General features: G+C 45.3%; 4 protein-coding genes across 4 annotated transcripts; 2 read left to right on the top strand and 2 right to left on the bottom strand.

Annotated features, from left to right (window-relative positions):
• Positions 1 to 9,768: 9,768 nt before the first annotated feature.
• On the bottom strand, positions 9,769 to 48,846 carry LOC143277459 (uncharacterized). The gene is made up of 16 exons (XM_076582290.1): positions 48,581 to 48,846; positions 39,841 to 40,014; positions 39,213 to 39,387; positions 38,264 to 38,657; positions 37,461 to 37,540; positions 36,406 to 36,681; positions 34,498 to 34,738; positions 32,925 to 32,992; positions 32,185 to 32,594; positions 31,487 to 31,763; positions 29,212 to 29,869; positions 26,510 to 26,663; positions 25,401 to 25,505; positions 16,447 to 16,533; positions 15,548 to 15,633; positions 9,769 to 15,330 (listed from the first exon to the last, which is right to left on the bottom strand). Exons 2-16 carry the CDS (start codon positions 39,931 to 39,933, stop codon positions 15,216 to 15,218), a joined length of 3,219 nt encoding a protein of 1,072 aa, XP_076438405.1. The 5' UTR covers positions 39,934 to 40,014; positions 48,581 to 48,846; the 3' UTR covers positions 9,769 to 15,215.
• Positions 48,847 to 62,085: 13,239 nt separating this feature from the next.
• LOC143277564 (uncharacterized) lies at positions 62,086 to 91,065 on the top strand. Its single transcript, XM_076582442.1, has 8 exons — positions 62,086 to 62,387; positions 69,955 to 69,988; positions 71,380 to 71,468; positions 75,940 to 76,068; positions 76,830 to 76,946; positions 80,386 to 80,470; positions 81,531 to 81,735; positions 82,523 to 91,065. Exons 1-8 carry the CDS (start codon positions 62,296 to 62,298, stop codon positions 91,063 to 91,065), a joined length of 9,294 nt encoding a protein of 3,097 aa, XP_076438557.1. The 5' UTR covers positions 62,086 to 62,295.
• A 23,706-nt stretch (positions 91,066 to 114,771) lies between these two features.
• On the bottom strand, positions 114,772 to 140,589 carry LOC143277619 (dTDP-glucose 4,6-dehydratase-like). Its single transcript, XM_076582500.1, has 11 exons — positions 140,547 to 140,589; positions 134,973 to 135,034; positions 131,753 to 131,809; positions 130,807 to 130,861; positions 129,821 to 129,912; positions 127,440 to 127,553; positions 125,455 to 125,794; positions 124,317 to 124,402; positions 121,842 to 121,955; positions 119,364 to 119,465; positions 114,772 to 115,003 (listed from the first exon to the last, which is right to left on the bottom strand). Exons 1-11 carry the CDS (start codon positions 140,587 to 140,589, stop codon positions 114,860 to 114,862), a joined length of 1,209 nt encoding a protein of 402 aa, XP_076438615.1. The 3' UTR covers positions 114,772 to 114,859.
• A 7,628-nt stretch (positions 140,590 to 148,217) lies between these two features.
• On the top strand, positions 148,218 to 204,632 carry LOC143277395 (uncharacterized). Its single transcript, XM_076582186.1, is given in 19 exon segments — positions 148,218 to 148,326; positions 157,900 to 158,226; positions 173,205 to 173,436; positions 175,441 to 175,549; positions 176,455 to 176,637; positions 178,217 to 178,270; positions 179,320 to 179,545; positions 180,949 to 181,307; positions 181,982 to 182,099; positions 184,021 to 184,280; positions 184,282 to 184,303; positions 184,822 to 184,929; positions 186,597 to 186,997; positions 190,633 to 192,408; positions 193,198 to 193,398; positions 194,522 to 195,109; positions 196,054 to 196,274; positions 197,104 to 197,563; positions 198,342 to 204,632. Coding segments are annotated over 18 exon segments (11,577 nt in total). The 5' UTR covers positions 148,218 to 148,326; positions 157,900 to 157,901; the 3' UTR covers positions 204,276 to 204,632.
• Positions 204,633 to 222,500: the final 17,868 nt, after the last annotated feature.

Raw genomic sequence — 222,500 nt, 5'->3', positions numbered from 1 at the left:
TAGTGGCGATGCCGGTAAAAACGGTCCTACACGTGAAAGCCGACTCCTACACTGCATACAGGTAAACGGCGTACATGGACACCCCTGAAAACGCGGAGTATGGCTGCCTAGTGCATGGCGATGCCGGTAAAAACGGTCCTGCACGTGAAAACAGACTCCTGCACTGCATACAGGTGAACTGACGTTGGACGCTGCAGCCCACGAACGACGAAAAGGAGCCGGGGAGAATTAATAGAAGGAGGTCGCTCACACAGCCTTGCACCGACCCGGTTTTAGCAATGATGATGATGATGATCTAACATCTACCGCCTTCGCACACGACACTGCGGCCTCCGAGCACACCTGAAGAGGATTGGAGTGGCAGCCACATCCCTATGTGATTGCGGCCAGGCTGACCAGACCCCAACCCATATTCTCCAAGACTGCCCCCTGTATGAGAAGACGGATGCGGCAGCAGTCCTGGCCTGAGGGTGCTGACATCAACACCAAGCTCTGGGGGACGGCAGCCGATCTTCACCGGACGTCCGAGTTTGTGGCATCCCTCGGACTTCGACCCTGACTGCGTAGCTGTCGAACGCAAAGAAGAAGAAGAAGATGATGATGATGATGAAGACAGAAGGAGGAGAGAACAATTGCTGGTGGTGGCCATATATATATATATTTTTTTTTTTTTTTCCAAAGAAATCTAACAACAAAGTGTTTGGGAGCTGGCAAGTTTCTATGTTTGAACAGGAGAGAACAATTGCTGGTTGTGACTTTTTTTTTTCTGTTTAAAGAAATCTAACAACAAAGTGTTTGGGAGCTGGCAAGTTTCTATGTTTGAACAAAATGGCTGCATTTTTTTCTTCTACACACTGACTCTGAAAGTCTCGAATGTTTTGTTTGTTTTCTGTTTCCAAGTCAGTAAGAGGTTTAGAGTTTAACCGAGTTCTTCGGAAGTCTCGCCAGCATAAATCTGCTCAGAGAAACAGTTGTTTCGCGGGGTCGGGCTAAGACAACAAGCAACTCTCGACGTGTGATTCTGTCGGATTGACGTGTTTGTTTGTCAGTGTCAGTGAAGCCAGTGTACAGACTCAGCATCCCTCGTTCAGTTTTAGTGGAGGCTTTTTGCAAGGTTGTGTGTGTGGTGTGTGTCTGTGTGTGTTGTGTGTCTGTGTGTGTGAACACGTGCGTGTGTGTCTGTCTGCCTGTCTGTGTCAATGTCAGTGTTTGTGAGAGAACAGAACAAGAACAAGAACAAAACTTTAACTCACTCAGTACGGCCAGTCCTCTCTTCTCCTCTACACAGACCTCTCGGATGTCCAGTGGGTGTCTGAATGACCCAACCTTTAGCTTCCGTCGTCAGAATTGTGGTATTCTTTGTCAACATTCACCTCTTCAGTATAAGAGCCTTCAGGACTGAGTCACCTTTTCTGGCAGACGTTATAACCACTGAGCCATCATACGCCCAGTTTGAGTTAGGGAAATTTAATCCTTATGAAGTTTACTTTCATTCCTCCTCGACCAGATCCAGCTGGAACTCTTTTCTGCTGCTTCTGCCATTGCCTTGAGAGCCCATGTCCTCTCTCTGCCAGAAATCGACAGCTGTTTCATGAGGCTGTAGGCAGATGCGCCCACAAACCCTCTTGCACCAGTATCAATGGCGAGGACTTTAGCATTATCTATATTACAACAGACAGCATACTGATTCTCCGAATGTAAACTAGTTCGGTGCTCTAAGTGGTATGTTCAAAAAATGTTTACATGCAAAACAATGGGCCTTCTCAATATTACACATCTCAGAAGCGTACAAAAGAATGGGTTGTAACTGAGCATTAAAAAAAAATTAAGAAGTGTGTTTTAGAGAGAGAGAGAGAGGTAGAGAGAAAGAAAGAAAGAATGAATGAATGGTTTATTGTGTTCCGCTGTGTGTGTGTGTTTGTGTGTGTGTGTGTGTGTGTGTGTGTGATTTTATATTTGTGTGTGTGTGTGTGTGTATATATATATATATATATATATATATATATTGTATATTTAGTAAGTCGGTCAGCCATCAGTCAGTTCTCCTCAGGGCCTGACCAAGCGTGTTATAGGTTGTAGGCTACTGCTGGTCATGCGTCTTGATTAGCAGATGTAGCGTGGCGTGTATTGATTAATTGTCCGAGCGAAGCCAGCGGCGCGACGCCTCCTTGAGCAAACGAACTGACGCGAACTGACCCATATGATATATAATTATACGCTGCACCACATCTGCTGGGCAGATGCCTGACCATCAGAGGTACAGCGTGACCTCTGTATCGCGCTGTGTCAGGCCTGCCCCGAGTGTATGCACAATTAGCCTACGTATCTGTGAACCCACCAGAGTGCAGTTCTACACAGTTTGGCCTGCGGACAATACTCATGTTGCTCTGGATGATTTTTTTTTTTTTTTTTTTTTTTTTTTTAGTTGTTGTTTGTTTCAGTGCGCCAGTTGCCGTGGATTTTTTTTTTTTAGTTGGTGTTTGTTTGTTGTTTTTTACATGGAGTTTTTACACGCTATCATTTTACTATCAGAATGACTATCATTTTACTATCAGAGTGACTATCATTTTACTATCAGAGTGACTATCAAAGTATCAGAGTGACTATCATTTTACTATCAGAATGACTATCAAAGTATCAGAGTGACTATCATTTTACTATCAGAGTGACTATCATTTTACTATCAGAGTGACTATCATTTTACTATCAGAGTGACTATCAAAGTATCAGAGTGACTATCATTTTACTATCAGAGTGACTATCATTTTACTATCAAAGTGACTATCAAAGTATCATAGTGACTACGGAGTATGGCTGCCTACAAGGCGGGGGTAAAAAAAAAACACGGTCAAACACGTAAAAGCCCACTCGTGTACATACGAGTGAACGTGGGAGTTTCAGCCCACGAAAGAATAATAATAATACGATACGATACGAAACGATACGGTATCACGGTACGATGCGATACAACACGGCTTCTACAGCTGATGTGGTTTGTACTAAGATGATGAACGACCAAGTCGACATTCAAGACACTGAGCATCACATTTCAAATCAAGCTTTGTTTCCCGCATTTCGGAACCCTGGTCAGACGGGCGCAGTAGCCGAGTGGTTAAAGCGTTGGACTGTCAATCTGAGGGTCCCGGGTTCGAATCACGGTGACGGCGCCTGGTGGGTAAAGGGTGGAGATTTTTACGATCTCCCAGGTCAACATATGTGCAGACCTGCTTAGTGCCTGAACCCCCTTCGTGTGTATACGCAAGCAGAAGATCGAATACGCACGTTAAAGATCCTGTAATCCATGTCAGCGATCGGTTGGGTTATGGAAACAAGAACATACCCAGCATGCACACCCCCGAAAGCGGAGTATGGCTGCCTACATGGCGGGGTAAAAACGGTCATACACGTAAAAGCCCACTCGTGTGCATTCGAGTGAACGCAGAAGACTCGAAGAAGAAGGAACCCTGGTCTTCCACTCCGGAACTCCCTCAGCGGTGGCTGAGGCTTCCTGCTTAGGAACATAGGTGGGATGGATGGTATATATATATATATATATATATATATATATATATATATTGTATTTGTATTTCTTTTTATCACAACAGATTTCTCTGTGTGAAATTCGGGCTGCTCTCCCCAGGGAGAGCGCGTCGCTACACTACAGCGCCTTCCTTTTTTCTTTTTTCTTTTTTCCTGCGTGCTGTTTTTTTTGTTTTTCCTATCGAAGTGGATTCTTCTACAGAATTTTGCCAGGAACAACCCTTTTGTTGCCGTGGGTTCTTTTACGTGCGCTAAGTGCATGCTGCACACGGGACCTCGGTTTATCGTCTCTTCCGAATAACTAGCGTCCAGACCACCACTCAAGGTCTAGTGGAGGGGGGAGAAAGTATCAGCGTCTGAGCCGTGATTCGAACCAGCGCGCTCAGATTCTCTCGCTTCCTATGCGGACGCGTTACGTCTAGGCCATCACTCCATATATATATATATATAGAGAGAGAGAGAGAGAGAGAGAGAGAGGTGTGTGTGGTCTGTGTGTGTATGTGTGTGTGTGTGTATGTGCGTGTGTGTGCGTGCGTGCGTGTGTGTGTGTGAGTGTATGAAGAAAAGAAAGAAACAAAAAAGAGAATAATGCTTGTACAACGACCCTATCGAAATAAAAATTCGTTTCGTTTCGTTTCTATTGTCTTTCTGATCAGTCAAGTTAAGACTTTTCAGTCATTAGCTGTCGTTTCTCTTGTTCAATGAACGACATTTTTTTCCCTCTTTTTAATATATATATATATATATATATAATATGAAGTCCATTACTGAAGTAGTTTTCCTTAACTGTACTATTGGTTTCAAAATGTTCATCATGGATTCCAACCTCCAAACATTCTATCTTGGTTCCTACCCCTCCCCCCCCCCCCCCCACGACTCCCACCACCCCCGATCCCCTCACCATACAACTTCCCCTACCCCCTCCTCTCCTACCCCGACTGGTACATGTTTAGTTAGTTAGTTAGTTAGATAGATAGATAGATGGATAGATAGATAGATAGACAGATAGATAGATAGTTATCTATCTGTCTATCTATCTATCTATCTATCTATCTATTTAATGACAGCATTCCAATGTGAAAACGAACACTTTAACTTGATGTCTGCAATCATCAGTACAGGACCCCGACAGGCACACATTTAATTATTCATTCAGTTATCTGTTCATTCATTTAGTTATCTATCTATCTGTCTATCTATCTACCTATCAATCTATTCATAATGACAGCAGTACAATGTGAACTGAAAACAAACGCTACATCTAAATGTCAGCAGTCACCAGTACGCCAGACACGACCCCGACTGGTACATAATTATTATCTATTTATTTGTCTGTAGATGTCTATAATTATCAGTACGATTGAGAGGACCCTGGCTGGCCCATATTCATTCGTTCATTGATTCATATGTTGTTTCTTTTGTTGTTGTTGTTTCTTTTATTCATCTATTTATTCATTATTATCTATTTATTCATTTATTTAATGACAGCGTCCCATTGTGAACCGCAAACGAACACTTGCAACTATAGACGTCTACATTCATCAGTACGGGTGACATGAGCCAGATGGCACTTATTTATGTTAGTTGTTTGTTTATCTATTTATTTATTCGTTTATTTATTTGTTTGTTTAATCATTTGACTATTTGTTTTGATAAATTGATTTCATGACAGCATCCCACTGTGGAAACGAACACTTCCAACTGGATGTCTACAATCGTCAGTACAAATGACATGATTCTGACTGGCACATAATCATTATTTATTTATTCATTCATTCATTCATTTCCATTTATTTATTGATCTCTTCGTTCATTTATCTATTTATCCAATCATCGAATTGACATCATTTTGTGTGGAAACGAACACTTCAACTAGCTGTCTACAATCATCAGTATGAGTGACAAATAGTTGTTGTTTTTTTTGTAGTTGGTTGGTTGTTTAGCTGGTTGGTTGGTTGGTTGGTTGGCTAGTCATTAAATTTTATTTATTTATCGGTTTACTTCACGACAGCATTCCAGTGTAAAACAAGATGTCTGCAAACGTCTGTACGAGTGATAGGCCATTCAATACAATTCCTTCCTGCCTTCCTTCCTTCCTTCCTTCCATCCTTTCTCCCCAGACGTAGGATTTTTGATGGTTAGAGCAGTGGGCAACATATATTATGAATGCCAGACTCGGGGTTTGTACAAACTCATTGCAAAGGTGGACAGTCAGTATACTACTAGTACTGCAGCCGGAGATTTGACAAAGTGCCAAATGACGTTTTTCCGCTCACTAACCGCACTGCTGCCACACACGTAACAGCATACGGCTCCACACACACACCAATCTACCTGCCCACTAACGTAAGGAAACACACACAGGGAGGTATGCATCAACTGCATAGGCCTCCAGCCAGCTGGATAACCGGGATGTCTCCATAAGGGACAGAACTTTCCAATTCTCATACCATTGAGTTCCGTCCCTTGGTTATATGGACCGCAATCTCCTGTAATTTTTCACGGTATTCATTGAAAACATTCTGGAAAGAAAAAAAAAAAAACAAGAATAACTAAAAAGCAGTGGAAGGAGGTGGAAAAAAGGAAGGGGAAATGATGATGTGATATGCTGTATGACGTGATGTGGAGGGGAAAGTGCGTAGGTGTGTTGGACTGAGCGCTCACTTGTGTGTGTGGTGTGCTATGGTGTGGTGTGTGTATGTAGTGTGTGTGTGTGTGTGTGTGTGTGTCCATGAATATGTGAATTTTACACACACACACACACACACACACACTAATTTAATTTACATGCAGACAACAACACAGGTAATTTTAGACTCTCACAGAGCTAACATTACACAGAAACTATCACACAGGTAACTTTACACATGCACTCTCACAGGGGTAATTTCATACACACACAAATTCCCACAAACATAATTTTACTTGCACACTCTCACACAGGTAATCTTACACATGCAGACCCTCACACGGGTTGATTTTACACATACAAACTATCACACAGGTAATTTTACACATTCAAACTCTCACACATGTACTTTTACACACACTCTCATACACTCAGCGACACTGACAGGTAAACTTGACAAACAGACACACACAGAGGTAATTTTACACACACACACTCTTTCACAGGTAATGTTACACACATACTCTTACACAGGTAATTTTACACACACACACACACACTACCACACAGGTAATTAGACACACAGGCTCTTACACATGTAATTTTATACAAAGGCTCTCAAACTGCTAATTTTACACACAGACTCTCACACTGGTAATATTACACACTCTCTCTCACGTAATGTTACACAAACAGACTCTCACACATGTAGTTTTACACACACACAGACTCTCACACAGGTAATTTTACACACACACTTGTTAACAAACACACAAGTGCGCACTCACACAGGTAATTTTACACACAGATTCTCACACAGGTAAATTTACACACACACACACACACACACACACACACACAAAGACTAACACAAGTAATTTTACACACACACACACACACACACACACACAGACTCATGCAAGTAATTTTACACACACACACACACACACACACACACACATTCAAAGACTCACACTGGTATTTGTATTTTACACACACATACTCTCACACAGGTAATTTTACACACACACACACACACACACACACACAGAGACTCTAACACAGGTAATTTTACACACACACTCTCTCACACATGTATATAATTTTACACACACTGACTCTCACAAAGGCAACTTTACACACTGACTCTCACACTGGTAATTTTACACACACACACACACACAGAGAGGCAATCACACTTCATAAATAAGTTTTTTTATTCCACAGATGTGTTTACATTCCATGACAGGTGAGATGAAAGAGGAGGTATACGTATCACCAGCGCGTGCGCACACACACACACACACACACACAGTTCACCAGTACCTAATGCCAGTAAACTGAAATTAGCACCCAAACCAAAGGACGACACGCACCCCACACTTTCACCATACGCTTCACATACTGCGCACTCTCTAAACCACTGTTCTCCTTCTTTCCTCCACACGTAACATTGTCCATTTCTCTACAAACAAAAAAAAACTAAAAATAATTTTTTTTTTTAAAGAATGAAAGAAAAAAAAAGTGACAGCTTTAATAACACACACACATACACATTTTGTAATGAACACGCGTTCAGTAATAAGTATGTTTATAAGAAGGAAAAGAAAGAAAAATGCTGATCATTCAAAACATAGGCATAGGCATTTGGTAATCCATTATTAAGAAAACACACAGAAAAGGAAGGGTGACTGCTTAAACTACACACACACACACACACTATGTGGTGCACACATGCAACATTACATCAATATTTCTTTGCACTCTCCCTCTCTCAAAGCAGTCAACGAGCGATACCTTTTCTGCATATCAACACCGTACATATAAGACATATTCAATCTCTTTGCTTATTCACACAAGTTCGGTTTCTAAATTATGTGCATCCGCTCTTTTTAAAATCATTCTGTTGCGTGTCCACAAAAAACACGTGCCGTCTTTGGATCCATGCAAACCACCAATGTTTCACGACACAAAACACATACCCCAATGCACAGTACCTTTCTATACTCACAACCATCTCAATGATCATTCAGTGATACACACACACATGTGCTCACTGATTAGTACTTACCATTACAACACATTTATCATTCACACACACACACACACAGACTACACATCATCACAATAATCACATTTGAAGAGCGTGCTTACAACAGCATCTACCCGAAACAACCACGTCAAGTCAATCAAATGAAAAAAAGACAATTAAAACAATAGGTCCCCGAGTCTCATGTTATTGGGACTGAAGGTTGGTAAAAAGATGAACCATTTCCCTCCCTTGCTGGCATCCTTACACTACTTGCAATTTCTCTGTGTAACATTTGGGACGCCTCTACCATTCGGCCACTCTCTCAACACAATCCTGTCTGCCTGTCTATATGATGGTCTGTCTGTCTATACATGTGATTGTCTGTCTATATGTGAGGGTCTACGTGTCATAATGAGATGACCTGCCTGTCTACATGTACCGGTAAGCATGCCTGCCATGTATGACAGTCTCTGTCTGTCTAGCAGTCTGCCTATATATATCTATATATATGTATCTATATGTGTGTGGTGTGTGTGTGTATATCTCTGTGTGTGTGTGTGTGTGGTGTGTGTGTATATCTATGTGTGTGTGTGTGACAGTCTGCCTATGTGCAAGAGTCTTGTCTGTCTTGTGTGAAAGTCTGCTCATCTAGATGTGTGAGTCTGCCTGTCTACAGTATAAGTGAGGGTTTGCCCGTCAACATAGGTGAGTGTCTGCATACAGGTCTATATGGTGATTTTTTTGTGTCAAATTTTTGTGACATGCATGATGAAAATTAAGCCTTGATTTTTTTTGTTTGTTTTTTTTTTTTTTAACAGATTAGTTTATTTACTACATGCACTCAATATAACTTACCACTCTGATGTGAACATAATGTCTAAATGACCTTTTATTTGACATTTAGCTTCATACAATGTTCATAATTTTCACACCCTGACATTTCTTTATTTACTAATTTTATACATGTATACCACAGAATAATAGAAACCACACTCTGAAAGCACTTAAAACATTTCTATCTATAAAGACAACCAGTAAAAATATTTCAAACGCAAAAAAAGAAGAAGAAAAAAAAACCCTAACTTATTTCAAACAAATGGAAAAACATAAACTGTGGCAGCATGCAGATCAAAGTTCCAAACTTCACAACAATGTATCTCTCTCTGTACTGTCAAAGGCTATAAACAGCAACAGGTTAAGTATTTAACATCGTTTTGACCGTAAAAAGTGTGCTTCAACGATCCTGCAAACTTCTGAGACAAAAAAAACAAAAACAAAGTTAAACAAGGGAAGAAAAACATTAGACCAGAGGGAAAAAAAAAAAAACACCACCACATCTGAGGCCTGAAATTAGTTCCCCAAATGTTGCAAGTATGTACACATTTAGATAAAAGAAATCCATAATTTGAAGGGAAAAGAAAACAAAACAAAATGAAAGTCATAAAATCTAACACTTTTTTTTTTTTTTTTTTTTTTTTTGCAGAATATTAGTTACATGCAGAGGAAAAACTCAAAACATATAAAATGTTGTGGGGGGGTGGGTGGGTGGGTGGGGGGGGGGGGGGGGTTTCTCCTTTCTTTTCTGTTTATCACTTCACTACTGTCACATAACAAAATTGTATAATATTCAAAAATAAAATACATGATATGGATATGTGGTTGTTTCAGATAATTCCACTAACTATTCATTAATGATGTATCAAAAAAGAAATCATCACACAGAACAAAACTGAAACAGAAGACAATTACTAGCACATGCATGCATTCATTCATGTTCTGATCAGCTTTTCCCTCTGAAATGACATCATCAAGTGGTCGCATTTTGTGACAGTGTGCTGCCAAGGTATGTGAACCGCTCCACCGCACTGAGTCTCTGACCGTTGACTGTGATGTTGGGCTCAACGTGGGGTTTCCCTGGGGCTGGCTGATGGAGAACTTCAGTTTTCTTCATGCTGATGGTAAGGCCGAAGTTCCTGCTGGCAGTGGCAAACTTGTTGACGCTGAGTTGCATGTCAGCTTCAGATCCAGCGTTGAGGGCATAATCATCAGCAAACAAAAAGTCTCTGATGATGTCTGTCATGACCTTGGTTTTTGCTTGAAGCCTTCTGAGGTTAAACAGCCACCAATACTAAGCTATGCATAAAAACATGTCATTAGAGTCCAAATAACTCGATTACTGTAGTACTGTCAATGTTTTCAGGTGCATGAGCTGTTGGTACTGCTGCACAGTCACTTAAGTTGCAATGTTAACTCTCTCCATACGAACGGCGAAAGAGACGACGTTAACAGCGTTTCACCCCAATTACCATCATCAAAATATTGCAAGCGGAAGGCTCTTATACTGAAGACATGTATGTTGACAAAGAACACCACAATTCTGACAATGGAAGCTAAAGGTTGGGTCATTCAGACACCCACTGGACATCCGAGGGGTCTGTGTAGAGGAGAAGAGAGGACTGGCCGTACTGAGTGAGTTAAATGCATTTGTCTCCAGACTTTTCTGAAATCATGTCAGCCAATGATGTGGCAATACACTTAATGACTGCAGTTAGTAAGCATTATTTTCATCTGGGATCTAAAGCCAAAATTCAAAAGCTTCATCAGCATTACAGGAAATACTATTTGTTCAAACACAAATGCGGACTTTGTCTCTCATCAGAACATTCACTGTAGCCGCTGACTGCTCTCTTGTGTCACAAAGTCACTCCTCCACTTGCCGTTCTTCACTTTGTTGGGAGTATAGAAAGAAAATATTAATTTTCCTGTGATTTTTTTCATAAAAAGAAGTTTTATAGGTCACTAATTCGAATCTTTTATTTTTTGACACCACATGTATACAGGTTCAAAGTAATTCTTGATTCTCAAGTTACAAGCAGGCAATTGTATGTTGCACACACACACACACACACACACACAATTCACTCACACACACACACAATTCACTCACAAACACATACACACACACACAAATAATTCAAACACATACACACACACACACAAACAAACATACACACACACTCACAAACAATTCAAACATACACACACATGCAAGAAAGCACACACACACACTCACCTCACACACATACATGTAATTCACTCACAAACACACACAGACACACTCACAAACAATTCAAACACACACACACACAGTGACACACAAGAAAACACACAAAGTGCACAGACACGCAAAGCACGCACACATACACTTCATTCACAAACACATACACTCACACACACATAAACACACACCAAGACACATGCTTACCTACAAACACCACCTATAAACACCTGACCCAAGGCCGGTGAACACGGACAGGACGGCGAATCCTTTCTTCCACTCCTTCCAGCCATTCAGTATCGGACGTCTACATTTATCCTGCTCACAACTGCAGTGTCAAGGACACAAACTCAAAGCCACCGCTCTGAACACAACCCAAGTTTTCCATCACCTCAACGTCGCGCTATCTAAACACAACCCAGTTCCCCACCATTTCAACATCCTGAGTGACAACATTAGCAACCCAAGTGATGCAGTGACCCATCCAATCCACCTCCCTTCCCTTGTCCCTTGCAAGAGGGGTCAGGGACCCTGAACACACAAGTGCACAGCTTTGGGTAGGCATGTTGTTATATTAATCAAATCATCTATTCCACAGTCCGTCAAACACTCCACGTTTGAAACATAATTATGCATGAACAATCATCAATAGGGAAAACAGTAGGAAAACAAAAAAAAAAGTGTTCCAGCATTATCACCAAACGCGTCCCCTCACAAGAAAAGTGAAAGGTTAAAGGCTGTTTATGGCCAACACACACATATATATATATATATATATTACATATGGGCAGATAATTCACATCCAATCTGTCTAGGGCTCAGCATACAATACAAACGCAGGGCCCAGTCTTTTCTCTACCACTTTCAGTTTTAACCTTCCCCCAAGTGAAGTCAGGTACCCATTCACACCTTGGGTGAAGAGAAGTGCCTTTCCCAAAGACACCCCACCATGTCGTTCATCATCAATGGGGTCTTGAAGCTGAACCCTGATCACTTTCACAAGAAAAGTAGCTGACAACAAAACCTGAATGCTGTCAGCAACTTGCATCTTTCAAACAAAGACCAGTGTGAACCATGCCTGCAGCACAAGGCAAGACACACCAATGCTTCAAGCCGAAAAAATCTGAGCGGCTCCACAAAACATGCAATGACCATCATCCCTGCCCAGAAATGGTTAACAGCCAAAATCTGTTCCTTTTCCTAATGTTCAACCCAGACAACTAATTTAGTTCCTCCCAAGGATACTGAAACATGACAAAGCCCCCAGTACTAAAACCAAAAACATACAAAGAAACACTGCCGCAATGACCACAAAGCATCAGCAACTGTAGTCTCAGTATTTCCCTTGAATGATAAAGTTCTCCAGAACAAACACCTTACACAGAGTACCCATTAACCCCTTCTTATCATTTCTTGTGTTGTTGTGGTGGGGAACCAACTATACTGTCACCATGACTTGTTTTCCTCGAGTTGTTGGTGTTGCTACAATCTGGAACCAACTATACTGTCACTATGACTTTTGTTGGTGTTGCTACAATTTGGAACCAACTATACTGTCACCATGACTTTTGTTGGTGTTGCTACAATTTGGAACCAACTATACTGTCACCATGACTTTTGTTGGTGTTGCTACAATTTGGAACCAACTATATCGTCACCATGACTTTTGTTGGTGTTGCTACAATTTGGAACCAACTATACTGTCACTATGACTTTTGTTGGTGTTGCTACAATTTGGAACCAACTATATCGTCACCATGACTTTTGTTGGTGTTGCTACAATTTAGAACCAACTATACTGTCACCATGACTTCTTTTTGTGTCGCTAAGCAGCAAAAGAAGAAAACCAACTGTATTCAGTATGGTTGTGTTTTTGTGTTGCTACAGAACCGAACCAGCAATACAGTCAAAACACTGCCGTTTTCTGTGTTGCTACACAAGGGAACCAGCTATGCAGAGTTTCTAACCTGCCCCTTACTGAAGCTTTCACATCAGGCTTTTCCTTTTAGCCAAACAAATTTAGAAAGGCAGAGACACTGGAAACATGCAAACACACCATCAAACTTTACGACATTAGGCAAACACAGTCACACATGTGTATAATTTAGAAAAACACACACACATTTATTTATGTTTTGTTGAATTAAACACCCGCACCCTCTCCAATAACATTATCAGAGTTGTTCACAATCGTTTTCTCGTTTCCCTGAAAATTGTCATTCACAAGCGGCAGCCTCTGACCACCATATATATATACAATAATACATTCAAAATCAACTCTTTTAAAAGCAACGTGAGATTATGTTTCCCACCTCAATGACATGATGCGTATCTATTCCACAATCTTATCACAAATGCAGTAAACTGTGAAGAGAAAGTCACAAACACCCCTTGTGTTTCATATCAAAGTTTGTTCTCTCTCTGTCTCTCCCTCTCTGTCTCTCTCTCTCTGTCTCTCTCTCTCTGTCTGTCTCACACACACACACACTCACACAGGTGAAACATATAGTCACACACATACACACACACTAAGCATTACATGCATTTCAACACTGAAGGGGGGAAAAAAAGACATGGAAAAATACATGAACTAGTAACTAAAAAAAAACATCAATACCAGGCGCAAAATCCCACAGGTAACACTGATCAAAATGTGACATCAACCCCCACCCATCACCACGATTATCCTACATGTCGCAGCCAGGCACTACTGTCACCATCAATGGGCACCCCAGGCCCGTCACAACAACGGTCACTCTCCACAGATTTTCCTGCCCACACCCCTTCAACACAATACCGCCACACTCCACGACATGGTAATTATCCACACTGCTGTGTCAAACAGCTCCAGGGACACAGCAATCCTCCGACACACAGTATATCCCTTTATAACACAGTATTCCTCTGACGCAGCAATCCACGCTGCCGTGTCAGAACAGCTCTACAGATGTTCCTGCTCACACCCCTTCGACACAGTAGTCCCCCCCCTCCCCAACCCACCCCCCTGACATGGTAATTCACACTGCCGTGTCAAACAGCTCCAGGGACACCGCAATCCTCTGACACACAGTATATCCCTTTATAACACAGTAATCCTCTGACGCAGTAATCCAGGCTACAGTGTCAAAACAGCTCCAGAGATACTCCTGCTCACACTCCCCACCCCCCCACTCCCACCCCTTTTTTTTTAAACAGTAATCCAGACTGCTGTGTCAAAACAGCAGTGCCGTGTAGTGCTGATGTCCACACCTGTCTCGCTGGTGTCCAGTCTCCCTCACAGCCACTGTCGGTGACCGCACCTTTTCTTCCGAGTTAAACCAACCCACACTCGAAAAAGAAATCCAAACCACGCAGAGGAAGATCCCACACACATGTCGGGTCCAGTTAGAGAGAACGTCAAAGGTCCCGCTGTCTTCTAGAACCAGTGAACTCATGTCCACTGTGTCCAGGGCTGGGCACAGGAAGGCGGTGGGGCCCAATCCTCTCCTTCCACCCCTTCAACCTTCCCTGACCGAAGTCCACCCATTCACACCCGGGTGGAGTCAGGAGAATGGCAGTAAAGTGCCTTTCCCCGAGGACACAACACCAAGGACATGTATAGCCGCTGGTGCTCTGGTAGACAGCACAGTCAGGGGATGCCATCACAGGGTGTGTGGCGTGGAGGGAAGAAGAAGAAAAAAACCTGCCAAAAAGAAACGTGAGTGTGTTGCAGAGGCGGTTAGTAGTATTTGGTGGTGGTGGTCATGACATCCAAGGTCAGTAGTTTTGATGTCCTCAGGTCAGTAGTGTCTGGTGGTGGTCTGGACGTCCTCAGGTCATAGTGTTGATATCCACAGGTCAGAAGTGCTGATGTCCATAGGTCAGTAGTGTTGATGTTGATATCCACAGGTCAGAAGTGTTGATGTCCACAACATTGATATCCACAGGTCAGAAGTGTTGATGTTGATGTCCTCAGGTCAGTAGTGTTTGGTGGTGGTCTGGATGTCCACACGACAGATGGGGCAGCTCTTGCTGGTTGACAGCCACTGGTCCACGCAGTCCATGTGAAACAGGTGCATGCATGGGAGACGTCTGCAATCACACACACACACACACACACACACACACACACACACACACACAAACTATAAGCTCATGAAAACACAACAAAAACAAACACACACACACAGACTCAAAATACACACACATACATACACACAGAAACAACACAAATACACACAAACACACACACACACACACACACACACACACAATGACCAATGTGTACAGTACAGACACACACACTCACCTGACATCCTCTCCTTCTTCAAACTCGCTGAGACAGATGGTGCATTTTTCTAGGTGGTTGTCTTCACTGTCGTTTCGTCGTTTCACCTGTGCACACATGCAAGCACACACATCCATTTGTCACCAACACATCTTTACTCAAAACACAAACAAGAGAGGAATATTATCTCTCTTTCGTTGTGTGTGTGTGTGTGTGTGTGTGTGTAATTATGTAATGTGATACGTGTAGTCTCTGAACCTGTTTTATATCACTGTGTGCTAAATCATTATTTTTCTTCTTCTTTCTCTTATAAGTTATTGCACGCGCGCGTGTTTAATGTTTATTGTAAAGCGCTTTGAGCTCTCTTTAAGGGAGGAAAGTGCTCAACAAATGTCCATTATTATTATTATTCAGTCACTAGCATGAACACATCTTTTTACAAAGTACAAGCAAGAAAGGAATATAATTCAATCACCAACACATTAACACACACATACCAACATTTATATACATATAACCCCCCCCCAAAAAAAAACCACACACACACACATACACACACAGTTACACACACACAGACAGTCACACACACACACAAACACACACATAAAAAACACCACAATTACACACACACACACACAATTACACACACACGCACACACACAACAAAGTCACACACACACATACACACATTCATGATTAAACACACACATAAACAGACACACAATTACACCCCCACACACACACACCCACACAAACACACACACTCACAAACACACACATACACAGTCACAAACACACACAGACATACATACACACAACACACACAAACATACACACACACACACACACGCATACACACACACATGCAACAACAACACACACACACACAAACACAACCACACGAAAACACAACCCCATACTTGTTTGTAGACATGTGCCAAGGTGTTTTGCTCAATGACGGCCCGTGACGCTCCAGTGTTGGTGTTGATCCGACCCTCCAGGTTCAACTGTTATGACATCGTACACACACACACACACACACACACACACACACACACACACACACACACACGCGCGCGCACACACACACACACACACACACACACACACAATTATCTTTAATAATGTCACCCAACATCACACACACGTTATGTCACCCGCATCCTCTTCATTAAAAAAGAAAAAAAGAAAAAAAAAAGGTTATACAAAAAAACAAAAAACATTTACACAGTGCTTTCAAACCTCTAAAAGCCTTTTACAACACAACGCAACAAGCAGATACAAAGCACAGTATCAGTATCAGTAGCTCAAGGAGGCGTCACTGCGTTTGGTCAAATCCATATACGCTAGTACACCACATCTGCCAAGCAGATGTCTGACCAGCAGCGTAACCCAACGCGCTTAGTCAGGCCTTGAGAAAAAAATTAATAAATAAATAAAATAAAATAAAATAAAATAAAATAACAAAAATTAAAAAAGCATCTACACACACAAGTTTACACATGTGAAAGAAAAGCAGATGTCAATCAACAAAATACAGATACAATGGAATGGAGCACTTCAATCATGCAGACTGCATACATATCTATGTAAACACCAAGCAACATAAACACATTCATATTACACAGCAGACATACAGTACGATTACCATACTATCTATGCCAAGCAGCAACATCCATGTACTTTATTAGACGCTTTGCAGACAGACCACTCCTCGGTGAACACTGAAGACATCAGTAAGCTCAGTTTGCAAGCAGAAGAGAGGAGACATGCACTGCAGAAGAGAGGAGACATGAAGAAAGAGGTGACATGAAAAAGAGAGGTGACAAGAAGAAGAGAGGTGACATGAAAAAGAGAGGTGACATGGAGAAGAGTGGTGACATGAAGAGAGGTGACATGAAGAAGAGGGGTGATATGAAGAGGGATGACATGAAAAAAAGAGAGAAATGAAGAAGAGGGATGACATGAAGAAGAGAGGTGACATGAAGAAGTGAGGAGACATGAAGAAGTGGGGTGACATGAAGAGAGGTGACATGAAAAAGAGAGAAATGAAGAAGAGAGGACTGAATAGAGACACGAAGAGAGGTGACATGAAAGAGAGAAATGAAGTAGAGAGGTGACATGAAAAAGAAATGAAGAAGAGAGGAGACATGAATAGAGGTGACATGAAGAAGAGAGGCGACATGAATAGATGTGACATGAAGAAGAGAGGAGACATGAAGAGAGGTGACATGAAAAAGAGAAATGAAGAAGAGAGGTGACATGAAGAAGAGAGAAATGAAGAAGAGAGGAGACATGAAGAAGAGACATGAAAGAGAGGTGACATGAAGAGAGAAAAGAAGAGAGGTGACATGAAGAAGAGAGGTGACATGAAGAAGAGACATGAAGAGAGGTGACATGAAGAAGAGAGGTGACATGAAGAAGAGAGGAGACATGAAGAGAGGAGACATGAAGAAGAGAGGTGACATGAAGAAGAGACATGAAGAGAGGTGACATGAAGAAGAGACATGAAGAGAGGTGACATGAAGAAGAGAGAAATGAAGAAGAGGGGTGACATGAAGAAGAGAGGAGACATGAAGGAGAAGAGAGAGAGAGAGAGAGGTGACATGAAGAAGAGAGGTGACATGAAGAGAAGTGACATGAAAAAGAGAGAAATGAAGAAGAGAGACATGAAGAAGAGAAGAGACATGAAGAGAGGTGACATGAAAAAGAGAGAAATGAAGAAGAGAGGTTACATGAAGAAGAGAGGAGACACGAAGAGAGGTGACATGAAAAAGAGAGAAATGAAGAAGAGAGGAGACACGAAGAGAGGTGACATGAAAAAGAGAGAAATGAAAAAGAGAGAAATGAAGAAGAGAGGAGACATGAAGAGAGGCGACATGAAAAAGAGAGAAATGAAGAAGAGAGGAGGGAAGAGAGAAGACATGTAGAAGAGAGGAGGGAAGAAAGAAGACATGTAGAAGAGAGGAGGGAAGAGAGAAGACATGCAGAAGAGAAGAGAGAAGACATGTAGAAGAGAGGAGACATGTAGAAGAGAGGAGGAAAGAGAGAAGACATGCAGAAGAGAAGAGAGAAGACATGTAGAAGAGAGGAGGGAAGAGAGAAGACATGCAGAAGACAGGAGACATGTAGAAGAGAGGAGGGAAGACAGAAGACATGCAGAAGAGAGGAGACATGTAGAAGAAACAACATAAACGCATGCATGAATATACACAGTAGACATGCTTTGTAGAAAAACCATTCCCCAGTGGACACTGAAGACATTAACTCAGCTCGCATGCAGGAGAGAGGAGACATGCAGATGAGACATGCAGATGAGGTAACATGCAGATGGGAGGAGACATGCAAATGAGAGGAGACATGCAGATGGGAGGTAACATGCAGATAAGAGGATACATGCAGATGGGAGGTAACATGCAGATGAGAGGTGTAACCTGCAGGTGAGAGGAGACATGCAGATGGGAGGAGACAGACATGCAGAGGAGAGGAGACATGCAGATGGCGAGGAGACACACACACACACACACACAGTGACACACACACAGAGAAAAAGAGAGACAGAAAGAAGCACACGGACACACATGCAGGGATAAGAGGTAGGAGAACGGAATGACAGACCAATCACAAAACGGAGAAAGTCGATCAAAACTGTAGGTGTGTGAAACAAGAAGACTCACTTCTGCATGAACTGTACGTTGTAAAGCACGGCAAACTTTTTGTTATGACGCATCCATCAAGCACAACACGGTGAGACTCAGATAACAGGGGGGATCCATTCAACGTGGAGGTAGGGGGTGTGGAGGTGGGGGTGGGGGGGAGGTGGATGGTTGACAGGGGGGATGAAAAAGGAAAGTGGATCATGGAGTCAGGGAATGGGAAGTGAAAGCATGCTTTTCTGTGGACACATTTATGTTGATGTTGTGTTGATGACGATGATGACAAGGGAGGAGGAGGAGGGGGAGGGAGGGAGGGAGAGGGACAGGGACAGGGAGAGCGTGTGGGTGTGGGTGGGTGTGTGTGCGTTTGTATGTGTGTGTGTGTGTGTGTGTGTGTGTGTGTGTGTGTCCTGCTCATCTGTTTCAGTTTTTCTCTTGTTTGAATGTGTATGTACTTGTATAATGCAACTGTTAGATTTTTTTTTTTTTTTAAAGTTCAGCAGAAGTAAGTCTTTTAAAAACTTACAGTTTTTATGAACTTTCTCCATTCATACAGAGATAGTTTCTATTTTCTACACACTCTTGGGCTGCATTCGTATCATTTAAGATCTATAAGAAGTTCAAAGAAACCATCTACACACACACACACACACAAAAAAAAACCATGCCTGAGCTCTTCCTGTTGACAAGTCTAGGGATATTTCTGAATCTTCACTCCACTGTTGACAAAATAAATCTCACACCATATATTTGTGTTCTATGTATCTTGTAAAAAAAATAATAATAATAATAATAATAAAATAAAATATTAAAAAAAACTATGGTGGACTCCTCTTCCAAATGGTGCACAGAGCAAACACGTCCAAAACTGCCAACCAATTTCCAGCAACAAAGAGACATCAGGTGTGACCAAAAATACAATACACTCATTTCCATGTACGAAGCAAACATGTCCAAACCTGCCATCCAAATTCCAATGATACAGAAACATCTGTTGTGACCAAAAATACAATACACTCATTTCCATGTACGAGGCAAACATGTCCAAACCTGCCATCCAAATTCCAATGATACAGAAACATCTGTTGTGACCAAAAATACAATACAATACAATACACTAACTTCCATATACAAAAGCAAACGCGTCCAAAATCACCATCCAGTAACACAGAGACACCTGTTGTGAGCGAAAATACAATACACGAAGCCTCCACTGAGGACAAGAACACACAAGTAGTTGTTTTTTAAATGCCAGCCTTTGTAGAGAGAAGCAAAGTCCATAACTGTCAGCCTACTAGGTGCCACAGCGCATAAGGAACACCCCTTGAATTTAACCCCTAGGCTGCCTATATGACGAGATAACTCGTCATCACAAGCATGTACATTTCGCTGCCACCATGACGAGACAACATGTCATCGAAATATTCATCTTTTCCCTGGTTTTCATTCAGTTCGTTGACAAAAATACCGGTTGCTTTAGCTTGGGGAATCTTTCTAGATTCTATTCACAGCTAGAAACACCATCTACGTCATGAGGCAGTCCTTTATTTGAACGTTTTGGTTGAGTTGCCATAGCAGTGTTTGCCTGGCTCCTTTCCTCGCTCGCTCAACAAAATGTTGGACTGACGCCGTGCTCAAGACATGCGATCATGGGGAACTAAATCAACCAAGATTGCTTTCTTTACCTGATGCTCAGAAAGAATTGAAGCTTAAATTCAAAGGAGAAGACAGTGATGAACATTTATAGGATGATTTGATAGAAAATATAGGGAACAATCAAGAGAGCGGCCAAAATACGACTACCAGTGAGTGATGCCGGCTGTACAGCTGTAGCAGCCGACAGAAAGTGACCGAATTGTTAGCAGGACACAGTGTGAGCGATTTTCTTGACACTCAGCCAACGTGGTCTGATGAGAACTGGAGATAAAGTGACCGTGTAAGAGGGGTGAAGAGGAGGGGGGTGGAGACTTAGGGGGCGTGGCCTCACATCCATATTATCACTTGGAGAAGTCACAATGCATTGTGTATCTCTTTTTTTTTCTTTTTTTTTTTTATTGTGGTTGTTCTAGTATGATTTTGTGTGTGCAGATATCCATTTGTCCAGAAAACATGATATTTTAGTGCAGATTGCCTGACTAATGTTTGTAATGAACAAGTTGAAAAATTTGACAAAAAACAAAACACACTGATTTCAAAACAACAGCATGTCACTAAAAATATATAAAATCTGGATAGAAACAAGGGATATAAAATAGTCCCACACTTAAAACAAATTTTGGCGAAGAAAATTGAATTTTGTTGAATAACAGCATATGGATTTTCCAAGAAAAACGACAGGTTTGTTTACGTGAATTACAGTGGAAAATAAATCATAACATCTTCCCTACAAACATCATCCTTCAGAAAATTGAAAGTAACGGAAACTAACAGATGGGAGTACTGTGTCAATGAGATTGAATTCAGTGAACATTTTCTTCTTTCACTGCCCGTCAGTTGACACATTTTGGAGAACTATTGAAACTGTTCTTCATTGCAAAGCTAGTTCAACAGTAAAATCAGCTGAAACAGACATCTTGTTTGGAGTTCAAAATGATGGATTCAGCCAAAAGCAGTTTCAGTTTCAGTAGCTCAAGGTGGCGTCACTGCGTTCGGACAAAACCATATACACTACACCACATCTGCCAAGCAGATGCCTGACCAGCAGCGTAACCCAATGCGCTTAGTCAGGCCTTGAGAAAAACCAACAGTAGCAAGAAGCAATCAACTTCATTTTGCTTATTGGTAAAAATGTGTGTAAGCATAGCCGCCGCTGTTTTGTTTTTGTTGTCTCGACAATGCATGTGAATGGTGCTTGGAATTTGGATGAATGTTCTATCTATTTTTTGCAGCAAAAAATATTGCAATGCATAGTATAACAACTTACCTATTGGAAGACCCACAAAAAGAGTGACTCCCCCCCCCCCCCCCCCCCCCCCCCCCCCTTCTTTAATGGATATTTGAATCAAAAGACGTGATAACCAGGGAGTGAGAGTTGAAAGAGAGAAAAACAGAAGAAAAAAAAAAACAAGCAACAAAAGCAAAACATGAGAGCAATGACACAAACAAAACAATCAACACAAATTTTGCGCTCAAAGATATTATGCATTATCAATATCACAGAAGCATGTACGTTTATAAGTATTTGACTGTGCTTTCATATCTATGAAACTGCGTTTTTGGGGCATATCTGTTATGCATGTGTGGGTGTATGTGTGAATGTGTGTCTTCATGTTTTATGTGTCTTCATGTTTTGCTTATTTATCATCATTTTTGTCTTATTTATTTAATTATTTATTTATTATTATTATTATTTTATCATTTTTTTCATTACTACTTTTTTTCTTTTTTTTCATCATAATTATTATTTATTTATTTATGTATGTACGCTTATATATATATATATTTTTTTTTTTCTCAAGGCCTGACTAAGCGCGTTGGGTTACGTTGCTGGTCAGGCATCTGCTTGGCAGATGTGGTGTAGCGTGTATGGATTTGTCCGAACGCAGTGACGCCTCCTTGAGCTACTGATACTGATACTGATACAGAAGCAAACAAACAAGAAAGTGTGTGTGGATATAGATGTGAAGAAAAAAGGGAAACAGACAAAAAAAAGTGCGCACACACACACACACACACACACACACACACACAGCGCACACTTAAGCAACAACAAAACACACACACACACACACACACACACACACACACACAAAGCGCACACTTAAGCAACAACAAAAATCAGACATCTCCGTTAAGTGTACTCGAGTACTCATTGAAACTGTCCATAAAACTAGAATAGCCAACTGTAAACACTGCTCCACATGTGGCTTTCTTCACAGGCAAAAAGATGCACGGACATGACAAGGAAGGCTGTTCCAGACATGAGGAGCAGCAATGAGGAAAGAACATTCACCACAGGTTCTTGTTTTGACACAAGGAAGTTTCAGAAGGTAACAGTCAGAGGAAAAAAAACACAGAGTTCTTGAGAGAGTGTAAGCCTTGAGAAAGTCAGAAAGATAGGTAGGTCCGATGGAATGGAACGCAGAATAGCAGATACACGCAATGTCCTTGTACAATGGATATTCACTTTTCATGCCTTGCTTGATGATTGACATCTTGTTGTCAGATGAAAAATATAGATATATAATAGAGGAAACTTTCTTCCTAAAATTGCGTTTAAGCAACATACTTACCGTGACCCACTTGTGCACCCTTCGGCAGGGGTCTGATTCCTGTCCTGTGCAAACTACTACCCGCCTATGCGGAGAAAACGAAAGTAGCTACGGCTGATAACCTCCCAAAGTAGGTTACCTCCCCTGTGTATCCCTGACTAGCGCCCTCTTTTTCCGGCAGCCATCTTGACTCCTGATCTTGTGCTCTTCATACGGCTAATTTTTTTTCGTTTTTTAAATATATAAAAAAAACAAGAGAGGCAAGGCCTTCAAGACTCACTTGTGATAAATTAAGTCCCCTAGCATTAATTACAGAGTAATTTCCCTTTTTAACTGTCTGCACCAAAACGTTTGCAAAATAAATAAAAATTCCATGCTTAGCAAAAGAAGTTCCTGTTTGAACAAAAAATGATAATAATGACTCCTCTTGTTGTTGGGTCAGTATAAGAGGTCAAAGTGCCAAGTTTAGAGAATACAAAAAATATAAACATAACAGTAAATGCAGTTTGCATATCATTAGGCTTCTTTTTTTAATTTTTTTGTGCCCATCCCAGAGGTGCAATATTGTTTTAAACAAGATGACTGGAAAGAACTGAATTTTTCCTATTTTTATGCCAAATTTGGTACCAACTGACAAAATATTTGCAGAGAAAATGTCAATGTTAAAGTTTACCACGGACACACAGACACACGGACACACACACACACACAGACAACCGAACACCGGGTTAAAACATAGACTCACTTTGTTTACACAAGTGAGTCAAAAACTAGAGAGAGCAATAGGACTGTGTGGGGCATAGGCAGGTCATGCAGGTTGAGGTTTAGAGAGTGTCAGAGGATTGGGAGGTGAGAGGGGAGTGTACAAAAGAAAAGCCCTTGAAGTAACCCGCATTCTTGTTAGGCTAAACTATTAGTCAGTCTATCAGGTTATAATAACATTGCATATTATATCTATATTGTAGTTATATGAAAGCAAATCCTGCAATGGTGATGTCAACACAATATTCATAGACTTAGCCACAGTTATAATGAATAAACTAGAATATGGATATGTTTTATTCTGGAAGAGAAACAAATCTGAAAATAAATGTAAACTACTATTCTATAATAAAATTACTCGTGAATACAGAGCCGAGCCTTATTTGCTTGAAGGATATCTTAATTATAATTTTAAAAAAAACAATCATTATGCAAATTAAGAATATCCTGTCATGATTTAGCAATAGAAAAAGGCCGATATTTCAACATTCCAAAAGAAAGGAGACTTCTTCTTCTTCTGCGTTCACTCGTATGCACACGAGACAAATCCGTATACGCTACACCACATCTGCTAGGCAGATGCCTGACCAGCAGCATAACCCAACGCACTTAGTCAGGCCTTGTGTGCATGCTTATATACATTTGTGCACCTATCAAGAGTGGATTTCTTTTTGCAGAATTTTTACCAGAGGACAACATTCTCATTGCCATGGGTTCTTTTTTCAGTGTCCCAAGTGTGTGCTGCACAAGGGGCCTCGATTTATTGCCTCATCCGAACGTCTAGACGCCCAGTTTGATTTTCCAGTCAAACTTGGGAGAAAGGGCGAGAGCGGGCTTCGAACCCACACCCTCACAGACTCTCTATATTGGTAGCTGAGCATCTTAACCATTCTGCCACCTTCCTCATGTAAAAGGCGAAAAACAAATCAAGACATCAGTTCAAAAGAACAATTCAAACCAAATTTTTTTTTTTTTCTAATTAAATAAATAATAAAAACCAATCTTTCATCAACTTAACATGTATATCACGCCTTCATTAAACATTAAAAATGGAAAAGAAAAACCACAAAAAAAAGAAGTTTATCTTTTAATCTATATAATCATAACTGAAATAAACAGAAAAGGCAAACTCAAGAAGGAGTTACAAAGCAAAAAAAACAAAATCATAAAAACACCAAATCACAGAAAATGATAGAGGAGAGAGACAAAGCGACAGGGATCTACAGACGGACAGCCAGGCCCTACCTCTATGGCAGGACCGAAGTAGAGACCACCAATCATGGCCGGCACTCTCTGGTAGGAGGGCATGGGGTCCGGACTGAGGAATGCTGGGATGTCCGGCAAGGGGTGCTGCGCGCACACGCACACACACACATACATATAGAGCACATACAGAACATGCACACACACACACACACACATACGCATAGAGCACACACACATACATCACACACACACTCACACCACAAGTACACAAACACATATACACACACACACACAGATCACACACACACACTCACAACACACACAAAAAAATTACACACAGATACACATACACACTCACAAACTCTTATTAAGAGGCTCTCACATAACCTTTAGCTGGATTCCTTCTCATTGCGGTTTTTACTATAATGAAAAAGTCGACATTTTGGCTAAAAAGGAGTTGTAATCTGTCAAGTTGTAATCTGTTTATATAATCAATCCAAATGACTATGCTTTATTGATTCTTATAAGTCATACATAATCACATGTCGATTCATCATTCTACACAGACACACAGAGTGGTGGGCCCACAGACAACCAGACTGTTGACGTTCATACTGATTACATCATGTCATACTGATTACTCTATGTCGTACTGAACACGTCATGTTGCACACGTTTCTGGCGAGAGACACTTCCACCTTCCACTAGCATGTAACTGACATGAATGAAAACACGCTTCGCTCCAGACAACCTTTTAACCCTTTCAACCCTGTAGAGTCTTACAGCCTCAGAAGGATTCCCTGCCCGAGTGGCGCGGAAAAAAGGCAGAAAATGTACTGAAATCAGGCAATTTCTTTCGCCTCAAAATCGACACATGCGGACAAGCTGGAACCACTGTTGCGTCAGTTTTCTTTGTGTCTGGTCAATGCATGATGTATGTAGAAACATGGAAACCATTTTTAATAAATGAAACAAATTTTGACACCTAGGCACACAGTTGAAAAAGTTCATGTATTCCACTGCATGAGTAATTTCTCTCCACAGACAGAAATAAAAACCACAATCACTGACAATGCTACAACTGACAGACAAACAGGCGGACAGACAGACAGACAGACAGAGAGGAAAACAAAGCCACCGTGACTGACCATGCTACGCCGGAAGGGAGACCACCGGGAAGGAATAGGGTTGTGTGGGTGAAGGTGGTAGTGGTGCAGGTGGTGGTGCATGTGGTGGTGGGGTGCCGCTGGTGGTGGTGGTGGTGGTGGGGGTGGTGGGGGTGGCTGAGGAAGAGGCCCTTGGCTGCAACAAAACATCACTTTCTGGTGACGACGATGACGATGACAATGACAACGAAGACATGGATGATGACAGCAGCGAAGATAATGAATAACAATCATATACTAAATAACAGAAAAAAAGAAGGAACTCTCTCCATTTAAAAGGTACACAACTTCCAAGTAAATGCTGCAAATTAAACTAGCACATAAGTAAATTATAAAAGGTACATAAAAACAAACCCAGACACTTCCTTATCAAACGAAAGTAAAGAGAAGTCACTCTCTCCATTTGGGAAGTGTCTGGATTTGTTCCTGTGTACCTTTCTTCTTCTTCTTCTTCTGCGTTCGTGGGCTGCAACTCCCACGTCCACTCGTATGCACACGAGTGGGCTTTTACGTGTATGACCGTTTTTACCCCGCCATATAGGCAGCCATACTCCGCTTTCGGGGGTGTGCATGCTGGGGATGTTCATGTTTCCATAACCCACCGAACGCTGACATGGATTACAGGATCTTTAACGTGCGTGTTTGATCTTCAGCTTGCATATACACACAAAGGGGGTTCAGGCACTAGCAGGTCTGCACATATGCTGACCTGGAAGATCGTAAAAATCTCCACCGTTTACCCACCAGGCACCGTCACAGTGATTCGAACCCGGGACCCTCAGATTGAAAGTCCAACGCTTTAACCATTCGGCTATTGCGCCCGTCTGTGTACCTTTCATTTACCTGTGTGCTAGCTGAACTGGTAGCATAAGCAGCACTGACTTGAAAGCTGCGTACCTTTTAAATGAAAAGAGCTACTTCTCTTTACTATTGTTTCAGACATTATTCTTTATCATAAACAGTCATACACACAAAATCCCGCTGGCAGATTAGAAATAAACCTCCGCAACACGAAAAAAAAAACAAAAAAAAAACCCGCACTGAATAACTTTACCTTAAGGATGGTAAACCAACCCGTTCATTAACCACTTGACTACTGACCCTGGTGAAATAAAAACAGCGTGGAATTAATTTCAAAGGCACGTTCCTGCTGTAAACTGTTTTTTCTGCTGATCACAAGTAAACGCAATCCCAAGAAAGAAACATATCCAGGTAGAGAATGGTGACTGGACATTCTGGCCTGTGCGCTCCGTCTCCACTGACAAGTTGTATTTGTATTTCTTTTTATCACAACAGATTTCTCTGTGTGAAATTCGGGCTGCTCTCCCCGGGAAGAGCGCGTCGCTACACTACAGCGCCACCCTTTTTTTTTTTGTATTTTTTCCTGCGTGCAGTTTTATTTGTTTTTCCTATCCAAGTGGATTTTTCTACAGATTTTTGCCAGGAACAACCCTTTTGTTGCCGTGGGTTCTTTTACGTGCGCTAAGTGCATGCTGCACACGGGACCTCGGTTTATCGTCTCATCCGAATGACTAGCGTCCAGACCACCACTCAAAGTCTAGTGGAGGGGAAAGAAATATCGGCGGCTGAGCCGCGATTCGAACCACCGCGCTCAGATTCTCTCGCTTCCTAGGCGGATACGTTACCTCTAGGCCACCACTCCACTGTGTACTAATCAGCAGCAGCCATGGCATTAACACATTTCTGCCCGCGGACGTCAAACCAACACCCGTGCAGATCTGCGTTTGTCGCCCATGGACGTACTTTTGTCGTTCGTCTGGTCTACTTTCAGTTTTGGTAGCGATCAAAGGGAAGAAACTCTTATTCAAGCCAAACCGGAAGAATACGAACGAAGGGAAATTCAACTTTCTTGTGGGTGATTTTGGAGCCAAAAAAAGATAAGTTTTCAACGAAAATTGACTTTGGATAAGGCTGTCAACAAAATCATGATGGGCTCTGACAGTGAGGAGGAGAATGATCATTTGGAAAACGAAGTACAGGAGGAAAATAGCAATAATTTCGTCGAACCGAGTGCAGAGAAAGGTGAAGAAGTGGTGAAGATTCAGACAGTTTTTTTTTGTGTTTTTTTTCAGATCTGTTGTGATGCACTGCACAAAAAAGCATGTTTTATGTTTTCTTAGCAATAATTTGGAATGACTAATAAAATTCCTGCATTTAAAGGCTTCAATACTAAACTACAGTTATTTTTTTAAACAACAATGCCAAATTGGATCAAAAACCACCCATAATAAATCAAAGATTTTATGAGCATTTTTTCTGACCATACCCCTCTCGCGTCAGCACATTGGTAAAAAATTACTTGGGCAGGGGCATGCAACTCAACGAAAAAGGCTTGGGCGGAATCGTGTTAAACAGTTAAACTCAACTCCACCAAGGAGTGAACATGGGAGCTGCAACCCCTGAATGCAGAAGAAGACAGAAGGAGAAGAAGAAAAACAGAGAAGAGGAAGAAGAAAAAGGAGGAGAAGAATAAGACCGACAGAGAAGAAAAAGAAAAAGGAGAAGGCAGAGAAGAAACAAAAGAAAAGGGAGAAGAAGAAGAAACTAAACAGAGAAAGAGAAGACGGAGAAGAAGACAGAAAAGGAGAGCAAGAAGAAGAAGAAGACAGAGAAGACGAACTAGATGAAGACAGAAAGTGAAGAAAGAATCCAAACCAACCCACCTGAGCGAGGGCTGTGACAAGTCCAGATCCCGCCCGCCATACGTCGCCCCCTGGGAACGCAGAAACCGGACGACGGCCGCTGCCTCCGAGGACACCGACACGTGGGAGGGGGGCGGAGGTAGGGGCATGACCGACAGCGACGTCAGGTGCAGGGGCGCCATGTCCCCACTGTACATGGGCCCCCCCACCTCACCCCCTCCACCACCACCGCCTGACGACATCCCTATTTCTGAAGACAGCCGTGACCCGAACCCCTGCCCCACGGCATGCTGGGAAGACGTGGAGGCAGCCGTGTGGCTGTGAGCCTGCAGTGGAGCCTGCACGTGCTGTTGTTGTTGCTGTTGCTGTTGTTGCTGTTGTTGTTCATGGTGGTAGTGATGGTGGTGGTGGTGGTGAGACGGGGGGTCGTGGAAAGGGGAGGGCGGGGGAGCGGCAGCAGCCGCAGTGGGCGGGTGGCGACCAAAGTGGGGTGGGGGCGGAGGGCGCGGAGGGTGCTGGGGGAGGAGGGAGAGAGGCACGGCGTGGTGGGAGGGTAGGGGGAAGGGGGCGGGGTGGTAGTGGTGGTGGTGGATGTGGGCCCGTGGGGGCTGCAGCTGGGGGATGGGCTGGTGGTGGTGGTGGTGGGGGTGCTGGAACAGTCCGCTGTGGCGACAGGCCACTGAAACACAAACAACATCGTCAACGTCGTCGGCAGCAAAAGCAGCTTTTGCAGCTTTTGCTTCTGCTTTTGCTCTTGATGACGATGTCGTTTTAAGCATAGCTATGATCACGAAGGTCATCTCAACATCCCAACATGATATCAGCAACAGCAGCAGCAGTAGCAAAGGCATAGCTGTAATCACACAGGTTATCCCCACATCCCCTCCCCAAGCCCATCTCACCTGGAAAAACAAACCATGTCAGCAAACATACACTCAACTGCAGTAGGTTTACACAGGTACACAAAGCATAAAGGACATGTGTCACTATCACTTTGGTACATCACGTGTACAACAGTGCAGTCCTATGTTCCAATAATATTTCATGCCCAATCAGTTCAAAACCTGCTTCTGTCTCAACTGTCCACATGTACCCAAATCAACCGTTCGCAATCAAACCTGATTGTTCGCATTTTCCCTCAGGCACCCCTGCTATTTCAATTGGTGCAACCAACTGGAGAAAGCCTTCCAAAACAGAAGAGCTACATATGATAATCGTATGACCTGTTATCCGTACAAGACACAAGTTGAGCTGGTCACTTCGACCAGATCATTCAAAATTAGGCCTAATTACTCTACACCATATGTCACTGCCACTTTAGTATACCATGTCTCACAGTCGCTTTAGTGTGCTATGTGTCACTGTCACTTTAGTGTGCCATGTCTCACTGTCACTTTAGTGTGCCATGTGTCACTGTCACTTTAGTGTGCCATGTGTCACTGTCACTTCAGCAGAGTGCATCACAATCACCATGTGTCACTGTCATTTTGGTACACCACATGCCACTATCACTTTAGTACACCATGTGTCGCTTTCACTTTAGTGTGCCATGTCTCACTGTCACTTTAGTGTGCCATGTGTCACTGTCACTTTAGTGTGCCATGTGTCACTGTCACTTCAGCAGAGTGCATCACAATCACCATGTGTCACTGTCATTTTGGTACACCACATGCCACTATCACTTTAGTGCACCATGTGTCACTGTCACTTTAGTGTGCCATGTCTCACTGTCACTTTAGTGTGCCATGTGTCACTGTCACTTTAGTGTGCCATGTGTCACTGTCACTTCAGCAGAGTGCATCACAATCACCATGTGTCACTGTCATTTTGGTACACCACATGCCACTATCACTTTAGTGCACCATGTGTCGCTTTCACTTTGGTACACCATGAGTCACCTGTCACCTAAATATACAGTGTGTCCCAATCACTTTAGCGTATCGTGTGTCAGCTACCACTTTTAGTATACCATATATTTGTCAATTTTACCTTATTTCCAAAACGACTAGAAGAAGAAACACTATTTTCCTATCTAAAACAGATTGGCTGAATGAATGAATGAATGAATGATTAATTGAATGAATGAATGAATGGATAGACGGAATGACTGTGAATGATTGATCCCACGGTTGATCCAGTGACTGACTGGAAGAAACACTATTTTCTAATCTAAACAGACGGATTGAATGAACAAACACACGCTTGACCGACTGACTGAATGAATGGACTGACTCACTGTGAATGACTGATTGGATGAATGATTAACTGACCTGACTGACTGAAACTCTGCACTGACCTGCATAGTGAGGGTCGATGGACGAAGACGAGGATGACGCAGGCGCACAAGACGATGACGACGAAGACTGCGAGGCGTGGGAGGGGCCGGGCAGGCTGTCGGCGGAGGCCGTGCGGGAGTGGGCGTGGCGGGGGGGAGGAGGCGCCGACACCCCGTGGAACAGACACATGGGCTGGTCGCCACGGTGACCATCACCCCCACCACTGCAGCTCCCTCGGCCCCCACCCTCTGCTCCGTGGTGGCTGGTGCTGCCGCCAGACGGTCCCCGTATCGCAAACTGTGCAAACACAATGCCGCATTGCTTTTTTTTTTTTCTTCTTCTTCTTTTTACACAGACACAAACATGCACACAAACACAGAGCACACACACATATACGCACACATATACACATGCACAAACACACACAGAGCACACACAAATATACACCCCCATCCCCACACCCACCACCTCCAAAAAACACCCACACACCATCCCCAAATTCACACACAGAGCACACACACATATACGCACACATATACGCATGCACAAACACACACAGAGCACACACAAATATACACCCCCATCCCCACACCCACCACCTCCAAAAAACACCCACACACCATCCCCAAATTCACACCCCCCAGACCCTCCCCCATTTCCCCACCCCCCTCTGCCCCCCCCCCACCACCCCCACACCCCCTTTCCCAAGAGAACCAACCTGACAGGAGTCGGACATGCAGGAGCGGAGCTGACGACAGTCCCCGATATGGCCGAAGCGGTGAGGGATGTGGGCGGGTGGAGGGCGACGCTGCAGGGGTGGGGGCTGGTGGGCCGGCAGAGGGTACAGGGGAGGGGACAGGCACGGGGGCACCGGATCACCACCACCCCCACCTCCACCTCCTCCTCCTCCACCACCACCACCACCACCACCACTGCCACCTCCACCACCACCACGACGCCCTGAGACCACCACGGCGTTGAAAGTGGAGGAGGAGGAGGAGGAGGCGACGGAGGAGGAAGTGGAGGATGGTGGGTGTACGTGGGAGGTGGGAGCAGCATGGGAGGAGGAGGAGGGGGCGGAGGAGGAGGAGGAGGTGGAGGACATGCTGCTGAGGGTGGTGGAGGGATCTGCACAAGAAATGAGAGAAAAATAAATGTTATTGTTGCCTGCTGTTGGCTCTCATTTTATAAATCATTTGTCACTAGGACTCCCAAGCACATACACACACACACACACACATACTCGCATGCAAACATACCGCAAATTCACACTTGCAAGGCATGCATGAATGTTGCTGATACAGACTACCACGCACCCACTCACACACACACACACGCACAACACAAACAAGAAACAAACCTCACACTCACCAGCACGCATGCTGTCACACATGCATGCACGCGCGCACGCGCACACACACACACACACACACACACGCACACACACACCACACTGACCATCATCGGACTCTGTCAAGTCCACCACAACTGTAGCACGACTGTTGTTCTCCCCTCGCCGACTTCGTCTGCAAAATGAAAAACAAAAAAACATTCTTCAACAAACTGATAAGTTAAACTACACTTATGTACAAAAAGAGACATTTGATTTGAATTACTGACAGCCTCTCTTCAGTCCTATAGTCACGCAAATATGAGCGCATGTGAGCAAGGAATTGTTCACACAATTAAATACACATCCACATGCAATAATACACATATAATATACATGATTACATCCACATGAAACATACTCATTTAGTAACTTACCATCAGTGTGGTTCTGTGTGAGCATATTACTATTAGGTAAGTGTTTGTGCACATTTCATCAAAACAACAATCAAGTCCCAATCAAGTCCATGGGTGAGTACCCAATCTATTTTGCCCCTTTTCAGTTTGCACCCTGTTAGCCACTCTCTTCCACTCCCTGCAAGACTAACGGCTTTAGACGGCGATTTCAGTAAATGCAACAGGGTCACTTTCACACACAGTATGTTTTAACAGAATGAGACATATATCTCATTACCAAATACCCATCAATGTTTCCAGTCTTTTAGCAGTGTTGTTTTGTTGTGGTTTTTTGTTTTTTTCAACCAAAACATTTCAACAGCTATCCTACAAAAACTGAGGATACGGCAACATCACAAGAAAACCAGAATAAGACGCTGTTATCATGTCAAACCCAGCAGAGTCTGGAAAAACTCAGCAGACACTGATGAATACAAAACAAAGGTAGCAGAGACTGATGGTTTTACACTTCCAGAAGACACATATGGCCACAGAGAGAAGGAAAAGACACTGGATTCCTTAAACACACACTCACACCCAACCAATGCCCCCCTCACCCCCCCTCCCCCCACAGCCACCCCCCACTCACACACCCCTCATCCCCCTACCCCACACACATACTCCCCCCCCCCCTCCCCACACAAACAACTCATACACAAAACCATCTCAAAATAAAAACACACACTCACACCCACCCAAACCACCCCTACATACACTCCCATCCCCCCACTCCACACAAACCACTTCCACACACAAACACACACCCAACCTATCTCACTCTCTCTCTCTCTCACACACACACACACACACTCACACTCTGACCTCCACCACACACACACATACATCCAACCATCCATACACCCCCCACCCCCCAACCTCCTGCCTCATACACCCACACCCACACTCAACAAGCCCTACACACACACCCAAACCCAATAACCCATACCCAACCACCCCTACACACACACACCCAATAATGCCTACACAGACCCAACCACCCCTACACACACACACACCCTACTACCCCTACACACACCCCTACACACACACACACACATACACACCCAATAACGCCTACACAGACCCAATCACCCCTACACACACACACACACACCCAACCACCCCTACACACACCTAACCACCCCTACACACACACACATACCCAACCACCCCTACACACACATCCAACAACCCCTACACACACCCACCCACACACAAACACACAAACCTCCCACACACACATTACCTGGTCTCCACATGGACGACTTCCACATCGCTGTCATCCTCATCTTCATCAGTGTTGAACGACACGGCCATCAGGGGCAAGCACTGGTTGTACCCTCTTTCCCCACCACGCGCCCTGCCCCCCGACGACGATGACGATGACGACGACAATGAGGACTGTGTCCAGGGAAAGAGGGCAGAGGTGGTGTGGACGGTGGAGGTGAGGGAGGTGGGGGGGCCCTGACTGCTGGACGCCTCACGGTCTGTCAACACAACACCAACGAGATGACTTGTCACTGACATTACCAACGTCGGTGTCATGCTTCATTGCTGACAGGGCGCAACAGCTGAGTGGTTAAAGTGCCACACTTTCAGTCTGAGGGGCCCGGGTTCAAATCCCTCGTCGCATCACCTGGTGGGGTATACTAGAGGGTGGAGATTTTTTTTCTGATCTCCCTGGCCAACAGATGTGCTGACCTGCTAGTGCCTGAGCCCCCTTCGTGTGTATACACTTGCATTAGATCAAATACGCACATTAAAAAATACCGTAACCCTTGTCAGAGTTGGTCGAGTTATGGAAACTTCTTTGTTCGTGGGTTGCAACTCCCACATTCACTCCTATGTACACGAGTGGGCTTTTACAAGTATGACCATTTTTACCTTGCCATGTTGGAAGCCATGCTCCATTTTTGGGGGTGTGCATGCTGGGTATGTTCTTGTTTCCATAACCCACCGAACATTGACATGGATTACAGGATCTTTAACATGCGTATTTGATCTTCTGCTTGCATATACACATGAAGGGGTTTCATGCACTAGTAGGTCTGCACATATGCTGACCTGGGAGATAGGAAAAATCTCCACCCTTTACCCACCAGGCGCCGTTACCAAGATTTGAACCTGGGACCGTCAGTTTGAAAGTCCAACGCTTTAACCACTAAGCTATTGCACCTGTCATGAGTTATGGAAAGAAGAATATACCCAGCATGAACCCTCCCCCCACCCCGAAAATGCTGAAGGGATTAAAAACAATCGTACACATAAAAGCTCAAAGTGAAAGTGGGAATCCTAGCCAATGAACACAGAAGAAGTTACTTCATTGCCGTATTATAACATTAGTCACTGTCACCATCTTCAACAGTGTTACGGTTAATGTTACAGTGTACATCAACCCCCCCCCCCCCCCCCCGCCCCATCAAACCCCCCCAACAGAACAGAAAGTGAGGCTGACCAAAAAACACCCGGCAAAGAGACCTGCAAGCAGACACCGTACAGGTGGGCCTTACCAGGAGCCAGATAAAAAGCAAAGGTACAGGTTGGGGACAATGGAGGTCCTCTTGTTAACGGCCTATACCCCATGAGGAGTGAAAGGCCTGAATTAAGTTATTGTCACATTACCGCATTACACATCCAATAACCGTATTTCTGATCTTTATCGTCTTCCCCAGAGGTCTGATCTGTGGAAATCAGAAATGTTCACACATTTCTATACCAATATCTTACATTTGTTACACAAATTTTTTTTCTAAATTTTACTGCCAAATCAGCACACACAAAAAGCGACTATCATGCAACTAACATTACATATCTTATCTCATAAGTTATAATTTACAAATAACTTTATTTTATTGTATAAGCAATCACTTTCAAACTAAGCTCGACACATAAAAATACTCCTTGACAATTCAGATTTTTTTAAAAAAAAAAACATTTTAAGCTCCGATCATCAAATCTGGAGACATTTCTCTGTCACCCCAGCCCACAAACTTTGCCCTGCGCACCAGTCCAGTCCCGTCTGTCAATCAACAACTGCTAACTTACAAAACTGTGATATATACGATGTTCACATTTCAGGTTAGCCCTTGAGGGGAGGCAGGGGCATGGATGGGGTAGAAGCAACAAACACCCAGACAGAACCAACCAAACTCACAAGGGCCCTGCTCCAACAGATACGTGGCCAAGCTCCCATCTCCACAGAGGGTGCGGGTCGCTTCCTGCAGAGCGGCCCTCTCCTCCTCCAACAGAGAGCTGCCTTCCCTGGTGGTCTCCCCTCCCTGACGCTCACAGGTGGCCAGAGAGGTGGGTGGGAGAGTGCGGCAGGAAGCCAGCACGTCGCCACGACTGCGGCCGGCGGCGGTCCCCGAGGAAGACGAGGGAGGCTGAAGGGTGGAGCAGGAGCAGCGGGGGACCGACGCTCGGGAGGGCACTGCCACACACACACACACAAAGCTAGATATACGTTCATCACACACACACACACACACACAGAGCTAGATATAAGCTTATCACACACACACACAAAGCTAGATATACGTTCATCACACACACACACACACAGAGCTAGATATAAGCTTATCAAACACACACACAGAGCTAGATATAAGCTTATCGCACACACACACAGAGCTAGATATACATTCATCACACACACACACACACAAGAGCTAGATATAAGCTCATCACACACACAGAGCTAGATATACATTCATCACACACACACACACACACACACACACAGAGCTAGAAAAATTTTCATCACACACACACAGCTAGCTATACATTCATCTCACACACAAAGAGCTAGACATACATTTATCACACACACACACACACACACACACACACACACAGCTAGCAAATGTGCATCACACACACACACATAGCTAAATATACGTTCACCACACACACACACACACACAGCTAGCTATACGTTCATCACACACACACAGCTAGCTATACATTCATCATACAGACACAGAGCTAGCTATACGTTCATCACACACACACAGCTAGCTATACATTCATACAGCCATGCCCACATTTAGTTATCTGTTGATATATTCACTGTTGCTGCTTACTGATGAAAAGTAACAGAATACAATTCAACATAATATACTACAATTACAACACAGTGCAGAGCAGTGAAACACAACACAACACAACACAAGGCCACGAGCGCAGAAGACAAACCCTGGCAACACTGACCTCTGCGTTCTGAGGAGGTATCAGCGTCTGTCCTTTCCTCGTATCGGAGCCAGGGTCTACTGGGATCGATGTTTGGTTCTCTGTGCACAACACACACACACACACACCAAAACCTGGTTAGTTACACCTGGAAAGCTACACTCACACAATGATATATGCAAATAATGCACACACACACACACACACACACACACACACACACATGCTTTACATTCACAGAATTATCAAGCACACACACACACACACACACACACACACACACACACACACACACACACACAACCGAGACCATACACAAAGAAATAACAACAATGAAGCGATGTTTTACAGAATGAAGACAACAACATACACGTTACAGTATCCACAAATCAAAAAAAAAAATCCAAGACAAATGACACACACACCTGTTACAGTATCCACAACAACCTAATCAAGACATACATTTGTTATAGTTTTCACAAAACCAAGACAAAAAATCACACACACACACACACACCTGTTACTGTATTCACAAAACCAAGACAAATGACTAACACACACCAGTTACAGTATTCACATATCCAAAACACACATTCCTGTTACAGTATCCACAAAACCAAGGCAAGTGACACACACACCCCCCGTTACAGTAACCACAAAACCAAGACATATTACAATCAAACACCTATTACAGTATCCTCAAAACCAAGACAAATGACACACACACCTGTTACAGTACACACCTGTTACAGAATCCACAAAATCAAAAACAAACAACACACACACACACACACACACACACACACACACACACACACACACACCTGTTACAGCATCCACAGATGCGAGCCAAGGACCGACGTCGACGAAGGCGCTGCTGACGAGGACAGCACTGGTCCACCTCCGGGTGCGGAGGCAGGTTGAACAGGGAGTATGGATTCATGGCGTCATACATCTCCGTGCCGTAGTTCCCCTCCACCTCCATGCCCCCATCCTCCTCCTCCACATCTGACACAACCACATCGTCCATGGTAACCACATCGGGCGGTCGGGGAGGAGGAGGGCAGGGGTCGGCAGCGGTGGTGGACCTTGCAGGCTCGGAGATGGTGGGCGACCAAAACTGGGTGTCGGGGATCATCGTGGAGGAAATGGCCGACATGAAGACCCGCTGGAACTGCTCGCTGATCCCGGCGCCCACCTCAGCCTCCACTTCCGACGCTGAAAAGTTCAGGAAGAAACAAAAATGTCTCTCGTGTCGAATTCTGGGTTTCAGGGAAAAGTACTGACACACGTTACCTATGAGTATAACCTCTTCTTCAGTTTCAACATTAAAAAAATTTTTTAAAGGCCTTGGCAGTGGCAGCGAGGCAAGGTGAAGATCTCTTCAAAGTCATGCCCCCCCACACAGCTGCCAAACTAGTAAATCAAGGACTGGTGCACTGGGGAAATAAAAAAAAAAATCCGTTTTGAGTATGACACAAGGTCTGAACCATGGACCTGAAGTGGTAAATACACACACACACACACACACACGCACGCACGCACACACACACACACACACACACACACACACAAACACACACAGACACACAAGCAATTACAGTCACACACAAAAACAAAAACAAACCCTCTCTGTGTCAAGGACAAAACAAGGGGAGGGGAGGTGTGGGGGAGTGTGGGGGGGGAACCAGACAAAACAAGGGAAAAAAAACAACATACAACCTCCAATGTCTCTACATGCCACAGCCAAGCACACACTACATCACCACTCACCGACAGATTGCTCTGCAATGACTTCCGCCTGTGCACAGATCTGCTGCATTGCCTCATGGGAAGGATCTGCCGCATCCCCTGCGTCACTGGCTGCTGCTGCAGCCACAGTGGCGTCAGCTGCTCTGTCACTGTCGTCAATGACTATTTCCTCATCTTCACCATCACCCCTCTCTTCCTGCAAACACCCACGCCACAGAGACTCAGAGACGGCAGATAAGACTTAAGAGTACAAATAATTTTCTGATGAAAATCTGGTTGTCAGTGCCTCAAGCTGGAGCTGATTTCTCACACAGAAGACATACATGTCCACACATGTGAGCTCTGCACTGTACCTGACAGTGACAGATGCTACAAAATGCTGGCAAAAACAACAAAAACAAAAAAAAATCCATGATACATATCAATCATTACAAGTGAGTATTGCACTGTACCTGTTTGACAGATCCATTACTAAAAAAATGCTAGCGGAATAAACAGAACCCCACCCCTCCAAAGAAAAGAAAGAGAAATGTGTCCAAGCACTTAAGTATTGCAATGTATCTGTTAGATGCAACAATGTGCTGGCAAAAAAAAAAAAGTAAAAAAAAAAAAAAAAAAAGTGCATGGATACATTAGGTAAACAACATACCTGCTTGATGGACGGCGGGACAGGAGACAGGATGGGGGGACTCTCTGCCCACGCTGCGCTGCTACCTGAAGCAGCCATTGCTTCTTCCTCCATCCTGTCGACACTCAACCAGCCTTCCCTCTCTCCACCCTCACTCTCAGATCTGGATGCCTTCTCTGGTGTCACCCCTTACTCCTGAAAAACGACGACACACATGTATACACAGGAGGCGTTTTGAGGCTGGACTTGAAGGGGTGTTGGTGAGAGACTCTTCTTTTTGAGGAAGATATTTGCCCATCCCCCATGTTGGACCTCCCTCCCAAAGAGACATCCAGGACTCGCCCAATTGTACAACGCAATCTTCACCAAACCAAGAACTAAACAACTTGACCTTCAGGCTTCACTTGGGTTTAAGGAGGCTAGCTAGTTAATACTGAATGAAACAGGTCGTTGAAGTGCACTCTACCATCTGCATCCATTACTGGTACCATCAGAACATACAGCGCAACACCATAGTGGTTATGAATATTACTTACCACCAACCTTTGTTCTGGGTCATGGGTTGGGTCTTACTGCTCTGTTGTTTCTTTTTATTTTCTTTATCTTTTTTGTAAAAACAAACAAACAAAAAAACCCACCTCCACCAGATGTATTAGTCATTATTACCCCGGAGCACCCGCTAAAAATTTGCTCTTGAACCCCAGTGCACCCACTAGCACCCGCTGAACACATGCTTACAACGGGCGCAGCAACTGTTTACATAAATGAGTTTCTCGTGAGAGTCACTGCCTCATTTTCACCACTTCCTGCTGAACATTCTGATATTTTCGGGGTCTGATTTGGTAAAGTTTTGCCAAAATTTTGAATTCTGAATCCATAAAGTTGCAAGACAAGTCTGATGACTGCTGAGAGCTTTGGCATAATCTGAACGACGATTCGGATGATGATTTTGAACCATTTAAATGATTTCTGCATGAGAATATTTTAAAAGTCAATCATACTGAGTGACGTAGATATCAACTGACTGAGTCTAGCCGATAATGAGAGTGAAGTTGGTATTTCAGAGTGAATCGATCGCCGGACCTCCTAAATCGATACAGTAAGTTAACTTAGTCAATCGTTGATTTCACTTTATTGGCATTCTGCACGATTTTCCTGATTGTGCTTGTTCAATGGATTATATTTCTCTTTTCTGGTTTTCATTATGGAGAAGAGTTACGTAGGTTTGCTGGCTTTTTGTTGTTGTTTGCTTGTTGTTGTTTTCCTCCACACCATCATGGGAAAATACAACATCCCTCAAAATGAAAATCAAATAAAAATCACCATGTTCATTGTTCAATTTGTCGCAATTCAAGTGGAGGAACAAAAAGAAAAAGATGATGTGTTAGAAGATATTACAGACCAAACAAATTTATTTTGAAAAACCATACTGTAAAACAAAGTTTCAAAGCTGACCGTCAAACTTGACACTTTTTTATTTTTTTTTATTGTCTGAGTACAAAGCAACATGAACCTTGAAACAAAACTCCTTTTGCAACTTTAGTATGTACAGAATGCAGGAAAAATAACCACGTAAAAAAAGAAGGTAATTATATTCATAATAATTTTTCATAATTACCTACAATCAAACATTCGAACCAGCGTGCTCAGATTCTCTCGCTTCCTAGGCAGACACATTACCTCTAGGCCGTCATTTCATATAATTTCATGTTCAACCAGTTCAGAGATTTTCGTAAAAAATGAAAAACTGCTCTCCCCTTGCCAGGGAATTTTGAGGATTCAGGGGTAATAATTCATATAAAATAAAATAAAAACCTAGTACAAAAACTATGGGGGATCATGAATGAAGTAAATGTTTCTGTTCAAAAAACTGAATACATACGTAGATTCTGAATCTGGCCGTTCTTCCCAGTTAGTTTGATTGAAGATAACTTAAACGGTTCAGCTATTTAAAGTGAAGAGAACAATTTTTTTGCAACAAAAAAAAGTATATTTCCACATCCACATAATGGCATCCATAAAGAAATCAAACAAAATACTGCTGGAAATAACAATAACATGCCTTTTGTCAGATTATTATCATTATACATGTACAGCAGGCTTATGAAAACAAATCATACCTCGTGTAGACCTGTAAGTGATTAACTGTCCCAACAATAACATATGTCGGCACAGTCAACACAAAAAGTCAATCATGTTCTCAGAAACTGAGCAGGCAAGCTTTCTGACAGCTAAAAACTTTCACCAGTTAGAGGGTGAAGTTCTTTGATGACACTCACTCCCTCCAGGTTGCACCTGGGCTGATTAAAGAGTCTGCTGTACATCCGATATACCTCCTCTTCAAACAAGTCAAGCATCTGAATTTTGATTCAGTGATAAAAAGCCTTAAAACTAAAAGCATGTGTTTCATGTCCAGTGCACTTTCAACCCTGCGTTTCATGAAAATCATGGAGCACTGGTAGCTGTCTATTTCCAGCAGTATGCATTGAAATAACAGCTCACTGATGTCTAACTGCCACACCCATTTCCACACACACTCTGGCTGGCATTTGACCTATCGTCTTACATCACTCCTTTCCCTCTCCTCCCCAGTCTTCCCAGCGTTCCCTGCATGTATTGTGTCAGTCATAGCCACCTGCTAAAAAATGCTGTCTGATTGGATAGAAGGTGTGAATTAGCAACAAATGGGCTGTCAGCACAGTCAGTCATTCATCAGACAAGAGAGATCCTTCATCTTTATAGCTATCCATAATCATAAGCACTGCTTGCAAAATTGTGTAAATCCACTAACTGGGGCAATGTTTTCAATGCCTTTCTTCTTTTTTTCTTTCTTTTTTTGGCATATGATGCAACCCCCTAAAAACCTAGCAAATGGACAAACAATTACAGAATAATGTATCTTTGCATTAAACTTTTTAGTGCAATTACATTAATTTGAACTATCAGTTTGGCATTACATGGGGCACCACCAAACTGGGCTTAGCTTTCCAGAAAGGAAACAGAAAGAGGTCACTTGTTACACCACAACTGTGGAGAAAAACCAACTTTCAGAATTGCTCTGTTTTAGATGGGCGCAACAACCAAGTTATTAAAGCGGTGGACTTTCAATCTGAGGGCCCCAGGTTCAAATCAGGGTAACAACGCCTGGTGGGTAAAAGGTGGAGATTTTTCCGATGTCCCAGGTCAACCTGTGTGCAGACCTGTTTGTGCCTGAACCCCCTTTGTGTGTACACGAAAGCAGATCAAATACGCACGTTAAAGATCCTGTAGTCCATGTCAGCGTTCGGTGGGTTATGGAAACAAAAACATACTCAGCATGCACACCCCCGAAAACGGCGTATGGCTGCCTACATGGCAGGGTAAAATGGTCATACACATAAAAGCCCACTCATGTATATACGAATGAACACAGGAGCTGCAGCCCACAAAGGAAGAAGTTTCAGTTTCAGTAGCTCAAGGAGGCGTCACTGCGTTCGGACAAATCCATATACGCTACACCACATCTGCCAAGCAGAAGAAGGAAGAAGAAGAAGAAGAAGCTCTGTTTACTTTAAAACAACTGTGGGAAACAACAGATGTTCTCACTGTGAGTCAAACTGCAGACACATTACATTCATTGTTTTCAAAAGCTGTGACAATCAAATCATTCATTGTCTCTGCAACATATATGCTTTCTTCAGGCACAGAGTTTCGGGAAACATGCAGCTTCCACTTAAGCACTCATAACTTTGATCTATGTTGTTAACATTTCAGCTGCTTGTTTCAAAATTCAGTACTTCTTCCATAAACTACGGTACAAAATTTTAAGGAACTTAACCAAAATCCATTCCAACAGTCCTTGCACAGCTGTTTTTTGTTTGGTAGTTTTTTTCTTTTGCAAAGTCCTTGAATAGTATTTTTCAATGAAGTAGATTGTAGTTTCCATCTGCTTTGTGAGTCAGCCAAAAACAAAAGTGAGTCTCCATATCTGTGATGTCACAAGCTTTGCAAAATGGCAGTCTCCATGACCACTTGCAGTTGAAGCCATCACATTACTTTTTTTTTTCTTTTTTTAAATAATTAACTATCAAGATACACATTTCTTTATTTATTTGCTTTACTGAATAACTATAACTACCTAAAATCTATAAAATTCATGTAACACTGTAAGCTATAAAGCCAAACCACTTCATGTCCCCACTAAGTTCAAGTACTCCTAGTTTTGACTAAAGCCTTAAAGGTAAAGTGAGGGTCATGCTATGCCATTACTCACTGAATTACACATACTTGGACCCATGAAAAGGGACATTTGTCAAAGGTGATGGTCTTACTACTAGTACTATCACTGCAGTTGCTGGTAAATGTAACAATGTAATTTCAGATATGAAACATTTTTAGCATAAATCATTTCTGACACAGCATGTGAAAACCCAGCTATATCAGCCAGCTATTCTTAGCAATGCACAAAAGCGTGTGATTAAGGTCAAAACAATGAAAATCAAGATAATCTTTTTTTACAAATTCTGAAATTGTGCATCTCTGAAGACTTATCTTGGCTGTTCGTAAGTGTTTTAGCACGAAACTGCCTGAAACTGTAGTGTTTTCAATGTTTTCAAGTGCATTCACCGTTGGTACTTCTGCACATGTTTGTCACTTAAGTTGCAATGTTCAGAGCACTTGACTCCAGGCTTTTCTGATATTACACCAGATGATGACGTGGCAATACACTTGTTGATGACTGCAGTTAGTAAACGTTACCTTTTCAAATTTCATGTTAAGACAAGAACCTATGGTGAATTCCTCTTTGCTGCTTCTCACATCTGGAACAACCTTCCTCAATCATATCCATGCATCTAATTCTATCTCTGCTTTTAACTCTTCACTAAAATTAGTAAAAACATCCTTTTAAAACCTATAAGCACTCTCTGCTTCCTTCTTCTCCAACACCATCCATGTCAGCTCACTTTGGATGCATGAAGAGTGGGGGGCCGGGGGGGGGGGGGGTCGGAGGAGGTAGGTGGGGGAGGGGGTTTTTTTGAGAAAGAATGATCATGAAATGATGAATAATTTATGTAATTTGAAATCTTTTGTTTCATGTAAAATGCCCTGAGCTCTTAGAGAGAAAGGACGCTTTATTATAAATGTGCACTGTCATCATTATCATTTTGATCTGGGATCTAAAGCCAAAGTTCAAAAGATTCATCAGTATTACAAGAAATATTTTCTGTTCAAAATGCCAATGGAGCCTTTGGCTCTAATCTGAAAATTCAGTCACCGTTGACTGCTCTCTCATGGCATTACATGACATCACTCCTCCACTTGCCATTCTTGACTTCATTTGAGTATGGAAAGAAATTATTAATTTTCCTGTGGGTTTTTTTCATAAAATTTATAGTTTACTTAATTCTAAATCTTTTGACACCACATACAATACATGATCAAAATAATTTTTGTTCTAAGGTTACAAGCCGGCAAATTATGTTTTTTTCATGAGCCGATTTCTCATTTGTTCTTTTTGGGCACACCAACTAAATAAATTACAGGGGAAAAAACACATGACAGTTAGATAAATTCTGTTTTTTGTATGTTAATCTGTGATTTTTAAACTTTCTAAAATGACGAAAATGATTAAATCCAACTCTAGCTGGGGTTTTTTGCATGCTGCTTCACTTTTTGAAACCGGTTTCACACCAATCATATGTTTTAGTTTTACAATCAATGTCAAACAACTCAACTGATGGAATACCCATCAAACTTTTTCCATTGAAGTAGAAGTATCTATGTTGACAGAGCAAGCTACAGTCTTTCAATTCAAACTGAAATATTTATGTTTAAAAATTCATTCATGATTTCATGTGACATGACGTTGATAAATGATATGACGGCTCAACATGGCATGGATTCTTCTGGAAGGATTATGGATTCCAAGTTAATTTCTCCATAAGAAGCTGGCCATAACATTAGTAATTGTGCACTCTTATATAAAGTTTTAAAAAAAGAAAAAAAGTCCTAATAATCAGGCAAAAGGCTGATAAACATCATAAACTGAAAAAGCCTAAAAGCTGGCAACATGCTACAGTCCATCCAGCACACAAGAAAGGAGATTGGAGCTCCCCAGCAAACTACCGTCCCATCTCCCTGACATCCGTCTGTGGCAAACTGATGAAATACATTATTCGAAGTGCCATCACATCATACCTTGACAAGCACAAGATCACTGTCGATGCCCAGCATGGATTTCGCAAAAGAATCCTGCAAATCACAACTGATCCTCACAGTGGATGACCTGGCAGCAGCACTCGACGAGGGAGGGCAAACGGATACCATCCTGCTGGACTACTCGAAGGCCTTTGAAAAGGTGCCTCACCGCCACCTCCTTCTCAAACTCTGTCACTACAGAATCCATGGGCAAACACTTCGCTGGACTGAAGAGTTCCAACAGAACCCAGCAAGTGAACGCTGAAGGACAGATCTCCACCATCGGCCGAGTTACCTCAAGGTTCCTCAGGGATCTGTCCTTGGCCTGACACTGTTTGTCATCTACATCAATGACATCAACAAAAACATCAGATCCGCAGTCCGTCTGCCGATGACACCATCCTGTACTGGCAGATCAGATCCCAAGCAGATACCAACGCCCTCCAAGAAGATCAGAACCAATCTGAGTGTTGGGAGACCTGGCAAATGTCATTCAATGCCAGCAAATGTCATGTCCTCTCAGTGACAAAGAAGAAAAAGCCCTTCCCTACCACCTACTTTCTGCATGATGAGGAACTGCAGAAGGTGGAGAAAGCCAAATAGTATCTGGGTGTAGAGTTGTCTAAAGACCTTCAGTGGGGAGCATACATCCAGGCCGCAACCTGAGAGGATGACCCTACACCACCCAGACAACATGCTACAAGGGGCTTGTGAGGCCCATCCTAGAATATACCGTGCCAGTCTGGGACCCATGCAACAGTATCTCACAACCATCCTGGAAATGGTACAACGAAGATCAGCTCAGCGAATTATGCATGACTTACGCCCCACCACTAGTGCAACCGAGCTTATCACCAGTCTGGAACTCCACCCCCTCAAACTGCACCACACTGCAGCCAAGGCCACCATGATGTACAAGATCATGGGTGGTTTGGTTGAGGCGGCACCCCAGGAAGGTACTTTAGTGCGGACAAATAGAACTGTCCAAGGCCACCCTACAGAAACTACAGGTACCCTTCTCCCACACTGACTCCCACAGGCACTCCTTCTTCCCTTCAGCTGTCCGCTTGTGGAACCAGATTCCAGATAATATAATCTCAGCCATTTCCCCTCAGTCATTCAAGACCAGGAGTGAGGCCTGACTGCGAGCCTCAGGCTCAGTATAGCTACAGGACAGAGTGGGTTTTTTGTTGTTGTTGTTGTTTTTTACTGATGCTGTGTGGGGCCCAGGTTCCCCTGGCTGAACTAGGGGGCTTAACGGTTGTACACATACATCAGTCATCTAGAGCGCATCCCCCTTATTGTGGATTGTTGCCCTGTATAGGGATTACCACATGATTAACTCAACAACGTCTGGTCGGCTGCTGATTTCCGACGCTATTCCGCTCACTTAAAAGTGTGTCGGACACATTGTTACGACAGATTTTGATCTTTTTTTAACGTTACTGATCTTACTTTAAGGGTGATAACACAATTTCCAGATAGCTCAGACACTTTTCTTGCGAGTTCCTTCCCTTAGACCATTGTCCATTCTTTCTGTAGTAGTTTTCTTTGTTCGTGAAACGGACAACCCTAAAATCACAACAGCACATGGTTTTCAACATGGTGGCACCAAGGCGAAACCGATTCGTGCGGAACATAAGAATGGCTCAAACACTTGAATTGATTCATGAAACCGGGTCCGATGATGAAGATGCTGTTGTTGGATTGTTCAACAATGTGCGGGTGATGAAATTTCGGACTCTGATTCGGACTATATTTCTGATAAAATCGACGACAAAGTGGCGGACACTGACGATGACGAAGGCAGAATAACTGGTCAGCAAAACTCGACACCCACACGTGCGCTTGTTGCAGTGGCTGATTCTCCAACTAATGGAGAAGAACCCGAGGAGATGGAAGTAGATGAGGACGATCTGTGCATTGTGTAAAAAAAAAAAAGTGTATGTGTGGTGTTTTTTCCTGAGTGTGCAGTCCAGCAAATGTTTTTCAGTGTGTTTCAAGACTGCAAGCAGCAATCAGTTTTTTGTTATTTTTTTCCAATATATTCCAATCAAATATCTTTTTTTTATGCAGCATGCATAAATAGTATCATAAGCACATCAAACCAAGAGTACAGGAGTGTGATTGAACCAGTGTAGGATTCAGAGCATGAAGAAGTGGATTACCTGTGTTAATTTTTTTGTTTGTTTTGTTTTCCTGCCAATGTGTATCATATTGGATTACCTATATCATCAAAACCATGTGGTTCCTTCACTTAAGCCTTTAAGGTAAGCATTTTTAATAAATTCATTGTTATATCTGTCCACTGGTATGTTTTATGTTTGTAGGGTGAGTGGTTGATTTTTTGTGATTTTTTAAAAACTGCTTAAAATAGTGCGATTATCTGTGGAAACCCGGTCATTGTGACTACAACATGATTGAGTTAAAGACAAAGCCGTGACACTTGATATATGATAGGATACATGGAAAATACCTTCACTGACACATAAATCAGTGTCTTTTAATATGCTTAATCAGTTTTTTGTGTCAAACTACTAGCTATATGGTAGGTATAACACTGTAGATTTATACATCGACATACCACATGTAATGAAGTCTGCAAGTTGCTCTGTTGTCGCTATCTTCTGCCTGCGGCGAGATCGAGATTTTCCCAGTTCCGACAGGGTCACTTTCACAATCAATATGTTCACCAGAAGGAAATCTCTCTTAATAATAAACACACATAATTGTTTCCAGCCGTTTGGTAGTGTTCTTAACTGAATTTTTTTAACCAAAATACAACTTGGCTCCCAATACGAAGACGGAAATCACACAAACACAATCGGTACTGTGTTGGAAAATCTATAAACCAAGTCATTAGCACCGCAGTGAAGGGGAGTGCGCATTGCTTTATAGTCCACCAATGGGAAAACGAGGGTAGCGAATACGGAAAAAATTAATATAAATAGATCTTATTTTATCAAATTAAAAACTTCACTCGATTTTTTTATTAAAAAAACAATCTCTATAACTTAAAAGAGAATGTTTAACTTGATCGATCATTTACTAGAACCGCAGTGAAAGGGAGGGCACATTATCTGACATTCCTTCCTGACATTGTGGAAGAAATGGTAGATTTTTTTTTTTTCCCTCCCCGATTTCCTTGATCAACATGTTTGTGTGCATGCAAAAAATAAAAATTTTAAAAAAGGAAAAATCAAACCGTTAATCAGTGTCGGTTTCCGATGGGCTGTTGAAACCGGTGTACCCCACTGATCTGTGACGTACGCACGAACTGAGCATCGGCACACTTCCCCCCTCACCACCCTCCCGGTCCCCCGAAAACGATGTTTGGCTGCCTAGATGATGTAATTTGAAACTGTCATAGACTCGTGCGTGAAAACCAGCGCGTAGATTCCATAGGTAGAGGATGAGGTATGAGTGTGTGTGTGCATGCCTACACTGTGGGAGCAACGGAATACTGGAACGTGCGGGTGTGCATATATACATATATCTTCAGTTGTATATAATGTGTTAGGGGGTGGGGGATATAGGCGTATGTGTGTGTGCTTGTACAAGTAAGTGTGCCTGTGTGTGTGTGTGTGTGTGTGTGACGTGGGAGCTGCGATACGTAGCCTAGAAATGAGTGTGTGGAGGAGGGGGGTAGAGGGGGTGCAGGGTAATGTGTGTGTGTGTGTGTGTGTGTGTTTGGGGGCTCATGTACGTTTATGTGTATTTGACTGTGCTTTCATATCTGTAAAACTGCATGTTTGGTGCATATCTGTTATGCATATGTGTGTGTATGTATGAATGTGTGTCTGCAGTTTTTACATTTATTTGCTTATTTATCATCATTGTTGTCTTTTTTATTTATTTATTTATTTATTATTACTTTTATTTTATTTTATTTTATTTTATTTGTTGTTGTTGTTGTTGTTTTGTGGGGGGGTTTTGTGTGTGTGTGTGTGTGTTTGTTTGTTTCGTTTTGTTTTTTACGCTTATAGTTGACCGTTCATCAAGTTTTTGCGCCTTATACATATTATTATTAGTAGTAGTTCTTTTTTATGTATTTATCTATTATTTATTTCCCTTTTTTTTCTCAAGGCCTGACTAAGCGCGTTGGGTTATCGCTGCTGGTCAGGCATCTGCTTGGCAGATGTGGTGTAGCGTATATGGATTTGTCCGAACGCAGTGACGCCTCCTTGAGCTACTGAAACTGACAGGTTGACTAGTTAATTTGTTATTTTATTTTGTCTGTACCCTGTTTATGCTAATTGAGGAGAGAGGATTAGTGTAGATAGACCGCGGTAAGCCGCCGCGAAAGAAAACACACACACACACACACACACACACACACACACACACAATGTGCAGTTCCATCTGCTTCCATTAGAAAAGTCTTATATGACAAACAACATGTGTTTGAAATAGTTCAAAGTTTAATTTGGAGCTCTTTGCTGTAATTCTGCTGGTTGACTTGTTAGCCGGTTTGTTTTATTTCGTTTATATTCTTCTTTTTTTCTTTCTTTTTTTTTTTTTTTCTTTTTTTTAATGCTACTTGAGGAGAGAGGAACAGGAAAAGTAGTGATGATTTAAAGCATGGGTGGGGTGGGGTGGGGTGGGGGAGATGATGGATTTTCGTCCGAAATCACAATTGAAATGTGAATAGACGTTAACTCACTCAGTACAGCCAGTCCTCTCTTCTCCTCTACACAGACCCCTCGGATGTCCAGTGGGTGTCTGAATGACCCAACCTTTAGCTTCCGTCGTCAGAACTGTGGTATTCTTTGTCAACATTCACCTCTTCAGTATAAGAGCGTTCCGCTTGCAATATTTTGATGATGGTAATTGGGGTGAAATGCTGTTAACGTCGTCTCTTTCGCCGTTTGTATGGAGAGAGTTAAGCAAAAGAACGAACGAACACATTGACACACGTGTTATAAATATCTTACGAGCAGGACAAACACATAAAGCGTCACTCAGCTGGATAATGCATGTGCATCCACACACGCATCCACATTTGCGTACACACACACACGCGCGCGCGCGCGCGCGCGCGCACGTAACATACACATCATACACATTGTCTTCAGTTTCTCCAGTTTTAGAGTTATGCATGTGTGTGTGTGAATGACTGGTGCGAAAGCGCTTTGATTTGTCTCTGCACAAGATTCAGAGCTATATAAATGCCATTATTATTGTTATTATTATTATTATTATAAAATCGATGCCAGCCGTACTCGGAGAGCACATGTATGCATTCATGCTGCTACACTCACACATAACTCCAACAATCTACACACTCGCACACGTACACAATTCCTCAAGATCTCCCAGGTCTTGCACACTACTGTAGTTGGGAAGGACAACTGGCACAGACCTTTGCTCTATTTTGAAGAAAACTGCGCATTGTTGGTTTGGAACTGTTGCCAATATTTGTTCAATTAGTAATGGCTCGTGCTCTGTCTTTCGGATCAGACAAACGGTTTCTCCCCCCCCCCCCCCACCCCCCCCCCCTCTCTCTCTCTCTCTCTCTCTCTCTCTCTCTCTCTCTGTCATTCTTTCTTTGGGGCGATCGAAAGTCAAATGGTCTTGTACGTGGTTTTCGAGGCACTCGATTACGTTTTTTGTTGTTGTTGTTTTGTTTTGTTTTTTTTAAACTATTTCAGATCTTCCCAGATGTACGCCACTCGTTGTTGTTGCACTACGGCCATCAAGTGGGCTTTCGGCTCACTCCTCTCCATCCACACCTGCAGAATGTCCGGGGCAATACATCCATGTAAGGGCGCAGTAGCCGAATGGTTAAAGCGTTGGACTTTCAATCTGAGGGTCCCGGGTTCGAATCTCGGTAACGGCGCCGGCCTGGTGGGTCAGTAAAGGGTGGAGAATTTTCCGATCTCCCAGGTCACCATATCGGTGCAGACCTGCTAGTACCTGAACCCCCCTTCGTGTGTATACGCACGCAGAAGATCAAATACGCGTGTTAAAAATCCTGTAATCCATGTCAGCTTTCCGGGTGGGTTATGGAAGCAATAACATACTAGTACCAAGCATGCACCCCCCCAAAAACGGAGTATGGCTGATACATGGCGGGGTACTGTAAACAAACAAAACGGTCATACACGTAAAATGTGACATGTCTGTCTGAGTGTGTATGTGTGCATGCCTGAAATCTGATTGAATGAATGACACAGCCGGAAACGAATGATGAGCGCCCTGCAGTAGCACCCGTCAGTCGGCTTTCTCCCGCTGGCCACCTGTTGGGCAAATGACCACGTGTTTGCAAAGCGCTTAGAGCTTGGACTCGCGCTTAGAGCTTGGACTCCGGCCGAGGATAGGAGTTATTTAAGTATCCATATTAATCAATCAATCAATCAATCAATGTAAGCCTTTGATTCTGACTCAGTGTTGCGCATTTCCTCATGCAGCTCTGGGCTTTCAAGGTTCATGGAGTCAACAGAATTTTGCCATGGACAATCATTTTGTTGCCATGTGTTCTTTTACTGATGTGCGTTAAGTTCTTGTTAAAAACAATGTGATATTTTTGTGCCGTCATCCACACAAAACATACACAGACACGGTTCTCTTTTTTTTTTATTCTCTCATTTTTGACTCACTTGTGTAAACAAAGTGAGTCTATGTTTTAACCCGGTGTTCGGTTGTCTGTGTGTGTGTGTGTGTGTGTGTGTGTGTGTGTGTGTGTGTGTGTGTGTGTGTGTGTGTGTCCGTGTGTCTGTGTGTCCGTGGTAAACTTTAACATTGACATTTTCTCTGCAAATACTTTGTCAGTTGACACCAAATTAGGCATAAAAATAGGAAAAATTCAGTTCTTTCCAGTCATCTTGTTTAAAACAATATTGCACCTCTGGGATGGGCACAAAAAAAGAAGGGAAAAAAAAGAAGCCTAATGATATGCAAACTGCATTTACTGTTATATTTATATTTTTTGTATTCTCTAAACTTGGCACTTTGACCTCTTATTCTGACACAACAACAAGAGGAGTCATTATTATCATTTTTTGTTCAAACAGGAACTTCTTTTGCTAAGCATGGAATTTTTATTTATTTTGCAAACGTTTTGGTGCAGATAGTAAAAAAGGGAAATTAATCTGTAATTAATGCTAGGGGACTTAATTTATCACAAGTGAGTCTTGAAGGCCTTGCCTCTCTTGTTGTCCTTGCAATTGGTTTTTGTTATTATACACATGCTTTTTTTAAATTTTTTTTATTGTTATCGAATGTTTAATTCATTGTTATAATTAATGTCATAATTCACTGTTTGTCACTCCAGTCTTTCGTAGCTCTTCCTCTTTCACTACTCTGTCACTTCAGTCATTTTTGTATTATGTATTTTGTATTTCTTTTTATCACAACAGATTTCTCTGTGTGAAATTCAGGCTGCTCTCCCCAGGGAGAGCGCGTCGCTACACTACAGCGCCACCCTTTTTTTGTATTTTTCCTGCCTGCAGTTTTATTTGTTTTTCCTATTGACGTGGATTTTTCTACAGAATTTTGCTAGGAACAACCCTTTTGTTGCCGTAGGTTCTTTTACGTGCGCTAAGTGCGTGCTGCACACGGGACCTCGTTTTATCGTCTCATCCGAATGACTAGCGTCCAGACCACCACTCAAGGTCTAGTCAGTGGAGGGGGGAGAAAATATCGGCGGCTGAGCCGTGATTCGAACCAGCGCGCTCAGATTCTCTTGCTTCCTAGGCGGACGCGTTACCTCTATGCCATCCCACCACCTCTTCCCACGTACCCCACTTCCTCATCTCCTGTGCTCACATACACATTTGGTTTTCTTTTGTTTCCGTCTAACATAACTAAACAGTGAGAAGACGTTAAACTAAAGAAAACAGGGGGGGTGGGGGGGGGGGGGGGGGGAAGCAGGGGATGGGCCAGTGGACTGCGCACGGTTACGCGTCACTGCAACGCCATACTTTGGGGCCTAACTGGGTGGGTGTTCAATATAAAAAGTAACTGTCTCCTAGAGGTCATGCGATGTTTCTTCCTCTGCTGCTGGGATGATTTGGTCCACATGGACGTGGCAGGTTGTGTGTACCAATTGAACCATAGCCCACAGGCCCCAGGCGTTGCACTATAGTGCCCAGTTTCAGTTTCAGTTTCAGTAGCTCAAGGAGGCGTCACTGCGTTCGGACAAATCCATATACGCTACACCACATCTGCCAAGCAGATGCCTGACCAGCAGCGTAACCCAACGCGCTTAGTCAGGCCTTGAGGAAAAAAAAGGTGAATAAATAATAGATAAGCTTACACAAATAAATGAATAAATAAATAAGTAAATAATAACTATAAAAAAAATAAATAAATAAGATAACAATGATGATAAATAAGCAAATAGATGTAAAACATGAAGACACACATTCACATATACACCCACACATGCATATAGTGCCCAGAGCCCCGGAACTGTCGCCTGGTTGAAAAGAATGCAACTGCCGGTTCTTGCTCTATTGCTGACTCCTCTGGGTGGTCGTCTTTGAATCTGACTTCACCAAAGTGAGCCGGGTACACAGTTGCCGTTTCAGGAGCAGCTGGACATGACTCGACTCGCAGCAGCAAGAAGTTAAGCAGCTGGTGTCCTTTGGAGAGGTGTAAGTCTGCATTCTTCAGGCTCTTCTTCAAGTTCTGGACCAGACGCCTATCAGCTACATCTTTTGCCGAATGATAGGGGGACTGGACGGGTGTGCATGATACTGTCCAGTCACATGAAGTCTGCAAAAAGAGTGGAAGTAAGCCGAGGTCCGTTGTCACGAGCAATACTTTTATCAGGTAGCCCCTAAGCAGCTGACATTTGTCTCAGTTTCCCAATGGTCTTTTCTGACGATGTGGACCTCATCCTGATGATCTCTGGTCAGTCATTTTGAGTGGACGTCAGTCAGAACGAAGGTTTCTCCCTGGAACTCGGCAGCATCGATATGAACCTTGTGCAAGGGTTTGCTTGACCAAGACCAGCAGTGCAAGGGGTGCTGTAGGTGGTGGGTTGGCAGTTTTGATGCTGCTGCGACACCCCTTTACCTTCCTCGCAATGTGTTGGTCAATTCCTGGACGCCAGACGTACCTGCAAGCCAAAGCTTTCATTCTATAGTTCCTTGGATGTTCCTCGTGTAGCTCAGCCAACAGTCGTTCCTGCAGTTGGAGTGGTATGATGACACAAAGTCCCTAAAGGATGAAAAACCCTTCCACTGACGGTTCATTGAGACATCTGGAGTATGCCTCCAAGTCAGACTCTTCTGCGTCTTCTGCGCGATTGGGCCACCCATGCAAAGTGTAGGACCACATCCTGGAGAATATGGGATTTGTGTGTGTGTGTGTGTGTGTGTGTGTGTGTGTGTGTGTGTGTGTGTGTGTTTGGGGGGGGGGGGGGGGGGCTCGATTATGTGCTGACTAGGTGACTGGAAGCTCATCTTGGACAGTGACCTGGAAGACTGGTTCTTCTTCACCTACCGCTTCTGGAGTGTCGAGGGGCAGCTTTTAGAGCATGTCTGCATCTTCACGTTCATGCGTTATACGAAAAAGGAGATCATAGTTCGTACGCTGCAAAGATGAGGGATCAATGTTGCACACGTGCTGCCGGCAAGGTAGACATTCCTTTCTTTGGTCCAAGGATGGCAAGCAGTGGCTTGTGGTCTGTGACGAGGGTGAAACAACGTCCATACAAGTACTGTACTCGTGAAACGTTTTCACTTCAAACACTGAAGCCAAAGCCTCGTTTCTACTTGGGCATAATTCTCTCACCCCCAGTGTTAGAGCCCTGATACAAAGGCCATCATGGCTGATTACTGCGACCAGTAGAGCCCCTGATACAAAGGTCACCGTCATCTCATGGCTGATCACTGTGCCCAGGTCTACAGATGATGCATTCCATCCACAGCCGAACTGATCTGCTGCAGTCAAAATGAGTCACTGATGCCACGTGCAGACACCAGCATCGTTTTCGTTTTCTTGACTACTGTTTGGTATTCTGGAGTCCAGAACCACACAGACTTGTGTGTGTGTGTGTGTGTGTGTGCGTGTGTGTGTGTGTGTGTGTGTGTGTGTGTGTGTGTGTGTGTGTGTGTGTGTGTGTGTGTGACCTGATTATTCTGTGATGCGTATATGCAAATGAATATTATGAAATGTATCTGCATCAATGTATGTATGTGTAATTGTATTTGTAAACGCTCTGGGCTCTCCGGAGATAGATGAGGGCGTCCAAATATTCATTATTATCATTGTGTGCGTGTGTGTGTGCGTGCGTGCGTGTGTGTGTGCGTGCGTGTGTGTTTGTGTGTGTGTGTGTGTGTGTGTGTGTGTGTGTGTGTGTGTGTGTGTGTGTGCGACCTGATTATTCTGTGATGCGTATAGGCAAATGAATGTTATGAAATGTATCTGCATCAATGTATGTATGTGTAATTGTGTTTGTAAACGCTCTGGGCTCTCCGGAGATAGATGAGGGCGTCCAAATATTCATTATTATCATTATTATTAATTTTATTATCATTATCATTATCATCACTTGTCCTTCAGTCAGCCAGTCAGCGAGTTGTGCACAGACTGAAGCTCTGTTGCTAGATTTGGCAGGAACCGGGCGCGGTTATGGACCATTCCCAGATAGTATCTGAGTTCGCAGTTACTGTGTTGGGAGTTTGGGGCTTCTGTGATGGTCTCTACTTTGCTTGGTAGTGGATGGGGACCATTTTTACTTTAACTCTCTCCATACGAACGGCGAAAGAGACGACGTTAACAGCGTTTCACCCCAATTACCACCATCAAAATGTTGCAAGCGGAAGGCTCTTATACTGAAGAGGTGAATGTTGACAAAGAATACCACAATTCTGACGACGGAAGCTAAAGGTTGGGTCATTCAGACACCCACTGGACATCCGAGGGGTCTGTGTAGAGGAGAAGAGAGGACTGGCCGTACTGAGTGAGATAAAATGCCCTACTGAGAGTATTCTACTTGATTTCAGGAACTCGCATTTCGCTCTCTGCAGCCGCAGACCGTAATCTTCCAGTTGCTGCAACACTTAATCAAGGAGACAGTCTAAAAGCTCAGTATCTATCTATGTATCTACATGTATTTATTATATTTGTTGTATTTGTATTTCTTTTTATCACAACAGATTTCTCTGGCTGTGTGAAATTCGGGCTGCTCTCCCCAGGGAGAGCGCGTCGCTACACTACAGCGCCACCCATTTTTTTTTTGCATTTTTTCCTGCGTGCAGTTTTACTTGTTTTTCATATCGCAGTGGATTTTTCTACAGAATTTTGCCAGGAACAACCCTTTTGTTGCCGTGGATTCTTTTACGTGCGCTAAGTGCATGCTATATATGTATATGTGTGTGTGTGTGTGTGTGTGTGTGTGTGTGTGTGTGTGTGTGTGTGTGTGTGTGTGTGCAGTGAAACTGAACCATTGGTATTATCTCGTAATATGTCCATGTTTGTAAGACAGTAGTTAAGATCAAGTATTTGATCGGGCCAAGGGACTGATGCACAGCTTTCCGACCGCTATAGCTATCATAAGTAAAACATTATCATTTTTATCAAGTCGTAAATGCTTACCGCGCCGGGGGTGGGGGGGTGGGGGATAGGGGGGACAGTCCTCGCCGCGACGGAGGAGCGACACGGATCCCTTCGCTAGCTACCTACCTGCCCCACCAGTTGAAGTACGTGTCCTAGATTCGTCAATGTCATGGTGTTATGTCACGTCATGTTGGGTGGCGGGGATTTCCCGGCCCGCGAGGGGATTCCCCTTCTTGGTGGTCCCGATGGTTTGTTTTGAAATGATGGTATGTCATAGCGCCGGGGGGTGTGGCCGGCCGGGATCACGAGGAGGTACCTCTTCGCGGCTCTCGCTTTGTCGTCTAAAAATTGAAGATTATTCAATATTATCAGCGTGAGTTTCAGTTTCAGTTTCAGTAGCTCAAGGAGGCGTCACTGCGTTCGGACAAAACCATATACGCTACACCACATCTGCCAAGCAGATGCCTGACCAGCAGCGTAACCCAACGCGCTTAGTCAGGCCTTGAGAGAGAAAAAAAAACACACACACACAAAAAAAACGGGGGAATAAATAACAGATAAGCTTACATAAATAAATAAATAAATAATAATAATTATAATATAGAAAAAAGGTAGTAGTAATAATAATAGTAATACTAATAAAATGATAATAAGAAATAAATAAATAAATAAATAAGACAACAATGGTGATAAATAAGCGAATAAATGTAAAACATGAAGACACACATTCACACATACACCCACACATGCATAACAGAAATGCACCAAACATGCAGTTTCACAGATATGAAAGCACAGTCAAATACATATAAACGTACATGAGCTCCAACACACACACACACACACACACACACACACACATTACCTGCGTGAGAGAAGAGAGACAGAAAAAACAAAAAACAAACCAAAAACTGAAGGGGTCACTGGTGCTTTTTGGACATAACAAAATGAAAACTAATGAATGTTTCTCATATATCTTACTGATAGCTAAATTCTATGTATACAAATGTAGAATCAACAAAGTAAAACCAACATTACAAATGGTCAAAAAAGACCTCAAACAGGCAGTAGACAAGTATGCCTTTTACATAACTATGGAATATAACAAGTTTGTGGAAAAATGGGCACTTTATAACTGTTTGATACAAGATTAAGCTTTTCAATGCTACCTTGGAACTTTGACATTGAACATAATATATTGTTTTGCTGTTATAGATTGGCCAGTACTTAGAACTTAATTATATGCTTACCCTATACTTTCTAATGCACAAAACATATAAATTCTGTATCTGTAAACCTTTGTCTGAATAAAAAATATTGAAAAAAAACACAAACAAACTGAAGGGGTAGGAGAGGCGATGGGGTAGAGAGGATCGAGTGGGGAGGAGAGAGAATAAGAGAGGAGGGGGCGGTGTTTCTGTCAGAACAGTCGGACTTTCTCCACATGATCATTGTGGCAAGCCAGTACTTGTAACTGAGAGAGGCCTAAGCGAGTGGACCCTTTCTATTGCAGTTTCTTGTATGAACGTGAGTTTTACTGTATCTAATATTTTCAAAGTCTTAACTCATTGAGCCTTGCCCCCGAGCACAAGTTGCTCTAGCGTCAAATTTTGTCTCCGCAATAAAACGTTTTTTCAAGTTCAAACATATGCATGCACAGATCGCAAAGAAAGGGGGGAAAAAAAAACAACTACAGATGATCTTTGTAGTTGCATTTCTTGTGAAGAGAGAGACAGAGAGAGAGAGGGGATGAGAGAGAGTGTATGTGTGCGTGTGTGTGCGCATGGTGTGTGTGCGTGGGGTGTGTGTGTGTGTGTGTGTGTGTGTGTGGGGGGGGTTAATGTGCAATGCGGTTTGGCTGACTGAAATGGAGAGGCACGTACATTTCAGTAATCTGTATATTTGTATATAGCTATTTCCATTTGGTGCCATTTAATTTTTAATTTATCTTTTTATTTTCTATTCATTTTATTTGTTTGTTGTTTTCTTCTTATGTTGGACATGTGCTGCTGCCAAGAAGAAAATATCTGTACCAAAGTATAGACAATAAAGTTTGTGTATTGTGTATGTGTATTGTATACAGTATTCAAGTTCCCCGGCAGATGTGTCCGGCACAGTCACGGTAATCTGGAGGAACAGCAGTATATTTTCTCACGCGTTTTTTTCACATCCGAGAGTATGGCATGGAAGCCGGCTGCGCGGAAGAGGCTGCCAGCATAAACTCCCCAGGGTTGAATGGGTTAAGCTCCAACTGAAATGTGTGTTTACCGTTCACTGGCAGTGAACTTGATGGGTCCGGTGAAAATAAAAAAAAAAAAATGTTTATTTAATCAATGTAAATGTTTTGTCCGCAGCTATATTTTGACAGATTTAATTTTGATTTCAGGCTGTCTGTTCTGATTCTGAAGATGACGGAGTTTATTTAGACTGACGGGCGTTCAGAACCTCTCGTTTCCTAATACAGCCGGAGGAGGAATTTTTGTTTAATGTCCCGTCACACATATCGGTGATTGAAGACATTTTGTTAAAGTATTTATGAATACATCTGAGTATTATCGGTTAGAAGGGGTGGGAGATGTGGATGAATGGAGGGTTGGGGGAAACTGGGCAAATGAGGGTAAAAATGTGGGTGAAATTTGGAAGAAAAACAAAACAAAACAAAAAAAAAAACCCCTCTAAATACAGTTACAGGAAATTACTTAAAGGACTTCGTAAAAGAGAAGTCGTTAAACTGACAAGCGAAACATCTGAAAATGAATGCAAAAAGTCAAAAACATCAACGTACAGCCGGACTACATGGACGCCGGCGTCATCATTGTCACCGACGACTGAGGCCAACACTCCACACGTGTGCGGCGTAGAAAGCACACAAAGGCAGAACTGAGTAAGTTTACTCGCAGTCAGTGACACTCGGCTGACTTCTAGTCCATCGTCAGAGATCATCCTGTTGCCACTGAGTGGCCTGAGAACTTTAACAACGTTCGGATTTGATGACCGACCAGACTTTCCACAAAATAGTCCTATGATCTATGGAGTAGGTGTAGGCTATATATTTTTTATCAGTCATGATGCCACGGCATCCAATCAAAACGTGTCAGGTCAGTTTCACGGACGGCAGTCACACATTGGCAAACATAATATAGTGCAATTCGATCATTAATATATAACATGGTTACTACGACATGAAAATAATTGAACAACTGAATGCCGATAGTCAGTCAACTTCAGTACTAGTGACATGATGCAATCTGAACCATGAAAGAGAACTGAGCCGGTCAAGAATAGCCGCGCTTCAGATGTTGATTGAATTCACTGAGCAGTTCTGCACCATCGTACCGCCGGAGTGAATGGAAGAAATTATCGAATCAGGTTTTTTTTTTCTTCTACAGTTTGGGCGGGCAAGTTGAATGACTCTATTTTGATTTCAAAAGTTACGGGCTGATGCTATTAAGTATCTGGTATAATTTCAGTCATCTAGTCAGCCTACTCAGTCATTGTCTCTTTTTTTCTGCGATCGTGTGTGTGTATGTGCAACGTTTGTAGGCTGGAGGTCAGTCTAACATTACAAATTTTTTGGAGTCATAGTCTCTCTCTCCCGGCGCACTCACACACACACACACACACACACACACACACACGCACTGGGACGCACCGGGCACGCACGCACGCACGGCACGCACACACACACACACACACTGGCACACCGCACACCGTGCACGCACAACGGCCGAACCTGACCGGTGTCACACACCGGACTGAGATTGACTGAGACAGACACAGACACACAGAATAAATAATCAATGATTATTTCTTTTCTATACGTTGTTTAGAAAAGCGTATCACTCGTATCAGTACTGACGTGAATTTCAATCACTGACATTTTCTTTTTTCCTTGTCCACTTCAGTCTAATCACAAACAGATCAGCTAAAACAAACGTGACAAAACTGAACAGAAAAGGGAGTGGGTGGAAATAAGAAGACTTAAGAAAATGGAGTGGGGGTGAGGGATACGAAATCAGTTTATCGAAAAATTTTTTTAAAGGCGACTGTCAATATATTAATAAGAAACTTTCTTGTTAGTTTAGCTCAGTGGCCACTGTGGTCGACGAGAAAAATGCAGTGTATATCAAGTGATGATTATTATGTGATGATGGTGCTGGGTGTGATAGTGATGATGATTACGCGACTTAAGTCAAAACAGTTTGTGGATTCATTATAAAAAAAAATTAAAAAAGAAAGAAAGAAGGGGGATCACATAAGGCATGTCAAATTAACACTGGACCTTATTGAGTCTGTGGTGTCTGCTCCGTGCAGAAAATTTTGCAAATGTCGTAAAAGCAGCATCGACATTTATCCATTCTTTCTTCAGAAGAGACAGTATTTTAGCTTAGCTACTTCATTTCAGCGTTACTTATTATGAAACAGTATATACATCACATACTATATTCACCGAATGCAAGTTTTTTATTTGTTTTGGTTTGCACCCTCTTTCTTTACGTCTGCCAACGAGGTTACGACAGGGCCACGCTACGGCAAATTATTATTGCGCATGCGCAGTGCTGCATTGTTGAATGAGACAGTCTCGCATGTGCTTTTGTTTGGGTGGTACTGTCGGTTTTCTTGTCCGTTTGGCATAACGACGGACTGTTGGTCCGTGCTATCGTTTGCCTAATCATAACGGAGGATACTCAACAATCTTACCAGGCTGGAGAATCGATTCATCGCACATGATGATGGTGTAGGTTGAAGAAAAATGACACAGGTGCTTGGAAACTTGAGGGACGGAGCAGAATGGACGCGACTGCTGGAGTGACATGTAATGCGAAAGGATCGCCAAAAGGTCCGCTCAGCAACATTGAAGATGGCTTGGAGCAGTCTGTCAGGTATGCTACTTTTGAAAACCACACAACTTCAGCATCGATCGTTTGGTCCTAACGAATCATTTCACTTCCAGACACCGTCTTTGTCTGGCGAGACAGATTTGCTGTGATCGGCCATTTGCCATTTAAATACCCTGCATGCTGCTTTTCCTTCATTTTATATCGAATATCAGCTCTGATATGATGGAACAGTTGCATGATAACTGACGACAGATCGATTGATTGTCGTGTTCCGTGGTGTGATATGTCCCCGAATGGAAAGTGTCTTGCCATTTGGGGGGTTGTCAGACGTCAGTCAAAACAAAGTAGGAGTTCTTTCCCTTAGGTTGATTCATGATGACCTCACCCAGGTCAATCTTTTTCTCTCTGGGAGAAAAAAAATCCCCCTTTCTTAAACGTTTTACTGGGGACCAGATAGTCTATAAAAAAAAGAAAGAAAAAAAAGAAATTATGTATGATTATAAGAAATATATTCTGAATCACACAGAAACCAGAAGTTGTGAAAGATTTTGCTGACTAAATTATTTGATGCCATAAAGAGATTGACCATACTTTAGGCTTTGCATTGTGGCTTTTGACAAACTTGGATATCCCCATGATCTAATCTGAACTAGTGTATGTGTTGTGTGTCATTTGTGTTTGTTTTGTTGTTTCAGTATCAGTTATTATTAATAATATAATGAGTAAATGACTTCCTGCCAGTGTTGATAATAAATCAATATTTACAGTATGTCAGTTCCTTATAATTATATATGGATGAGTTAACTGTCACAATGTCAGTTGACAAAGTACATATTATTGTTGTTTTGTTGTTTTCTTTTTTCTCAAATTTAGCGCAAAGTTAAGAATTGGGCGCTGTAAATTTGTTGTTGAATTTCTGAAATTTTCTGGTTTTGATTTTTTTTCTCTGTTCATTTGTTCATTCAGTTAACTCATCCATATATAATTATAAGGAACTGACATACTGTAAATATTGATTTATTATCAACACTGGCAGGAAGTCATAGTATTTGTGTAAAGTCAGTTTTATACAATGCATTGATATTATTGTTATATTTGTTGTAGTATGTATAGTTCATTCAAAAACAACAACAAAAGTTTGTTTCTTACTCTAAGTCTCACTTCTTGTTCTGATCTGAAACATGTATTCTTTTTTTCTTTGCATTTAATTTTATGTCACTGTCTGTTTTTCTGTCTTTTGATTCAACCCCCCAGTCTCTCCTTATCCTACTTTTTGACCTATGTGTCTAAACAAACTCTTTTTACAAAGCAAGGCTGTGCATTGATTCCATGTGTGTGTATGAGAGTGTGTGTGTGTGTTTGTGTTGTAAACTTAGAAATTGTCTTAATCAAACTTGGTATTGTAACTATGATTTGTTAAGAAATTCATAATCAGAGGTTAATGGTCAAGGTCACAAAATGGCATATGATATTGACACGGAAAACTTCTATGTCATATGCAAGAAAGAGAAAGTCTTTTATACAGATCATAACCTCCATCAAAATTTGATACAGTGATTGTTTAAATCTTTATGGAAAAAAACCCCAAAAAACAAAAACAAACAAACAAACAACAACCTGATGAAAAGACAAGGCCAGAGGTCAGAGTTAAAGGTCACAACATGGTGTATAAAAAAAAGTGCAGTTAAGCATGATAGAACTTAGGTTGTTCATCTGGTTTTCTTCATTAAACATGATATAGTGGTTTGTTCAGTCAGAACATAGATGGTTTGTGATTTAACAGGTTTTTTTTTTAGCATAATTATCATTTTTCGAATTATTGCAACTGTTTATTACTACCTGTCTCTGTCCTGTAGTGGTGAAGAAACTGTATGAGTGTGGCAAGGTGCGGTGTCAGTTTTGAGGATGCAACAGTCAGGATGTGGACAGGACCTGGCTGTATAACATACATCATGGAGGGGTGGAGGGAGAGGGGGGGAGGGGGAGATGGAAACAACATTAGAAGTCAAAACGGTTTGTGGATTCATAATAAAAATAGAAAAAGAAAGAAAGGGGATCACATAATATGTGTAAAATTAACGTTGGACCATTTTGAGTCTGTGATGTCTGCTCCGTGCAGAAAATTGTGCAAATGTCGTGAAAACAGCATTGACATTTATCCATTCTTTCTTTAACTTTCTTTTTATTATCAAATAATGTGTGTATTTTTGCCATTGCCTTTGTGTGTGTGTGTGTGTGTGTGTGTGTGTGTATTATATATATATATATATATATATATATTGTTTGTGACACATGAAAGAGCACGATGTAAGCTAAGGCTTGTTGTTGCTGAGTTTTCTTAATAGAAAGCTGTATTCTGCTTTGTTTCTTGATATTTAAAAAATGTTTAAACCAAACAACATTAGATGCCTGACTTGGCCAGAAACCCAGTGAGGTGGTCAAGCCTTGAAAACCAACAGAATACTATACATGTTTGTGTGTGTGTTTCATTGGTGAAAAAGATACATTCAGTTTTTTTTTCTCTTCTTCTGCATTTGTGGGCTGCAACTCCCACATTCACTTGTATGTACATGAGTGGGCTTTTACGTGTATGACTGTTTTTACCCCGCCATGTAGGCAGCCATACTCTGTTTTTGGGGGTGTGCATGCTGGGTATATTCTTGTTTCCATGACCCACTGAATGCTGACATGGATTACAGGACCTTTAACGTGCGTATTTGATCTTCTGCTTGCGTATACACACAAAGGGGGTTCAGGCACTAAGCAGGTCTGCACATACATTGACCTGGGAGATTGGAAAAATCTCCAACCTTTATCCACCGCATGCCATTACCGAGAAACAAACCCAGGACCCTCAGATTGAAAGTCCAGCACTTTGACCAATTGGCTATTGCACCTGTCATACATTCATTTAAAATTTAGTTTCAAATAATTGACACATGTCATTTTCTTTTGCGATGAATATTAATTCTGTACAAATTTTTGCATTATGAGTGTACAGTAATTATTAAATCAGTAAATGATCTATGGACTTTTTGGTAGCTGTCTTGTCTATGGCTTCTGTCAAAGAGACATCCTATCCACACATGCATGCACATGGAGTCAAAGGACAAAGTCAGTATCACATGAGATGTGATGAGTAAAAAAAAATGTAGTCTGTTCTCGCAGCTTTTGTGTTAATACTCATTGTAATGTGGTTTTCATCTGCTTGGCAGATGTGGTGTAGCGTATATGGATTTGTCCGAACGCAGTGACGCCTCCTTGAGCTACTGAAACTGAAACTTTCATGGCATTAGAAAAAATAAATGCAGATTCACTCCCAGGACCACATCCCCAAAATGATTTTTTCAGCTTCAGCTAGTTCAAGTCATCGCACATGTATCATCAATTGCTTTAAAAAAAAAAATAATAATAATAAAACAATAAATTTTTTTTTTTTAAAAAATTAAAAAAAAAAAAAACACCCAGAAAAAGAAGCAAACTGAAATACCATCACCAGTCTGAAGGGAGGGAACTCCGTACTAACTGCCACACTTAGAGCAGACAATCAATGAACCACTCACTCAATGATTACATTTTCTGTTTATCTGCAATGTTTGTTTTTTGGGTTTTTTTGGGGTTTTTTTTTTAGTAATTTTTATTTATGTTTATTTCTGTAAAAAGAATGACAACTGTATATGATAAAGTTATTAAAAACAAACTGGAAGATAGTTTGGTATTTAACAGCAGGTACAAAACAATAGCAACAACAAAAAACCAGAACAGCTACACACACACACAAAAACATATTGAAAAAAACAGCAACCCACAAATGAAACAATACAGATGTTGAAAAGAGAGAGAGAGGGGGGAATATTAATAGAAAAACAATCAATCAGTGAATAAAGTTTGATGATAATAAAAAAAATAATACTGATAACGATCATTTACTACTAATTATCATTATTATTGTTGTTAATATTATTATCATTATTGCTGTTGTTGTTATTATAACTGTTATTATTACTAACAACAATAACAAGAATGCAAGATTCTTTTGTTTTCTAATAAAATAGAGAAGAAAATCATGATAATGATATATTACAATTTTAGATATCTTTGTAAGTGAGGAATATAATACTAAACTGTGGGTGTGGCAGAATTGATTACAAAAATTAACATTACAACAAAAAACATGATTATATTCATAATGAGGATGAAGTCATGTGGTCTTATCCAGCAATGGCAGAATGTACACGTTACAACACTGGTTGTAAAATCATAGTGAGGATGTGGTCGTGGCAGACTTTATAGAATATCACAACACTATTACTATGATACTGAGGATCTTCTTCTTCTTCTTCTGCGTTCGTGGGCTGCAACTCCCACGTTCACTCGTATGCACACGAGTGGGCTTTTACGTGTATGACCGTTTTTACCCCGCCATATAGGCAGCCATACTCCGCTTTCGGGGGTGTGCATGCTGGGAATGTTCTTGTTTCCATAACCCACCGAACGCTGACATGAATTACAGGATCTTTAACGTGCGTATTTGATCTTCTGCTTGCATATACACACGAAGGGGGTTCAGGCACTAGCAGGTCTGCACATATGTTGACCTGGGAGATCGTAAAAATCTCCACCCTTTACCCACCAGGCGCCGTCACCATGATTCAAACCCGGGACCCTCAGATTGAAAGTCCAACGCTTTAACCACTCAGCTATTGCACCCATCATCGAGGATCAAGTCATCAGTGTTCTTTATCCAGCACAACTTTGGGTGTGGGCAGTTTCAGTTTCATTTTCTCAAGGAGGCGTCACTGTGTTCAGACAAATCCATATACGCTACACCACAAGTGCTACAGTACTAGGCAGATGTCTGACCAGCAGCATAACTCAACATGCTTAGTCAGTCCTTGAGTGTTTGCATACATGTTTGTGTACCTGTCGGTGTGGATTCCTTCTACAGAATTTTGCCAGAGGACAACGCTCTTGTTTCCAGGTGTTTTTTGACTCACTTGTGTAAACTTCTTCTTCTTCTTCTGCGTTCACTCGTATGCACACGAGTGGGCTTTTACGTGTATGACCGTTTTTACCCCGCCATGTAGGCAGCCATACTCCGTTTTCGGGGGTGTGCATGCTGGGTATGTTCTTGTTTCCATAACCCACCGAACGCTGACATGGATTACAGGATCTTTAACGTGCGTATTTGATCTTCTGCTTGCATATACACACGAAGGGGGTTCAGGCACTAGCAGGTCTGCACATACGTTGATCTGGGAGATCGTAAAAATCTCCACCCTTTACCCACCAGGCGCCGTCACCATGATTCGAACCCGGGACCCTCAGATTGACAGTCCAACGCTTTAACCACTCGGCTATTGCGCCCGTCACTTGTGTAAACAAAGTGAGTCTATGTTTTAACCCGGTGTTTGGTTGTCTGTGTGTGTGTGTGTGTCTGTGTGTCCGTGGTAAACTTTAACATTGACATTTTCTCTGCAAATACTTTGTCAGTTGACACCAAATTAGGCATAAAAATAGGAAAAATTCAGTTCTTTCCAGTCATCATGTTTAAAACAATATTGCACTTCTGGGATGGACACAAAAAAGTAAAAAAATGAAGCCTAATTATATGCAAACTGCATTTACTGTTACATTTATATTTTTTGTATTCTCTAAACGTGGCACTTTGATCTGATATTCTGACTCAACAACAAGAGCAGTCATTATTATTGTTCAAACAGGAACTTCTTTTGCTAAGCATGGAAGTTTTATTTATTTTGCAAACATTTTGGTGCAGATAGTAAAAAGGGGAAATTACTCTGTAATTAATGCTAGGGGACTTAATTTGCTTTAAACTGATCTTTCTCATCTTAAACATTACATTTTGAAATTATACTCAGTATATAAAAAGCTTGGATTTTTTTAAAAAGTGTATCACAAGTGAGTCTTGAAGGCCTTGCCTCTCTTGTTTTTCCAATGCGCCAGGTGCGTGCCACACATGGGACCTTGGTTTATCATCCATTCCAATGACTAGACACTCGGTTTCAGTTAACTGTCAAACTTTGGGGAAAGGGCAAGAGCGGGATTCGAACCCAGACCCTCGCAGTCTCTGTTTTTGGCAGATAAGCGTCTTATCCATTCGGCCTCCATGCTACCCAGTAGCATTACAAAACTTGTAAAATTGATGTGAGGGTGAAGCCATCAATGTTCTCTATCCAGCACAACTGTGGGCGTGGCAGAATTTATAAAAAAACACTTCAACACTATTATTATGATACTGAGGATTAAGTCATCAGTGTTCTTTATCCAGCACAACTTTGGGTGTGGGCAGTTTCAGTTTCAGTTTCTCAAGGAGGCGTCACTGTGTTCAGACAGATCCATATACGCTACACCACAAGTGCTACAGTACTAGGCAGATGTCTGACCAGCAGCATAACCCAACATGCTTAGTCAGTGCTTGAGTGTTTGCATACATGTTTGTGAACCTGTCGGTGTGGATTTCTTCTACAGAATTTGTATTTTCTCTTTTGTATTTTGTATTTCTTTTTATCACAACAGATTTCTCTGTGTGAAATTCGGGCTGCTCTCCCCAGGGAGAGTGTGTCGCTATACTACAGCGCCACCCATTTTTTTGCATTTTTCCTGCGTGCAGTTTTATTTGTTTTTCCTATTGACGTGGATTTTTCTAGAGAATTTTGCCAGGAACAACCCTCTTGTTGCCGTGGGTTCTTTTACGTGCGCAAAGTGCATGCTGCACACGGGACCTCGGTTTATCGTCTCATCCGAATGACTAGACACTCGGTTTCATTTAACTGTCAAACTTTGGGGAAAGGGCAAGAGCGGGATTCGAACCCAGACCCTCGCAGTCTCTGTTTTTGGCAGATAAGCGTCTTATCCATTCTGCCACCATGCTACCCGGTAGCATTACAAAACTTGTAAAATTGAAGTGAGGGTGAAGTCATCAATGTTCTCTATCCAGCACAACTGCGGGTATGGCAGAATTTATAAAAAAAAAAAACACTTCAACACTATTATTATGATACTGAGGATTAAGTCATCAGTGTTCTTTATCCAGCACAACTAGGCGGAAAGATACAAAGCACAGATTTGAAAGTTTGACCAGCAGATGATGAAGATGGTCAAAGTGATGTACATTATATATTCAAGCACATAATCGTGCAGTCACACAACAAGTATTTGTTTCTGACCCCCACATTTCCTGACCCCAGGAACTTTGACCTGGGAGTCAGCGAGACCTTCAGTTCAAAAAGTTGTGAGGAATTCACAATTTAAGGAAAGCTGTCTTGGATTTTTTAATTTTTTTTAATTAATTTTTTTTTTTTTTTTTTTTTTTATACTGTGAAATGCATTAGAAGGAGTCTGCAGTTTGTTTTGTAAATGAATGTTTTTGTTAACTTATGTTGCAATGTGCAATGCATAATTGTGTGTGTATGTGTGTGTGTGTGTCTGTTCACATTTGTGTATGTGTGTGTCTGTGTTTATATGCATGCCTGTGTTTTTGCATCTCTGTGTCAGTGAGTTGCTTCATCACATACATAATATGCGTTTCTTATTTTGAAGTTTTTATATTAAACTAACATGATATTTCCTGAATGCTGTGTTTCAGTGAGCAGACAAAAGAAAGAATTGGAGCCTTGCTGGTAAGTTGTATTAGTACTATTACTAATTTTCGTCACAACAGATTTCTGTGTGTGAAATTTGTGTGGCTCTCCCCAAGGAGAGCGCATCACTACACTGAGAGCGCCACCCATGTTCTTGTATTTTTCCCTGCATGCAGTTTTTTAAAACTTGTTTTCTTATTGAAGTGGATTTTTCTGCAGAATTTTGTCAGGGACAACCCTTTTGTTGCTGTGGGTTCTTTTACATGCGCTAAGTGCATGCTGCACAGGGGATCTCGGTTTATTTCTCATCCGAATGACTAGCATCCAGACCACCACTCAGGGTCTAATGGAGGGGGAAAAAATACCGGTGGCTGTGCCATGATTCGAACCAGTGCGCACAGATTCTCTCGCTTCCTAGGCAGGACCTCTTGGCCATCACTGTGTCCCACTCTGTTTTCCTTCTCTTTATTTCTCCATTGTCTCGCCCTTCTTTTTAAAAAAAATTTTTTTTAACCTGTTTCACTTCATAATGTCAAAAGCACACACGCATATCTTGTGTGCACACACACACACACACACACACATGCACGCACACGCACACTCACACATACACATACTTGCACATATGCGAGTGTGCACAGGCTGTCGTCATTATTACTCTGACTATACAATAGAAAAGACATACGCTGGTCTTATGACAATGATGACTGTGATATGATGATGAAGACATGTTGGTGTAGACAGTTATTATTTGATCACATAAGACATCTTCGTGATGAAAATACATGCTGGTGATAACAATGAAGAATAATATGATGATGAAGACATGTTGGTGATGACAGTTGTTAAAATGATCATGTAAGACATCTTTGTGACGACAATGAACGATACGTGATGATAAAAACAGACATCATGGTTATGACCATGTGATTTTGGACTGTATTGTATTATTATTGTATTACTAATTTTTGTCACAACAGATTTTTCTGTATGAAATTTGGGCTGCTCTCCCCAGGGAGAGAGCATTACTACACTAAAAGCGCCACCCATGTTGTTGTTTTTTGTATTTTTTCCTGCATGCAGTTTTTTTTAATTTTTTTATTTTATTTGTTTTCCTCATAAATTCCTATCGAAGTGGATTTTTCTACAGTATTTTGACATGGACAACCCTTTTGTTCACAGTTGTCATGGGTTCTTTTACATGCACTAAGTGCATGCTGCACACGGGACCTCGGTTTATTGTCTCATCCGAATGACTAACGTCCAGACCACCACTCAGGGTCTAGTGGAGGGGGAGAAAATACTGGTGACTGCCAGTGTGATTGGAACCAGTGCGCTCAGATTGTCTCGCTTCCTATGCAGAGGGCGTTACCTTTAGGCCATCGTCACTCCTCATGGTTACGACCGTGTGATTTTGGATTGTGTTTCAGGAGAGAATTGAAAGCCTGTCTGATGTGGAAAAATTACTCTTGTACCTCAAACTCCCCACAGGATCTGCTTCAGAGGATGTTTTACGACAGTGAGTACTCTGTGTGTGTGTGTGTGTGTGTGTGTGCGTGCTTGAGTGTATGTGTGTGTGTTCACTCTTTGAGATGGCTCTTTCCGGCTGCTCCGGATTTAAGTTGCCAGATACAAGCAGCATAAACATTTGTATTTGTATTTGTATTTCTTTTTATCACAACAGATTTCTCTGTGTGAAATTTGGGCTGCTCTCCCCGGGGAGAGCGCGTCGCTACACTACAGCGCCACCCATTTTTGACTCACTTGTGTAAACAAAGTGAGTCTATGTTTTAACCCGGTGTTCGGTTGTCTGTGTGTGTGTGTGTGTCTGTGTGTCCATGGTAAACTTTAACATTGACATTTTCTCTGCAAATACATTGTCAGTTGACACCAAATTAGGCATAAAAATAGGAAAAATTCAGTTCTTTCCAGTCATCTTGTTTAAAACAATATTGCACCTCTGGGATGGGCACAAAGAAATAAACAATGAAGCCTAATTATATGCAAACTGCATTTACTGTTATATTTATATTTTTTGTATTCTCTAAACTTGGCACTTTGACCTCTTATTCTGACACAACAACAAGAGGAGTCATTATTATCATTTTTTGTTCAAACAGGAACTTCTTTTGCTAAGCATGTAATTTTTATTTATTTTCCAAACGTTTTGGTGCAGATAGTAAAAAAGGGAAATTACTCTGTAATTAATGCTAGGGGACTTAATTTATCACAAGTGAGTCTTGAAGGCCTTGCCTCTCTTGTCTCCCTTGTTTTTCCCTACAGACAACCCATTTGTTAGGGTTAGGAAAAAAAATCACAAAAAATACAAAACATAAAGTAACTGAATGAAACTGACTGTACTTGACCCACTGACCCTTCTCCTCACGCTGTGTGAATGCCAGTCCCCCTCCCTCTTCACTGCTCTCAGAAGCTGAGTCACGATTAGTACCTTCTTGCTGATAGGTTTCTTTACTGCAGATACCTTATTCAACATCTTCATCATCCTCGTCGATGTCGAAACCATCAGTTCAAAGCATTTCAATCACTTAGCAGCAGTAAAAGCCGCTGTCGTGATCTAGTTTGCTCCAAAAATTTCCACTTGTATTGCCTGCGACGCCATTTTCGATACGTATGCAGATTAGCTTGTTGTGTGGGGTCCTGAACTTGCTGGCTCGCTGTGGAGTGTGTTGTTACGGAATCTAATGAAGAAACTTTCCATTCAACCGTTAACACGTTCGCAATGCCCAGTGTAGCTGCGATTGTTACGCTACCCCATGAGGAAAACATGGAAAAACTTTTTAATTGTCAAAACCGCTATAGCATTCCGTCACCCGGAACACTACCTTTAGTCAGGAACACAAAAGCGTTCCATCGTCTGGAGCGAGTTAAGGGAGAGGACAAAAGAAGAAGAAAGAAAATGGGCTGCACCAGAAGTTGCCAAATACAAGCAGCATCCTTCATCATCATCATGAGTATAAACAAAATAGTCTCAAAGTCTGTGGCCTTTCATGCCCTGCTCTCATGGTGACCTCTGTTTCGATACCCCTCCATTTCTGTGCTTGGGGTGAGTCCTGTCAATGTCGTCAGTATCGGCGGATTCCTGGGGGGCTGTTGTTTGAGGGACGTGGTGGTGGTCTCCGCTCTGGGAGGAACGCTCACTCAGTCTGGCTCCGCGACTAAGCCATTATTGTCGTTAGTAGGGGGCTTAGTAGGTGGTGTCCTAAGTACGTAAAATCAGAACAGGCACCACTGAACACCATCGAAGTGACTCAGCAGCAGTGCAGGGTCTCCTCTGGTATGTGGCCTCCTGGCGACCTAACATCGATGGTTTCCTGTGGACTGCCGACGCTGGAACTGCGACGGACAAACCCGGGTGTGGCCATGTATGGGGGAATCTAAATGAGTGGCGTGGGAGTAATGCTACTGAAACAGTGCAGATGATGGGGCAGCAAAAAAAAAAAAAAAAAAAAAAAAGACAAGCAGCATAAACGTTTCTTCTGTGGGTTCTCCCTAGTGACTCCTCAGGAGAGGAGGAGAAGAAGAAGATGAAGAAGTAGATAGGGTTAGGAAAGTGGAAGAGGCAGTGTGTGAGGGAGGGCAGTGTGAGGTACGTGCTCATGATGTGTGTGTGAATCTATAAGAGAGAACCACAGCACCCTACACAGGGTTCAGATTTAACTCCTTTTTCTTTGAGTGCCAGTCAGGCACTCTCGACTAAACATTTGAGTGCCATTTGGGCACTCTGGACAAAACATTTGAGTGCCCTGTCGTGGTTTTGGGTGCCAGCATGATAAAATGAAAGGAAATCTTTGATGAGTTATAATTTGCGTTTGTGTTGAAAAACATCTTGCAAGCCTTGTCATTGACGCATGTCTGTCCAGTTTCCAGTCCATGTTTTTTTTCATGCACAAGGCACATGGTAGTGAAGTCTGTGAATGGTCTGGAAAGTTTGACAGGCGCATGTACTGATTCTTATTAGCTCTTTACTCTCTCAGTCTCTGCCACGTCTTGCTCAAGAGAGAGCAGAGCTCGCCCTGCTGCTGTCTCTGACACACCCTGTTTTCTTGCTTCTTGCAGGGCTGCCTACCGTCCCGGGGTACGGGTATTTGTCCCGGAAAACAATGAAAACGGACAGTCCGTTCCGGGAATCCACTTTTCGGTTTCGTGTCTCGGGAAAAAGTCTTTAGGCGAATACGCATCGACTGACTATGGCCACACCGCCAAAAGTGTGACCAGCGCGCATGCGTATAGGCCGATGTGGAACTTTCGAGAGAGATTGAAATAATGGCGTCGAAGCAAAGCAGCAAGGAGTGCGAATCTACATTGAAGAAGATAGCAAAACGGCATCAAACTTTCATTGCGAAGTACACCGATGTTGTACATAGTGTAAATAAAGGTAATTTTTCATTTCATTTTCTTTGAGGTGGTAAAATCTGACGTCATAAGAGGTGTCCCTGGAAATCAGGCTTTGTCCCTGGTTTTTAAGATGTGTGTCCTTGGAACTTGAAAAGGGGGGTAGGCAGCACTGTTCTTGTCTTTCTTTTTTAATTATTATTTATTTATTTATTTATTCATTTATGTATGCTTATAGTTGCGTATTTGATCTTCTGCTTGCGTATACACACGAAGGGGGTTCAGGCACTAGCAGGTAAAGCTTTACCGGTGGTAGAGAAAAATGACATAATGCCTTGCCACCGGTTGAGCGGTGCGTAAACACTTGTGTCGTGTTTTGCTATTGGTTGACTTATATTGAAATCGATCTTTTTTATCCAAAGCACATGCACAAAACACAGTGAAAATGCGCGGCCATGTTGGTGCTATGTTCGCTGACATCAGAATATTACGGTTTTTCTGATTGGCTCTTCAATATAAGTCAACCAATAGCAAAACACGACACAAGTGTTTATGCACCACTCAACCGGTGTCTAGGCATTATGTCATTTTTCTCTACCACCGGTAAAGCGGTGGTCAGGGCTCAAAGGGTTAAGGGCGTCACTCCGATAGGTCATTTAACTCAAATCTACCAACCCATAGCAACATCGGTGTTGTCCTTTGGCAAAATTCTGTAGAAAATCCACTCTGATATGTACTTATGTATATATATATATAAGTGGAGTGATGGCCTAGAGGTAACGCGTCCGCCTAGGAAGCAAGAGAATCTGAGTGCGCTGGTTCGAATCACAGTTCAGCCGCCGATATTTTCTCCCCCTCCACTAGACCTTGAGTGGTGGTCTGGACGCTAGTCATTCGGATGAGACGATAAACCGAGGTCCCATGTGCAGCATGCATTTAGCGCACGTAAAAGAACATAAGGCAACAAAAGGGTTGTTCCTGGCAAAATTCTGTAGAAAAATCCACTTCGAAAGGAAAAACAAATAAAACTACACGCAGGAAAAAATACAAAAAAATGGGTGGCACTGTAGTGTAGCGACGCGCTCTCCCTGGGGAGAGCAGCCCGAATTTCACACAGAAATCTGCTGTGATAAAAAGAAATACAAATACAAATACATACACACAAGGCCTGACCAGCACATTGGGTTTTGTTGCTGTCGGGCATCTGCCTAGTGCCTGGTGTAGCATACATGTATATGGATTTGCCTGAACGCAGTGACACCTCCTTGAGAAACTGAAATGGAAACGGAAACTGAAAACTGACATGTTGCATTGTAGGATGACCATGTCATGTCTGTACACGTCCAGTCGTATGTGGCAGGCCTGACCAGCACGCTTTGATATGCTGCTGTCAGGGCATCTGCCCAGCAGATGTGGTGTAGCACATATGGATTTGTCAGAACGTGGTGACTCCTTTTTTGAGAAACTGAAACTGAAACTTCTTCTTTTTCGTTCATGGGCTGCAGCTGCCATGTTCACTTGTTGTGTGTACACGAGTGGGCTTTTGTGTGTATGTATGACCATTTTTAACTGCACCATGTAGGCAGCCATACTCAGTTTTCTGGGGTAGACTGAAACTGAAAACTGACTTGTTTCAGGACGCCCACGTCGTGTCTGTACGCGTCCAATCGTCTGGAGCAGGCTCAGGCCTTCACCTGGATCCGTAGTCACCTGGAGGAGGACAGTCAGATCTGTGTGCCCAAACATGAGGTCTACGATGATTACAGGTGGGTTCTGTGATGAATGTGTGTGTGTGTGTGTGTGTTGGTGATGATGAAATGTTGGGGTTAACCTATAACCTGAGACCTGTGTGTGTGTGTGTGTGTGTGTGTTCTAGGTGATTGTGAAATGTTGGGGTTGACATGTATGACCAGTGAATGACCTGTGTAGATGATGGTGAAATGTTGGGGTTGACATGTATGACCAGTGAATGACCTGTGTAGGTGATGGTAAAATGTTGGGGTTGACATGTATGACCAGTGATTGACCTGTGAAGGTGATGGTGAAATGTTGGGGTTGACATGTATGACCAAATGAATGACCTGTGTAGGTGATGGTGAAATGTTGGGGTTGACATGTATGACCAAATGAATGACCTGTGTAGGTGATGGTGAAATGTTGGGGTTGACATGTATGACCAGTGAATGACCTGTGTAGGTGATGGTAAAATGTTGGTGTTGACATGTATGACCAGTGAATGACCTGTGTAGATGATGGTGAAATGTTGGTGTTGACATGTATGACCAGTGAATGACCTGTGTAGATGATGGTGAAATGTTGGGGTTGACATGTATGACCAGTGAATGACCTGTGTAGGTGATGGTAAAATGTTGGTGTTGACATGTATGACCAGTGAATGACCTGTGTAGATGATGGTGAAATGTTGGGGTTGACATGTATGACCAGTGAATGACCTGTGTGGGTGATGGTGAAGTGTTGGGGTTGACATGTCCTTTGTATGTATGTGTGTGTGCGTGGTGTGCTGCAGGCTATACTGTGACAGTCATCGCCTTAAGCCGCTGTGCCCTGCAGACTTTGGCAAAGTGCTCAAGTGCATCTTCCCCAACGTCAAACCTCGCCGCCTGGGCCAGCGTGGACAGTCACGATATCCTTTTTTTTTTTTTTCTATTGATGGCTTTGTCCCATCACTTACCTTGCTGATCAAGCACACACACAGACAGAGCCACCGCATACACATGCACGTGCACACACACACACACACACACACAGAGAAAGATGCATACGCACAAACTTAAACACACACACACACACAGAGGCATGCACACGCACAAGCACACTTTTAAACACGCGCACACACACAGGTATGCACACACACACACTGACACACACACACACACACACACACCGACACACACACATACTCATTCAGGGTTTTCCAGCTTCATTTCTTGATTTTATCTTATATGTTGCAAATGTTAACATGTTAAAAGTTAGTTTCATTCAGCCATGGCTTACTAGATCCAGAATTAAGCCAGGTTGATCCGTGTAATTTGATTGAGCAAGACACATGCATGGCACATTAATCTTGGATTTTTTTCATGTCTTTTATATATATTTAAAGTCGGGCCGTGTCCACAAGAATGCCTTGGGCTTAAGATGGAAAATGACAGAAGTTGTTGACATGGGCACCCCCGAAAGCGGAGTATGGTTGCCTACATGGCGGGGTAAAAAAACGGTCATACACGTAAAAGCCCACTCGCGTATATATACGAGTGAACGTGGGAGTTGCAGCCCACAAACAAAGAAGAAGACATGGGCACTGTTGTCTGGGTCACAGAAATAAGGGGTTCTCTGTGAAAGTATACGTGTTGTGCTTGGCCATTGTTTTCAGTGTTCTGGTTGGTGAGGAAAACAATTCTCTGATCACAAAGGAAACGAAAGTGAAATTTTTATAGATGCAGTACTTTTTGATGTCATATGCTGTACCTTGTTGAACTGATGCAAACCAGGTTTGTGGTTTAACCTTTCCCGTACGTCGTGGGTGTGAAATCACCCAGACAAGTGTTTTTGCTCTGTAACTCAAGTAATATTGAAGCCACTTCCACATAATTTCATGACTTTGTCCATAATATAGTTTACTACATTTCCACTGAACATTATTTTCTTTTATACATAAACAAAGAAGTTATTAATCAATTAATGTCCCAGTACGTCGTGGGTGTGACGACACCCATACTCCCAAAGAATAAACCTTGCACGCCGTACGTCGTGGGTGTGGAGCCACCCATGCAAAGCTTGCGCGCCACGCATTGTCGACATGACGTCACTTGGGCTCGCTACAGAGAGAGATGAGAGTGACCTTGTCTTTTGTTGATCGTATCCCGGTTCAAGTCTGCGGCAAGTTTTACTCTAAAGTTGTAACTAATTTCAGAAAACAATATTTATTGCACTAGATATCTTCAACAATATTGAATGAACTGTTTTTCTTGTAGAGAATGATCGGGAGCAACTGATTGATAGCTTTTTATCTAGTTGGAATTAAAGTGCTTTTCTAAGAACTGGATATTTTTGTAAGTCTGAAATCAATTGATCTAAAATCTAGTTGATATAGAAATTTTATTCTTATCCTAATCTGTTCAAAGTAGAGAAAACCCGACTATGGCTAAAAAAGAGAAAGATAGTTGATATAGAAATTTTATTCTTATCCTAATCTGTTCACAGTAGAGAAAACCCGACTATGGCTAAAAAAAGAAAGATAGTTGATATAGAAATTTTATTCTTATCCTAATCTGTTCAAAGTAGAGAAAACCCGACTATGGCTAAAAAAAAGAAAGAAAAAAAAAAAGCCAGCCAGCCAGCCAGGAATGCCGAGATCTAGGCCAAGGGAAGGGGGGGACTGATACCAGGCTGTTGCTGCTATGTTAGGGCATCTGCCTTGACCGAAAGAGGATGGGCGTGTAGCCGCTAAAAACAAAACACACACAAAAAAACCAAAAAAAAACCGTTTTTTGTAAGTAACAACACTCTCTTCTCACGGGCAAAACTTATTCACAATGCGCCTGGTCAAGCACTGGAGTAAATAGCCTACACGCACAAGTGGAAACTGCGCATGCAAGTCTGCTGAAGAAAAGTCAAATTTGCTTTACGGACAGGTGTGGGTTACTGTGCACCCACGACGTACGGCAAGGTCTTATTTCTTCAGTGAAACCATGGGTGCCTACACACCCACGACGTACAGCGAAGGGTTAGTTCGTACACAGAAACCATGGGTGCAAGCACACCCACGACGTACAGCGAAGGGTTAGTTCGTACACAGAAACCATGGGTGCCTGCACACCCACGACGTACAGCGAGGGGTCATTCCTTCTTAGAAACCATGGGTTTCTGCACACCCACGACGTACGGCGCGCAAAATTTTAGGCGACGTACGGGAAAGGTTAAAGAGTATTTTATTTGGAACATGTCACAATACAGCACAGATATCGATGAACAGGACAACAAGAAAATCTTATATAAAGTCCTGTCCTGACACATGTACATACTGAATATGTGACGGATGTCATCATAACTAGAAGACGTGAACATACATGAGTTTTGAACAAAACTAAGTTGAGATATAAATAAAATGAAGAAAATGAATAATAAACGAGTGGTGGAGGAAGAAGTCAATAGAGAGAGAACGAGAAGCATCAACGCTGGGGCACAAGCACAGCAAGACTTAACTGGGCCGACAAACAAAGCGGCGAAGGCCAACCGTCCCGCGAGAAAAAACAAAACACCAGGTTTGTCTGTTTCCTCCTCTCTGGCAACATTTCATGGCGACTCATTGACTTCTTCTTTTGCGTTCGTGGGCTGCAACTCCCACGTTCACTCATATTTACCAGAGTGGGCTTTTACATGTATGACCGTTTTTACGCCACCATGTACGCAGAACACTCTGCTTTTGTGGGTGTGCATGCTGGATATGTTCTTATTTCCATAACCCACCGAACGCTGACATGGATTACAGGATCTTTAACGTGCGTATTTGAACTTCTGCTTGCGTATAACACGAAAGGGGTTCAGGCACTAGCAGGTCTGCACATATGTTGACCTGGGAGATGGGAAAAATCTCCACCCTTTACCCACCAGGCGCCGTCACGGTGATTCGAACCCGGGACCCTCAGATTGAAAGTCCAACGCTTTAACCACTCGGCTATTGCGCCCGTCTCAACTCAGTGACAAGATATCTCAATGATAGACCGCCATCCGCTAGCCAATGAAACGCCTCTTCTGGCTCGAGAACTTCATTTGCTGTGGACCCTGGTTGTGTAAGACAGTTGTATAAGAGCAGTGCAGAGTCTCCTCTGGTGTGTGGCCTCCTGGCAACATAACGTCAATTGTTCCTTGTGGGCTGCAGCCGCTGGGACAGCGAGAGACGAACCCAGGTGTTGCTGTGTAATGGGCACTGGGAATGAATAGAGTGAGAGGAATGCCACTGAAACTGTGCTGATGATGGGACAGCAAAAAAAAAAAAAAAAAAGAGGTGCCGTTGTGTCAGTGAGAATGAGTGAGAGGTGAGAATGCTTCCTTAACTGGGTCACGTATTGCTACAGTGGGCTGAGGAAGAAACTGGACGTCCAGCCCCCCTCCCTCCCTGACCTGGAGGTCAGCCCTAAGAAACCCAAGGTGGGTGTGTGTGTGTCTGTATCTGTGTGTGTGTGTGTGTGCGTGTGTGTGTGTGTTAGTTAGCTGCTCTGTGTGCCTGTTTGACTGTGTCGGTGTGTGCTGTGTATGTGTATGTTTGAGTGTCTGTGTGTGTGTGTGTGTCAGTGTGTGCACGTCTGAGTGCTTGCATCTGTGTGTTTGCGTCTGTGTGCTTGCATCTGTGTGTTTGTGTGTGTGTGTGTGTGCATGCGTGTGTGACTGTATGTGTGTCCATGTGTGTGTGTGTGTGTGTGTGTGTAGTCTTCATGGAGTGATGGCCTAGAGGTAACACGTCTGCCTAGGAAGCGAGAGAATCTGAGCACGCTCAGCCGCCGATATTTTCTCCCCCTCCACTAGACCATGAGTGGTGGTCTGGACGCTAGTCATTCGGATGAGATGATAAACCGAGGTCCTGTGTGCAGCATGCACTTAGCGCACATAAAAGAACCCATTCTGTAGAAAAATCCACTTGGATATAAAAAACATAAAAGTGCATGCAGGAAAAAAAAAAAAGGGTGGCGTTGTAGTGTAGCGACACGCTCTCCCTGGGGAGACCAGCCTGAATTTCACACAGAGAAATCTGTTGTGACAAAAAGAGAAATACAAATACAACAAATACCAGTCCCAAATCAAAATGAACATGTTAGTGTTGTAAGTGATTTGTTGATGCTGGAGTGTGTTATCAAAGGGAATCAGTGGGGTGGGAGGTCGGGGGGGGGGGGGGGGCAGTTGTCAAAGCAGCTGGGGAGAGTGAGATGATGTCACACACACACACACACATGCACACACACACACACATACACACGTCATCCAAATGCCAAGCCTGGCAAATTGATCTTGACAACAACAAAAATTAAAAGCCAAGGCTGACGAAGTTTGTTCTCTGAATGTTTCTCTTCATAATAAACTCGCGTTTGTGTTTTATAGTGTCTTATAAACCTTACGAGATTTTTATGACAACAAGAATATTTTATTCTGTTATATTCTCTTCTCTTCACACTAACCACCACCGTTTCCCTTTGTCCCACAACAACAACATCAGAGAGAGGAGCTACAGGAGAGTGAGATGATGTCGGCGTCGTGCCAGCTGGTGTGCGAGTGGGCGGGGCGGCTGCTGTCGCGGCAGTTCGGGGGCGTTGGGGAGCTGGCGGAGTTCCTGGTGGGCAACCTCTACGTCAACAGCAAGTCCACCGCCGCCTTCACCGTGCTGGCCGCTCTGCAGGACACGGCCCTCAACAGCACGCCTGGTGGGTGGAACGGGGAGTGGGGGGTGGGGGGGTAGGGGTTGTGGGGGGAGGTTGGGGTTGGAGGGGGGGGAGGGATGATGGAGAGGGGACATGGGGGGAGTGCAGGGGGGGGGGGAGGAGGAGGGAGAGGGGTTGTGGAGGGAGGGATAGGGGTTGTGGAGGGAGGGGGAGGGAGATGGGTTGTGGGGGGGAGAGGGAGGAGGGGGGTTGGGGGGGGGGGGAAAGAGGGAGGGAGATGGGTTGTGAAAGGGGGAGGGGGGTGCATGGGAGAAGGGCGGGGGGGGGGGGGGGGAGAGGGTTTGTGAGTTGGTGAAAGATGGGGGTGGTAGTGTGTGTGGGGAGGTGTGGGTTGGGGAGGGGGTGGGCGGAGTGAGAAGGGTTGTGGGGAGAGGGGTTGTTGTGGGGTGGGGGGAGAGGGGGAGTGGTTGCAGCTTGGGGGTGTGGATGTGGGAGGGAGGTTGGTGGAGAGAGAGGGAGAGGGGTTGTGGGTGGAAGAGGGGGAGGGGTTGTGGGTGGGAGGGGTGGGATGTTTGTGTGTGTGTGTGTGTGTGGGTGGATGTGTGTTTCTGGAGGGGTATCAGTGTGTTGTGGGTTTGTGTGTCTTACCAATCTCCTCCATGGGAAGGTGTAGGTGAGTGTCCTTGTTCGTGTGTAGATGTGTGTGTGTGTGTGTGTGTGTGTGTGTCCATGGAACTGTGAACAAATATATATATATGTGTGTGTGTGTGTGTGTGTCCATGGAACTGTGAACATATATATATATATGTGTGCGTGTGTGTGTGTGCAGGGGGAGGGGTGTGTCCCTTGCTCAGCAGCAGCTCGGGAGGGGACCGGCACCGGGAGACACAGCTGCAGCTGCAGCGCAAACTGCAGGAGCGAGAGCTGCTCAAGGAGCAGAAGAAGAAGCTGCAGCAGCAGCGCAGCGAGATCCAGCAGCAGCAGCAGCAACAGCAGCAGCAGCTCCTGCTCCTGAGGGGCGCCAGCACCCCCACACCAACCCCCACCCCCTCCCCGCAGCCCCGCGCCTTCAGCAAGACCCCCACCCCCTTGCGGTCCCCTGTTGGGGGGCGGCCCCCGTCCTCGTCCTGCCTCAAGTCCCCCACACCGACCTTGTCCTTCAGGGCCAGCGGTAAAGGGCCGGCCGCCAGGAACATCACCCGCTTGCTGCAGTCCCCTCTGCCCAAACCTTCCCCCCACCCCTTCCCTCCCACCAAGGGAGACAACAACCCCGCCTCCGCTCTCCCAGCCGCCGAGACAGGAACGCAGGAGTCGCAGTCGACGTCGTCGGATGGCGGAGCAAGGGTGAAGTCATCAAGTGACGATTCATCGTGGAAACCTTTGCAGTCCACCACCACCGCCACCACCAACACCATCGCCAACACCACCACCACCGCTGCCTTCAACATGGCCGGGCACCACTTACAGAAACCGGTGGTGGTGTCGCGGGCCGCCACTGACCACCAGCCAGCAGCCACGGTCTCCTCGGAAACGGAGGGCGGTGATCAGAAGACCGCCGCAACGTTGGTGACCTGCCTCCCAGGAAGTGTGTCAGTCGTGCGGGGGGCGACCTCGGTGAACGTGTCGGAGACCGTGGGGAGCCTGCCAACCAGCGCTGCCCTCTTCCCCAGCATCGCCAGCAGCATGGCTGCCAGCATGGCCTTTTCCCAGAATGGCGCTGTGCCCAGGAACACCAACCCCCTGGTCGCTGAACCACTGCCCACTGGCGGAGTGGGGAACGAACCCCAGCCCCTGGAGCGTGGCACCCGAGGGAGCGGGGTCGGCGTCATTGCCGCCAAGCAGGTCAGCTCAGCCTGGGGGACTGTGGTGGGGTCAGGGTCAGCAGCTCCGTCCTTGACCTTGGTGGGTCAGGCAGGGGGGTCGGGAGGAGGGGAGTCGTCGTCGTCCTCCTCATCGGACCAGGCCTGCGTGGAGATGGACACCATCATGGTGCCAACCTCCGACCCCTCCCTGCTGCCCGGCAACCTGTCGGCTCGCAGCGCGTTTGTGCCAGTGACCAATCAGAAGCTGTCCTTCACTTTCATGGCACCCTCTTCCTCCACCTCCGCAGCAGCAGCGGACAGCAGTGCAGGGGATGACACCAAAGAAGCCGAGGATGTCACCCTGGGTCCTTCGGAGCAGGCCAGAGCAGACGGGGGCCCAGCGGACCAGCCGGACCCTACAACCAGTCTCCCTCCCCACCACCGTCAGTCCGACCCCCTCTCCACCAGTGGGGGTTTTCAGCCGCAGTCGGAGGTCAAAGCAGAGAGCAGCAGCAGCAGCAGCAACAGCGTGTGGACCAGTGGTGGCAGTCTGCCGAGGTCAGAGGCATCCCAGGGGTCGTCGTCGCAGAGTGTGGGTGGGAGGAAGGGCAAGAACCGGTTCACCCCCATCCGGCCCAAGGCCCCCCAGCCCCACCCGGCCCCGCCGGTCAAGGAGGAGGGGGCCGGGGTCGGGGGCGTGGCCGGGGTGAAGGACAAGGAGCGGTGTCGGCCAGTGTCAGCCCTGCTGAAGGAGAAGCGAGCGCGGGAGGCGCAGGAGGTGCTGCAGCACCTGGCCTCCTCCTTCCACCAGCAGCACACCGCCGCCACCACCTCCTCCTCCTCTGCCGCCACCCTCCCCTCCACCCTCACCCTCCCCGCCGAGGTGCTGGGCCTGTCCGGGGAGCGGGGGCCGGGTGGGGGCAGTGAGGTGGTCATCATCCTCACCTCCCCGTCCTCCACCTCCAACGCCGCCGCAGCAGCAGCAGGAGGAGGAGGAGGAGGGAGGGGTGGGGCCAACAATAGCAACAGCAGCAGCAACAACCCGCGACCTCCCCAAGTGGAGGAGAAAGGGTGGCGGGCGGGATGCGTGGCGCGCAGCATGTCGGACATCCTCATCGCCAACCCCAACTTCCTGCACCAGAAGGTGGCGCCCCCCACCTCCCTTCCTTCCTCCAACACCAGCGCCGGAGACAAGGCGAAAGCTCCGGCACCTGTCCCCCTGTCAGAACCGGCGGGAAGCAGCACCGCTGCTACACCGAGACGACCCAGCGCATCGTCGGAGAGCTGGGAGGCAGTCAACAGCGCGGCGGATGAAGAGGTCACGCGTCACATGACCAACGCTGCTGCTCACGCCTCGCCGCACGCGCGTGTCAGCGTGCGCACGCCCGGCGCCCAGACCCCCACCACTCAGCGCATGTCCCACACCCCCACGCCCACCCAGCGCGCTGCCAAAACCCCCACTCCCTCCAACTTCCTCAGAAACCCCTCCCCAGCCCCCACTGTGCAGTCTGCAGGCAGCAGGAAAAGAAAGATGGATGGTGAAGAGGAGAGCACTCTGTTTATCAAGCGACCTGTCTCCCGAGCGCAGGAGAGTTCCCTGGACTTCCTGGGAGCGTCCCATTTACCCATAGTGGATGACGCTGGGGAAGACGCTTTGCACATGGACACTGACCCCAAGAACAGTATGCAGGACACGGCTCCAAAGGCAGACGATGATGATGTCTTCATCCTCGACCTTCCAGCGTCCTTGCCAGAGCAGAGGATTCAAAGTCACGCTCACCACTGGGTCAGACCCGAGGTGATCGGGCGCAGCGTGCGACGTTCGGACGTCGTTTCCCCCTACCCCCGACCCCACTCCTCCACCCCCTTGCACATGCAGATGGACCGTCCCACGTCTCGAGGCCACGGAGCAGCCATGGGTCACAGTGAGACTGTGTCTCGCTGTCAGAGCACAGGAATCGGACTGAACGAAGCCATGTCGCGGTGTCTTAGCACCGGAATACCGACAGAGGATCGCACCTACCTTGGCAGCAGCACGTCGCAAGCGGAGGACCCAAGCTGCCACATCGCCGGGAAGCTCAACCTGGAGAGCATGGAGAGTGATGCGCTTTTGGACACGGAGGCACCACCGCCACCTTCCCAGCTGCCACTCATGCTGCAGGCCCCGGCCCCTCCTCGGGGCATCGCGGAGGAGCTGGCGGCGGCTCAGCGGGCGCTGCTGCGGGAGAAACAGCTGCTGGACGCCAGGTTCCAGTCCTTCTGGACCAAGCTGCGGTCCATGGACGCTACCACGTCCACTCCAGGGCTGCTGGGCATGGCTGCGGCCACAGAGGGATCCATGGGAATGGTGCCGTCCTCGCAAAATGTACAGGGAATGCCAACAACGTCGACGACGCAGGGGGAAGGGAATGCGGCGGCGACGTTTTCGTCCACTTCCTCCTACCCTGATGTCGCCTCATCAGAAGTCGGTTTCGCCATGGAGACGACCTCTCAGAGCAGTGGTCAGGTCACCAGTGTCATCAACACCGACCAGACAGGCTTCACATCAGCAGGTGCAGATGCACTCATGCTTCAGTCCTCAGGCGCTAATTTACCAATGTACCAGGCGACGGCGACAGCATCTGAAAAACAGTCTAACTCAGTGCATCTGTACCCCTCTGACCATTCCCAGCAGCCGGTGCAGGCGTATCCCAAGAGTCCATTCCTGATGTCCCCTTCCAGCGGGCAGCTCCTGACAGACAGCCTGTTGGCGCCGTCGCAGCCACACACAGGATCGATGCCTGTTCACTCAGACAGCTCGGTGCACCTGAACTCAGCAGTGACCAGCGCAGGAGAGGAGGAGAAAGACTCACTAGTCGCATCTTATGCCGACGATCGATTCGGAGTGGACAGCTTTTCCATGCAGACGGGCTCTTTACACACGGACGCCAGCATGGATCCGAGCAGCATGCTGATGGACACGAGCACCTTCGGTGTCGACAGCGCCACCTATGGCATGGACACGACCAGCCTGAGCGTGGACCCCGGCACTTTGAGCATGGACACGGGCGTGCTGGGCGTGGACTCCCACATGGACACCAGCTCGCTGGCCTTGGAGTCCAATGCCTTGGGCATGGGCATGGGCATGGATACGGGTGCGCTCAGCGTGGACCTGAACCCGCAGAGTGTGGACTCTGACACGCTGAGCATGGCTGCCGACCACTTTGTGCAGCTGGTGCAAGGGCTGGTGTCCACCCAGGACGGCTTCCCCGTTCAGCTCAACCACAGCAACCTTCCCGCTGCTGCTGTTTCTTCTTCTGCCCCACAGCCCGTACAGGGCCTCGCCATCGTCTCTTCCACCCCTCAACCCTTACAGGGCCTCACCCTTGTCTCTTCCGCACCACAGCCTTTGCAGGGCCTCGCCGTCGTCTCTTCCGCCCCGCAGCCTGTACAGGGCCTAATTGAAGTTTCTTCTTCTGCCCCACAACAACCCTCACAGGGCCTCGCCTACACCAGCTCCCAGGTTCCCCCGCCGCCCGTGTGCCTGGCGTCTACCTTGGTGTCGGTGGCAACCAGCTGTGTTGGGGGGAACGGTGTGTCCACGTCACTACAGAGGCTGTCCTCCTCCTCCTCCTCCTCATCCTCATCCTCCATCCCTGTCCTTCCTGCCATGAGGGGCAGCAAGGCTCCCCTTTCGGGGATTGCCACAAACCACTCCCAGTCCAAGGATCGAACCCTGAGCACACAGCCCAAAAGGTCAGGCTTCGAGGCCCCGCCCCCTGTCAGTCAGTCAGAAGTTTTAAGCAGTGAAGTCCCAAAGGTCCCTGGAAATGAGGCTGCACTTTCAAACAGTCAGTTGAAAGGTCAGGGCGTTGAGATCCCCTCCCCCAGCGGTCAGTCCAAAGGCCGGGGTGGTGGTGGTGGTCAGGCTTCTGTCAATCAATCCAAAGGGCGGAGCAACCAAGCCCCACCCCCCAACACGTTGCTGGCGCTGTTGAAGAGCCCGGTCCTGTCAGCCATCTCCACACCTGGCACTGCCATCACCACCAGCAGAGTGTGGGCCACCGCCAAAGCCCCTGCCCCTGCCCCCACCTGCACACCCACCACTCTCTTCACCACCACCACCACTACCACCACCACACCAGTGACACTGGGCCAGGAAGCCACGCCCATCACTACCACCCTGGCCCCCCCGCAGTCTTCCCTCACTAGCCGTCCTTCCATCTCGGCTGGCGCCACCTCAGCTAGCGTATTTGTGGTCCCAGCTGTCTCGCAGGTGGCCACCACCTCCCTGGCACTGGACTGCCCCCCGACAACGGCAGCAGTGGCGGCGGCATCGTCAGCGTTGGTGTCCGCTGTGTCACACTTGCCTCTGCCTCAACAACTTGGCCTGCAGGTGACCCAGCCCACCTCCTCCACCACCCTCCTGGCTTCAGTCAAGGACAGTGTGGGTGGGGAGCTGCCTGTGGACGTGGCGGACTTTGTCACGGAGCACAGCTTGAAAGCTGAACTCCAGCAGCAACAGCAGCTGCAGCAACAGAAGCAACACCAGCAGTTGCTGTTGCAACAACAACAACAGCAACAACAGCAGCAGCAGCAGCAGAGGCAGCAGCAGCAGCAACAGCAAGGTTTGATCCAAGGGCGTGAAGGAAGTGACAGCACCTTGGTGCCCTCCACCACTCTCCTGACAGAGAAGGAGTTGACCGCGTTGCTGCTGAGCCAGAGCGGTGGCGCCGCCATTCTGACCAACCAGGAAGGGGAGAGCATCAAGGTGGCGGCATCCAGGACGCACAGCACCCCGCTCTTGCAGTGGCGTGCCGGCGACCCCAAAAACCCTTTCCCCGTGACCTCCGGCACTCTGACCTTCACCCTGACAGAGCAGAAAAACACCTTTCCCGTTCCATCAAGCCCCGCCCCCAAGCAGCGCCTGAGTGAGAGCGGATCGAGTGGCCTGAAGAAACATGCCTCGATTCAGAGAAGCGCCTCGCTGCCTCTGTCTGCTGCATCACCCACAGGGGAGATCTCAGCGCAGGTCTCACAAGTCTCCGCCTCCAGTCCCTCCATTGACCCTGCGACCTTGACCTCCAGGAGGCAGGGCGTGGGGTCAGGAGGGTTGAACGGAGCTGTGTCAAGGTCGTCACGGGAGAGTGAAACAAGCCCCGTGTGCGTCTCAGTCATCAGTCCCGGGGAGGGTGGGGTCAGCTCCGTCAGTTCCTTCGTGCCCATCCAGGGGTCGCCGCTGTCAAGGGGTGTAGGGTCACGACCTCTACGACCAGCCTTGACTGTTCCTGCCTCGGGAGGACGTCAGGTGGTGCAGGCAGCGGCAGTGCCCTTGACCTTGGTGGGCATCGACCAGCTCACCATGCTGACGACCCCCGCTGAGCCCCAGAACGACAGCTCCGGTGTTTCGCCGCAGATGACGCGTCCCCTGACCTCCAGCCCCCGGCCAGGAACTGCCGCTTACAGCACCCCGTCCTCATCCTCGTCGTCTTCTGCTTCGCGGCCGGCCGGTGTCAGTCCCGGGCCGTCTCCCACCCCTCCCACCTCCCATGCCTACTCCCCCTCCCCCACCCCAGCATCCCAGCGGCCTGCAGGGGGGCAGGGTGTTCTCCAGCAACTGCTGTCGGCCCGCGGGGCGCCCCCCTCCTACGCTCAGACGTTGCAGCAGCGCCTCCTGTCCAGCGCCATGCTCTCCAACACCGCCGTCATCCGAGGGGCTGCCCAGGTGGTGGCGGGGGGGACGCCGCAGACCGTGGGCAAACTGATTGACTCCCAGCATGCCACACTCGCTGCCCACCACCACCACCACCGGAGCAGCGTGGAACCCTCCTCCGTAGCCGTGTCGGAGTCGGCCATTCTGGCAGAGGACGTGAAGCCCGTGGCGAAGGCCCTGGTGCACCACATCCCCTGCCCCACCCCCAGCCCTCCCGGCAAGGACACCAGTCCCGCCTCTGCTGCCTCGGACCGGAGCCCCGCACCCAGTCGCAGCGAGAGAAGCCCCGCCTCCAGCTCCATCGACAGAAGCCCCGCCTCTAGTTACAAAGACAGGAGCCCCGCCCCCGCCTACAAAGACCGGAGCCCCGCCTCCTCCACATACAAAGACCGGAGCCCCGCCCCTTCTCGGTCCGAGCGAAGCCCCGCCTCCAACACCAAAGACCGAAGCCCCGCCTCCTTCCTCGGCAAAGACCGGAGCCCCGCTTCAGCAGCCAGTCACGGGGAGAGAAGCCCGGCCTCCAGCCACATGGAGATGAAGAACTCCAGCCTTGGTGGGGGGGAGAAGACCCAGGCAGCCATCCCTCACAAGGAAAGGGGCGGGAGACGGGCATCCAGTCAACGCCGGGAGAGCGCTGGCAGGTCCCGCCCCCCACCACCATCCGCCGCCAAAGCGCCAGCAGCGGAAACAAGAGGAGCGCGAAATACGTCCAATCCCTCGTCCCCCAGTGACGCCGGTGAGTACTCCCGCCCCTTCTCTCACCAGCTGCAGCTCCTGAAGCAGCACGTGCTGGGCGACCGGGGTCAGGCTGCAGCCGCCCTGGCTCTGCAAGGGGGCGCTGTCAGCGAGGTACCTTCCTCGCCGGCGGCCATGTCCCCCTCGGGGAGAGGGGTCGGGGGAGGGGGCCCTCTGTCCGTGGCCGTCTCCTCCCCTGCCACTCCCGGCAGCCTCTCTTCCGCCGCCCCCTCGCCCGCCTCCCAGGGTCAAGGTCAGGGGTCAGTGGTGTCCACGCCGGGGTCTGCGGGCGTGGCCGACGTTTTCTTCTCCCTGCCCCCAGCCTCCCCAGCCCCCTCCCCCCGCGTGCTTCACGCCTTCAGTCCGCAGCAGCTGTCGTCATCATCGTCAGGGGGAGGGACAGCAGGGTCTGGGGGGGGTCAGGGGTCGTCGTCAACATCGTCGCTCTACCTGCCCTTCAACCTACCGGACATGAACTACATGGGCAGCGCCCCCAACATCGACCTCAGCCAGCTGCTGCCCGCCGCCGCCGCCGCCACCAAGACTTCCCCTGTCTCCCTCTCCCACCCCCCTGCCCCCACCTCCTCCTCCTCCTCCTCAGTGCTCATTGCTGCCGACTCCGGCATGGCCGGTGGTGGAGGAGGAGGGGGAGGTTTGCCCACCGCCACGACGGAGGATCATCACCATCATCACGGCGTGGTGGTGTCGGGGGGCGGCGGGGTTCAAACTTCGCTGGAAGAGCAAAATGTTACCGGTGGTCCTCAGACGCTGACAGAGCGTTTGACTGGTGTGGTGGTGGGGGGTCTTCAGGGCCTGGAACAGCCAGTGCTGGCAGGAGGAGGAGGAGGTGGGGGCGGAGGAGGAGGAGAGGGTGGTGGGGGGATGTCCGGGGTGGGTGGTGGTGGAGGAGGAGGAGGGGGGCTGCAGACACTGGACGAGCTCCAGTCGACGCTGGAGATCCTGCAGGGCATGGACAGCCACTACTTCAGCGCCGCCGACCTCCAGGGTCACGACCTTCTGCACAACGTCCTGGGCCAGCTGACCTCTGACCTCCAGTCGCCCGCCCCCTGTTTGGACGAGGAGGTGGTCGGGGGTGGTGGGGGGGAGGAGGGGGAGGGTGGTGGGAAGAAGAGCGATTCTTGACGCTGTGCTTCACCGAGAGGGTGGGTTTTGGAGGGGGGGGGGGCGGGGGGGAGCGAGGGTAACGTGGGGGCTAGAGTCTGGTCCTCTTCTCGTTCACACTGAGCGTTTGTTCACGCCAAAAAAAAAAAACCCCAAAAAAACAACATGGTGCTTTGTTGTGAGTGCTGGGAGGGTGGTGAAGGGGCAGGGGGTAGGGCAGTGCTGCCAACCACAGCCCCCCCCAACCCCCTTTTTTTAATTTTTTTTTTTTTTTTTTTTTACATTGGACACCTTGGTCCCCCACACCCTATGGAGAGTATTAACATGATGCTTTTCTCTCGCTCTTTTTCCAGTCATTGGTTTCTTTATCTCACTCTAATGTTATCATTATCATTATTATTATTATTTGTATGTCAGTGTAGTGCTGTGTTGTTTGTTTATTATGAATGTAAACATATCATATTCCTTTGGTTCTTTGCATGAATTGTTTTTGTTTTGTTTTTTTGTTCTTTTTTTTAATTTCATGGGGAAATCAAAATTCATTCCGGTTTTCAGAGTGATTATTCGACAAACAAACAAACAAACAAAAAAGCAAGCAGATCATAAATGGTCAAGAGAATGCCCTTCTTCCTAATGATTGGGGAAAAAAAAACAAAAAAAAACCCAGTGCTTGTCAATGAACATGATTGACACTTTCTGAATTATTCATTGGAGCTCTGCCCTGCCTCTGAGGACTGAAATTTTGGACTGGTACTGATTGTGTGTGTGTGTGGATGTGGGTGTGTGTGTGTGTATGTGTGTGTGTGGCAGGGGGTTGCAGGACTGTGAGTTTCTATGTGTGTGTGTGTGTGTGTTGGGGTGGTGGTTGGGGGACTGTGAGTTTGTGTGTATGTGTGTGTGTAGGGGGGGGGGCGGAGGGGGGAAGGGCCTGGGATCTAATGGGGGCTAGGGGGTTAAGATCTAATAGGGGGTGGGGGGTTGAGGGGGTTAGGATCTAATGGGAGGGGTGTGGGGGTGTGTGTCTATTTTGGAGGGCAGGGATTTAATGGGGGGCGGTGCTGGGGGAGGGGGGGGGGGCTGGGATCTAATTTGGGGGATCTAATGATGGGGAGGGGCGTGGGGGGGGGGGGGGGGGGGCGGGCAGGCTGGGATCAAACGCGGGGATCTAATTAGGGAGGGAGGGTGAGGGCTCTTGGGCTGTGTGTGTGTGTTTTGTGTATAATTATGTCTCGGTTGTGGTGTGTATGTGTGTGTGTTGTATGTGGGTTAGATGTCAGTGTGTGTCTGTCTTAGCATGTGCTTGAAATATGTGTGCGTTGTTTGTGTTTGTGTGTGTAATTGTGTGTGTGTGTGTCTATATGTTATGTGTGTGTAATATGTGTGTGTATGTGTGTGTGTGTGTCTATGTGCGTGTGTGTGTGTGTGAAGAGAGAAGGAAAACTATGTTTTCAGAACAGGAGGGTGAGGCGGCACACCCAGTATTATTTATATATCCACCTGTACAGAGACACTGTATGATAACAGAACTGTGTGTGTGTCATGGACAGTAGAAAGTCTTACCTCTTCACTCCTCTCTGAGTCTCTCTCTCTTATTTCCCTTCAGTGTTCTTTTTATTTTTTTTTTATTTTTTGGTGTTGACGTATTGGTATTGATATTGGTACCATTGTTTTGTTATGTCATTTTGTGTGTGTGTTAAGTCTGCAGCTATGTTTATTATTGTGGATATTATGTTTGTTTGTGTGTGCGTGTGTGTGTCTGTGTGTGTGTGTGTGCATGTGTGTGTGTGTGATTGCCCACCCCTTACAGTCTTCATCAGTCTTCAGATGAAAAAAAAAAAAGAGAGAGAAGAACACAAGAGATAGAGACAGAAAGCGTTGGGGAGGAATAAGCCTGTGTACAATATATATATATATATATATATATATATATATATATATATATATATATATATATATATATTATATACTTATATAGGTTTTTAATTGATGTATATTGGTATCCCTTTGAGTTCATGTGAACACTTTTAAAAAGTCATTCCTTTTACTTGAATATTTTGTGTTTTCACATAAATATGTTGTTTTGTGTGTCACTGTGTTTTGTGTATGTTTGTGTGTGTGTGCAGTGTGTGTGTGTGCCATGTGTGTGTGTGTTTGTGTCCCACATTAGCACATTTAAATCATGATTGTTGTTGTTGTTGTTGTTGTTTTTGTTGTTGATTGCATGTCATCTGTGTGTCAGTGGGTAAATGTATTTATTTGTGTTGTTGCCGCGTGTTCTGTTGTCTGCTTCCTTTGATCTCTGTCTTCCTTTTTTATTATATTTCCATACATGTGTGTAAATTATCATGTAAAGTCTGTCATTGCATGCATTGCTTGAATGATGTGTGTGTGTGTGTGTGTGTGTGTGTGTGTGTGTGTGTTATATACTTCTTCGCATGTATGTGTGTTTCTCCACATAGGAAGGAGTGTGTGTGTGTGTGTGTGTGTGTGTGTGTGATAAAGAGAGAAGCCAGTCTGTACATAGTAATTTATATTTCTATGTCAAAATGTGCCATGATGCTTGAAGTTGAAGGAAATGAAATGAGAATTGATTTTTTTTTTTTTTTTCATGTTCATGTTGACGTCTTGTATTATTTTTACTCAGACACACAAACACTCTTCACAACACCGACACATACACACACACACACACACACAATCTCTTGTCTCTCTATCTCTCACACACACACTCTCTCTCTCTCTCTCTTTGTGACTCAGTTGTGTACACACACCAATGAAATCACTTGTCTCAGTCATTCAATCCCACTCATTCACATCCATTCATGTTTGGTCTTCCTGAAGCAAACCCACCCCACCCCCACTCCTACTCCCACCGTTTTGTGTGTTTCACGGTCAACAGTCACTCGCGGGTTTTTTTTTTCGATCAGTCTGTTTCGTTATCATATTATATATACATTGATTAGTTTAGATGTTTTATTTATCTATTTATTTGTTGTTGGGTTGTTGTTGTTTTTTTTTTTTGTTTTTTTTTGTTGTTGCTTTATTGAATGATTTTGATGATCCATTTACGTTTGTTGTTTTAGTCCCTGACGCTGATACTGTTTTAGTCATCAGTTTATTTAGTAAATATTTTTAAAAACCTTTTTATATTTCATTGTTGGGTTACAGTGATGTTTTTTTGTTGTTGTTTTTTTATAGCCTTTTTTCTTTAAAAAAAAAAAAAAAAAAAAATCAAACTTTTAAGGAATGTGGTTGGAGCAGATTGAGCGAGAATTGAATGTGTGTGTGTGTGTGTGTGTTTCCATTCTTCCACACAACTTTGTACTGACGCAGTGTTTCTGCACAGTGTCAGGGTTCTTGCGGAGTTTTTAAAAAAGACTTTTAAAAATTATTTCAGATTTGTATAATTAAAAAAGAAATAGCTTGCTTTTTTTTTTAAAGTTGTTAAAAGTCCTAAAAACCTCAAGTTTATAAAAGTTTTAAATTTTATTCCTGTGTTTAGAATTGAAACAAATTAATATACATTGTTTATATCGGTTATTGATATACACATACATTGCTTGTGTCGGTGATAAATGTTCTATTTCTATAAATAGATGTTCTGTCTATAAATGGTCTATTTGAATTTTAATTTAAAACTAAGATAATAATCTAAGGAGAGAAGAAGAAAAAAAAAGAATAAAAGAAAGAAAACTGATCTCAAAAGGATTATTCCACACACCCCAAAAAAAATTAATGCTGTTTCTAACAAGTGTAGCAGACGATGATTCATGCAAAAAAAAAAAAAAAAAAAAAAAGCATGAGCCCAAATTCATACATATTGTGCCTTTCATAACGCTTTTTGGACACCAAACTTTTTCATTTGTTGGCCTTTAGTGGTTTAAAGTATTAAAAAAAAAATTTTTTTAAAATGTTTTGAACTATGTGATTTGTAACCAGTATGAATAGTACTTGGTGCGGGGGAGGGAGGGAGGGGTGGGGGGGGAGTAGGGGGTAGGTGTGTGTGTATACAGGGGGAAGAGTACTTGAATTTAACTCGAATTTGAATGTTTTATTATGGGGGTAAAAGGGTTAAGCTGCAAGCTTCTTTTCACCCAATGCCCTCAAAACAACAACAAAGGTGAATGAAGCTACCAACAAATGAAATACCACTGCACACATCCTATCCCCCCCCCCACACCTCCCCACCCCCCGCCCTCTCCCCTCATTCCGCCACCCCACCCCACCCCCAACCCCCTTCCGTCACACAGTAAAGGGTTTTGAGGAAGCCTCTGGCAGATCTGTGAAATCGGTACAACTATTACTTCACTTTTAGTTTTTCAGTAAACTGTATTCGTTTTTAACCCTTTCAGTGCCAAACTTATTTCATTTTTAGCTCAGGCATAGCTGTCCAAGGATGTTTGGTCATGAAGGGTAATAATTAAAACAACAACAACAACAACAACAAATAACACAACAAAAAAATGTAGCATGCTAACTACTAAACAAACATACATACATAACCTACACTTTTCTGATAAGAAAACGGACACTTTATCCAGTTACGATAATTTCATCATGAATTTTATGATCATCATCTTATGATAGGAAAATTCCTACAATGACAAGGACAGGTATTTCCATCCTGGATGGGGGGTACATTATTGCAGGGGATGGAAATTTCTATCCTGGGGCATTCAACGGGTTTGAAAAAACACACCCAAAAACAAACAACTAAACAAAACTTGTGGAATTGTGCAATTCATTCTGAAAAAAGAACTGGGGGAGTAAAGGGGTGGGGGTGGGGGTGGGGATTAAAGTTGATGTATATATTTTTCCTGTCGTGTGTGTGTTGAAGCAAGGGAGGTGGGGGGTGGGGGTGGTGGGGGAGGAGAAGCAGCCAGGAAGCAGCAGGACTGCACCTTTGATAGGTGTACATGAATTATCTGCCTGTACCTTTTCGACAGGTGAGGTGTACATACATCTGTTGACTACCCTGTACATACCTTGTTGTTGTGTACTCTGTGAACAGCCCCATAGTGGGCGTCACTTGAACACAGTTTACAGACATAGCTGGACTTTCAAGGCATGATACCTGCCTGGACGGGTGCAAAAATAGCCGAGTGGTTGAAGCATTGGACTTTCAATCTGAGGGCCCAGGGTTTGAATCTCGGTAACGGCGCCTGGTGGGTAAAGGGTGGAGATTTTTCCGATCTCCCAGGTCAACTTATGTGCAGACCTGCTAGTGCCTGAACCCCTTTCATGTGTATATGCAAGCAGAAGATCAATTATGCACGTTAAAGATCCTGTAATCCATGTCAGCATTTGGTGGGTTCTGGAAACAAGAACATACCCAGCATGCACACCTCCGAAAATGGAGTATGGCTGCTGATATGGCAGAGTAAAAAAAAAAACAGTCATACACGTAAAAGCCCAGTCATGTATGAGTGAATGTGGGAGTTGCAGTCCACAGACAAAGAAGAAGAATCTGCCTGGGTCTGCTGATCATTCGGATGGGACGGTAAACTGAGGTCCCGTGTGCAGCATGCACTTAAACGCACATAAAAGAACCCATGGCAACTAAAGGGTTGTCCCTTTCAAAATTCTGTAGAAAAACCAACTTCGATAGGAAAACAAATGAAAAAAAACTGCAGGCAGGAAAAAATACAAAAAAAAGAAGAAAAAGGGTGGTGCTCTCAGTGTAGCGACATGCTTTCCTTGGGGAGAGAGCAGACTGAATTTCACACAGAGAAATCTGTTGTGACAAAAAGACTAATACAATACAATATAATGTTACTCAAAGTCATTGGCATCATCTTTGGTACAATGGACGAAACCATCATCTTTTTTTTTTTCTTTTTTTTTTTCCTTTTTTTTTCTTTTTTAAAGGAGAAATCAGTGACGAAACCATCATCTCTTGTATCTGCTCCGGTCCAAGTCTTTTTGTCTCTTGTGTACGTCTGTCAGATGGGTAGAAATGAGGTCATCAGAGGAACTAGTGAAGACTAGTACCAGTTTGTTTGGAATCGAACTCTCCCCCCAAAATAAAATGTCAACATAGTTTGCAGCATGGCATGGTCATATGGTTGTTCCACTGTTTGGGAGGGCATATAACAGTATATGTGACTCTCGGATTCCCATGTACTGATCACATTTCTCCTCAACCCCGCACTCTGCATTGGCTCCCCATTGAAGCAAGAATTAATTACAAAGTTACGTGTCTCTGCTATTCTACTGTCCACTCCACAGGACCTATATATATCTTTCTGACCTTATCAGTGTTTACACTTCCACAAGAAATCGCTACTCTTCCTCTGATTGTTACCTTTTGAAACTTCCTCATGTCAGTGCAAGAACCTATGGTGAAGGTTCTTTTTTCTTTGCTGCTCCTCACATCTGGAACAGCCTTCCTCATCTGATTCTATTTCAGCTTTTCGCTCATCACTAAAGACTCATCTTTTAAAAACCTATCTATAAGCACTCTCAGCTTCCTTGTTCTCCAGCACCACCCATGTCAGCTAACTTTGGATGTATGTAGAGTGGGAGGGGGAGTGTGTGTATGTGTGTGTTGGGGTGTGTGTGGGGGGGTTGAGAAAGAGTGGTCATGAATGTTTTATGTAACTTCATGTAAAACGCCCTGAGCTCTTAGAGAGAAAGGGTGCTATATAAATATACATTATTATAATAGTAGTGGTAGTAGTATATAAAATTTCCCCCCATTCCCGTTGTCATGACAGGCGTTATCTAAGGCAGGCGTTGTTATCTAAGGCCATAGTGAGAGCCACCACAATACAAGTTTAGAGGGGAAGGGTGGGTTTTTAACATTTTTATCACTGCCCGAACAACCCTTCAAGTTGTGCTCACCAGGGTACAACGGTACATCATCACAAACCCCGCCAAACATGCGTTCTCAGGAAGTGCAGCCATGAGTTTTGTTATGAATTCTTTCCATCTTCGGTAAAAATTCCTTTAATTAAGCAGAAGTGGTGCGGCATGAATGGATCAGTCTGCTCTTTTGAACACCCCTTTGAAACCCGAGACTGGAGTGAACTTTTGTCTAGGGACAGGGAGGCAGCATTCGCATTATCACGCCTGCTTCCCACGTCATGTATTTAATTATCGTTTGCAGGCTGTTTTTACATATTTACTTTTTCATTCATTTATTTTCTTTCTTTCTTTTTTTAATTTTTTTATATTGTTTATTTGCTGCATTTAGTTATTTGTTTTTTCATTCATTCAGTCTCTGATTTTGGTGGAGACATGTTAGCTTGTGTTTTTGTCATTCTCAATGGTTTCAGTGAATTGTTTGTTGGTTGTTGTTCTCTTTTTCTCCAGGTATGGATATTGGTGTGGGGGTGTGTGTGGGTGTGAGGGGGACAGGGTCTATGACTTGATGTGGTGTATGCAGAGCATGCTGTCTGTCCGTCTGTCTGTCTGTCTGTCGCAGTATATACCAGGGTGTGTCCTGGCCAGTCCTGTCTTGTTTCTGTCAATTCTCCATTGACCCACCTGGGTGGGGTGGGGGGTGTGTGGCGTGGGTTGGGAGTACTGTTGAATGTGGTGTGTGTGTGTGTGTGTGTGTGTGTGCATGGACTCATTGAAGTTCTTGTCAATTACCAGTCATTGTATTATAATACTGAGTTTGTGGTGTTTGAATAAAAGATGTCGACACTGTGCCGGTGTTGTGGCTTGCTTCCTTCCTTACTGTCCATCTGTCGTGAACTTTTTTCCTTTTCTTCTTGTTGGAAAGTGGTGATGTGTGGTGTGCACAATTATTGTTGTATTTGTATTTCTCTTCTTGTCACAACGGATTTCTTTTTTTTTTTTTTTTTTTTTTTTTTTGCTGCCCCATCATCTGCACCGTTTCAGTGGCATTACTCCCACGCTGCTCATTTAGATTCCCCCATACACGGCCACACCCGGGTTCGTCCGTCGTAGTTCCAGCGTCGGCAGTCCACAGGGAACCATCAACGTTAGGTCGCCAGGAGGCCACACACCAGAGGAGACCCTGCACTGCTGCTGAGTCACTTCGGTGGTGTTCAGTGGTGCCTGTTCTGTTTTAACGTACTTAGGACACCACCTACTAAGCCCCATACTAACGACAATAATGGCTTAGTCACGGAGCCAGACACAACAGATTTCACTGTTTGAAATTCGGGCTGCTCTCCCCAGGGAGAGCACATCGCTACACTGACAGCGCAACCTTTTTTTTCTTTTCTTTTTTTAAAATTTTTTTCCTGCGTGTAGTTTTATTTGTTTTTCCTATCAAACTGGGTTTTTCTACAGAATTTTGCCAGGAACAACCCTTTTGTTGCCTTGGGTTCTTTTACGTGCTCTAAGTGCATGCTGCACACGGCACCGCGGTTTATAATCTCATCCGAATGACTAGCATCCAGACCACCACTCAAGGTCTAGTGGAGGGGGAGAAAATATCAGCGGCCGAGCCGCGATTCAAACCAGCGTGCTCAGATTCTCTTGCTTCCGAGGCGGATGCGTTACTTCTAGGCCATCACTCCACTGTGTACTCACTACTGTATCTGTGTACTAACTTATGCGCATACATGTATGTGTGTGTGTAGACACACACACACACACACACACACAAAATTTACATACACATTAAGAAGACTGTACTAACTTTCACACACACATACATGTATACACACACTGACACACACACTTTACATAAAAGAGTGAGGAGACTGTGTGCACACTCACACAGATTATAAAAAAAAATACAAAAAAGTCTGTAAAACTTACACAGATTTACATGCTGATTAAACCTTTGTACAAACTTGCACACAGAGAGATTTACACAAAGAAAAGGTCTGTGTACAAACTTACAAACACACACAAAGATACTGAATAGGTCTGTGTACAAACGTACGAACACACACAACTTGCACACACAGAGATTTACATACAGAACAGGTATGCGTACAAACTTACCAACACACACACACACACACACACACACAAATCAGCGCACACAAGACAAAGTAAAGCAAGAAGTTTAATTAATTCATAATATATATATATATGCAGTTGAAAACTCCAGAAGAGCCAATTGATAAACCATGGCCCCACACCATGAACAGAGGATTGCACTGCCAAAAGATAACAGAAAACCTGACCTCATGCCGTCGTAACATAACAGAAATCAAGACATCATGGCATAACCAGAAAACAGGACATCATGGCATAAGATAACAGAAAACAAGACGTCATTCCATCTCGGCCACAGAACTCCCAACCAAACCATAATTATAAACAGGGCGAATTTTGCTGGGTACTCAAGCACGAGTAGTAAAGTGCAAGTGCAAAGCTTTTTTCTTTTTGGCAACCGGTTCAATAGTAGTGTGATACAATACGATACAACGTGCCATTCACCCCCACAAGACACCACTGTCATCCGGATTCATGTTTAACCCTTTGAGCCCTGACCACCACTTTACTGGTGGTGGGGAGGGGTGGCATAATGCCTGGCCACCGGTTGAGCGGTGCATAAACACTTGTCGCGTTTTGCTATTCGTTGACTTATACTGAATAGCCAATCAGAAAAACCATAATATTCTGACGTCAGCGAACGTAGTAGCAACATTGCCGCGCCTTTTCACTGTGTTTTGTGCATGTGCTTTGGATAAAAAAAGATTGTTTTCTACCATGAAGCGTGCAGAGTCTCAACCTGACACGCCTCCTTTGATCAACTGATTCTGCATGCTCAGATTCATTTTCAACATCACTATCTGTAGCAAAATCATCCGATTCGAATTCCACCTCACTATCGGAGTAATCATTGTCACACCCTACTTCCGATAAATCATCAAGCATATCAATTACTTGCTGCGTTGTGTACAGTTGTTTCTCGCACGTTTTGTCCCTGATTTCTACCCGGACGGGCCAGGATGAGACTGCACGCTTCAAGTGTTTTCGCACCGCTCAACCAGTGGCTGGGCATTATGTCATTTTTCTCTGCCACCGGTAAAGCGGTGGTCAGGGCTCAAAGGGTATAATACCAATTATTTGCAAATTTTGGCTCAGGAGCTCAGGCAGAAGGGTTAAAATTGCTCAGGAACTCAGGGCTCAAAGGGTTAAAATGCCGTCGTCATCCAGTCTTTTCCTGACATGCTGTCATTTCATTCTCAGACCAAAGTTGGTTTGTTTCCCCCGATGAGATGTCAAGGGGTTTTTTTGGGTGTTTTTTTTGTTTGTTTTGTTTTTTTAACAAGAATTTATATTGCTTGACTTTACATCAATACAGTGTTGTTTTTCTTCCCTGTATTCAAAGTATACTATTAAGAAAAAACAAAAACAAAAAAAAAAGCAAGCCAATAGCATTGGAAGTTGCAAACAATCAAATACACTGACCACATACTCGGCTGGGCATGGGAAACACCGTACTTGAATAGTCAAAGGGTTTCGTTAAAACAACACACAATGCATGTGTCTGGGGATGGCAATATATCCAGACCAAAAAGTGTCCACGTGTGTGGCGCACCTAACCATGTACACACCCCCCCTCCATCAGAAGTAAGCATGTTAAAAAAAAAAAAAAAAAAAAAAAAAAAAGGTGCACACACATTCACCATGTGATTCAACGATGTATTCCATACAGCAGTGCATCCTTCTAACTCAGAGCACACTGAACGATGAACATGTTCACTTTGCACAGAAGAATGAACACGGTAAAGAATGACAAACATCGTTACTCTGCACATAATGATGAACACCATCACACTGCACAGAATGATGAACATCATTACCTTGCACAGAACGAACATGGTCACTTTGCAGAGAATTATGAACATCCTTACTTTGCACAGAATGACCAACATCATTACTCTGCAGAGAATGATGAACATCATTACTTTGCACAGGATGATGAACATCATTACTTTGCACAGAATGATGAACATGGTTACTCAGCAGAGAATTATGAACATCGTTACTCTGCACATGATGATGAACACCATCACACTGCACAGAATAATGAACATCATTAGTTTGCACAGAATGATGAACATGGTTACTCTGTAAAGAATGACAAACATCATTACTCTGCACATAATGATGAACACCATCACTCTGTACAGAATGATGAACATCATTACTTTGCACAGAATGATGAACATGGTTACTCAGCAGAGAATTATGAACATCGTTACTCTGCACAGAATGATGAACATCATTACCTTGCACAGAACAAACATGGTCACTTTGCAGAGAATTATGAACATCCTTGCTTTGCACAGAATGACCAACATCATTACTCTGCAGAGAATGACGAACATCACTACTCTGCACAGAACGATGAACACGGTTACTCAGCAGAGAATTATGAACATCATTACTTTGCACAGGATAACCAACTTCATTACTTTTCAAGAAAACGATGAACAAGGTTACTTTGCACAGACTGATGAGCATTACTGCTCTGCACAGAATGATGAACAATGGTCACTTTGCACAGAATTATGAACGTCATTACTTTGCAGAAGACTGATGAGTACTGATACTCTACACAGGACAATGAACACTGACACTCAGCGGCTTTGACAAGCAAGGAAGTGGAAGTTACCCCATGAAATGAAAGACAGAAGGAATGTGGTCAGTGCGGCAGACAGTAACTCACAGACTTGAGTTGTGGTCCACATGCATCACACACTGACCCACCAATACACACTACATACACACACACACACACTGACCAAGCAACACACGACGCACACTGGACACACCACATTGACCGAGCAACACACAACTACACAAACACTGACCAAGCAACACACAACTACACACACACTGACCAAGCAATACACACTACACAAACACTGACCAAGCAACACACACTACACACACACTGACCAAGCAACGCACACTACACACACACACACTTACCAAGCAATACACAACTACACACACACACACTGACCAAGCAACACACACTACACACACACTGACCAAGCAACACACACTACACACACACACACTTACCAAGCAATACACAACTACACACACACACTGACCAAGCAATACACACTACACACACATTGACCAAGCAACACACTGGACACATACTGACCAAGCAACACACACTGACCAAGCAACACACACTACACACAAACTGACCAAGCAATACACACTACACACTGACCAAGCAATACACACTACACACACACACACTGACCAAGCAACACACACTACACACACACTGACCAAGCAATACACAACTACACACACACTGACCAAGCAATAAACACTACACACTGACCAAGCAACACACACGAGAATGGAATTGAATGAATTACATATGTGGTTGAGGGAGGTGGAGGGGAGGTGTGGGGGGTGGGGGGAGAATCTCTTTTTTTGTGGGTCATTACATCTTTAATTTGTGGGCTGTAACTCCCATGTACACTAAAAGTGAGCTTTTACGTACATGACTGTATTTTAGCCCTGAAATGTAGGAAGTCATACTCTCATTTTTAAGCGGGTGTATGCCGGGCATATTCTTGTTACTACAGCCCACCAAAGGTTGACAAAAGATCATGGGATCCTTAACATGCGCATTTCATCTTCTGCATGCGTACACACACACACACACACACACACACACAAAGGGCATTTTCAGGCGCTAGCAGGTCTGCTCATCTGTTGACCTGGGACATCGGGGAAAAAAAAAAAAAAAAAAAAATCTCCACCCTTTTTCCCAGTTACCAGATGCTGTTACCAGGATTCGAACCTGGCACCCTCAGACTGAAGCCATTCAGCTGCTGTGGGTCACGACATAACAGTCACACATGTGGTTGAGTACGGGAGGTTGTGTATCTCTCCTTATGTGGGTCACCACATCACATATGTGGTTGAAGGAGGGAGGCAGGGTATGGGGAAGGGCAACCACACAAAAGCCATTCAACTGCAAACTCTGTCATGTCTTGGAAAGAAAAAAAAAAAAAAAAAAAAAAACCCACTTCTTGTTCTTGTTGCTTATAGTTCAGCCGACCGCGCAGGGCCATATCGGGACTGTCAAACCATACAAACGATAAACCACGTTGACACAAAACAACACCACAACTTGCAAAGCAAAACAGTTCGTGACACAGCTCTAATAACCACGAAGCTCCTTTAGGCCTTTCAACCAGACTGTGCTGACTGACATCAAGCCCTTCTGCATCATTCATCACTCCCAGTTTAACAACAACAAAAAAAAGTTGTCTTTTTATATTAAAAAAAAAGAAAAAAGAAGCTAGTACAGGAAAATAACACAGCAGAACGGGCAGCTACAGCCCATCCCAGTTGTCTACAGTACGACAACCTAGTCACCAGAACAGCACAGCACAGCACAGACATTACATCAAAGACCAACACAGGAGACGCCATACTCACATAGTCAGTGTGTGTGCATGTATGTGTGTGTGTGTGTGTGCATGCATGCGCTACACACACATGAATGTGCGCATGTGTGTAAGCACATACAAATACGGCATCGATGATGACGACATCAACAGAAATGATGACGATTCAGGAAATGAAGTGATACGACAGGCAACAAACAAAAGTCCGACAGGATTTCAACGAGCATTTTCCCCTGACACTGCGGGGGGATGGTGGGCGGGCGGGGGGGGGGAGGGGGCTTCATCCTTTGGTATTATTCTGAGGCTAGGGATCGGTCACGTGAGCGATCTTAGTGGCGCTAAGTTTGCTTGGGCGTTGAGAAGGTCCCAAAGTCAATGGAATTAGCAGCGTAGACTCGGAGGGGTGGCGGGGGGGGGCTTGGGGGGGGGGGGGGGCGTTCCTTTACGCCAAGCAAACTTAGCGCTGTTGAGGTGGGCGGCAGCTTGTGCAGTGGCAACCCTGATGTGGTGGTGAGCGAGAGACTGCTGTCCCTGTAACATCCCCGCCCCCTCCCCTCCCCCTCACATCCCTCAACACTTCTTTGGTATGTCACAAAGAAAGGGGAATAGAAACCAACGGAAAAGGAAAAACTGACACACACGCACACTGACACACACTAACAATGACAAACACTCACACACACACACACACAAAGACACATAACATGAATACTCAAACTCCTTAACTCACTCAGTACGGCCAGTCCTCTCTTCTCCTCTACACAGACCCCTCGGATGTCCAGTGGGTGTCTCAATGACCCAACCTTTAGCTTCCGTCGTTCAGAATCGTGGTATCCTTGTCAACATTCACCTCTTCAGTATAAGAGCCTTCCACTTGCAATAATTTTGATGATGGTAATTGGGGTGAAACGCTGTTAACGTCGTCTCTTTCGCCGTTTGTATGGAGAGAGTTAACATCATCAGTGAATGCACACAAAAACACAAGAGACACACAGAGACACACACACACACACTTTCCCTGCCTCCTGTCCATACAACCAAGCAAGGAACCAATCAAAGGAAGCCGTATAAAGCAGCAGTCAATTCACTGCCCAGCAGTCAACAGTTAACTCTTTCAGTGTCTCACAGGGGAAGGAACGACATGTCCTTATATAACAATAACACACAAAAAAAGACCATCACTCTTTTTCCTAATTACAGAATAAGTAGTTGATCTATTCAGGCAAAACATGTTGATGTGATGTACCACCAAATGAGAATGCTCCGTGCTGAAAAAAACAGAAAAGAAAAAAACAACTATAGGACCCCCCCCCAAAAAAAAAAACAACCAAAACAACAACAAACAAAAAACAACAACCAAATTCATTTCTTGAAGTCCTTGCATGTCAAAATATAAACAATCCTCAAATGGTACTTCATTTTAAAAAAAGTCCTTGCCAGTCGAATTATATACATATTCCCAAACGATTTATAATTTCTAAAGTCTTTGCCACTGAAAAAACACAAATAGTCCATTACTGAAAAATAATCACAAACGGGACTTCTCTTCAAAGTGCCACATTTCACACTGATCGATCAATTACCGGTAACACTGTAACAGAAAAAATCAACGTCGGAGGCATGACCTCTGGTGACCTTAGGAAGGCAGAAAACGGAGGGGAAAAAAAAAACCCCAACCAAGATACACACCGGCCACACACCACACGCTGGTGGTGGTTTACAGGAAACCACAAAGAAACATAACATCATAACAGAACCTCTGTTGCAGCCTACGACAGTGATTTGTTGCCTTGGTTACAGGTCTGTGGTAGTTATTGTTGCCACGGTAACAGTCTGTGGCAGTGACTGTTGCCATGGTCGCAGTCTGTGGCAGTGATTTGTTGCCTTGGTTACAGGTCTGTGGTAGTTATTGTTGCCACGGTAACAGTCTGTGGCAGTGACTGTTGCCATGGTCGCAGTCTGTGGCAGTGACTGTTGCCATAGTAACACTCTGTAGCAGTGATCGTTGCCACGGTGGCTGTGGAACAGACTGAGAGTGCTGGCAGCAGATTTCTACCAACGGTTGGTGAAGCCAGCTGATGGCAACAGAGTGACGTCAACAGACTGTGAAGCAGACTGATGAAAACAGATGGTCAACAACAGACTGATGACAGCAGATTGATGACAACAGGCTGGCTAGACTGATGACAACCGACTGATGACAACCGACTATCGAAAACAGACTAATCAGACTGATGACCACAGACTATCGAAAACAGACTGATGACAGCAGATGACAGCAGACTGATGACAGCAGACTGATTACCACAGACTACTGACAACAGCCTCATGACAACAGACTGATTACCAGAGAAAACAGACTGATGACAATAGACTATTGACAGCAGACTGATGACAATAGACTATTGACAGCAGACTGATGACAACAGACTGATGACAACAGACTACTGACAGCAAACAAAACAAAACCGGAATTTTTTTTCTTCTCGTTCGTCAGATGGGACACCCCAGAAAACCGGAATCACTGTAACAATAACAACAACAACAAACAAAACAAGAGAGGCAAGGCCTTCAAGACTCACTTGTGATAAATTAAGTCTCCTAGCATTAATTACAGAGTAATTTCCCTTTTTTACTATCTGCACCAAAACGTTTGCAAAATAAATAAAAATTCCATGCTTAGCAAAAGAAGTTCCTGTTTGAACAAAAAATGATAATAATGACTCCTCTTGTTGTTGTGTCAGAATAAGAGGTCAAAGTGCCAGGTTTAGAGAATACAAAAAAATATAAATATAACAGTAAATGCAGTTTGCATATAATTAGGCTTCATTTTTTATTTTTTTGTGCCCACCCCAGAGGTGTAATATTGTTTTAAACAAGATGACTGGAAAGAACTGAATTTTTCCTATTTTTATGCCAAATTTGGTGTCAACTGACAAAGTATTTGCAGAGAAAATGTCAATGTTAAAGTTTACCACGGACACACAGACACAGACACAGACACACACAGACAACCGAACACCGGGTTAAAACATAGACTCACTTTGTTTACACAAGTGAGTCAAAAACAACAAACAAATTAAAAAAAAAAAGGCAGCAACAAAAGTATACTCAATCAAGAACAACAGGGACAGGTAGGTTGGAGGGGGTGGGGCATGGGGGCTGGGGGAACCAATCTTCCTTGGGACAATCACTGAAGAAGAAGTTTCAGTTTCAGTTTCAGTTTCACTTTCTCAAGGAGGCGTCACTGCGTTCGGACAAATCCATACACGCTACACCACATCTGTTGAGCAGATGCCTGACCAGCAGCATAACCCAACGCGCTTAGTCAGGCCTTGAGTGCATGCTTACATATTTGTGTACCTATGAAAGTGGATTTCATTTTACGTAATTTCGCCAGAGGACAACACTCTCATTGCCATGGGTTCTTTTTCAGTGCGCCAAGTGCGTGCTGCACACGGGACCTCGGTTTATCGTCTCATCCGAAAGACTAGACGCTCAGTTTGATTTTCCAGTCAAACTTAGGAGAAAGGGCGAGAGCGGGATTCGAACCCACACCCTCACGGACTCTCTGTATTGGCAGCTGAGCGTCTTAACCATTCTGCCACCTTCCTCCACCTTCCTCAAAGAAGAAGAAGAACAGGCAGTTATAACAAAACAGTGAGAAAAAAACAACAAAAAAAACAACAAAAAAAACCAAGCAACAGCTTCCATCCTTGTTCTTCAAGTGGGGAGTGGGGGATAAGGTGTGGGCAGAACATGGGGCTGTGTGTGTGTGTGTGTGTGTGTGTGTGTGTGTGGAGGGGGGGGGGTTACAGGGGGGTGTGGGGGGGGGGGGGTTCTAGTGGGGGCAGGTGGTGGTTCAAGAAAATCCCAGCAGAAAACTTCAGCAACGGAACGACCGAGCAATACTTTTCAACTTATAATAAGACACGTTTCAAACCTAGATTAAAACAGAATGAACAAAACTCATGCGATGACGTATGAATAAAGTCAATGGTATTCATCACACACACACACACACACACACACACGCACACAATATTCCCAACCACATTAAAAAGGAATAGCAAAATTCGTATAACGACCAACGAATAAAGTTAACAATATTCAACACACACACACACACACACACACACACACATCCACTTCCACATCTGTCACAGGTTACGTAAAGCCAAGGTCTACATGAAAATTTGGCCCACGATCTTCAATACAGCAACTGGCAAAGAGAACAGTTCAGGGCGAGACAGAGAGCTAAGGCTGGCACAAGGGGCACGTACAGGAGCCTGACAAGACAATCATAATATCAACCCCAACATGAAATCCAACCCCCAACATGGCAATAAATCCTCAACACAGCAGTAAAAATGCTCAATACAAAAGTCGACCCTCATCATAATAGCAAACCCTCAACATAACAATAAGCCCTAAACATAAAATTAAACCCTCGACATAGCAATAAATCTTCAACATAACAGTAAAAAAATCCTCAAATATAAAACTAAACCATCCACTTAACAGTAAACCCTCAACATAAAAGTAAACCCTCGTTATAATATTAAACCCTCAACATAATAACAAACCCTCAACATAACAATTAATTCTCAACATAACAGTAAAAACCCTCCATATAAAATTAAACCATCCACTTAACAGTAAACCCTCAACACAAAAATGAAACCCTCAGCACAGGATTAAACCCTCAATGTAACACTGAACTCTCCACATAAAAATCAAAGCCTCAACGTAACACTAAACTCTCCACATAAACATGAAACCCTCAACATAACACTAAACTCTCCACATAAAAATCAAAGCCTCAACATAACACTAAACTCTCCACATAAAATGAAATCCTCAACGTAACACTAAACTCTCCACATAAAATGTAAGCCTCAACATAACACTAAACTCTCCACATGAAATCAAAGCCTCCTAGTGACCAGCATTAGTATGGCCCGCAGCCAGATTGTCATGAAACGGCCTTCAACTGTACGCCGGGAAACCATGTCAGTCACGCTAATGATCATTCCCTGGATGATCTAATCAGTCACACTAACGATCATTCCGTGGATGATGAAATCAGTCACACTAATGATCATTCCGTGGATGATGAAGTCAGTCACACAAATAATCATTCCGTGGATGATCTAATCAGTCACACTAATGATCATTCCGTGGATCATGAAATCAGTCACACTAATGATCATTCCGTGGATCATGAAATCAGTCACACTAACGATCATTCCATGGATGATTAAGTCAGTCACACTAATGACCATTCCGTGGATGACGAAATCAGTCACACTAATGATCATTCCATGGATGATGAAATCAGTCACACTAATGATCATTCCGTGCATGACGAAATCAGTCACACTAATGATCATTCTATGGATGATGAAGTCAGTCACACAAATGATCATTCCGTGGATGATGAAGTCAGTCACACTAATGATCATTCCGTGGATGATTAGTCAGTCACACTAATGATCATTCCGTGGATGATTAAGTCAGTCACACTAATGATCATTCTGTGGATGATCTAATCAGTCACACTAATGATCATTCTGTGGATGATGAAATCAGTCACACTAATGATCATTCCATGGATGATGAAATCAGTCACACTAATGATCATTCCGTGGATGATTAAGTCAGTCACAGTAATGATCATTTTGTGAACGATGTAGAAAGTCACACTAATAATCATTCTGTGGACGACAAGGTCACATTTTGTTGGATGATGATTGCAGCCACAACAATGATCATTCCGTCGATGAAATCACATTCTGTGGACGATGAAGTCACACTATTGATCATTATTCTGTGGTTGGTTGGTTGATGAAGTCACAGTCTATGAATGAAGTGGAGTCCGTCACACTACTGATCATTATTCTGTGGTTGGTTGATGAAGTCACAGTCTATGAATGAAGTGAAGTCCGTCACACTACTGATCATTATTCTGTGGTTGGTTGGTTGATGAAGTCACAGTCTATGAATGAAGTGAAGTCCGTCACACTACTAATCATCATTATTCTGTGGATGATACCCTGACTGGTCAGATGCAGAGCCATGCACAATGTCCATGATGATGTGATCGTCAATTTGAACCTTGCTCGTTTTGTCGTCACCTACTTTTTCTATGCCCTGAATGTTGTGCAGCACCTTATTCTGGAGCAGTAACACCAATGTTTTCACACACACACACACACCAAATACATGCACAGACACACCACACACACACAGACACATCACACACAGACACACCACACGATAAAAGCGTGAAGACATACATACCTACACAACAGAATCTCTGAATGAAAGTAAAACATCACCAATCTCTGGCTCAACAACAAAACTCAACCAAATGCATCAACATTTCAACCAACAATATCGACATTTTCAACCAATACAACTCCGACCAACCATATCGACATCAACGAATAATGAGGCTTGGTACACTGGAACCAACCCAGACACCTCAAAACAAGAGAGGCAAAGCCTTCATGACTCACTTGTGATACACTTAAAAAAAAAAAAAAAATCCAAGCTTTTTATGTATTGAGTATAATTTCAAAATGTAATGTTTACGATGAGAAAGATCAGTGTAAAGCAAATTAACTCCCCTAGCATTACAGAGTAATTTCCCTTTTTTACTATCTGCACCAAAACGTTTGCAAAATAAATAAAACTTCCATGCTTAGCAAAAGAAGTTCCTGTTTGAACAAAAAATGATAATAATGACTGCTCTAGTTGTTGGGTCAGAATATCAGATCAAAGTGCCAAGTTTAGAGAATACAAAAAATATAAATATAACAGTAAATGCAGTTTGCATATAATTAGGCTTCATTTTTTAAATTTTTTTGTGCCCATCCCAGAGGTGCAATATTGTTTTAAACAAGATGACTGGAAAGAACTGAATTTTTCCTATTTTTATGCCAAATTTGGTGTCAACTGACAAAGTAGTTGCAGAGAAAATGTCAATGTTAAAGTTTACCACGGACACACAGACACACACACAGACAACCAAACACCGGGTTAAAACATAGACTCACTTTGTTTACACAAGTGAGTCAACAAGGAAGCCCCAGGCTTGTCCTTATACCCATCATTTGACATGCGCACACCAGAGTATGTTCCGAGGTACCTTTCATCTACGAGTGTGCTAGATGAACTGGTAGCATAAGTAGCACTGACTCGAAATTGTGTCCCCTGAACATGGAGAGAGAGTTACCACTCTTTACTGTTTATTGACTATTTATCAACCATGTTGATATTCCCAACCAATAAAACTCAAGCCAATCGTACCGACATTTCCAACAAACAAAACTCAAACCAACCACGAAGAGCAGTCATTGACACTGTCAGCATCAACAAAGTACACCTCACACACACACAACACTCCAGTATTTGTATTTGTATTTCTTTTTATCACAACAGATTTCTCTGTGTGAAATTCGGGCTGCTCTCCCCAGGGAGAGCGCATCGCTATAATACCGCGCCACCCATTTTTAAAAAATTTTTTCCTGCGTGCAGTTTTATTTGTTTTCCCTATTGAAATGGATTTTTCTATAGAATTTTGCCAGGAACAACCCTCTTGTTGCCGTGGGTTCTTTTACATGCGCTTAGTGCATGCTGCACACGGAAACTCGGTTTATCGTCTCATCCGAATGACTAGCGTCCAGACCACCACTCAAGGTCTAGTGGAGGGGGAGAAAATACCGGCGGCCGAGCCGTGATTCAAACCAGCGCGCTCAGATTTTCTCGCTTCCTAGGCGGACGCGTTACCTCTAGGCCATCACTCCACACAGTCACCAGCAGTACCCAAAAAACTAACGCCCTACCCATCTTACAACCTTCACTCACCCTGGAAAACAATGGTATGCGGTTTGTTTTTGTTTTTTACTGCCCCATCATCTGCACCGTTTCAGTGGCATTGCTCCCATGACACTCATTCTGATTTCCCAAACACAGCCACCCCTGGGTTCGCCTGTCACACTCCAAGTGTCAGCAGTCCGCAGGGAACTGTCGATGTTAGGTCACCAGGACGCCACACACCAGAGGAGACCCTGCACTGCTGCTGAGTCACGTTGGTGGTGTTCAGTGGTGCCTGTTCTGATTTAACGTACTTAGGACACCACCTACTAAGCCCCCTACTAACGACAATAATGGCTTAGTCGCGGAGCCAGACTGAGTGAGCGTCCCTCCCAGAGTGGAGACCGCCATGGTGTGCGATTTTTCCTCACAACGTCCCTGACTGGGCTGGGTTGTTGGACAAGCGTGTATCGACAGTGCTCACTTTGCTTAGCGTTCAAGAACTTTCCCTAAGCTCAGGAAAAATCTTTTACCCAAAGCAAACTGAGCGCTGCTCGTTTCGCTTTGTGCAACAACCTACCTGGCTCTGGTTCGCATGATCCTCGTGTCCAGGCAGACAAGAACAGGAAGTGATCTCATCAAGAGGGACTGACGTGTGTGTGTGTGTGTGTGTGTGTGTGTGTGTGATGATTGTCATCTGCTAAGTTTTGATCTGAGATGCTGCATCCAGCGTTTCTCCGTCAGTACCCCAGTTAAAAACACAGCACGATACACACCCCCATACACAAAGAAACAAAGCCAACATGACACACTGCCATACACAAAGAAATAAACACAGCACGACACACAGCCATACACAAAGAAACAAACACAGCACGCCATACACCCATACACAAAGAAACAGACACAGCACGCCATACACAAACAAACACAGCATAACACACAGCCATACACAAAGAAACAAACACAGCACAACACACAGCCATACACAAAGAAACAAACACAGCACGCCATACACCCATACACAAAGAAACAAACACAGCACAACACAGCCATACACAAAGAAATAAACATAGTACGACACACAGCCTTACACAAACAAACACAGCACAACACACAGCCATACATACACAAAGAAACAAAGCCAACACGACACACGCCCATACACACAAAGAAACAAACTCAGCATGACCTACAAGCCCATACACACACACATACACACACACACACACACAGTGGCACACATCCTGTCACTAAGTGACACACAAAGTGGTTGGTTATGTCCAAAAAAGGATATCATTATTGAATTGTTACTGTTAAACGTAATTTGCATGTCAGTTATGCTTTTTTTCTTCTTCTTTTTTTTTATTTTATAGTTTTCTACCTTTTCTGTTTTCCTCTCCCCTGCACCCTTTTTTTTTTTTTTTTAATCGTCTAATATCACTGATAGCGAAAAGATGCCAAACTAAAGAATGAACACACAAAGAAACAAAACACAGCACGACACACAGCCCATACACACAAAGAAACAAAACACAGCACGACACACGCCCATACACACAAAGAAACAAAACACAGCACGACACACAGCCCATACACACAAAGAAACAAAACACAGCACGACACACGCCCATACACACAAAGAAACAAAACACAGCACAACACACAGCCATACACACAAAGAAACAAAACACAGCACGACACACGCCCATACACACAAAGAAACAAAACACAGCACAACACACGCCCATACACACAAAGAAACAAAACACAGCACAACACACGCCCATACACACAAAGAAACAAAACACAGCACGACACACGCCCATACACACAAAGAAACAAAACACAGCACGACACACGCCCATACACACAAAGAAACAAAACACAGCACGACACACGCCCATACACACAAAGAAACAAACACAGCACGACACACGCCCATACACACAAAGAAACAAAACACAGCACAACACACGCCCATACACACAAAGAAACAAAACACAGCACGACACACAGCCCATACACACAAAGAAACAAAACACAGCACGACACACGCCCATACACACAAAGAAACAAAACACAGCACGACACACGCCCATACACACAAAGAAACAAAACACAGCACGACACACGCCCATACACACAAACAAAACAAAACTCAGCATGACCTACACGCCCATACACACACAAAATGTGGCACACATCCTGTCACCTCATGACACACAAAAGTGGTTGGTTATGTCCAAAAGAAAAAAAGATACACTTCACGGTAACACTGCTGAACACACACCACACTACACTACAGCGACCCATAAACCGCCCTGTCACACTGATAAAAAAAAAAAAACAACAAAAAAACAACGAAAAAAACACAAAAAAACCCCACAAAAACACCACCAGAGACTGATAGCCTCTAACCAGCCACACCCCCTTCCCCATTCCCACATAACCTATTGGAGTTCAGCAATTCTCCCACTCCCCTCCTCTCCTTACCCCCCCCCCACCCCCCGTTTGTTGTCTTTTCCCCTTGACCCCCCCGCCCCCCTCCCCCTTAAAGGGAATGACGCTGAAGTGCAAGACGCTGGAAAAGCCGAAGAAAGCCATCAACGATGATGATGATGACGACGACATGACGACGACCACTGCTAGCCCGTCATGGGTCATTGGTTGTCGTTGTCGTCATCATCGTCCTCATCGTCACCGCCGCCGTCGTCAAGGTGATGGTTGTCAGGGGGAGTGTAGTGCACGTCTCCGCTCAGCAGGCATTTGGGGAACAGGCCCATCCTCACGTAGTCATCCACAATCTGTGTGCAGAGAAAGAGAGAGACAGCAACATCTTTTTACACTGTCGCACAAGACATCCACAATCTGTGCCTCACGTAGTCATCCACAATCTGTGTGCAGAGAGAGAGACAGCATCATCTTTTTACACTGTCACATATTGGTAGTCATCCACAATCTGTGCCTCACATAGTCATCCACAATTTGTGTGCAGAGAGAGAGAGCATCATCTTTTTACATTGTCATGTAGTCATCAACAATCTGTGAGCAGAGAAGCATCATCATCTTTAACATCCTCATGTAGTCATTCACAATCTGTGTACAGAGAGAGAGAGAGACAGAGCATCATCTTTTACATGGTTATGAAGTCATCCACAATCTGTGTGCAGAGACAGAATCATCTTTTACATAATCATATTGTCATCCAAAATCTGCGTGCATTTACATCGTCATGTGACTCATCCACAATCTATGTGCCTAGAGAGAGAGCATCATTTTTTTACATTGTCATGTAGTCATCCACAATCTGTGTGCAGAGAGAGAGAGACAGAGCATCATCTTTTACATGGTTATGTAGTCATCCACAATCTGTGAGCAGAGACAGCGAGCATCATCTTTTTACATTGTCATGTAGTCATCCACATTCTGTGAGCAGAGAGAGAGACTGAGCATCATCTTTTACATGGTTATGTAGTCATCCACAATCTGTGAGCAGAGAAGCATCATCATCTCACGAAGTTATCCACAATCTGTGAGCAGAGAAGCATCATCACCTTAAACATCCTCACGTAGTCATCCACAATCTGTGTGCACAGAGAAAGAATCATCTTTTACACTGTCGTATAGTCATCCACAATATGTGTGCAGAGAAGTATCAAAATCTTTCCCATCGCCATACAGTCATCCACAATCTGTGTGCAGAGAAGTATCATAATCTTTCCCATCACCATATAGTCATCCACAATTTGTGTGCAGAGTGAGAGCATCATCCTTTACACTGTCATATAGTCATCCACAATCTGTGAGCTGAGAAGTATCATCATCTTATACACTGTCATATGGTCATCCACAATCTGTGTGCAAAGAAGCATCTTTTACATAAAAATCAACAAACAGCTGAACAAAAAACAAATACCAGTTTTTAACAAATTTCTTTTTAATTTTTTTTTCTCTCAAGGCCTGACTAAGCGCATTGGGTTACGCTGCTGGTCAGGCATCTGCTTGGCAGATGAGGTGTAGCGTATATGGATTTGTCCGAACGCAGTGACGCCTCCTGGAGCTACTGATACTGATACTGATACTAACAAACAACAATGAAAATGATGAATGAATATCAGGCAAAGAATGGGAACTGCAATGCAATGTTTTGAATATAAAAAAAAAATTTAATGAAAAAGAGAGAGAGAGAGAGAAAAAAGATGAGTGCCGACCAAGGAATTATCATTGTAATTCAACGTTTTAACCAACAAAGAAAAAAAAAGAGATGAATATCAGCTAAGGAATTACCATTGCAATTCAACATTTTAACAAAAACAAAACAAAAAAGAAAGAAAAAATATGAATACTAGCCTTTGAATAACCATTGCATTCCAATGTTTTAACCAACACAAGAAAGAAATGATGAACACTTTCAATTCAACAGTTCAACAAAACAAAGATGAAGGAGTTTCTTGACCAAAACAACACCCAACAAACAAAAATAAATGCACGTTGAAAACCAATCTGACAGGCGCAATAGCCGAGTGGTTAAAGCGCTGGACTGTCAATCTGAGGGTCCCCGGTTCGAATCACGGTGACGGCGCCTGGTGGGTAAAGGGTGGAGATTTTTTACGATCTGCCAGGTCAACACATGTGCAGACCTGCTAGTGCCTGAAACCCCTTCATGTGTATATGCAAGCAGAAGATCAAATACGCACGTTAAAGATCCAGTAATCCATGTCAGCGTTCGGTGGGTTATGGAAACAAGAACATACCCAGCATGCACACCCCCGAAAACGGAGTATGGTTGCCTACATGGCGGGTTAAAAACGGTCATACACGTAAAAGCCCACTCGTGTGCATACGAGTGAACGCAGAAGAAGAAGAAGAAGAAAACCAATCAAACCAAATACAAATTCCTCAGAACCAAACTCAGGCAAACCAACCAAGACAGGTGAAAGAGGAGCATGGAATGGAACTCCTGGGATAACATCAATCAACTCTGAAGTCTGGCACTCTGCTCACCTGACCCACCCAGTCCACCCCCGAAAACGGAGTATGGCTGCCTACATGGCTGGGTAAAAACGGTCTTACACGTAAAAGCCCACTCGTGTGCATACGAGTGAACGTGGGAGTTGCAGCCCACGAACGCAGAAGAAGAAGACCCCCCAGTCCTAGCTGTACACACAGTCAGTGCCGTTGCTCTTATTTCTAATTTGTAATTTGTATTTCTCTTTTTGTCACAACAGATTTCTCGGTGTCAAATTCAGGCTGCCCGAACTTCACACAGAGAAATCTGTTGTGATAAAAAGAAATACCAAAATAAATACAAAATACACACACGCACATACATGTTTAATTATGTCTGTGTGTTTTTTGATGATATTTTTTCTGCCTACAAGTGTATTTCTTTTTCCTATCAAAGTGGATTTTTCCACAGCTTTTTGCCAGGGACAACCCTTTTGTCGCCATGGGTTTTTTTTGCGTGCACTAAGTGCATGCTACACACGGGACCTTGGTTTATCGTCTCATCTGAATGGCTATCATAATTACTCAGATTATAGTCCTCAAAGTTAACATCAACACCGGGCCAGCCACCAAGTCGCCGTGGACAGTCTTGCCAACATCTGTCCTCAACCAACACATTGTCACGGATTGTTCTGTGAACACCCACATGTCCACACATTGTCAAGGATTGTTCTGTGAACACCCACATGTCCACAACTTGTCATGGATTGTTCTGTGAACACCCACATGTCCACACATTGTCATGGATTGTTCTGTGAACACCCACATGTCCACACCTTGTCAAGGATTGTTCTGTGAACACCCACATGTCCACACCTTGTCAAGGATTGTTCTGTGAACACCCACATGTCCACAACTTGTCATGGATTGTTCTGTGAACACCCACATGTCCACACATTGTCACGGATTGTTCTGTGAACACCCACATGTCCACACATTGTCAAGGATTGTTCTGTGAACACCCACATGTCCACACCTTGTCAAGGATTGTTCTGTGAACACCCACATGTCCACACATTGTCACGGATTGTTCTGTGAACACCCACATGTCCACACCTTGTCAAGGATTGTTCTGTTGTTGTCTTCAGTTTAACGTCTTTCCACTTGAAGTGATATTAGTGATTGTTCTGTGAACACCCACATGTCCACACCTTGTCAAGGATTGTTCTGTGAACACCCACATGTCCACACCTTGTCAAGGATTGTTCTGTGAACACCCACATGTCCACACATTGTCATGGATTGTTCTGTGAACACCCACATGTCCACACCTTGTCATGGATTGTTCTGTGAACACCCACATGTCCACACCTTGTCAAGGATTGTTCTGTGAACACCCACCATGCAAGGATTGTTCTGTGAACACCCACATGTCCACACCTTGTCAAGGATTGTTCTGTGAACACCCACATGTCCACACCTTGTCAAGGATTGTTCTGTGAACACCCACCATGTCCACACCTTGTCAAGGATTGTTCTGTGAACACCCACATGTCCACACCTTGTCATGGATTGTTCTGTGAACACCCACATGTCCACACCTACTCACACAAACACACACATCCTGTGTGCACACACCATATACATACCTCCCGTTACCCTTTTCCCCACCCCACAGACATTTACCCCCCCCACTCCCCCACCACCCACCACCCGGCAACTCCCCCTCACACACACACACACACACACACCACCCTACACACACACACAAACAATAAACACTCACACCCCAACTACATACACCCACAACCCATGTGCACACACCACATGCATACCCTCCTACCCACCCCCTTCAACCTTATCCCCACACCCCCTTGCACCCCACCCCACACACACCACCCTACACACACACAACCCTACACAAACAACCCTACACACACACACACAAATGCTCACACCCTCACCACATACACCCAAAACCTGTGTGCACACACCACACACATAACCACCCCGCCCCCTTAGCCCCTCCCCCTCCCAACCTGCCCCTACTCTTACCCTTATCCCCACACCACAAACATTCACCCCCCCCCACCCCACCCCCCCCACACACACACAAGCACTCATATCTCCACCAAATACCCCCCACCCCCAGGCCCCACCCCCACACCACCCCTGCACGCTACCTCTCAACAGAAAAAAAACGGAAGACAGAATTACCTGACGCAGACTGGCCTCTTCCAAGTCGGGATGCTCGCAGTGGAAACCCAGCTGTTCCAGTTTGGAGCCGTCCAGATGGAGGTGTTTGTTGTACAGCAGTTCCTGACACACATTGTAGTTCATATGAACACGCTTAATAGCCCCCCCAAAAAAAGCGTAAGACGAGACAGAGCGTAAACCTGACAAGATGGCGTGGAGAGCCTTGGCCAAAGAAACGATTCAGCGCTTGTAGCTTTTAGAAGCGTTTGATTGGCTAAGAGCGGACCGGGCAAGACGGGTCGTCTTTTCACTGTTAGCCACGCAAAATTTGGCCAAGCAGAGCAAACTGATAGGCCGAGTTTGCATCAGTTTGACATGGTACAGTATATGACACCAAAATTGTACTTCATCACATTATCATGATATGAATGAATATTCATGAGGTGATTTTAGAGCCGTCCAGATGGAGGCGTTTGTTGTACAGCAGTTCCTGACACACATTGTAATTCATCACATTATTATTATATAAATGAATATTCATGAGGTGATTTTAGAGCCGTCCAGATGGAGGTGTTTGTTGTACAACAGTTCCTGACACACATTGTAATTCATCACATTATTATGATATAAATGAATATTCATGAGGTGATTTTAGAGCCGTCCAGATGGAGGTGTTTGTTGTACAACAGTTCCTGACACACATTGTAATTCATCACATTATTATGATATAAATGAATATTCATGAGGTGATTTTAGAGCCGTCCAGATGGAGATTGTTGTACAACAGTTCCTGACACACACTGTTATTCATCACATTATTATAATATGAATGAATATTCATGTGGTGGTTTTGGAGGTGTTTGCTGTACAGCAGTTCCTGACACACATTGTTATTCATCACACAGTATGAATGAATATTCATGAGGTGATTTTGAGTGTGTCTGCTGTACAGCAGTTCCTGACACACATTGTTATTCATACTATTATAATATGAATGAATATTCATGAGGTGATTTTGAATGTATTTGTTGTACAGAAATTCCTGACATAAAATGTCAGCCTCATGAATTTTCATTACATTCTCATCAAGTTCTCATATAGGAAAAAAAAATACTTGGAAGACCTGATAAATAATCATAACGTATATATAATAATAATAATAATGTGAATGAATATCAACGTTTCCATGTGTGACTCTATAGGAAATCAAAATTACTCACAAAACTGAAGAAAACTCTGACATGATCATCATCGTAAAGCCATCATTATGATATTACAATTCAGCTTTGCAAACAATGCGTCCATGATACTTTGGAAATGGAAAGGAAGGACACACTGGGACGCTCTAAAAATGTCTGGAATGAACACACGAAAAGTGAAAGTCCTGTGTTGGAGGGAGACGCTCACTGAGCTACTATTGTGGTCAGTATGGAGGCTCGGCAGGTGGTGTCCTAAGTACGCTGAATCAGGACAGGAGTTCTACAGGCGCAATAGCTGAATGGTTAAAGCGTTGGACTTTCAATCTGAGGGTCCCGGGTTCGAATCATGGTGAAGGCGTCTGGTGGGTAAAGGGTGGAGATTTTTCTGATCTCCCAGGTCAACATATGTGCAGACCTGCCAGTGCCTGAACCCCCTTCGTGTGTATACGCAAGCAGAAGATCAAATACGCACGTTAAAGATCCTGTAATCCATGTCAGCGTTCGGTGGGTTATGGAAACAAGAACACACCCAGCATGCACACCTCCGAAAGCGGAGTATGGCTGCCTACATGGCAGGGTAAAAACGGTCATACACGTAAAAGCCCACTCGCGTATATACGAGTGAATGTGGGAGTTGCAGCCCACGAACGCAGAAGAAGAAGAAGAGAAGAAGAAGAACAGGAGTTCTACTGAACACCACCGCAGCAGTGCAGGGTCTTCTCTGGTGAGTGGCCTCCAAAAGATTTTGAACTGATCAGGCCAAGCAACAGAAGAAGTCGATGACAGCATCCACACCACGAAAGGACAGACACTTCCTACCTGCTGACTAGGCGGACACAGCCATCAAGTGTTCAGACTCGGGGACAGGCCACAACCTGCCTAAACCACCGTTCATACACAAAATTCTTCATCGGTCACTCAGCACTGTGCCCCTGTGGGACTGACAGCCAGACAACAGAACACCTGCTGCAGTCCCGCCCCCTCCATGAGGTGGCTCAGGAAGAGGAACTGTCCCGACCCAACTCCACTGACCCGGAAGCTCGACAGCTGTGTGGAGGACCTGCAGCGTAAAAGCTGCCTTCATTGCGGAGACTGGGGGGTCCATCTGACGAACGAGAAGAAAAGAAAAGACCGACTCTCCTAGGGTAGTCTGGGACGCTCCCAGAACCATTGTAAGAAGAGCTCCTAGGACTTCCAAAGATTTTGAACTGATCCCAAGGCCTGCAGTGATGACTGGCTGATGTTGGCAATCTACAGCAAGATTTTTAAAAAAACACACAAAAAAAACGTGGTCAGTTACCTGGTCAATGAAAGGAGTGAGGGGGGTGTTGGCTATGTTGTCGTGCTGACAGGCATCGGCCCATGGTCCCATGTGTTTGTCGTTTATGTCCTCCACCACTGACGACATGTTCACCTGTACACACACACACACATGAATACATGTAGACACACACACATATATTCACACACACATGTATACACATACACACACACATTTGAATACATGTAGACACACACATGTATTCACACATATGTGCACACATATACACACACACATTTGAATAAACACAAATGTATACCCACACACTTACATACACACACATGCATACACACAAACATGTATTCACATACATTTATAAACACACACATACATGCATAAACATTTATATGCACACACACATGTGCACACATACACACACACGTACACATAAGCAGTTACACACACACACACACACATACACACACACACACACACACACACACACAGGCGCTGATGTGTGTGTGAGGGAGGGGGTTTCTGAAAACCATCAGTAAGGCAGACCAATGTGTCTTCTACTCTTTCAGCACTAAGTTTTTGTGTGAACCCCCCACCCCTGCCAAATATTTTAGACTCTACGCTCTCATCCCTCCACTAGACCTTGAGTGGTGGTCTGAATGCTAGTCATTTAGATGAGACGATAAACCAAGGTCCCGTGTGCAGCATTCAATTAGCGCACGTAAAAGAACCCACAGCAATAAATGGGTTGTCCCTCACAAAATTCTACTGAAAAATCCACTTCAATAGGAATAACAATTTTTATTATTTTTTTTTTTAAACTGCAGGCAGGAAAAAATACAAAAAAAAATGGGCGGCGCTCTAAGTGTAGCGACACGTTCCCCCTCGGGAGAGCAGCCCAAATTTCACACAAAGAAATCTTTTGTGATGAAAATAGTAATACAATACAGTCACATAATTCGGATTGTGTCAGAAAAATACTATGCGAAAAATGGTCCTTTTAAAATGACCCCTTAATGTCAGTTAAAGTCGCCGATGGGCAATGAACTTTCTAGTCATCTGACAAAAGAGTTCTTCTTCTTCTTCTTCTTCTTCTGCGTTCGTGGGCTGCAACTCCCACGCTCACTCGTATATACGCGAGTGGGCTTTTACGTGTATGACCGTTTTTACCCTGCCATGTAGGCAGCCATACTCCGCTTTCGGGGATGTGCATGCTGGGTATGTTATTTCCATAACCCACCGAACGCTGACATGGATTACAAGATCTTTAACGTGCGTATTTGATCTTCTGCTTGCGTATACACACGAAGGGGGTTCAGGCACTGGCAGGTCTGCACATATGTTGACCTGGGAGATCGTAAAAATCTCCACCCTTTACCCACCAGGCGCCGTCACCGTGATTCGAACCCAGGACCCACAGATTGAAAGTCCAACGCTTTAACCACTCGGCTATTGCGCCCGTCGACAAAAGAGTTAAAGATATACATTTCACATGTTATCATTTTAAAACAGACTGATAAACACACACTTCCTCTCACCCATAAACACACAAGCAAAAGAAACCCACACAAAAAAAACGTGTATATGTTTGCAACATCACAGAGCACTGACATTCACCTTTTTCACGGTGGAGAGTGTAACAGTTCACACACACACACACACACACACACACACACACACACACAAAACTCACACCCGCAAACACTCATCCCCTCCCCCCACCACAACCAACCCCCCCATCCCCACTGACACCCATATAACGACCCTCACCCCTTACCCTTGCACTCACATCCACACAACACACCCACACACACACCCCACACGCGCCCCTCCCACACACACACTGACACCCATGTAACATCCACCCCCACCCCCCCCGCCTCCCCTTTGCACTCACACCCACACAACACACCTACACCCACACGCCCCCCCCTCCCCCCACACACACTGACACCCATATAACAACCACCACCCCTTTCCCATGCACTCACACCCACACAACATACCTACACCCACATGCCCCCCCCCCACCCCCCCACACACACCCCTTTCCCCCAATGAACACCGACACCCCCGTATAATGACCCCCACCCCTCACCCTTGCACTCACACCCACACAACACCCCTGCCCCCCCTTCACACACACACCTCTAACCCCACCCCCCACCCCCCACATTCTAACACCCATATAACGACCCCCACCCCTCACCCTTGCACTCACACCCACACAACACACCTACACCCACCCCACAACTCCCCCCCCCCCATCACACACCCTCATACAATGACCCCCACCCCTCACCCTTGCACTCACACCCACACAACATACCAACATATCCCCCCCCCCATACACACACCCACCCACCCCTATCCCCCCCAACACTAACACCCGTATAACAACCCCCACCCCTCACCCATACACACCCACCCACACAACACACCTACACCCACATAACCCCACCCACCCTCCACCCCACACACACACATGTATGCACCCACCTTCGCCATGGTAGACAGAACGGAGCCCATGAAGTCATAGTCAATACCGAACATCTGGGACACCAGCTGGCAGATTTTACCTTGTGCTGGAAAAACAACAACAACCACATCTTACCTCATCAACAACAATCTTTCCCCCAAACCAACCCCCTCCAAAGGCTGAAAAAAAAACCATGCACACCCAGTGTTGATCAAGACAGGAATGCACAGGGTAGGTAATCTATCACTCAGGAGGTGGGGGGGGGGGTGGAAGTAACTAGCTGCATCTACTTTCGTTTTCTCTCCTACTTTCATTTTACTTTCGTGTTCTCTCCAACTTTCGTTTTCTCTCCTACTTTTGTTTTCTCTCCTACTTTTGTTTTACTTTCATGTTCTCTCCTACTTTCGTTTTCTCTCCTTCTCAGGGTTAGCAGTTTGCACAGGGGCAGGGAATCAGACCCCTGCTAGAGAGTCTGCACCAGTGGGTCACGGGACAGTGTGTGTAATAAAAAAACAACAAAAAACAAGACTTTGAAAGTACACGTACCAACACACACACACACACACACACACACAGCCCAGGCCCTCACGCGCCGACCCTTCTCTCCCCCCCGACCACCACACACACCTCCACACTGGTGTTGCTTTTACGCACCACGTGGCACACCTGCCCAGGTTGCCCACGTTGCTGGAGGAACCAGACACGCAACACACCTCCCCTCACCTCCCGTCCCCTTCCACACACTTATCTTCAGCAATCCACACACACTCACATTCACCCCTTCACACACACACACACACACACTCATACTGACCCCTCCAAACACATGCACACATACATTCATCCCTTCACAAACACACACACACACTCATACTGACCCCTCCAAACACATGCACACATACTCACATTCATCCCTTCACAAACACACACACACACACACACTCATACTAACCCCTCCAAACACACTCACACACACTCTTATTCACCCCTTCACACACACACACACCTAACACCCACCCCCACCACACTACTCACTGGTGTTGGACTTGTCCACAACGTGGTACACCACCACCACACCCACCATAACCCCACCCCCCCCCCCCATACACACACACACACCCACCCAACACCCACCACCCCACACACCACACAACTCACTGGTGCTGGACTTGTCCACAACGTGGTACACCTCCCCGGGGCGACCTCTCTCCAGCAGGAACCAGACGGCCCGGCAGACGTCCTCCACATGCACCGTGTTCATCCGCAGGTCCCTCGTCCACAGGAGCTTCATCTTCTCCCCCATGAAGCGGTAGATGGCGCCCACGATCAGCCGAGGGGTCAGCCCCTGCCGGTCGCCGGGCCCGTAGACGATGGCCGGGCGGACGACCAGGTGGGGGAGGTGGGGGTGGTGGTGGGCGGCGAGGGAGCGCTCGGCCTGCAGCTTGTGCTGGGCCACGCTGGTCCAGGGGTCCGTCTTGCCGTCCTCCTTCAGGGCCTTCTGCAGGCAAGCGGAGGGTTGGGGGGGATTTGAACACACACACGTATGTATGTATGTGTGTGTGTGTGTGTGTGTATAAATATATATATATATATATCTGTATTTGTATTTGTATTTCTTTTTATCACAGCAGATTTCTCTGTGTGAAATTCGGGCTGCTCTCCCCAGGGAGAGCGCATCGCTACACTACAGCGCAACCCATTATTTTTGTATTTTTTCCTGCGTGCAGTTGTTTTTTTTTTTTTTTTTTTTTCCCCTTTCAAAGTGGATTTTTCTACAGAATTTTGCCAGGAACAACCCTTTTGTTGCCGTGGGTTCTTTTACGTGCGCTAAGTGCATGCTGCATACGGGACCTCAGTTTATCGTCTTATCCGAATCACACACACTCACACACACACACACACACACACACACAATATATATATACACACACACACACATACACATATACACACACACATATACTTTCACATTTACATACATTTACACATTTACATACATTTCAATCAATCATTTTCTAAATGTAACACACACACACACACACACACAACACACCCACACATACATACACGGAGATATTCAAGACACACAAACACACACAACACAACACACACACACACTTAAACACACACACACTTAAACACACACACACACACACCACACAAACACACACAGAGCTTCCATTGTTAGTAACCATCAGCTCTTTCTGGCCCACACACATACTGCCACTATTGTTAATGACTGTCAGTGCTTTCTGTGTGTGTGTGTGTGTGTCTGTGTGTGTGTGTGTGTCTGTGTGTGTGTGTGTGTGTCTGTGTGTGTGTGTGTCTGTGTGTGAGTGTGTGTGTGTGTGTCTGTGTTTGTTTGTCTCTGTGTGTGTGTGTGTTGCCTACAATGCAGACATTTGCTTGTTTTTGCTGGTTTCTTGTCAGTGAGAGAGAGAGAGAGAAAGAATGTGTGTGTGTGTGTGTGTGTGTGTGTGTTTGTGCGCGCACGTGTGCGAGCGAGCACATGCATTGTTTAATGAGCAGGCATTTTGATTGTTTGCTGGGATTTTGGGGGGTTGTGTATGAAAGCATGTGTGACAATGTGTGTGTGTATTTGTGAGCACTGTCTGCTGTAGAGGCATTTAATTGCTTACTGTGTGGTTATTTTGTTGTTGTTGTTGAGAGAACGAACGAACGAACTTTTTTCAATGATGGAAGTGGAATAAGCATGCACATGCTTTTTTTGCATCCAGCCCTCAGGGCAAGGAGAAATAATAAAATCAAAATACTCAAAGGATATCAAAAGGTTATGGAAGTACATACATGACATTCAAATACACTCAAAGAAAATGAGAGCGAGAGAGAGCGAGAGAGAGAGTGAAAGAGAGAGAGAAAGAAGGGAGTGTATGTGTAGGTGTTTACATGTAGGCGTATTTGTGTGTGTGTGTGTGTGTACATTTTATGTGTTGTCTGCTATGCAGGCATTTGAATGAATATTTTGAGTGAGAGAGAGAGAGAGAGGAAGTGTGTGTGAGGGGGGGGGGGTCAGGGGGTTGGATGTGTGGGTGGGTGGGTGGGCGGCACTGTGAACACACATCTACCGTGTGGAAATGTCTACACAAACAAAAATGCACCAGTGGATTCACTGACGGCGTTACCTTTTCTGAGGACGCCATCTGACCGCTGGACAGTTCCACGTACATCTTCACCTGGCATTGTGCCGCCACCTTGGCACAGTTCTCACTGAGCCGTACGATGCCTTCATGGTACACCTGTAACCACCACCACTCACACATCACCTGTTGGTAATAACATCACCTGGCATTGCACTGCCACTTTGGCACAGTTCTCACTGAGCTGTACGATGCCTTCATGGTACACCTGTAACCACCACCAAACACATCACCTGTTGGTAATAACATCACCTGGCATTGCACTGCCACCTTGGCACAGTTCTGAGCTGTACGATGCCTTCATGGTACACCTGTAACCACCACCACTCACACATCACCTGTTGGTAATAACATCACCTGGCATTGTGCCGCCACCTTGGCACAGTTCTCGCTGAGCCGTACGATGCCTTCATGGTACACCTGTAACCACCACCACTCACACATCACCTGTTGGTAATAATATCACCTGGCATTGTGCCGCCACCTTGGCACAGTTCTCGCTCAGCCGTACGATGCCTTCATGGTACACCTGTAACCACCACCACTCACACATCACCTGTTGGTAATAACATCACCAGGCATTGTGCCGCCACCTTGGCACAGTTCTCGCTCAGCCGTACGATGCCTTCATGGTACACCTGTAACCACCACCACTCACACATCACCTGTTGGTAATAACATCACCAGGCATTGTGCCGCCACCTTGGCACAGTTCTCGCTGAGCCGTACGATGCCTTCATGGTACACCTGTAACCACCACCACTCACACATCACCTGTTGGTAATAACATCACCTGGCATTGCACTGCCACTTTGGCACAGATCTTACTGAGCCGTACGATGCCTTCATGGTACACCTGTAACCACCACCAAACACATCACCTGTTGGTAATAATATCACCTGGCATTGTGCTGCCACCTTGGCACAGTTCTCGCTGAGCCGTACGATGCTGTCATGGTACACCTGTAACCACCACCACTCACACATCACCTGTTGGTAATAACATCACCTGGCATTGCACTGCCACTTTGGCACAGTTCTTACTGAGCCGTACGATGCCTTCATGGTACACCTGTAACCACCACTAGTAACTTTTCAATGGCCAAACCATATTCACTATCTGCCAGATCATGACTGTCATCATTCATCATCATCATCATCATCATCATCATCATCATCACCACCATCATCATCACTATTAACCAAAACATCACTGTCATAAGATAACAAGGTTCAATTTTCCTGAACTTAGCCATCACCATTATCACTATCAAACAAAACATATCCGTCATCGTCATCATCATCACTAACAACCAAAACATCATGCCAACACCATCATCATCATCATCATTACAATCGACCTAAACATCACTGTCATCATCATCATCACTATCACTATCAACCAAAAACATCACTGCCACCACAAACATCATCATCATCATCATCACCATCATCATCACTATTAACCAAAACATCACTGTCATAAGATAACAAGGTTCAATTTTCCTGAACTTAGCCATCACCATTATCACTATCAAACAAAACATATCCGTCATCGTCATTATCATCACTAACAACCAAAACATCATGCCAACACCATCATCATCATCGTTACAATCGACCAAAACATCACTGTCACCACCACCACCATCATCATCACTATCAATCAAAACATCACTGCCACCACTAACATCATCATCATCATTATCCACCAAAACATCACTGTCATCAGATAACAAGGTTCATTTTCCTGTACTTAGCCACCATCACCATCACTATCAATCAAAACACCACTGTCACCCCAAACATCATCGTCATCATTATCCGCCAAAACATCACTGTCACCGTCATCATCTAAACTATCAAATAAAACTTCAGTGTCACCATCACCATCATCGTCACTATTAAACAAAACATCACTGTCACAATCATCATCATCATCATCATCACTGAAGGACGTAACAGCCGAGTGGTTAAAGCGTTGGACTTTCAATCTGAGGGTCCTGGGTTTGAATCTCAGTAACCGTGCCTGGTGGGTAAAGGGTTGGAGATTTTTCAGATCTCCCAGGTCAACATATGTGCGGACCTGCTTAGTGCCTGAACCCCCTTCGTGTGTATACACAAGCAGAAGATCAAATACGCACGTTAAAGATCCTGTAATCCATGTCAGCGTTCGGTGGGTTATGGAAACAAGAACATACCCAGCAATGCACCCCCCCAAAAAAACAGAGTACACCACTCGTGTACATACGAGTGAACACGGAAGCTGCAGCCAACGAACGAAAAAGAAGAAAAAGATCATCATCACCATAAACCACATCACCAACATCACCATCTCTACCTTCACTATCAAACCAAACACTCACAGGTTCACTCTGCCCGTACTTGGTCTCGGCAGCGAAGTTGACAACATAGTCATAGGGGCCGCTGTCACTGGCAAAGGCGTTTTCCACTGAGGCTACACACACACACACACACACACACACACACACACACACACAGCTTGTCATGGTTACTGGCTAGCTTCTGTCAACTGCAATACACATACACACACACCAAATACCGCCTGTGGGTAAAGGGTGGAGATTTTTACGATCTCCCAGGTCAACATATGTGCAGACCTGCTAGTGCCTGAACCCCCTTCGTGTATATGCAAGCAGAAGATCAAATACGCACGTTAAAGATCCTGTAATCCATATGGAAACAAATACATAATCAGCATGCACACCCCCGAAAGCGGAGTATGGCTGCCTATATGGCGGGGTAAAAACAGTCATACACATAAAAGCCCACTCGTGTGCATACGAGTGAACGTGGGAGTTGCAGCCCACGAACGCAGAAGAAGAAGGACTCACAAGCCTTTCAGACACTGAGACACTTCATCATTTGCAACTTTTAATACCTTACAAAGCCCAATGTCTACAATTTTCAGAGCAGATCTAATAACATCACACATGTGGAAAGAAGTTAAAAGAAAAGGATGAATGAAATGCACAAAGTCATCGACAAATGCAACTTGAGGGTAAGATTATGCGCATGCGCGCGTGCATGCATGCGTGCGTGTGTGTGTGTGTATGAGTGAGAGAGAGAGGGTATGTGAAAGTGTATGTGTGTGTGTGTGTGTGTGTATATGTGTGTGTGTGCGGGTGTGTGTGTGTGTGTGTATGTGTGTGTGTGTATCACTGTATGTGTGTGTGTACGTGTGTGCGTGAGAGAGAGGGTGTGTGTGTGTGTGTGTGGGGGGGGGGGGGGTGTGCTCGCGCATGCGTGCTCGTGCATGCGCATGTGTGTATGTGTGTGTGTGCATGAGTGTGTGTGCACGTGTTGATGCCTGTGTTGACAAACCACTTACTGCTGTTGATGAGGTTAGCATGTTTGAATTCCACACGTTCATCTTCAAACGCCGCCTGAAACACACACACACACTGTGTCACTTCTGTGCAAACATGTTGCATTGTATTGTACTGTATTGTATTGAATTGCATTGTTTACAATGTGTGAGTGCCATCTAACTTCTAAGAAAAAAACAACAACAAAAAAACCACCAACATCATGTCACTTCCCTGCTATGTTATCACACACACACACACACATACACACACACACACACATACACACACACACACACACACACACATACATACATACACACATACATACAAACACATACATACACACACACACATATACATACACACACACATATACATAAACACATACACACATATAAATACACACACACACATACACACACACACACACATACATACACTCACATACATACACACACACATAAACACACACACACATAAATACACACACGCACACACATAAATACACACATACACACACACGTAAATACACACACATACATACACACACACAGTCACACACACACACACACACACACACACACAGTCACACACACATACATACAAACACACACCAAACACACTCCTCCCCTTCCACCACCAAACACCCACCACACAACAAGTTACCCACCCACCCACACACCCACCACACACACACACACACACAATTAACCATCCACCAACACACAATTACCCACCATACACCCCCACACAACTAACCATGCACCACCCCCACCCCTGAACATCTACCACACCCACCCACCACAATACAAACTGAAACACCCACCAATATAACCAGCCCCTACACACCCACTCAACCACCCACCACACCCACCCACCCACATACATACCTACCCACCACCGCACACCAACCCCCAAACACCCACCCATCCACCCACCCACCACACCCACTCACGCACGCCATACCATGTGTGGAGGGTTCATCCATGCCATCTGTGGCGGCACTTTGTCGGCCACACGAATCTGAAAACAGGGGACATCAGTCACCATAACAATCTGTCAGTGTGTGTGTGTGTGTGTGTGTGTGTGTGTGTTTGTGTGCGTGTGTGTTTGTGCGTGTTATATATATATAATATATATATATGTGTGTGTGTGTGTGTGTGTGTGTGTGTGTTCGTCTTCAGTTTAACGTCTTTCCACTTGAAGTGATATAACAATCTGTCAGTGTGTGTGTGTATGTGTGTGTGTGTGCGTGTGTGTGTGTGCGTGTGTGCGTGCGTGCGTGTGTGTGTGTATTTGTGTGTGTGTGTGTGTGTGTGTGTGTGTGTGCGTGCGCGCGTGCATGCGCGTGCATGTGTGTGTGTGCGCGCGCGCGCGTGTGCGTGTGCGCGCGTGTGCATGTGTGCGTGCGTGTGGTTTTCAGGTGTGTACAATCCATACACGTGTGTGGCTTTTCATAGATATCCGCCATGTATGTGCAACTTGCACACCTGCTTGCTCATCATTTCACTGCCATCCACAACATTGCAGTATGAATATGAAATTCATGACATAGTCCCTAACGCTACAAAGCCATATAGAAATATATATGTACACACGCACACACACAAACACACACACACACACACAGAGATATATATATATCATTATGAACAGTGTTATGCTGGGAACAAAGTCAATACCAACAAAATCACCAATAACACCTGTAAAGTATCTGTTATCAGTTTAGTTACTCAAGAAGGCATCACTGTTTATGGAAAATCCATATATATATATATACACACACACACACATATATATATATATATATAGACACACACACACACACACACACACACACCACACCACATCTGCTAAGCAGTTGGCTGACTGGGCAGCGAAACCCAACAGGCTTAGACAGACCTTGAGAACAAATACCACTTGTAACTATCATCACCGTCTGCTGATACAGTGATAGTGTTACGCTTGTGACACTGACAAGAGTCATCAGCAACAACAATAGCAACAACAACAAAAATAACAACAACATTAACTAAGAATAAAACCCAAAAAAACCCTGCTTAACACAGCACGTTATCAGTGCTTCTGCACAGTCGTGTTTGTTGATGAGCATCACGCTTGACACTGCAGGGTTTGAACCCTGGACCCCCAATCCACCGGATCAGACTGTATTTGTATTTCTTTTTATCACAAGAGATTTCTCTGTGTGAAATTCGGGCTGCTCTCCCCAGGGAGAGCACGTCGCTACACTACAGCGCCACCCTTTTTTCTTTTCTTTTTTTTTTTTGTATTTTTTCCTGCATGCAGTTTTATTTGTTTTTCCTATCGATGTGGATTTTTCTACAGAATTTTGCCAGGAACAACCCTTTTGTTGCCGTGGGTTCTGTTACATGCGCTAAGTGCATGCTGCACACGGGACCTTGGTTTATTGTCTCATCCGAATGACTAGCGTCCAGACCATCACTCAAGGTCTAGTGGAGGGGAAGAAAATATCGGCGGCTGAGCCGTGATTCGAACCAGCGCGCTCAGATTCTCTCTCGCTTCCTAGGCGGACGCGTTACCTCTAGGCCATCACTCCACAGAACTGTTGATCTGATACTGGCGGGTGTCCATGTGGTGTCAAGACACAGCCCCTCCATCTCCCCCCCCAGACCCCCTTCCCCCGACCCTCTTCCCCCAGCCCCTCCACCCCCATCCATTCCCCCCCCCTCGCCCCCCCCCCCCCCCCCCACTCCCCTGTATCCTTGCTCTGTTGGTGACTTCCAGCTGCTATACCACCTGGGGTAGGCATCCCCCTTAAACCCCAACAAAGGTAGCACCCAGTTGGAAACCTATGGCAGCATGTGTGTGTGTGTGTGTGTGTGTGTGTGTGTGTGTGTTGTATGTCTGTGTGTGTTGTATGTATGTGTGTGTGTGTGTGTTGTATGTGTGTGTGTGTGTATGTGTGTGTGTGTGTGTGTGTTCGTTCTTCAGTTTAACGTCTTTTCACTGTAAGTGATATTAGACGAGGGTAGGAAAAAAAAACAAGTGGGAGGAAGGGGAGGGGGGCGGGGGGGAATTACTGTGTACGCATGCGAGTAAATGAAAGTGTGTGTGTGTGTGTGTGCGCGCGTGTGCGTGTGTGTGTGTGTTGTATGTGTATGTATGTATGTGTGTGTGTGTGTGTGTGTGTGTGCGTGTGTGTGTGTGTGTGCTGCCTGCATGTATGCCGTAGGAGAAGGTGTGTGTGTGTGTGTGTGTGTGTGTGTGTGTGTGTGTGTGTCTCTGTCTGTGTGTGTGTGTGTGTGTGTGTGTGTGTGTGTGCGCGCGCACGCGCACGCGCACGCATGCGTACATGTGTGTGTGTGTCTCCATTTACACACTTTTTCATTTTTTATGCGTTTTTTTTATTTAAAAAATTTTTTTTTTACATAAACCTAAGAAAGACTCTTAAGGCCTGATCAGTGTGTTGGGTTTATGCAAAGATCAAGCATCTGCCATAAAAAAATTTTTTTTTAATTTTAATTAAAAAAAAAAAAATCGTTATACAGCAGATGTGGTGCAGCTTATGAAATGGATGCGCTTGCACACTCTAACACTTCCTTGAAACTGAAATCAACAGCACTCCCACAGCCTTTTTCTGCCAGACAGACACAGAGAACTAACAGTAACACCAACCCACACACGTATCTACATGTGCGCACACAAACATCCACTGCTCGACTTCCTACATACACGCGTACCCCAGACGCACGTACGCAGGGCACATGAGCCTGCGAGTGACAGTACACACAGTGACACGCTGTGTATGTATACACACAATACTTTCTCTCTCTCACTCACACACACACACTCACACACTCTCTCTCTCTCTTCAGACAACGCAGACATTCTCCACACACACTCCACACATACACACACACACTCTGCAAACACACACACACACAAATACACACACAACATACACACACTCAAAACACACACACACACTCACACACACACACACTCCAAACACACACTCCAAACACACACACACACACACACACACACACACACACACAAATACACACACAACATACACACACACACACACACAAATACACACACAACATACACACACTTAAAACACACACACACACACACACATACACACACTCCAAACACACACACACACACACACACTCCAAACACACACACACACACAAACCTTGGAAGCCAAATCATTGTTGACCAGGTACTGAACAAAGTTCCGGCCGATAAATCCAGTTCCTGCAACACCACACAACACACCACTGTCAGCAGCATCAGAAACTTCTTCTTCTTCTGCGTTCATGGGCTGCAACTCCCACATTTGCCCATATGTACACGAGTGGGCTTTTACATGTATAACCATTTTTACCCCGCCATGTAGGCAGCCATACTCTGCTTTCGGGGTTTGCATACTGGGTGTGTTCTTGTTTCCATAACCCACCGAATGCTGACATGGATTACAGGATCTTTAACATGTGTACTTGCTCTTCTGCTTGCCATATACACACGACGGGGGTTCAGGCACTAGCGGGTCGGCAGATATGTTGAACTTGGAGATCGGAAAAAAAAAACTCCACCTTTTACCCACCAGGTGATGTCACTGAGATTCAAACCCGAGACCCTCAGATTGAAAGTCCCAACGTTTTAACCACTCGGCTATTGCGCCCGTCAGCATCAGAAACGACACAGCCACTGTCAACACCACCACACAACAGCCAACACCACATGAAAGAGAGTTAGACAGAGGGAGACAGTGGCTGAGGACAGAACGCAGTCTTGAGACAAAATCTCCTCCTTCTGTGTTCGTGGGCTGCAACTCTCGCATTCACTTAAAAGTTATGTACATAATATTTTTGTATGAGTTAGCTTTTTTTGTGCATGACCATTTTCACCCTGTGATGTAGGCAGCCGTACTATGTTTTCAGGGGAGTGTATGCTGGATATGTATTCTTTGTTTCCATAACACACCGATTGCTGATATGAATTATGGGATCTTAAATGTGCGTGTTTATATGCACACACAAATGCATATGAAGGAAGCTCTGGCATGAGCAGGTCTGCACAGCTATTGACCTGGGAAATCAAAACAATCACCACCCTTAACACACCAAGTAATGTGACCAGGATTTGAACCTTAGACCCTCAGACTGAGAGCCCAACACCTCAACAGCCCTGCAGTTGCACCTGTCAAGATGAAATCTGAGACGTTCATTGTTTAACTCGAGCACTGAACATGAACTCCGTCAGAAATCTGCCCCCCGTCCTTCCCTCTCTTTCTGTAATTCCTTACTCTGTTGCTGTTTCCACAAAAACACATGCAAACTTCTTGGCTGAGAAACCTAGATGGTTGTGGCAAGAACGAAGGTATGCTTGCCTTTATATATATGTGTGTGTGTGTGTGTAGCAATGCAAAATTGATCAGAATGTGCGACGGGCGCTATAGCCGAGTGGGTAAAGCGCTGGACTTTCAATCTGAGGGTCCCGGGTTCGAATCACGGTGACGGCGCCTGGTGGGTAAAGGGTGGAGATTTTTCCGATCTCCCAGGTCAACATATATTATGTGCAGACCTGCTAGTGCCTGAACCCCCTTCGTGTGTAAACGCATGCAGAAGATCAAAATACGCACGTTAAAGATCCTGTAATCCATGTCAGCGTTCGGTGGGTTATGGAAACAAGAACATACCCAGCATGCACACCCCTGAAAGCGGAGTATGGCTGCCTACATGGCGGGGTAAAAACGGTCATACACGTAAAAGCCCACTCGTGTACATGCGAGTGAACGTGGGAGTTGCAGCCCACGAACACAGAAGAAGAAGAAGATCAGAATGTGCAGCGATAAGAGTGGTGGTCTGAAGCCAGTCTAGGACCGCCTAGCATTATGGCAAGAGTCCTAGGGGACAAAACTTTTAACTCATCAGGAGCCCAGCTCTGAATTTAAGTCATAGGGACAATGACTGAGTGAGGATTAATTATGGAAATGGAAGCTTCTTCATGTATCAGGGGAGCTCTGTCAAGCTTATATATATATATATATATATATATTTTTTTTTTTTTTTATATCACAAGTGTAAGTTCAAGTGATGACCTTAACTTTTTACCTCTAACCTTGCTTACCATGAATGATGTCATTATTAACCCTTTCAGTGCCAAGCCTATTTCACATTCAGTGATAACTGTATACCAAGGGGTGATTTAGTCATTGAAGGTCATAATCTGAATGAAAAATAAATTCAGTCATGCAAACAATTAAAAGAAAGTGTATGTATAACGGATACTTTTCTGAAAGAAAAATGAACACACTGTCCAATTATAGCCAATTCACATTAATTTAATGATTTGGCAAAAGGAAAATTCCTACAATGAGACGGAAGGATGTTTCCATCATGGGGCTGGCAACAGGAAAATTTCTACAATGAGACGGAAGGACGTTTCCTTCTTCTTCTTCTGCGTTCGTGGGCTGCAACTCCCACGTTCACTCGTATGTACTCGAGTGGCCTTTTACGTGTATGTCCGTTTTTACCCCGCCCTGTAGGCAGCCATACTCCGCTTTCGGGGGATTAGGACGTTTCCATCATGGGGCAATTTTTTTTTTGCACACCAGAAGGGAACGGAAATGTTCGTCCTGGAGCACTGATGGGGTTAAGAATATGACTGAATCCGCATGCAGCCAACCAAGACTGAGTCCCATAAGTATACAATTTACACTAGCTATCAAGCTAAGAAAATGTTGCTGTTGTACAGACAGTGGACCAAGGACACCCTCTCAATCTCTCTCTCAGTCTCACACACCACTCAAGGTGACTGCTTAGTGATGGTTGTCCCATTCTGTAGGGGTGTGTGTGTGTGTGTGTGTGTGTGTGTGTGTGTGTGTGTGTGTGTGTGTGTGTGTGTGTGTGTGTGTGTGTGTCTGTCTGTAACGAAACAATCGTTTATTCAATAAGGCCATGGCCCCATTTGAAGGGGTGATTACATATTTTGTCCGAATGAATCTACCGGTACATAAAGGTATAATCTTAATACATGCTTACAGAAATAAAAGTGTGTTCTTTTCAACCAATCATGTAACTACGTCTTTTTAATAACTTGTAAATAAATATGGCAAAATTCAGCATAACATTATCGTTTGTAGAAGACAGAGGTAATAGTCTAATACCAACCAAAAATTACTTGGTCTGCTATAGTATCTCATGGTTGTTGTCTTTCCCTCAAGTCATCTAATACAGGACAACATAATACAAATAGACTTAACTTCTTTTGCAGACCAACGTAACAGACATACCATACTGTTTTGGGTGCTGGTCTTGTATCTTTTATTGTGCACATCGACATCAGATACACCTTCTTCTTCTTCTGCGTTCGTGAGCTTCAACTCACATGTTCACTCGTATATACGCGAGTGGGCTTTTACGTGTATGACTGTTTTTACCCCGCCATGTAGGCAGCCATACTCCGTTTTCAGGGGTGTGCATGCTGACATGGATTACAGGATCTTTAACGTGCGTATTTGATCTTATGCTTGCGCATACACACGAAGGGGGTTCAGGCACTGGCAGGTCTGCACATATATGTTGACCTGGGAGATCGTAAAAATCTCCAGCCTTTACCCACCAGGCGCCGTCACCGAGTTTCGAACCCAAGACCCTCAGATCGAAAGTCCAACGCTTTAACCATTCGGCTATGGCACCCGTCGCTCAGATACACCAAAACGAAATCTTGTTTAAGAACTTCTAATGGCTTGTTTAATATTTATTACTACATATGGTTCTGTTGAATTATTTGTTTTAAACAATCTGAACAAAGAAAATCTTTCACTATTTTGTACTTGGTAGTTCCTCTCCTGCCATCTATAGTCAACCATATGCTGTTTAAAGCAAACAAGAAAATCATGAACACATCCAACCCCTTGATTAAGCCAAACAAATGCAAAACCACTGCTACTGAAACATTTATGAATGCTGGTTGTGTGTGCGTGTGCGTGCGTGTGTGTGAGTGAGTGAATGAGTGTGTGTGTGTCACCGTGTGTGTGTGTGTGCGTGTGTGTGGTGTGTGTGTGTGTGTGTGTGTGTGTCTGTGTGTGTGTGTGAATGACCTTGTTTACATAAATTATCTTCTTTCTTCTTCTTTCCGTTACACGACCAACATTGACTTGCCGATGATTCTGTTCGTGGTTGATGCATGCTGGGTATTTTCGTGTCTCCATAACCCACCAAACACTGACATGGACTACAGGATCTTTAACGTGCGTATTTGATTTTCTGCATTCGTATACACACGGAAGGGGGTTCAGGCACTAGCAGGTCTGCACATATGTTGACCTGGGAATCAGAAAAGTCTCCACCCTTTACCCACCAGGCACCGTCACTGAGATTCGAACCTGGGACCCTCAGACTGAAAGTCCAACGCTTTAACCACTTGGCTATTGCGCCCGTCAATGATAATACTCATCTCATTCAATTTTCTTCCTGTTTAACCTGTAGTTCATTAAATACAAATTAAAACTGAAATGCTTCAAATCCAAAAACAGACGGGCGCAATAGCCGAATGGTTAAAGCGTTGGACTTTCAATCTGAGGGTCCTGGGTTCGAATCACGGTCACGGCGCCTGGTGGGTAAAGGGTGGAGATTTTTACGATCTCCCAGGTCAACATATGTGCAGACCTGCTAGTGCCTGAACCCCCTTCGTGTGTATATGCAAGCAGAAGATGAAATACGCACGTTAAAGATCCTGTAATCCATGTCAGCGTTCGGTGGGTTATGGAAACAAGAACATAGCCAGCATGCACACACCCCAAAAACGGAGTATGGCTGCCTACATGGCGGGGTAAAAACGGTCATACACGTAAAAGCCCACTCGTGTGCATACGAGTGAACGCAGAAGAAGAAAAATCCAAAAACAGTTTAACATATCATCATTAGCCATATATATATAAACAAACTCAACACTACTGCATCATTGTACAAGTGTGCACTTGTCATTCTGTGAGTGGCATCAATATGCCTGTCAGAGAAATCTGTTGTGATAAAAAGAGAAAAAGAGCGTCAGTGAGTGAGCTGATGAGGGCATCTATATCACATGCAAGCACACACACACACATTGTCATAAATACAGAAAGCTACACACACACACACACACACACACACACACACACTTTTTGAGAGCTCAGATACGCACACTGTAAACATACATAATATTGATAAGCAAAAGACAGGAGAGACACAGACAGGCAGAGGGAAAAGAGAGAGAGAACATATTTCAGAATGGACAGAAAACTGACAGTGCATGACATCATTCCACTGGTAATGACTGTGACCCTGACTCATCCTGTCTACTGGGCACCACCAGTCTTCACTGGACGAACGTAACAACCATCCATCCATCACACATCTTCCGCCCTAAAATTAAACCCGACACAATTTCGAAGTCGGGCTTGTGGACATTTAAATCCGTCGACAAACATTGCAACAGAAGGCCGACAGGTCAATAGCGCAAGCCGGCCCTCTGATTGAGTCACATGCTAAACGGCTATCGATCCAGTCAGGCCCTGAGCTCTGGGGTCAGCATACACCATGATTCACATTTCACTTCCGTGCACACATCGTCTGCAGCGTCGTATCCGTTCCGCGTCCAAGTTTGGGAGCCTGCAGAGTGCCTGGGTGACTGACGATATGGGGCAAAGTGCGTGGGTTAGTGTTTTGCTGTTGCCTGAGAAGCAACGCGGCAACAGCGAAGTGAGCAGGGACTAGACACTTACCTCCAAGTACCAGAACACGCGGCCTCTCCACGTTCGCCGCCATCTTTGTCGGCTTTTATTGTTATCACGTGACCTTTGCTTCCGCCCTCGTTGACCTGTCCACAGGTACTTGAAGTGGAAAAGGTCACTTTCGATCGTGCTTTGCTCTCTATGAATTTGAACAAATACATTTTGTTCTTGCTTTTCTACTTCAAATGACAATCAAAGTTCCTTATTGAAGGGGTGTGACAAATGCACAATGAAATATTGGAATTATAACATATATTTATACCACAACAACTGAATATACTACACAAACCGTAAAATGCACAAAATCATAGTCATACTAATAGTACAAGAATATCCTATACATGTCGAAAACTCACCGACAGCAAAGAAAAAAAGAGGCATTTTACAGCATTCAAATTTTTCAAAGATTTGCCCATTTTATTCATTCATTGGAGAGTCCATAAAAGATAGTTTCATCAGTTTCTGGATGACAACAAATTTTGAACAAAATCTACATGGCCGGGCTGTAATATTTAGGTTCAGTTAACTTCAGCAAAAGGTCAAGTGAGGCAGGACAACAAAACAAGAAATGGATCTCATCAGTCCTCTCCATCCGGCATATTACACAAGCGACACACGGCCTCAGTTCAGAAAACTGAAGTACTAAATATGTGACAGATTATATACCTGTAATCACTCAATGTCAGAGAAGGGTGAGAGAACAAGTAGAAATGGAAAAAAGAATAACATATAAGGGAACAAGAAAATTATCTGTTCACTTCAGATACATGTTCTGGTACCGGCGTGCAACGTTTGCAACCGGTCCGCAAACTAGCAACGTCAACACCATTAACAAACTAAAGTAATTCAGTAGACATTTTTACCCGGCACGGTACAAGATAGCGTCCGGTCACGTCACACTTGAAAAGCACACCCCCATTTTGAATTAAACACTCAGTATTTGCATATGGTAAAATCAGTACTTGGTAACATCTCATCTCCCCCCACCCCACGCCCCCAAAGCACACACACACACACACACACACACACACACACACACACACACACACACACACACACACACACACACACACACACACTTTGACTATTAAAAAAAAGGGGGGGGGGGGGGGAGAAAAATGACTTACCATGAACCGATGGTAATTCAGCCAGCATGCTGTTTGTGATTGTGTTGCTTCAAAAAGCAATGCACTGAGGTTTAGATCTAGAGAAAACTGAAGAATTTTGAAATGCCTGCAATGAGATCACGATGTCACGTGGTTGAAAAATCAAGTGAGAATATGAGATTAATTGCTTTTAGTTTGTTTTAGCAGCCGGTGTTGACGGAGCTTTGCTCTCACACTTACTCTCTCATACACAGATATTGGTTTGTAGGAATTTCCCTGGCGACGAATCGCCGAAGAGGGTTTGATCATTATCAAGTTGCAGCCGCGACACCATATAATGTGTGACCAACACAGTTATATACAGTCTTCTTCTTCTTCTTCTTCTTCAGCGTTCGTGGGCTGCAACTCCCACGTTCACTCGTATGCACACGAGTGGGCTTTTACGTGTATGACCGTTTTTACCCCGCCATATAGGCAGCCATACTCCGCTTTCGGGGGGTTATATACAGTCAACTTTGAAGTTACGGCGCAGCATCAGGTGTCCTTCTATAAATGCCAAACCCACTGACCATCATAATCACTACTGACCAACCCGGCCCCCGGGCTGATACTGACGACTCATCTCTAGGATGCCATCTGTTGTGTTCATTGTTTTCCTGCGACTGAGCTAACTTCTGTAATCTTTTGATATAATCAGTCAACAGGCTACGATGTAAAATTGACAGTAGTAACCCAGATAAGTTAGAATGGAAGGAAGTGAAGAGGGTGTTTTGGAAAAAAAAACAGATTTTTCAGCCCCTTCCTTTTTACTTCTGAAAACGTGACAGAAGATGATCTGTTTCTATATGTAGGTATGTGTGCGCAAGTGCGTTGATGTCAGTGTGCGCTGCCGGATTACGTATACAATGTGTGTGTGTGTGTGTGTGTGTGTGTGTGTGTGTGTGTGTGTGTGTGTGTCAGTGTGTGTGTGTGTGTGTGTTCTCAGGAGTGTGTGTGTATGTGTGTGCGCGCGCGCGCGCGCGTGCCGTGCGCCAATAGTGTAGCCAGTGTGTCAGTGCTCAGTGTAGTGTGTCTGGGTGCATTCAGTTGTGTGTATACGCGCGCGTGTGCACGGTGTGCCGTGTCAGTGTCACTGAGTGTGCGCGCGCACCATGACGTCAGTGCGCAAATCTGACTAGCGTATATATGTATGTCTGTGTATGCATGTGCGCTCGGTGTACGGCGCTTGTATGCGCCGAGTGTGCCTGCATTATCTTAGTATTCACACGACTGCGCCTGTTTATTGTCTACTGACTGACTGATGTCAGTGAACGTCCCCCACCCCCTCAGTCCCCGAACACTGAAACACACACTGACGCACGCGCACACACGACACTGACACACACACACACACACACACAACATCAAGTTGTTTGCCTTAACTAAAATTAGATCGTGGAGTGGAGTTTGGATCATTTCACTTAAGAGCCTGTATATTAATTCATTCCTTTCTTCAATGGTGTTGCACATGATGGCCCTTTTTTAAACTGAAAATAAATCGCCGGCGAGCTCGCGTCAGTGCGCGCACCGGTGTGTGTGTGTGTGTGTGTGTGTGTGTGTGTGTGTGTGTGTGTGTGTGTGTGTGTGTGTGTGTGTGTGTGTGTGTGTGTGTGTGTGTGTGATACGGTGTGTTTGTGATTGTGCGTGTGTGTGCGCGCGCGCGCTTATGGTCTTGGAGAGAGATGGGAAATCAATAAAGTGCCGATCGTGGTCAATCTGAAGTACCGCCATGTAGGGGAGGCTATCGAAAAAACCTGTGCAATAGTTTTCTCCCTTTTAGGGACCAAGTTGGAAATTTTGTATGTTACCCTTCCATAAGGATATGTATTTTATTTAATCCTTTTGAGATCGTTGTAGTATTGTACATGATAAAGATCATTTCGACTGTTGGACGATGCACGGAACTTTTATCTAGCACTCCCAGAACAGAACACCTCAGCATGCACTCGCACGCGCACAGTAAACATTCATACCTACCCGCTCGAACACAGAGACCATCCCGTCGTGTCTTCTTTAACTCACTCAGTACGGCCAGTCCTCTCTTCTCCTCTACACAGACCCCGCGGATGTCCAGTGGGTGTCTCAATGACCGAACCTTTAGCTTCCGTCGTCAGAATTGTGGTATTCTTTGTCAACATTCACCTCTTCAGTATAAGAGCTTGCAATATTTTGATGGTGATAATTGGGGTGAAACGCTGTTAACGTCGTCTCTTTCGCCGTTCGTATGGAGAGAGTTGAATGTTTCGGATGGGATTTTTTTTGTTTTTTGTTTTTCTTTTTTCCTTTCACCCCCCCCCCCCCGCCCGTCATGTTTCTGTCTGCGTAAAGTTTTTAGCTTTCTTGTTTTGAGTTAAGCGCATGTTTGAGTTCACGAAGTCCGAGCCACGATTCACTCAGATGATCATATAATGATTTTTTTTTTTTTTTTTTTTTTTTTGGCTGCTCAAGTTCACGGCTAGGTCAGGTAGGTGCCAGTGGGTGGCGGAATAGGTAAGAACGGCGAGTTAGCAGTCAGAGTTTTCTGAGTTCGAATCCTGGCCGCCGGGTGAAACTGACGTTTAATGAAAAACAAAAAACCACCAAAAAACAACAACAATAAAAAATTTTGTCAAAAACCCTGGAAGAGAGAGAGAGAGAGAGAGAGAGAGAGAGAGAGAGAGAGAGAGAGAGAGAGAATAAGCAGTTGAAATCAAGACAGATATGGGTTGACATATCATGGTGGTGAGTAGTACGAATTCTGCCTGGGGATGGCTGACTTTAGTCAGAGTAAGGGAAGTGAATCATGTTGCCAGCTGTGCACTGAGGTATGATGTTCCACCTGATAATTCCTTGACCCGGGAGTGATGACAGCACTTTCCCAAAGTGCACAACTGACGGATACCTCATCCAGACTGTAATCTTAGTGCCTTTGAGAAGATTGAGGACCTGCCAAGAAATACTAACCAGTCCAGTCCAGTACAGGCACAGAGACAGCGGGACTGAGACAGAGACTGTGGGACAGAGACTCTAGTGTGGGACAGAGATTGTGTGACAGACACAATGACTGTGGGACAGAGACAGTGGGACATAGACTGTGGAACAGAGACAGAGACTGTGGGACAGAGACAGAGACTGTGGGACATAGACTGTGGGACAGAGACAGAGACTGTGGGACATAGACTGTGGGACAGAGACAGAGACTGTGGGACAGAGACAGAGACTGTGGGACAGAGACAGAGACTGTGGGACATAGACTGTGGGACAGAGACAGAGACTGTGGGACAGAGACAGAGACTGTGGGACAGAGACTGTGGGACAGAGACAGAGACTGTGGGACAGAGACAGAGACTGTGGGACAGAGACAGAGACTGTGGGACAGAGACAATGACTGTGGGACAGAGACAGAGACTGTGGGACAGAGACAGTGACTGTGGGACAGAGACAATGACTGTGGGACAGAGACAGAGACTGTGGGACAGAGACAATGACTGTGGGACAGAGACAATGACTGTGGGACAGAGACAGAGACTGTGGGACAGAGACAGAGACTGTGGGACAGAGACAATGACTGTGGGACAGAGACAGAGACTGTGGGACAGAGACAATGACTGTGGGACAGAGACTGTGGGACAGAGACAGAGACTGTGGGACAGAGACTGTGGGACAGAGACAATGACTGTGGGACAGAGACAATGACTGTGGGACAGAGACAGAGACTGTGGGACAGAGACAGAGACTGTGGGACAGAGACAATGACTGTGGGACAGAGACAGAGACTGTGGGACAGAGACAATGACTGTGGGACAGAGACAGAGACTGTGGGACAGAGACAATGACTGTGGGACAGAGACAGAGACTGTGGGACAGAGACAATGACTGTGGGACAGAGACAGAGACTGTGGGACAGAGACAATGACTGTGGGACAGAGACAGAGACTGTGGGACAGAGACAATGATTATGGGACAGACACAGTGGGACATAGACTGTGGGACAGAGACATAGACTGTGGGACAGAGACAGAGACTGTGGAACAGAGACAGAGACTGTGGGACAGAAACAGAGACTGGGTCAGAGACTGTGGAACAGAGACAGAGACTGTGGGACATAGACAGAGACTGTGGGACATAGACAGAGACTGTGGGACAGAAACATAGACTGTGCTACAGCCGGAGACAGAGACTGTGGGACAGAGACAGAGACATAGACTGTGGGACAGACACAATGGGACAGAGACTGTAGAGCAGAGACTGTGGGATGCAGTGGCTGTGGGACAGAGACAGAGACTGTAGGACAGAGATACTGTGAAACAGGGACAGTGACTGTGGGACCGACAGAGACTGTGGGACCCAAACTGTGAAACTGGGACAGTGACTGTGGGACAGAGACAGAGACTGTGGGACCGACAGAGACTGTGGGATTAGACACTGTGAAACTGGGACAGTGACTGTGGGACCGACAGAGACTGTGGGACAGAGACACTGTGAAACTGGGACAGTGACTGTGGGACCGACAGAGACTGTGGGACCGAGACGCTGTAGCGGGGACAGCCTGGGAAAGTGACTGTGGGACCGCCAACAGAGACTGTGGGACTGAGATACTGTGGGACAGGGACACTGTGGGACAGGGACACTGTGGGACAGGGACAGTGACTGTGGGACCGACAGAGACTGTGGGACCGAGACACTGTGGGACATCAGTGGACACTGTGGGACAGGGACAGTGACTGTAGGACCGACAGAGACTGTGGGACCGAGACATTGTGGCCGACAGGGACAGTGACTGTGGGACCGCCAACAGAGATTGTGGGACACTCAGTAGAGACTGTCAGTGTAGGATGGTCTGTTACCGGCTGTGGCAGTGCTACCTCAGTCCTGCACTATGGGACAGTCTGTTGCTTTCCTTGCAGTACGGGGCAGCGATTTTCTTGAGGTTTTTAAAATCTTTTTTTATAATTACAAAAAAGAAAAAAAAAGAAACACACACACACACACACACACACACATATATACGTAGGAAATCACGGCAGATTCACCTGTTACCAATCATAAGTTTGAATAACGGGTATTATGTACAGGAGGGTTGATATAGGCTATCTCTTCTTCTTTGGGCCATGCCATTGCATTTCGGGTTACAGGTGCTTGACTGAAACTGCATTCTTATTATTGAGTCACACATTTTGTCATCCAGTCTATGTCTTTACGTCAATGGTAAGGAACTGGAGTATCAGGCTGTTCCATGGATTACTTTAAAATGGGATCACGGTGTTGTCATAGCTTTTCACGTTATCAAATAATAATCCCGGTGTTCTGGAAATGCTCAAATTAATGCTAACAATCTGCGGTTGGCCTATATCATATAAAGGATTTCTTCATGAGACTGGAGTGAGGTATACCACTGCTGGCATAACTGGGCAGACTGAGACTGCGACCGTGAGAGATACGTCAAGTTTCCTGCCTCACGGGCACCCCCCACCCCCCCTTCCCACCACCCCCGGCCGAACCAAACAAGCACGTGACTGACGTCATTTTGTAAGCTGATACACAACGACGTCTTCTTGTCCGTTCAGTTTAAATCAGTAAATTCCCCAAAGCTGCAGCTGCTTTGAAAAACAACGACAACGATATAAAAACAAATTTCACTGACTGCAATTTCGATACAATGGTTAGGTTTAGCTCAACTAAGTACTAATAATGACGTATCAGTCAAGAAACTTTTTGTCTGTTTGGAATACCGCGTAACAGATAAAAAAGTAACTTAACTCATACGTCGCCTTACAGATTAAAAAAAAAAGAAACTTATAACTCATACGTCATTATTTGCACTTTAGCACCGAGACCCCCTTCGCCGTTTCTTTTCTTTTTTTCTTTTCTTTTTTTTTTTGTGAAGAAACACCTGACCCATGTCCTGTCCTTTTCCAGGTGCTTTGAGCCGAGCAGTATCAGTATCAGTATCAGTAGCTCAAGGAGGCGTCACTGCGTTCGGACAAATCCATTTGAGCCGAGCGATCTGATTAGCTAACGTCAGTTTCACCTGCACATCCGTTAAAAAAAAAAAAAATAAAAAAAAAGACAGAAAAAGACGTCATATCTGTTCACAGAGACAAACGTAGGATTCACACACACACACACACACACACACACACACACACACATGGTTTAAATACATAGTATACATGTGCAACTGAGCAGTTTGTCTTCTCTTACTTGAGTGTCACGCATGTTTCAGTACCCTGTAATGATATATATAACCTGATTTTGTTACTTTCGTTTCTAGTCTGTCCGAGATACTTGATGACAATAAAAGCCAAGAACAGTAGTTCCACCATGTTTCAGCAGTTGAATTTTTATTCGAATTACCGGCCATCGTTTGAATCGGGAGCCATGTGTTTATTTTCCGGTTTGCCTTCGATAATAATGTCAATGCTGAACAAAGGCTGCCGGGCAAGGGACGTTACTCCGGCAGTTTGTGCAGGTGTGTTGGAATCGCTCAGCCAATCAAAATCGACACAGACGATGACGTCAATACAAATTTCATGGAGGAAAGAAGAACTTGATCGAATCAGTGTATGATGCACAACTGAGCCCACAAAATTGCAACACAGTCACTCAGTTCACCTCACCATGAAGAGCATTTTATTTCCATAAAGGTATGTATCTAGCAGACTGCACAACCGGATATCCCCAAGCAGTGGACGTTGTGTGGATGTGCGCTGTTTGTTTTCGTGTTTTTACTGGGCTGGGAGAGTGGGAAAGGTGCAGCACGAAGACTGAATCAGTGAATGGAAGAGCTGTTGAGCATAGCTGGACGATCGTGAGGGATGAGAGATTGGAAGCGTGACGTCTGCATGTGTAACGGATTAGTCAGTCAAGTTGTTTTGATTGAAATCACTGCTGGAGTTTACGATCCCCAAATTATTTTCAGCTTTTGATGCTACGACTTGAACAAAGTAAGCCCGAGGCGATTGCTCGCCGACGATTCCTACGATTCGGCTGTTAAACTGAACGCACCCCATGGCACGAAAACACGGTATAGACCTACCCATTGTTGTGTGGTAAACGTGGATCCAAAACATATTTCTGCAATGAACAGTTTCAAGTAAAGGTTTCAACACATTTTTGCAATGGACAGTTTTGAGTGAGGGTTGTACTTGTAGTAGACAATCAGCATTGGTAACAGGCAGCCATAGTTAACTTTGATAGAACTATAACTGACCCAGACAAATCGCAGAATATCATCTTCAGTATGTGTCAGTACTAACTTTGATCAAGTTATAGGTTGGTTGAGTTAACTGACATGTGTGCAGATGTGGCTGTCAATGTGGCTGTGTTATATTGTACAAATTAAAGCACATCAGAGACTAGTCAATAACAAGTCTCTCTTCCTTCTCTCTCTCTTTCACTTTCAGGCACATTTTCTTGTACGGCATACAGTGATACCACTGGTCTGATGCTAACAGTCTAATCACACACACACACACACACACACACACACACACACACACACACTATGTGACACAGACTCAGAGTGAAACACATGCGTGCTTGCAAACAACACATACACACACAGACACAGACACACACACACACACACATACACTCACACTCAGATAAATACACACATACACACATGTATGCACTACACACACCACACCACACCACACAACACCACACCACACCATACCACACCACACCACACCACATACACACATGCGTGCACACACATGCATGCACACACACACACACACACACTCTTCGCTGTTTTCCCTTATGGAGTTGAAGATGAAAATAAGCTGCAGCTGCAGAAATATTATTTGATTTTCATATTTGTTTGTATTCATTTGCAAAAAGTGTCAAAATGGACGAATTTGTTGAACAGTTCTGAATTCAGCTTGGCTTAAAAAGCTTTTTTCTCTCTACCAATCCATTTCATCACGCTGTCACAATGCATGTGACTGTGTTTGCGTGCATTCACACACGACTGTGTATTTGCAGACATGTTTAGGAGATGACAAATGTTACATTTTAAATCAAGCGATGTCTAATTTATTGTTGAAATACTGATATCGTGACGTGATATACGCAGAACAGAAGAATAGAGCACCCAGAATTGTCTTTTCAGATCTGAAATCAGTTCTGTGTTTGTGTTCTGTAAAAGAGCAAACTGACATTAGAATGTGCTAGATCATTAGAACTCGTAGAAGGATACAATGTCAGGCTTTAGTCCACCAAGATTAGTAGAAATCATGTCTGCCGGGATCTGGATAACTAAAGTTGTTTCACAAATGATAGACTTGATTTTCAAATTCTAGTCTTTAGGCAGGGGGGGGAGGGGGAAGAGGGCAGGGGGGGGGGGAACATGTATTAAAGCAAATCTTTTTCGTTTCTGAATTACTCACATTATGATTTTACTTGTAAATGGGAGTATTGTCGATTATTATAAATTTATTCTCTATGATAATTAATATGTATGCTAACTGAAATGTAAATTTTATGTAAAATGAATTATAAACAATGTTATTAACTTTAAACTGACTGAAATTAAAACAAATTTTTTATCTTAATATTACAGATTCTAAATGATACTCATAATTTCTTCCAGGGTGTTGATTTCCTGCAAACTGAAATGTTGTGTAAATTTTGTAGCATGATGATTGATACGTTGATTGAAGCTTTCTTGTGTGAAAGGTGATACTAATGATAGTCGTGTGAAAATGTGTGTGGAAAACTTGAGAGATTTGATCCATTGACTGTTGCTGCTGTTGAGTATGCAGGTCAGGTTGTCTGTCACTAGTGTCAGTCACCATTCCTTACTTGGACTTCTTCCTCTTTAGACTGCAGTTCATCAAAATCGTGCCTTATAAATATTATTATTATTATTAGTAGTATTTTTATGTATTTATCAATTTTTCTTTCTTTATTTAATTGATTTATTAATTTATTTAATTTTATTTTTATTAAATTTTTTTTTCTCCTTTTTTTTCCCCCCTCAAGGCCTGAATAAGTGTGTTGGGTTATGCTGCTGGTGAGGCATCAGCTTGGCAAATGTGGTGTAGCGTATATGGATTTGACTGAATGCAGTGACGCCTCCTTGAGCTACTGATACTGATCATCAAAATCAATAGCACTATTGTTAATAGAATATAATAGAATAGAATAGAATATGTCTTTATTACCAAGTGTACCGGGGTCACAAGGAATATTGGAGGGGGTGGGGGGGGATAGTAGATAACAAGATAAGAACAAGGCAACGAACAGTAGTAACCACTCTTCAAACTGTAGTCACATTGGTCTCATTCCACCGAAGGCTCAACAGTCATGGGTTGAAATATGAACAACGTTACAAGTTTCTTCATGTTTTCACAGGCTTCTGCTGCTGCTACTGCTTCTTTAGCCATGCTGCTGACTTTGTTGTTTTTTTGTTGGTCTCTTGTTTTCGTCCATTGGGTCTTGTGAAACTTGTTACGGTCGGTCAGCAGCCTACCTCATAATGTGCTGTTGTCCGCATCTCAGGGTTGTCTGTTCCACTGGGTGTCAAGGTGTCAGCTGCAGGTCTACCTTTTTTTTTATTATCATTTTTTGCAGTATTTTCGAATTATACCTATTGTTTATTGCAGTTATGAACTCTGTGGTACTCTCTCTCTCTCTCGCTCTGTGTTAGTGTTTTCATATTTGAGTTTGTTGCAGTCAGGAATTCTGTGTAATACTCTTTCTTGCTCTCTTTATGCTAGTGAATATATTAGTTTATTGCAGTCAGGAACTCTGTGTGACACTGTCTTATCTCTCTCTCTCTCTTTATGTCATTGTTTTCATTTATTGTTTATTGCAGATAAGAACTCTGTGTGAACAGTTTTTTCTCTCTTTCTCTGTATTGTTTTTCATATTGTTTATTACAGCTATGAACTCTGTGTGATTCTGTCTCTCTGGACAGGCAATGACAAAGTTATCGCCACGGTAACCTTGGATATCACCACAATACCCAGTTGTTTGTTCCCCTCTGTTATTTATTTATTTATTCATTTTAAAATGAACTGCAGTGGAGCTGTTGACCTCTTTGGTTTTTTAATCATTACATGTTTATAGATCTGTGAGTGTTTTTTGCACTGTCTATTACTGGTATGAGTTCACTCTCTCTTTCCCTCCCTCTTGTCACCAGCTGACAAAAAACAAGTTACCACTGCTTTGAACTTCAGATTCCGCTTCGCGATACTCACTCATTTCCCCGCTCAGTTATTTTATTTTGTTTCAATTGATTTTTTTACCTTTATTGAGAATTATTGCCGAGGAACTGGTTAACGCCGACTTGTTGAGTGTATTGTATTATTGTGACCGGAGAGGGAGGGTCCCTTTACCAGAACAGAGCAGACTTTGGAATTGGCCAGCGTCCTTTATTAACGTGTGGGCCAGGAAATGTTGGTGAAAGAACATGGGGAAGGGAAGGGGAAAGTGAGGGGGTTAACTCTCTCCATACGAACGGCGAAAGAGACGACGTTAACAGCGTTTCACCCCAGTTACCATCATCAAAATATTGCAAGTGGAAGGCTCTTATACTGAAGAGGTGAATGTTGACAAAGAATACCACAATTCTGACGACGGAAGCTAAAGGTTGGGTCATTGAGACACCCACTGGACATCCGAGGGGTCTGTGTAGAGGAGAAGAGAGGACTGGCCGTACTGAGTGGGTTAAGGAACAAGGGACTGGTAGGGAGTTTTGAGGGAGTCATAAACTCTGAATTCTACAAAAAAACCAACAGGTGGATAAAAGGCTTAGAAAATGAAGCTCTGGACTGTGGTTGTGCTTTTTCCTCCTCTTTTATTTTTAAAGATCTGAAATATCTCACATCAGGTCAGTAATCTGACTCCCATCAGATATATATATATACAGTCTGATATATTTCAGGTACATATTAATTATTATTATTTAGTAATTCACTTATTTATTTGTGTGTGTGTGTGTGTGTGTGTGTGTGTGTGTGTGTGTTCTCCAGCCTTGTATTTTCCCCTAATTTTTTTTTATATTGATTGTCTATTCAATGTGTGTCAAAAATTCTTTGCTACTGGAGTTGTAGGAAAAGGGTTCAAACTTCTGTGTAGTCAGCTTTGTAATGAAAACAAGAGCACATAATATATATATATATATTTCTTTTATTTTCATTTTATTCATACTTATTTTTGGTAGTCAGACGTGAAGAATTTGCCCGTGTAGAATGCTTAATTTTGTCTCTTTTGTGGTTTCTTTTGCTCTTGACCATTCTGATTTATTTCAATCGAAACCAAATTGTCTGCACCAAAAATGGAAAGTGCATGGGGATTTCCTTTCCAGCTGGTGATATTTTATATTATTTGGTCCTGGTGATAAGTCTTTGCACATCATTAATATTTTCATCGGTGTGTCCATCACTTTTCTGTATCCACTGAGGTCAGTGGTGTGGAGTAGAGCTGACTATTAGTATTACTAGTATTAGTAGTAGTTATAACATTCAAGTATTATGTTCACTTGGGTTTGGGCCAGAGAATGTTCAGTATCTAATGTTATGAAGTAATCTGTTCTCTGTTTGGTGAATGATGCATGATCTCACCACAGACAGTGGAGAGGGGGTTGCGTGGGTTTGGGGGAGTTCTCAGCAAGACAACGAAGGGTCAGATAAACACACTTCATGTGCCTTTGATATCAGCCAGGAGGTACTACACAGACTTCGCGTGCCTGTGGGTAAGCCAGGACTTCTCTGCTGACAGACAACACAGGGTCAAATAAACACACTTTACGTGCCTGTGGTCAGCTAGGATCCCACAAGACACGGTGGGGGGGAGGGGGGGGGGGGAGGAGGAGGTGGGGGGTGAGGGAGTTCTCTGCAGACAGACAACACAGGGTGAAAATTCATAAACACACTTCCTGTGCTTGCGGTCCAGTCAGCAAGGAGATCAACACACTTCACGTGCCTATGGTCACAATGACCAGACCGGAGAGTGTGTCCGACACACAAGAGAGTCTCAGAGATAGCTGACCATCTTCAGTTAGCAGGGGCCAGTGAGGCAACACCACCAACACTACTGGTCATCCGTTAAGAAGCCCGCAGGGCGGGCCGCCTTTGATCTTGTGAAGGGGAGGGGTGGGGAGGAAGAGGGGTGTGGTGGTGGTGGTGGTGGTGGTGGAAGAACAGAGAGAAAAGGTGTGTGTGTTTGGGGGTGGGGGGTAGGGGGCTATTGTGAAGGTTGGTGTGTGGTGCCTTTGATGGAGTCTTTGATGGGGGAGATATAGGGTCTGTGAGTGGAACAACTTGGAAGACCCTTGGGGGTTGTGGAGTTAAGAGAAGTTGGAGACCTGTGTCTTTACTTCAGTTGAAGAGTCGGCTGGGGATGGGGGTGGGGGGCGTGGGGGAAGGGGGGGGGTGAGTGAGTGGAAATAATTAGTCTAGTTTGTTTTTAGTGCCTTTTCAGTGTTACACAAATACGTCATGTGAGTATGTACAGCCACACACATCAACACGTGCTCGGACGTACGTGCGAATTCGCACGCATGCGTGTGCATGAAGTATTTCATCGCTTTCTTTGTTGTTGTCACAATTTTTTTTTACTACATGTTACATTGTGTGTGTGTGTGTGTGTGTGTGAGTTTTATTGTCTATTCACTCAAGAGTTGTGTCAGATAACAACACAACAATAGAATAAGATGAGGATGGAGAGGGCTTGGGACAAGTGGGGGAGAAAGATGAGTGGTGATCTGATCAACTGGATATTAAGGTGGCCTGAGTATATGCTGTGTGTGTGGCTGTATGTTGTGTGTGTGTGTGTGTGTGTGTGTGTGTGTGTGTGCTCGCATGCACGCACGTGTGTGCGTGATAATTCCTTGATGCTTCAGGAGTTCAATATTTTTTCCAGTTATGATTTTTAGAATTAGAAAAAAGAAAAAGAAAACCCTGCATCTGTAAGTACTTGATCACTGGACTGTTTGATAAGGAGACAAAAAAAAAGGTATTAATTTTGGTGTTTCAGAAATGTTTTGAGTGTTTTCTTCTAAAGTACTGGGATATGATGCTTCATAATACCACAAGGAAGGATATGTTTATTTAAAAAAAAATTATTTACTTATTATTAATATATATATATATATATTTAAAAATTATTTTTTTTACATATTTATTTATTTTGTTTTATTTTTTCAATTCATTTTTATTTCATTTATTTATTTAACTATTTTTCTCAAGGCCTGACTAAGTGTGTTGGGTTACGCTGCTGGTCAGGCATCTGGTTGGCAGATGTGGTGTAGCGTATATGGACTTGTCCGAATGCAGTGACGCCTCCTTGAGCTACTGATACTGATACTCAAGGGTGATATTTTGTTCACAGAATGAATGCATGAAATGTTTCTGGTATATTTGGTTTTAGAAGCATTAGTGCTATTTTTCTGTTCATGGGGACGTGACTTTTTACTTCATTGTTAAAGTCCTGTACTTTTTTTTTCACAATTTGTAAGGGAAATCTGACGGGCGCAATAGCCGAGTGGTTAAAGCGTTAGACTTTCAATCTGAGGGACCTGGGTTCGAATCACGGTGACGGCGCCTGGTGGGTAAAGGGTGGAGATTTTTACCATCTCCCAGGTCAACATATGTGCAGACCTGCTAGTGCCTGAACCCCCTTCGTGTAAGCAGAAGATCAAATACGCACGTTAAAGATCCTGTAATCCATGTCAGCGTTCGGTGGGTTATGGAAGCAAGAACATACCCAGCATGCACCGCCCCCGAAAGCAGAGTATGGCTGCCTACATGGCAGGGTAAAAACGGTCATGCATGTAAAAGCCCACTCGCGTACATGCGAGTGAACGTGGGAGTTGCAGCCCACGAACGCAGAAGTAAGGGAAATCTGATATTGTTTCCATGAATACTACTCTACTAAACTGTTTAATGCTTTTAAGAACATTTGAAGGAAACCTGTATGAACTGAATCCAGGTGACGCTTTGCTCCTTGTCTCAATCAGTGGATGCTCTGTCCACTTTATTATTATAATGGTATGAAGAATGAGATGGTATCCAGCAGAATGGGATTGTGGTGTGGTGCTATGCACACGTGTATAATGCATTAGTGTGTTTGTGTGTGTGTGTGTGTGTGTGTGTGTGTGTGTGTGTGTGTGTGTGTGTGTGTGTGTGTGTGCAATGCATGCTCTCCAAAGAGAAATCTTTAACATGATTGCAGTGCTATGCACACATAATACATTGATGTGTGTGTGTGTGTGTGTGTGTGTGTGTGTGCAATGCATGCTCTACACAGAGAACCTTTTAACATGATTACAGTGCTATGCACACATAATACATTGATGTGTGTGTGTGTGTGTGTGCACGGGCGATGCATGCTCTACAAAGAGACTAGACTAGACTGAGGTGAGTGTGGCTGAAGAGAAAGCGCGCTCCCAGAAAGAACTGTGTGGTGAAAGGTCACCAAGCGCATTATCAGAAGAAAAGTAAGTGGCACTGTACTTTGGTGATGCCCCTTTGAGAGGTCAGACACATCAGCACTGCATTGCAGACCTGCTTCACTACAGGACAGAGCAATACAGTACTCTGTGTGTGTGTGTGTGTGCCTTCACATGACTGAAGCGTGACTGAAAGGCACAGGAAACAAATGATGGGTGCCTAAAAGCAGCTGTCAGTCAGCTGTGCTCAGGCAGGCACCCTGATGGGCAAATGACTGTTCATCACTAAAGAGTTAGGTCTCTGACAGATGCAAGGCGCACTGTGTTCGAGTATCAATAATGCTGCTGTTCGTACTGCACTTCTGAGCCACGTCTGACAGAAGATAGGCACTATGTATACAAGTATAAATAATGCTGCTGTTCGTAATGGGCTGAAGAGGTAGATCTCTGACAGAAAATAAGTGCACTATATATAATACAAGTATCAGTAATGATGCAATTTGTAAAGCACTTAAGAGTTAGGTCTCTGAAGGGAGAAAGTAAGGCTGTTTTTGGCATCAGATAACCGTTCCATACACTCACACAGGAGCGCCCAATGGCAGTTGTCATTCAGCTCTACCCAGGTAGGCAGCCTGTTGTGCAAATGACTCTGTGTTTGTTAACTCACTCAGTACGGCCAGTCCTCTCTTCTCCTCTACACAGACCCCTCGGATGTCCAGTGGGTGTCTGAATGACCCAACCTTTAGCTTCCGTCGTCAGAATTGTAGTATTCTTTGTCAACATTCACCTCTTCAGTATAAGAGCCTTCCGCATGCAATATTTTAATGATGGTAATTGGGGTGAAACACTGTTAACGTCGTCTCTTTTGCCGTTCATATGGAGAGAGTTAAGTGTTTAGGGCTTGGTCTCCGACTGAGGATAAGTGCTATATATTATAAGTATTGGTGTGTATCTGTATCATCATCACCATGTTAAGAGTCGAGTGATGCAGTCCAGACCTATTGGTTAGCTTGCTTTGGCCGAAAATTCGCAGTTAACTCAGTGATAAGACATCCGGTTGAGTCCGCCCTCTGCTTGTCAATCAAGGCAGTTCCCAGCCAGAAGTGATGACTCATTCCAATGGCCAGTGCTTACTGAGATTAGTTGGTTACCTGGTTCTCCGCCTTTGCCAACCTTTTTATAGTTGCATGTTTAAATATTATTTTCTTGCATGCTTGTTTTGTGCTGCTTTCCTTGGACGTTTTTGTGTCAGAATTTTAAATCATTTGTATTTGTATTTCTTTTTATCACAACAGATTTCTCTGTGTGAAATTCAGGCTGCTCTCCCCAGGGAGAGCGCGTCGCTACACTACAGCGCCACCCATTTTTTTTTGTTTTTTCCTGCGTGCAGTTTTATTTGTTTTTCCTATCGCAGTGGATTTTTCTACAGAATTTTGCCAGGAACAACCCTTTTGTTGCCATGAGTTCTTTTACGTGCGCTAAGTGCATGCTGCACACAGGACCTCGGTTTATTGTCTCATCCGAATGACTAGCGTCCAGACCACCACTCAAGGTCTAGTGGAGGGGGAGAAAATATCGGCGGCTGAGCCGTGATTCGAACCAGCGCGCTCAGATTCTCTCGCTTCCTAGGCGGACGCGTTACATCTAGGCCATCACTCCACATTTGCTTTGTTTGTATCATGTCAAGATGTTTAATTCAATGTTTTGTCTCTTTGAGTACAGGACGTTTTTCGGCTCAGATTTTAAGTCACATTTTGAGGTGCTCATGTGTACAAGCGTCACTTAACACTGGACTTTCTCTTGCTGTTCACAACAGTGATGGCCCTGTCCTCTTACAACCATCTACTGAAACAAGTGCAGTCGCTCAAGTCGGAGAACTGTCACCTGCGTCGGGAGCTGCAGGACAACTCGGTGCACCTGACCAAGCTGGAGAATGAGGCCTCCAACATGAAGGACGTGCTGTCTCACCTGCAGCTGACCATGGATACAGAAAGCAGCGCCACCACCGGCACCGGTGCTGCCGCCCGCAAAGGTGGCGGTGGGGGAGACACCTTGCAGAACAACGTCGTTGCTGTTGGTGGTGGTGGTGGTGGTGACATGGATGGCGTCGTCATGGGGGACGGTGGGGAGAGTGCTGGTGGAGGTGGGTTTGTGTGTGTGTGTGTGTTGGGTGAGTGTGTGAGTGTTGTTTGTGAGTGTGTGTGTGTTGGTTTGTGAGTGTGTGTGTGTGTGTGTGTGTTGGTTTGTGAGTGTGTGTGTGTTGGGTGAGTGTTTGGATGTTTCTTTGAACCGGAATCAGAATCAGAATCATATTTGTTTGTCATGAAAAGCGTAAATGAAAGGTTTACATTCTCAAACTCTCTGTGTGTGTGTGTGTGTGTGTGTGTGTGTGTGTGTGTGTGTGTGTGTGTGTGTGTGTGCAGGTCTTTCTGTGAGTCAGTGTGTGTTGGGTGAGTTTGTAGGTGTTTACTGTGTGTGTTTGTGGGTGTTTCTTTGAGTGTGTGTCTGTGTGTTGGGTTTGAAGTGCTGGTGTTTACTGTGTGTGTTTGCGGGTGTTTCTGTGAGTGTGTGTTGGGTGTGAAGTGCTGGTGTTTACTGTGTGTGTTTGCAGGTGTTTCTGTGAGTGTGTGTCTGTGTGTTGGGTGTGTGAAGTGCTGGTGTTTACTGTGTGTGTTTGCAGGTGTTTCTGTGAGTGTGTGTCTGTGTGTTGGGTGTGTGAAGTGCTGGTGTTTACTGTGTGTGTTTGCAGGTGTTTCTGTGAGTGTGTGTCTGTGTGTTGGGTGTGAAGTGCTGGTGTTTACTAGTACTGTAGTAGTGTGTGTTTGTGGGTGTTTCTGTGAGTGTGTGTGTCTCTGTGTTGGGTGAGTGTGCGAGTGTTTCTGTGTGTGTGGGTGTTTCTGTGAGTGTGTGTTGGGTGAGTGTGCAGGAGTTTTTGTGAGTGTACAGGTGCTTGAATGTGTGTGTGGGTGTTTTTCTGCGTGGGTTGGGTGAGTGTGCACGCGCATGTGCGTGTGTGTGGAGGGGAAGGTTGTGGGGGTGTGTCTGTCTGGGTGGATACTGGATTGGATGGGTAGAGGGAAAGGCTTTTTTTTTTGCGTGTGGGTGGTTGTGTAGGAGGCGGGGGTGGAGGGGAAGGTGGTGTGTTTGGGAGGTGGGTTGAGATGGATAGGGTTGTATGTGGTTTTGAGTGAGGTGGGGTGAGGGAGTAGTGTGTGTGTGTGTGTGTGTGTGTGTGTGTGTGTGTGTGTGTGTGTGTGTGTGTGTGTGTGTTCTTCTCTCTGCTTATCTGCTTACGTCTGTCTATGCCTGTCTCTGTCTGTCTGTATCCCTCTGTGTCTGTCAGTGTTACTCTGCCTGCCTGCTCCTGTGTCTTAAAGAAATCTGTGTCTTGTTACTTTCTTGTGCGTCTTGTTTCTTTGTCCGCTTGTGGTGTCTGTCTAGATGTCTGTCTGTCTGTGTCTGTGTCTGTGTCTGTCTCTGAGTGTTTCTTTGTCTGCTTGTGTCTGTCTAGATGTCTGTCTGTCTGTGTCTGTGTCTGTCTCTGAGTGTTTCTTTTTCTACTTGTGTCTGTCTAGATGTCTGTCTGTCTGTGTCTGTGTCTGTCTCTGAGTGTTTCTTTGTCTGCTTGTGTCTGTCTAGATGTCTGTCTGTCTGTGTCTGTGTCTGTCTCTGAGTGTTTCTTTTTCTACTTGTGTCTGTCTAGATGTCTGTCTGTCTGTGTCTGTGTCTGTCTCTGAGTGTTTCTTTTTCTACTTGTGTCTGTCTAGATGTCTGTCTGTCTGTGATTGTGTCTGTCTCTCAGTGTTTCTTTTTCTACTTGTGTCTGTCTAGATGTCTGTCTGTCTGTGATTGTGTCTGTCTCTCAGTGTTTCTTTTTCTACTTGTGTCTGTCTAGATGTCTGTCTGTCTGTGATTGTGTCTGTCTCTCAGTGTTTCTTTTTCTACTTGTGTCTGTCTAGATGTCTGTCTGTCTGTGATTGTGTCTGTCTCTCAGTGTTTCTTTTTCTACTTGTGTCTGTCTAGATGTCTGTCTGTCTGTGATTGTGTCTGTCTCTCAGTGTTTCTTTTTCTACTTGTGTCTGTCTAGATGTCTGTGTCTGTGTCTGTCTCTGAGTGTTTCTTTGTCTGCTTGTGTCTGTCTAGATGTCTGTCTGTCTAGGTCTGTGTCTGTGTCTGTCTCTGAGTGTTTCCTTTTCTACTTGTGTCTGTCTAGATGTCTGTCTGTCTGTGTCTGTCTGTGAGTGTTTCTTTGTCTGCTTGTGTCTGTCTAGATGTCTGTGTCTGTGTCTGTCTCTGAGTGTTTCTTTGTCTGCTTGTGTCTGTCTAGATGTCTGTCTGTCTAGGTCTGTGTCTGTGTCTGTCTCTGAGTGTTTCTTTGTCCTTCCCCATACCTACACGTGTAGTTTCTAAGTGTTTGATTTTTCTGGTCTCCTCTCTCTCTCTCTCTCTGTGAGTCTGTCCCTCTCTTGCACCCCCACAAGTCTCTCTCTCAATGCAACTTTGTAGATGCCTCTTGCATGGTTTGTGTGTGTGTGTGTGTGTGTGTGTGTCCTCCAGATGATGATAGGATGAGGGGAGAGGGGTGGTGGTGGTGGTGAGAACAGCAGGGATGTAGGGAGGGGGGTGGGTGGGTGGGTGGAAAGGGTAGGTGAGCAGGGAGCTGAAAGAGAAAGGGTTGGGGTGGAGGAGGGAGGCCATGGGGGTGTGGGGGGGGGGGTAGTGATGGTGTATCCTTTCCTGTTGTGATGGTGATGAGGGGATGCTTTTTCAGCTTATGTCAGTCTGGTGTGTGTGTGTGTGTGTGTGTGTGTGTGTGTGTGTGTGTGTGTGTCTCTCTCTGTTCTTCCATTAACTTTAATGTCTTTTCATTTAGGCAAAGTGATATTAGATGTGTGTGTGTGTGTGTGTGTGTGTGTGTGTGTGTGTGTGTCTGCGTGTCTGTGTTTGAGTGTGTGTGCATGCTTGTGAGTGAGTGTGAATGCTCGCTTGTGTGTCAGTGAGTGTGTTTATGAAGAGAAGAGGCATGTTCAAAGAAAAGATCAAACTAAACAGTGCAAGCAGCAGCATCCTGTGGATATCTTATTAGAACATGAATCAACAGATTAAAAAAGAAAGTCAGTGTAAAAGAAGCAAAGTCACTGTGTGTGTGTGTGTGTGTGTGTGTGTGTGTGTGTGTTGCATGTCTCTGTCTCTCAGTCTGATTCATTTTCCCCCTTAATGTCTGGCTCCATTGTTTTGTTCCTTGCTTTCAGTCTTCCCCCCCCCACTTCCCCCCCCCCCCTCCAGGCTACTGCATGATTATTTTCATTCACATTCATACAAACACACTTGTGCAGACAAACAATTCACACAGACAGACAGACAGACAGACAAACAGACCGACCGACTGACAGACCAACAGACTGATACTAGTGATAGACAGACAGGCAGACAGACAGGCAGACAGACACACACACACACACACACACACACACTGACACAGAGATCGGGTGAAGAGACTGGATGACTGAGATAACCCTATCAGAAAAAAAGATAGTAAAATGACAGTGCTGCAGCAAGCACACGCATACAGATGAGCAGACAGGGAGGCAGGCAGGCAGGCAGGTAGACAGACATGCAGACAGGTAGACAGACATGCAAACAGGCAGGCAGGCAGATAGACAGACATGCAGACAGGCAGGCAGGCAGGCAGATAGACAGACATTCAGGAAGACAGGGAGACAGACAGGCAGGCAGACAGGCAGGTAGACAGACAGGCAGGCAGGCAGGCAGATAGGCAGACATTCAGGAAGACAGGGAGACAGACATTCAGGAAGACAGGGAGACAGGCAGGCAGGCAGATAGACAGACATGCAGACAGGCAGGCAGGCAGGCAGATAGACAGACATTCAGGAAAACAGGGAGACAGACAGGCAGGTAGAGACAGGGAGACAGGCAGGCAGGCAGACTGACAGGCAGGCAGGCAGGCAGGCAGGCAGACTGGCAGGCAGGCAGGCAGGCAGGCAGGCAGGCAGGCAGGCAGATAGGCAGACATTCAGGAAGACAGGGAGACAGACAGGCAGGTAGAGACAGGGAGACAGGCAGGCAGGCAGACTGACAGGCAGGCAGGCAGGCAGGCAGATAGGCAGACATTCAGGAAAACAGGGAGACAGACAGGCAGGTAGAGACAGGGAGACAGGCAGGCAGGCAGACTGACAGGCAGGCAGGCAGGCAGGCAGGCAGATAGACAGACATTCAGGAAAACAGGGAGACAGACAGGCAGGTAGAGACAGGGAGACAGGCAGGCAGGCAGACTGGCAGGCAGGCAGGCAGGTAGAGACAGACAGACAGGCAGGAAGACAGGGAGACAGACAGGCAGGAAGATACATAGGCAGGCAGGCAGACATACAGACAGATAGGCAGGCAGGCAGGCAGGCAGGCAGACAGACAGGAAGGCAGGCAGGCAGGCAGGCAGGCAGGCAGATAGGCAGGTAGACAGACACAGACTGGAAGGCAGGCAGATACATAGGCAGGCAGGCAGGCAGGTAGACAGACACAGACTGGAAGGCAGGCAGATACATAGGCAGGCAGGCAGGCAGGCAGATAGGCAGGCTGGCAGGTAGGCAGGCAGGCAGATAGGCAGGCAGGCAGGCAGGCAGGCAGATAGGCAGGCTGGCAGGCAGGCAGGAAAACAAGCAGGTGGGTAGGCAGATATGCAGGTAGGTAAGACACAGGGTGGCATGTACTGATGTAGACAGATAGCCAGACACAGACAGGCAGGGAGACAGGCAGGCAGGTACCAGTCAGCCTCCCTGTACATTATACAAACAACCCCACATTCCATGTCAGCATCACTGTGGTCATAGAGGGGGCGTTGTGGGGGGCGGGAGGGGGGGAGGGAGGGGGGTGGAGAATCCATGCCAGAGAGGAGGGAGGATGGATAAGTGTGTGTGTGTGTGTGTGTGTTGGTGTGTGTGAGTGTGGGTGTGCGTGTGTGAGTGTGTGTGTGTGTGTGTGAGTGTGTGTTTGTGTGTGTGTGTGAGTGTGTGTGTGTGTGTGTGTGTGTGTGTGTGTGTGTGTGTGTGTGTGAGTGTGTGTGTGGGTGGGTGTGTGTGTGTTTGTGTGTGTGTGCGAGTGGGTGTGTGTGTGTGAGCGCGCACGTGCGTGTAGGGGAGGGGGTTGACTATGTCTGGCAGTTAGCCCAGATATAATTGGTGCTGGCTCTCTCTCTTTTTTTTTTTTCTTCTTCCCACTCCCCCTCGCCCCCCCCCCCCCCCCAACTCCCCCTCCCTCCTTCCAAGCAGATAGGCTCCCCGCTCACTCTCTCACTGCGGACAGAATACCTCTTTGATTAGAAACATACAGGATACATGTTGCCTTGCGCTACTTTTTCTTTCTTAAAAGAAAAAAAGAAAAAAAAAAAGTTTTAGAATTATCTTTTTCTGTTTCTTCCATCGCTCCTCTCTGTCCCTCCCTGGATGTATGATTTTTTTTGCAGGAGGGAAGAGAGTGGTTGGGAGATAAGGGTGTGTGTGTGGGGGGGGCGGGGCGGGGCGGGCATGGGGGTGGGTGGTCGTGGGGGGCGGGGGGGGTGGGGTGGAGGGGTGTGTGTGTGGGGTATTGTTTAGCTTGCTGTCCATGGATTTGAAACAACAAATGAAATACATATATGTAGAAATTATTGAAACCAAAAAAAAAAAGTAGCGAGCTCTCTCTTTCTCACCCTGCCTCTGTGTGTGTGTGTGGGTGTCATTTGTTCAGAACCAGCTCCCCCTGTCTCTCTTTCTCTCATTCCTTCCCATTCTTCACTCTTTCTCCTTCCTTCATGTTTTTTTTTCTCTTTCTTTTCTTTTCTTCCTTTTCCTCCCTCTTTCTCCTTTCGCTCCTCCTCCCCCCCTTTCTTTCGTCCTTCCTTCCTTTCTTTTTCTTCTTCTTCATCTTTCCTTTTTTTTACCTATCCTTCCTTCCTTTCCCCCTTCCTTTCTCCTTCATTCCTTTCTTTCCTCTTTTTCCTTCTTTCGTTCCCCCCCCCCCCCCCCCTGTCCCTTGCATCCTTCCTTTCTTCCTTCTTATAATTCCCTTCATCTTTCCTTACTTCCCTTTTTTTTTCCCTCCTTCTGTTCTTCCTCTTTCTTCTCTTTCCTAACAGTTTTCTTTCTCCTTCCTTCGTTCCCTCCCCCCCACCCCTTCCTTTCTTCCTTCTTATAATTCCCTTCATCTTCCCGTACTTCCCTTTTTTTTCCTCCTTCTGTTCTTCCTCTTTCTTCTCTTTCCTAACAGTTTTCTTTCTCCTTCCTTCATTCCCTCCTCCCCCCCCCACACCCCCCCTGTCTTGCATCTTTCCTTTCTTCCTTCTTATAATTCCCTTCATCTTCCCGTACTTCTTTTTTTTCCCCTCCTTCTGTTCTTCCTTTTTCTTCTCTTTCCTAACAGTTTTCTTTCTCCCCCCTTCGTCCCGTTCCCCCCCCTCCCCCCCATTTTGCATCCTTCCTTTCTTCCTTCTTATAATCCCCCTTCATCTTTCCTTACTTCCCTTTTTTTCCCCTCCTTTCTTCCGTTCCCCCTCTTTGAGTCTTTCTTCTCTTTCCTAACAGTTTTTCTTTCTCCTTCCTTTTTTCCTTCCTTTCTTCCCTCTTTCCCCCTCCATCCTTCCTTCCTTTTCCCCCATCTTTCTCCTTTCCTCCTTTTCTTGCCTCTTTCTCCTCATTCCTTTCTTCTTTACACCTCCCCCTTTTCTCCTTTTTTTTTTCTCCTTTCTTCCTTTCTTCATTCCTTTCCTCCTTTCTTCTCCTGGTTTCCTTTTTTCCCCCTCTTTCTCCTTCCTTCCTGCCTTCCTTCCCTTTTCTTCCTCCTTTCTTTTCTTCTGTTTTTTTTTTTTCCTTTTCCCCTTTTTCCTTCCTTCCTTCCTTCATCTCTCCCCCCCCCCCCCCCGGCCTCTTTCTCCATTCTTTTTCTTTCTTTCTTTCTCCACTTTCTCTCCTTTCTTCCCACTTTCTCCTACCTCTCCCCCCTGCCCCTTCTCTCATCCATCCATCCTTCCTTCCTTCCTTCCCTCTTTCCTTCTTCCCTTCTCTTCCTTTCCTTCCCTCATACCCCTGCCCTCCCTCTTTCTCTGTCCACAAGGCAGCAGTACCAGACATGTAGAGTTCACCTGGTCGTCTGTTTCGGTACCCACTGCACATGTATACATGTTTCCTGCACACACCCCCACCCCCTCCCCCTCCACACGTCTTTGTGGTATGGGTGGTGGTGGTGGTGGTGGTGAGGGGGGTGTGTGGGGGGTGGTGGGGAACACATGTGTGACTGTTGCCTTTGATCCTCCCAACTCCTCCATCTCACAAACTTGTCTTCTGCCCCAGGTGAGAGAATCCGCTGTTACTGTTCACACTCACAGCCAGGTGGAGCATCCACTGTTCGTTGTTCGTTAAGTTAACCGGTAGTTTGCAGCCAGGCTTCTCCGGCACCAAGCGCAGGAAGTGGGAGTGTCTGTGCTTGTGTGTGTGTGTGTGTGTGTGTGTGTGAGTCACTGTGTGTGTGTGTGTGTGTGTGTGTGTGTGTGTGTGTGTGTGTGTGTGTGACTCTGTCAGTCTGTGTGTGTGTGTGTGTGTGTGTGTGTGTGTGTGTGTGTGACTCACTGTGTGTGTGTGTGTGTGTGCGCGTGTGTGCGTGTGTTTGTGTTTGTGTCACTGTGTTTGTGTGTGCATGCATATTTGTGTGTCACTGTGTATGTATGTATGTGTGTGTGTGTGTTTGTGTGTCACTTTGTGTGTGTCTGTGATATGTGGGTAGGTATGAGGGGGGTGGGACACATACTGACTAATGTTCTGAAACTTAGGTGTATACATACATGTATGTGGCTTTTCGTGTGTAAGCGCTTGTGTGTGCGTGCATCAGGGCATGCACAGTGTGTGTGTGTGTGTGTGTGTGTGTGTGTGTGTGTGTGTGTGTGAGAGTGTGTGGGTGTGGGTGTAAATTTGTGTGTGTGAATGAAGGGTGGGGATGGTGAAGGGGGGATGGTACAGGGGGACACCTGTGCAGCACTACACAGGTAAACTTGTACAGTTGAACTTGAAGAAGAAGGTGGCATTCTGTGCAGGGTGGTGTGCAAAAAACACCTCCTCCCTGCAACTCTTGTTAACCCAGCACTTCTTGTTCTTCTGCTATGGCAAGCTACCCCTGCCAAAAGAAGACTTTGTCATGTTGTCATCCACTAAAGCAATCTTCCCCAGCCAAAAGAACACTTTGCCAAGTCATCCACCTGGGCAGTCTACACCTACCAAAAGAGCACTTTGCCATTTTATCATCCACTGTAGGTTTTGCCCCTGCCAAAAGAACACATTGCCATGTTGTCATCCACTAGGGTAATCTACCCCTGCCAGAAGAACACTTTGTCATTTTGTCATCCACTGTAGGTTTTGTCCCTGCCAAAAGAACACATTGCCATGTTGTCATCCACTAGGGCAATCTACCCCTGCCAAAAGAACACATTGCCATGTTGTCATCCACTAGGGTAATCTACCCCTGCCAAAAGAACACTTTGTCATGTTGTCATCCACTAGGGTAATCTGCCCCTGCCAAAAGAACACATTGTCATGTTGTCATCCATTGCAGAAATCTGCCCCTGCTAAAAGAACACTTTGCCATCCACTATGGGAATCGGCCCCTGCCAAAAGAACACTTTGTCATTTTGTCATCTACTGTAGGTTTTGCCCCTGCCAAAAGAACACATTGCCATGTTGTCATCCACTAGGGCAATCTACCCTTGCCAAAAGAACACTTTGTCATTTTGTCATCCACTTGGGTAATCTGCCCCTGCCAAAAGAAGACTTTGACATTTTGTCATCCACTGTAGGTTTTGTCCCTACCAAAAGAAAAACATTGCTATTTTGTCACCCACTGTGGCAATCTACCCCTGCCAAAAGAACACTTTGTCAAGTTGTCATCCACTAGGGTAATCTGCCCCTGCCAAAAGAAGACTTTGACATTTTGTCATCCACTGTAGGTTTTGTCCCTACCAAAAGAACACATTGCTATTTTGTCACCCACTGTGGCAATCTACCCCTGCCAGAAGAACACTTTGTCATGTTGTCATCCACTAGGGTAATCTGCCCCTGCCAAAAGAACACTTTGTCATGTTGTCACCCACTAGGGTAATCTGCCCCTGCCAAAAGAACACTTTGTCATGTTGTCATCCATTGCAGAAATCTGCCCCTGCTAAAAGAACACTTTGTGATGTTGTCATCCATTGCAGAAATCTGCCCCTGCTAAAAGAACACTTTGCCATCCACTATGGGAATCGGCCCCTGCCAAAAGAACACTTTGTCATTTTGTCATCTACTGTAGGTTTTGCCCCTGCCAAAAGAACACATTGCCATGTTGTCATCCACTAGGGCAATCTACCCTTGCCAAAAGAACACTTTGTCATGTTGTCATCCACTAGGGTAATCTGCCCCTGCCAAAAGAACACTTTGACATTTTGTCATCCACTGTAGGTTTTGTCCCTGCCAAAAGAACACATTGCTATTTTGTCATCCACTAGGGCAATCTACCCCATACCAAAAGAACACATTGCCATGTTGTCATCCACTAGGGCAATCTACCCCTGCCAAAAGAACACTTTGTCATGTTGTCATCCACTAGGGTGATCTGCCCCTGCCAAAAGAACACTTTGTCATGTTGTCACCCACTAGGGTAATCTGCCCCTGCCAAAAGAACACTTTGTGATGTTGTCATCCATTGCAGAAATCTGCCCCTGCTAAAAGAACACTTTGCCATCCACTATGGGAATCGGCCCCTGCCAAAAGAACACTTTGTCATTTTGTCATCTACTGTAGGTTTTGCCCCTGCCAAAAGAACACATTGCCATGTTGTCATCCACTAGGGCAATCTACCCCTGCCAAAAGAACACATTGCCATGTTGTCATCCACTAGGGCAATCTACCCCTGCCAAAAGAACACATTGCCATGTTGTCATCCACTAGGGTAATCTACCCCTGCCAAAAGAACACTTTGTCATGTTGTCATCCACTAGGGTAATCTGCCCCTGCTAAAAGAACACTTTGTTGTCATCCATTGCAGAAATCTGCCCCTGCTAAAAGAACACTTTGCCATCCACTATGGGAATCGGCCCCTGCCAAAAGAACACGTTGTCATTTTGTCATCTACTGTAGGTTTTGCCCCTGCCAAAAGAACACATTGCCATGTTGTCATCCACTAGGGCAATCTACCCCTGCCAAAAGAACACTTTGTCATGTTGTCATCCACTAGGGTAATCTGCCCCTGCCAAAAGAACACTTTGACATTTTGTCATCCACTGTAGGTTTTGTCCCTGCCAAAAGAACACATTGCCATGTTGTCATCCACTAGGGCAATCTACCCCATACCAAAAGAACACTTTGTCATGTTGTCATCCACTTGGGTAATCTGCCCCTGCCAAAAGAACACTTTGTCATGTTGTCATCCACTGTAGGTTTTGTCCCTGCCAAAAGAACACATTGCCATGTTGTCATCCACAAGGGCAATCTACCCCATACCAAAAGAACACTTTGTCATGTTGTCATCCACTTGGGTAATCTGCCCCTGCCAAAAGAACACTTTGTCATGTTGTCATCCATTGCAGAAATCTGCCTCTGCTAAAAGAACACTTTGTGATGTTGTCATCCATTGCAGAAATCTGCCTCTGCTAAAAGAACACTTTGCCATCCACTATGGGAATCGGCCCCTGCCAAAAGAACACTTTGTCATTTTGTCATCCACTGTATGTTTTGCCCCTGCCAAAAGAACACATTGCCATTTTGTCATCCACTAGGGTAATCTACCCCATACCAAAAGAACACTTTGTTGTCATCCACTAGGGTAATCTACCCCTGCCAAAAGAACACTTTGTCATGTTGTCATCCACTAGGGTGATCTGCCCCTGCCAAAAGAACACTTTGTGATGTCGGTCATCCACTGCAGAAATCTGCCCCTGCTAAGAGAACACTTTGCCATCCACTATGGGAATCGGCCCCTGCCAAAAGAACATTTTGTCATGCACTAAACAGTCTGCCCCTGCCAAAAGGTCATGTTGTCTTTTTTTCTTTTTCTTTCTTCTTCATCCACTAGGGCATGCTGCCCCTGCCAAAAAGAATACTTTTTTTGTCATTAATTTTTGTCATCCAGAAACGATTCGACAGCAAATTGTAGTTCACACAGTTGCTCTGTCACTCTCTGAATAGTGTGATGCACTTGTCTTGTCAAAGTGCCTTTTGTTTTGTTTTGTTTTGTTGTTACTTGCAATGTTTGTGGCAATCAGTAAAAACACAGCAGAAAAGTGGGAAACATACTCGACAAGAGATTAAATTAATGACAGCTTCACTTGTGGTGGAGGAGACCCACGTCTCACATGGAGCCCGTGTTGAGAACGTAATTAGATTTGATTTTTATCACATGTGTGACGTCCTTGACAGATATGGAGTCACTGTATGTAACTGATAATTATTCAGTCGTCCAACCTCCTCCCCCCCACCCCCACCCTTTGGTTTAATTAATAGCTTACTTAGCTGAAGGCAGTTAGAATGTCAAGTGTCACGATTTTTGGAAGTATTTTCGTGATGACAACAACAACAAAAGAAAAGAAAATATCTCTACCTTTTTTTTTCTTTCTTATACTTTAAAAAAAACACACACAAAAACCCCACTTATGCCAGCAGTAGACTTCCATACTTCAGGGTAATGTAGAAGGGTGGTGGCGTGGGGGTGGGGTGGGGTGGGGAGGGGAGTGTTGGGGTGGGTGGGGGTGGGAAGGAAGAAGGAACATGGGTTTTCTGACAGCTCTGGGTTTTTGTATGTATGATCGGTGTTGGCTTTGTGCATGACTTGATGCCCACAACCATGTGGTGGGGGAAGAGGGAGAAGAGGAGGGGTGGGGGGAGGGGTGGTGGAGGGAGAGTGATGTCATCCTGTGTGTGTGTGTGTGTGTGTGTGTGTGTGTGGCTGACTGGAGAGATGCTGGGTTTTTTTTTCCCTTGTGTGTGTTGGTGTTCAGTTTGTGTGTGTGTGCGTGTGTGCGTGTGTGTGTGTGTGTGTGTGTGTGTGTGTGCGTGTGTGTGTGTGTGTGTGTGTGTGTGTGTGTGTGCGGGTGCATGTGTGCGTGTGTGCGTGTGTGTGTGTGTGTGTGACTGGATAGGACTAATCTGTATTTATATTATACTGTGGCATAGATAGTACATATTGGCATAGGTGGGGAAAGGTCAGATGCATCATGACGTTATTATACAGTTATTAATTTTCATGGGGAAAGCGCATATTTGAGAGGGGGAAAAAAAGGTGCATGTGCGTGTGCGTGCACACACGCACACACATACACATACAGAGGCACACAACAGCACGCATGCGTACGCGCACACACACACACATACACACACAGTGGCACACACACAAACAAACAACAAAACACACACACGCCCACAGACACAGATACCGCCACCCCCCCCCCCCCACCCCCCCCCTCTACACACATTTATCATGTCATCATTATACAGTTATTGATTTTCATTGGGAAAGCGCATGTTTGAGAGGGAAAAAAGGTGCACACACAAAAAAAACAACATCACACACACACACACACACACACACACACACACACACACACACACACACACACACACACACAGAGTGCTGTGTCTGATCGATCAGAGACAGAGAGAGACAGGGCAGAGAGCCCAGTCAGCAGACAGTGGCCTTGAACTGATATTGATTGGAGGGTGTGTGTGTGTGTGTGTGTGTGTGTGGTGGGGGTGATGGGGGGGAGAGGTGAGGGGGCACCCATGAGCACCCCTCCCCCCTTCCTTTCTCAGCCTTCCACAGGTCACTTCTTAGCATCTTCAACCCCCCCCCCTCCGCCCTCTCGCATTCCCCCCACCCCCCCACCCCTGAGCACCCCTCTCGCTTCCTTTCTCAACCCTCTGCAGGTCACTTCTTCACATCTTCAATTCCCTCACCCCCACCCCCCTCCTTGCCCCCCCCCCACACCCCCCCCCCTGCCCGCCCACCACTGCCACCAAATTCTTCTCTTCTCTGAGTTGCTCTGGTTTGAGATTATCTTCTCCATTATGCACTAGTTTTGAGAATGTTTCTTCATTTTTTGTTTGTTTTAGTTTTAGATTATCATCTGAATTGTGCTGTGGTTTGAGAATATCTTCTCCATTACATTCAGGTTTGAGAATATCTTCTCCATTTTGTTCAGGTTTGAGAATATCTTCTCCAGTTTGTACTGGTTTGAGAATACTGTATTCTCCATTTCATTCGGGTTTGAGAATGTCTTCTCCATTTTGTTCAGGTTTGAGAATATCTTCTCCATTTTGTTCAGGTTTGAGAATATCTTCTCCATTTTGCACTGGTTTGAGAATATCTTGTCCATGATTTTATTCAGGGTTGAGAAAAAATGTTCTTCATTTTGCACTGGTTTGAGAATGCTGTCTTCTCCATTTCATTTGGGTTTGAGAATGTCTCCTCCGTTTTGTTCAGGTTTGAGAATGTCTTCTCCATTTTGCATTGGTTTGAGAAATATCTTTTCCATTTTGTTCAGGTTTAAGAATGTCTTCTCCATTGATTATGCACTGGTTTGAGGATGTTTCTTAATTTTTTTTGTTTTGGTTTTAGATTATCATCTGAATTGTGCTGTGGTTTGAGAATATCTTGTCCATTACATTCAGGTTTGAGAATATCTTCTCCAGTTTGTACTGGTTTGAGAATATCTTGTCCATGATTTTATTCAGGTTTGAGAATGTCTTCTCCATTTTGCATTGGTTTGAGAAATATCTTTTCCATTTTGTTCAGGTTTAAGAATGTCTTCTCCAATGATTATGCACTAGTTTGAGAATGTTTCTTCATTTTTTGTTTGGGTTTTAGATTATCATCTGAATTTTGCTGTGGTTTGAGAATATCGTCCCCATTACATTCAGGTTTGAGAATATCTTCTCCATTTTGTACTGGTTTGAGAATACTGTCTTCTCCATTTCATTCGGGTTTGAGAATGTCTTCCCCATTTTGTTCAGGCTTGAGAATATCTTCTCCATTTTGTACTGGTTTGAGAATATCTTGTCCATGATTTTATTCAGGGTTGAGAAAAAATGTTCTCCATTTTGCACTGGTTTGAGAATGCTGTCTTCTCCATTTCATTTGGGTTTGAGAATAGGGTTTCTTCTCTGCGTTGCATTGGTTTGAGAATATCTGTAGAACTGCAGTTTTGATTTCGGCCATTGATTAAGGTCACTGATACCTGTCATGCTATCATTTGTTGTCATTCTCATTGTTGTGACATGCTTTCATGTTTTCTAAGGATTTTTTTTTTCTTTCTGTCATTCATTCTTTTTGTTTTTTGTTTTTACAATTCTTTTGTTCTGATTGTTTTTGGTTTTTGCTTAATGGTATGAATATAGATAACACACACACACGCACATGCACACGCACACACACACACACACACACACACACACACATACACACACACACACACACACACACACACACACACACACACACACACACTCACACACATATTTACACAAAAACAGAAACGGGAACTGGTGTGTTCACTGTTGTCGTTGTCAGATTGTGTGATGGTGATGCCCCTGTCATGATCATGTCATTGTGTGTCATGATCATGCCCCCCCCTCATGTCATTGTGTCATGGTGATGTCTGTGTGGTCATGTCATTGGGTGTCATGGTAATGTCCGTGTGGTCATGTCATTGGGTGTCATGGTGATGTCCGTGCGGTCATGTCATTGGGTGTCATGGTGATGTCCGTGTGGTCATGTCATTGGGCGTCATGGTGATGTCCGTGTGGTCATGTCATTGGGCATCATGGTGATGTCCGTGTGGTCATGTCATTCGGTGTCATGGTGATGTCATTGTTGTCATGTCATGGTGATGTCCGTGTTGTCATGTCATTTGGGTGTCACGGTGATGTCCATGTGGTCATGACATTGGGTGTCATGGTGATGCCCCTTATGGTCATGTGATGTGTGTCACAGTGATACTCCTATGGTCGTGTCAATGTGTGTCACAGTGATGCCCCTATGGTCATGTCATGTGTGTCACAGTGATGCCCCATACGGTCATGTCATTGTGTGTCACAGTGATGTCCCTCTTGTCATCAGATGCCCCCTACGGCCAGGCAGAGGGAGCCACCGACACGGCGGACAACAGCCTTCACGAGGTCAACGACCACAGCTACGATAACGAGGAGGATGAAGACTCCGCCTCTCGGGGTCGGCGCGACACCAACGCTGCCGGCAGTCCTGGCACCAATGCCGCCGCCGCTGCTGTAGCCGCCACAGGGGCAGATAACCGTGCAGTGTACGCCTTGATGCAGGACTTGGATCAGGAAAGGTGTGTGTGTGTGTGTTGGAGCGTGTGTGTATGTTGGGGGAGGGAGGTGTGTGTGTGTGTGTGTGTGTGTGTGTGTGTGTAAGTATGTGTTGGGGGACGGAGGGTAGTGTGTGACTGTGTGTGCGCATTTATGTGTTAGTGTGTGTGTGAATGTGTGTGTTGGGAGAGAGGATAGAGTGTGACTCTGTGTGTGTGTGTGTGTGTGTGTGTGTGTGTGTGTGTGTGTGTGTGTGTTACTCTCTGTGTGTGCATATATGTGTGTGATGTGTGTGTGGAAGTGGTTATTTGTACACGTGTGTGGGTCAGTTTTTGCATGAGAGAAAATTCCGCCCTCATCATTGTAGGAATTTTCCTGTCCGCAAAGTCATTAAATTCATGTGAATTTGTCCTAATTGGCTAGTGTGTTCATTTTCCTTTCAGAAAAGTGTAGGTTATGTATGCTTTCTTTTAATACAATTTTGCCTGCAAGATTTTTTTCATAATCTGTAATTATTACCCTCAGTGGTGAAAACATCCATTTGCCAATAGTTGTCACTGAGCATATAATAATAATAATGAAACGCTCTTCCTAAGCGCAGTTCCCTCACAGGGAGAGGCACACAGTGCTTCACAAATTACATAGAACAAAAAAAGAATTGACAGTAATCAAGAAGATTCAAAGAAAAATCAATCACTCCACAAATTACATGTCACAAACGAAAAGCAACAGTCATCAAAAAAAAATTAACCACGAAGAAACAATAATCGTCCTCACATCTTGAACAACAGGAAGAAACAATCACCATCCTCACATCTTGAACAACAGGAAGAAACAATCACCATCCTCACATCTTAGTGCAAAGAAACAGTCACCATCTTCACATCTTGAACAACAGGAAGAAACAATCACCATCCTCACATCTTGAACAACAGGAAGAAACAATCACCATCCTCACATCTTGAACAACAGGAAGAAACAATCACCATCCTCACATCTTGAACAACAGGAAGAAACAATCACCATAGTCACATCTTGAACAACATGAAGAAACAATCACCATCCTCACATCTTGAACAACAGGAATAAACAATCACTATATCACATCTTGAACAACACGAAGAAACAGTCACCTTCCTCACACCTTGAACAACATGAAGAAACAATCACCCTAGTCACATCTTGAACGACAGGAAGAAACAGTCACCATCCTCACATCTTGAACGACAGGAAGAAACAGTCACCATCCTCACACCTTGAACAACAGGAAGAAACAATCACCATCCTCACATCTTGAACAACAGGAAGAAACAATCACCATCCTCACATCTTGAACAACACAAAGAAACAATCACCATTCTCGCATCTTAAACGACACACACACATGTAATAGACTTGACACTGAAAGGGTTAACGTGATGTTTTTTTTTGTGTGTGTGTCAACATGTCTAGGGTATGTCATGATTGTGTTATGTCAGTGTGTGTGTGTGTGTGTGTGAATAGAATAGAATAGAATAGAATACTTTTTATTGTCATAAAACCTTAAAGTTTATAAGACACAATGAAACATAAACATGAGCATATTAAGAAGAGAAACATTCATGAACAAATTTCGCCAGCCTTGGCTGTATTTCTGTTAGAAGGATCAATTCACTAGGCTTTGCATTTGGATGACATATATCGATTAGGAATCTGTGTCTGTAAGTATTGTACTTTACACAATTGTCTAAAAGGTGAATCTCATCTTCTAAACTGTTACAAGTATCACACAGTCTTTGTTCTTTCGGTGTATTTTTTATATCTTCCCTGTTCGATTTGTAAGTCATGGGCGCTGATTCGTAACATGGTCAGTGCTTTCCTGTGTTGTGTATTTGCTGTATTCTTTAAATACGGTTCAATTTTATAATTTGTCACAGCGTTCTTGTAAAATGCTAATTTAGATGAACTGTCATGTTTCTGTTTCCAAAATTTTATATATTCATGTGTGTGTGTGTGTGTGTGTGTGTGTGTGTGTGTGTGTGTGTCAGGAGTGTGCTGATGAAGGAGATAGAGAACGAAGAGCAGCATCGTCGGTGGTTCTATCACCAGCTGCAGATCATCACCACCAAGTTGGAGACCCTGCCGCCTCCCCATGCTGTGAGTAGCTGATTTTTTGTGTGTTTTTTTCCTCCCCCATTGGTGGGCTATGACTGTATGACTCCCACGTTCACTTGTATACATATGTTTTTTTGCATAGTCTCCAGGCCTGATCAGCAAGTTGCTTATTGGTGATGTGAAGATAAAGCACCTGCTCTTTTTTTTTTTCCAGCAGATGTGGTGTAGCTTATATGGATCTGTCTGCACGCTCCAACAAAAACTCCTGGAAACTGAAACTAAAAACTTAACAAAAAACAACAAACAAACCCAACCTAGTGATGCTGTCTATTTCTACAGTACTTTAACTGGTATGTACATGAGTGGGCTTTTACTTGCATTACCGTTTTTACCCCGCCATGTAGGCAGCCATACTCCATTTTTGGGGGTGTGCATGCTGGGTATGTTGTTTCCATAACCCACCGAGCACTGACATGGATTACAGGATCTTTAACGTGCGTATTTGATCTTCTGCTTGCTGTATCCACAAGAAGAGGGTTCAGACACAAGCAGGTCTGCACATATGTTGACCTGGGAGATCGGAAAAAAAATCTCCACCCTTTACCCCCACCAGGGGCCGTTAAGCGAGATTTGAAGTGGGGACCCTCAGACTGAAAATCCTACGCTTTAACTCTCTCCATATGAACGGCGAAAGAGATGACGTTAACAGCGTTTTATCCCAATTACCATCATCAAAATATTGCAAGCTCTTATACTGAAGAGGTGAATGTTGACAAAAAATACCACAGTTCTGACGACGGAAGCTAAAGGTTGGGTCATTCAGACACCCACTGGACATCCGAGGGGTCTGTGTAGAGGAGAAAAGAGGACTGGCCGTACTGAGTGAGTTAACCACTCAGCTATTGCGCCCGTCATACCTAACCAGCAGTGCTGTCCTGTGTCCACAGTACAACGTGCAGCAGACGGACACCACCCGGCGCCAGCTGGAGCAGGAGGCGCAGCACATGAAGGGTGCCATGGCGGAGAAGCTGGGAACCGCCCAACAGTCTGCACACAGGCAGCAGGCCAGGCTACGCAGGATCCGAACTCTGGAGGCGGAGATGCGGCAGCTGCAGCAGCGACAACAGAGGGTGGGTGAGGGAATAGAGGAAGGGGGGGAGTGAAGGGTGTGTGTGTGATGTGGCAGTTACCGCCATGACAGCAGAGAGTGCGTCAGAGGATTGGGGTGTGTGTGGGAGGGAGATATGGCAGTTACTGCCATGACAGCAGAGAGTGTGTCAGAGGATGGGTGTGTGTGTGGGAGGGAGATATGGCAGTTACTGCCATGACAGCAGAGAGTGTCAGAAGATTGGAGTGTGTGTGGGAGGGAGATATGGCAGTTACTGCCATGACAGCAGAGAGTGTGTCAGAGGATGGGGGTGTCTGTGGGAGGGAGATATTGCAGTTACTGCCATGACAGCAGAGAGTGTGTCAGAGGATGGGGGTGTGTGTGGGAGGGAGATATGGCAGTTACTGCCATGACAGCAGAGAGTGTGTCAGAGGATGGGGGTGTCTGTGGGAGGGAGATATTGCAGTTACTGCCATGACAGCAGAGAGTGTGTCAGAGGATGGGGGTGTGTGTGGGAGGGAGATATGGCAGTTACTGCCATGACAGCAGAGAGTGTGTCAATGGATGGGGTGTGTGTGGGAGGGAGATACGGCAGTTACCGCCATGACAGCAGAGAGTGTGTCAGTGGATTGGGGTGTGTGTGGGAGGGAGATATAGCAGTTACTGCCATGACAGAGAGAGTGTGTCAGTGGATTGGGGTGTGTGTGGGAGGGAGATATAGCAGTTACTGCCATGACAGAGAGAGTGTGTCAGTGGATTGGGGTGTGTGTGGGAGAGAGATATGGCAGTTACCGCCATGACAGAGAGAGTGTGTCAATGGATTGGGGTGTGTGTGGGAGGGAGATATGGCAGTTACCGCTGCGACAGAGAGAGTGTGTCAATGGATTGGGGTGTGTGTGGGAGGGAGATACGGCAGTTACTGCCATGACAGCAGAGAGTGTGTCAGAGGATTGGGGTGTGTGTGGGAGAGAGATATGGCAGTTACTGCCATGACAGCAGAGAGTGTGTCAGAGGATGGGGGTGTGTGTGGGAGGGAGATACGGCAGTTACTGCCATGACAGCAGAGAGTGTGTCAGATGATGGGTGTGTGTGTGGGAGGGAGATATGGCAGTTACTGCCATGACAGCAGAGAGTGTGTCAGAGGATGGGTGTGTGTGTGGGAGGGAGATATGGAGTGGGTCATGGGATGGAGGATGGGGTGGGGTGGAGGTGGAGGGAGGGTGCGTGGGCGTAACAGCAGCCACAACAGAGGGTGGAGGAAGAGGAGGGAGGGAGGGCGGGTGAGGGTGGAGAGAGGGTGTGTGGGAATGCAGCAGTTACAGCAGCCACAACAGAGGGTGGAGGAAGAGGAGGAAGGGAGTGCGGGTGAGGGTGGAGAGAGGGTGTGTGGGAATGCAGCAGTTACAGCAGCCACAGCAGAGGGTGGAGGAAGGGGGGGGTGGGGGGAGGAAGGAAGGGAGGGCGGGTGAGGGTGGAGAGAGGGTGTGTGGGAATGCAGCAGTTACAGCAGCGACAAGGAATGGTGGGTCATCACTGATGGGATGGGAGGATGTGTCTCCATTTTATGGGAATGAGAGAAACCCTTGAATGCTTGTGTGCAGATGCTGACGGTGACCTACAAAGACTCCGGGGTCAACACCACCTTGACCGGCAATGTAAGAGAGAGAGAGAGAGAGAGAGAGGTGGAAGGTGGTGGGTTGTATGGAGGAGGGGGGTGTGGGGATAGGGGAGAGAGGGATTGAGGACAGGATGGGGGAACATTCCCTCTCCACACACACACACACACACACACACACTTAATGAAAAAACAAAAAAACAAAGCCCACCCCCAAAACAGCAACAATATCAATGTAGACAGCACACAGTGTGAACACACACACACACACACACACACACACACAAACGTGGACATGCTGACATATAAGCGCGCGCACATGCCCACACACAAACTTACACTCCGCCTACCTAATTAATTAATCCCCAGTTAGCATTCGGCCACCCATTCTCATGTGCAGGCCCGACACAGTGATATCTATCTTGATTCTTCTCACTTACTTGCGTGGATAGAAGTTGAACCATGAGAGAATGCAGGTGTGACTTGGGTGCTTGCACACACACACACACACACACACACAATCACAAATAAGAGACCAGTATAGTTTCTTTGACTCCTCATAATCAATGCATCGTCACATTACACATTCATGAAATGTGCACTTGTGTGCACACACTAGCACACACACACACACACACACACACACACACACACACACAATGCATGCATGCGTGCATTCATTCTCTGTCTGTGCCACACACACACACACACAAACTCACACACACTCACACTTACATATATACACACACACACACACATACACAACTACATGCACATGCAAGAAACGTGCTTGCACACACTTATGCACTCTCTCTTTCTCTTACATGAACACATGCACACAAATACACACACAAACTCTCTCTGTATATCAGACTGTCTCTCACACACTCGCGCACATTCTCTGTCTCACACACACATACACAAACAAACACACACACACACACACACACACACTCACTCTGTATATCTCTCTCTCACATGCACGCACACTCACTCTCTCTGTCACACACACACACACACACACCGTACCCACCCACACAAGCAAGCTGTGTTATCAGTCAGTCCTATCCTCTGTCCCCCCCACCACAGGTGTTCACAGCTGTGCCGGGTCACGACAGTGGCGGCACGTCAGATCGAACCCTGGTCCAGTGCGCTGACGGCCGCTACCTGGCCACGCTGGCCGTGCAGACCAGAGACGTGACCCTGACCCACGAGGACAAAGGTCGTGCCCCCGTGGGGGTCGGGGCGCCAGGGGGCATGGTCTCCGCGGACATAGCATCGGCAATGTATCACGGGGCGTGGCCGCTGCACACAGGTCAGAGATGTTGATGATAATAATAATAATTCATTAGGTGTCATATTTTATCCCAACCTTGCAGGTTCGGCAGTTTTTGGAATGGTTCGCGATGCTCCACAGTGGGAACATTTTTTTTTTGTTGTTTTTTTTTTTGGCTGCCCCATTCATCTGCACCGTTTCAGTGGCATTACTCCCACGCTGCTCATTTTAGATTCTCCCACACACGGCCACACCCGGGTTCGTCCGTCGCAGTTCCAGCGTCGGCAGTCCACAGGGAACCATCGATGTTAGGTCGCCAGGAGGCCACACACCAGAGGAGACCCTGAGTCACTTCGGTGGTGTTCAGTGGTGCCTGTTCTGTTTTAACGTACTTAGGACACCACCTACTAAGCCCCCTACTAACGACAATAATGGCTTAGTCGCGGAGCCAGACTGAGTGAGCGTCCCTCCACGGTGGGAACAAGTTATTCCCAATCATTGCGGCAAGTCCGCAAGAACGTTAAGGAGCAAGGGAATGCTAGGAAAGAAACTACCGTGGGACGTTGTAGTTAGAAGGATGAGAAGAAGGAGAAGAGCGAGACAAAATTCACAGAACAAAACATTGAATAAGACGTCACAAGCTGACGCAGACGATGTAAGATTTATGAATTCCTGAGACGAAAACGTCCAGGAAAGCCGCAGCAAGCAACAAGCTTGCATGGAAAATAACGATAATGAAAAATGCTGTATTAAACACGACGTCTGTGTGTCACAAGTCACGAAAGCTGTATTAAACATGATGTCTGTGTGTCATTATTCAACACGATGTCTTGTGTGTCACACGATGTTGTGTGTCATTGGTCACAAAAGCTGTATTAAACATGACATCTGTGTGTCATTAGTCACAAAAGCTGTATTAAACACAACGCCTGTGTGTCATTAGTCTCAAAATCTGTATTAAACACGACGTCCTGTGTGTCATTAGTCTCAAAAGCTGTATTAAACACGACGTCTGTGTGTCATTAGTCACAAAAGCTGTATTAAACACGACGTCTGTGTGTCACAAGTCACAAAAGCTGTATTAAACACGAGGTCTGTGTGTCACAAGTCACAAAAGCTGTATTAAACACAATGCCTGTGTGTCATTAGTCTCAAAAGCTGTATTAAACACGACGTCTGTGTGTCATTAGTCACAAAAGCTGTATTAAACACAACGCCTGTGTGTCATTAGTCACAAAAGCTGTATTAGATATGACTTCTTGTGTGTCATTAGTCACAAAATCTGTATTAAACACGAGGTCTTGTGTGTCACAAGTCACAAAAGCTGTATTAAACACAATGTCTTGTGTGTCATTGGTCACAAAAGCTGTATTAAACACGAGGTCCTGTGTGTCACAAGTCCCAAAAGCTGTATTAAACACAACGTCTTGTGTGTCACACAGAGATGGCTCAGCACCAGGCCAGGTGTGGTCCCGGCAGCGGCCTGGGCATGGGAGGAGGAGGGGGTGTGGGCGTGGGGGTGGAGGTGGGCAGCGTGATGAGCTTCACCTCCACCAACACGCACAGCTCCCTCCAGTCCTCCTCTTCCTCGTCCTCCTCCTCCGCCCCCATGCCCCCTCCCCCGTCTGCCCCTGCCCCTCCTCCTGCTGCGAACGGCGCTGTCACCGCCGCCTCCACAATGCCCCCTGCTGCTGCTACCACCGCCACCACCACCACCACCACCTCCGCCGCCGCCACCCCTGCCACCAGTGGCACGGCGATGGCGGCTGCCAAGCCTCAGCCCCAGCAGCTGGGGACAAAGGTGAGAGCGAGGTTCACTCTGTGTATCAGTATGTGTGTGTGTGTGTGTGTGTGTGTGTGTGTGTTGTGTGTGTGTTGTGTGTTGTGTTTGTGTGTGTGTGTGTGTGTGTGTGTGTTTGTTTGTGTGTTGTGTGTGTGTGTTTGTGTGTTTCTGTGTGTGTGTGTGTTTGTTTGTGTGTGTGTGTGTGTGTGTGTGTGTGTGTGTTTGTTTGTGTGTTGTGCGTGCATGTGCGTGTGTGTGTGTGTGTGTCTGTGTGTGTGTGTTTGTTTGTGTGGTGTGTGTGTGTGTGTGTTTGTGTGTGTGTCGTGTGTGTGGTGTGTGTGTGTGTGTGTGTGTGAGGAAACAACTAAGGAAAAAAAAATCCACCAAATTAAATTGTGTGCGTGTCTGGTGGAGAGACTATTTGGGGCAGGGTTCCATTGAGAGTGTAGGAAATTGATGGATCATTTAGGACTTTTTTTCATAGACTGTTTCTGTTTTTGGTTTGGTTTGGTTTTCTGTCTTTTTCATTTTTTCTTTTTTTTTCCCCTGCAATTCTTTCTTTCCATCTTCTTTCTTTCTTGCTTTCTTTCTTTTCATTGCTGCTTGTCTTTTCCTTTCCAAATTGGATGTCAGACGAAACCGTATGTAGTGCAGTGACAGAGTTGACAGAGTTGACCCCCTTTGTCCACCAGGTGGAGATGGTGTACTCTCTGCTGTCCATGCTTGGCACTCATGACAAGGATGACATGTCACGTACCTTGCTGGCCATGTCGTCGTCACAGGATAGCTGTATCGCCATGCGCCAGTCGGGTGAGTGGCTCCACACATGTGCTCAAATTAAGGCGCGATCACAATCGACCTGCGGACACAGTGAATATTTATAAAAATCGTGTTGACACTTTTTTTCAAAAATTAAAATACAAAACTCATGAAAAGGACACGACACTATGTCGAAAAGTGGGGATCAAACTTCGATCACTGGTGAACACTGGATCAGAAGTCCCAACGCCTTCCTGATCCTGCCACGGCACCTCCATTGTGCTTGTATCTCACTGGCATATATAAAAAAATTAACTCATTCTACTCCAGGCCATGTAAGAGTTGACTCATTCAGGGCGACAAGTTTTCTCCCTTGCTTTTCCCCACAGATGGCCCATTTGTAAGGGTTTGGAAAAAAATTACAAAAAATACAAAATACAGGGGTGAAAATGAAACTTTCAGAACTGGTTTATTACGTGTTGAGCTATTACATATAAAAAAAAATCAAATTTCTCATCTTATTTTTACAGTTTTGCCGTATGTAGAAAATATTGCCAATTTTTCACCCCGAATCACCATACCCATGCTCGCTTTCTGCATTAAATTCGCTTTCTTCTTCGTCATCATCCACCTCTTCAATGTCCGACCCTTCAGTTTGTAGCATTTCAAGTACTTTGGCAACCCTAAAACGTTGCCGTCACTGCCTTGTTCGCTTCACAACATTCTGAGAAGAGCCCGCTTTGCTAACAGGCTGGCACGCGAGCAGACGACAGGTGAGTGACTTTGTCAGCGTGTGTGCGAGACAGGCCACACATCCCAGGCTGACCAATCATTCTGTTCGATTGTGGAGTGACCCAGAATAGCGCACTCTGCTTGGCTAATCACAAAATCACGTGTACAGCGCATGATGGAATTTTACTTTCGGAGAATGCTATTCCATTCCTTCGTCCGAATCTGAATACGTTTTGTGTAGGAATGCGTGTAGGAATGCGTGAGCATTCCTTCGTCCGGAGAGAGTTAACTCGTACCATGATCACTTCCCTTGTGGACCAGGTGCAAGTATTCTCGTACCAGCACACTATTCTAATTTCGTTCATTCTTGCTTGGTACAGTTGGTACATTTTAAACTGACCCGTTTACAGATTCAGGAAGGATGGTAATGAAGCTTTGTTTGACTGATTTGAATGAACAATCCTCCACTGATTTTCGCTGTTTCTTTGAACCACCCTGTTCTTTCTGCAGTGGTCTCATGTAGTGTTTGTCCAGGGGAGTTGTGTAGCAGGCATGGAGCTGTGGGGTAGAATGAGTTAACTCACTCAGTACGGCCAGCCCTCTCTTCTCCTCTACACAGACCCCTCGGATGTCCAGTGGGTGTCTGAATGACCCAACCTTTAGCTTCCGTCGTCAGAATTGTGGTATTCTTTGTCAACATTCACCTCTTCAGTTTAAGAGCCTTCCGCCTGCAATATTTTGATGGTGGTAATTGGGGTGAAACGCTGTTAACGTCGTCTCTTTCGCCGTTCGTATGGAGAGAGTTAATAATAATGATGATGATAATAGATTTAATATTTATGATTATTATTGTTTTTGTTGTAATGACTGTTCACGTTCATAAACCGGAATGCAGCGTGGCCTCATATGATGATGATAATAATGAATATAATTTTTATAATTATTATTGTTTTGTTGTAATGATTGTTCACGTTCATAAAGCAGACTGCAACGTAGGCCTCATGTGATGATGATAGTAATGAATATAATTTTTATAATTATTATTGTTTTCGTTGTGATGATTGTTCACGTTCATAAGGGGAATGCAACGTAGCCTCATATAATGACGACAATAATGAATATAATTAGTATAATTATTATTGTTGGTGTTGTTGTTGTCGTAAATAATTGTTCACATTCATAATAAAGCGGAACGGAATGTGACTTCTCTCTTCACACACACACACACACACACACACAGGTTGCCTCCCCTTGCTGATCCAGCTGCTCCACGGCAGCGACAAGGACTCAGGGTTGCTAGGCAACACGCGGGGGAGCGCGGCAGCCCGGGCCCGAGCAGCGGCAGCCCTGCACAACATTGTCCACTCCAACCCGGATGAGCGGCGAGGGCGGCGTGAGGCTCGAACCCTCAGGCTGCTGGAGCAGATCCGCGCCCACTGCGACCAGCAGAGAGGGGAGGCAGGGTGGCGGTGGAGGTGGAGGCGGGGAGGAGGAGGAGGAGGAAGGGGAGGAAGCAGGGACAGGTAGGGAAGGTGGGGGTTGGGATGAGTCGGGGTGAAATGGTGTGTTGTGAGTGTGTTTTGTTTGTGTAGTGTGTGTTTTGTTGGTGTGGTGTGTGTGATGTGTGTGTGTTTTTTTACTCTGTGTGAGTGCGTTTGTGTTTTGTCACTGTAAAGCTTGCTTGTGGGTGTGTTCATACATGTGTGTATGTTTTGCCTCTGTGTGTGTGTGTGTATGTGTGTTTTTTTCTCTGTGTGTGTGTGTGTGTGTGTGTGTTTCTGTGTGTGTGAGTGTGTGCAGTTGCGCTTGTGTGTGTGGGTGTGTGTGAAATGCAAGTTTTATTGTTCAGATAATGAGATTTTAGGCATGGCAGTGTGAAAGAGGGAGAGAGAGACAGTCTGTGTGTTAGACTGTGACTCTGTGTGTGTGTGTGTGTGTGTTTGTGTGTGTGTGGGGGGGTGGGGTGGGGTGGGGATGTATGTGTGATTAAAACCACTTGATGAAGCCGTGTGACACTGTACGAGGTGTGTTTGTTTGTCAGGGAGCAGTAGCAAGTCCGGGGACATGGACCACCACCCGGGACCCTCCATCGCCGCCCTCATGAAGCTGTCCTTCGATGAGGAGCACCGCCACGCCATCTGCTCTCTGGGTCAGTGCTCACGGGTAGACGACTTCTTCTTCTTCTTCTTCTTCTGCGTTCACTCGTATGTACACGAGTGGGCTTTTACGTGTATGACCGTTTTTACCCCGCCATGTAGGCAGCCATACTCCGTTTTCGGGGGTGTGCATGCTGGGTATGTTCTTGTTTCCATAACCCTCCGAACGCTGACATGGATTACAGGATCTTTAACGTGCGTATTTGATCTTCTGCTTGCATATACACACGAAGGTGGTTCAGGCACTAGCAGGTCTGCGCATATGTTGACCTGGGAGATTGTAAAAATCTCCACCCTTTACCCACCAGGCGCTGTCACCGTGATTCGAACCCGGGACCATCAGATTGACAGTCCAACGCTTTAACCACTTGGCTATTGCGCCTGTCGGATCTGTGGGTCAGTGTAGTGCATAGACATTGCAGGTCTCTGGGTCAGTGCAAAGATGGACCTGCAGTGCATGGATAGACATTCCAGGTTTGTTGGTCAGTGCATGGATACTTCCGATAGACGTGCAGTGATAGACATTGCTAACTGCTCAGATACATGTTCCGGGTCTATGGGTCATTGCAGGAATAGACATTCCAGGCCTATGGGTCAGTGTTCACTGTTTGGGTAGACATTGAATGTCTGTGGGTCAGTGCAGTGAGAGACGTTGAATATCTGTGGGTCAGTGCAGGGACAGACATTAAAGGCCTGTCGGTCAGTGCAGGGATAGGCATTGCCAGTCTATGGGTCAGTGCAGGGATAGACATTGAATGTCTGTGGGTCAGTGCAGGGATGGACATTGCATGTCTGTGGGTCAGTGCAGGGATAGACATTGAATGTCTATGGGTCAGTGCAGTCATAGACATTGAATGTCTGTGGGTCAGTGCAGGGATAGACATCCCGGAAGATGGGCTTGAAGTGCCTCACATGAAACAGTGTATATATATATTTGTGCATTGTACAACACAAGAGCACTTGAAGACATAGAAGCGGAAAACAAGATCAGCATCCACTGATAAAACAAACTGCAGATAAGCGAGGATATTAAAGTGTAAATGGATGTGTGTGAGCATGATGCGAGAATGAATGCATGCGGGATGTCACTGACGAGGAATGACCTGATTGTTGTGTTGTGGCACGAATCCGTAACACCCCCCTTCCCCTTTCCCCCCTCCCTTTCATCCATAACTAACTATTCAGTCGATAGGAAAATAAATATGATCGCAAGCAGAAAAAAAAAAAAAAGAAAAAAAAAAGGGTGGCGCTGTCAGTGTAGCGACGTGCTCTCCCTACCGGGGAGAGCAGCCCGAATTTCACACAGAGAAATCTGTTGTGACAAGAAAAAGAGTAATACAACACAATATAAGTAGTCATTCGGATGAGACGATAAACCGAGGTCCAATGTGCAGCATACACTTAGCGCACATAAAAGAACCCATGGCAAAAAAAAGGGTTGTTCCTGGCAAAATTTTTTAGAAAAATCCACTTGGATAGGAAAAACAAATCAAACTGCACACTGGAAAAAAATATTAAAAAATGGGTTGTGCTGTAGCGAAGCGATGCACTCTCCCTTAGGAGAGCAGCCTGAATTTCACACAAGAGAAATCTGTTGTGATAAAAAGAGAAATATATATATATATAAACAATACGCTTGTCACCCACACCACACATCCAGGCGGACTTCAGGCCATGGCTGAGCTGATCGAGGTGGACCACCGTCGCCACGGCAACACGACGGACAACTACAGCGTGACGGTGCGGCGCTACGCCTGCATGGCGCTGACCAACCTGACCTTCGGGGACGGCAAGAACAAGGCGCTGCTGTGCTCCATGCGGCCGGCCATGGAGTCCCTGGTGGCCCAGCTGTGCTCACCCAACGAGGACCTGTGCCAGGGGGCGGCCAGCGTGCTGCGGAACCTGTCGTGGCGTGCCGACCTGGCCAGCAAGCGGACGCTGCGGGACGTGGGGGCGGTGCGCACGCTGATGGAGAGTGCCATGCGGGTGAAGAAGGAGAGCAGCCTCAAGAGCATCCTCAGCGCCCTCTGGAACCTGTCCTCGCACTGCTCCGAGAACAAGGTGAGAACAAACAAACAACAACAACAACAACAAAAAAACTTTTTAGAAAGGACGATAAAGAATTGTTGGTAATTCTGTTTACATGGTACACAGCTTCAACTCAAAGAACCTGTCCTCACATTGCTCAGAGAACAAGGTGAGAACAAGAAAAAACACACAAAAAAACGTCGATAAAGAGTTGTTAGTAACTCTCTGTTTACATGATACACAGCTTCAACTCAAAGAACCTGTCCTCGCTGTGCTCAGAGAACAAGGTGAGGAAAAAAAACAACTTTTAAACGACGATAAAGAGTTGTGTACACAGCTTCAACTCAGAGAACCAGTCCTTGCACTGCTCGGAGAACATGGTGAGAGAGAAAAAAAATAGACAGCAATATAAAGTGTGGAGTGTTTGCCTTTGATGTAACATGTCTGCCTAGGACGTGAGAGAATCTGAAAAAAGATAAAACAGCAATATAAAGTGTGTTGTGGTAACGTTTCCGCCCACGAAGCGAGAGAATCTGAAAAAAAATTAGACAGCAATATAAGTGTGAAGTGTTTGCTTTTGGGGTAACGTGTCCTCCTAGGAAGCGAGAGAATCTGAAAAAAAAATTAGACAGCAATATAAGTGTGAAGTGTTTGCTTTTGTGGTAACGCGTCCATCTAGGAAGTGAGAGAATCTGAAAAAAAATTAGACAGCAGTATAAAGTGTGGAGTGTTTGCCTTTGTGGTAACGCGTCCGCCTAGGAAGCGAGAGAATCTGAAAAAAAATTAGACAGCAGTATAAAGTGTGGAGTGTTTGCCTTTGTGGTAACGCGTCCGCCTAGGAAGCGAGAGAATCTGAAAAAAAATTAGACAGCAATATAAAGTGTGAGGTGTTTGCTTTTATTGTAACACGTCTGTCAAGGAAGCGAGAGAATCTGAAAAAAAAATTAGACAGCAATATAAAGTGTGGAGTGTTTGCCTTTGTGGTAACGCGTCCGCCTAGGAAGCGAGAGAATCTGAAAAAAAATTAGACAGCAATATAAAGTGTGAGGTGTTTGCTTTTATTGTAACACGTCTGTCAAGGAAGCGAGAGAATCTGAAAAAAAAATTAGACAGCAATATAAAGTGTGGAGTGTTTGCCTTTGTGGTAACGCGTCCGCCTAGGAAGCGAGAGAATCAGAAAAAAAATTAGACAGCAATATAAAGTGTGAAGTGTTTGCTTTTATTGTAACACGTCTGTCAAGGAAGCAAGAGAATCTGAAATAAAATTAGACAGCATTATAAAGCGTGGAATGTTAGCCTTTTGGTAATGCAGGTAATGCATCCGCCTAGGAAGCCAGAGAATCTGAGCGCACTGGTTCAAATCCCTCAGTCACCAGTATTTTCTCCCCCTCCACTTGACCTTGAGTGGTGGTCTGGATACTAGTCATTTGGATAAGACGATAAACTGAGGTCGGGTATGCAGCATGCACTTAACACATGTAAAAGAGCCCATGGCAACAAACAGTAGTCTGTAGAAAAATCCACTTGGAAAATATATCTTCTTCTGCGTTCGTGGGCTGCAACTCCCATGTGCACTCGTATGTACACGAGTGGGCTTTTACATGTATGACCGTTTTTACCCCGCCATGTAAGCAGCCATACTTCATTTTCGGGTGTTTGCATGCTGGGTATGTTCTTGTTTCCATAACCCACCGAATGCTGACATGGATTACAGGACCTTTAACATGCATAATAGATCTTCTGCTTGCGTATACACATGAGGGGATTCAGGCACAAGTAGGTCTGCACATATGTTGACCTGGGAGATCGGAAAAATCTCCACCCTTTATCCACCAGGAATCGTTACCGAGATTAGAACCCGGGACCCTCAGATTGACAGTCCAATGCTTTAACCATTCGGCTATTGCACCCGTCAGTGTAAATAGAACTGTCTGGGTTGGTTTGTTCCAGTGCATCTTTCACTTACCTGTGTGCTAGATGAATTGGTAGCATTAGCAGCTTTAAAAAATTTTTTACATTATTTTGAAAATTTATTTCCTATTGATAATATTTTTTGTGGTACTAGTGAATGTGGGAGTTGCAGCCCATGAACGAAGAAGAAGAAGAAGGAGAAACATCAATTTTTATATTGCTCAGCATAATTGAGCAAGTTCTTCACGGAACAGCAATATATATATATGTAAATGAAATGATTGAATTATTATAATGCAGGCAGACATCTGCGCGGTTCCCGGTGCCCTGGAGTTCTGGTATCCCTGCTGATGTACCAGAGCATGGGGAAGTCGCAGGCCACAGTGTGAAAAAAAATTGTCTGGGTTTGGTCCAGTGCAGCTTTTTAATACCTGTGTGGTAGCTGAATTAGCGGTGATAGATGCAAAAATCAACTGATTGAATTATTATAATGCAGGCAGACATCTGCGCTGTTCCCAGTGCCCTGGAGTTCCTGTATCCCTGCTGACTTACCAGAGTGCCAGGAAGTCGCAGGCCACAGTGTAAATGAATAAAATTGTGTGGGTTTGTTCCAGTGCACCTTTTTGATACTTGTGTGGTTGCTGAATTGTTAACATTTGCAGTGATATAAATATTTAAATCATACGATGGAATTATTATAACGCAGGCGGACATCTGCGCGGTTCCTGGTGCCCTGGAGTTCCTGGTATCCCTGCTGATGTACCAGAGCATGGGGAAGTCGCAGGCCACAGTGTAAATGAATAAAATTGTGTGGGTTTGTTCCAGTGCACCTTTTTAATAGCACTGTGGTTGCTGAATTGGTAACATTAGTGGTGATATAAATATGTAAATCAAACGACAGAATTATTGAAACGTTGGCGGACATCTGCGCTGTTCCTGGTGCCCTAGAGTTCCTGTATCCCTGCTGACCTACCAGAGCACGGGGAAGTCGCAGGCCACAGTGTAAATAAATTAATTGTGTGGGTTTTTTCCAGTGCACCTTTTTGATACCTGTGTGGTTGCTGAATTGGTAACATTAGTGGTGATATAAATATGTAAATCAAATTATGGAATTATTATAACGCAGGCGGACATCTGCGCGGTTCCTGGTGCCCTGGAGTTCCTGGTATCCTTGCTGACCTACCAGAGCATGGGGAAGTCACAGGCCACAGTGTAAATGAATAAAATTGTGTGGGTTTGTTCCAGTGCACCTTTTTGATACTTGTGTGGTTGCTGAATTGGTAACATTAGTGGTGATATAAATATTTAAATCATATGATGGAATTATTATAACGCAGGCGGACATCTGCGCTGTTCCTGGTGCCCTGGAGTTCCTGTATCCCTGCTGACGTACCAGAGCATGGGGAAGTCGCAGGCCACAGTGTAAATGAATAAAATTGTGTGGGTTTGTTCCAGTGCACCTTTTTAATAGCACTGTGGTTGCTGAATTGGTAACATTAGTGGTGATATAAATATGTAAATCAAACGACAGAATTATTGAAACGTTGGCGGACATCTGCTCTGTTCCTGGTGCCCTGGAGTTCCTGGTATCCCTGCTGACCTACCAGAGCGCGGGGAAGTCGCAGGCCACAGTGTAAATAAATTAATTGTGTGGGTTTTTTCCAGTGCACCTTTTTGATACCTATGTGGTTGCTGAATTGGTAACATTTGCAAAGATATAAATATGTAAATCAAATAATGGAATTATTATAACGCAGGCGGACATCTGCGCGGTTCCTGGTGCCCTGGAGTTCCTGGTATCCTTGCTGACCTACCAGAGCGCAGGGAAGTCGCAGGCCATCGTGGAGAACGGCGGGGGGATCCTGCGCAACGTGTCGAGCCAGGTGGCGGTGCGGGAGGACTACCGGCGGGTGCTGCGCCACAAGGGCTGCCTGCAGCTGCTGCTGTCCCAGCTGCGGGCGGCCAGCCTGACGGTGGTCAGCAATGCCTGCGGCACGCTGTGGAACCTGTCGGCGCGCTGCCCCGAGGACCAGCGGTCGCTGCGGGAGATGGGGGCCGTCGGGATGCTACGCAACCTGGTGCACTCCAAGCACCGCATGATCGCCATGGGCAGTAGCGCCGCCCTCCGCAACCTCCTCTCCTCCTCCTCCTCCCCCTCCTCCTCCTCCCCCACCAAACAGGACGGGGACCGGGGCGGGGGTGGCGGGGGCCGGCCCTCGCTGTCGGCGCGGAAGCAGAGGGCTCTGGAGGAGGAGCTGGAGGTGGGGACCTTGTCGGAGACGTGTGACAACATGGAGAGCCCCCGTGACAGTCCCGTGGACCGGTCCTCCGACCTTGACACCCGACGCTTTCTCTACTCTTACGAGACCTCGCAGAAACCATTTGAGCCACCCATGCCGCCACCACCGAAATACGACCAGCACAAGGGTGAGGAGAAGCCTCGGCGAGCGGGTCACCGCAAACACTTGGTGCAGGGAGACAACAGTGGTGAAGGAACGACGGCCGAGCGGGAGAGGAGGGTGCGCTCCCCTCAGCGTGTGGCTCGTGCCAGCAGCCAGGACAGCGTGACCAGCACACACTCGGACATCTCCCACGACCGCTCGCGGGCCCACCAGCTGGCGACCAAGACCTCCCACCTGCTGCCACGCCGACAGGGGGGGTCACTGGAACGGCAGAAGCCAGGGCTCCATCGTGTCAGCTCCGACAACGCCTGCGCCGCCCCCGACGGGAAGGCGTCCATGGAGGGGATAGAGTCGAGTCGTATCGTGCGCTACATGCAGGAAGTGGCGCTGCTGGCTGGTGTGGGGGAGGTGGGGTCTGGGTCGACCGCCTTGTCTGACCCCGCTCCCGGTCGTCTCCCCTTTGCTGCCGGCTCCACAGGGGGTGCCGCTGCTGGTGCTGGTGCTGGTGCCGCTCCTCAGCGGCTGTTTGAACACCTGGCCAAGAAGGGCGCCATGGGAGACAACCTGTCCTACGACAGGGGGGATGACTCTGACAGCAGCGAGCAGCCCGTGAACTACAGCCTCAAGTACCAGGACACGGGGTGTGGGGATGGGGAGGAGAGGGTGGGGGTGGGACTGAGCATGGCGCCCCCTTCCTCCTCCTCCACAGCCCCTCTCCACCACCCCCACCCCCACCCCCACCCCTCCCACGTTGTCATCCCTTCCGCACCTTGCCCCACGCTGCAGCCACCAGTGGGGGGCAGGCACAAGCAGGGGGGGGCGCCCCCTGGGGGCAACGTTCCGATGAGCGGCTACGTCGCCTCCTCCATGGCCCCCCCCACCGCCGCTCCCCCTCACCCAGGCGTGCTGGTGCCCCACGCCTACCCTCCTCCCCCTCACCCCTTCCTCCCCAACCCCCACCCCTCCGCACCCCAGCCCCACCAGGTGCCCGTCTATGGGGGTCAGCGGAAAGGTCAAGGGTCGGGGGTGGGAGGGTCGTTTTGTGCTTACGCCGAGACGGACTTGGACAGCATGGATGATCAGCCGACGGATTTCAGTTTGCGCTACGCTGAGGATCAGTCTGATGATCAGGTCAGTTGTGTGTGGGTGGGTGTGGTGATGTGGTGTGGTGTGGTTTTTTTTGGGTGGTGTGGTGTATAGTGTGGTGTTGGGGGTGGGGGTGGGGGGTGGGGGTGGAAGCAGGCACTGCTGGGAGTGGTGGGAGGGGGTGGATTGTATTGTAGTGTATTGTGTTGTATTGTATCATTGTGTGTTGTTTTGTATTGTACCGTAGTGTATTGTGTTGTATTGTACTGTAGTGTATTGTGTTGTATTGTACTATAATGTTGTGTTGTGTTGTATTGTAGTGTATTGTACCGTAGTGTATTGTGTTGTATTGTACCATAGTGTATATTGTGTTGTATTGAATCGTAGTGTATTATGTTGTATCGTAGTGATGTTGTGTTGCATTGTACTGTAGTGTATTATGTTGTACATGTATTGTATCGTAGTGATGTTGTATTGCACCGTAGTGTATTGTATTGTATCGTAGTGTTTTGTGTTGTGTTGTAAAAGAAAAAGAAAGTAAGTGTGGAGAAGTCTTGTCATACAGATTACAGGCAAAACAGTAAAATTTGGCACACAACATATGTATAACACAAAAGTGCAGTCAGCAAAGTGATAGCAAAACAAGTCACACACACACACACACACGCACACACACGCACCCATGCACCCTTTTTTTTGTGTACATGTACCATCGCACAAGGCATCAAACAAATATGGTGGTGAAGTGAATATAAATTGATACTCAGCCGTAAAACAAACAGCCACACACGTTGAACAAATCCTCTGAATCGGCATCTGAATCTGAAATCCCAGGATCAGCCCATCAACTACAGCCTGCGCTACCGCAGCGACCCGGACCCGAACTGCGTGCAGTGCAAGTACGAGGAGGCCCGCCGGACCAACGAGCGCCTGGAGCAGAGTGTGGACGACGACCAGCTGGTGACGTTCTGCACGGAGGGCACCCCCTTCCTGTCCACCGCCACCTCCCTCACTGACCTGACTGGGGGCAAGCAGGTACTGGGTGGATTGTATCACAGTGTGTTGTGTTGTGTTGTGTTGTGTTGTGTTGTATCATATTACTCCTTTAGTCTTTAGTAACAACATATTTCTTTCTGTGCACAATTGTAGTGTAATTGTATTGCGTTGTATTGTATTCTGTGATATTACTCATTTGTCACAACAGATTTCTATGTGTAAAATTCAGGCTGCTGTCCCCTTTCCTTGATCCTTGACTTCTTATGATGCTGTCACAAAGATCGTAAACCCAGAGATTATTGAAAATATTAGTAAGATAAAACATACTGAGAAACAAGAGAGGCACGGCCTTCAAGACTCACTTGTGATAAATTAAGTCCACTAGCATTAATTACGGAGTAATTTCCCTTTTTTACTATCTGCACCAAAACGTTTGCAAAATAAATAAAAATTCCATGCTGAGCAAAAGAAGTTCCTGTTTGAACAAAAAATGATAATAATGACTCCTCTTGTTGTTGTGTCAGAATAAGAGGTCAAAGTGCCAAGTTTAGAGAATACAAAAAAATATAAATATAACAGTCAATGCAGTTTGCATATAATTAGGCTTCTTTTTTATTTTTTTGTGCCCATCCCAGAGGTGCAATATTGTTTTAAACAAGATGACTAGAAAGAACTGAATTTTTCCTATTTTTATGCCAAATTTGGTGTCAACTGACAAAGTATTTGCAGAGAAAATGTCAATGTTAAAGTTTACCACAGACACACACACACACACACACACACACACACACACACACACACACACAACCGAACACCAGGTTAAAACATAGACTCACTTTGTTTACACAAGTGAGTCAAAAAAACCCAAAAAAACGAAACCCTGCCCCAAAGATATCCATAATCCTTTATTTATGACACAAGAATTTTATATTTTGTGACTTGTTCAGTCTTGATGATTGGCTCAGTCCACTCTTTTGTGCTCATTCTCATGATTGTTGATCTGGCTTGGTCCATGCTTGTTTTATGTGTTGACTCGTATGATTTGCTTTTTTGGTATTTGTGTCTTGTTTGTTTATCTGTTGTTGTTAGTATATATGCTTTTCATTTTATTTCATTTCTTTCGTTGCAAAAAAAAAAAAAAAAAAAATTTTTTTTTCCAAAGGCGATGGCTGAAGGAGAAGCGGAAGAAGACGAAGACAAACCGGCCGCCGCTACCGCAGACAACCACCACCACCCCCACCATCATCACCAGCAACACCACCACCACCACCAGCACCATCCCCATCCCTCCGCCACACCCGCCGCCACCACCACCACCACCGCTGCTAACACCGCTGCAAACACCTCCACGGCCACCGCCCCTCCGACCTCCATCCTCCACCAGCGCCCTCCTCCCCCAGACACCACCACCAGCAGCAGCAGCAAGCAGAAGAAGAAGAAGAAGGGTGGTGGTGGTGGTGGTGGTGGAGGGGGAGGTGGTGGAGGTGGTGGTGGGGAGGACAACCTGGACGAGCTTCATGACTTCAGCGCCCAGTTCTCGGAGTTCGAGGTCGCCGAGGTCACGCCGCCCACCAGCAGCTGTGGTCACACGGCCTCCACCGTCCGCCCCACCGCACCCCCCCCTGGTCACTACGGCAACGTGGGAGGGGGCGGCCCCCACCCCCACCTCCCCCACCACCAGGGGGAGCAGTTGCAGCCGCAGCAGCAAGCGTCGTTCCATGCGGACGACGACAGTTTGCCTCCGGACCAGGTGAGGGATAGGGTTTTTGTTTTTGGGTTTTTTTTTTTTGTTTTTGTTTTTTTTGGAGGGGGGGTGTGGAGTGGGTGGGGATGGGGTTGTGTGGGTGTAGGATGTGTGTTGGTGTGGGTTTTTGTTTGTGTGTGTGTGTGTGTGTGTGTGTGTGTGTGTTGATAGGTGTATGGGTTGTGTGTGTGTGTGTGAATAATCGTTCTTTATTTGTTCTTCATTTTAATATCTTGCTAATTATTTTTCCACGAAAAAAAAAAAGGGTGGGAGCATGTGTGTGTGTGTATGTGTGTGTGTGTGTGTGCATGTGCATGTGAGCTCACACATGTGCATGCATGCATGTGTGTGTGTGTCTGTGTCTCACTGTGTGTCTATATGTATTTGTGTGTCAGTGTGTGTGTGTGTGGTTGTGTGTGTGTATACTTGCGTTAGTCTGTGTAGTTTGTGTGAGACAAGATACACAGACAAGCTGCATGATGATATGATGATGATTTTTTTTGTGTGTGTGTGGTTTTTTTTGTGTGTGTGTGTGTGTGTTTTTTTTTTTTTTTTGTGGCCTCAGTTGCATGCAGGTCATGGAGCACCAGTTTGTTTTTGTTTTTTGTTTTGGGTTTTTTGTGTGTTTTTGTTGTTGCTTTTTTAATTTTTTTTGTGTGTGTGTTTCACATATCTTCTTCATTGGCCCCTGAAAGACAAGAAGTCTTTTTTTATTTCTTCTTCTTTTTTTTCTCTTTATAGATTTTTTTCCACGTCATTTCTTTCCTTTTGAGCAGTTCCAATGGCACTCTTTAGCATTGTTATGATACTGGCTACAAAAATCGTAAAATAGAAATTTATACTGATTTTTATCGAAGAAATAAATAAGATAATGATCTGCAACAGAAGACGAGGAAATGAGGATTGGATAGAATGATGATGATGATGATGTTGTTGTTGCTGTTGTCCAGGTCAAGACCTACCATGAGGAGGGAACTCCAGTGTGTTTCTCCAGAGTGAGCTCCCTTAGCTCCCTGCACAGCAGTGAGGCGCGGGACGGGGGGGAGGCGGGAAGAGGCGGGGCTTTGCTGCAGAGCATCGACGAATCAGAGTCCGGGGACATGGCCGTGTCGGTCATCGAGAACAAGAACGCTGTGGCCATGAAAACGGCCCTGGTGGACAGAGAGCAGAGGTGAGAGTCACATACCCCCCCCGAAAGTGGAGTATGGCTGCCTTCATGGGGTTAAAAACAGTCGAGATAGACTGTGAGAGAGTGAGAGAATGTGAGTGAGAGTGAGTCAAGTAAAAGAAAAAAAAAGGTCAAATCAGAATTTCAAGATGGAGCATTGAATAAGTAGCAACTGCTTTAAAAAATTTTTATGTATATGTTTTAAGCCATCAGGTAAAAAAAAAAAAAAAAGAGAGAAATTAGATCTGCAGAGAAAACAATCCATTTATACACATGTATATAAACATTATATAATAATGAAATACACAGCAGCATTCTGTACCAATATGATCACATGCTCATGCATGATTACACCACACCCACCCCATTTTACAAACACATGTTCCCTCATGCATGCGTGCGTGTGTGTGTGCATGCTTGTGCATGTATATGTGTGAGGGATAGAGATATGGAGAGAGAGAGAGCATAAAGAAACGCTTCTTGTCTCTTAATTTTTCTTTCACAGTTAAAATGTGCAATCACAAACATTGACACACACACACACACACACACACACACACACACACACACACACACACAAACCCCAGGCTCTTGAATCACAGACGTCCGACGTTAAAAAAGTGGCCTTTTTGCTGCCCATGGTAATGTATTGTTTGTTTTGGTGGTGTCACTGTGGCGTCAGATAGGTCCCCCCCCCACCCCCACCCCCCCCCCCACACCCCCAACCTATATATCCTGGGGTTATTTTTCCCATCGGCTGTATTACCAAGGTGGGGGTGTTAAACCCCGAACGCTACTAACTTAAATTTCTGCCCTGTCTGTCCACCCCCAGAAGGAACCGCACAGCAGCCGACACAACGACGACGATGACGTCGGACGCCAAGGAAGTGGGCGTCAAGACGGTGACCTTTGACACCCAGCAGGTGGAGGAAACTCCGCTGATGTTTTCACGCTGCAGCTCCCTGGGCTCGCTGAGCAGCTTCGACACGCAGTCCGTGCACAGCTCCCTGGTGTCGGAGTACAGCCGCCGCGCCAGCCAGGTGGTCTCCCCTAGTGAGCTGCCCGACTCGCCAAGCGAGACCATGCCCCCCAGCCCCACTCGCCTCCACTCCCCGCCGGTCAAGGCCTTCAAACCCCTGGCCGTGGGGGCTGGTGGCGGGGCTGGTGGGGGAGGGGGTAGTGGTGGGGGTGGCAGTGGTGGCGGTGTGGGTGGGGACGAGGGGCGTGTGTCTGCTTCTGCTCCTGCTGCTCCTTCTACTGTCAAAGCGGGGACTGCTGCTGCTGTTGGCAAGGTAAGAGTTTGTGGTGTGTGTGTGTGTGTGTGTGTGTGTGTGTGCTGGGGGGTGTGGAGGGGGGTGTCGGGGTAGAGGAAGTTTGTGGGAGTTGTGTGTGGGCGTGTGTTTCTGCTCCTGCTGCTGTCAAAAGTGGGACTGCTGTTGTTGTTGGCAGGGTAAGAGTTTGTGCTGTGTATGTTGTGTGTGTGTGTGTTTGTGTGGGTGAGGGGGCAGGGGGGGAAGGTTGTGGGGTGTAAGGGCGTAGGTTGGGAGAGTTTAGGGAAGTGTAAGACACACGAATACTTCATTATCTCAAAAAGAGAAATTATTTATTTTTCTGATGGAATAGAAAGGTGACATATCTGAAAAAAAGGGTGACTAGGTGTGTGTGTGTGTGTGTGTGTGTGTGTGTGTGTGAACATGTGTGATTCGGTATTAAAATACCTACACAGGTTTAAGTGGCCTCAGTACCCCAGCGACAGACTTTCCAGGATCACAGTAATCAGACATCTCCCACCCATGAAAATACATTTTAATTACACATACTTTTTTTTACATTGTTATTGTCACTGTTCTTTGTACTTTGTCTTAGAGACAAAACAGCATTTTTTTAAGCTTATGAAAAAACAACCCAAAATAAGAACATCACTGGTTTTGCTAACTTTAAGAGAAAAAAAAAGAGTTTGCTGCTTAAGCTGCAGAGGTGTGACAGCAGGAGTGTACAGGTGCAGGTGCACTGAGTGAACTAGGAACTTGGGTACAGGTGCCCTGACATAGATTGCTGTTGTCGGTGCAGGTGAACTGGCGGCAGGGGCCGGAGCCAGAGGTGGGCGCCATGGCAACCACTGACCACACGGCCAAGTTGCTGACCATCTTCCACAGCGCCCTCCCCCACCCCCTCTCCCACCCCCACGCCCACCACCCCCTGGATGCGGCCTCTGTGTCCGGCAAATCAGAAACGCCGGTCGTCTACGCGGACGAGGGGACGCCGCCAGTGTTCTCTGAGACGTCCAGCCTAAGTGCCCTGACGGTGGACGGGGATGGGGGAGGAGGGAAGGAGGCCAAGGTGTCCCCCTCCCTCCACCACCACCACCAACACCACCACCAGACGGTGGGGGAGAGCGGCGTTGGGGAAGGCGGCAGCAGCGGGGGTGAGTGGGGCAACCAGACGCTGTGTGAGAGCCAGGACACCACCCTGCTGGCTGACAGCAGGGACACCACCCTCATGGCCGACTCTGCTGACAGGAGCGGGGTGGGGGCAGGGGCAGGGGAGTCGCCGCAACAGAAGGGGGAGAAGGAGGACAAGGACTCGTCCATGTCGGACGTGTCGGAAGGGGAAGAGGACATCCTGGCCCAGTGCATCAGCGCCGCCATGCCACCGCCCACCCCCTCCAACCGCAAGCTGCGCAAAAGCGCCTCCGACAACACCATCAAGAAGAAGTCGGCCCTCCCCAAGCCCGACGTGTCGGGGAAGTCGCGTCTTCCCACCAAAGTGTCTCCTCCGCAGCAGGCTCCTTCCACCCCCGCTCCCTCCAGGGCCAAGCCGCCATCATCATCGTCCGTCGGCAGGGGCGGGGGGAAGCAGGAGACCGGGAGCAAGAGACCAGCAACGACAGCGCCACCTAAAACGGCAGGGAAGCAGGCAGGGTCGGCGGCCAAACCCCCGAGACCCGCTCAGTCCCGTCAGGCCCAGACGTCACGCCGAACGCCCGTCCCTCGGCAGAACGTGACCGACGAAGATTTCGCCATGGACACGTTGAAGACTTTCGCCACCGAGGGAACCCCGCTCAACTTTTCGGCTGCCACTTCGCTGAGCGATTTGAGCGGCGTGACGGACGCTGGGGTGACAACAGCAGCGGGGGCGACCCACAAGTCCCCCGATGACGGGAAAAGCGACAGCAGCTCTCTGTGTGAAGAGACGGAGCAGCAGCTGCTGCAAGACATGATCCAGTCAGCCATGCCCAAGTCACGCCCTGCACGGCGACTGGACGCGGAGAAAGGTGCGGGCAGGGGTCAGCAGGCGGGCAGGGGTCACTCCAGTGGAGGGAAGTCCCTTCCACGATCAGCGGCGGCAGGGAAGAGGGAAGACGGGAAGAAATCCTCCCACCCACCTCCTCCTCCTCCTCCTGCCAACAACCCCCAGCCTCCCATACAGATGGAGGTGCCCTTCGTGAGCTCGGCGGTGGACACCACAACGACCTACGCCACGGAGGGCACCCCCAACAACTTCTCTGCGGCCACCTCCCTCAGTGACCTCACAGTGGACTCTGACTCGGCCGGCTCAAGAGGCGGTCGGTTTTCCAACGGAAGGAGTCCTGCCAAACCAACAGGGGGGGCTCCAGCCTGCCGGCAAGCTCCTCACAACGTGGAGGGAGTGTTCTCAGCTGACGGAACAGACACCCCGATGGTGTACATGGTGGAGGGCACCCCAACCACCTTCTCCCGCAATGATTCCCTCAGCTCTCTGGAGATGGTGGACGAGAAGAGCGAAGGGGGTTACCCCGTCGCTGGGGCCCGCCCCCCTGCCCCTCACCCTCGCCCCTCCTCACAGCGTCAGGTCGTGGGTCAGTCCAGTGAGGACGGCAGTGTGAAGTCGGAGAAGCACCGCCCTCAGCCCCGGTCCAGCGTCAAGGACGAGACGACCAAGTTCGCAGTGGAGGACACGCCCATCTCCTTCTCCCGGAACTCCTCCCTCAGCTCCCTGGCCAGCGGGGGCAGAGCCCGTGAACCCCAGCCTGAAGAGGAACCCCAGATCTCCCGCACCAGTTCTATGGGGTCGCTTAGCGCCGAGTCGGCCAACTTTGACCCCACACCGTCGGAACAGGCCCTGCTGGACCAGTGCATCAGCGCGGCCATGCCCAAACGCCGCCCGGCTCGCGGCGACGACCGATCCCGCCGACACTCTCGCACGTCGGCAAAAAACGAGTCGCGCGCCCTCCAAGAGGGGGGCTCCCTTAAAAACTCCACTGTGGAGGTGTGGACAGGCGAGGAGAGAGAGGGGAAGGACGTAGGCGGTGGTGGTGCGAGCGATGGCAGGGAAGGGGTCAAGGGGAGGAGTCTGATGACGCGGAGCTACTCTGATGGTCTGGACCTGGACCAGGATGGGGATGACCGTCCAGCACGCCAGTCCAGGCTGGCCGGCTGGGGCCAGAAACGAGAAGCACTGTCGGAGCAGGCGGAGGAGAGGGGAGGAGGAGGAAGCCAGGACCTCGCAGCGAAGGTGCCAAAGAACTCCCAGAACCGCTCCACGGCGGAGAGCAGCGCCAGCAGCAGTAACTCCACGTCCCACTACACCCCCTCCCCATCCACCTCCGTCATCCACATCGACACCGCCTCCTCCACCCTCCCTGACAACCTCCGCTGTCAGGAGGATGATCCCAGCCTCCCCCACCCCCACCCACCCACAGCCCCGCATGTCCCCGGCAGTCTGGGGCAGTTGGTGGACACGGGTGGTGGAGAAAAACTGCCCTGGGACGTAGAGACAGCTGCTGTTGATCACATGACCAAGGACAAGGATTCTCCGGAAGACGAAGAAGAGGATGGCAACATTGACCAGGATCAAACCGTTTGTGAGATGTCACAGGATGTGGAAAACCTGACAGTGCTGGAGTATTCAGAGACCGCAGAGGAGGAGGATGGTGTGGGGGAAGGAATGTGTGATGATGTGAAGGAGGACGCTGCCCACCACCACCAGAAAGATGCAGAAGACAGGCTGGACACAGGAGACATGCTCTTTCATCAGCAAGATGCAGTGGAACAAGACCACACCCCCCACACTGCCTTTGAGCCAGAAATCTCTGCTGAGGACGAGCGCCTCTTACAAGAGAACGCCAGTCTGATTGTGTGCGAGATTGTCACCAAGCGGGACATGACTGGGAGCGGTCTGGATGATGACTTGCTGATAGAAAACGAGACTTTGTCTCTGGTGTCCAACGACTACACCTCCGACACTGCTTCCGAGGTGTCTGTCTCATGGTCGACCACCTCAGAAAAACAGGGTGAGCGGCCCAGTTCCCAGGCCTCCCAGGCTGATACGGTGACCTCCGGCAGCTCCAAACTTGCCAAGCCTGGAAGTTATCTCCCTGGGAAGAAAGGGGCGGGGGAGGAGGCTGGGAAGGGGTTGAAGGGCAAGAAAAAACCGCAGCTGACCAAGCCCTCTCCTGGTTCCCTCAGAACCGTGCCCAGAACGGACGCCGGTAAAATGCGACCCAACAGCGGAGGAACGGGCAGCAACTCTCGGCCCAACAGTGCAGGGTCCATCTCGTCGCGGACAACAGGTGGTGCTGCTGCTGGCAGTGCTCGATCTTTAGCCACTGCTGGCCGTGCTGGTGTTGGTGCTGGCAGCGGTGGTAGCTCAGCCCAGAAGAAGATCTCGCCTCGCACGACAGCGCAAGCAGGTAAATCGAATCTCCCAGCTCCCAAGTCCTCCCAGCCTGGAGGTGTCAAAACCACGCCCACCACCAAACCTGCCATGCAAACCACTCCCACATCCACCAGTGCCAAAGTCCCCGCCTCCAGCCCGCGACAAGCTTCCACCGCTGCCAGGACTCCCTCCAAAGGGGGCAGCACACCCTCAAGACTGCCATCGGCAACCAGCCTTCGGGGTCGGGAGGTGGGTGGTGAGGGCCCCAAGCCCCCGACCAAGCAGGCCACCTTCGTCAAGGACTCCCCCCCAGGTCAAGGCTCGTCGGCTAATGTCCGCCTCCGTGCTCGCAGTGCCAGCCGGGGGCGTGTTCCTCCCCAGAAGCGGAACTCTGGCGGTTCCCTGGGCAGCCATCAGCGCAACTCTTTAGGGAGCCCTCCTGAGGCATGGGGCAAGACCCTGGACTCTTTCAATGTGGCGGAGGAGAAGGAGAAAGAGGGAGGGGGAAGCGTCCCCCTGAAGCAGATCGTTCGCAGCACCAAAGATGGAATCCCTGCTGCAAAACGGGCCACCACCACCACCACCGCCACCGCTGGCGTCAAGCCACAGCAACGACCCTCCAACATTGCTCGGCCGCAGTCCTCGGTCACATCACCCAAAGCCAGTTCGACTGGAAAATCTGTGGCGTCCATCTCCTCCCCCAAATCGGCTTCTGTCCCAGGTCGGAGTAACCTCCCTGCACGGAGCGACCAGAGCAAGACTGGCAGCACATCCAGCTTGCGCAAAAACGGAAGCGGTTCCAGTCTGAACAAAACCAGCAGTGGGGGGAACCTTGCCAAAACAAACAGCGGAAGTTCTTTGAACAAAAGTGCTGGTGCCACTACGAAAAGATCTTCAGCGTCGGTCAGCAAAGGAGAGGCCCAGAGCTCGGAGAGCGGAATGAATATCCGCCGAGGCAGTGACCCCTCGCGACCTTCACCTCCAGGGGCCAAGAGAGCTTCCAATCCGGTACGGGCGGAGGATGGGAAAAAGAAGAAAGAGGTGGGGAGCAAGATTGCCACTTTGTGGAAGAAAGGGGGAAGCGAGGGAGTGGAGAGGTCGGCCTCGATGGAAGAAGGAGCGTTCAGCGCCCCCTGTAAGCCTCGCACCAAATCATCCAGTCTTCCAGCATCGGCACGGAACATGTCCATTTCTTCACTGACCTTCGTCAAGAAAAGCGCCTCGGCCACCTCACAGTCCTCTGGGGAAGAGTACGCCAGTCGGGAGAGCAGCACAGAGGTCCTCCCAAGGTCATCCACGTATGATAAGTTGACAGCGGACGGTGCCCCGCCCACTTGGGAAGACAGTGACACTGGGGCCTCATCAGCGGAGGGAATGTTGGAAGTGTGTGACCCGTCAGTGGACGAGGAAGTGGACAACGTTGACGGCTCACAAGTGAGGGAGGTGAACTTGGACGAAGCGTACATTCAGCACGAAGACGCCGACTCGGAGCGGGAAGATGGCAAGACAGTGGCGGCTTGTTCAGCCGCATTGCCAGAGAAATCACCTCCAGACAACAGCGCCCTCTCCGTCACCGTCTCCAATGTTGACAGCAGCACTTGGCGCAGAAAAGCTCGTCCGTCCAAAGAAGGGGAGGTCAGCTTGGCCTTGCCCAATGCTGATGAAACGTGTCGATCCATGTGCTCCTTCCTCACAGCGGCTGACGAGAGTCAGAACGAATCGCTGGCCAGGCCCGCTGACGTCAGTGTGTGGCAGCGTGGGGGTGAGGACAGTGTGGTCAGTGACGCCAGCTTCGCCACCAACGCCTCGGTCACGGGCAAGAAGAACAAGACCAGGAAGTCTGTGGCCAAAAGCATCAAATCCACCTTCGCCGGCCTGAAGCTGTTCTCTTCCAAGAGCTCCAAGGATGGCTCGAAGAGCGAGAAGAACAAGAAACAGTCGGCTGAAACGGCATCCAAAACGGTTACCGCCTCCACCGGCACGTCCACGGAAGCGCTCAGCATCTCCGCCGCCGTCACCAGGCCGAGCGTCAGTGCCATCGTGGCCCCCGTTGCTCCGTTCAACTACAGTCCGCCTTCTTCAGCCTCCCTGACAGGCACCGGTCCCACAGCCACTCCCAGCGCCACCACAATGACGGCAGCGACGACATCGGACTCGTCGGCAGAGGGCGCTGGGGAGGGCCCCGGGCAGAAGAAGGAGCCAGTGCCGGGCAGACACATGACCAAGACGGAAATGCTGTTGGCACGGCGACGCCAGTCCTACCTGACCGGTGGAGGAGGAGGAGGAGGAAGTGCGGGAGGAGGGGAGGATGGTGGTGGAGAGGGGGGCGAGGGGCGACAGCGAGGGTGTATGGTGACCACAGTGTGATGGGAAAGAAAGTGTGTGGCGCTGACAAACTTGACAGGGGGGTCAGGGGGTGGGGGGGGGGGGACGACTCCAGCTTGCCTGCATGCAAGCTGCTTACAGCCATGGAGGAAGTGTTCTCAGCCGACAGAACAGCCACCCACCCACCCTACTGGTGTTCTTGGATTGAACAGACACCTTTCTTGGATAGAACAGACACCACACTGGTGTACTTGGATAGAACAGACATGCCACTGGTGTTCGTGGATAGAACAGACATCCCCACTGACAGACATCCCACTGGTGTTCGTGGATAGAACAGACACACCCAGTGGTTGTTCACATGGTGGAGGTAACCCTGCTGACTTTCTCTGTGACAGGTGCTGTCTTCCTGTGTCCCCCCCCCCCACGCCCCCATCCCCCCACCCTCCCTCCTGCACACCTTGCCCTTGCCCCCCCCCCCACCCCCCAAACCTCCGCGCCCCCTCTCCCCCAGGCTCAGCGTACAGAATGTGTTGTGTGCTCTGTTTCTCTGTGTGTACACAACACACCACCTTGTGTGTGTGTGTGTGTATGTGTGCACCCTCATGTGCTCCTGACTGCTACGCACATGCTGACACGCGTGTGTCGCAACTTCAGATGGTGGTGGTCATTTTTTTTTTTTTTTTTTTTAAATAATTTTTTTATTTCTGAGATTTCTTAAATTATTTGTTTATTCTGAAGGTCATGACCTTTGAACCACATGAATTGAATTTGATGAGCTGATGAGAAATTTTGTATTGCTTTTTTTTTTTTTAATATATTTATATGTGTTATTGATGTTTTAAATTTGACATTTTGATACGCTTTTTTCCTTTTAGCTTAACCGCTCCCCCAGACCCCACCCTCCCACATGTTTAAATCGGAAGAGAAGAAGAAAAAGGAAAAAAAAAAAAAAAAGAAAGAAAGAAAAAAGAAAAGAAAAGAGATCATATGGTTTCACGGAGTTGTGAATTTGATCATTTATGAGTGAATCCAAAAAGTGCAACCTTTGATAGGAAAGGCTTTGAGGTTTGAAGCAGAAAGAAGCTCTGCAAGTATCCTGTGTGATGCGAGAGAATATGATGTCCATTATGATGTGAATTAATGTTAACAGCTATTGTCGTGCGACATCCAGGAACCAAGAAGTATAACAGATAGCACAGAAAGTGAGAAACGAATGAATTACTGCCTGATTTACTGCATATTATGACATCGTGAGTTGATAAACGTTTTTTTTAGTCAGTGGTTGTGTTCGGTCATCAAGGCCAGTTTTAATCCCAAGGTCTTAGCTCTTTCCCAGAAAACTCTGCTGTCAAATTGCTTGTGAAATGTGCTGAAAGAGAAAAAAACATTATCGCTGCTACTGGCATTGTACCTGCTCTGTGTGTGTGTGTGTGTGTGTGTGTGTGTGTGTGTGTGTGTGTGTGTGTTTTCTGCATGAGCAGAAATGTATGAAAAACAATCAGTCAATATTCAGAAATGTCATGTACAAGTTTGTAGACGTCAAAGCATAATGACACACATGGTACATTTTGCTCATGCTCACAGTGAACAGCACAGATCTCACAGGTGGTTTTTTTTTTTCTTTTCTTTTTAACTGAACCACTGTTTTTTTAAGCTTGAGCACAGGTGATTGATAAATCAGCAAAACCAAAATCATGTGAAAGGCAAGACAGGCACTTGAAATGAGTACAGGGGGAGTGGTCAGTAAACTGATCCTGTGCAAACATTACTGCCATGAAAGACTGTGTGAGAGAGAGAGAGAGAGTGCACAGTGTTTCAATCTCTTGGTTCGTTTGATCTTCAGACCTTAACATGTCAGCATGGGTTGTGTGCTAAAGAATTGAGACGTTGTGGCCATTTTGACTCCGTATAGAGAGAGCGTTTTCAAAAGCTGCCGAGAGATGCATCACTTTTTTTTTTCTTTTTTTTTTAAAAACTTTTTTTTCTCCTTCTTCCCTCTCTTTTTTACTGTGTGTTGATGTGTAAACTTATCATGTATGTTGATATGTAAACTATCATGTTGCAATGTAAACTATCATGTATGTGGTCAGCCCTAATGTGGCCATGTTTGAGGGGCTTGGCGGAGAAGCAACCACGATGAATACTTGAATGGATCGATGTGTGGCTTGCTCTGGCTTTATGTCGGTCACTGTCTGTCTTTCTCTCTGCCTGCCCCTGGTTCTGCGTCCTACAGGTGCGGGATGTGTTGTCGTCATGTCTCGGCTGCTGCGTGTCGCTTTCTTTGTGTAGTGTGTCATTTTTGCACTGCCCTTCTTACCAGTTTTGACTTGAGAGTCGTCAAATTTTTAGGCATACATGTGGATACAGCTGCAAGTTTTGCAAATTGTTCATGTTTTATATGTGTGTATGCACATATATATATGTATGTGTGTATTCAGATGAATCGTTTATTTGAAATCAAACGCTTTGCAAATGATGGCAACTGCTAAATGTGTTACTGCTGCTTTTTTACTGCTAATAGTGACTTATGTTAGCACTATAGTGTTGTGACTGATCTTAGCACTGGTTGTCAAGGCATTGCCACTATAGTGTAAGTGGAACACATTGTGGTTTTTTGGTGGTCGTTCAGGTGAGTGCTTCACACACACACACACACACCTGTGTTTCTAGTCATAAATGTGTGTAGGGCAGGTTTGACAGGAGTTCACCAATACTCCAGCTTGCCACCGATCTAGAGGCAATCTTGCATGAATGCATGCTTGTGCATGCACACACACACGTGCACACACACACACACACATACACAGAGAAAAGGTCAGACATGATTTCCCAGATGCCCAGTGAAGAAGACAAAGCATGATGTATATACTTTGTTTTCAGGTAGCTGGTATTCATTATTCAGATACAGTGTTGTGTATTTCTTTCTCCATGCATTCCTCCTACTCCCCTCTTGCTTTGCACCACTGACAGTTGATGTCCGGCAGGAGTGGAAACTTCTTCTTCTTCTGCGTTCGTGGGCTGCAACTCCCACGTTCACTCGCATGTACACGAGTGGGCTTTTACGTGCATGACCTTTCTTACCTCGCCATGTAGGCAGCCATACTCCGCTTTCGGGGGTGTGCATGCTGGCTATGTTCTTGTTTCCATAACCCACCGAACGGTGACAGGGATTACAGGATCTTTAACATGCGTATTTGATCTTCTGCATGCATTTACACATGAAGGGGGTTCAGGCACTAGCAGGTCTGCACATATGTTGACCTGGGAGATCGTAAAAATCTCCACCATTTACCCACCAGGCGCCGTCACCGTGATTCGAACCCGGGACCCTGAGATTGAAAGTCCAATGCTTTAACCACTTGGCTATTGCGCCTGTCAGGAGTGGAAACAATCTATATGCCTTTCCGCTGGAGTGACCGCAGGCCTGGTGGTAATTTCAGTTTCATTTTCTCAAGGAGGCGACACTGCGTTCAGACAAATCCATATAAGCTACACCACATCCGCTAGGCAGATGCCTGACAGCAGCACAAACCGACGCTGGTCAGGCCTTGACTGCATGCATGTACATGTGTGTACCTGTCTAAATGGATTTCATTTAAAGAATTGAACCAGAGGACAACGCTGTCTTTGCCATGGGCTCTTTTTCAGTGCACCAAGTGCATGCGACACACGGGACTTCCCAGGTCCGGTTGGCCCAATCCACTCGCCAGATGTAGAAGAACCCACGGCAACGAAAGGCTTGTCCGTTGACAAAATTCAGAATGAAAATTCACTTTGATAGTAAAACAGATACACTTGCAGGCCGGAAGGAGAAATATGGATGTTGTTGCTCGCTTCCCTGGGAGAGTGTGTGACCTACAGTGCAACGCCACCCATGCTGTCCCAGTTTTGCACAGTTTCAGTTTCAGTAGCTCAAGGAGGCGTCACTGCGTTCGGACAAATCCATATACGCTACACCACATCTGCCAAGCAGATGCCTGACCAGCAGCGTAACCCAACGCGCTTAGTCAGGCCTTGAGAAAAAAAGAAAGAAAAAAAAGGTGAATAAATAATAGATAAGCTTACATAAATAAATAAATAAATAAATAATAATTATGATATTAAAAAAGGTAGTAGTAATGATAATAATAATAATTAAATAATAAATAAATAAGACAACAATGATGATAAATAAGCAAATAAATGTAAAACATGAAGACATACATTCACACATACATTTTGCACAGAGAAATCAGTTGTGACAAAAAAGTGAAAGAATGCAATGAATACGACACAAATGCAATGTGATACGGAGCAGAACACTGCGCTACACTGCACTGCACTGCACAACGCTATGCAACGCTGCGCTGTGCTATGCCGCTATGCTACACTACGCCATGCTACACTACACAGTACACTACAGTGTGGTGGAACTAGTCATTGGCCAGTCTTTCTTAGGACATTCTGTCCAAGGCCTTTGTGGCCACACACACACACACGCATGCATACACACACAGACACACACACATGCATACACACGCACACGCACACACACTAACACCACCTCCAAAGCAGTGTCCCTTGTGATCAAGGAGAGGTGGGAGTGAGGGAAGTGCTGTTGTGGCAGTGGCTGGGGTGGATGTATGTATGTACCCCGTCCCTGCTTGAAGTGCTCTGTTTGTAGTTCTCTTGACTGTGTAGGTGGTGTGTGTGTAGTGTGTAGTGTGTGTGTGTGTGAGAGAGAGAGAGTGTGTGTGTGAGTGTGTGTCACTGTATGTGTGTGTGTGAGAGTGAGAGAGAGAGAGAGTGTGTGTGTGTGTGTGTCACAGTGTGTGTGTGTGTGTATCCTTGTGTATGCCTGCTTCACTATGCATCGTCTTCATTGTAAAATATGCATACAGTTTCTTATGGCCAAACCTGCAGTGTGTTTTATATATATGTGCCAAACGAAGAAAAGAAAAAAAAATGACATTGATGACACAGGCTGTACTCCTGAAAACGGTGTATGGCTGCCCACATGGCAAGGGTTGGGGGAGGGGAGTGGGAGTCAGGGGGAAACAACAGCAGCAACAACACACACACACACACGCACGATTGACATGATCTGGATATGATGTGTACACAGCTCAATAGTGACGTGTAGTGTGTAGTGTCCGTGTATTGTTTGTGGTCGGCCATTTCCTTGTGCAACATGAATCATCGAACGGTGTGTGTATTCTTGGCTGATGTGAACTTTGACAAGTTTCTTGTCACATTCTCTTCCTGTGTGTGTGTGTGTGTGTGTGTGACGTGTGTGTGTGTGTGTGTGTGTGTGAGAGAGAGAGAGAGAGATGCATTGCCTGATTTTGGTTTCGTTTTGCATTATTGGACACTGTGTGTTTACGTGATACGTCTTTTTTAAAAATTTTATTTATCTATTTTTTTTTTTTTTATACATTGTTTTGTTGTAGATGCATAAGCAAAGAACTGATGCTTTTAAAGATGTTGACTGCATTACTTTTTTGTGTGCATTTTGTTAGTGTATATTGCATTTCATACTGATCAGTGTGTGTGTGTGTGTGTGTGTGTGCTTGCACAGATGGTGAGAGTGGTCTTCTGTCTTGTCTGCCTCTCTGTTTCGATGTCTTTGTTTAAAACTGTTTCTCTTTCCATCTCTGCTTCCATCTCTGTGAATCTGCCTGTGCGTCTGTTTCCATGTCTGTATAAATCCGTCGTTCTTTCTCTGTTACCATTTCTGTCTGTTTCTATCTCTGTGTCATCTCTCTGCTAGTCTGTTTCTCTGTTTCTGTCTGTCTGTTTCCATGTCTGTCTAAATCTTTTTGTCTGCCTCTCTCTTTTTCCAACTGTGTCTTTCTCTTTTTCCATCTCATAGTGTATACCTGAGACAGTGGGTCAGAGCGTTTGTGTGTGTGTGTGCTTGCATGTGTGTGTGTGTGTGTGTGTGTGCGCGTGCATGTGTGTGTGTGTTGTTGTTCTTGTTGTCAGCCTGGTTCATCGATGTACAAAATGGTGTGTTGGTTCCTGTCCATATGAAACAAGAGCTGTCTCACATTGCTGTAGCTCACGAGCTGATCAAGTACAGCTGCAACTGTCAACAGCCACCGGCTGCTTTCCCCCCACTTGGTTCATTTAAATAATAAAGTATTAAAATGTTCATTTGTACACGTAATAGTTTTTTGTGTTTTTTAAAAATAATTTTGTACTTCGAGAGGAAATTTTCTGCATTAGTTTTTTTTTTTCTTCTCATTTAAAATGTCGTGTAACGTAATGATTATGTGTGCGGAATGTGTAACTAGTGTAATTTTTATGTGTGCAAAGTGTCAACAACAGAAAGTTTCTGTACTTACATACAGAATGTAAGTGTTTGACAGTGTTGTAGCTTGCTGTTGTCACATTCTGTGTCCATACTTCTCGCTCACACTGGCTGATTTTTGTTTTGTAATTTAAAAGTTTTTTTAATTTTTTTTTTATATCTTTTTTTATATATGCAATGTGAAAGTTATTGTTTGCTGAGCATCGTGTAAAGGTTGTGTGTGTGAAAAAAAAAGACAAAATAATCATCAGTTGGTGTATTTGAATGGATGTCAGATTCGCAGTAGATGTGTTGTGCTCATGAGTCAATGAGTCGTATCGCGTGTTCTCCAATGTAAAAGAGAAAAGAGCAGAGGAAAAAAAGAAAGTTTGACAAAATATTGGGTAGTGGACAGTATTAATCCCAAGTCACGCTTCCAGCAGTCTGACCTTTGGTTGTCTTCGTGCGTGTGTGTGTGTGTGTGTGTGTGTGTGTGTGTGTGTGTGTGTGTGTTGGGGTGGGGGAGGGGCAGCATTAGAGGTGAGATGGGGAAGGTCAGAGGGGTGGTGGTGGTGGTGTTAGAATTGAGTTTGGGTGGGTTTTTTTTTTCAGATGAAAGGAACAATAGTTGTATGTGTGTGTGTGTTGGGGTGGGGGAGGGGCAGCATTAGAGGTGAGATGGGGAAGGTCAGAGGGGTGGTGGTGGTGGTGTTAGAATTGAGTTTTGGTGGGGGGTTTTTCAGATGAAAGGAACAATAGTTGTATGTGTGTGTGTGTTGGGGTGGGGGAGGGGCAGCATTAGAGGTGAGATGGGGAAGGTCAGAGGGGTGGTGGTGGTGGTGTTAGAATTGAGTTTTGGTGGGGTTTTTTTTCAGATGAAAGGAACAATAGTTGTATGTGTGTCTGTGTTGGGGTGGGGGAGGGGCAGCATTAGAGGTGAGATGGGGAAGGTCAGAGGGGTGGTGGTGGTGGTGGTGTTAGAATTGAGTTTTGGTGGTTTTGTTTCAGATGAAAGGAACGATAGTAGTGTGTGTGTGTGTTTGTGTTTCTTTTCTTCTTCTTCTTTTTTTTTTTTTTAAGCAGGTGGTTTTTACTGTTGTCAGCTTGGTTGATGTAACCATGTCGGTGGCTTGTTATGCGGCTTACAGATGTACATTGTAACAGTGTGGTTTACAAAACAGCCACCTATTTATGCAGTTTGTTTTACTCCCACTGTTTTCTTCAGTGCTCATCAGACTATATTTGTGTTCAGCTTGTTTGGTTGTTGTTTTTAAAAAAAAATTTTATTATTGTTTTTTTCGTCCATAGACAGCAGTTAATAACTACCCTTGTGTCATATTCCAGACATGCGGATCCCCCCCCACACCCCTTCCCACCAGCCCCCATAAAGTGATAACCCCCCCTGGACCCCAACCCTTTCTTTCTGTCAGTGTTGCTGGTGCTCAGCCAGTGGTGCATGCCACACTGTTCCTCAAACCAGGGTTCGTGCATGTTTTTCAGATTTTTTTTTAACATTTTCTTGTTGTTGTTGTTGTTGTTGATCACCTACTCCTTTTATTTTCATTGAAAAGTTTTTAAAAACGGATCCAGGTTTGAGGTGGTTCTTAAAATTTAGCTGTATCTCTCTTAAAAAACAACAAAAAAAACATCGTTTTATCAATGATTAAAAACAGCAGAAACATGACCCACCTGAATTTAAAGGTTTTTATTTTTTTAACTTTTTTTATTTTTTGAAGAAGAAAACAACAACGAAAAACAACTCGAAAGGTTTTCCCCTCCCGAACCCGTGCTTCTGTAATGTGGCAGACGATTCATAAAAGGGGCATAAGCCGATGTTTAGAGTACTCTACCTTTCATTCGGGTTCTCCACGTGACAATGTCTTTTTCACCTTTGGTGCTTCAAACAATTTGAAATTTTATGATAAAAAAACCCTGTGTTCCTTTTATAAAAAAAAAAAAAAAAAAAAAGAAAGAAAGACAAAAGGAAAAAGATTAACAATCCTCTGGAAAAAGAAAAAAAAAGAAGATGAAAGAAAGAAACCCTGACGGATTGTTAAACGTCAGACGTAGGCTATGTATAATGTGCATTTGCTTGTAATTTACTTTTGTTGTTTGTTTGGTTTTTTATATTAATTTTTCTATTTTATTTTGTTCCACTCGATTGGTATTGACAGTTCCCAGTTTTTCAGCCTTAGTGTGGCCATTTGGGTGACAAGCAACAGCAGGATAACCGTAAAAAAAAGGAGAAAACAGTTAACCATGTCAACCCTGTTAGCGACAAAAGGAAGTGTGTGGAAGGGGGGGTGGGGTGGGGGGGGGGAGGGGGGGTATGGGGGGCGGGGGTTAAGAAACAACAGCATCGAGTCAGTGAGAAGAGTCCATCCTCCTCCTCCTGCACGCATACATTCTGCAGTATTATGTGACCATAGGTTATAGTCGACAATGATAGGCCTTACTGCTGACACACATTCACACAGTGACGCGCGCGCGCGCACACACACACACACACAAACACACACGCGCATGCACGCGTACGCGCGCAGTCGTGTTGGTGTTCACAATCCCTGGTCTTATTACATGGTCATCAGTATTCATCAGAGTGGTCTTTGGTATTATGTTTCCTTTCGTTGTTCATTCAGTCAGTGTATTTCTCATCGTGTGTTGATCAGAATGATCCCTTGTTGAGAGGCTTTGTCACAGTTAGTCAATGTATTGATCATACCGTGTTGATCAGAGTGATCCTTTGTTGAGAGTGGCTTTGTCACATTGTTAGTCAATGTATTGATCAAACAGATAACCGACTACTGTGTTGGATCAGAACAATCTTTTGTTAAGTGGCTTTGTTTCTTTGTTGGTCAATGTCTTGATCATGCCGTGTTGATCAGAGTGATCCTTTGTTGAGAGTGGCTTTGTTTCATTGTTAGTCAATGTATTGATGAAGACTGCCTGTCGCATGCCGTGTGTATGAATCGCGTTTTGTTTTTCCCGCCACTTCAGACATGTCATCATTTGCTGCATTTCTGATTTTTAAACATTTCTTATCTCCCCCCCCCCCCCAATCCCCTCCTGTCTAAAGCCCCATCTGCCTTTCTTTCACCTTTTTATTTTTTTTCCTTTTTAAAAAAGGAAAAAAGGTCTACTGATGCAGACAGTAAACGACTTTTTCCTCTTTCTTTCTGACTTGGGTGTTCAGTGTGTGTGTGTGTGTGTGTGTGTGTGTGTGATGCTCTTATACATTAGATAGTAGTAAAGTTTTATTCATTGATACAAAACACCACATGAGTTCATGACTCGAAGCGGAAAACGGAAAAAGAACACACACGCATAAACATAAATACCCCCTCTTTTACTAGTATTAGGGATGATAAAGTATTCTTGTATCTTGTATACAGACATACACACACACACGCCCCTTCGACCTCCGCCCCCTCCCACCCACATCTTACCTCTCCCACCTTATGTTTACACACACACACATCTATCTATATATAAAATATATTTAGTCTTCTTCTGCATCGTTCGTGGGCTGCAACTCCCACGTTCACTCATATGTACACGAGTGGGCTTTTACGTGTATGACCGTTTTTACCCCACCATGTATGCAACCATACTCCGTTTTCGGGTGTTTGCATGCTGAGTATGTTCTTGTTCCCATAAACCACCGAACGCTGACATGGATTACAGGATTTTTAACTTTCGTATTTGATGTTCTGCTTGCGTATACACACGAAGAGGGTTCAGGCACCATCAGGTCTGCACATCATTATGTTGACCTGGGAGATCGGAAAAAAATCTCATATCTCGACCCACCAGGTGCCGTTACCGAGATTCGAACCCAGGACCTTCAGATAGAAAGTTCAACGCTTTAATCACTCAGCTGTTGCGCCCATCATTATAGTGAAACGATCATGCACTTTGACAGAACATCGTCATTTTGTTTTCCCCTCGCGGGCAAGTGGCACAAACACTGAAGAGACAGACAAAGAGAGAAAACCCTCACTGACGTCACCAGGCCCTCAACCGAACCAGTTTTGTCCCATTACGTACACCATGGCTACGGGAAAGCTCAAGGGACACTGATAAAATTAATTATATTTCTTCTTCTTCTGCGTTCACTCGTATGCACACGAGTGGGCTTTTACGTGTATGACCGTTTTTACCCCGCCATGTAGGCAGCCATGCTCCGTTTTCGGGGGGGGTGCATGCTGGGTATGTTCTTGTTTCCATAACCCACCGAACACTGACATGGATTACAGGATCTTTAACGTGCGTATTTGATCTTCTGCTTGCATATACACACGAAGGGGGTTCAGGCACTGGCAGGTCTGCACATATGTTGACCTGGGAGATCGTAAAAATCTCCACCCTTTACCCACCAGGCGCCGTCACCGTGATTCGAACCCGGGACCGTCAGATTGACAGTCCAACGCTTTAACCACTCGGCTATTGCGCCCGTCATATTTCAAATAGACATCCATTTACTGAAAAATGAAATGAAAATAATACTGTAGATAACAAGGTTTTAAATTCTAACACACAGGGTTCAGAAAAGAAAGATCAATAACTGCTCATCCTTTCAAATGACTTCCTGTAGAGCATCGGTTTGATGGAAGAATAGATAGATGTGCTCGCAACTATCTTCCTGAGGGAAATAGATATTCTAAGCTCTATTTGAATCTGACGTAGATTGTATGAGACAATGAAGTGGTCCTTTTACCAATATTTTGATGGACCTTTCAACATTATTTTGGTATCCCTTTGACTAGCTTTTAGAGCTGACTGACATTTCAGCCCAGTAAACAACATGATTTGATTTTGATTTTCCGAGTCAAGAGAGCATATCATCAAGCATTTATAAAGATATGAAAAAAAAAACACACAAAAAAACAACCCTAACCTATTCAAACTAACACTGTGCAAGTTCGGAGAAAAAAAAGAGTAAAAAACAAAACAAAAAAACAGATAAAGATATAATAATGATAATAATCTACCGTTATTCAAATACCTCTGCTCAGTATTTCATAGAAATCACTATCAACAGCGTAATCATAAAGCTTTGAATATATGCACTGAGTGATCCAGATTCAATCATCACTTTTCGACTGGATTTCAGTGTCCGCCATTTGATGTCATACTCAGCATGTCATAAGCTCAAGTTTGATGACTGCCTTTTGACGTCATTCCAAGTGACGTCACTTTTCAGCCACCGAGGCAGGTTTTTTACAGGTACAGAATTTGGGACTTTTAAAAAAAAAAAGAAAAAAAAAAAAGCCTTTTTGGCTTTTCAACGCCCCTTCTTAATAGAGAAATAGTTTAGGGTTGCGTACATGCGTATGGAATTTTTTAAATGTTCATTCATCAAAATCGAATGGTTTTATTAATGATTTAGAGTCATTGTGTAGAAGACTCTTGAACTGGTCAATAGTTTTAGCTGTTTTTGTTGAATTATTCAGTGCATTCCATCCTTTAACTGCTCTAACGCTAAAAGAAAACTTACGAATATTTGTTCTGCAAAATTTTGTGAAAAGGTTAGTATTTGAACTTCTGGTAACATGGAGTTTGTTAGTAGAAAAGAAGGTGCAGGGGTCAGTGTCAACCGTCCGTCACCGTCACCGTCACCGATCCCTCAGATTCCGAATCCTTTGGGGCGCCTTTGAAGCTTTGTCAACCACCTTTCTCCAGTCCTCGCGTCTCTCGGCCGCTCTCAGGGTGTCTCTCAGCTCCATGCCTGTCCACTCTCGGATGTTGTCCTCCCATCTCTTCCTTTGTCTGCCTCTTCTTCTTCCTCCCCTCACTGTGCCTTGTAAGATTGTTTTAGCAAGACCAGAGGAGCGTGTGACATGACCAAACCACTTCAGTTTTCGTTGTCTGGCGAGTATAGGGCCCGATTTCATTGCGGATGCGTCTCTTGACTTCTTCATTCGTGATGTGGTCTTTGTATGAGATGCCTAAGAGTCTTCGGAAGCACCTCATTTCTACAGCTCTTATTCTTCTCTCTAAGTCCGCTGTGAGGGTCCATGATTCACATGCATATAAAAAGATTGACATGACCAGAGAACGCATCAGTCTGATTTTGGAACTGATGGCGATTTTTCTGTTTCTCCAGATGGGTTTGAGCTTGGTCATTGCGGCTGTGGTCTGGGCAATTCTTGACAGTATTTCTGGTTTCAGTGTCAACCATTTTATTATATTAATTATCTTGAATACTTGTATCATGTCTCCTCAATATCTTCTGTATTTTTTGTGAATGCAAGTTTAGTTGTCTCAAACGGTTTTGGTAGTCCAAATCACTTAACTCTGGTATCATTTTAGTTGCTCTCTTTTGGACCTGTTCAACAGCTTTAGACTATCTTATTAGTCTTATTTACATTGAAGACCAAAAAAAAAAAAAAAAAAGAAAAAAGAAAAAAGTTTTGCCTGTTTATTTCGTTATCTATTTTAGCAGCTCACACGCTCTGTTTGTGCAACATCGAAGTACCTTTGCGTCATCGACACACAGCTAAATCTATTGACAGCAAACTGATGGACGCAGAAAAGATTGAGACTGTGTTGTATTGCATTGCATTGCATTGCATTATATCGTATCGTGTTGTGTTGCGTTACGCTGTGTTGTGTTGTATTCATATCAATAATCACTAATTTAATGTTGAAACTATCTTTTTATTGAACTTTGGTTTACTTATCTAATGTCATCAGTATCTTCTTATTTCCACCGTGGGATGGCGTGGGTCTTTCAGAATGAAATAGCATCCCCGCCTTCAGGGAATTTCCTCTTTTCTATTGCTCTCTTAAAATATTTCTGCCTTTTTTGTCTTCACTGTTGTCTCCCTTTTCTGCCTTTCTTTTTCTTCTTCTTCTTCGTTCGTGGGCTGCAACTCCCACGTTCACTCGTATGTATACGAGTGGGCTTTGACGTGTATGACCGTTTTTACCCCGCCATGTAGGCAGCCATACTCCGCTTTCGGGTGCCTTTCCAGTCTATTGGTTTAAACGCGTTACAAGGCGAAATACAGCGTTCATTTAAGGAAACTTGAGCAAACAACAAGCCTGAGCTTATATCGTGCTCAAGTCCATTCCTCTTTTCTTTTTCCGAGCAAGCCTTGACGCTGTTTTCTCTTTTACGCAGTGCTGTTTTGCTCTGGCGATTTGGTATATATTTGTATTTGTATTTCTTTTTATCACAACAGATTTCTCTGTGTGAAATTCGGGCTGCTCTCCCCGGGGAGAGCGCGTCGCTACACTACAGTGCCACCCTTTTTTTTTTTTTTTTTTTTTTGGTATTTTTTTCTGCATGCAGTTTTATTTGTTTTTCCTATCGATGTGGATTTTTCTACAGAATTTTGCCAGGAACAACCCTTTTGTTGCCGTGGGTTCTTTTACGTGCGCTAAGTGCATGCTGCACATGGGACCTCGGTTTATCGTCTCATCCGAATGACGAGCGTCCAGACCACCACTCAAGGTCTAGTGGAGGGGGAGAAAATATCGGCGGCTGAACCGTGATTCGAACCAGCGCGCTCAGATTCTCTCGCTTCCTAGGCGGACGCGTTACCTCTAGGCCATCACTCCACATATATATAGTGAGACTGTGAACACTGGGACGGGCACTTGCTGTCCATTCTGCAGTGTTGTTTGCCCATAATGACCATTTTATTCTCATTTTTTTTGTTTGTTTCGCTTTGAAGTTGGTTTGTGTGTGTGTGTGTGTGTGTGTGTGTGTGTGTGTGTGTGTGTGTGTGTGTGTGTGTGTGTGTGATTTTTTACGATTTTTTTTTAAACCTGGGCTGGCGTTCTCAGCACAGCCTAGTGTTATCTGCCCCAAAGAGATTTAAAAAAAAAAAATGCTTAGAAAGTTTTGTGTTGACGCGGTTGAGCTATTGTATTATTTGTATTATATGGATGCAAAATTAATTTCCAAATGGATGAATAAAGATGTATTGTATTGTATTGTGTTGTGTTGTGTTGTATTGTACGCTGTGGCATTCATGTCCTGCCATTGGCAATCAATGTCTTTGATGAAGATCCCGCAAGAATGCATTCAGGTCTATATTTTGTACTCCTTTGTTTATAATAATAATAATGATTATAATAATAATGATGGTGATGATAATAGTGTACATTTATATAGCAGCCTTTCTCTCTAAGAGCTCAGGGCGCTTTACATGAAAAACAAGTAACAAAACATTCTTATCCGGAATAATTTGCGGTTAATTTGATTTTTGTGTGTGGATATCAGTAATAAACGCTTGATCGCAAATTGCAAGAATTCAAACGCATTGAAGGAAACCATTTCCAAGCACATGTTGATAATGATTGTGTGTGTGTGTGTGTGTGTGTGTGTGTGTGTGTGTGTGTGTGTGTGTGTGTGGTTTGAATCAACGACGGAACATTTCGGTAAGATTTAGTATCAGTCTACGTTAAAGAAAAGTGGCGAACTACACGTTTTTATCCATGGTCTAACCTATATCTGTTGCATATGCACAGGTAAATGACAATGTCACATTTTCTCTTTGAACATTTCCTCTACACTGCTCTTAATGTTTCGCATGAGATTTGCAGCTTAATCTTCCTCTTCTTCTCTGGGCTAAAAACAAGAGAGCTTGGATTTATGCAGGCTTACAAATCCAAAACCAGAAATTCCAGAAACGCATATATGTTTACACCAAAATATAGCCACATCAGCGTTTCATATGATTTTACTGGAAACCTATTTTCATCCATATTATTGTAATATTTCAAGCCAGTACCTTTTTCAGCGAACAGACTCTTTTCTGTGATTGGGGTAACGACATGTTACTTCATACACTGTGTAATCAGGTGTATTTGTATGGATTCTTAAAACTTCTTCAGTACCGGTATGGAGACTATAACATGTTTTCAATATGCATTGATGCTTGGTGCGCTGCACTACACAATACGCACGCACGCACGCACATACACACACACGCACTAACACACACACATACATGAATAGGAAAAATAGTGACTGGATGACATGTGGCACACACACACACACGTCACACACACGCACACACATCACATACACACACACACGCACGCACACATCACACACACACGCACGCACGCACGCACACACACACATCACACACATGAATAGGAAAAGTAGTGACTGGGTGACATGTGGCACACACACACGTCACACACACGCACACACATCACACACACACACACGCACGCACATACACACACACACACACACAGACGCACGCACACACACACACACACGCACGCACGCGCGCGCGCACACACACACACACAAACACACCACACACACCACACACGCACACACACATCACACACACACACACACACACACACACACACACACACACACACACACACACACACACACACACACACACATGAATAAGAATAGAAGTGACTGGGTGGCATGTCGCACACACACACACACACACACACACACACACACACACACACAGAAGCACTTTCACACACCACTACACCTCAATACACTGGTTTGTCAAGGTCAGTCGCCGACGCGGAATTCACACCTGCGTGGGAAGGGGTGAGTGGGAAAGGGGACGTGGAGGGGGGCGGTCAAGTCGCTCTGACAAAAAAAAAAGAGAAAAAAAACAAACCAACACACACACACACACACACACACACACACACCATGGGCGTGTTCACTCGCTGTCCCGGCCTTGCAGACGACACTCGCTTCGCTTGACTGATCTCAAAACCAGCATTGACGTCTGCAGTATTTATTGTGGGGGTATCGAAAAAATGCACAAGGTGAACAATGAGTTGTGTTCGATAGTGAGGCTATGACGCGTGCCTAGTCCCCCCCCCCCCCCACATCCCCGCTCCCCCCCACCCCAGCCCCCCCACCCCCTTCCCCACTGGAAGAACATTGGAGCAGAGAGAGAGAGAGAGAGAGAGAGAGTGGGAGAAGACATCGTCTGCTGGCTGTGGGAACTCTGTTTGGGAAGAGTTTAGACGTTAGAAACCGCCACTTCCGGTTCTGTATCGATCGTCTGCTTTCGGAGTGAGTTGGGCAGTGGCAAGTTCCAGTTGTGTGTGTGGCCCTGCTGCCTGTGTTGTGGCCGGCGCTGGAATACTGGTGTGTGGTGTGTGTGTGTGCGCGCGCGTGTTAGTGTGTGTGTCAACAACTTCTGACATTCGTGCGTGTTTTCCCCTCCCCCAGCACCACCACCTACGCCCCCTTCTTCGACCGGATTCTCCAGAGAAGTAAGTTTTCTTTGATATCATGTTGTTTAGTGAGTGTGTGTGTGTGCGCGCGCGTGTGTGTGTGTGTGTTTGTTTTGCGTGTATGTGTGTGTGATTTTGTCCATCTCTGTGTTTGGGTAATTTGTTGGAGTCGGTGGTCCTTTTCTCAGGGGGAGAGGCGGTGGCGGTGGCGGTGGTGGTGGTGGTGGTTTAGTGCCGGAGTGTTGTTCTGTTTGGTGGTGTGGCCGTGTGTCAGTTTTGTAGTTGGCAGCACGCACTCTCGGGGCCAAGTCTCGGTATTAATCCATTTTAGCTGTCGGGTGGTTTATGAGATCGATAAAGGGCGTGAAAGGTGTGTGTGTGTGTGTGTGTGTGTGTGTGTGTGTGTGTGTGAGGGGTGTGAGGGGATGGTTGTTCAATGTGTTGGGGATGTAATGTGATTGCATTAGTTGCCGAACGTGGGGTGGTGTGTGTGTGTGGAGGGGGTGGGGGGAGGGGGCTTTAGGGCAGGCCGGCACGCCATCTATACCTAGTGGGGGGAAACCACAGGTCTCCGCATTGGTGTTCAGGCGCTGTTTCTATCTCACTCTCCGTGTCAGTCTCTGTGTATCTCATTCTGTTTGTCTCTGTCTCTCTGTGTATCTCTGTCTCTTCGTCCATCTGTTTCTTTATTCGTCTCTTTCTCATTCTGTCTTTCTGTCTGTCTCCGCCCCCCACCCCACCCCACCCTGTGTGTGTGTGTGTGTGTGTGTGTGTGTGTGTGTGTACGCGCGCGCGCGCGTGTGTGTGTGTGTGTGTGTGTGTGTGTGTGTGTTTTCATTTCTAGCTCATGCCCTTGTTTGCCTGTCTCTCTCTGTAATGTGTGTGTCTCTCTTCTCCATTTCCCCTTTCTCTCTTTCCTCCCCACTGCTTCTGTCTCTCTCTCTCTCTCTCTCTCTCTCTCTCTCTCTCTCGCTTTCTCTCTCTCTCTCTCTCGACAATTGTGTCTTAATTTTTGTGTATATGCGTGTGTGTGTGTGTGTGTGTGTGTGTGTGTGTGTGTGTTGTGTTGTGTTTATTTTCGAAGGACCTGTGGTGCTTGTTTAATTCTTGGTTTGATTATACAATTATGTTTTTGCCCATCTTCATACGGGGCTAAGGCCTTAAATGAATAAAATATCTGAATCTGAATCTCTCTCTCTCTCCCTCTCTCACTTTGGCACTTCTTATGCATATATTGAACAATACTGTATGTCTATCAGCAGATGCCAACAATTTTGAAACGTGAACACATTATCCACCACTCACAATTTTTGAAACATGAACAGATTCTTCATCACACCATTTTTGAAACATGAATACATTCCCCATCACACATCATTTTTGAAACATGAATACATTCCCCATCACACACCATTTTTGAAACATGAATACATTCTCCATCACACCATTTTTGAAACATGAATACATTCCCCATCACACCATTTTTGAAACATGAATACATTCTCCATCACACACCATTCTTGAAACATGAAAACATTCCCCCATTCCCCACCACACACCACTACCCCCTTCCTCATCCCCCTCATTCCCCTACCCCCACCCTCCTTTTTTCTTATCTTTTTTTTGTTTTGTTGTTGTTGTTGTTTTGCCAGCCACGTGTATGTATTGAAGGTAAAGTCAGATACATGTACGTTAAAACTTTAAACGTTTTGTCTGTTTGTGTGTGTGCAAGCGTGCATGATTCTCTGGGTCGGGTTCAGGTGGTTTCATGTCGACTTCACACCTTCATAGTCCTAGAGTTGATC

Source organism: Babylonia areolata, chromosome 34 (assembly GCF_041734735.1).
Source record: "Babylonia areolata isolate BAREFJ2019XMU chromosome 34, ASM4173473v1, whole genome shotgun sequence".
Classification (NCBI taxonomy): domain Eukaryota; kingdom Metazoa; phylum Mollusca; class Gastropoda; order Neogastropoda; family Buccinidae; genus Babylonia; species Babylonia areolata.
The sequence above is the reverse complement of the archived record's forward strand: the minus strand, read 5'-3'. Positions and strand labels throughout refer to the sequence as shown.

What these genes read in the sequence shown, in the direction of transcription:
- LOC143277459 (XM_076582290.1), bottom strand. Translation starts at nt 39,933, where the DNA reads ATGGAGGAAGAAGCAATGGCTGCTTCAGGTAGCAGCGCAGCGTGGGCA. An exon ending in TCTGTTGGAGCAGGGCCCTT is followed by an intron (nt 34,739 to 36,405) that starts GTGAGTTTGGTT and finishes TTGTGTTGACAG; the next exon opens with ACCGTGAGGCGTCCAGCAGT. An exon ending in TGGCACATGTCTACAAACAA is followed by an intron (nt 15,634 to 16,446) that starts GTATGGGGTTGT and finishes ATGTGTGCACAG; the next exon opens with GTGAAACGACGAAACGACAG.
- LOC143277564 (XM_076582442.1), top strand. Translation starts at nt 62,296, where the DNA reads ATGGACGCGACTGCTGGAGTGACATGTAATGCGAAAGGATCGCCAAAA. An exon ending in GAGGTCTACGATGATTACAG is followed by an intron (nt 76,069 to 76,829) that starts GTGGGTTCTGTG and finishes GGTGTGCTGCAG; the next exon opens with GCTATACTGTGACAGTCATC. An exon ending in TCAGCCCTAAGAAACCCAAG is followed by an intron (nt 80,471 to 81,530) that starts GTGGGTGTGTGT and finishes CAACAACATCAG; the next exon opens with AGAGAGGAGCTACAGGAGAG.
- LOC143277619 (XM_076582500.1), bottom strand. Translation starts at nt 140,589, where the DNA reads ATGGCGGCGAACGTGGAGAGGCCGCGTGTTCTGGTACTTGGAG. An exon ending in GCGTGTTCTGGTACTTGGAG is followed by an intron (nt 135,035 to 140,546) that starts GTAAGTGTCTAG and finishes GTGGTGTTGCAG; the next exon opens with GAACTGGATTTATCGGCCGG. An exon ending in TCACTCCTTTCATTGACCAG is followed by an intron (nt 119,466 to 121,841) that starts GTAACTGACCAC and finishes AATGTGTGTCAG; the next exon opens with GAACTGCTGTACAACAAACA.